The 288,358-nt window shown below is 39.2% G+C and overlaps 6 protein-coding genes across 10 annotated transcripts; 3 read left to right on the top strand and 3 right to left on the bottom strand.

Annotated features, from left to right (window-relative positions):
• Positions 1 to 5,768: 5,768 nt before the first annotated feature.
• LOC309880939 (regulator of G-protein signaling 2-like) lies at positions 5,769 to 8,563 on the top strand. Its single transcript, XM_082766410.1, has 5 exons — positions 5,769 to 5,893; positions 5,993 to 6,094; positions 6,198 to 6,259; positions 7,001 to 7,167; positions 7,595 to 8,563. The coding sequence occupies exons 1-5, from the start codon at positions 5,781 to 5,783 to the stop codon at positions 7,787 to 7,789; spliced, it is 639 nt and encodes a 212-aa protein (XP_082622536.1). The 5' UTR covers positions 5,769 to 5,780; the 3' UTR covers positions 7,790 to 8,563.
• Positions 8,564 to 60,129: 51,566 nt separating this feature from the next.
• On the bottom strand, positions 60,130 to 77,844 carry UCHL5 (ubiquitin C-terminal hydrolase L5). Of its 2 annotated transcripts, none has more exons than XM_082766455.1 (11): positions 77,655 to 77,844; positions 77,174 to 77,237; positions 75,044 to 75,149; positions 67,072 to 67,197; positions 66,926 to 66,987; positions 66,700 to 66,830; positions 64,832 to 64,895; positions 63,624 to 63,726; positions 63,104 to 63,217; positions 62,658 to 62,756; positions 60,130 to 60,255 (listed from the first exon to the last, which is right to left on the bottom strand). In XM_082766455.1, exons 1-11 carry the CDS (start codon positions 77,734 to 77,736, stop codon positions 60,211 to 60,213), a joined length of 996 nt encoding a protein of 331 aa, XP_082622581.1. In that variant the 5' UTR covers positions 77,737 to 77,844; the 3' UTR covers positions 60,130 to 60,210. The 2 variants fall into 2 exon arrangements, with proteins under 2 accessions (XP_082622581.1, XP_082622582.1); XM_082766456.1 differs by having other exon boundaries at positions 63,104 to 63,214.
• A 113-nt stretch (positions 77,845 to 77,957) lies between these two features.
• RO60 (Ro60, Y RNA binding protein) lies at positions 77,958 to 94,151 on the top strand. 3 transcript variants are annotated; one of them, XR_014317989.1, is made up of 9 exons: positions 77,958 to 78,094; positions 82,910 to 83,508; positions 84,026 to 84,246; positions 84,512 to 84,658; positions 85,409 to 85,546; positions 85,887 to 86,003; positions 86,751 to 86,857; positions 87,271 to 87,417; positions 88,743 to 88,877. XR_014317989.1 is itself a non-coding variant. In XM_082765548.1 (9 exons), the coding sequence occupies exons 2-9, from the start codon at positions 82,929 to 82,931 to the stop codon at positions 88,893 to 88,895; spliced, it is 1,617 nt and encodes a 538-aa protein (XP_082621674.1). In that variant the 5' UTR covers positions 77,958 to 78,094; positions 82,910 to 82,928; the 3' UTR covers positions 88,896 to 94,151. The 3 variants fall into 3 exon arrangements, 2 of the variants coding, with proteins under 2 accessions (XP_082621674.1, XP_082621675.1); XM_082765548.1 differs by having other exon boundaries at positions 86,751 to 86,864; positions 88,743 to 94,151; XM_082765549.1 differs by lacking the exon at positions 77,958 to 78,094 and having other exon boundaries at positions 83,151 to 83,279; positions 86,751 to 86,864; positions 88,743 to 94,151.
• Positions 94,152 to 94,344: 193 nt separating this feature from the next.
• GLRX2 (glutaredoxin 2) lies at positions 94,345 to 98,839 on the bottom strand. The gene is made up of 4 exons (XM_082765550.1): positions 98,774 to 98,839; positions 98,414 to 98,483; positions 97,717 to 97,893; positions 94,345 to 97,092 (listed from the first exon to the last, which is right to left on the bottom strand). The coding sequence occupies exons 1-4, from the start codon at positions 98,806 to 98,808 to the stop codon at positions 96,973 to 96,975; spliced, it is 402 nt and encodes a 133-aa protein (XP_082621676.1). The 5' UTR covers positions 98,809 to 98,839; the 3' UTR covers positions 94,345 to 96,972.
• Positions 98,840 to 100,570: 1,731 nt separating this feature from the next.
• CDC73 (cell division cycle 73) lies at positions 100,571 to 204,404 on the top strand. The gene is made up of 17 exons (XM_082766269.1): positions 100,571 to 100,743; positions 104,659 to 104,764; positions 105,186 to 105,255; positions 106,196 to 106,258; positions 106,347 to 106,399; positions 108,097 to 108,185; positions 110,441 to 110,657; positions 120,955 to 121,053; positions 122,320 to 122,398; positions 129,860 to 129,924; positions 179,642 to 179,699; positions 182,571 to 182,606; positions 182,919 to 183,006; positions 190,161 to 190,322; positions 192,209 to 192,309; positions 195,404 to 195,545; positions 196,755 to 204,404. The coding sequence occupies exons 1-17, from the start codon at positions 100,613 to 100,615 to the stop codon at positions 196,789 to 196,791; spliced, it is 1,596 nt and encodes a 531-aa protein (XP_082622395.1). The 5' UTR covers positions 100,571 to 100,612; the 3' UTR covers positions 196,792 to 204,404.
• On the bottom strand, positions 152,772 to 161,049 carry B3GALT2 (beta-1,3-galactosyltransferase 2). Of its 2 annotated transcripts, XM_082765569.1 has the most exons (3): positions 160,499 to 161,049; positions 159,819 to 159,984; positions 152,772 to 155,644 (listed from the first exon to the last, which is right to left on the bottom strand). In XM_082765569.1, exon 3 carries the CDS (start codon positions 155,513 to 155,515, stop codon positions 154,247 to 154,249), a length of 1,269 nt encoding a protein of 422 aa, XP_082621695.1. In that variant the 5' UTR covers positions 155,516 to 155,644; positions 159,819 to 159,984; positions 160,499 to 161,049; the 3' UTR covers positions 152,772 to 154,246. The 2 variants fall into 2 exon arrangements, with proteins under 2 accessions (XP_082621695.1, XP_082621694.1); XM_082765568.1 differs by lacking the exon at positions 159,819 to 159,984.
• Positions 204,405 to 288,358: the final 83,954 nt, after the last annotated feature.

Raw genomic sequence — 288,358 nt, 5'->3', positions numbered from 1 at the left:
TTGCTTCTTTTCACAGAAAAGCCTATACTCTAACACTGAATATTATAAAGAAAATACTATCCTTAAATAAAGAAAATGATATTTCTTTCACTGAAAAAAAAAATATATTTTTTTTTTTCATTAAGAAAAACTAATTAAATCCACTGGTAGTTCCACCCAGCATTGAAATCAAGTCCTTCCAAGAAATGGTTTTGTTTAAACTTTCCCCCACCATGAAATAGGAAAGACTGACTTTTTGTCTCCAGTTCAGCTGAAATGCTTATTTTCAAAAATGCAAACACTTGAGCTGCTACAAATTTTTCTCCTCTCTAACCTTCAGCTTGCCCAGCACTGTGTTGCTGACTGCATTCACCTGTAGGAGTTGTAAAAGGGATTGGTTTTATAAGCCACGGAGACTTTCTAGCTCAGTATCTGACTAATGCCATTTAGGCACTTACAGAGACTTTCATTAACTTGGATTAAATAGTCATCAAAAGGACTGCATGTTGACTGTGTTATACACAAATAATATGATAAAGACAGTGCCCACATCCAGATTTAACAAACATATTTGATTGTTTAATGTCCCTCTGCACACTCAGTTTAACAAATATGGCCTTTGGGGAGGAAACAAAATAGACTGCAGTTTGAACAAAACACAGAGCCGGTGTTTTGCATCACCTCGTTAACCTCAAACAAGATTAATCACATCTCTTCAGCTGAGATGGTGTAACCCAGATAGTGTCTGCAAAGAAAATTTCATTGTTAAAAACACGCTGCTTCTTGCTGAGCTGTTTGTTTTCTGTGTTGACAAAAGATGTAAGGAATATGAGAATGTCCTGTCCTTTACAAGCTAGGCTATTTCAGTGGGCCTCCGTTCAGCTTCTGCTTCCAGCAGGATGAAGCAGGACTCCCACCAGCAGGACAGCACCCCAGCTGCTGTCCTGACCGCCGTTATTGATGGTTTCACCTTCGAAAACCAACGTTTCCCAATGCTGAAAGAAGCAGATTAGAGGTGGAATCAGAATCAACTGTTCAATGCCTAAATTCAGATTCTTTTTACAGTGTCGCTATAAATAAAGATGTATACATCCACATCACAGCAGTGCTGCAAGTAGGCATACGGTCCCAGTTTATCCACTTTTGGATAAATTTCAGCTCTAATTTTGGAAGCTTTGTCAGCTGCCATGGCTGTTTATGTAAAACAAGGTGGCTAACAGCTGGGAATGATGAGCGCTCACAGAGCTCTGTCTAGTTTATACATTGCTCACGGGATTTTGTTGTTAAGTGAAATGAGATCCATGTGTAATAAGATATATTTTATTTTTTATTTAGCAAAGACTGAACATCTAATTGCTCCAGTCTTACTGTTAAGCCACAGTAGTGCTAAATTTAGATCCAGAAATGGCTCCTTATTATTTGCAGGTTTGCAGTTTTACGACTGGAAAATAGTGCTGGGTGAAGAAGAGCTGCCCAGGGAGAGCAGTGCCCGAGTCAGCGAGTGCAACAAGCTGACCTCAACAAGCTTCAAGCAATTTATAGAAAACGGCAACAAAAACAACTAGAGAACCAACACGCCCTCATGCTACATGCCACTGAAGCTGTAAATGGGACTAGAAAGTCAGAACGCAAACAAGGGAATTAGAAGCAGACTAACGCTTTGAGTAAACAACTCCTCTTACACAAAAATATCAAAAGAGCGACAATTGTAATATCCATCTAGAAAATGGTGCCCTACCGTGCCATGCATGATTGATTGCCATTATTGACCAAAGCACAGTGTAGAAGTATGGGCTTCCACCGGTAGCCAGGCTCCTCTGGGGTCTTCACACAGATACACGTGTCCATCCTGGGTGCTTCAGAGAAGGCACAGCCTCGAGGCAAGGTGCGAGCTGAGGCCCAGCCAATGCTGTCCCAAGAGGCGCGGTGGCGTTCCTCGCCCAGCTCCTGTGCTGATGCTTCCATCTCACACACACAGCACCGGGACAGTGAGGACTGTGTAGCTGCAAATTCAGAAAGAACACCGAAAATATGTGAAAATGCACCTGTACCATTTGCAATACATATTGCAGAACAAAAAGACATATCTCAATGGCTTATTCTTTCTTTTGAATAGGATTATTTTGTCAGTCACAGACAATAAGGGTTCAGTAAGCCGTTCCTCAGATTTAACTTTATAGATATAACTTTAACGTATAGTTTGAGCTGTCATGCGACAGCATATTCTCTCCTCCTGGCTTTACAAAACATGGCTATAACGTCTTTGGAGTATTTTTCATATGTTCTTTCCTTTCATCCAAATCTCCACTATAAAAAGAAGAAGCAAGGACTGGCATTTTAGAAAACACAGCCCCAGATTTAAATGTTATGCAGTGAGAACAGCAACTCACTGGGGACTGGGAAGAGATCAGCACAGCTATTGCAACACAGAACGTAACCAAGACGGAAAAAACCTCGTCTTCCATCCTGGATGTTTATTGCATACATTACAGTCCTCTGTACATCTTGCTATCACTGATGCTAGTGGGAAACGCAGAAGCAGAAAAAGAACAGAACATTCTCAAGAAAGCCTCTGCAAAGAGAAGTGTGATCTCCGGGGTGAGAGCTTGTGTCATTAAACGCCTGACATCAGATTTCATTGCTGGCAATAGCTGAATTCTCACCGACTTCAGCTGCAAAGTTTGGGCTATAGGCTCCCCGCCCCCACCACTTTCCAGTGGCCTTGCTGCTTTACAGTGAGATTACGGTTACAGAAATAGATGAAGTCCTCAGAAGAGCGTAAAGGAAAAGATTTGGCACCATGTCTGTATTTGGCCTCCGCAACCCAGAACCTCGCTGTTTTGACAGAGCTGAGGTCAGTGCACACAGAGTCGGAGAAAAAAAACAACACAAGAAAACCAGAAGTTGGTGCAATCAGACAATATTTAGGTTTGGGATGTCCAAAACAGGCTGTTTGATGAGCCCAAGCTCCGGGTAGCAGCACATGTCCAGCAGCCCCCTGGGGCCTGGCTGGGTCACTCAGCAGGGCGCTGGTCACGGTGCTTGATGCCAGGTGCCTCTTCTTTCTTAAAAAAATGCAAATGGAAAAGATCTTCTGTCATGCAAATGTTTAACCTTCTGGCACAGGTTAGCCTTGGAACCACAAAACACGCTGCACAACACAGTGAAGCAAGAAACCATTCTGTGAAGTTTCCCTTTTACTGGAGGAACAGTCATATCCATCCTCCCAGAGCATAATAAAAATGTAAACTAAAAATACATACTAATGCAGCCAATAAAATCAAATTTTAATCTAAATATTTCTTAAACCAAATGTTATAGTGAGTACATTTTATAAGGCCATCTGAACTCACGATTCCATATTCTGCTTTTTTTCTTAATCTGAAACACTTTTTCCACTGTCCAAAGACACCACAGTTGTTATAACTGCCTCCCTTAACAGTCACTTCCATTTTTATGGGCCTCTGAAAGAAGCAATTAAAAAGTTTAGAACAAATGCTATCACACAGCCATGATTCACACTGCTGTTTTCCATGCACTGACTCTGCCAGCTGGGCAGAGGCACGGGAATGCCCCTGCTCTACCTTGCCAGCCTCCCCCAGAGGCATCAAGAAAGCTTTTCCTCAGCTTTCAAACATCAGCAGGTCCTCAGGTGTGCTGTGGGGAAGCCCCCAAAGTATAAATGCTTAACCAAACCCTACTGCAGCTTACTAGACTCTGAAGTTTTCTCATCCTCCTGTTCGGAGCACATCCCTCCTTACATCTCTCCTATAGTCACCAGTGCTGTACCCTTGCAATTAATGCCTAATTTTCCCACTACCCCAGATGTTTTCCTCTAAACAATTTTGCATATCTCACATACCTGTCAACCCTGTAACAATTACCCATTCCCTGCACAGACTGTTCTCTCTCTCCCTTGGAGCTTCCCTGCAGTTTCTCTTCCAGCCCCATTCCCCATCAGCTGTGGATCCTGCTTCCCAGGAGAGCTTGGTGCGTTTCTCCAGCAGACAAGCACAAAACCCCAAAGTTCACCAGGTTACAATCGGTAGCACACCCCTAAATCCAGGGCAGATACTCAAAGAAAAGGAACTCAGGGAGAATCAGGGTAAAAGAAACTTGAAGCCAGCACTGAAAATGGAGAAACCACCTATGAGTCGGGTAGATGAGGATGCACTGAGCACCGTGGCATTGCAGCACTTGGGTGAAGGAAACTCTCCTTGCAGAGCATTTGCTCCTTTACATAGGCTCTGCTATGTCATGGCCCCAGTGATGCCCAGGGCTGAGTTTCGAGCTGTTTCCTTACTCTGAAGCAGCCTAGCAGGGGCTGCATGCTGTGAGTTTCACACATGCAGACAGTTCCCAGTCCTCACACGTTGCGGGCCGCTCGGCAGCCCCTGGCCAGCTCCTGCCCAAACCGTCTGCAGCTGCACAGGCCGAAAATGCCTGGAAGCGAGCCAGCACAGCTCCATCCCTCACACAGGCACAGCCTGCCCTCGGCTCCTCTTGGCAAGTTCCCGTCAGCAAAGGTGCTGGTGCCCTTACGCCAATAACATTTCCGTATCCCCTCCCTCCTGGGGTAACAGCCTTGTAATAAATTCCTGTAATAAGTCGATGTATGAGGTACAAGGCTAATGGGCTGCCTGCTGCAAAAGCCGTTTGGTAACACGCAGAGCACTGAACTTGGTTTTCCTATCAGAGCCCCTACAGGTCTTGCAAAGGACTTACAACTAGTGCCGGAAAGCATCCCTGTGCCGGTGTGTTCACAAAGCAAACAGAATTCACTTGCCCTGGGTATATCTCACCCAAGGCAAAACGCCTTGGCACGGCTTTGTGCACCTTCTGCGAGCAGGGGATGCCAGGCTGGGGGCTGGTTGCCTGGGAGGGGCGGGGGATGCTGCTGTGGCCCCGATGCTGCAGGGCTGTGCTGAAGTCAGGTTTTTGGGAAATGAGGACTCTGTGGCTGCTCTTGTGGGGCTGCAGGATGGGGAGGGGCTGCAGAGAGGGGCTGCAGGACGGGATGGGGATGCTGGACGCTGCACGGGGCGGCAGAGCCGATTTAGGGGCGGCAGGCTGTGGGGAATGGAAAGCGGCACCCCAAACACACGGCCATCCTGCGGTGTGGTGAGGGCGGACCCTTGTCTCTTGCTTTCCCGTTTGCTTGTTTAGCCTGTGGGATATGCACTGCATTTCCTTGAAAAATTCCCTTAAAAAAAACAAAAACAAAAACAAAAAAACCACAAAACTCGTCCCTCCAATAAAAGAGAAAAAAGAAAAAAGAAAAAAGAAAAAAGAAAACAAAGGAAAAATAAGAAAAAAGAAAAAAGAAAAAAGAAAACAAAGGAAAAATAAGAAAAAAGAAAAAAAAGAAAAAAGGAAAAAAAAAAGAAAAAAGAAAAAAAGAAGAAAGAAAACAAAAGAAAAATAAGAAAAAAGAAAAAGAAAAAAGGAAAAAAAGAAAAGAAGAAAAAAGAAAAAAGGAAAAAAAATAAATTAGAAAAAAAAGAAATAATAAAAAAGGGAAAAAGGGAAAAAAAGGAAAAAGGGGAAGAAAAAAGGGAAAAAAGGAAAAAAAGGGAAAGAAAAAAAGGGACCGTCCACATCCAAAGGCCGGGAGGGGCCGCGCCGCGGTGGGCGTGGCCTAGGAGAGGGGGGCGTGCCCACCCCGAGGGGCGTGGCGTGGGCTGGGGGCGTGCTCGTCCCCCGCGAGGGGCGTGGCCCGGGGCGGGGGGCGTGGCCTGAGGGCCTATATGAGGGGCGCGCGTCGGGCGGCAGGGCAGTGGCGGTGCGGGCACAGTCGGGGCATGCAGAGCGCGATGCTGCTGGCGCTGCGGCCCGGCGGGCGGCACTCGGAGCGGGGCGGGCGGCGCCGCGGGGAGCTGGAGGAGGCGGAGAAGGGCCGCATGAAGCGCACCATGTGAGTGTGCCCCCGGCGGGGAGCGGTGGGGTGCGGGGGGAGGCTGGGACCCCTCTGCTGGGTGCCCCCGGTGCTAAAGGCGCTTCTCCCTTCTCCTAGCATTAAGGACTGGAAGAAGAGGCTGAGCTACTTCCTGCAGAACTCTTCTGCTTCCAGCAACGTGAAAGCCAGTAAGGGGGGGAAGCACCATGCCTACTACAGGTAAGTTACAGCGGGTTCTGCTTAAATAACTCCAGTATTGCACAAAATTAAAAAAAAAAAAGCTTGAGGAGCAGATGCTGATGTTCTCTGTGGTTCTCCGCAGGCCTTCCCCTGAAGAAGCTCGGCTGTGGGCAGAAGCCTTTGATGAACTCCTTGCTAACAAATGTAAGTTTGTCTTCAAACTCTAGCATTTAAAAGACTGAAATGATGGGGAACTTCTTGTCTTTAAGAGATTGTACCTTGCTTTGTGAACCAGTATTAAAACACTGGAATTCCCCTGCCATGGAGTATTCTCCTCCCAGAGGGAGCTGCAAGCTCTGTAGTTAAACCGTACCTGTTAGCTTGGCTTTGCCATAGGCTGTTTGCTGTGCTCTCTGCTTATCTAAGACGGACGCATTAAAACTTGGGAAGGGTTCTGCAACAAAGTTCAGTGCTCTCCAGGTTTTGTTGTAGCTCTACAAGGAAGAGCATGCAACAGCAAAGCGAAAGAGACTAAGAAATATTACTGTTTGCTCTTTGAACCTTTGAGTCATCCTTTCCATTGCAAGAAGTATTGCAGGGGGTTGTAGCCCTGTCATAAATACTTACTCCAGTCTGAAGGTTAATATGGGAGAACCTATCTAGAGAAAAATTTTTTATACGTGCAGGCATCACAAAAGGGAGCACAATGACTAGAAATGGCTTTTGTATGTGTGTTTATCTAAAAATGAGTAACTTGAAGCCTGCCAAGCTGTTAGGGCGTTAGTTTGCTTGCGTACATAAAAGCGAACTTTTCATTGCTATCCCAGAAAGAACCAGATAAGAAACAGAGCAAAGTGTTTCGGTAGGAACAGATGTGATAAATGGGTAAATTCAAGATTCCTGAAATACTTAGTTGATGCATTTTTTTTCCCCTCCTTTCCCTAGATGGTCTTGCTGCTTTCCGAGCCTTTCTGAAGTCTGAGTTCTGCGAGGAGAACATCGAGTTCTGGCTGGCCTGTGAGGACTTCAAGAAAACCAAGTCACCCCAGAAGCTCACATCAAAAGCAAAGAAGATCTACAATGACTTCATTGAGAAGGAGGCTCCCAAAGAGGTAAAGAAAACCTATTTGAACATAACTGCCCTGTTCTATGATTTTTTTAGCCCTACTTTATTTTTCTGAACTCCTTTTGAGACACAGCTGTCTGAAATGCATCATATATGTCTCAACAAATACAACTCACCACTAATTGCCTTATCACCAAGTTGGACTATGGCACAAAGAGCATTTCAGGGAGTTCCCATCTAAGCTGGGGAAAACCAACAGTCTCACTGAACACCTGTAATGCTCGAGTTTAGCACTGAAAGATAGTAATCATCTGAATTACTTTGGGTTTTGCATTAAAGAACTTTTAAAGGAAACTAAATTAATATAACCCTGTAGTAACAGGATTTTTTGAAAACTTGTCAAATTCTTTTTGGTGTGTTACACTTGTTTGAATTCAGTTCTCAAAAGTAAATGTTGTTTCTTTGTGTTTCAGATAAACATAGACTTCCAAACCAAGAACACAATCGCGCAGAACATCCAAGAAGCTACGCATACTTGCTTCAGCGCAGCGCAGAAGAGGGTTTACAGCTTAATGGAGAACAACTCGTACCCCCGGTTTTTGGAATCCGAGTTCTACCAGGAACTGTGCAAGAAGACACCTATCACCAGAGCTGCCCAAGGGACATGAGCTGTGGAGCTATGAGCTTGCTCTTTGCAAGGAGAAGCCTTTTAGTCACTGAGGAAGCAAGCCACAGCTGACCTGAAAGACTGAGGTACTGAGTACTCAGTCTCCTTTTCCATGGTGCAAAAGGACAACTACTGACTTCAGTGAAAGCTGATGGTAAAGAATGACATTGTTAGAGGGCACCCGAAGCGTGCCAGGCAGCTGCTGGCTATGCACTTATCTGAGTGCTGCAGTGGAAAGGTGCCTCCATGCCTCAGACTGAGCTGTGCAGTGTAAAGTCCTTGTCACGGCTGTGGTGTTGATAGAGCAGGTCAGAACAGGGCTTCCTTGTAAACAGAAGTGGCTCTGTACAGCTGGGCAGTGCTGGGAACTCGAGTTGGGTATTTATTTTTCCTAAACATCAACCAGTATTGCTGTCATCAGTCACTTGGTATTTTAACACCGGTTGTGTAAACTGACACCAGTTGCAGAGAAATGCGGTGGGTTTGTGTGTGACTTGTAGGCACTGCTACCCCTGTCACTGCGCTGTGAGGAAGGGAGATCCCCCTGCTCCCAGGGGGACAGGCTGTACAGCTGAGCATCCAGGGCTGGGTTGTGCCAGCAGGGCTGCACAAAGCCAGATGGAGGGCAAAACTTGGCCACAGCGAACAGGAGCTATGTAGTGTTATACTTAAAGGTGGATTATGATTGAGTTCTGCAACAATGTCATAATTCTGTCTTGAGGACAGCAAGCTTCAGTGAAGTCTTATTGTTTTTAATAAACTATTTTGATACAAAGCTGCTGTTGTTGTTTGTTTCGCACACACAGATACAAGGTCTGGCACTGGAGGGGGTGTTCTGCAGTAGCTGTTCTCATGGGTGTGATCTCCAGGGTAGTTTTTAAGCTGTTACTTCTTAATCTAGCAGGCACGTTGCTTTTAGCCAAGTAAAAATCCTCAGAGCCTGGAAGTGTAACAGGGAAGATAAACTTCAGCACATCCTGTTTTAGCTACCTCCCCATGGAAATAATCTCTAGGACAGTGCAATTTGCATGCATGGGTAGGGATGACAACAAATCACCCAGAAAACAGCAGCAGCATTGCTGCTGGAGCTGAAAGGATGCTCCCTGGAACACAGCTACCTGTAACTGCTGCAGCAGCACAGCTGCTCAAGACCCCTGCTACAAGCAGGACTTGATTTTCAGGCTGCAAACCTCTGCAGTGTCAGTGGAGGTAAGACTGTAATGAAACCACTTGACTGCTGCTGTGTGAGCACTCCTTAGCAGGGAGCGTTCATGGTCATCCTTCATCCATGGATACTTTTTCTAATTGACAACATCCCAAAGCATTACCTCCAACAGTCCCACAGTTGTAAGCCATAATTTGCAAGCTTTCTGAGCTCAAGGGCTGCTCAACATCCTGGCTCCAGCTGCTTTGACCACACTCCTCAGGTCCCAGATTTACCTGTTTGGTCCATATATACCCACAACAGTCACTTCTACAGGGATCCACTTCATACACCAAGAAAATTTGCTACAGGACTTCCTATTTTAATTGTGCACCCAAAGATTGTGGGAAGGCAACTATTTTATGCATCCATATGCTCTTACATGCCCTGCAATACACATACACAAATACACACATTATACTGCCTCTATACATGGAAAACAGCAAACACAGAGGCAACACAGCCCGATTTCCAGGGCTGAGTTTTACCTGTGGAGAGCTGGCTCCTACAACCAAACTTTCTGATTAGTTATATCTACATCAATTAAGCACACAAAAAAATAAAATCTGAGCGGTATTTTACAGTAACAGAAAGCTTTCCCCCAACACCTAACCAGGAAAAAAGGTTGAGGCTGACAAGTGCTTTTGTAATCCAAAAAAATTTGAAGAGCATAAAAATAGCCAGAATTATACCTACTAATGACTCAGAGCCAGGGCAGGAATAATTCCATGAAATTTCATTGGCTTCAGTAAAGCCTCATCAACCTGTGCCAATCATGGTAATTAACCATTGCTGGTGTCTGGTTTCAGGGAAAGAAACATTTCTAATTTCAGCAGGTGCCAGAACTACTTATAGCACAGCCTGAAGCCCAGAGGGGAAAATTAGGTGGGGCTGCTAGGCAAGGCATCACTGCCTGAGGGCTATTCTTGTATATTCTTAATATCTGAGTTGTTTACGTGGAACTTGAAGTCTGTGCAGGCAGCTCCTTAGCTTGCACTGAGCATGCCATCAGGGTATCAAAAGCCAAGTTGTGCCGTGGCCCCAGGAAGGTTTTCATGCAGTCTGAGAGCCCTGATTTCAAGGGTACGCTTTGCAGCACAACGGTTTGATGCATCAACAACTACAAAAAAATATTAATTTCAGTAAAATGCTCAACACATCTGTGGACACCTCTATTACTGCTTTATCAGTTTGCAGAAAGATCCCTATTTTCCCAGCTCCCAGGGTAAGCTTCATCATAAAGTTTGGTACAGGCATGTCGGGAGCCCTACCACCTCTGGAAGATTGCTATGAACACTTCGTGGAGAAGCACGAACATACCAACTGCTTTAAGAGGTGCTTCTTCCATACTGTGGGCACCCTTGCAGCTATGGTTAAAACTGGTGCCCTGCTATGAGTATCCAACAGCAACAAATGAGCTGCTGATTTCCCCACCGATGCTGGTGTGGAAAGGTGGCTCTGGGAATGGCAGAGGGAGGTTCAGCAGAGCTGGGATCCTGCAAGCAAAGGTAAGGCCAGGGCATGGTTCTATTTTTTTTTTTTTTTTTAATATATATATTTTTAAACAAAACTCTCATCATGTTGTCAAGTTGCTCCAGCCCCTGGCCATGTTGACAGCCTCCCAGGCAGAATAAAATAAAGAGAAGGGATGCCTCTGGGTAACATCATTCCAGGAACCATAGCTGCAAATGAGAACAGGCTGTGAGCACGTCAGTCTGCAAACAAAGCTCGCTTTTTTAGAGAAAGGACTTGCTGCAAAAAGCTGAGGATGCAGAGAACTGGACACCTCCCAGAGGGTGGTGGTAGGGGGGCACCCCAGCTCTGCTGTCACAGCCTCCAGCAGCACCACGAGTCCTGGCTGATCCCAAGAAGTCAGCGCTGGCTCATGCACCACTAACACAGCCAGTGTTGGGATAGGAGATCCTGCCTAACTGAAAAACACCGAACAAAAAGCGACTCAACTATCTATATATCACTTTCTTTTTTTAGCCTCTAGTTTCCCCATATCTTGTGCTTTTCTTACAGCTCTGGTTGCTGGAGGCAAGTGGTTCCCCTGCTTTCAGATCAAAAGATACATTTCTCACCCCTACAATTATACAGAAAAAACTGAAATTGCAATCTGAGCCTGTGCACCCCTTGTAGATTCCCCAAACCAGAACATAAATGCTTCTGCTTAAATTGTATATATATATTTTTGGAAATATTAACTACAGTGTGACAATTTGAGGAAACTAGGTCATGATTTTCAAATGCCTGCATCTGGCAACAGCCTGTTTTAAAGAATTTGCTCTGCACAGGGCTATCTGACTGAGAGCCCTCCATGCTATCAAGAAGGAAACAAGTAAAGTAATCTCTTACAACAAGAAGCCAAGGCAGCTGACCCTTGGCAAGTGCACTCTGGCCCAAAGGCTGGAGAGGACCTCTGAGAACAGGGTGAGCTAAACAGCAAAGCTGACTCACCACTCCAGGCCAATGGGAAAACAATGCCACCCTGTAAACAAATTGAAATGCGCTGCTGTTGCTCCTTATATTTGTTTATTGTGGTCAAAAAATGTACCAAGACTATAAATAAAAATGCATTTCCACTTGAAATTCCAAAATCCTATTTGGAGAACAGGAGGCTGATGACGGCTTTGCAGGGCTTTATAGGCATGCGTGCATGTTCATGGAAGGGTTCCTTGGATGGGACTTCACAACTTGGTGACTTTTATGCAGCACAAAATCATCAGCCTTTAGAAGTCTGGGGATTTTTGTTTGTAAATATATTTCTGCAAATTTGGCTTAATATGATTTAAGCGGGGAAAAACTGTTTGGAGCCTGGGACAACATCCCAAACATCTTCCTTCAGGTGGCAAAGCATTACCTATGGCTTCTCCGCATCCCACCAGTCCAGCAATAGCTGGTGTCCCTCACGCATGCCAGGAACAAACTGCCAGGGAGCAGCAGGAGATGGGGATGACTGCTGGAAAGACTACAACATCAACCCATGGTCCATACCACAGACAGTGCAGAAATAGGGCTGGAGAGAAACGTACCTGCAATATAGATCCAAGATCCATCTAGGAGGGAGGGACAGACACAAGGCTGCACCTACAACACAGGGAGGGGTAGGGAAATCAAGGCTGAGCTTAAATTAAGCCCTCACCCCATGGCAGTAGGTGTGGGGGACCCAGGTGGGCCTGATAAGGACAATTAAGGCCATCAGTGCCCTGACACAACTGTGTAGGAGGTCTTTTCTGAGGGTTACTGTGCTAGCTGTATGGTCCCATCAGCTCACCGTCTTTAAGCACTCTGAATTTTTACAGAGTCTCTGCAGCAGGATTTGTGGTGAACATCCTCAGGAACACCCCACAGAGGTTAGCCTCATACATTTCTGTAGATGCACTAATTGACTTTATCCTCAGTGCTGTAGCTGTGAAATGACAGCTGGCCAGCAAAGAAATGCAGGCAAAATAGTCCCAACAGTTCTCCTACGCAGGAGTTTCAAACGCGAGTCCTTTGTGTCTGTTGGCAACCTTTCATTAGAGTAAGCACTGAGATCAGAATTTCCAACAGCTACAAAGTACCCATGAGCAGCAATTACATGATGTTCCATTAAAATATTAAATATCCCATTCAAGATAATCTAATTGACAGGAATTAGTACTTGTGTTTCCCAGCCAATTTTCCCACTTCAGATCTAATGGAATAAGTTGTGTTTCTGCATTACAGATTTAGACAGAGAGCAGCTCTGTGGCCTCCTGGCTCGGAGCCTGACTTTGGGTTTTCAGAGGACATGGTACTAATCTAAAATTTATAGGGCTTGGAAAGTCGGCTGGCCAATATGGAAAAGGCACTTAGGAGCAGAGCAGACTGTTTACTTAGCTGGTGTGCTCCTTCGCCTTCACAGATGTCAAAGGGAAATTGAAATAACAGCGACGTGAAAGGACACGAGTATTACAGAGGGGCAGTGAGGCACTGGGCTAGCACCTTCCTGGCTCAGCCGTTTTGTAAAGGCTGACAGCATTAACCCTTCTGCCTGGACCTGCCAGAGATGAGGGCTGCTGCTGAGACTGAGCTCGGGAGGTGTCAGAGCAGTCCTGCAGCAGGACAGGGCTGTGGCAACTGCAGACTCATGGAGCTCGGAGGTCCTCCTGCTTCCAGCGGGCTTCGCGTTGCGTCACGGAGATTATCTGTCGTGTGTGGCTGCCCGCCCTGGCGTCCACCCAGGCTTCATGCGTCTGTTTGCAGAGCTGAGCTGTCTCCCGATTTGGCTGCGTCTGATTCCTGCTGTTTACACTGCCTGATACCCACTCCAAGGCTGGGACCAGGAGTCTGAGCAAGGAGAGAAATGACAGCCAGGAAGGCCAGGGCTCCTCCAGCTGCACTCAGTGCCATCAGTGGCCTGAAGGATTGCTTTTGCACCTTGTATTCTCAGCAGGAATACAAGGGGTTGGGAACAGGATCCTTCCATTCCCACAGGGAGAGCACAGCTCATGCTGCAGCAGTGCAGCTTGGCTCTTCCAGGTGGAAGTGCCAAGTAAAATCTGCAGCATAAATGGGTCATGGTTGAGAGCTGAGGAAAAAAACAGTTGTGACCTTAGGATTAGGTGGTAAAAGAGCTGTTTGGTTGGAAGGGTGGAGTTACGTAGTTACACGATCCAACTGGCTGCATCTTCATACTGCTGGAGGGATAACACTTGTTTCAACAGGCTAATGGTGCCTGTATAAGCACATCAGGAGCTATTGAATATGCACAGAATTTTCCCGATAAAGCCTCTTGGCTTAATTTTTATACAGGAAAAAACAAGGCACTCTTCAGAGCCAGCTGTGTGAATAAATCAGTTTATCTTAACACAAAGAGACCAAATTTGTTTTAATTTCAAATTCTCACAGATAGATTCTGTCCCTGGAGAGCCACTTACAGATAAGGGCCAAATCTATCACTCTGGAGAACTCACTGGGCCAGGACCCAGATCTGCATTCATATGGCTCTGTCCATAAGTCAGTGAGGAAGGAATAGAGGACGTGCCTTTTGCTAGCACCGAAGCAGCAATATATACTGTCACCCTTTCAATTTTCCTACAATTAATATTTGCTAACTATTTGTTGGGCCCAGACTCCTGATCCTGGTAGAAGCTACAGCAGCAAGAGGTACTGTAGAAATGCTTCAGTTACCCCCAAGCCCCACAGCAGTGTGTATGCTTTATTAAAGCTGAGAAGCTGGAATCCTTGGCAGCTATTTGTGACAACCATGGAAGTGAAACCTTTCCAATAACTGGAAGAATCCATCTGGCAGAGCTTTTTCAGAGCAATTTCCCAAAGGTTAAGAAGGCCTCTGCAGGTCTTGCTGTGTTAAATGTGCTCTGTGCCTCAGAGCTGCCTGCAGGGTCTGCTGGTGCAGTGAACCAAGATAAGGGATTGTGCTAAGTGAGCTCTGGAGCAGCACGATTGCCAGCAGGCAGGTTTGGAAAGCAGTGAAGAATGATACTTACCCTAGGACAGCTCCCAGCTGAACTGAGTCTCCCTCTGCCCCAGGGATCTTCCTGAAGCTAGCAGGGGTCACCAAGCGTGGGTCTTCACACAGAACCATGGAACAGGGCAGCGGAATTGGGATATTTAACACCTAGAAGACAAATAGATCATCTTTCCAGAGATCAGCACTTAAGCTACGTGTGTAGAGAGTCTGAAATGGCTTGAAGAGCACCAGCCCTCCTTTCTAGCCAACCTCTTTTCTCTTTTTAGCACCCCTCTCCCTGCATCCAAGTATTTATTCTCTGAAAAAGTATCCCTGTCTAAAATGTCACATTTGCTTAATAATGTCTTGAAGCTGTTTGGCTCTGAGGAGATGAGAGTGCACAGTTTTTATGAAGTGTGGTGTTCTGGAGCACAGACACTTGTAAACTATTTCTCTTCTTGTATGTTTCCTTACAAAACCAACAAACTACACTGACATAATAATAATAAATAATAATAAAAATACTGTACTCTGGAATAAGCAGCCTGCATGCTGAAAGGTCATTTGTCTCTTGCCACGCAGATGTGCTTCAGCTCCCAGAAAAGGCACCTATACCACACACAGGAGCTTTAGCAAATCTCCCCGTATGTTTTTCCCAAGGCTGCTAGATACAGGGGAACCTACTGAAAGTGACTCTTAACTGCCTTGCCTCTTCACAGCTGAAATGCAAGGAAACTCATTTCTCAACCAGCTCCACTGGGCACCGTAGCACATGCAGTGGTTCTCTGTCAGCAGTTTCTGTCAGCCCCTGTGGCCTCACATCGGCCTGGCCCTGCTTCGCATTCAGTCATGGGTGCCTCCACGACAGGGCCCTTCTTCCCACAAGGGAGATAAGGACTTGGTTAAGAGACAGAATGATATTTTAGGAAATATCAGAGATCTGCAGCTTTGGGCAGAGCAATTAGACCACCCCAGAGCACCCAGCAGACCTCAGGTAGTGCTGCATGGCTGGCGCAGCAAAGCAGGGAGTGTGCCTGTGACTGGACTGTAACAACAGGCTCCCAAAAGTAGCACCTAGACACCTCAGAGAGGGGTGACTCCCTGAAACACCATTTCAGCAGTCCCTGGGGGCTTTCTGGACCAAAACATGATTCCAGCCCCATGACAGGAGCATGGGGATTGGCGAGATGAGAGAGGAGAGCCCCTGGCATGGGCTGTGGCTTGCCCACACCAGCAGGGCCTTTGTGTCAGGGTGGACGCAAGGCAGGTGAAGCCAGGAAGGACATTGTGGGGCTGGCTGGGCACCAGTGAGGGGAACAAACCCTACAAACATTGCTTCAGCCCTGTGAACCACTGCTACACTGGGGTTTCATCCCCGGGTGGGGGGGCTCATTCCTGTCAGTATGTGAATGAGTAGGATCAATGCAGACTTGAAGGGGAAGGGTTACAATATACAGACCAGCATATTTTCCACTAGGAAATAGTAAGTGACTAACGACGTTGGCAGTCATTAACAAGAAGGCGAGTCAGGAAATAACGTCCAAAGACAGCAGCAGCTCCTCTGAGTAAGCGCAGGTTGGCGGAGCATCGCCCTGCTGCTGCCCTGCAGGGCGGGCTGGGCGCAGGCAGGTGCTCGTCCTGGTAGCGGGAGGACGATGGTGTCGATGCTACCAGAACAAAACATAAAACTACAAACACCACCACTAAGAAATACAAGGGGAGCAAAGTTCTTTTTACAGGCAAAGAACAATGCCAGCTGCAGGGTTTGCACGAGGCTTTAGCACCACAAAGAACAGAGGAGCACGGATGAATTGGCACTCAGGAAGCATGGGGGCAGCTGACAGCAGATCACCAGCAGATAGGAATCCCCCTTCAGATCAAGGGTGCTGGCAGAGCATCAACATTTGCACGCCACAAGGAAAGAAACAATGAAGCTGTTTTGCTGCCTTACTGGCAACAAAATGTAGTTTGCACTTGTGGGAGCTAATGTGGCCAATTGCTTATTCCTGGAATAAGCCACTTGCATATAACCACAAAAGGATACACAGAATTATTTTAGTAGCAGTTTACCAAAACCAGCCACATTTAAGTTTTTTCTTCTTTTTTTTTTTTTTTTAGAATCTCAGCATGATGTCAACATGTGTATCAAAGGACCTTGAGCAACATCCCCAGCTGGATGACAGCTGTTTTGTCACATCCTTCCCAATTCCCCCGCCACATTCAGTGAGTGACACTGCACAGGATATGCTTTGGGACAGCATCAGCATTCCCACGTGAGCTTTCCAATGGTTGAACTTGCGTATTGCTACCAGCACAGATTCAGGGAATTTTGCTCAGAAGGACTAAGGATATGGTTCGCACGTTACGCTGCAGCATGACGTACCAGCAGCAGCTGCCTTATTGGGAAGAGCTCCCTCCCCATCCCTGCTCCCTGCACGTCCCTCACTGTCCTTGCATCTGATTTAGCAACTGTGCAGCTGCTGCGCAGCTGAATGAGCAAGCAGATCTGGCAGGAAGTTTTTCTTCTTTCCATGGGATCAGCTGGCTGGTCCACCTGACTGTCCAGACACCCAGCCTCTGGAAGGTTATGGGAAGAGAGGAACCTTCTGGTGGGAGGACACTGCCCAGACCATTGCAGCCTCCAGCCACATCAACCTCCCAGCCTTTACCCAGCACCTTGGGTGCACTTTGCAGGCTGTGCTGAGCAGTCTGTCCATCTGCTGGTACTGCCAGAGAACCCTAGCAGGTCATTAAAATGCAGTTTGAATCAGTCTGCAGCATCTGTGGCCCCAATGCTGACAAATCCTTTGCAGTATCATGAGCTGTGCTGTCCATACAGCTGAAATTTCCTTCCTCCTGCCAACAACAAAACTTGTGAAAAGACAGGCTTCTTTGATCTGCTCTCCCTTTGAAAAACAGAACTTCGGGGTCACCTGGTGTGACACTAAGATTTGTGAAAAGACAGAGCTGGAACGGCAGCACATCTGGGTACGGAAACACATCCTTTCCCTCTCTGTCCCAGGTCACTGCTTAAAAACCAAGCACATTCTGCCCTGCTTCTTGAAAACAAAACAAAACAAAACAGAAAAAACAAACCCTCTGCTGAGTAAAATATATTGGCTTTCAGTGGGCTGCACCAGCTATGGCTGCAGGACCATGGCAGGGTGCAGGCAACCTTGCTGCACCAGGTTGCCTCAAGAAACAGCTATTTTGGGAAACTATTCAGATTGCTCAAAGAGGGGTCCTGCCTGAATCAGCTGGGAACAGCGTTAACATACTGACCATGGGTGAGGGGCAGGGTCCTTGTCCCTTCCCCTCAGCCAAAGGAGCCTTCAGGGGAAGGCTGTTTGAAGCCTGGGCTGTGTTTTGAAGCAGAGAGCCTTTGCTCTCCCTCTGGTGAGTACACAGCCAGACAGGCAGGAAGGTGGGGTGACCGACCTTCAGGTTCACACCCCTCATCACCGCTCTGTCATACTCTTCCCTTTGCGCTCCTCCTTGGGCACATCACCAGCCTTCTGTAAGGAATGCAATTAATCTGGAAACGGCACTGCTGATTTTCTGCCCCTCCTTCCTCGAAAACCTGACCAGACCGGTCATGTAACAGCACATGGAGATGTTCAAAGACTGCGGGAGCAACGTCCCCGTGGTGGATATCAGCAGCAAAGCTGGGAGTGCGGTGATGCCTTAATAGGGAGGGGACACCTTGGGTTGGTTCTCAGAAAAAGCTTGTTGGCTGGTTTAAGACCCAATGAATGAATTCATGTTACAGATCACCTGAACACCTACTGACGCTGCTCAGCCTTGTTGGGAGGTTCAAGGTTCAAATACAGCCTAAAAATAATTTTAGCACATTGGCTATGTGTCCTGCTATGAGTCACTGGCTTAATGCAAGTGGGTAAAAGTGTAAATGGACAAAGCGGCACAGCATCATCATTTTCCCAAAGCAGCTCAGTTGATTTCCAAATACAGCCAGGAAAGCACCAATGCAAATTCATACCTTCCAGCAGTACATTTTCATGTATTCAGTGGCTTTCTGGTGATGAGTGCAGTTTCCAGTATAAGCAAAACCCATGCTGTTATGGAACAAGGAAATACACTTTAAAACTCCTGTAGAGATTTTTACAAGGCAAATATCAGATTGAATAACACCTTGCTACAGATCCATTGCCAGAAATCAGTTTTACTGGTGATTAAGGTAACCACCTGAATTTGCCATTTTCAACAACATTTTGATACCACCAAGCAGTGATATTTGCCTAAACTAGATAAAATCGGACTGACATCATCAATAATTCAGTATATTTGAGATGAATGTTACTTCTAATTTTGCTTGTTGATGCTTATTTCTTACTGTGTAGTTTATAAATATTCTGTCCCTGCCATGCACTACCTGTAATGGAGAGAATGATTTACTGGAAACAGGCACAACTCAGCCACAGCAGCTGAAGCTATTGTTATTACTGACTGCAAGGTATCTTCTGCAGTATCCAGAATCACAGTTTGACTAAGGCCAAACAAATTCTGATTAAAGCAAGAATTTTAACAGTTCTTGCTTGAACATTCACCTAAAACTTGCTAAAGCTTCATAGAAAATGTATTTAGAGTATATATATGCTTCCAAATAACCCACACCTCCTAAATTGCTCTCTCCCAAACAGGCAGAGGGTACATAACTCACTGTTCTGCTAGGCTGCAGCAAGGAAGCCCCGTGATTGAGCCCTGCTGCAGTTTTAGGAACACCAGGGGATGGGGGTAAGTTGAAGCAGGAGGTCTTTCCCCTTTCCCAAGCCCTGATGCACGCAGATAATTATTTCTATTCTTGCAGTCTTCTCTGATTCCACAACTACTGTTTCTATTTACTGCCCTAGCTTGCGAAGATATTCCCTGAATTTGCCTTGCAAAACCCAGGGAATCCTTTTCACCCATATTTTCTCCTTGGCAAGAGAAAATGAAGTCAGCTGTATCAAATGTCTTTTTTTCTCCATGTCATATTTTTGCAAATACAGAGAAACAGATATGTCCTTGGTCAATACAAGATGATCAGAGGGATAGAAAGCAACTGTGAGATGATCTTGGAGCTCCATTTCTGGTTGGAAACAGCTCTGAAATGCAGCTTTTCTGTGCCACCAAACATTTGCCAGTTACTGATGGGCACGTCTCATCTCGCACTGCCAGCACAACTTTATTTTCATTGACCTTCTTGAGAGCAGCCACTCTCCTCCCTGGGGATCATCCAGCGCATGTTTTCCAAAAAAAACTCCTTGTGCAGCCAGCACTGACGTTTCCGATTAACCTTTACAGGCTGGGTTTTTCTGAAATCCAGCAGACGCTGGACACTCGGCCAGCACCAGCCCTGGCAGGTGACACTGCAGTGGCACCGCCCAGCTCCTTTTCAGGGCTGGGACTAAGCCCTCCAAACACCTGCAACTCTGTCTTAAGTCTTAGCTTCAAAAATGGCCCTCATTACTGCTGATACAGAAAGTTAAGTGGTACAGCTCTGGGTTTAGACCCAAAATACACCACAGTGAGGTACAAGATTCCTGTGCACTCTGTAAGTGGCTACAGTGAATTTTCTTTCTGACTATATATCCGATGTGATGATACTTATATAATAGATCCAAATTATTGATCCAGATCCAGTGCAAAGGGAGCTAGTGCTTAGAAGTTAAATGACTATTTAAAATACAGATACCTGCTAATGTTAGCATAAGATATATATGAAACACGCGTTTGGAATAGACAGACATTCCTCTCAAGTTCAGCCTTTAAGATAAGGCTGAAATTGAAACCAAACAATCGGCCACAGAAGCATCAACCTCGTCCTTGCTCAGTTCTCGGGCTGAGGCCTGGTCTGGATTTGGTGCATCAAAAGGCAACGAGGAGGACTGTTTTCCTGAACTGAAATTGGTATGACATGGAAATCAAAGAAATTCAATACCAGGTGGCAGGAAAGCCACAAGAACAGGCAAAAGTAATAAGCATCAGCTTTCCAGCTGTGCAGTTTTCTGTCCTTGCCTCATGAAAACAGTGTTTGCTGAGAAGGGCTGCCTGAAAAATTGGGACTGCATCCAGCACTAGCGGTTCGGTGAGCAGTTGAACTGAGGTCTTCCAGCCACCAGGATACTGCTTGGGTGCATGGGGACGCAAGATGAGACACCTCATTGTGTGAAGAAGCCTAGATTTAGGGGATACAAATGAGGAAATACACCCTGGCTTGAACTTGACTCTCATACAATAAATTTGGCATATTTTTGTTATAAAAAGGGAAGTTATTGATAAATCTTTCTTGCTTCTCAAACCAAAACCAGGCCTGACACTCTGAAGACAATTCTGATTGAAATAGAGCATAAGGTTTTGCAAAAAGCGGGATGGTTGGTACAAAGACTGGCATCTGCAAATGTCAGTCTAACAAATTTTGACTTTTCTGTTCAAAAATATCCCTCCTGATTCTTATGTCTGGGAAAATATTAAGTGATTCAATGAGGTTACAGTGATGCTTCAGTTTACTGGAAAATAAAAGGTTTTAATTCTTTCCGCAGCTCCATTAAGCATTTTCCTCGCAGGAGAATTTGCTGGAATAGTTAATGTGGAATAAAATATTCCACAGTACCCGGTCCAGGATAGAAATGTTCCAGCTTGGGTACACAGCTTTTTCCTAGTTTAGGCCATTTGGGGAATTACATTAAGCTAAAATGGATTCTCATTTGAAACAAGTTTCCAGTAACGGAGATGTTCATGAATCTCTTTAAATTTTAAACAGAGTTAACTCCAGAGCAATTTCCTAACACTAGGCCTTATTTTATTGCCGTACATTCCTGGGAGGAAATGGAAAATGAAGAAACGTACAAAGTCCCCAGATATCCCCTTCAATATGGCTTTCAAAGGGATGTGGCTTCACCGGGATCCTGCTGAGCACAGTAGCAAGCCCTTTAAGGAAAATCCCATTACTGCACTGTGTCTTACAACTTTCCCTTTCAAAGAACTTCCCACAGCAAAGCCCATGGGAATGGGAACACAGGCAGAAAGACCCAGATTGCGAAACCCAAGTCACACTCATTTCCCTCAGATCGGTCCTTGGAACAACTTTGCCGTCAGCTTGGAGTAGGGTTAATGCTTCAAGCTGAGAAAAAAAGAAAAAAAAAAAAAGGTGGCCGAGGGTTCTGCTCATGGCTTGACAAATAGTGCAGAGAAGGAAAGAAATAGCAAATAAATTTACAAAAGCCCTCCCTGCTTCTTGCGCTCCGGGAAGCGCCTGGCACCCAGCTACTCTTGCCAGGCGGCAGATGAAAGCAAACAAGCAGGAGCACGTCCTCGCACATTCTGCTGTGCCTCTGCGGATCGTACAGGGGCCGAAAGTATCAGCAGCTTTAACGTCTGACTCACTAGAGCAAAAGCAATGTTGGTCTGCGTGGTTATCTGAGCTGATAGCTCACTTGTGAGAAATCTCCAAGCAGCGGTTTGCAGCTGGGCATGCAAGGAGAGGGATCACGTTGTGTTTGCCCCCTTTGGCCCCACAATAATGCCCTGCTCCCAGCCACTGGCATGAGGAGGCTCCTCAATACTGGAGCTCTGGGCTTTGGGTACCCTGATGCTACCCAGAGAGGGGTGTGAAAGGCAACAGGCAGACATTTGTGCCCTTCTCTCACCCCCTCTGACTGGCAGTGGGCAAAACCACAGGGACTTGGTGTGTTGGGGGCATCCCAAAAGCCTGCAGAGGCTGTTGCTGCTCCCAGCTCAAAGGCTGGAGCAGAGCACCCTTAGGTGCTGAGACCAGGGGTTCGGCTGACTGAGCAGATCTGGAAACCAAGAAGGGCTGAAGCAGAGCTTAAAAGCTTCGTAAGGCTTTTGCTGAGGTTGTAATTAGGGCTCAAGAGCAGCGTGTTTTATCTGTCTTTCACACTCCTGTAAACACACAGAGATAGTGCTGACAGCTGGTGCTGAATTGAGCAGCTAAGGAAGGGCAAAACGCAGCTCCTCACAAATGGTAAAAAATCTAAGGTATTAGAAGTTCTCTGTCTGCACTCATACTGGAAGACCTTAGGATGAGCTTGTTTAACAGCACAGACAGCCATGCACACATCCCCATGAAAGCTTTCCTAGCTTTTATTTTAGGGTTGTGTTACCTGAGAAAGAGGTAAAAGCAGCACTGTGCTGCCAAAGCGAGGTCTGAGAATTGTGCCTTGCTGTCAGGGGCTGGAATGCGGTCCCACAGAGACTTGGGCTGGGCACTTCCCATCTATATTTAGGGTGTTGCAATCCTACCCTCTCACCCACACATTCTCACCCTCAGCGGGATGCTGGCTCTGGCATCTCTGCAGCCGAGAGTGAGCTGGCTCCCTAAATCCCAAAGTCACAAGCGGTGGCTTTTGTGCATGTGCTGTGGTGAGAGCGCACGGTGAGGCAGGACGTGGTGGCAAAACTGCTCCTCACTTTCAGCCACTTAATTGATTGAGAAAATGCTAAGAAGTGACTCAAAGCTCTCAAATACTCGATAGCACACGGTGATAAACCTGCACGTGCGGTTCTCACAGGAGCTGTCTGCAACACACCCAGAGTCTGACCCGCAGAGTTGTCTTGGATGACCTCTCATGCTGTGAGCCACGACAACATTATTAACAACCACCCGGCAGCTAATTACGCCTCACACACATCCCAGTGCACCAGCCTGTGCTGGGACAGTGTTTATGTGCCGAGTCTGTGCACGTTCCCACGCTCATAGTCAGCAGGAGCAAAGACTCACATCCATTCCCCATCCTCCCGTCTCTACCACAAAGAGGTGCACCCTTTGCTGCTCACACATTGCACTGAACAAAACCAAAAAAAATGTACCGAGTTTAAGAAAAGAAACCTGATGTTCTCTGCTTGTTTGATTTTTCTTTTCATATCAGTCAGCCCAGGAAGGTGCAGCCCTCGCTCTGTAGATTTAAGATTTATTCAAACAACTGTCAGACAGCATGAAGCTTTTTTTTTTTTTTTTTTTTAGTCCCACGTACACACAGCACTCCCACTTACACCACTCATTATGCCGCTTCTTAATATTTTCCATATCAGTCACTGCTGCACACCAGGATATACATATTGAAATTTGCCCTTCCCTTTTGATTCATTCAGAAATGTCATCATGCACTGCCACAGATGTCAGCGCGGTGTCACTTACACTGCCTCGTGACACAGCTTCCTAAGCAGAGCAGTAAAAGTCGGGTGGTTAGGAAACAACTCTTAGCTGCTGCCATAGCAGTGGCAGCAATCAATCGTGGCACATTAATTAAGCGGGTATTTAGTAATACGCTGTAGTGAGATTATTTGACAAGGTTTCAGCAAGGAAAAATGAAAAGTGAAAGTTTAAGACTTGAGATTTTGCTTTAAGCAGGGCTAGGTCTTTCTGATTTAGAGCTGCACACAGATTAAAACTACGTTGTCCTCAGGCAGCACTTCTAGCTCCTGAAATCTCCTTTCCTTGTCCAAGAGCTCACAGCTGTTGGAGCTGTGGCTTAACATGACAAATTCAATTTTCTTCTTACAACACCTGTGGTTGCAAAACAAATACTGAAATAAAACTTCCAAATGTCCGGGAGACTGCAAAACTAGCAACCCCTCTCCATCCTCCTCCAATGTAAATCCTCTTTCTCTTAAAATGTAAAAGTTTTTTAGTTTTTGAATTATGATTACATTTAACATTTAGGACTGACATAAAGTGGTGCAATGTCATTGTCTCTGCTTGCAGCCTCTGCTGCTGTAGATGGCAGAACCCTAACACTGTGGAACTTCAAAAAATTATTATTTAGACCTCACTGTGGAGGGTCAGAGCCAGACTTCCAGCAGCAGCTGCTTAAAATAGCAACCATTTTTCTCAGTTTATAAATTTAAATACCATTTATGGACACAGCACTACAGAGGCGGGGGGGGGGGGTGCTCCCCTTCTTATATACAAACATAGAGTTTCAGACCAGTAAGGTTAAACAAAACTGCCAAAACGACGACACACCACAGAAAACCTGTGGGCAGGCTGGAGAGGCGACACAGGAGCCAGAAACAGGAGCCGCATCCTCAGTTTGATGCCGTGAGGTGTGTGAGCACAGCACAGCAATGTGGGCCCCGCTCAGCACAGCACAGCCTGCACCGCAGACACTGCCCCCTGTCATCTCACCAGCCACACGGGTGGGCAAGGGCAGGCAAAACTCACCTCACTGAAGACAAAAGGATGGTTTCACAACTATGACAGAGACGAAACAGGCTGCTGAATTCATCACAGCTCCCCGAGAGTGTTGCAACCTCCGTACTTTCTTCCCCTGCATGGGAGTCTCTCACTTTTCAGTGAAACACTTTGTGCTTAAATGGGTGCAGCTATTGTACATCAGGGCCTTTTCCATGAAATCCTAAACGTGGCGTGAAAGGGCCTGAACAGTTTCAGGGTGCTTTTTCTTGATTCCTGCTAGTTGGGCACCCACAGTTTCGATCCCGTTTAGTAGCACATTATCTTGTGACAGGCGTCATTGGCTTCCAGGGACAAGCCGTGGAGTCGGGCAGCGAGCATTTACGGACACTGAGCCAGTCCCTGGGGAAAGGCCTTGTCTTAAATGTGCAGGCCACACCTTGCACCTCCATCTACTTGGCTGTAGGATCCGATCAGATGAGTGTAACTGCCCTAGATACGTTGGGTTTACCTCACTTTTTATCACACAAAAGCTCTCCTCAATGTGGATGACCTTCAGGAAGAAAAATTTACAGAAAGAAAGAAAGAATAAAATACAAGCAAAACCCTAAATTCAGACATTTCATTTGAGTCGCTAACACTGCATATTTTTGTACAAGTGCTGTAGTTTAGCGCTCAGCCTTTTATCTTTGCAAATGCAAGAGACAAAGTAAATAAGCATAACAAAATATATTTATATTTTATATTTAAACATTTCAATAGCCAGAAGGAGAATGGGGTTAAGACCAGGTACACAGAAAGTTAGTGTAAGGCAACATTATTTATAAATAAATTCCCTGGGGAATGACACCAACGATTTTTCTAACAGAAGACTTCACATTCTTGCCATATTTTCCTAAAACACTTAGAGGACTTGATTATTCTTTCTGAGAAGCTGCTAGCGCAATGTGCAGACCTCTCAGATGGCTCAAAGCGCTGTCAAATAGACCCTCAGTGCCAGCTGCTCTCTGATTTTGTACCAGGCTAGAGGCAGAACTGGGCCTTCCCCTTGTACCGAGGCAGGCCATGGGCTGTACGGGGTCTCAGGAGAAATGAGGAACGGGGTCACAGATAAATGTCATGGTGTGACAGCAGGGTGAGGACAGAGCCGTGCTGCAGGTCAGGGTGCAGGCAGGCAGGAGGACGTTTCCATCATCCACCAGCCTTTACTGCAGGGAAACCCAGGCCGGGCTTCAGGTGTTTTGGCTCTGATACCACCCTGCAGGCTCAGCAGGTTTGTGTGTGTGCTGGGAGAGCAGCTGAGCCCCCTTGGTCTGTGCTAAATTCTGCCCTGCTTTCCTTCACAGGCAGGGCCTGGCGCCTCCTATCAACAGGCACAGATCGCTGACAGAGGTTGCGGCTCCTTTCCTGCATCACTGGAGATAGATTGCCTTGTACATCAGAGATTACTGCAAAGTCCAGACTAGACCATTCTTGTTTGGGGAGAAAATGAGAAAGTACAAAAGGTGACTGTGGGTTATGTTTATAGACGTACTGTGCAGTGGCAAAGCAGTACAGAAACCAGAGAACACAGAAGGGCACCAAAAATTACCAGTTCCAGGCGGATTTCGTGTGTCACCTACCTGTGAACGATCTGCAGGGAGGTGGGAGTTCATGTGGGCTGCTGCCATGGCTGGGCTAGGAAAACAGTAAGCATGTCAAGTGTCTTCAGAAATCAAAGCAGCACATGGATTCTAGAATTAAAGACCATGTCTGGATGCATATACTCAGGGAAGGCTAAGCAAAATCTTACAAGCAACAATAATTCAAGCTTTTTTTTTTTTTTTTTTTTTTTTTTGCATGTCCACTTTTGCATCCATAATTATGTTCTTTTGGGACAGATTTACACATATAACACACACCAACACTGCATCTATTTGTGTAACACACAATGCTCTGTGTCATTCACCAGGGTAAAATTTCTGAGGAGGAAATCCTGCCTGCCTGGTGGTGCCTTCGCACAACCTTCCTTCCCCTCAGCACAGTATGAACAGCACTGTGAATGCCCTTGGCTCTCAGATGCACACCTGACTGTGCAGACCTTATTTACTTCCCTGTATGGCTCAGGTACACTTACACTATTCACAATTAGATGCACAATGCTGTCAGCTGCAGCATCACAGCATAAAACAGAAGCTACCTTCGCTCTCCTGTGGCTCTGGTGTGCCATACACCCTTCTTTTTCTCCTTAGTATGCAAACAGCAATGTGTGTGTGTTTGATGTGCTATTTCGTCTCTGTTTTTGAGCCTGCTACTAATAGCTAAGTAGTTCTAAATGTTTATGCTGGGTCTCTTAGAATAGTTCATCTTGTATTAGGGTCAGTAGGTTCTCATTGACTTCAAAATAGATTTTAATCCTAGCCAATAATTTCGAAACAAATAATACTTTTTTTTTTTTTTTTTTTTTTTAGACAAACAGTATCTTGATATTCTTGCTAATGCTTTATCCATCTGTTGTGACTCTTGATAGTGTTCTGCAATTGGGATTACAAAAGCTTGTAAAATGCAAAGGAGAGGATGGGAAAACACTAAAGCTCCCGGTTTGGGCTCTAGCTCAAGCACATTGCTGTATGCTGACAGCGTGTAGGCACTCAGTTACAACACAACACCCACTGCCACCAAGATGTCTATAAATAAAAAAATGTGGAGTTTTGCTCTTCCACATCCAGCTCATTTCAAAAGGGGCAAATTATATCCTCATATTACATTGAGATATCTACACTGGTTATTCTGAAATAGTTTTTAGGATAAAAAAAAAATCTCTAAGTGGAAGTGCTGGTTACTTTCCAGACATGTTTCATTATCTATAATCATTTTTTTTCAAGTATTACACCTTTGTATGGAGAGGTTTACCTTCGCCAACGCAAGCTAGCAGTGAGCTGTTTGCAATCAACAGTGTCTAATTCTGAGCTATAACCCATATGCTGCTGAGCACCTGCTCTCCGCCCACTTGCAAACACTTACTGGCCTCTGCAGCTGTTCTGGGTAGCTGGAAGACAACTTCATCAATACATATTCTGTATGAATTTACACCTTCCCACATCTATCAGTATTTCTACCCTGTGCTGTACTGCCTGGAATTGCTTCTGACCGAATGCAACCGTATCTGACACAGCAGAAAGCCTCTTCCTGGCCAGAGGTCACATTGCTGTGCAGCAAGAGCCTCGCTAGCCCAGGAGTGATTTATGGTTGGCTGGAGATTTTGAACTGATAATGTTATTTGTGGTGGTAGATTGCTCACGCGTCAGGAGTAGTGCAAGACACTGAAAAAGGAACACAGTGTTCTGCTATTTATGTTTTCTGTAATAGTTCCCTCAAATACTAACGTTATTAACTTTCCTGTCAGACAAATGACGCTTAATTTTAGGCCATTAATGCGTGCGCCTCTTACACCTCAGGAGGTCCTGGACAAGCTTAAAATCTGATTGATATCTGAAATATACAAGTAGCAATGTGTAATAGATGGACTTATTTCAAAGCAGCTGTTTCTGGATGGCTCCTATCACAATTTAGGACCTCAAGCCACCAGCAAACTCTAAGAGAAGTTGCATTGACTTAAGCAGCATTACTTGTGCTTTGCTAGACCAAGGTCTCAGTGCTTCTAGCTTGGAGAGTTTGGAGTGGTACCCATGAGAGGGCCAGCAGGGAAGCACTATTTGATTAAAAACATTAAAACGCACCCATAGACTACAGCAGCTGTAACCACCTGCACGCACGACACGGAACACGGAGAGTGCTGAGGCTGGTTAGATGCACAGAAAAAAGACCTGGTTAGAAAGAGGCTGACATTTGCACATAACTGCGTTTCAGCACACAAGTGTGTTCCAAACGAAAACCAGTTTCCACTGTTGCCCTTTTCACACATGCTCAGAAGTTTCCAGCCACTCACCTTTGGCAAAAAGCTTCGTGCCTGGCCCCTGCGAGAAGGTCAGTTTGTTCTGAAACACGAACAAAAATTCTTTCAGCTGTCAAAGCTGCGTGGCAGCAAATGAATTCACTTTTATATCTCTTGTCTGCTTCATCACTGTCACCATATTCACGCATCCCAACCTCTCTTACAACATCCAGATACTTTTTTTTTTTTTTTTTTGAATGTCAGATTTGTTGATTGGTAAACAGAATTTATCCCCAAAGAATTTAAATACATAACAGGGAAATCAGGTCTCTCATTGCCATGTTTTTGATTGTTTTTAGCGAAACCTATTTTGGTCCTGTACCTTTTGTGCCACTGTCACAATCTTTAAGTGCTCATGCTGACGTTTGCATAATTTGCATGAGGGAGACTGAAGTGTTTCATGGAAACACAATGTAAAGTCTAGGAAGAGAATGCTTTTCATAGGGGGCAGGAAGGAAACAACAGAGGCAAGGACAACTGGGGTAATATTTTCCATTATGCCATTCAGGGCTTGCTCTACGAGCTGCATTTATTCTGACAGACATGCTCTAAACCATAATTTTTCACTGGACTGGTATATTTCGGCCAACTATTTCCATATGAACCTACAGTTCCCCTATAGTCTTTCAGCAGAAAAAGTACAGACAGATGCAAATTAGACCATGATGTTACTGGAAGATCTACCTGCACAGACCATTTATCTTCCAGCCAGTGCCCAGCTGAAGAAAGGAGGATCCTGCAAGGAGGATCAGGAGAAAGGAGGGACTGAGAGGATTCCTTCATGTGCTGCAGTATCCTTTCAAAACACCCAAAGCAACCATTATTCCCCCCCACATTTACCTGAAATTCCAGTCCAGGCCCATGGTACCACCAGTCAGGACAACGCCACTGAGCTGGGAACGATAGGTTTTATGTTATTTTTAGAAAGCTAAGTTAGGTTAGTCACAGCTCAGAAGTGGTCCCAGGGAGGGGCAGGACTGCATAGTCCAGAGAGCTGAGGAAGGGAGGGGAGTGATGAGGTAGGGCAGGGAAGGAGGAACAGAAACATGCCGAGCTGCTCCACTGGCTAGACTGCCACTGAAAGCCTTGCTGAATACCTCAAACATTTTATCCTGGCAGTCAAGATATACCTTGGCTGGAACTTAAAGAATAATAAGGGAAGATGAGAAGACGGGAGATTTGGTGGAATAACAACAGGAGTCTTAAAAACCTGCAAAAGCCAAGCGATATAATAGTTATCAGAAATTAGCACACCAACAAACAGAGAAATCCTCAGAGTGATAGAGCCAGTTTAAAACCACAGAGGAGCTATCTTCTACTTGCAACTTCCCTCTATTTCTGTGATTATACGTTTGTTAACCCTGATAATTTATTGCATTGCTTCTATAAATATTACCTATGTTGGATTGCTTTGTCACTCAGCTTACATTTCCCGCATAGATCCCACGTGATGTTTCTCACCCCATCTTTTCTAGAAGATCTAAAAGACTAACGACTGTCAAGATAACAATGTTTCACCGAGAGGCACCTTCACACTCTTACGGCACTTCCAGCTTTGCTGGGTGCAAGTGAGTGCGTAGGAGAGATGACAAATGTAATGACAGGAGAGATGGAAATAAGAAGGCTGGACTTTTAAAATACAGTATCTTCATACATGCAACCTGCACCTCAGATAACCTCCACTTTGTCCAAAGACAAACCTTCTTTACTCACATCATCCAGTTACCTGCAGTATCCAATAGCCGAGAAAATTAGAGCTGGAAAAAATCACAAGTGATGAGGCTGCCAGGAAAGAGGAGGTTTAGGAAGATGCTTCCTCTTGTATTACCAGCACAGCTGATGAAATGCAGTTTGTTTTACAGTCATCTAACAGTTAAAAATAGCATGAAAATGTAGTACAGAACAGAAAACTTTTAGGATTGAAAAAACATTTGTGGAAATTACTATAATAACTGGCAATATGTAGAAGAGAAAGAACTATATTCATTACACACCAGGGAAAAAAAAAAAAAAAAAAAGAGATGATGACAAGAAGACAGGTCAGAGTTCAGAGCTGAATCCTTAACCCCTTGCACATTTAGTGCCTGCTGTCCTTTCACCTCACTCCTGGTGCAGAACACTCCAGTCTTCACCATTACTTTTTTTTTTTAACCAGTTTTTCCTTACCACAGATGAGAAACGTAACCAAGGACTCAAGCAGTCCAGCTTCTGTTGCATAAGAACCTTCAGGATTTGGGGAATCTCAGTGTTAATTTTTTATTTTTATTTTTATTTTTATTTTTAAATGCAAAAAAGCATTCACAATGTCACGGAGTTACAGTGGAGCCCTTATGACCTTCACAGGGATGGAGTCATTTCACATTTATTACATCACAGAACAGACTTCAGAAACTCATTTATTTTACGCTTTAGAATGGATACTTATGCATTTATTTTTTGTTATCACATTTCAAATTACTTCCTTGCATGTAACTCCATCCCTTCAACTTTCTGTACAGGTCAAAGACCTTTTTAATCTTCTCAGGAATCTGGAGTTATTAGAAATAAGAACAAAAGTGAGAAAAGAGGAACAGAACAAAGAAACTACACAAAACCATAGCTGTTCTAAAAGCCTGAACACTCAGAGAGCTGCATTTGCACCACTGACTAAAATTAATGGGTATCACACCTTTCAGCTACCCAGCTCAGGGAGAAGGCAAGTCCTTAGGAGAGCAGAGATTTTATTTCTCCACAGACAAAAATAAAAATATAACCCTAAGCAAAAAGCTGAAATGTTTTTCTTTTTGCTTATAATAATGTTATTTCTTCTAAAAGAACATCCTTCACTCTGTAATAAGGAACTCAAGCATTTATAGTAATATATTTTAAATAGAACATGAATAGTTTAAAATCAGGTTAAAAACAATCTGGCTTGTAGTGCTTAATGGAAGATGGAAAATGCAGTCAACAGAGAAACATTATACTTCACAAGGGAAATGTTCTAATCTATTCTTAACTCATTTTTATCAATAATTCCCAGAGCTGGCTTCTAGCCATTCCAGATGAATAATCTAAAGCCAGGAAAAAAGCAGTTTGGACAGACATTATCCACATCTGTAATTCATCTGCCTTGCTATATTAAGTCATTCACCTGTTAAAAACTAATTTACTGGTATATAGATTAATATGCTTAAAGGTTACACAGCTAAAAATAACCCTGCCTCCAGGATTTTCTATACTGTGAAATACATAAATTCTCCTTGTCAGGAGGCTGCTATAAAAAGGCTTTTGCTTGTACTTCTAGAAGCAGACATTTTAAAGTTCAGTCAGGGGTTATATTTGGCAAACACAACCTGAATAGCTTCACAACATATATAAAGTTGCGTGGCTTGTTATTGAAGGTACTTTGTTATTGTCATTATTCAGGGGGAAAAAAAAAAGCTATTGGTCTCACCATGCACAGACAGAATAGTAGCATGTGCCTAAACCCAGCAAAATTGTGTATGAACATATATATTTTTTGTCAGTGGTGATTTTTACTTTTTTTTAATAACAGTAAAAAAAATAGTTTAAATCTCTAAATGCTCTATGGCTGAGCCAACTTAAAACCACAAGTTTTCTTTCTGCAAAATGACTGCCCCAGCAGGATGCAGCTGTGGCTCCTTCCCCCCTCCTATCATCCCTGTCCTGCTCGCCCACCCCAGCCACTGCTTTCCCAAGGATCCTGCTCCCGCACACCCCATCACCAGCTGCACCAGGCAGCCCATGCAACAGTCAGCCAGCATCTGTCCCCTGCTGAGTTTAGCAGGAATGAATTAGGGAATGTGGTTTTATTCTACCTTGCGCATCGTGAATAAAACCATTTGCAAGGCTGCACAGACGCACCGTAACCTCTGTGCCGCTGTTACGACAGCCCCAGTAGGGCTTAATAGAATATTTATTGCTTGTCATTAAATACAAAATGGAAAAAATGCTCTTCAACCTCTGGGAGTCTGGGATGACTTTCGCTGACCTGAAAGAAACAAACAAGGTTTCCATCTCTAATTTTAATTTGGAAAACACCGAGAAGTACTTCATGTAGGGTTAACTCTAGAGCTCTCCAGTGGCCAGGACATAACCCTTCAGTGCCACTCAGCAAGGCCTCGTGTCTTCTATGTACAGCCAAAGCCTCACGGCGTGCTAATGAAAACGCAGCAGGAAAGCCAATGTGGCAGAATGCCAGTTTCGTTAAATAGAAAATGTGCAGCTAGTAAGCTCTTGTCCATAAAAGAAGTTATCCGAGGGCCAAAACAACAATGGAAAATTGCAGTTCTAGTGTCAACGCTATGCCAAGGATTGTCAGAAACAAAGGGATTCTGCTCCAACCAAGCAGATGGAAATTCTTCTATCGCGTCGAGATAAAGCAGGCCTCCCTCCCGGGACCCAACCGCACGGTTACACCGCTGCCCGAGCAAAACCTTTCAACCACTCCCATGCAGAGCAGCATCCAGGAAGGCAGCTTGATACTGCAGCTATTTTTATGATTGATCTCCATTTCTCTTGTGCAGAGAGATACAAGCACAAGGACACCAATGTTCCATGAAAAAACTTCCTTTGATAAACAGGATGTTGGATTTCGTTTGGGGTCCCCCTCACACCTGTTCTCTTTATGGCTGCGTAAACATATCCTCGCCTCCCCGCAGATCCTTTTGCATACTGTACACATAACACATCTTCCTCCTGCTATATTCATCGCTTCAGTGGGAGCAGTTGGCGCGTCACTCAGTGCTCATGTTGTTAACAGGGCGCATGAATCACTCCTTATCTCATTTATGGCACCGTGGCAGAAAAACGCAAAGACAAATACATGAACCCATTCACAAACATTGCAAAGAAATGCACAAGTTTTCCTTTTAGCAGAACAAATAATGAGAAGTGACCTATCAGATCACAAGATCAGCTGGCATCCTGCTCTATAGAATTACTTATATTTACCTTCTCTTGCCTTATCTAACTCAATTAACTTGCGTTCAGGATATGAGTATACATTCATGTTTGTCTTTCCAAAGAGAGTACCATGACTGGAGCAAAGCTCTGTTGGAGCAAAATTCCACTGAAGTCAACATTATCCAGCCATGTAACACTAACATGGACACATGGGCTGAGTTATCGTTTGTTTTGACTGGTTAGATCACGTCCTGAAGCCGTGCCATGGCCCTCCTGAAGTCCATCACTGACCACACGAGGGGCTCCAGGCCCTGCCTCCAGCAGGATGCTCTGGGGGACACCCTGGGGTGTTCCTGAACAAACAAGGAGGGAGCAATGTCAACTTAAGGATGCTCCAGTCAACATTCCTCTCCATTTGCACCTTTCCCCACTCTTCTGGGTCCCTATCTCCTTTCCTCCCTATCTCCTCTGACTCATCTGGGCTTTCACTGGTGTGTGCACTGCCTTCCCCTGCCTTAAAGCCAAGGACCATTCAATTCTGCAGGACAAGCATTGGCTGCCTTTGTCCAGAGAAGTCCAACTGCAGCACGGAGGAAAAAAAAACACGAGATACCAAATTCTGATTTAAAAATGAGGTTTATACATAGCAGCGAGAGCATTAAGTCTTGAGGTAGGAGCGGGTACGTGAGCTTACAATTAAGATGTGGCTCTTCTAGAGTTACTCTGTTTGTGATTCAGCTCTTAAATTTGGGATGGCAATTTTCTTGTAAGATCAAACACAGATCCAATATGTGTAACAAAATATAGGCTTTATCTTGAGACATATATCATCTTAATAAACAAAAGACAGGGACAGAGACAGGAAATCAATAAACTCGGTCTAGGAACAATATCAGGAACAATGAACTGGGGAAGAATAATAAGAGGAAATAGGGAAGATCAAGCACACTGAAGTAATTTTAGAAAGAAAGAAGACAATGACGTTCCTCTCAGCTAGCAGGGGAACTACAGTGAGGGTCACCTGGGTAGCTAGAAGTTATAAATAGCATGGAACAATAGCAAGTAAGAAACACCAGAACTTTTCAAGCTGAGAGGAAAGAAGTTTGACTTTAGAGTTCCATTTTTTTTTTTTTTTTTTTTTTTTGTGTGTAGTAACTAATGATCATGTGAGAAGGACTCTACTTTTTTCCTAATTAGAGGTTGTTTATGAGTGCCCCTCTCATGGTGTGTCAGTTAGGAAGTCCAGGGCTGAGGAAAAACTGCCAAATCAGAGCTCCTGGCACATGGCCACAGGGCAAGATCAGAGAAACTAACTGAGTATTTCCAGCGAGACTGAGTGAAGAGGTAAAAATGCTGAAGAGCTTAGTTAAGACAGCTTTCTAAATGACTGCGGAATAAAGGGAGATCTGAAATAAAACATTTGAGCCAAGGAAAAAAAAAAGTTAACTTGATTTTGAGTTGTCTCAGGCAAAAGGAAGACAATATACCTGTAAGTATATCCCATACCTCTGATTGCCTTGATGTTGTTAGAAATGACTGACAATGAGCTGATCTTTAAGAAGCACTGGTCCAGTGTCGAATGAGCTGCTGACCATTTAGGAACAGGGTTTATCTCATAGGATTTTTTTTCCCACTCCTCCACTACCCTCATTTACTTTAATCAAGCAGCAAGGTACAATACTTGTGGGCATTTACCAGCCTGCAATGCACAAGGAAAAGTTAAAAGCAAGACAATATGAAAAGGAAGAGAGACGCAGGGGGATAACGGTAACCACAGCGAGGACTGCACTGTCACAGTTCTTTTTATTAGAAAATTCCTAATTATTCCACTAAATCAAGCTCAAGCAACCCCATCTCCCAAGATAACTAGTGGCTTGCCCTATTCAGAACCTGGGTGTTTCACTGAAACCCCCTATTAAGCTTATAGAAATCTATTTATAGTTGTCATTGTAACCATCCAGTTTTCTGACTTTTCATGGGTATTTCATTACATCCTTTGTTTTCCAAAATGAGTCATTCTTGCTTTAGAGACATTTCTGAAGACAATACAATATGTGGAGATAATGTAATATTTTCCTGCCTCCAGGAGTTTTCTCAATAATTTTATTTCATTTTAGAGGACATTGTAAACATGTCTAATCACATTTCTATTCCTCTTGGGCTATACCATCAGCTGCTTTTAAACAGCATAGCTCCAATTTGGGTACCAATTCTAATGAGTCTTTCTCACTGAAATTAGCAGCATGATACAGATTGACGTTCAAACAAGATTTGGCCCAATTACATAATGTCTAACTACAGGCATTAGTTTATTTATTAAACAGTTGGAGAAACAACAATTCAATTATTTTTTAAAGCTCTTAATGACTATATAAATGGGAAAAGCACTAAAAAAAAATCATATATGTGAATACAGTAATGAAAAAGAATAAACAATATTCTTTTGGACCAACTTTGAGCTTTGTCACTACCATGACTGCCACTCATTTATATGCCAAGAAGACCTGTGGCATCCCAACTGTCCAAAAGGCATTTGGGAAAATTCATACATTTGTCCCACTGTGACCACCAGGACGACACAGACCTGCAGCAGGATACTTAACAAAGGTCACTGCTGGATTGTATTTTGCAAGTTTTGATTAAAGAGAGCTTGCAGCTATTTTTAAATTCTAGAAAACAGGCCTAACAAGGACAGACAATTAAACGAGTCTATATTTGGAGACATACTTGCTGACAATGGATTTGGCTTGAGTTGCCTTTGCTCTTTTCTGACCCCAATGAGTCAATATTTTATCCTGATTTTCAAGCTAAAAGACCACGACCAGATGTGTTTGATACACATGTGATTTTTATGACTGATTTATATATACTGACAAATTCTTGTCTTGGTTCTCCTTTGCTTCTCTTCCTCCCTCACCTCTACTCTAGACAAGAAATAAAAATACCTTGGCCAACACAAGGGTTTATTTGACCTCATTATACGAAGTCTAGTCGCAAACAACATTTTGACTGAGCAAAGACTTTCAAAATGATATTCCTGCTGTGCTCCAGGATTATCTTTCATTCTGATTACATGCAAATAATATGAGATCTGAAAACTATAGGGTTGTTTTTTTTTCCAACTTTCGTCATCAACAGCTGGCATGCTATGTGATGAAGAAGAAGAAAAAAATGCGTTTTTGTACTTTCAGAACTCATAACATTTATGCTGGTTTCAATGAAAAACACCAAACAGTCCCTGTTTTGTTCCCCCAAAACATATGTGTTTTAGTTACTGATTCTTAAAAGAATCCAGAGCTTCCACTTCCCTTCATGATCCCTTCAGGCTTATTTAGGACACAACAATGAGAAATTGTGCGTCACTTAGTATCTGGTAGTTTTAATCTTGATAATTTAAGATATTAGTATGTCCCACCACTTTATTTATTTTGTACTTTAATAACATTCACATGAATTTAAACAGGTAAATAAAAAAAATCCCAAATTTCCCATTATGGGTGACAGTAGACTCTGTTCTGCGCAGCTACCTGTTAGATGTGAATAAAGCAGCCAAAATCAGCCCTTTAAGAAAAAACCTTGCTAGTTTATATCAATAAAAGGCAAACAAGAAAGAAACGTTACATACATGTATATTAGAAATGGGATGCATGTTTTCAATAATGAATGCTAACATCCATTGGAAAAAATACTGAGAAGAAACAGTGAGAACTTCCTGCAGACTTCTTCAAATGTGCCCCACCACAGAAGCAATGTGAGCCGTGATAACTATTACAGTTATTAGAAGTATTTTGCTCTTCATCTGGAAGTTTAACAAAGTATTAGCCCAAACTGATGAAAATTCAGCTGAGGAAATTATACCTAAATATTCATTATTAGAATGAACTGGAAAAAATATATCCCTGTCCAATTACGTCCCAGCCCACTATTCAGCAAGGTCCACATACCCTGTTCTACACCATAAACACCTCCTGTGAGCTCAATGCACCTCGAAGGAAAATGCTAGTGCAGCAGCTTTTGCCATAGGCTCCTGCTAAGAGTGGGATAAATAAAATAAAGGTAACGGTACAGTAAGATCATCCTGTTCCAGGTACAGCAGGGCATGGACAAACCTGTTCCGCTTTCCCTTTGTATTGCTAATGCTCTAATTTTAAATCTTTAAATATTGCTTCTTTGTTGAAAGGGATTTATGGGCAGGCACAAGTTGTCTCGTGTGCCAATAAATACCCTGGTGGTGGAATAGATACCTGAAGAGCTGTGAGGTGAGTTTGTCTAGTTTAGACTACTGCAAAGAATTTTAGTAGCAAGCTGGAAGATGCAGGAGTAGTCTGCAAAGCCGTGGTGATACATGCTCCTAACAAGCCTAACTCAGAAAACTAATAAAAGTCAGTAGTGATGGATAGACTTCAAATTTGGGATGTACAAATCAAAAGATGGTGCCACTTGGAGTACATTTCCTGGCCTGATGATAACATTAGGCAGGAACATTAGTTTACATACAGCTCAGAGCATTGGGCTGTAGAAGCTTAAAGAAGCTTGCAGGTTTCTCAGGACGAGGCAAGCAGTAGCAATTTTTGATTTTTTTTTTTTTAATTATTTTTTTCAACATTTATAACTTCACATATCCAAAGAAGAACAGGTAAAAACAACAAAAAAAGTATAACAAACCACGTGGACAAACTAAGGTTGAGAAAGAGACAGTTATCAATGGATACTAAAATACATATATATTATATAGTATTGTGTATATATATTATATATGTAAGATCATATATATAGAGATAATGTATTTTTAAATGGTCATGCCCACAGCTGAAGCGAAGAAACAAGGCAGGGGCTGGCCACAGCATGTTAAATTAATCAAAGGCTTAAGGTGCGAAATTACTGAAACAAAGTTATAGCCCTAGACACGAGTTTCAAGTTACCCTCTCAACAAAACGAGCTTCCACTTGGGAAGATTCCCAAAACCACGCAGACGGGCTCAGCAGCACCTCAGGGCTACACACGATGCTGGGTGGCTGCGGAGCACCAACCCCAGCCCCAGGTGCTGCCCCAAACCAGAGAGGAACCCAGGGACAGCAGGAAATAAAAGAGAAGTTGGAATTTTCACATAGATAACGATCAGCGAGAAAACTATTGACAAAAGTTACAGTAAAGATGAAAAGTGATTTGTATAAAGGGTAGGGTAGTTTGGCACTGAGCTCCATGCCCCAAACCAGCAGCGCGGTTGCAGCGTTTTTCATTCAGACTTGAAAACATTTGCCTGATGCAAGATGCTCCTCACCCTCTAGCTGCAACCTCTCTGGTCTTACGGTGCCCTTACGCTGCCTACGAAGGACAGCCCCAGGGAACTGGGGGATCACAAATAAGATTTTATGACCTACTGGCTCGTGCCATCGTACCTTGTCCACTTACTCACACACAGGTATGGTCGTGGGCACACTCCACTGGTTAGGAAAATTCTCTACCGCATCCAAACACTGTAGTACTGCAAATGCTTCCAAAGATTTTGAGTATATTCATTATTGGGATAACTGCTCCTGAGAGCTTTCCTTTTATTTATCATTTACTCAGTCGGCAGAGAGCACAGATGCAGGGGATACAGTGGCTTCTTCATTTTACACCAGTGAAGCGGAGCACAGAAGCTGAAATAACTTGTCCTGCAGAAAATCAGTTATGGGATTGAGAAGAGAATAAAGCCCTAGGCTTATAGACCAGTGACATAATCACAAGACCCAGCTTTCCCTATGTAATTATTCTTACTGAAACCAAGTTAGCATTGGACACTGGGATGCTAGCCAGGGAATACATGGCAAGAACTGACCCAAAGGGAATTAGAAGTTTGCTTCGTGTTATTCCAGGCATGTTAATATTTAATAACCCCTACTGAAGCTGATCTGAATTTTTGCAGTGGTTCCCAAAGAGCTGAGAAGGTCTCTGAGGGAAGGACAGATGCAGAGAACTGACTGAGCGTGCTCCTTACCTCATCTTGTCCTCAAGTAGCATCTCTGTGCCTGCTTTCAACTATCCCAACCTGTTTTTTCACGCTGAACTTGAAACGGTTTGGCTTGGATGAATGCCTGTAAACGATACACAAACTTTACCTTTGTTTACTTGTTCTAGCATTGTTTTTAGTGCCGCTCGTATCTGCTACTCCACAAAAACAACAAAAAAAGCTTTTGATTTCTTGATGGTAGAGAAGCACGATCCCTTGCATGGAAATGCTCTTTGTACCCCATGACATACTGAAAGCCGCCCATAAATATTGACATTTTTGCGTTAGGTGACATTCCAAAGAAGCCATCGCTGACTTCTTATAAGCGACCTAAATATCAGAAAGGCCCAGGCTCAAACATCTTGCTGCTTGGTGCAACTGACAGAACAGTTAAACAGAGAAGCAGCAACCCTAAAAACAAATTGCCCATGCAGGGAAATATTTTCCTACAGATTATATGGCATATATTTGACATTTACTTGACCTCATTATACAGTCAAATAAGATATGTGCAGCAAAAAAGGTAGGTGCAGCAAAATTATACTTAAAGAAAGAAAAAAAAAAATCATGGCAGGAAGGTACTTTCGAAAGTTGTACTAAAATCACTGCAAATTCTGTGCTCAGAGGGGCAGGGACCAGGTGCAAGGGTCATTGCTCTGCAGGGTGGGCAACAGCAGAAAACGCAGGGCTGACTACTGCTCGCTCACCTCCGAATCCTGAGCTGGCCCTAGCACCTCACCCACACAACCCCATGTGCCATGATAACCTCGTAGGAAAATGCTACTGTGTTTGAATCAATGCAAATGTTTCTTATGTAAACCGAAGCACCTTTGCAGTAATATAATTTGCAACCTGAAAACCTGCAGAATTACTGCCATTTACAGTAATCTACTCTCGCTGTGTTCACCTTGTTTTGGTAATTACTGGAAGATCGATAACACCATCCCCTACTTCAGTACTCTCATCTCAAAATCTTAAATCTTACTTTTCCTCACTGAATCACAGAATCACAGAATTTCTAGGTTGGAAGAGACCTCAAGGTCATCGAGTCCAACCTCCAACCTAACGCTAACAGCCCTCCACTAAACCATATCCCTAAGCTCTACATCTAAACGTCTTTTGAAGACTTCCAAGGATGGTGACTCCACCACTTCCCTGGGCAGCCTGTTCCAATGCCTCACAACCCTTTCAGTGAAGAAGTTCTTCCTAACATCTAGCCTAAAACTCCCCTGGCTCAACTTAAACCCATTCCCCCTCGTCCTGTCACCAGGCACGTGGGAGAACAGGCCAACCCCCACCTCGCTACAGCCTCCCTTGAGGTACCTAAAAAGAGCGATAAGGTCGCCCCTGAGCCTCCTCTTCTCCAGGCTGAACAAGCCCAGCTCCCTCAGCCGCTCCTCGTAGGACTTGTTCTCCAGGCCCCTCACCAGCTTCGTCGCCCTTCTCTGCACCCGCTCAAGCACCTCGATGTCCTTCTTGTAGCGAGGGGCCCAAAACTGAACACAGTACTCGAGGTGCGGCCTCACCAGAGCTGAGTACAGGGGGACGATCACCTCCCTAGCCCTGCTGGTCACGCTGTTCCTAATACAAGCCAGGATGCCGTTGGCCTTCTTGGCCACCTGAGCACACTGCTGGCTCATATTCAGCCGACTGTCCACCATCACTCCCAGGTCCTTCTCTGCCTGGCAGCTTTCCAACCATTCCTCTCCCAGCCTGTAGCTCTGCTTGGGGTTATTGCGCCCCAGGTGCAGGACCCGGCACTTGGCCTTGTTAAACTTCATGCAGTTGACCTCAGCCCATCGGTCCAGCCTATCCAGATCCTCCTGCAGAGCTTTCCTACCCTCAAGCAGATCGACACACGCACCTAACTTGGTGTCATCTGCGAACTTACTGAGGGTGCACTCGATGCCCTCGTCCAGATCATCGATGAAGATATTAAAGAGGACCGGCCCCAGCACCGAGCCCTGGGGGACGCCACTAGTGACTGGCCTCCAACTGGACTTGGCTCCATTCACCACGACTCTTTGGGCCCGGCTATCCAGCCAGTTTCTAACCCAACGAAGCGTGCGCCAGTCCAAGCCAAGAGCAGCCAGTTTCTTGAGGAGAATGCTGTGGGAGACGGTGTCAAAAGCCTTGCTGAAGTCAAGGTAGACCACATCCACAGCCTTTCCCTCATCCACCCAGCGCGTCACTCTGTCATAGAAGGAGATCAGGTTCGTCAGGCATGACCTGCCTTTCATAAAGCCATGCTGACTGGGCCTGATCGCCTGCTTCCCCTTCAAGTGCTGCATGATGACTCTCAGGAGGATCTGCTCCATGAGCTTTCCTGGCACTGAGGTCAAACTGACAGGCCTGTAGTTTCCTGGGTCAGCCCTCCGGCCCTTCTTGTAGATGGGCGTCACGTTTGCTAGCCGCCAGTCGATTGGGACCTCCCCCGATAGCCAGGACTGTTGATAAATGATGGACAGCGGCTTGGCCAGCTCCTCTGCCAGTTCCCTCAGTACCCTTGGGTGGATCCCATCTGGCCCCATCGACTTGTGCACATCTAAGTGCCGTAGTAGGTCACCAACCAGTTCTTCATGGATAATGAGGGCCACATCCTGCTCCCCATCCCCTTCCACCAGCTCAGGGTACTGAGTATCCAGAGAACAACCGGTATTGCCGCTAAAGACTGAGGCAAAGAAGGCATTGAGCACCTCCGCCTTTTCCTCATCTCTTGTAACTAAGTTTCCCCCCGCATCCAGTAAAGGATGGAGATTCTCCTTAGTCCTCCTTTTTGTGTTGATGTATTTATAGAAACGTTTTTTGTTATCTTTAACGGCAGTAGCCAGATTGAGCTCCAGATGAGCTTTGGCCTTCCTAATTTTGTCCCTGCATGACTGAATCACATTTAAATATTAAGATCTTTGAAGTGAGGTTTCCCACCTCTTTTCCTCCACCTGCACCTCACAGTGTTTTATTTTCTTCTGCAGCTGTCACCCATTGATACTTATTTGGCCATTTGGAGAACTGATTATTTCAATAAATATGGAGCAGTACAAAAAAACAAACCATGCCAAACACAACTGGGAAAAATCCAGTGGTTATCAGTGCAAAGATAAATTTGTTCCATTCTGTGTTACTTAGTGGCAACTGAATTCTGTGTTGAAGGAGAAGTCTTTATTTCCTGTATGTAGGGTTTTTGGTGAGATGTGTATTTACAGGAGTTGTGAAGAGCTTCCCAGGAGCTGATACTGGTGTTGCACTAGCGCTGTTAGTGCCTGGAGCACAGCTTTGCTTTTGAACCAAGTAGGAGCGTGCTAACCACCCTATCAAGGGCTGTTAAACATGAGCAATAAACTTAGCATCCTTCATCTGTCCTAGGTAAGTTACACATCTGAGAGTACTGAGTATTGTGGGAGGGCAGTGTGCTGCTAGTGGTGAAGCTGAGTTAATGACCCCAAGTTACATAGTATTGATGGTTAAATGACTTTTTATGGCTTTGTGCTATCCACCTGTTGATCTCCTCCTTTATAGCTGAGCTGTAGACGATGAGGAGCATTCTTTGCCCACAAATTTTTACAAGCTACAGGTTTGTTTTTTAATAAAATTGGGCAAGTGATCTTTCTAATCTGACTAGGCCCAAGATGAGAAAAGATGGGCTTCAGCAACTGTCTGCTGCTTCCTACAGCAAAACACTTGTTCAGATTACAAACATCAGAAAAAGCAAAATTTCAGCTCAGGTAGATGTAGGCAGATATCCAGAAGCTTTTGGAAACTTCTTTGAATACAGACATACACAACACTGTATCTACTCTTGTTTGTTTTTTTTTTTTTTTCTTGTGTACCCACATAATAAAGAAGAGCCTGGCTCTGAGACCCACTTCGCATTTTGCAAAGTAAAAGCATTTCTAGAGATGTGGACTGAGCCTGTGAATCTGTTAATCTTAAACTCATATAGATGGGTTTATTAAATTAATCTCAGCATGGCTTTGTTGTTACCCTTTGTAGCAGCTGTGTGCTTTATTTTATGATAGTTTGTTTTTATATAGCTATCAGTTTAACAGAAAAGTTATTTTTTTCCTATGCAAGTAGAGTATTTGAGCTAAATTCGTTAAATTAACTAAGACATGGGTCATATGTCCAATAACTGTGATTGAACTGGTGGAGAGAAAGATCTAGAAAATGATTGTTGCTGGAGTAATGTGTGCAATTGTAGTTGTGTCTAGGCTATGCAGGGTGTCTGCTGCTGGAGGACCAGTGCTTCTTGTTACAGAGATGAAGGAAGAGCTCACTATTGTGTGTGTGTTTATAGAACACTTTTCAGGGAGGGGAGTTTCAGAGCAATTTAGTAGTAAGAAGGAGACTAAAATCAGTCTAAAATGCTTTTGCTTCCTAGCATGTGCTGGTTGCCTACAATTCCCTGTCTGTGAAAGTGTCATTCCAGGTTCTTGGGGATACTGATAATGCATCACACTTTCTTCACCATGCCTTTGAGGAAGTCATTTCATTTTGTGTACCAGAAAACAACTAATTTTTGCCTACCTCACAGGGATGCTGAGCCGACATCACTGTCATAGCTTTGAAAGCAAAAAGTGCTTTATCTCTGCTTTCACTGAATGTATCACATAAGATCAACTATTTGTTTTACAGCACTTTTCCCCAATACTGCAAAAACCTGATGCAAAACCAAGAGAGGACTCCATGAGAATACAGCATTTCTCTTTCTAGTCTCCATATTGAAAGGAATGAGAAATCATTACATGTTAGGTGAACAGATAATGGAAGCCGTGTGGAGAAGAGACTTCTGCTCCCAAGTAGGAGACAAATTGGCAAACCCAGGTTTTTCACAAGAACCTCATTCTCAAAAGAGAGAAGAAAAGTTAAACCCAGAGTTTGATTTTAGCCTTTTGTGCTCAGGAAAAACATTTGAGACAGTCCCAGTGCAACCTCTGCAGATATAAAATTCATAGATGTGGCTTTGCAGAAGTCTATCACAAGGTCCCTTACATTTGCTTATGCACCCAGATGTAAATGATTCCCATACGTATTTGCAGTGCTATTTGGAAAATGTTATGAATTAGAATTGCTCAGTCAGATCATTCAATGTGATTCACTGTCTTGTTCATCACCCTTAGATCCACTGCATAGCAGACAGATATTTCCAGATGAAGCATTTGAAGAGGCAGTGAATTTCTGCAAAGAACCTTACTCAGTCACTTCCAGCAGCCCTCAGCAATCCCATCCTCAGAGCAGCTCCCATCACTTCTCTTCTCTGTCAGATGAAGATAAAGCTGTGGTTTCAGCTGTTGTTGAAGACAAAATGCACACTACTGCCATCATCCTTCAATCTAAGCAAGTCTTGATTAAACAACTAGATGCATCCACTGAACTGCTCATCTTTTGACGCTTACACAGGACAGCAAAATGCCTGTGACAGTGGAAGGATCAAGTCCTGTTTTGTGCTACTCACTCAGAAAGGTGCTTATTTGAAGAAGGTATTTGTGTCGGCAAGGAACTGCACACCTGGAAAAGTGCTGTCTTCAGGCTGTGGGGTCGTGGTTTTTTTTTTTTTTTTTTTTTTTTTTTTTTTTTTTTGTTCATTTTACAGGAAAAAACACTTTAAACAGAGATAGAGGCTAAGTGGAGTCTCTGCACTGAGTAATCCTCATACATGAGAAACATTATTATTATCTGTGACAGTATAGACAAAATGATGGCACATACCAAAATGGTATAGACACAGCTGCTTTCCCCCCGCCCCCCAAAGTTTTATATTATAATAATGAGGGACAAATTCTACTTTCTGCCAGGGACTTCAAAAGAATTTGTAGAGATGTGGAACAGAACAGGATTTGTGCGCTTGCAACAAATCATGGCAAAGTGTCATGTTTCTAGCAGACTTGATTTTTGAAAAAAAAGCTGGGAGTCACGCACTAAAGCATTCAGTAAACACATGACCTCCAACACACAACTGACAACATCAGGAAACTCCAAGACATTTCTGGACAAGGATTTTTCTTCATCTTACCCTGAATGAGGCTTTGCATATAGCCCCACTCGGTCTGACAGCAACTTAGTTATCAAGGTTCTTCATTAGGCAGGCTCAGCTATTCATGTCAAGGTATTTTAAGAATGTCTCTGATTTATTGTTGGAAGAAGCAGAACTGCTGAGCCTTAAGGCTTTTGCACATTGTGGGAACACATCAGGCCTTGAAAGCATTGCCCACAGACCCCACAATACGTGTGACTCATGAGATGCTATTCTTTTTTCAGCATGCAATTAAAAAAAATATTATTTATAGGATCACACATGCTACTAAGAAACTGTTTTTCTCTGAAGTTTAGGCATAGCAAGGGAATACTAATTTGGGTAAAATGTAGTATGCACAACTTCTTTGAACTAGGGCCACATAACATATCTTGGCAAAATATGTGGTTATAAAGAAGGACTTCAATTTCCCAAAATAATTCTGACATTAACAAGTTTGCTGAGGTTAACATCTGCCTGTTTTTGTCTCGGAAGTGACTTGAGCACCAAAGGAGTTTAAAGAACATGAATAGTGCATTTCCTTGTCTTAGGGTGCTCCTGTGCCTCATGATGGGTCTTTACACATATCCTCGTACAGGTCTTTCAGTTCTGGAAAAATGCTCTGGATAGGACTTGTCAAAAGCATTCAACACAGCCCCATCTGTTCCCACCACAGTTTGGGGCAAGAGGTCGGTAAAACCCAGTAGGGCAGAGAGGCATAAGATGTATATTACATGACTGTTCTTGCCATTGTCACTTGTGCTCTGAGGACTTCAGTGACGCAGGAGATGGCTCATCAGTGCTCATCTTGGCCCAGGCTATAAAGACAAAGTCCTAACAAAGATGACATTTACAAGAAAATTTAAGTCACAATCAGCCGTAACAAAGCATTACAGAATGGCACTAGGTTTATGATAGTACCTTTTCTTTGTACAAAATACCCCTTTTCTGAAGCTGATTACACCGTAGAGCATGAAGCATCATCTTACTGAAAATGAGCAGGAATTGGTTGTTTCGCATGCAGCAATCAGAAGAGAGGTAGGTACAGTTCCAAATAAAGTGGCACCTTGTAACGTGGGCTAGAACATGAAGCTAGAAATTCATGAGTGTTTAAAGCCATGCTCACAACTTGTAGTTTCAAACCTACTCGGGTTAGTCTGCTTTTCTTGCCTGAAGCCTAGGAACAGTTTTAAACCTAGTAATAGTTTTCTATGATTCGAGTAAAACAGAATTTTTAGTATCTGCAAAAAAAAAAAAAAAAAAAAAAGCAAAAAAAAAGCAAAAAAAAAGCAGGTGGATGAATTGGAACATGGTAAAGATCTGTTCAAGAGCAAACACCAGAAAACAGACGAGAGAGAGATCAGAACACAAATGAATAGGCTTGCACACTCTTTGCAGCACCGTCCTCATCTCTTAAGCTATTGATGGCAGCCTAAGAGAGGAGCCCCAGGCAGCAGCCCTGCTGCAAAAGGACCACTGCCAGTTCCACTCATGGTGCAGAAAGCAGGAGGGCAGTTCATCTGCCGGTGTCTGTTCATTCTGCAACAGTTTATAAAGCAGTGAAAGATTTTAAGTGGAAAACCCTTAAGCAGAAGACTCTTTTTGGTTTTCCCTTAAGCAGAAGACTCTTTTTGGTTTTGGCTTCCCTGCCTCTCAGCACAGAGTAAATTCATACAAGGATAGATCCTGAGAACAAATTACCTTTCCCCTCATAAACTGAACGCTGCTGTAAGTTTTTGCATTTCCCTTGTTCTCATTCAGAGCAATGGCACAGGAATCAAATGCAATAAAAATCTGTTGCTAAAACATACCCTGAAACACGACCCAGGCTGAAGGAACAACTGTCGCACTTTGCACACAATTCAGAAGGGCATTTGAGTTCCTGCTGTCACCAGAAGTTGTATTTTAATCGTTAGAGAACATGATATGCCTGGGACTGCGTGCAAGAGCTGCACAACACTGCAACATGAGCAACAGCCAGTATTTTTCCTTGGTTCATGCTAGGCAAACTGTCATAGTTTCTTTTCTCTCTATCTGATTTTATGCCAACATGTACCCAGAAAGCTGTCGTCTAGTCTTTCTGTCCCCGTGATGTATTGCACCAATCTCTTATTTCCCACAAGCTCATTTCTAAAAGAGCTTCTGTTCATTTATGTCTGCCTCATAAAAGATCTGCATTGTTTTTCTCCCCACCCCTGCCAAGACTAATAAAGAAACATTTTGCTAAGAAAAAACTCGAGCATCAATCAGATTTCATAACTGATTAGCTGGGAGATACTCTGGCTGCATTCGCAATTGGCCTCTTTCAACTGTTTTTGCTTCTAAAATTAGCTTAGCTATTTCCTGCGAGAAGTTTCAGGATAGAAGCAGAGACGCCCACAAGGCAGCACATTCGGGCTGTGAAAAGCTGATCGGGCTACCCAAGAAACCAGAGGAACTGCTCATCTCCCTGCCGCCAGCGTGGCCATGGGAGCCCCACGCTGCAAGGTGCAGCCGGGAGTCCTGCATCTGTAAGCCTGATGTGGCAAGGGAAAGTCAGGAATGGGTGTGTAAGACAAAGCACTGCTCATTAACTTCATCCCCTACATAACCAGGGTTCCCGTTATTATTTATGCCCGGGCTTGTTCCCACTTGGCTTGCTGCTGAGCAGCCAACACCTCACCTCTGCCAACAGCAGGATTCACGTGTCCTGGAGATGCCCTGGGTGCAACACCTCAGCCACCAGATGGTAGAAGTAGTCATTTATAAAAATGGTTCATACCCTCATGCATAAACAGATGCTCTACCCCAATTTTCAGAAGTTGTTTTCTCCAGCCAATTTACTCGCTCCTGTGAGATTCCACAGGGTAAATTCTGGGAAGTCCGAACAACCCCTGTGTGAGCAACATGTTTACACCGCACTCCGTGCAGGCCCTATTTACTCTGCTTTACACACTTCTGACTGCAGAAAAAGATTGTAACTTATTTTTATCAAGGTCCAATTACTTCTCGGAGACGTGTACGTTTTCTCCCTTTGCTCAGGTTTACTTTCTGCCACCGGGCAGGCAGCATTATGAAACACAAGCAGAGTGGCTGCTTCTGGTCACGGTGCAGTCAGTCTCATGCAAGATATTTACCAGGAGACATTTCCTTTTCAAACGAGGAGCTGACAAAACCATGTCTTGCTATGGACTGCTCTAAAGCACAGGCTGGGAACATGTATTTCTGAGCGAGATGCAGTTTCTGAAAATAACTTGGTAGAAGAACACGATAAGACACCGTGACTGCTTCTGAAGCTCTGCTCAAGGAGTGCTCTTAAAGAAAAAAAGTAATCAAGTTGTAACAGAAAGGTCTAATAAAGGTGCCATCCCCCTGAAGTCTGTGATGACATTTTATCATAGTAATGCCAGAGGAGCAGTTAGGCACATTTGGACTAAGGTACACCTAGAGAAGATAGGCATAGAGTTTCTTTATCTAACATGTACTGTATAAAGAGAATAGATCCTTGGTAACTGAATGAAGCCAGCTTCATGAGACACATGAGACACAGCCCAAGTTTCTGTGACATTGCATATCTCACCCGGCTAGGAGAGCCAGGTAACAATTCTTTTACTTTGTCTTTTTTTTTTTTTTTTTTTTTTTTTTTTTTTTTTAGAGGAAGAGGTGGAAAGAAACCTTTTATAATTGACAACAGATCAAAATAACAGCATTATCCATGTAGCATTTTTGAACTCAAAAGGTTGTTGAGAAAAAAAAAAGATTTCATCAAAACAATCACTGAGATACTGATACTGGCAACGTTACGCCAACTTCCTCCTGTGTATGCACAGACAGTAACATGGCTTCTTACAAACATACAACGCAACATGGCTGCTCACGAAGGTGACACATAATACTCCAAATAAAAAACAGAGAAAATTGTACTAAAAAAACAACAAGCAAAATAACAAGAACAGAAAGCCATTAGCTGCAAGTCTGGAGGCAAAACCGGATGCTGTTACAGTTCTTTTCAGTCCTGTTAACAATTTAGGCAGTGTTTAAACTGTGGGCATGACTGCTCTCTTCACAAGTCACTGCCAAGGTCTCAAGGAAGAAGATATAAAATGGATCATATGAGAATTGATGCACTGAATGTGAGCACCAGCCTCCTCGTTTAAGGAATTCCCCCCCAAACAACATAAAGGTAATTTATTCTATTGAATTAGTATCAACTTTTAAGAGGTTGTAATTAAATTAATGTACACCCCTACTCTGCTAACATAAGATTACACCAGGCTGACTATTCCCAGGGACTCTGTCTTGCATGAATTGTATTAAAAAGTTAATTTTTCTTTGCATACTTAAAACCAAATCACGTTAGAGCCTGTAAATTATAATCCAATTACACTGTTCAGCCTCATTTAGACCTCCTGCTAAAGGAGATCAGCACAAACAGGCAAATCCAAGAAGCTACAGCAGTGCTTTACTACAGCTGGGCATGGAAATCCCAGAGCCAAGGAGCCAGCAGAGCCCAAGCAGGAGCTGAGCACAGTGTGTGCATTACACACAGCCACTCATTTGGGGATGTGCTGCGCAGTTTCTCCTTATCATCATCAACACCAAGATACACTTTCAAAAGCAGCACATCACCTTAAATATATGTTGCCAGAAAAGAAGACATCCTAAGTAGCAGGAGGCAATGATTTTCACAGAAATATTGTGGATACAGCCACAGTAAAGAATTCTGTAGGCTATGTAGACACAGCTAAAAACATGAAGAGCACATAGCTAGAGAGGATCCCATGCTATTTGCTCTTTCCTTACAGCTCAGGACAAGATACTCCTTGATGGGATATTCTGAAGGCACGGGGAGCCAGAAGGGGTTCTCCTGCAGGAAGACATCCAGACTTGGTACTGCCTGGCTCAGAGAGTCAGCTCTGCAGCAAGCTCATCCTCCCCAGCTCCTGACAGAAGATACCTTTGGAAAAATGAAATATCATCCCCCAGACCATCCCCCATCTGTATCAGAAGCCTTCCTGGACATGTCAGGCATCATGAAGCCTGCAATGTGGTCCAACACTTAAAAATTCCCTTGTAGCCGTGAGGCACAAGAAGAATTGGATGCTTTGATAAACCCTAAGGTAGTTTTTACTGCAAAGCAAGTGCAAGTACAAACTAGTTAGTGTGTTTGCTTTATTAATTCTGCATGTGCTAACCATGTATGTGGCAAATCACAAACTTAAAAGTAAAGAATATGCTGTAAGTACAAATGCTTCCAATGTTTCCAAAGTCCATTGAGGAAACTGGAAAAAAGAGATCAAAGTATCAATGAGGAAGTGACCTTTGTCTGTCCCTTCTATAGAGTAGTCAAAGGAATGGGACTCTATGCTTTATTCTCAAAGATAAAAAGTAGAAGTGTACTACAGGACAAGATTAAATAATCAGTACTTCATGCAAAACAGACTATTTTAATAGCTTGTAATTTTAAAGTAGCATTTACATCTCCAAATATCAATCCACTTTCTTGTGCTTCAAGTGCTTTAACATGAACTCATGACATTGTGAAATTTCACTTGACCGTGTTGCAAAAGAAAAATATCAGGAGAAGAAATAAAATAATATTAAATAAATATAGGATTACGTTTAAAAAAAAAAAAAAAAAAAAAAGGGTGGGGGGAGAAGAAGGGTAGGAACAGTACATAGAAGCTTTCCAACTTTACTAGTTTGTTACATGGTTTATCAGAATGAAATAGTGACCTTAAACACTGAGCTTTTACCAAGTTTGTAAATAAGCAAGAGAACAGTAAAGCATAAAACCTCTTATAAATAATGAACTAAGAACAATATGGACTGAAGCCCAGTCTAAATTAAACATCTCATGTTTAACTCATTGCTGTCTCAAAGACGTTCTGAACTTAGTTTTATTTACGGCGTGACAGGACATGCTACAGGTATTTCTTATCTGCAACAGCTGCACACTAGCACTTGAGACGAAAACTGTTTGGAACTACAGCAAGTAGCTACTCAAAGGCAGTGAGCTGATGGCCTGTGTAAGTTACATATGCAGGCATGAGCCCTACTGTGTCTGCACAAATTATTTATGCAAGAAACCTGACTTGAGCAGACTCTTCATATGTGCATAAATATTTGCAGAACTGGGAATCAGTCAAATGCTGAGAAAAAACCCTCTTACACTAAATAAATAAATAAATATTCAAATACCTTGTGACAACATCTGAAAAAGTTGTGAAGCTCTCAACTTAAGTCCCAATGCTAATCACATCTTCACAAGAAAAGGGTAACAAACAACTTCTTTGCCTGTGTGTTTGAGACATAAGACCAAATGTAATTGAAACAAACAATTAACATCACTCATCATTAAAAACCATCGGGCCATGGCATTTTTTTCTCCAGTGGAACAGCTGATGCATCTGACGTAGTGTCTGATTTTTCAGTCAAATATTTTTATTTTCTTTGGGGAAGCAGTATTTGAATGTACCATTTCAAAATGAAGGATCTTGTACAGACAAACACAGCCTTTATACCAGAACAAGGATCTGGACTTCGGCTTCACTGCAGCAAAGATTGCTATCTTTAGAGCTTGGCGTTTGCCATATAGCAAGTAATTATATTTACCAAGATACGAGGACTGTAAATTCAGAGTGTATGTCTAAAATAGAACCTGAAGCATACAATGTACCCGCTGTCTGCTACGAGCACAGTCATTAACATTTTACAGCAGTTGTGACCTATAAACTCCGTGTGCTGTGTACTGCGTTTGTGTACGCAACAAACCATGTGGTAGGCAGAAGTCACCGAATGCAGCTCTGCAGAGCAAGAACGGCTATTGTCAAAAGAAAGGCTCCGTGCAAGTCTTTGCACATCTATGTATATCTCCAGGTGCCACCTACAGGAATGCATGGACACAGAAGAGAAAATTTAATAATTTTGTACTGCACAGCAGAAAAGTCATCCAGATGTGCTCAGTGGAAAATAATTTCCTGTGACATTAATATTAATGAAAACCAGCATGTACATTATAAGAATAAAGAACAAAGCTTGTTTCCTTTCTACATAAACCACGTTCTTCTCTTCTGTTGCTCTCCCATCACACAACCAAAACTTATTTTCAAGTGCTTCTTCCATGCACTTTACAAACTTTCTCCCCACTGTCACCTCCAGCTTGCTGATAAGAAAAGTCTCGAGATGTGTTCTTTGTCAGTGCTATCCAACTCGCCTACTTCTTGCGTATTGTGTATATCTGGCTGTACTCAGCTGTTTTGGAACAAACTATGGCAAACCCATGATGCAATGATCCTGCTGCAAACACTGCATGCAATCCAACTGCTCCATCTAACATGAAAAACAAGCAGTCCTAGTATTACATAAATTTCTGCCCTTCTCATCGTCTCTTTTTTCTTCCACTTCAGCAGAAGCTTCCAAACACTTGTCTGTGTGATAGAGAAGGCCACTTCTCTCGTTTCCCCAATTTGGGTACTCTGTTGGTATTGAACTCCATTTTTCAGCTTGGATTTCAGAGTTTTCCATAAACTCTTTGGGTAATTTCAATTCCAGCATCATCTTCTGTACAAATATTGCTTAGCTTCTCGAGACAGAAGAGCATTCAGCCTCTGCAGCTCGCTAAGCCCTATCATTTACACCTGGCTTCCTTTCAGCTAGTCACAGCTTTTACCATTTTTGGTTCCCTGAGTCCACATCACGCTCTAGGCACACTTAGTCAGATTTCTGTTAAGTGTCACAGACAATACTGTTAATGTGAGTTTGGTGGCTTCAAACTGGTAGCAGATGGCACAGCATGCAGCTTGAAGTGATTCACGAAACATAAAAAGGATAACAATCTACTGGAAGTGTCTCATCCCACTTCAAAGCACTGAAGCAAAATTCCAGCTACACAGAATTCTGATTCCCTTGCATCATTTCCAGGGAAAACAACTAAAAATTTTTTTCCGCTCCCCTTTCCATCACATAAACAATATTAGGGGCCAGGCCTCCAAAGCCAACCAGAGATTACAGCGTCTGATATTGAATAAATGAAAAAATATTTCTGAGACAGCCAAATATTCTCTTCTGGCTTTGACGTCTCTATTTCTGGTTTGTGGTGAAGTTACAGTTAAAATATTTCATGCATATAATACAAAGGGGCAGTTCATACCCCGTTTGGGAACTGACAATGCAAGAATGTGAAGTTCCCTAATATCACAGGGCTCTATCACAGGTAACATCCCACTCTCATGGTACTGCCAGCAATTGACTTGAATGCTTTTCGCAAAGAAGCAGTCTGATGATAAGTTATTGAGGATTGTTTTCACATTTAGGGTAAATTGCTACATCTTGGGATGGTGGAAGCATAAGCCAGGGAGAGCAGCATGTGCAGCAGAGTACACACTGAACAGTCTCTGGAGTCACTGCATTTGATTAAATTGACGAGTTGCTGAAGCATGAGTACAACACCAAGTGAAGGAAGAAGAGATGATCGATACCTAGAGGCATATTAAGCTCCAGAGAGCCAGTATGACCTCGTGATTGCTAGGAAAAATAGCTAACACAGAAACAGGAATCAAAACATTAAGCTAAGAAACCGAGAACATAGCAGTCAGAAAGCAATCCTAATACAGTTATGCATACAAACCTCCCAAACAACCGAGGATTCTTTGAGACCTGATTTGATAAGCACGGATATAGATAGTTTTTTATTTGATTTAAATAAAGCACCAAGTCCCAGGCACAACTATGATTTTGATGGCACACCATATGCTTCAGTTTGACCCAGGTCAATGCAGCAGGCTGCAGAAGCACGGTGAGCACTGGGTACAGAGGGGTGCAGTCGGGAAGCAGCAGGGACACGGTGCTGTCCCAGGAAAGGACCTACAGGTCCAAGGTCAAGCCACAAAGTGACCCAGCAGATATGGATCAGGATAAGGTCTGTGGAGAGTAACCAGGGCCAGGCACCAGCAGTCATCACCAGGCAAGGTGTTTTTTCAGACCAAAGGTGTCAGTGGCTTTATTCTGGATCATGCATTAAGTGCAAGAAGTTCAGGAATGTTCAAAAACCTCAAGCCTACCATTAAAACAGAAATACCTGGGGGTGGGGTGGTCCTTTAGGCAACATAGACATTTTCTCTATTCATCATGTCATTTTGCATGTTTGTTGTGCAATATCGAAGGCAAGCCAAATTCATTAATTTAAATATATGTAATAATACAGTCTCAAAGTGGAAATAAATAATATCCTGCTGAAGCATAAAGCAAAGGCTAAAGTTCTACATCTAAACTTTGTTCCTTTGACTTTTTTCCTCAGTGGTAAGATTCAATTTTCAAGTAACTTTAGTTGTGAAGTTTGCATGTGCAGAAAACGTTTCTTACCCAAAATGCTTCCTACAATCACAGAAATCTTGAGAAAAAGAAAGAATTAATCACACTGCAAATAAAGAGAAATCCACTGCATTCATTATATCCTTCTTTTAAATTGGCACCATTTATTTGGCTCCAGTACATCTCTTTGCTTTAATTGACCAAACCTGTGGATGACATTTCTGGTATCTTAAGTATTTACCATTCATTCGGCGAGGAATTTACGATAAAATGCTTATGGGAACTTTCATGAATGACGGAAATACCTTCAGTTAAGCAACAACTAAACAGATTCCCCAAGCAGAACCAAATCTCCTCGTTGTTTTTATTGGACATCTCTCTTTTTTTGCAGTGGGAGGAAGATCATTTTTATGTCTAATCAGTGATTTATTGTGAGTCACAAGAAGTGAATCAAATTTAATGGAAAATGAATCACATACCACAGCATCATCCATTATTGCTACTTCCTCAGGGTAAATTTCTTGCTGCTTATGGAATTCACTGATGTTTTTGTAGTCCTTGTCTGATACTCGCATGTTTCAAACACACTAAGAGGTTTAGATCCTTCATTACCTAACCTCATAAACTTAATGAAAACAATTGCAGGAAATGCTAACTGAATTAGCTTCTGTAGAAACAAACTGCAGAACATTCATGTAACAGCATACTTCAGACAGGGAATTGTTTGACGTAAAAATAAAGAGTGGATTTTTAAGAGTCAAAGCGAAAGGTCATGCTAAACGTTTGCTAGACTAAAACCTATGCTATAAGATGCTCAATACAGCAGAAAAATGCAAAATAAAGTGGTAAGAGGAGGTGGTATTATGTTGAAAAGCTACTCAAAGAAACAGCATAGCAAGTATACAGATCTATTTGTATCATAACAAGCGGATAGGTCTAACTATATCTGAAAGGCATACTCAGGGTTATTAGGCTCTTATTTTTCTCTATTTTTGTAAATCTTATAGCCTCACTGTTCAAAGGCGAGACCTTTGGAATATTGCAACTAAGAAATTAAACAAAGCATTACTTTATCTGCTGTTCATTCACACTTAAGAGCATGCCAACAATGTAGATCCAACTAATTACCAAAAGTCACAAGTCTTGCAAATCTAAGGCTTTAGCACCTGGAAGTGAAAAATAAATCTATTGTACACTGAAAGAAGAGTGAACTTCAATATTACTCCTCAAGGTATCACACATCTGCAGCACAAGCTGTGGGAGGGAAAGAAGGATAGTTTCCTACAGGAATAGTTTGGAAGAATAAGCAAATACAATATTAAACACTTTTACTTGTGTGTGGGGAGGAAATCAATCTCCACTGTGGCTTTCCAGGAATAAAGAAAAATTTCTCTACCACTACAGCGGACTTAAATCATACTTAGTCCTTCTCAGACATTAAAATCATTAAACATTTATTTCTCAAAGAGGCTCTGTTTTCGATTATGTTCGGATAACTGTACCCATGGACTCCACATCTACAGTATCTACCTCCATCGCATCACGAGAATAAATACATCTACTATTTGATCTGACATTTAAGAAGCTGATATAGCAATGTGTATGTACAGATAGCATGATCATCTTCTCTGCAATACCCTTTTATTTAAAAGGATATTGTGAACTTTAAAGAAAAGCCAGATAAGCTCATTTGCATTACTTAATGAGAGAGACAGCTAAAAATAATTTTATTTTTTAACTTTAGGTATTGCAATCTAAGTGGAAGAACTACTAGTAGTAACAGGTCATTTTCATGAACAGATGTAGAAATGCATAAACATCTATCCTTAACATATAAAAAGGCTGGCTTTATGTGTGTGTATATATAGTGTACACACACACACACACACACACACACATCTTTATATTTATATAAATATGTCTTCCTAAATCTCCCTGTGGCCTTAAACAGAACAGGAGACTGTGTCACCAATACAACCATCTGTATCTAATCTTTCCTCTAATAACTTTCTTCTGCTCAGGGGTAACTTAACTTAAACTGTTCTGGTGCAGGTCCATTCTATTTTATTCTTCTGTGACCAAAATAAAATTTATTTGAAGTAATACAATAGGAAAGATAATATTTTCCCCTGAAGCAAACACTTAAGGAGTGCAGTGGTATGTCTGACTTCATCTCTCCCTCCTAGCCAAAACCCGTGCTACTGTATTTTCACATGACTTTAACTGGGCAGCTACTCGCTCAAATCAAAACACTGTTGAACATGCAAATGTTTACCATTTATGTTTTAGAACTCACGTACAAAAAAAATAAAAATATTACCCTGTGAAGGACAAAATCAGGTTATGGCAGAATTATTAAACTTGTCTATCAAAGCACTTAAAATATGAACTGCACTTGCTGTGAATATAACATGATTTTTAAAGAATCATTCAAGTCTGGTTGGTTGGTCAGCTCATTACAGTTATATCAAAAATAAATAAGTAATTGAATATCTTAGGTAATAAGGAGCAGAAGGCAATATCCCATGCATCTCAGGACAATGCCAAGTCCTTTACTATTCAGTGAATCACTATAGTGCTGATATCACATGGGTGTTCAGAGTGTTAAGTTGCTGGATCATAGTTTTCAGTGTTTCCTGTTTTAGCATTAATATATTTTTAAACTATAGCTTCAGTTATTTTTACAATTTTCATTAACTGGCTTCAAAAGCAATCAGCTAACAAACATGATCTCATGCTGCAGTTGTATCATTACACATCATTTGGCCTCACTCACCAAAATTCAAGTGGGGGTAAACAGGATTAAAGCATGTCTAAACCCTGACTATTAATAAAGACAAACACGCTGCATTATTATTAAATCTAGCACCGACAGCCAAAGCCGAGCAGTGAGACCACACTGAAATTTTACAGTGCGATTTTATGCTAACAGACTCTTAGTAAGTGGGAGACACGCTGACCTCTTTTGGGGGACAGGAAACAGCAATGGTAAAGCACATTTCTTCACAGAAACTGAACTTACTGTTTGCTACCAGTATGGCCAAATTTCTGTTTTGACAGCTACTCCACAACATATGTTTTTTTTCCAGCAAAATGCACAGCCCTTGAAATAAATCAAAGCACAAGCCTTTCACCATACTATAAAGAACAAAATACATCTTAATACTGTGAAAGAGAATAATACCCAAACCTCTATCTTGATTCTCCCCCACCCCAACACCTTTAATCTGGTAATTTTTCAAATTCACTTACAGCTTTACATTGATGTGATACCATCCTAAATGTAAGTCACACATAAATCATTACCTATAAAACCAAGACCCATTTTATGACAAGTGGTTTTACAAACTTGGTGAAAATGGTCTAAAATCATTAAGGTTTTGATCAAGAAAACCAGAAAGGCTGTGATATACAGTACGCTAGCTTTAAGTTGCTCTAGTTCTACACTAAATGCCTTTTTGGCTGATTTAAAAAACAAAACAAAACAAAACAAAAAAACACACCACATTTTTCACTCACACTGAACTATCAAGTTTTGTTCAAATTTGATCTCAACATTCACCATTCTCCCTGCCTACTCAATATCCACCTTTTTTTTTTTCGTTCCACTAATTCACATTTCAGTTGCAATAGAAATTAAACAAAAAACAAAAACCAACAAAACAACCAACAATACAAACCTATTGTTTTTTTCTTCTTTAGCAAAATTCCTTTTCCTCTTATACCCACCCAAGCATGCACAGAGGAGAATGGAATAACTTCAAATTGACATTATTATGGAACAGGAAAATTGTGTTGTGGAAAGCTATTAAAAGTGAGAATGTCATGGTACAGCAGGAATCATCAGGCTATCACTTAAACTATAAACACTTTAAACAGATGAAGTTTAGAGTACATTAGAGTACAATTTTGAGCTCAGAAATGCCTCTTGAAAAAGAAAACCTTTCCCTTTTCCTAAGCAATGCTGCCTCAATGAAATACTAATGCAGAGAACTCTTGTACAGAGCTATCTCCTCATCCATGGCTTACCTGATCAATTTTGTAGACAGATTTCATGTCCTTTTTTTTTTTTTGAAACAAATCTTATCCTTCCAGCCACTGCAATGACTCAAGTGTATCCTTTCAGCAGGAGAGTGCAGTTTATTTCTTTAGTCAAAATTTTATCCTGTCAATATATGCAATATATATAAAGCACCAACAAATAAAATAATTTGTTTCATATCTGGCTTTTCAGATGTGTTCTGGATACAGTACATTCTCATCATACAGGCCTGCAAGATCAAATGACCTCACAGTTCAATGCAGTCTAACTACAGGCAAAGTGAAACCTTTTACCAGTTTTAAATGTCTTCCAAACAATTTGAGTCCTTTTACTTCTTTTTCTTTATTTCTTGTCCAAGTCTTCCAGGAGAAAACTGGAAGGAAGTTTTCTAAATTAATTTACATATGCTATACACTAATAATGGTTGTATAATTGAAGTACTACATATTGTTGCAATGGCCTGTTACTGTCCTTATACGAATGGTTTGCCTTTTCACAGTTCACACTGAGTAGCACTAAGAGGGTAGGAGGCTATGCAAGCTCTGCTCCCTTTGGTTCAGAGGACAGGTCAAGCCTCTTCCAGGACAATGTTATGAACAAGAATCTTCCCACATGCTTTTTCTTATACAATTACATTTTCTTATGTGAATAAATTTTCTCTTACCTCCCAAGGTGAATTAAAAAGCATTGCTTTAAAGGCAACTTCAGCATACCATATAACAGCACTAAATTATATCCAAGAACACTAACTCCCTGAGACAATGCTGTACTCTCTTTCTAAGACAAAATGACAATGCATATACTCAGAGTCATAAGACTGATGACCTTCAATACATATCTTAGTTACCTTATCCGATAATAAAAATACCACAGGAAGAAAGTTTGCCAAAATAAAAATGGGAATATTTATTATCTTTTCTACTAAAGCAATGCAGATCTTTTGAGATTATACATCGGTCTTTGCAAATGTTTCTACAGCTGAATTCATAATTTTCAACTTTGTAAAAAAATTAGACATGGACTTCTCAGAAACAAAGACACAGGGCATGTCGCTGAACATCTGGATAGTTGGGATGAGCTCAGAACAACTGTTAGTAGGGATGAGCAAAGGAAGCTCATGCTTATGCTTAAATTCTGGCATTTGCATCATCATAAACTTACGTGGGACAAAATGGGTACATTTTCCTTATGCGTTTTAGGCTCACTTCTCAAGCTTTTAGAAATCAGACTTTTAAATACTGAGTTTGATGAAGAGAACCTAAACATTACTTAGTAGCCCTACATGCACATGATGCAAGGGGAGGAAAAAAAATTGACCCGTGCATACAGTACAAGACAAACTGTAACAATTGTCAAACGTGCGCTGGACAAAATTTAGAGTTTATGAAAAGTTTTATTTGTTGTCATGAAAATAGTTTCAGAAGCACATAATTATATGTATTTTGCAGTCATCTTCACTTGGCCTCCTGAACTTTCTTGGCATTCTGTTTTTCTTTCGCCTAGAAAGCAAAGGGAGATACCGTTAAACTCTGATATGACAGATCTACCTTCTATAGCTTTGACTGACTAGTCATTCTATTACTGAACCTTCAGCACGGAATGTTGTAGAAAGAGACATTCAAAATGTGCATTCAGATGCTTCAGAGGTATCCTACTGCTGGTTTACTACTAATAATATTTTATGTATAACAGCATGTAAGGATACATATAGGCATAAGTTTATATAATACAAAAGAAATTTTAAAGTTACATAATTCCTGGGGGTGTGGAAGCACTTCTTTTTAAAACAGAAATTTTAACTTAGAATTTTCCTACCTCCACTCATTTCTTTTAGCTTACCAATAACTCTTACTAGTGAAAATATTTTACTTCTCAGACAAAAATTATATTCAGATACAGATTATCTGGAAAATATTAACAGGTGAATTCAAGATTAAAGGAAGATTTGTTCCAAGAAATGTAATCTAAGTAAATATAATTCCTCTAGATGTCTGCAATTCAGCATCAGGTTGGGTGGGACTGTTTGTCTGGCCTGAGGGCAGGAAGGCTCTAACAGGGATCAGGACAGGTTAGATCAATGGGCCACATCAAGCTGTGTGATGCTGCATCAGAAAGGCTAAATGCTGGGGGCTGTACTTGGGGCATAACAACCTCATGCAGTGGTACAGGCTTGGGGAAGTGGCTCAAAAGTTGCCTGGCAAAAAAAAGAGGTGGTGGTGCTGAATGTGATTCAACAGTGTGCCCAGGTGGCCAAGAAGGCCAATGGCATCCTGGCTTGTATCAGAAATAGCGTGGCCAGCAAGATTATGGAAATGATTGTCCCACTACACCTTGAGTACTGTGTTGAGTTTTGGGCCCCTCACTTCAAGAGGGGTACTGAGCTGCTCCAGTGTGTGCACAGAAGAGCAACAAAGCTGGTGAAGGGCCTAGACAACAAGATGTATGAGGAGTGGCTGAGGGAACTGCGGCTGTTTAGTCTGGAGGAAAGAAAGCTGAAGCTTTTTTTGCTCATTGCTCTTTGTAACTACCTGAAGGGAGGCTGCAGAGCAAGGAGGGTGTCAATCTCTTTTCTCAGGTGAAAAGTGATAGGATGTGAGGCAACTGCATCAAGTTACATGAGGGGAGATTTAGACTGAATATCAGGAAGACTTTCTTCATGGAAAGGTTGGTTAGACTTTAGAACAAGCTGCCCAGGGAGGTGTTACAGTTGCTGTTCCTAGAGGTATTTAAGAGACCTGTGGATATGGTGCTTACGGACATGGCTTAACGGTGGACTTGATGATCTCAAAGGTCTCTTCCAACCTAAATGATTCTGATTCTATTCTATGGGCATCAAGAAAACACAGATAGTTCCTAAGAGTGTTCATTGTCTCTCCCCCCCTCCTCAACTGGAACATCATAAAACCAGACTAAAGTTACTATTATAAACTACTACTCTACAAACGTACTCTAAGTATATTTAGCTAAATGAATATACTCATTAAATAATATTTAATTCTTTTTTCAAATTAATAATATACAGATCTTTTCTGACGTGAGTTGAAAATGAGGGATACTGGCTACTGCACATCGATAGATATACAAGCTAGTACAATCATCTAATTACAATTTAAATACTTAAATAGCCATATTGCTATAAATATACTTTAACAACCTTGTCAAGGTGACAGACACTTTAAAAAACATGCTTTAACATTGATTTGCTATTAGGGTTTATAATAATGGCTAGATACTATACAAAGGGCAAAGCAATGAGCCAGTGAATTGGTACCGGGACGAAGACAATGAGGACAATTTTCAAGTCTTCTGAATTACCAGAGTTCTGTGCTAAGGTTGCCATCTAGCGTTGACAGCTAAATAAATCACCAGAACAGCTTTAAAGACTCCTGCTTGGCAAAAGGGATCAGCCTTGTACCTAGGTATCTGTACACGTATACTCTTATTTTCAGTTCAGAAAGGGATGTTAAGGTAGCATGGCAGAACTTCTACTACATAACTGAGGTTCCACACCACAGCCTTAATAGGAATTTTAATTTTCAGCATAGAAAAATCCAAAATCATGCTTGTACCGTAGATTTTATGTGCTGTAACATGACCTTTACCTGATACTGGATTGCCTCTTCCTTTATCACCATCAGAAAACTTCATTTATGTTATAAAAGAAGAGATTGAACACTTTTATGCAAAAGCATGCTCTATCTCAAATCTCTGTTAGAATTCTACCTCCAGAATCACAAGGGACTATCAGATAAACCAGCAATATATTTCAACGTAGCAGTTTCAATAAATGAACCCATGCCATTTATACTGTCCTAAACAATTGACTGCATTTTAAAGAAGGTATAAAAAATTACAGCAATACATTGGCTTGTTTCTTATAAATCAACTGAAAAATACTCACTTTTTCTACTAATGGTATTAACTGTTGGTGTTCTGCTAAAGTCTTCAATAATTCCATGATGAAAGGTAAGTAGTTATGTTTTCTTCTAATATTTTCAATCTAAAAATGAATTTAAAACATTAAAAGATTATTTTAAGCATAGTGAATTTGCTTATATAATAATCATATAATAATTCTGTTAAAGTGAGAAATACACAAAGAATTGACAAAACAAAACTACAGAGAATGCAAACTGACTTGTAAGCCTTATGCTAAAAGGAAGCAAGCTAGTAAGTAACATGTAAATTCAGGATTGGCAGGTGAATTTATGTAAAATATTTAGCACATTGTTTTTCTAACACCCATTCAATTCCCTCAAATTAATTGCAACAGACTCCCATAGACATAACAGTTAGCTCTCTCTTGCATTTTTCCTATACTTTAATCAAAAAGCAAAAGCTACATACCTTATATCTTTTTAATTTTTGGTTTTCTTCTTCAATTAACATCTGGTATTTTGCAACCTCTGACTGTATAGAACTTAACATGTTACTGCTTTGATCTGTATCCATAGGCTCCTCCTTCCACAAAACAGAAAGTGTTAAACAAAGTTAGTGCAAAAAAGTCTTGCCTTTTGAGTATTTCTATTACAGAAAGATTCAGTTTTGCTTACAGTTACAGTAATATTCAAGGAATTTCTGCAGTTAATTTTAAGTGTATTATTGTTTTTTAATTAGGAAAATAATGGTTCAGTTACCACAGTTACCAGATTAGCCAGGACAGAGAGCCATATTCTGTAGCCATCCTGTACGGAGTGCTCAAATTAGCTCACTCAGGTGATCCCTGGGTATTACCAAGGTATCTCCAGCACAGCATTGGACAGGTATAGTAATCCATCCCTGCTCATATTACTTGAAAAGGAGGTGAATAATAAAGACAGAACTGTCACCAAAGAACTACTCCACTACCTTAAATACCATGACTTACCTCTGCAAGTTGCCGCTGTAATTCTGCAATTCTCTGTTCATATATCATCTTTCTGTCAGACACAATAGCCATCAAATTAAACCTTATCTCGCCTTCACTGTATCTAAATAAAAAACAAACAAACAAATCAAAATTAGTCTCAAATCAAAAAGCCTCCTCCAGGATTTCCTTCCATTATAAGGGAATACATTTTTGGAGGGCTGGGGAAGGAACATAAAGAGTTCTATTAATTTAAGTTGTGCTATGGATCCAATCCTGCCATGAAATAAAATCAGACCTCAGATCAGCACTACCCAAACTGTAACTCCTAATAACCTGTTCTTCCAAGATACTACTGTTCCTGCCTGTGGTCCAAAAAAAAAAATAAATTATTTGAAACTGTATTCAGAAAAGAAAGGCACCAGGAAAAAAAAAAAAAAAAAGATATGTCTGACAACGAAATTTGTACAAGACTGCTGCATGCAATAGTTTTTATTTCCTTCTTACTGTTATATTTTAGGCAGTAACATCCCCATACGATGTGAAAAGTACATTCAACAGTTAGATTAACAGTCCTTCCGGAGTTTAAATTCTCCAAATGGGGTGTGGCAGTCATATTTTGCTTACCAAATAAAAGTCTCCAAGTAAAAGATATTCAAAATTATTTTCTAAAACCAACATAAAATCAATTTTAACATGTTTACGGCTGTAACTTGGGCTCACAGCTAGGAAGCTGTGAAACTTCTGTAGTGCCTTTTTCTAGCTGAAATTTCCAAAATAACCAACATACGTAAGGAAAGTTTGTCTTCTATAAATACCAGATGTATGAATATATTTATTATCTGGTATTTTGAATTAAAAGTGCATGCCCAAACTTTATCCATGGTAATGGCACTGAGTTTTTCACTTGTGAAAACCCATAGGTGTCTAACAGTTAAACTTGCTCGCACTTTTTCAGAGTACTAGCAGCATCTCTCTTCACTACAGATACCTACTTTGATTAATCATACGGGAACACAGCGTATTTGAGACTTAATCTATTCATCACATTTGGCTCATGTTGGGCAATAGGTTCTGAAGTCACGCTGTGATATGCGCATAAAATGATGCACAAGCTTCATTCCTTAGAAATTCAGTTGAAAGCCTTTAATTGAAGGAAATCAAGAATAAGGATATATTTTTAAAATATGTATAAGGAGCCGTATTTTAAAAGCATCATGATCATTTACTTTTGTATACGTTTCTCTATGACAGGCCGTACAGCACTTATCCAGTCATCTTGATTGCACGCACCTAGAAAAAAAAATTAAAAAAATGACTTATTCAAAGCTTATTGAAGATTCAGAACTTGTATAATTCTGGATTATGCACCAGTTTCTGATAGAATATGTACTAAGTTCTTCCTAGGCAAGAATCTTCCTAGGCAACTGCAGTCTCAAATTGATCACATGATCTTTTGGGGAAGTGGATTTACACTTTTTTGAATAGCTGTATTTAGATAACTTCCCAAAACTCAGTTTTGGGAACAAAACTCAGTTTTAATAGCAAAAGCATCTAACATTTACCATGGTGATAAAGAACAGAAGAAAATTCTAATTTCAATGAGAAATTGGAAAATGGTTGGAAATCTGTAAAAAAAAAAGGATGGACTCTTCAGAGAAAGAGCACAGCATATCATACCTTTACATCTTCATATTGTATGAGAGTGTAAGAGATAAGGAAGTAAAGGAGACTACTGATTTTCTTATTCCCTGTCTTAAATAATTATTTTCCAATAGAAGTTCTTCTTTTTCATTAGGCCTACAAATGTGACCAATTGTTCCAAAGAATGTGAAAGAGCGCAGAAAAAGGAAAAAAGTAATGGTAATCACAGCCATTCTATTTAGGTGAAATAAAGAGTTAACACTGCTTATGGAATACTATGTTAAAAAGCCAACCAGAAAAAAATAAAAGGATATATGATTGATAACTTAGTCTCCTGTTTCTCTTGCAACCAACTAAAGATTCTCAAGATTCTGTTTAGACTAACTAAAGGTTAATTTCATAAATTGATAATGTCTTTCTAGCAATTTCAGGACCGTACAATAAATGAAAAAGCTTGTATGATCTTGTGACCATAATAGTTATGCTATTGATAGATGTGCTGGTTGTAGTCAGCAGCCAGACTGAAGGTGATACTTAGCAGAAAGCCATTACTCAGCCTAAAAATAAATAAAATCGTCAAGCACATTGACAAAAGATGTTGGAAACAGAGTTTGGAACACTCTGGCTTATACCAGAGTCAAAAGAAAGTGCAGAAACATGGTAGGACTGTAACTTTTCAAGATACAAGATGTTATGCGTACCACAAGTTAAGGAAGACTACAAGACATGAAACAGGAACTCTAACAGAGAATAAAAATAAGCTATGAGCAGCTATTCTCTCTGATATATTTTGGAAAATATTTGCTACCTATGGAGAAAGTGGGCACGGTATAAGTGTCAGCTGCATAATGTACAACTACATGGGGTCAGCTGTACTTCCCCAGAAACAAAACAATAAAATAAAGGGATACATTACAATTAACCTGTAGAAAAACAGCTTTCAAAACATGACATGGGAACTGTCTTGGGTAACAATACCACAAACAAAAGATAACATTGAGAATAAGGGGAACCATGCATTAATTGTAATGAAAGCAAAAAGCATTACATGGTTTTAATTTTTTTTTTTTTTTTGAGACAAAGCTGAAAACAACTTATTTCCTCACATAAGAAGAGCAAATAACCATCAGTATATTATCAGTGCTTCTCAATTTGCAACAAAACTATTAAGGTATTAGAAACCCACAGGATTACATAGGCTTTTCATTTGATTACTGGATGAAAGGAGAGAGAATCAGAAACCTAGTGGAAGCAGAAAGAAAAATGGATTTTCAGATTAACAAAAATAAAACAACATGAATTTCTGCAAAGTATGCGACTGAGTTGTACATTAAGAAAATCTATATATTTTTTAAATAAAAAACTTCATTTGGTCCTAGAACATATATACAACCAAATTGTTCCACCCAGTTATTGTTAAACGGAAGGATGTTCAGAAAAGATGAAATATTACCTAAATCAATTGGTCCTTCCCTTAATCCATCTAGTTCATATAGCCGTCCATTAACAGGAACATAGCTTACAAAGTGAAACGCATCTTCTTCTTTTGCTGAAGACTTTGCATCAAATTCAAACATCTGTTGTCTGCAAAGAAAATGTAAGAGAAAAAAAGAGATCTGAGATTAAAAAGAACTTGCCTGAATTCTGCCTAGCTGGAAAACATGTAAAAGACTTGCTACCTGGCAAAACTGTTGTGCACTTGCCGAATCACTTCTGAGTTGCTTAGTGCCAAACCTTTCATCTGAAATTAAATAAAAAAGTTAAATTGTAACTCATCGTATATACAACACCGATACTTAAAATATAGAAAATAGTAAGCACTTACCGCAGCATCAAAACTTTGTGAAAATTCTTTAAATTCTGACAAAGTCTCTCCTAGATGGATGTCTTGATGAGCGCAATTTAATAGCACACTCACTATGGCTTGAGTAGCACAAGCATTATTTATTACCTACAAGAAAGTGCAAGCGTTGAGAATTTGCTCAGTACTGGTGACAAAAATATAGTTTAAATTTGGTAACATGTTTGGTTACACACACTGTCCTCGCTGATTCATGTTACTGCTTGCCTCTCAAGACAGCAAATCTAGCTGAGTAGCCACAGGAACAACTTTGCTGTAGAAGACCAATGAAACGAACACTGAATGTTGTATACTAGTCACTGATTAAACTAGTGTTTCACACCTCTGTTAGAAACTGTCATTCTACTGACTACCTCCCATTTTGTCCATTCATAAAGGACAAAACAACAAACAAATAAGGAAACAACACAAACCAGGAACCCTCTGATTTTAGTGGAATGACCAGTAAAACACTACTCATGGCAAGCTGCCCAAACTATATTAAACCTAGTGTTAAAAAACAAAAGAGTCATCCTCCCAAAGAGGATGTCATTCAAATAGTTCAAATAATCAGTATTCCTAACAGGATAAGAAGCACTCTAAGAATATTCATTTGGGCAATAAAGCACATAACCAGACCTGGAATGTTTTTCTTAAAAGGTTATGCTGGACAAAACGTATCAAATTTTGCTGAATGCCATATGAAATATAGATACCACACACACACAAAAAAAAAATTCACTTGTTTCTTACTTTCCAGTGTACCTATCCTTTTCAACAGAACATTTAAGTTACTATTGTGTGACTGTTCCTTAGACTTGAGCTAAATATTCTATTTTTAGAAATATAAACAAACTCCTTCACATTACAGTTGTGCCTTTAATAGTTTTAAAATCATATCCACACTAATATATATATAGCATTTAAAAAACATAAACGAGACCATAATACCAGAAGGACTTCAAATCAGCAGTTTTTTCCTCAGTGAGCTGAGAAAAATAATGTATTTTCAACCTGTGAGACTACTTTTCAGTGGAAAATGCTACTTAACCTTCGGACTGGGAGAAAGAATGTTGCTTTTGTTTAAAAAAAAAAATAAAAAATAATTTCAGGACTGAATATGAAACCACTTCCAACAAAAAATAAGGGGTGCAGGGGGGAAGAATGAACAACTTTTTTTCATTATCAAAACCATCAAATTCTCCTCACTGAGTGCAAAGAGTTGTCAAAAGTGGGCAGAAATATCTGGCCATGTTTGCTTTTCTTTAATTCTCTTTATTTAAATTCTGTCGATCAGCATTGTCCTCTGCATTGCCATTCCTGCTCCAGAAACTGCCTCAGAGACATCACTTGTTTCTCTTGATCTTTTATGAAATCCTACTGTGTTAACACTATACGCCGTATTACACAGTTATTTTTTATAGTTCATGACATTCTTCGTTCATACTATGTCTTTCTAGTGCAGATCATAAAGTAATAATAAAACACTTCTTAGTTTAAGAAAAATACAATCTGGTTGTCTTAAATTTCAACCAAGAGAGTCAGCTGCACATGCAGCACCTGAAACAACTTAAATGGATTGCAGGTAGGCAAGCTAAAGGCTGCATTGCAGTTAGGAAAGAAAGAGCATGGAAGAAAATCAGTTGAGGGTAGTGAAATAACAAACAGCAGCAGAAAAAATGAATAACACAGACCAATAGAATGAAATAATTTGAAATCAAACTGTAACATAAAGGGAACCAAAACCAAAAGATTCTCTGCTGTGTGACTACGGAGTGGAATCAGACACTGTTGTAAGAGTACTAGGTTGAAAACAGGAGGATCTGAAATGGATTAGAGCAGGCCGGCCTGAAGCAGTGGTACAAACATTGAGGGAACTCAGCTGACACAGGAAGAAGGCAGGGAGGACAGCAGAGACCCCATGCAGTGAAGCACGTGCTATTAAAATGAAGGTACACTCGAGCAAACTTCAGCTGCAGAATAACTCACACAGGATATTAACAGCAGAGAGCACACCATGTGATGATAATTCTCACTGAAAAATCAAGATAGAATGATGAGTTGCTCTGGCAGACTGCTAACCCAACAGTGAATTCAGAAAGGGAAGGGAAAGTAAAAGAGACATTTTGAGTCTAGAGGCAGATCCTCACAGAAGCTGGACCAGCTGGATACAGGAGCTTGAACTAACAGCAAAAACACAAGGAAAAAAAAATAAACTCAGCATGGATTTGTGGTCTTACACTGAAAGGCAAATATTGGGACATTTTTGAATTCCAAGTGCAGTATGGAAGTAGTCTGCTTAAGTGTACAAGAACCATCTTAAACTATCTTGTCTTACTGCTAGAAAACAATACAGAACAAATGCAGATCTTAGACCAGTGCTAATGAAATGGAAACAAGTTACAGAACTAGAAATACTCCCAAAAATGTGAGGCAATAGGGAAGGAAAAAGCAGTAAGAAGAGAGTGCTCCAGCAGAGCAACAGGGGGAAGGGCAGGTGATTGATCTAAAAGGACAGCGTGGTGCTGGAGCCAGACGAGGGAGAAGGACCTGGTGGAAGGAGGAGGTGCCCAGCTAGCAGCAGCCCACACGCAGGGCCAAGTACACTGACCAAGGAGGCGACTGCGGTACCAGAAGTAGATGAGTGCAAGGCTTACTTGGTACACAGCTCAGCATCCTGTCACTGCAAGCAGCCAGTCCAACACTGCTGTACACGCAAGCTATTAAGTCCTTTTGGAGAGAAATGGTCAGGATGCCCATCTACCCCAACTTCCAACATATCTCCGTTACTTAAGGGTGTCTTAGTGTTGACTGCAAACATTTTCTACATTCAGACAGCATGACAGTACACACAGGTTGTCCTAGAAAAAAAATCTTTTCAGCATAATAGTTTGAATTGAAGAAATTATGGAGGATTTTCTGCATTTGTCCAGAAATCTCCAAACTTACTGTATATTTCTGTCCAGTAAGTCCTGGAGCATTTGAACATTGATTTGATCAATATTCAAGGATTCTGACTTAAAGCAGACATCCATATTTGAAAGATTTTGCTGTTGGAAGCTACAAGCTCCATTTAATAATATTTGAAAAGAAAATGAAAAGCTAACAAACACAAACCTACCACCAACACATATGCACTAGCAAGATGCAGAAGCCAGACTCAACACCCTGGGAATACTGCTGCATTGCCAAGTGAGACTTAGCTAAAAAGAAACCATAGCAAGGAGCTACTTGACAAGGCTATTTTGCCACGCTCTCCCATTAAGGTTCACAACTCCATAAGCAGACACCTTTCCCTAGCAATTCAGCTCAAGTTTCTGGGTCATCTTAAGGTTGTAGTACTTTGAGTCCTCAAATTACGTCCTCCATCCGATGGATCACCTAGTTTGTTTTTCAAACAAAACTTCTAAACAGCTCTGTGCTGTAACTACTAATACAAATAGCAAACCTCAAGGGTCTACATGCTAAGCATCAAAGCATTATAAAACAGTTGGCTTTACAAAGCCCAATGGCACAAAATTAGCATTGAAACTTATTAATGTTTAAAACTCCTATCTAACTTAATTAAGCCATCATTTGGTAAAAAAAAAAAAAATACAATCTTCCTGTCATTATGTTCCATTACTAAAAATCTTTCTGATTTTCATCAGGTGTGTATCCAAGTTCATTTAACTTCTTATGACGTTATCTGTTATCTCCCGTTTTGCTTTAGCATGGGTGTCTGGTCAATTTTAATGTTACCTAACCTGAAAATGTCAAAAAAAAGAGTTTGAAATCAACTGAAGTATTTGAAAAAAAAAAAAAAACAAACAATATTTAATGTGCTCTAATTAGTGGCACAAAGATAACTACAAACCCAAGTTTTTTTATTACAGTATCATTAGCAAGATTTTGCTTCTGAAGATACAGACTTTTTTCTTGATTAATGATGTTATTGTTTTATTATCACAATTGTAATGTTCTATCATCACAATGCAACACAATAAATACATGACACAAAATAAATGCATTATATCAATACTTCAGTAATAAAAACTGAAAGGGTTATTAAAATAATAATAAAAAAAGTAGGCAAGTTTACAGCTACAGCTTTCTTTTCTGTCAAAAGATGCTTCCACTTCCACAGCGGTCAGCACAGAGTACAGCTATTCAAAACGGTGCTAAAGACAGCTGAATGCATGGAGTGGTACAACCACATAACTGCTGCATGTAAAAATAATGGCAAGGGCCTACTGAAACAACACAAAAATCAGGAAATTCAGAGTTAAGGCTGGAATTGTATCCTTAACTCACCTCATTGTGCCTAGGTATCCTAGCTCAAAGGGCAATTCATCCAGAGTTCTGTGACCCCAAAAAGAGGGCCAAATCATACCTAGGCATAACAGGGAGGCCAAATTTAAGATGAGTGCACGTAAAACTGACCAATAAAAAAAAAAAAGCCTTTAATATGTATGCAGATTTGACAGACTTTAAAATTCAACTCCTCCCCCCTCCCCAGCATATTCATGATTTAACCTTGTTCAGGATGGAATCGCCATTTAAAATTCAGCTACAACATCATCATGAAAGTGGGTAGGAGCAAAATATGAGCATGCAAAAGCTTATAAAAATCAGGTTTCCTAACACAATTTGAAAGTTGTTTTGCTGGACGGGGTATAGGACTTGTAGCCTTTTATATCTAAAGTTTCTTGCCAAATTAAATAATTTTCAACATATAATATCCAATTAATATTGAACAGAAATGGAGCTACACTATTAATATCATTTCTTTCCAATACTGAATTGTTGTTGCATATCAACTAGTTAGTCTTGTTCATAGAGGATTCAGAATTTCATTTTAGAACTTCTCTGCAGTAAGACGTATTATACCCAATCTCTTTAGATGATAACATTTAAAAGAAGAAAATGTATCGGAATGGGAAAAAAAGCAATCAACGAACTTAATGAGATTTTTATTGCCCCAGTGTCACGTCAGTTTTGAAGAAACGAATAGGCTGGTAATCTTAAAAGCCATGCAAATCTTGCTAACCCAAACAAGAAATCTATTTGTCCTGGGCTTGCATCCTGTAAATGAACATATAGTTATCTTATTGATCACATTTTTTTTGAGATGCTAAAAATAATAATAATAAAAAGATTCTTTAAAGATAACGCCCGTAGCCTCCTCAAAGCCACTATAAGATTGGCCTTAAATATGTAAGGGGAAACTAAATAAAGAAGGGACGTGAACCCTGCAGCACGATAGCTGGGAGAAGTTGCTATTTTACAATAGAAATCTTTAATAGCAATGTTTGTCTTCCCTTCTGCTCCCGGGTGACTCAGCAAGATTCACAGACTGTGGTTTCAAGAAATACAGTAACATCACCTCTACCGTCAGAGAAGCTCTTGTTCCCACTCACCTTTTACCAGCTTTGGCCTATACATTGTGAGACTAAATAAATACATCTGACAATGTGGCAGCAGACTAACCCAGAAAAATAAGCACAGGAAACCTACAGAAAACTGCTTGCTAATGATCTGCACCGGCTCATGGAAATTCAGTGAGCATCTGAGCCATTGGAAGAGAAGAGAACCATGCAGCCAAAAGAAGGCACACTGGGAGGACCAAGACTTCCACATTCTAATCAGCAGCAAATATTCACATCAGCCACTTGCTTGAGAAAACACTTATTAATCCTCAAATCACAGCTCATTGAGTTAAAACTCGCACCTTGGAGAAGTCAGCCTTAGTTAAAGCCACCGGAACTAAACAGGTGCTACACATTGCTGCCAAAACACTGAAACCAACTTGTTTCATTGATCTCTTGACTTGTAATTTTCATTTCTTTGCAGCTACTTCACTAGACATTCAGTCACAATTCCTCAAACCCTGCAAAACTGAACTGACGCGAAACATAAACTACATCTGTAAGGAACGTTTTGATTTTGCCAAGCCAGTGTACTCAACAAACAGATCAAACTAAAACATTACAAACAGATCATAATTTTAAACTCTTTTAAAGTTACTTTTGAACTACACATTCAGTGTCATCCAGTGAAATAACTAGGAACTATTATTTTAAAATAGGGAACACTTCTGGAAACTGCTTTTCACACTTAATGATTTAGACCAGCACACCCACCCTGAAGAAGTGCAGGTGAAGGCGGAAGGAAGATTAGAAAGGTCCTTCACCTCCACAAAGAGAACTTCAACATGTTGGGATTTAATTTTAAAAAGCAAAATATGAATGCTTCAATTAATGCTACAAAACAAATAAAGCTTTTTTGTTGTTAGCCGTGATTTTTTTCATATTTTTGTTAGCAAATCTAACATTATCTAAGTTTTCTGATGTACATTTTGCAAAGCCAAGTTAAAGCTCAAAGCTCCTCTTAGCCACTTGCTCTTACACAGTGTCACATTCCAAAAAGGAAAATACTGGGGGGAAAAGCAGATACAGTTGAGCAAATAAATGCTGTGAAACTTTTGAGCTGCTACCTACTCATAGGAAATGAGAGACGAAATCTCTTGCATGAGGATAAATTTGTGTTCATCTAAGAAAAAAAAAAAAACAAATAGAAAACAAAAAACTTTCTACATTTATATCTGAGTTACTTCCTCCTGCCAAGTAGCTACCCTTTGACAGTTGTATCAAGGATTTTCTCTGAGGTTCTTTGCAACAAGGCTACTCCGTAGCCACAGCCTATCGATCACTAACAGTAGGTTTGATTATGTAGAAAGAATAACCTAAAGTGGTGCCTATCATGCCAATCAAGCTGTAAAGACAAAGGTAAGCTACTGCTGATCACTGTATCCAAGAACGATGGACACTGCTTGGTAGGACTCAAGAGCTGCAGCAGGGGAAGAATCAAGAAATAGTATTAAAACAGCCCAAGGAATAAAGTCAGCCACAACAGCATGAAACAGTAAGGTAAAAGGATTATAAGAGAAACTAATTAAAGACTATTATCTGCATAACAGAAGCACATATAGTCAGGTGAGCTATAAATATACCTTCTGATTCCATTGCTTTCCACATTTCTGTTTCTAGCTAGGAGTGCACGGACAATTCTTTATATCCTGAAATTTACATACGAAGCACTTCTGCATTTGTGGAAAAAGACGTGAGTGTGTGAGGCTTCTCAGAAAGCCTAATGGTTTGCCCTTTGATAAAACATATAGGGGTATCATTCTTGTTTGAACAGTTTCAATTATATCTTGAAAAAAGTTTCAAAAAAATATTACACACTTCTGCTTTCATTCTGGTTATTTTCTCTCGAGTTTTTTGCTTGTAAACAGTACAACAATATGCAGAGCAGCCTGTCAAAGGTAACACAGAATTTCAGCACTATGCTGTATTTAATGAAATGCAATGGATTACATTGGCAAAAATAATCATCCCAATTTCAACTTTCTGATTTAAATACTTCAAACTTAAAATTTACAGACCAAACTAGTCTGTAAAGTCTTAAAGAAAAGCATTATCCCTGGAAACATATTGACCTGACTGCAGAGTATTTGATAAACTCAAGAGACAAGAACTGGAGTGAAAAACATTTTTTCCTATGATTTGTTGAAAGTGGTTTCAAAAAAAGAACAACAAAGACAAACAAGCCAAAAAGAACCAACACATCAATAAAAAAGCTAACTACAAAACAAGCCTTGCTCCTTCTGTCAAAAACTAAATAATTCTTTATGGTACAGAAGAGTTGCTTGCTCTTATCTATTTGTCAGCCCTCTCCTATACAAATTTTACTTTTTCTATACCTGATAATATTTTTGTTTGACTTGATTAGCAAAGCAAATCTGATTGATCTGTCATCTTACACACTGTTTCTTGTCCCACAGGACTCATTGCAAGTTATTCCACCTTGCAAAATGTTAATTTCTGCTTTCATTTTAACAAAATGCTAGTTTACCTTTCAGCATTAAAAGCTCTGTTTCATGACACATCTAACAAAAATACTGAACTTGCCGTACCTGTTTAGCAAAAAATATTGTATCCAGTCTGGAATCCTGAACAACAGAACCTGCTGGTTCCTCTCCAGGCTGCCACTTGAATAGGAAAATGAGCCCGTGTACTGGCCTAAAAAATAAAATTGATAGGAATAAAAACAACTGTATGGAGGAAAAGCATCAAAGCCAGAAACACATACTATAATTGAACCATATGCTGCTACAGTAATTGTTAATCATTTCTTTCTAAACACTAGGAGCTGACACTGGAAATTTTGGACCTGTTCTTTTAATTAGGCAGAACGTACTTCAGACTTCTTTCCACGTATGCTAAACAATTGCAGTCTGAATTGGCATTTAGTAGTTTTCATAAGTCAGGACCAGTTTTTCTGGTCACTATAATAATTGCACAACGTCCTTTTGAATTTATTAGTGATTGGGAAATATTTTGATAGCTTTTTACCAATCGCATATATGAGCTGGAACTAAATTTTTGATACTCATTTTAGGCTTACATAAAATATTCAAAGAACAGAGCAGCTCTTGTGAAACTTCACACTTTGACATATCACTCCAAGAAGACACTTTTCTCTTCTTCTAAAACCATGTCTTGCTATTCAGACTACTTGTCTTGCACTGAAAATAGCTTTTACCGCATGTGGCACCGCATTCAGTACCCACAGCTACATTAAAGCAAAAACTTATTCATCGTATCAGTTCAAAATTGAGGTTATCTCCACAAAGGCGCCACAAAAGGTTTGTTTGCAAGAAGTGAACATGGTACTGTGCTACATAAGAAACTCTTCTGAACCTCTGACAGCATTAGCAGTAGGTCTGTTGCGGGAATTTGAAAAATGCTACATGTTAATGTATTATTAAACATCTTCAAGTTACAATGTTGTATCTGTAGATGGGAAGGAAGGAAGCTGGTGAAGACTCAAGATACACAACTGACAGTAAAAACAAGCAATGCTATAACTTTATGGGCAAACCAGGGAAGATTCCAATGGAGCACCAGATGAAGTGTATGGCTCAGGCAGCAAATAATCCACTACTGAAGTAACATTTCTGCCATTCAGGTGCCACTTGCAAAATACCTTTTTATATTCTTTATATATATATATATATATATATATATATATATATATATAAAAATATATACACATAATTATTTTTTTTGTGAGACAAAAAGAATCTAAAATCATACCTTCCATATTGATTGCTACCTCTCTGGAAAAATTAAATATATAAACGTAGCTTAACTGCACAGCAGTAGAATGTGGCCTAGGCTGGATGATTTTTTCTCTTAAAATATTGCTTGCAAACACAGATTAACACTTAATGCATAATGGAGAGAAGGGCAAGTGAATTACTGCTGCCGAATGAAGACAGCCCTGTTACAAATGATATCAGTCATCGTCAGTTATGACACGACTATTTGCCTTCACACACAGTTCTGTAGGAAAGATGGATAACACAAGTGCCTAGCTCCAGTAAATTAATTTAAGACAGCAGATAAAATGCCATGTTATGCAGGGAAGAAGGGAGGTAAGTTTTAAAAAAGCAACGACCAAAAGTTAAGCAACTTGTGAAAGGATGTAATTCAAGCCAATGACAAAGTCATCAGCAGATTTTCACGTTCTAGTTGCTATTATCATCTCTTCCCATAAACAGAAAAGCCATCTTACATACCAATGCATTAATAAAAGGTCATTTAATTACCAAGTACTTGATTAAATTAGGACTAGAGGGAATGGCCTCAAGTTGCACCAGGGGAGGTTCAGGCTGGGAATGAGGAGACATTTCTCCTCAGGAAGAGCAGTCAGGCGTTGGGATGGGGTGCCCAGGGAGGTGGCGGAGTCACTGTCCCTGAGGGGGGTTTAAGGAAAGGTTGGACCTGGTGCTTAGGGACGTGGTTTAGTGGGAATACTGGTGGTAGAGGGACTGTAGGACCAGATGATCTTGGAGGTCTTTTCCAACCTTAATGATTCCATAAATCAAGATCCTAATTAACTTCTGGGGAAATTAGAAGGAAAAAAAAAAAAAAAAAAAAAAAAAGAAAAGCCACCTTCCTGAGTTCAGTACATTTCTTTTGGAGAGTTCACACGAGCGTAAACTTAGAAAATATGCATGTCAGAAAAGAAAGCTCCTTACTTCAGTTTTTCAAAATTTTCTGGCTCCAAGCTCCAAATTTCTTCAACTTGTGCTCCTCTACAACCTGAATGAGAAAAGAGAGGTTTTCTCAGGTGCTGCACTTAAAAGGCGCATAATGAATAAAAAAAGGGAAGATTGATCTATTAGTTAAACAGAAACACAAGCAAAGTGGACTAGACTTTGTGAGGAAAAAAAAAAAGAAATGAGATGCGACAGGAATTATAAATTAACAGGCAAAATCATTTTGCTTCTATCACCAAACGCCCCGCCGATACCACCACGCACCCCCTGTGCTGCCAGAGCTATAAAACGCGCGTCTATTAAAATTTCACCTCTGAGGAGCGGAGGCAGCCCCAAAAGGCTGCCCACCCCCCCCTCCACCTCCACCTCCACCTCCCCCCTGCCCTCTGCTCCTTCACCGGGAGGCTCCGAGCCCCCTCAGAGGCCGTCCCGCTGCCCCTTCCCGCCCTCCTTCCCTCACCGAAGCCCTTGATGAGCTCGGTGAAGACGCCGGGGTCGCTCTCCATCAGGCACCACTCCCCGGCGCTGCTGCCTCCCGACATGGCGGCGGCGGCGGCTCGGAGCCCTGAGGGGACGGAGCGAGCGCGCGAGGGCCGCCAGCAGCGGCACCGGCTCCGCGGCAAGGCCGAGGCGCGGCGCTCCCTTCCCGGCAGCCCCCGCAGCCCAGCTCCGGGGCGGGGACGGGGACGGGGCCGGGGATGGGACGGGGCCGGGGCCGCTCCCGCCTCCATCCGGGCACTGGGGGCGGCCCCATCCGGGGCCCGGGGATGCTGTCAGGGCGCCGCCGGGCGGAGCTGCTGGAGGCGGCCGTGGGGAGCCGGGGAGCGGCCGCGGGAGCTGCTGCCCCGCCTGGCCCAGCCGCCAGCCGGGCGGGCCCTGCCCTGCCCTGAGGTCTCGGAGGCAAGTGAGGGGCTGAGGGGCCGGGGTGAGGATGGGGGGGGTGAGGGAGAGGATGGGGGGCGCTGAGGGGGTCGGAGGGGGAATAAGGGGGACTAAGGGGGCCTGCGGGAGGGCTGAGGGGGTTATTGGGGGGATCAGGGGGTTATTGAGAGGATCAGGAGGTTATTGAGAGGATCAGGGGTTTTTGGGGGGAATCAGGGGGTTATTAAGGGGATCAGGGGGTTTTGGGGGGAATCAGGGTTTTTTGGGGGGAATCAGGGGGTTACTGGGGGGCTGGGGGCCGTTCAGGTGCCTGCTCGGGGCTGGTGGTTTCCAGAGGCACGGGGCTGGCCTCCCAGGCGCAGCCCTCAGCTCCTTCTCCATCCTCGGTTTCGGGCTGGTTTCAGCCTCGCCAGAGCGGAGTGGGCGAGCGCGGTTTCTCCCAGGACAAAGCCTATATGGTTTTGAAGAATTTGAGGGCGATTTGAAGTATTGTCTTTAAACTTTCAGCGCGATTTTTTTTTTTTTTTGCCCCCACAAACATCCAGCTTAGCCCAAGTCTAACCCTGTGTGCTTTCACTGCAAAGCTTATATCATCGCTGCTAACCTAGCCGTTTAAGAACTTAAAGACCGTGGTTCTGTTAAAGCTTTCTGCTTAAAGTATATATTTTTTTGTATGTACCTGGAGCTTGTGCTGTAAGGCATCCCTTAAGAAAACCAGGAGTGATTTGGAGTAGTCGCAGAAAACGTGACTGAGGCTAACTCGGCCGTGTTATGGTACAGTGACACATGGGTATCGACTGTCAGTCAAGGCTTAACCATCGGATAGGCTGTTTAGTGCCAGGCAAACCCATATTTTACTTACAGATTTATTTATGTTATGTTTAGAATATATAAAAACTCCTTCCCTGTGGAAAACAGTCTGGTGGATTATGGTTTACGTTTGATAAAATTCATTTGCATGGAGAATCTATGCTTACAAATGTCTAAAAGATACATATAAAATTGATTAATTAATGCTTTACCAAAACAAAACCACAATAATTTAACTTCAACATTTTAGTTTGAATCGTTGATATGCATGTTCTCCCATTGGTGGGAACTGGGCATTGTCAAGCTGGGCAGGTTCATATCATTATTCTTCCATTAATAATTTAATTTGTTATAAAGTGTCTACTCTGCAACTTTTAAGGCTTTTCACACTGCTGTCTGCATTCAAACAGCTCAGAAGTTGGACATGGTTATGGAAGCAGAATATTCCTGCTGAATCCTCCATGAGTACTCAAAATTCAAGTTCACTGTTGCAGCTCAGTAGATGAGGAGTAGGGTTTTGGTAGGGCAGACACTCGCTGTGTACTTGCATTTATCCAGCTGTGGGAGTGAAAGCTGTGTGCATTTACAGGTGTTAAAGGAGGAAAATAACCTTGAAGACTGGGCAGAGGATAGAGACTAGTTAGCAAGATGGAACACCTTTGGGAACTTGTAAGGTTGAAATATAAAACAGAATCTAGAAGTGGCCAACATGATTTAATTAGTTCAACACTGAATAAGGGTGTTAAGGAATTTATACTTTGTATTAGGACCCAGAACATGGTGTTGATTTGAACCTCTCTCGGTCCGTGAGGCAGCAATGAACCATTTGAGAGATGTCTGTTTTGTATCCTAGATACAGGTAATTGGAAGCATGCTAATTGGAAAGCATTAATAATTTTATTATTTGGCTGTTATTCATCTAGAAAATTAGAAAACGTTTCAGAAGACTTGTAAGCGTTATTATTGGGAGAAACACTGCAGTTAATTCATTCCATTGTGAAATACTATGTGCCATCCAACAAGAAGACTTAGAAGGCTGAATGAAAATGAAGGTGGAAATCATAAGAGTGTAAAACAGTATCTGTTTTTATAGCTCTATGAATATTCCTAAGAAAGCCAATTAAAGAGCTAAGTGTCAGAAAAACTAGAAGTGTGTATTGGTAACTGGCTTTTTAAAATACGGATGTTTGTGTCAGAAGGCAATAGGTGCTGCGGTTCACCTGTCACTTTTCAGCACTATGAGTCCATACAAAAGCCTAGCTATTTGAGTGAACATAAAAATCGTCCATTAGTAACATAAATGAATGGTATTTGTTATGTAATGTAACACAGAAGTGTACCAGGAGAATTTTCTTACCTGGTGGTTTGCTCTAAATTTCTTTAGTGCAATAAAATTTTAACGTGACAGCATGTTCCCACTTAAAGGAATTTTGCTTTTCAGGAGGATGGAAATACTGATCTTGCATTATAATACTTCATAAACAGCAACAACAACAAAATTTCAAATCAGATAACTATTAACTGTAATTTTAGAAATGTTAAAATTCTTTCATTTAGGTTTTGTTCCCGTTCTCAGGGTGGTGGTGATAATGATAGCTAATGTGTGATGATGACCAGAAGACAAAGCATGTGAGGACATCATAATTGGGTGTAGTCCAAGTGAGACAGCGAGTGGACGTATCGGATGGAACCCATGCAAATGGAAAAATATAGGGAAAAATACAAAAATATTAAAAGAAATGCTCATATTTCTTAATATAATCCTCAGGGACATACATAACAATCAGTGAGATCATAAATGTTTTGATTCATCGAAGGCATGGCTCTTCCAGTTCAGTTTAAGTCTTGGTAGCCCATAGGTGGGTGAAAATAGTTTTCCCATTAGCTTTGTTACAGTGCAGTAATATTTGTTATGGTACAGACGAGAAAGACACAACAAGCAATTATTCTGTACGTTTCATATATATGGAGATCTACCTGCTCAGGCATGATCCTTTATGCATTACATTCTTACTTATACTTCAAGATAATGGTGTTTTTCAGTATCTTCTCACACACTCAGGTGTTTTGTTTTTTTTTTTGGTTGGTTGGCTTTTTTCCCTGAAAAATACACTAATGCGTTTCTGATTTCTGGATTTTTGTTTGGATTTTCTATGTTTATTATGGAACATTACCTACTGCGTAATGAAACCAACTAATTGAAATGTACTGAAAAAAGACATTTGTTTAAGTGTTTAAGTGTTTATTTGTTTAATGTGTTTAAGACATTTAAAACAAACTGATATGGTACTCATGCATTGCAAATACCACTCTTGTTATTTTCAGTGTATTTGCATCCTTCAGATGTCAGTGAAAAAGTTGGATGAACTATGATGTATTTAAATGGCTTCGGCAGGAAACCTGGTTAGAATATTTAAGTAATATTAAGTAATGAGAAAAACAGCTGAGCTCCAATGCTCTGAATAATATAGTTAAAGATGTTTTTTAGTTAATTTTTAATTGAAACTTGCTTTTTAAAATCTGGTACGAGCATTTGGCTTCTATTTATTTTTTATTATTTTAGCAGCATGTAGAACATAATGGGACCACTGGTGATTGTTCATTTTGTTTGTTTTTATTGTTATTATTATTATTTTTTTAAATTCTGGATGCAGACAGCACGTCATTGCACGTGGGCAAGAATGGAGGAAGGCAGTCTGTAGTCTCGTGCAAAGAAAGGAAAATTCGGTGTCAAAGAGGAAGTACAGAAGTTGTTTGTAAATAAGTATGTTACTCCCCTACACTGGGGAAGAAGTCTTTGTCTGCATTAGTGATATTTATTTGCGCTAACTTATCGTGGTCAATGGTGTTTATCTTCGGTATCCAAAAAAGCACGTCAGAGGAAGGTATCTGCAATAATTAAAAATTGCCAAATGGATTTCTTTGAAATGTCATTTGTGTGTGCATATTTTAAGATCTACATAGAGTCTGATGGATTGCAATATTGGTACTGTGTGTTTGTGTGTGTGTGTAAGTTGGTACCTCTTTAAGCTATTTAGAGTCTCTTTACTGAGGAAATTGTATTTGTTGTTGTCATGTTGATGTTTTGGGGCTAGTGATGATAGTGGGGGTTGGAATTAGATGGCCTTTAAGGTCCCTCCCCCCAAAAAACATTCTGTGATGATGGATTTTCTTCCTGTAACCCTGCTGATTTCGATTCACCTGCATTTATTTCAGTTTGTGTATTACAGGTTAAATAGTATCATGCTAAATGTTGTTTGAGCAAGAAGAGTGTTGTTGCCTACAATTACTGCTGCAGAACTCTTTTGCAGCTCAAGAGTTCATAAATACAAAGACCTGAAAGGCTCAGACTCTGGATTTTCATGGTGTTCCCTTGCTTTTTAGCTGAAAATGTAAAACAGTACAAGATTTGCTAACATGTCCGTGTCTTGGATCTCGCTTGAAACAGCAGACTGAGCCTGTAATAAAGAGGCTTTTTTCATGAGCTACTGCCAGTTGCTAAAAAGCAGTTGTAAAAGCCTCACTGAAGCCCACCATATTTAAACTCTCACAAAGTCTTCTGACTACCTAATTTTGCAGTATTTTACTCAATTATTTTAGCATCACCTTTCTTCAGTTGGTCAGTATGACCAGCGCTTCTGCAAAATAGAGTGGGACAAGATCTGAGTTCTGACCAAATTCCAGTATACAATCCAAAAACCTACTAAGGAAACTAGTGGCAAAGGGGAATGGTGCCAGCAATATTTTCTGTACGCCACTGATTGTGGTAAAGTAGCTTCTAGCTTGGTTTTAGGGAAACAAATTTATCACCATTATAACAGAGATTCTTTTTTTTTCCTTCTTCTTTTTCCTGTAACTGGTATTTGTTATTGCACACTGAGAGCGGACTCTTAATAGGTTTACGAAGGAAAAATTATAAATCTATGAATATGATCCATACATTCAGATAAGAAGCAATAAAAGGATATAGTCATCAAGTTCTCACAGTACTTTTAAATAAGCTTTTTATTAATCTTTCAACAGACGTTTGGAAGTGTAAACAATGGAGGACGAGGCAAACCAAGTGCAATCCCTGAATGAAAAGCAGGTGCCGAACTCCGAGAGTGGTTATGTGTGGCACGTCACCGATATGAATCGACTGCATCGTTTCTTGTGTTTTGGTTCAGAAGGTGGTACTTACTGCACCAAGGAGCAGAAGCTGTGCTTTGAAAATGCAGAAGCTTTAACAAGGCTAATTGAAGAGGGTAGAGGTTGTGAAGTTGTTCAAGAAATAAAGACATTCAGTCAAGAAGGCAGAACAGCAAAACAGGAGCCCCTGCTTTTTGCTCTTGCAATCTGTTCGCAGTGTTCTGATGCAAAAACAAAACAAGCCGCGTTTAAAGCTGTTCCTGAGGTGTGTTGTATACCAACTCATCTCTTTACTTTCATCCAATTTAAAAAAGATCTGAAGGAGGGCATGAAATGTGGCATGTGGGGCCGTGCACTGAGGAAAGCTGTTGCAGATTGGTACAATGGAAAGAATGGCATGGCTGTTGCTTTAGCAGTTACAAAATATAAACAAAGAAGTGGTTGGTCTCATAAAGATCTCCTGAGATTGTCCCACCTAAAACCTGCCAGTGAAGGTAATATGCTTTTAATTTCCCTAGAAATACTATGTTTTAAGCCTCTTATATTTATTGTGGAACTATTTTGGAAACACTGGTACCAGTGTAGAATGATGACATATTGGTGATCATATCCTGGAACTGAGTGATCACATCAGAAATATAACTGTTTATCTTCAGAGGTAAACAGGGTTTATTTCTTGTTTTGCTCTGCGCATGTCAAGAAAAGGTAAAATAATACAATTCCCTCACTTTGTTGCTATCTAGCTTACAAATGATGAAATAAACTTTTTTCATCATTTGGGAAGATCTGTTGGTTTAGAACGAATTAGGCTCCTGGCTTATGAAGAGAATAAAACAGCTGTTCTAACTTGTATGGGGATGACCTCTTTTAGCTGGTCAGCAGGTCTGGGAAATTCCATTTATGGTGGTGGTGGATGTTTTTAACAAAAAAATGCTCTAACTTGTTTGCTTGCCAGAAAGATAAATGCCAATATGAAGAAGGTAATCCTGACTGGAAAATATTTTTCTATAGGAATTGCTATAGTCACTAAATACATTACCAAAGGGTGGAAAGACGTCCAAGAAGCTTATAAAGACAAAGCAGTTTCTGCTGAGACTGAAAAACTTCTAAAGTATCTGGAGGCTGTGGACAGGGTGAAACACACAAAAGATGAATTGGAAGTTACTCATTTAATAGAGGAATATGGTCTGGTTAGAGAACATCTACTGACAAACCATCTGAAATCTAAAGAGGTAGGTAAACTTCAGGAGCTTTGTATTCTCTTTAGAGTTAACACTTCTTAGAGTATTACGTCTTGATTTCCATTAAAAAAGCCCTTATGGTTTATTTTTTCCAAGTTTATTTACACAAGTGGCTAATTTAAAAATAATAAATATCTCTTTCATTTATTTTATAACTTGAACGTTTATTTTAAAATACAGTTATTTAATGTGCAGATGTCAGTTTTTGTACTTGGGAATCTCATCTTTTTTTTTTTTTCTCCTTCTTTGATCATAGGTTTGGAAGGCATTGCTGAAGGACATGCCCATTTCTGTATTATTGAGAAATTTAGGAAAGATGACAGCAAATTCAGTGCTTGAACCAAGAAGCTCAGAAGTGGCAATAATATGTGAAAGACTAAGAAATGAGAAATTATTAAAAAAGGTAAGAAATTTTTCATGATTTTTACTTTTAACCCCTTCTAACTTGCATTTCTTCAGGCAACCTCTTTACAGAATAAAAGAGAGATTATTTTTAAGAAATGTGTAGCTTATTCTTAAAAAACACCCAAACAACAACAGAAAACCCACGCAACAGTAGTGGAATTACTGCCCCTTGATAATAAAACTTTAATTTCTCATTTGATTTTTTTTGCCCCTATTTCCAAAACTTTACAAATGAAGTGTATTGACGGCTAGGTTCTTTTCTTAATTTAAGTTTGAGGCAAGCTTTGCTTGTTGGGTTCATCCATTGCTCCTGAGTGTTGTAATTTAGAATGAACAAACACAAAAAGTGAGTGGAAGCCACTCTTCTAGGATCCTAGGAAATGAATGAAGAAACTAGCACAGCAGCTGAGAGAAAAAGTGACAAGGAGACTGGCTCCTTTCAGAGTGCTTTATTTTTTTCAGAGGTAATGCAATAAGAGGGAAAAGAGCGTTCCAATAGAATTCATTGCAAGATTCTGGAACGGGAATGAGGTTCATCATTGGATGATGATAAAGAAGCTACTTTACCTGTAACTGACAGCTATCAGTTCATGCTACAGCTTTAAAAAAGACTGCACAAACCTTTTGAACAAATTGAAGTAAACAGATCTTGCAGTAGGATCTTTTTAGTTTGTGTTGCCTTTTTTGTTTGTTTGTTTGTTTGAGTTCATACTACGTAAAACTTACTGTTGATTTATTTTGTCTGTAGGGTAGAATACATCCATTCCATATATTGGTTGCATTAGAAACCTATAAAGCTGGACATGGAAACAGAGGGAAGCTTTGGTGGCGTCCTGATGAAGACATTTTAGAAGCTTTAGATGCTTCGTTCTACAAAACTTTCAAGGTAATAAATAAAGTTCTTGAATTCACTAAGCTCTTTGAGAAGTCTCTTTTTTTTTCTGAAAGCTTATAAAATAATATAGAAAAATTTGTTGGGTGGATAATATTTTGAGAACCTCGTAATAAAAATCTTAGTAATGGGGATTTTATTAAACAGAGGACAAAAACAAAAATAAAAACAAAAACTGTCATATATTCAACTTTTGGCAATGTTATGGTCCTAATGTTGCCCCAAAAACAACTAAAAAAAAAAAAACACACCACACTTCTATGATTGAAAGTAGAAAAAGAAAGAAATTAATATATTATGTAGATATTTTCTTATTTTTTTCTTTTTCTTTTAGACAATTGAACCGACAGGGAAACGTTTCTTACTTGCAGTTGATGTCAGTGCATCAATGACCCAAAAAGTGTTGGGCAGTGTGCTGAATGCTAGCACGGTTGCAGCGGTGATGTGCATGGTGAGGCGTTAAACTTCTTTTATTTGTAGCTGTTTGCAGCTTGAGCTTCACTTTTGATACAAAGGTACTCTAAAACTGGTTAGAAACCAGAAGGAAGTTGATATATATAATTTTTTGTTATTATTTTTGCTACCGAAGGTGTGGCTTTATGGTAGACCAGATGCTTAAAGCAGCCAGATTCAGAAAGGTCACTTTAAAAAAGCTGGTTTCCAGTTTTAATCAAAGTGGTTGAGGCTGCTTTTTTACCTATTGAAACTGAAAATACATTGGGGAGAAAAAAAGAAACAAACAAACAAACAAAAAACCAAAAAAAAAAACAGAAGCATTGATAATTTAATACAGATTGGATTGAGGAATTTTGGGATAATTTGAGCTATCAACACTGACTTTGTATCACAATTGCTTTTACCTCAGTTTGATATTCTAAAGCTTCTTGTGCATTTATATTAGAGTGGAACTTGTTTGCATTGAAAAATGTTCAGTGTTTTATGTCAAAGAGGGGAGAGAAGAAATAGGAAAGGATTTTTAGTTACAGTAATGAGAACATTTCTGCAGCTCTGATTTTGCACTGTCTATTCACAGTAGTATTACGAAGTATTTAAAGTATAGAGTGAAGCTTTAGCGTATATAATGAGCCATGCTGACTTACATACAAAAGGGTATGATGCCTCTTCAGCAGGGAATGCCTTGATTCAGTCAGGAAAAGTTCTAAATAACATTTTTATTTTTCGTCTTCCTCTTTCTCAGGTTGTAGCACGTACTGAGAAGGATTCCCATATCGTTGCCTTTTCACATGAAATTGTCCCTTGCCCTGTGACAGCTGATATGACGTTACCTCAAGTTTTAGTGAAAATGTATGAAGTATGTAAAAATAATTGAAAAAAATGCATTGCTTTTTTTTTTTTTTCTTCTAGTACTGTGATTAGTCTGTATCTGTATAGTAGAATGCTGTGTATTTTTTTTTCTCCCTTTTATTTATGGGAAGTCCAGCAAATGTCATTATTTCAACTGCCTGAATATTAAATAAAGTAATTTAGAATGGCATTGCTAGATCACAATGGCTTAATTTGAAAACAATAACTTCAGTTATGTCATTATTTTATTTATTTAAGTGAAATGAATGAGTGAACTGTTGTTTTGTTGTTTAACAAAGACAATTCTGTATGTGTTATACTACGAGGCTCACATAAAAAGTAATTTTCCATGAGTTACTAACTTCTGTAGTAATGTGTTCCATGTATACATATATATTTTTTTTCCTTTTAAGATTCCAATGGGTACGACTGATTGTTCCCTTCCAATGATATGGGCTCAGAAAACACAGACAGCTGCTGATGTCTTCATTGTATTTACTGATAATGAGACATTTGCTGGAAATACTCATCCTGCAACAGCTCTTAGAGAGTACAGGGAGGTAAATATGCTTCTGAGTGCTTGCAATTGATGAATGCAGTATAGAATAAACACTAGTTCTCTACATGTTTTACAGATTAAACAAGTTGTTGCAATCTGCCGTAAATAATAATCTCGATATTGTTAAAAACATAAATTCTATGCTTAGGCTGAATTAGTGGAAGTAATTGCTCACATTCAAAGCCATTGAATTGAAAAAAGGATTTGTAATTAACCTACTTTGCTAGCTGTACTTGCAATATCAGTGAAAATTTGTTTGGTATTGAGACAGTGCATGAATTTCTACATTCTATAATTCTGTAATTGATTCTGAATTTTATAATTGATGAAATAATTTTTTTACAGGAAGCTCTTAAATAATGGTACTGTGCTCCCAGAATTAAATTCAACTTCGATCTCTGTATTAGATCTCACAAACATTAAACAAAGTAATGAAGACAAGTCTGTAGGGAAACACTCAAGAGGATAAGATGATAGGTACCATGTGAACAAAGCCCTATATGTTTTAAAGTGGCTATGTATGCTGTGGAGCTTTGCAATTTTGAAACAGAACTAAGAAAAACACTTCCTACCAGCACACTGCTATTAAAAATTATTTGAACAGCAAACAATCTTTTAGGCTTAAAGGGAACTATTTCTAAATTAATATATTTTAAACTGCAAAGACAAGTATGTATGGACACTGATCTTCATACCATGTCCACCCATTTGAAATTAATACCATAATCTTTAACTTGCCCAGTGAAACCTTACCACAGAGTTATTTAGTTGAGATTAGCTCCCTCCCACTCCTAAATTTTTGCTTTTAACAAAGAATTCCTGTACTCTGGCCTTAATATCACTTGCTTTGTTTTAACTTACACATGACTGACATGTAAATCAGCTCATTTAGCTGAGTTGTCCAGGTCACAGCTGCTTTATTTGTTCAACCAACACTTGGACTCTTTGCCTGAGACAAAAACATGCTCCTTGATTCGTGTTAGATGATTTGATTATTATTATTGAAAGTTTTCTCTCAGAATGATCTTCAGAATAGCAAATGCAGTGTTTACATTTGAAATCTATAAATCTTAATATTGCAGGGAAGTTTTGCCAGTAGCATTCATTGAAGTTTATTTGTATTTGCTTAAATATAACTGTTTTACTGCAACTTAAGTACGGTGTTAACAGGCAGCCTGCAATTCTTGTTACGGCATACCTAGGTTCTATCAGTATGCCTCTTCAGACAGTGGTTTATGTATGCCAGATAGCAAGATTTGGCCTCTGTCATGTTTCATTTACTGTATATGTGTGTATTTCTGAAAATATTTTCTGTTCTTCCTCTAGAAAATGGGTATTCCTGCTAAATTGATCGTATGTGGGATGACATCAAACAGCTTTACGATTGCCGATCCAGATGACAGAGGCATGTTGGATATATGTGGCTTTGATACAGGAGCTTTGGATGTTATTCAGAACTTCATTTTGGATTTGATTTAGCATTCTAGGTATCTGCTCTTCCCAATGGGTCCACTGCTGGCAACAGACTTTTCACCTTGGGAACTCCCAGCCAAATATACTTTATTAGAAAATGGCACATCATATACATATCAGAGCGTATCCGTTTTGCGAAGGGAAAACAAGAAAAGCAGATGAGACACCGCTTTTCTCTTTTCTCCTATTGCACACAATTTGAAATAACAATGGGAAGTTTGTTAAACGTAGCTACAGGGTTACACAACATGTAATTTAATTTCATTTATAATAGATTATAAATACTGAGATTTCTTTTTCCCCTGTTGCTGTGGAATGCTTGTTTGCAAGAGTGAATTGATGAATTATTCCTAGGATGGGCAGGACAGAAAAGTGGTTTTAGCTTTTGAATAATGTTAGTTTAACAACTAACATTAGTTTAGAGGGATCTTTCTTTAGACTTTTTTTTTTTTTTTTTTTAAACAAATAACTAAGGTTCAACAGTTTCCATAATTATACTTCAGATCTACAAAAGAAGTATTTTCTGGCACATGTGAGACCATGTAACTGTGATGCAGTATAAAAGTTACCCAGTGAGATTTTATACTGACAAAACTGAAAGTGGAAGAGCTCATGCTCATCTTTTATTTAGATTATTTGGATTTTCGAGGATAAAGTAACTCTTTCTAGAGAGAGGGGTAGTTTCTGTACAATGCAGTTTCAAAAGCACTATTTTAGATTTCATGTGCTTTGGTGAATATTCAACAAACCTTTTAGTAGCGAAAGGTTTTGGAAATGGCTAGGAAGCCACATTCAGTACATGTTGTAACTTCAGTTAGCATCAGCTCACTTTCAGTGAGGAAGATCAGCAAGTGCATGTGTCTTAGCCTACTCTTGAAAGCTGAGTAGCAACAACCAGAAACAAATGGCTACGTTTTCTTCAAAGGAATGTATTGGATGATACAAAAATCTTCCTAATGAGAATACTTCGTTTAAAAAAAATCTTTTTGTAGATTAACATTATTTCTGATTTCTTAAATTAATTCAATCTAACATTTTTCCAAACTACCTCCAGTTTATAGTGACCAATTCTTAAAAACTTTTATGAAGTGTACAGTTGCCTCGTTCTCAAAATCTTGTTTAGGAAGTGATTGAAACTGGATTTTTTTTTTTTTTTTTTAGTCTGATAGTAAGAGTGTGAGTAAATATGGAGAAAGCTAGTGAATATCTTACCACTTTGGAACAGGAACCAATAGCAATTCATGTGTATATGTATTTAAATCTGTGTGTGTGTGTATTTAGGTATGTGTGTTCAGGGGGGAAGTTAAAAGATCTCTTTCACAGATCAGTCTTAAAAGCTGAGAGCTTTTTTTCAGAGATGCTTTTACAACTTCCCCAAGATGTGTATGTCAGCCTCTTTTATGCTAATTCTGGCTGTTTTAAACAGTGAATTTGGTGTTAATTTGAAAATAATTATGGTTTATAAAGATTACCCGATTGTGGTAAATGACATGTAAGACCATATTTTTCTGCCTAAAAGACAAGCTTTTAAATGTAAAATTCAAGTTCATATTATACTTTTGATACTTGTAACACTTTTCATTATGCCTCCTACATATTGACTCGAAGTTCAAAGCTTGCATTCTGTAGGATGGTTATCTATTTTGGTGCTATCTAAAATGTGAGATTACATGTTACTGAAGGTATTCTGCTACACACTTACACACTACCTTAATGAATAAATCAGAACGGTGAAGGAAGCCTTTTCTGACACTGATGTATAGGAACAACTCGAGAGTTGTTTTAAATCTGTGGCTTAAAGAGCTGATGGTAAGAATGTTAGTTTTCAGTGGACATGAATGTAGTTACTTCTGAATTATCCCTGCTATTATAATACAGCTCTGATAGAATGCTTGAACACAGGACTACCACCAGCTTGTCAGGTGACATCCAGAAAAAAACAAGCGTTCCTGCAGAAACTGATAAAATAGCACTTTGAGTTTGAAAATTAGCCATTTCCTTTGAAAAACTTCTTACCAAGTGTAGTCTTCTTGCAAAATGAACACAAGGAATTTGGGGCGTAAATGCACTTGCTCACTACATGTAAATTATTTAAAGTAAATGCACTGATGTTTTGGAGTTGTTTTTGGTAGTAATGTGTTTTAAATGAGGCAATAGTCAAACACCTGAATAGATGTTTCCTATTAAGCTAGCGATGTTGAAAATAACTGACAGATAAGTATCTTTTGCAGGTACTTTTTCTTTTTTGAAGTAGTTTTTGTGAAGTAATAGGAAATATTTTGGACTAAATATGAAATGAGAAACCTAAACTGGTATTTCAAGTAACTTTTTTGCAGTCAATTGCATAAATTTACTGCAAATAAATATTAGACTAGTTATTAACAGATTGATTGAACAGTTATTGTAGCGATGCATCTTTGAAAGCAGTCTGGTTTAAAATAAAATCCCTTGAACTACAGTAAAAGTGAAGGTGAATTTTCAGTAGAACTTAGAGAAAATGTTGACACTAGATAGCTATGTGCTATGTTAAAGATAGTCACCCATGCTGGAGTACATAATTTGCCCCTAAATATTTACCATACCTCTGTACCAAAAAATCTTGTTAGATTATTGTAGATGCTGGTTTTCCAGTGTAAAGCTAGCACTGTTGAGATCATGTTGTCATCTGCTCCTCCTTTAAAGTTTCCAGAGAGAGGGGAAACTGAAGTAAATGCTGACAGATGAAATTTGGCAGTATGTTGGCCCTTGTTCCTCCTATTTTCTGTCTGGAGTTGGTTATTATCATACAGCAAGGGGCAAAGAAGACTGATCCTGCGTTTTCTTTTTCCATAGACTGATCTTTTTTTTTCTGTCTGTATGCTGAATTTTAGGGGAACTGTCTGACTCATTTGCTGTAACAAATTTCTCTTGATTTTAGTCTTTAGTTACTAAACAAATAATTTCTAGAACGATACCTGGACATGTGAAGAGGCAACAATTACTGTAATTTTTTTTAAAGGAAAAAAAAAACAGCTAAGACAGTTTCTCAGCTTTAGTTCAGTATACAATAAATAAAACCTTTCACTAGAGAGTGGACATGACTTTTTCAAGTTAGTGTTGTTTGCATTGGAGGAACACTGACTAACGAAAATGGGGCTATAATTGTGCACTACAGTTTAGTAGTGAAAATAGGACAGGAAAGATTTTAAAGATAGTGAAGTTTATTCAAAACATTAAAAAAAAAAAAGAAAAAAAAAACACAATAAAAATCTAAATGCAGAGTGCAGGTGTAGACTAGGTGAATGCAGGTTTCTTGTTATTTGTCAGAATTAACAGGCTTTCAGTTTGACTGTCATTTCACTGTGAGCCCCTGATAATTCTTAAGTGTTAGATTATTGTCTAAGACTGTAATGTTCAGGCACTTTAGCATAAAGAAAGAAGAAAAGGATGTAATGGTTGGAAGCACAGCAGAGGTAAAATGTTCTTCTATAATGGAGGGCTGTAACCAGTGGACATCAGAGGTCATGTTTCCGCGTAGCAGTGATACAGACAAGAATGTGGGCACGTGCTGCTCAAGATTTCTTTAAAATTATGCATCGGTATTGTGTGTTGAATAAAGACAGTAATAATTTTGCCAAGAATTAGACTTTTGTGCCAGGATTTTTAGACCTACAGCAAGGAAAGGGAGAGTTTGGGATGCTTGTAGAACTTCCTTACAGGTAGAACTTGGGGCTTAATCCACAGTTGTGTGTTTAATAAAGAGAGGCCTCAAAGTAGGTCTAGGTCCGAAGTTAGCAGTGCCAGTCTAACTGCCCAGTACACAGCAGCCTCTAATAACTGGCCATAAAGTACCTTGCTGCTTTAAATCGCTGTTAAACCTGTTTGTGAAACATAAATCATTGTGGGGACAGGACATTTGTTCTTTTTTGTTGTTGTTGCTTTTAAATTGGGGCCCACTAATACCCATTTATGGGTATGGCTTTCAAAGGCTATTCAATGAAGCGTATGTTCTTGGCTTAAAAAGTACACCAGCAGTTTTGGAAATGTATTTTACTAATGACTCTGTAAAAACACTAGGAAAATATTTTTCTCCATTGCAAAATGCTGTGCTGCTTAATCATGTAGCCACCATACCAAAAGCATTAGTATTGGTTCCGTTTATGTTGATTCTTCTATTACCCATTTTTTTCTGTGCTCTTCCTTTTCTCTGTTAATGTTGGCTTTTTTCTCCTTTTCCATCACCTCGTGAACCCAGACCTATACTTGAACCTCTTCTCACAAGCTCTTGTCCTTTCCTTTTTTGCCACTGTTCTAAATCTGCCATTTTGCTGTCATCAAGCACGTTAGCTTAGCTAAACAACTTACGCCAGCACTGATGTCACAGTATTTATCTTAACTTAAAAAGGGACAACTTTTTCACCTTCTTTGATCATATGAATCTCTAATAAGATATTTAATTTGCTGTATCTATCAGCTTTTGGTTAAAAAAGAAAGTTGCATAATTACAAAAGTGCATCTTTGTTTCTTTAAAAAATCCAACATCTGCCTGTGAAACTAAATGGCTTACTTCTATAAAACAACCATTTAAAATTGGCTTTTCAAATGTAAAGCTTCTTTCTCGAGTTTGTTGAGTGGGTCAGAGCTTTTCATTCTGTCGTATGTTATCTAGTTGTTACAAGCAGAATTAAGGAAACATTTAAATGAATCTTCTGGATGAGTGGGCAGCTTTTTAGCAATATTGAAAATATTGGAAGACTAGAATGTAGAAGCAAACCTCAGCAAAAATCACTTGTCTTGCTTGTGCTTTTAATCTTCCTTGTTTTTTTTTTAAGCATTTCATCACTTTATAGGGTTTATTTAGCTATTTGCAGTGGCTCACAGTGGACAAATACGCTGTAAGTAAATTGTTCTACTGGCTTTATTGCTGAAATGGTAGAGATTTCATCATACCCTGACAGAGTACAGTGTACAACGTTGCTGAGTAAGACTTAGGGGGAAAAGATAAAACAGTAGGACTATATTTTGTATGTGCTGCTCTGAGAGCTAGGACTTAAAATTAGCTAATTGCAGCATAAGGTATGGTGTCTTTAAGTATGTGTGCTTACATTTGGATTTATGATTTTGATACTGTAACATGTGGTTTCTTTAGGTATTTCTGCATTCTGAATTTAAGTTTAAATAAATATATTTGCATATATATGTGTGGTACAGTCAGAACTTTTACAAATACTTCATTAACAAATAACGAATGGAAATAGCTGTTTTCCTAATGTTACCAGCTTTTTAGTTAAGCACAACTATTTACAATAAAACATCTATTCTGTTACATTCTCATATAAAAGCGCAGTTCTACTCTCAAACTAATTCCGTATAAGGAATGAAGAGATGAATGCATTCACAGCTCTGTCTGCTTAGTTAAATAACTTAACGTTTGTTTTTAACTACTCATGCTTCTTAGGAGCACGTTATTTGAGCTGGATGAGTGCTTAAGTATAATTCCTATTACAGAATATTTTAACGGACAATTTTTAACATTCACATCCCAAGACAACCATTACTTTAAAACAAACAGCTTTTCTTCTGGAGACACTACTAAGCAAAAAATATGGAACTTTTTATTTTGAATGCCTCTCCCTGCCCTTTTTTGTTCCTGGAGTAGAACCACACTTGAACTGCCATATAATGTTTAAATAACTTAAACATAACATGGCTTTGTGCCATCCAATAATGAAGGCACTGTCTTGCTGCTACTTTCTATGAAACGATACAAAATGAATGAGAAAACATTTGGATGGGGAGCCTTAATATAGCTGAAAAGAAATAACAAACTGGCACTCATGAGGCTCTGCAGGCGTATAGTAGGCTTTCTCAGCTATTGGAATGGAATATTGCCTTAAGTGACATTGCCCTAGGATTTCTGAAACGTAGAACTCAAAGGGGTATTTTAAACTACTGTTTTGGGACTTTTTCTATCAGGGAACAAAATGAAAAGTAAGGTCTTTGAAAAATTCCTTTGCGTACTGTTATTTTTACATGATGGATTTACAAGCTTTCAGGTGCAAAATTGTTAATCTAAGAAAACAAAACTGGCCTAAGAATTATACACAGGGAAAAAGAACACTTGGATACCAGCACATGTGCAAACTAAATTGCTTTATTAAGTATAAATTTAGGGAGAGATACACATTTGATGGTGTTTTAACTTAATGAGTGTGTCCTTGTAAAAAAAGACTTAAGGCAACGATGAAACTAGCAAAAGGTAGTGAACTGCAATAATAATATAACAAGGTCAGTGTGTTTAGTTAGCTAATTACACGTTAAAGATGCACAGTGCAGAGGACTCTATACTGAACTTTTACAAATTGTTACTTAAATTTATTTCAAAGCTGCAATGCAACAAGAAAGTCGTCAAATTCACTAAGGACAGCCTTACAGTCACAATTATCCAAGCTGAAGGTGGATGTGGCACTTCGTTTCCTTGTGGAAAGTTGTTTATGTGCACGCAGTGCCTGCAGCAATGGAAATAACAGACATCTTATTCACAAGGAGCGAATAAAAATGGACTTACTGTTTTTATTCTAAACTGTGCATCTTTAGTAGTGTAATAGTCCCTTTTATTGAGGAAAGGGATATAATTTTCTACTCGCGTATGATGAACTTTCCTGAAATAACCAAGTCTTGGCAGTGGCTGCTCTGGCTTTGGATGTACATTGTACTGAAACTATTGAATTTGGGTTTTTTAGACATTTAACTGCAAGTTAATATTGCTAGTAAACTGCATTCTGACTGTAGAACTTAAGTACTAAATAAACTCTATGCATATTAGACCCATTTTACTTGGTCTTGAGTTTCATAACAGCACTGGATTGATGATGATGTAGAGTTTAGTGTCACTGAGCTGCCTGGCTACACCAGGACATTCCAGAATGACAGCGTCCAGACTGATATAGTGGAGAGTAAAGATGAAAGTGCTTACCTACCACTCTACAACTGCAAGGATCTCTCTTCCCTTTTTCCATAGCACCTGAACTTATAATTAAGTACTTACAAGATCAGATGATGAAATACATGTATGAGGGAGGTAAACAAAGGTGGATATCCCCTCCCATTGGTGACTGTCAAGGGAGAACCTCCTACTACCCTAATCTTCCACAGACATATATGACCAAAGAATTTAACCAAAGAACAGGGGCTAGGGCTGGGAGACCCTAGAGTTCAAGCCTCTTCAGAAGATCCTAAGATACTCTCATACAATGAAAGCCTAGTCAGTTTTAAAACAGTGACTGACCCTTTGCAAGACCCCAAAGTTGCAGGTTACCTGCAATCCTCTGCTCCAACTGAGAGCAACTGTAGGAGAGAACAGTGAAGCTGACCTACTTCCTCTACTGCCAGCCTCCTTTATTTAAAAGAACAACTGATATCACAAAGCATACTCACTGATGCCATCCTTGCATAACACATTCCCCTAATTTACATTTAAGTTCTCTTGGAAATAAAATTACAATTAAAGTTGCACAAAAAAGAAGTGGTTTCAGCACTATTTAGGAATACACAGAAGCAGAGCCAGTAGGTACTGCTTTTAATAACAGCCGAAAAAAAATCAAACCACTACAAGTAGTGTAGAAGTAACAGATGAACAACAGTAAGAAACATGACACGCAGCAACATCACTACAAATGTGATGCTTTGTACTTTCTCTGATTGCAATTTGACATTTAAAATTTAACAAAGCCATTACATTGACCGTGTATTGTAACTGTGGTAGAATGAGACTAGAAAGACACCTTACTTTCAGGAAAACAAAATAAAACCCAGGATACTTCAAAAACCTTAACTCTACCACCAATGCAACACCAATAAAATGACATCATTTGAATACACTTGGAGTTCCAAGAGGTTCTTAACGATTGTGGTAAAGCTGAGGCAAGGAAACCGAGTAATTTGTCAGTTCCATAGAGTCTGTGTCAGAGAATGATCTGAGATTCAGAAATTCTTGGCTTGAAGCTGTTACCCCCCAGCTGATGCAGTGTGTCTTTGCAATCTTTTTAACTTGTGTGAATTTGTACCTATATCAAGGCAGAACTAAGCTAGGCTAGATGGTGGTTCAGGATTTTCCTTTCAGCTGACATTGATGAATCAATGGCAGTAGCTTGCCTTCCTCATGAAGTCTTTGAGTATCTGTAGCACCTCCAACAAAAGTCCCATTAACAAACACTCTTGGGACCTATCGAGAACAAGAAAATTGCATCAGTCACTTCAAAAAAAGACAAAAACCTAGAGCAAAGCCCTGTGGACTCAAGTATTGTTATGTAAGCTTACACACCCACACCTACACTAAGTGGAATGTGTATGTATATGTACACACACACACACGCACCATTTACTCTCTTAATATGCATATTAATGTTTCAGTATTACAGTACAACTCCTGCTTCTGTAATATTTACGGAAATTGAAAACTTTGTTCACTTGCTACTCAGAAGTGGATTTGAATTCACTATAGGGAAGATTCGTACAATTGAGTCAAGTGAGGCTATATAAAATTAAGGAATGGCAAACATGCTAAGTGTTAAACACAATGCAATAAATACAGCCGTACAAATGAAAACTGACTTTGATACTTCAGTCATCTTAGTGGCAGTACGGAAAAGAGATCACCTCTGAGGGACAGCCAGAAGGTCTCAAGAAAAAGCACAGAACCCTTCTGCAGTGCCTTGTTTTTCATTTAGGAGCTTGCATCCCAAGTTTACCCATCTCAGAAGACTGCAGACCTTGATATGTCCATAACCCATGGAAAACATAATTTAAATTCTTACTTTTCTTACTACATGCAAGAAAGTATACTCACTGTTCTGCCACCAGTCATCTGTTCAAGAACATCTTGTATCTGGCTTCCGTTTTCATTCAAGTCCAGTTCTACAGCTGTGTAATTTACATTCATGTGCTCAAAAAGCTTTTTTGCCTTTTCGCAGTAGAAGCACGTTGTTTTAGAGAAAATCACCACGCAGTTCTCTGAAATAATATCCTGTATATTTACAAGAACACTCAAGTAAGCGAGCCTTGTTTTTAAGTCAGTGTATTTTAACAGTATCCAACAGCCATGAAATCAAACAGGGAAATTATAAATCTGCTATTACTGTAACAAATGTTTAGTAGCAGTAATTTGACTAACTTTAATCCCCAATACTGATGATAGTACTGAATTAGACTAGAAGGCTGAAGAAAGACATACAAAGGATACAGCCTAGAAAGACCAGGTGGCAGCACTAAGGATGAACAATGCTGCCCATATTACTTGGTATTAATTACAACTAATTGTTAAAAAGTGGGTTGGACAGGCAGAACTTCTGACATAATTTTTTTGTGTAATTCAGACAAGCTTTGAAGCAGCCACAATTTAAAAAAAAAAAAAGAAGACACAAGCAGTTGAAGACACAAATGATATAATATTATAAAATAAATATAACATTATATTAATAATTATAATATAATTACGTTATTGTAATATTATATTATAATAATTAAAGACACAAGCAATTTGTTACCTGTATTTGGTTCGCAGCGTCATTGCTGGACAGCCCAACAGAGACGGGCTGGCTGTTCCCCATCCTAAAACTAAACAGAAACACGAGTCAGATAGGCATGCTTACAAAGAAAAGGCACCTTTTACAGCTCACAAATTATTATTTGTAAAGCATCGCAGCGCTGTCAATATCTCTCATAATTCCCCGTCACACTCAGGTTCACATCAGCTGCAACGCCGGGGGCTGTACGAGCTCGCACAGCGCGCAAGACGATCAAAATAAACCCTAGTTTTACAGACAAACACTTTTTATTTCCCTTTCCCCGTCCCTTTCCCTCCCTCCCTCCCGTCCCCGTCCCCGTCCCGTCCCGTCCCCACCCACCCCCGCCGCAGCCCGGCCGCCCCCCGCTGCAACATGGCGGCCGGCCGGAAGGGGCGTGGCCCCGCAGTCCTCGCGGCGGTCCGGCACGGCTCGAGGCCCCCCCCCCCCTCCACCCCCTTCCCGCCTCCCGGCCGAGCGCGGGGCTGCCCGCGGCGCTGCCTGCTTCGGGGGTGGCGCCCCGGGGGCCGCCTCTGAGCCCCTGGGGAGGTGCCGGGTGGGGCTGGGGTTGCCGCGGGTGCCCCCTGCCCGCCTGCTGGGGTGGGACAGTGTAAAAGTGCAGCGGTCAGTCCTGTGACAAACAGCACAAGGAAATCAGTTCATGTGTAAAAGCGACCCGTGTGGGCTGCCTGTGCTCCCTTATGGGTAGCAGGTTGACCCTGTTCAGACCCGGTGTGTTTGTCTTGCTCCTGTGCTACAAGGCTCAAACAATCCTTCTTGGTGTGTGTAATCTTGGTGAATTTACCTGTGGCTGCAAGTTGTCAAACCTTTTGATGAAAAAAAAAGCGTGGGTGTAGCCTGCTAAACCACGGCTGCATTAAAGTGGTCAACAAGCGCAGTTGGAAGCTGTGCCCTGGCAGTGTGCTGTCGCTGTACCAAGCTCTAACAGGTTTTCCCCTTTCAGATAAAGGTTTTCTAGATTCATCGCCTGGGCTAAATCTGATAAGCACTCAGGTATCTAATACCATGTGGTAAAAATACCGATTGGTAGTCTTACTATGTTCTCCAAAGTGAAGTGTGAGAACAGTTCTGCATACTTCCATCTAAAACTTTCAACAAAGGCACGCTGAAGTAAAAAGGCAAAACAATCACAACTTCATGAAACATAATGACTTTGTATGCTGCTAAAGAAAGTATTTGTAGTCTAGTTAAAAGCTGCTTAGGTGATGCCAAGTAGTTTCTGGATGAGAAACAGAAACAGGACTGGAACCACTGGAAGAATTTCAATTTCCATTTCAATTTTTCATGGGTTGCAGCTGCAGTAAATCTAATCTGAGAAGTTACGTTCTGTTTATTCAGAATGCAATTCTGTTTATTCATGGTGGTTTTGCTTCCTTGGTACATGAATGCTATATCCCAGTGTTGGTGTTGCCCGGCGGGGAGCAGTGCGGTGGGTTCTGCTGTGCTGCTCATTTCCAGTGCTGTGGCTGAGCAGAAGATATTAAATTGGACAGAGGAGAAAGCGAAGGTGTGCTTGTAGGGAAAAACATGGATTTGGACTGACAAAAAGCCTGATGAGGCGTGCTCACAGGGGAGGCTTCGTGCCACAGAGCCCCACGAAGCCCTCCCCTCTGCGCTGCACGGACCCGGCCATGCAGATGATGAGGAGCTGGTGCGTGAGGAAAGTTTTTTGCAGAGACACCAAATATTTTCGGGATCACTTTATTCCCCTGGGGTGCCAACCGCCTGCTCGCGTCAGAACCGAGTGCTGGTTCAGAACCCAACGCCAGAACTAAATCCTGACGGGAATTCAACGCCAGAACTGAATCCTGACAGGAATTAAAGTCTGACGAGTGATTTTAGCGCCTGATAACACCGGGGTCACACCACGGCGACTCCCTTTCCCCTCCCACCCCGCTCTGACGGGCGGGCGGCAGACCCCAGGCGGGGCCCCCTCAGCCCGCTGCGGCCGCCCAGGGGCGGGGCGGGGCGAGGCGAGGCGAGGCGGGGCGAGGCGGGGCGGGGCGGGGCGGCGGCGCTGCTCAGGCGTTCTCCGCGGGCAGCCCGGGGCCTGGCGGCTGGCGGCGGGGTCCTCTCGCGGCTGGCGGCGGCGACGACGAGGACGGCGGCGGCGGGGCCGGCAGCGGCAGTGGCGGCGGTGGTGGCGGCGGCGGGCAGAAGATGGCGGACGTGCTGAGCGTGCTGCGGCAGTACAACACGCAGAAGAAGGAGATCGTGGTGAAGGGCGACGAGGTGATCTTCGGCGAGTTCTCCTGGCCCAAGAATGTCAAGACCAACTATGTCATCTGGGGGTGAGCCGCCGGCGACGCGGGGTTTCAGGGGGTGGCGGCCGGGCTGAGCCCCGCCGGGCCTCGTTTGCCTCTTAGGGGGGGTTCCCGGGGCCGCCGGGCTCGCCTCGGGTCGCCCCCGGGGGCTGTGGGTGGGCAGGGGGGTGAGGCAGCCTCGCGGAGCCTGTCCTGGGTTTTGGGGAGAAATCCTCCAAAATCGGTGCGTGCCGGGGCTCCGGGCGGCTCGGCACCCCCCGCAGCTCGGGCTCCGGGTGGGGAGTGGGCGGTGAGCCCCGGGGAACGGGGGCTTGCTCGGCCCTGCCCTAACAGGCAGCTGGAAATCGCCTTTCTCTTCCTGGAGCGGCTACAGTCGGTTAAGTGCTACTTTGTATTTTTTTTAGAAAAGTTGTAGAACGGCAGTTTCTGTACCTGTTGGACTCGGTGGCTTTGCCGTGCGAGGGGCTGCTCTGCTCACCTTTCTCCGGAAAGTGGCAGCTGCAGGCTTGGGATGTCCTTTGGTGAATCCTTTCAACCCAAGGGAAACTAACGCTGGTTGTTAAATGCCAGGTAGCGAGCGCTGCAGGTAGTGATCAAAGGGAGTGCCCCGTGCTCGGAAGTTTGCACGACCAGGAAAGCCACAGATTTCTCAAACAAAACCCTTGTAGTTCACGCTACCCAGGGACTGATTTTTGATTTTTCATAATTACGATAAGGACGTTAACAGTGCTGTAGTGTCCTCTAGTTTGAGGAAGAAAGGAAAGAAATCTGTCTGCTTATGTTAATTTGTAGGCAGATTTTTTTAAAACTGCTGTAACTTCACGTTCAGTTTAAAGCTAGAAATGTGGTATTTCGTTGTCTATTTAAAGCTTTCAGAAACTTGCTTGGGATTTAGTTGCACTTCCTGGCTGAGAAGGGATACTGGTAGGTAGACCGGAGAGGAAGAAAATATTTGCATAAAGAGATAAGTTTTAAAGCTTTTGATAAGTCTTGATTTTGTTTTGCTGAGTAGCTACATAGAGGCTTAAGGTGTTTCCCTTGCTCCAAGTCGCTTTTCCCAGGCCGTAATAAGTAATGGTTAACTGGACAGACACGTTTCACCCCCATTCTGTAGGGAGCAGAGAAACCGATATGCTAGCCTGACTCTTCTACTGCTTAGGAAAACTTGATTTAGGTGTGGAAATTATTAACAAAAGGCAAGAAGGTGGCAGCTGGAGAGAAAAACTTTATTGGGTACATTAACACAGCTTTATCTTTATGGCCAAAGGGGGATCGTGGGGGAGCAGAGGATGTGCTGAGCAGTAGCAGTAACCACATCATAGCTGTGCAGTTCCTCATCTCTCGAGATAATGTTACAGACTTGTTATTTTTCAGTAAACTAGTAAATCCTGATTCAGACCCAAAAAGGTGGCTCCTGAACTTCTGGTAGAATGAGGCCGCTGTTGATTCACAGCATCTCTTGTGAGCCACGGTGGCATATTCTGTCTGAAATCCATAAACTGAAAAACCAGTTCCACGAGCTGGTTCTTCCTTTGAGATCACAGTTTGGGAGCTGTTAATTCTTGTAATTGCCGGGACGTACAAGGAACATCTTCAACAACTTCTAAGGTTCAAAATCTCTTACTAGGGTCACTCGAAGGGGTCCAAACTATGTGTGCAGTGAGCGGTTGTTAAGAGCTTAATCTTTCACAAAGCCAATATGATTTCTGTCTTAGGTGTCCACAGCCTGGTTGCTGTAATTGCATCTCTGTCTGCTATCGGTCTGGGGAGAGTAACCCAAGTCGGAATAGCAGCGGTGGCATTCGGTCCCTTCTAGAATTAGTCCCAGCAGACATTTAACACTGTGGCTCCTTGAGCAGCAAAGCTGGCAGAAGTCAGCAGCGCTGCCTTCTCTCCGTGCTGGCGTGAGTGGCTGCCAAACAGTGAATTGGTCTGAGGAAAGGAGCCAGGGTAAGGGTAACCTGGAAACAAAACCCAGAAGGTCGTTCTGATGCAGGTTTGTTCCCAGATACAGTCCACAGAGCACAACTCGGAGTACTTCTGAAGGCAGGATGGACTAAGATGAGGTGTTTTGTTTGTTTTGACGTAAGGGTTGGTCCGCGGCCCCAGAAGAGTGATTATAGAATCGGTTTCAAAACCCAAGGAAGAAATCAATCTACCAGCACCTCATTTGCCTTGTTTACCCATCAGAGGACTTGTTTGGACAGTTGAGAAGTTTTTAAACAGAGAGCAGCTGGTCGTGGGTATTGTGCTTTGTGTGAGACTCCGCGTGTCCAGTCTTGTATTTTTAAGGATTAGTGCTTGCTTTTGTGAATGAGACCCAGGCACTTAGAACCTCTATAAAAATCCATGCTTCAAACACAAAAAAGGAAGTAGAGCAGTTAAAAAATGAATAAACTCGTGTTGCCCTTGGAGTGTGAATGGATGAACTGGAAATAAATTTCCAGTGCTAAAACCAAGCAGGTGAGGCTTTCTCTTTTGCATTATGTGAACATTTTCTTCAGTTTCTAAGCTGGAGTTTAACAAGAATTAAAAGTTGCATCACTTTAAGTGCTGGACTTTTCAGACTTTTCAAGGCCTGGATCGTAAGATTGTTTTTCTGAAATAACTGACGTAATTAGTAATATGGGAAAAGAAGATTAATTTCTTTTTGCTGCTTCACACAATTAACAAACGTTGGAAGTAAGCTGCATTCAGCTTAGCTTGCTTTTACCTCTTTATTTTGAGCAGGTCCTCTGGCAAGCCTGAAAGGATCACGAACTGCTGTTGAAATGCCAGTTTAGGCTTAGGTTTTCTCCTTGCTGTACAATTGCTCTCCCATCTGACCCTCTCCCGTTAACATGCAGTATCTTGCATTGTCCTTGTGATAAAGCATCCTCTTGCAATGATAATGAGCATGGGGATTTCTTGCGTGTGTGGCTTAGGTGAAGTACCAGCTGTGCTCTGCTGAGCTTTGTCCATGCCTGGGGCTTTGTAATACTGTATTTCCAAATTAATAGATAACCCTTCAGTGTTTGTTTTCTAAATTACAGCATTCATTGCTAAATAGTGTAAAGAAACTTGAGTAGATGAGCAGCTGGACTTTCTAATATAATCATTGGATGTGACGCACTTCAAAGAAATAATGACTTACCCTGAGAAGAGAGAATCTACAGTGTTGATTGTAAAATGAAGTGACAACTGCAGCACGTGACACAGGCTTCACTTCAGAGCCAAGTCTATGTGGAGGAAGCTTTTGTTTCTACCAGTACTCTGAACAAGTTCAGATGCTACCTGATCAAAGATAGCAGGGAAGCAATAAAATAGCCAAATAATTCCTTGCAGCGGAGTCCAGTTTTGTTACAGTTGTTCAGCCAACTTTGTTTCCCAGCGGTTGAAAGATACAAAGTCTCTTTCCTTCCCTCCTCCTTGCAACAAAACATAACCCTTCCTTCCCCCATGTAAATACGCAGACTGAGTTCTTGGAAGGAAGGAAGAGTGATAGAAAAATCCTTTATTTTACCAATTCCTGAAGTATTTTGAATCATTTTTCTCTCTGTGAGATAAGGTGTGCTTGTTTTTCTCAGACATCACTATGAAGGTAATGTTTTAAGCCTTCCTGTTAGTGATGAGTTCGGAAGGGGTTATTGGGTGCTTTTGATCAACATAATTTTTGTTTTGTGTAGAAAAGAAATTCCAAGAAAGCAGCAGTGGCACTATATCCACACTACAGAGACAACAGACTTTCACTTCTGGTACATTTAATAGGTGATTGTGTAGCTCTGCCAGGTTAAAGAAAGTTATGCTTGAGGAGTGGTTTTTATTTCTTCTGCCTTACCCCAGAGAGGTTGGCACTTCTGTGGTGAGTGTTTTGATGCTGGTGGTGAGCCGTGAGTAAAACCACTGTGCTTGGAGGGAAAACTCTTTGTTAAACATTAAAAACTGTGTTTCATGATTTTACAGGACCGGGAAGGAGGGTCAGCCCAGGGAATACTACACTTTGGATTCTATCTTGTTCCTGCTCAATAATGTGCACCTTTCGCATCCTGTTTATGTCCGTCGTGCTGCAGTAAGTAGACCATACAGAACTTCATTTTGTCTGGTTTGAGCTGAGTAATGTTTGCACAGTTATTGCCAGAGAATGATGGTAGCATTCTAGTGTCTGAATTTGTCTGGGGAAAGGGAAAAAGGTATGCAATGAAGTGTGTGTGTTTAAAAAATACTCTACTACTTATTTGCAAGCCTGAAGTGAAGGAGGAAAAAAGTCTGTCCTCCCTTTGTTTTATAGCAGATGACGTGTTTCATTTTGTGCAGTTAAACATCCTCCAGAAAGTAGTTGCATTTTTAAGCTTGATAGTTGTGCTTGCTTGTGACGCGGGACGTGTTTTCTGTTCTTTGTGCGGATGAGTGGTCAATGAAAGTGGAAAAATCTTAATCAAGAGTCTTTCTGAGGGAATAACAGTTTAATGTCAAGTCTGCTGTCTTTTCAGACTGAAAACATTCCTGTGGTAAGAAGACCTGATAGGAAAGACTTACTTGCATACCTAAATGGGGAGACATGTGAGTGATGTTTTCTGTTAAAGACACAGTACTCTCTTGCTTTGCATTTATGGGATAAATGAGGGGGCAACACATAAGGGTCAATCTGTAGCTTAACTGACTACGTTCAGACCTCTCAAACTAATTCTTCTTTCAATTATTTTATTCTGAACTTAACTATTTTTAAGACGCTTAGGAGCTGCATTCCTACGCATGTTTAGAAGTGAGCTACTTGATGATTAACATCCTTGGTTAATGGTTATCTGTTAGAATGCTCCGTGTTTGTTTCTTCCTTCTCTCTAGATTGTGGGAAACTTTGATTTTGATGCAATGAGTGTGTGGGATAAAGTCTGCAGTATACTAAAATGTATCAAATCACTGCTTTTTCAGTCTGGCAGATTTTCCTGGTATTCTACTGTGCTAAAATTTCTGTTACCAACAGTCAGAGAAAAGAGGTTTCTCTGTGACCAGAGAAAGATAAATATGGCCTACTTTATCTTGCTCTGTCTTGCATGTGGTCTCTCTACGTTGGAATATGAGATGATTTCTGTAATATGAGCAGTAAGCCTTTTTTAGAGGGACCCTCAGGTTGTCTTTCTTCCAAAAAGCAGATGAACAAGTAGATCTTGATTCCAGGTTATAAAGTAATTTTTGTGACTGGTTTCTCCTGTGTAGTATATACAGATCATAGAATTGCTGACTAATGTAGGAAGGGACCACAGAGTCATCTGGTTCAGTCCCCATTTTGAAGAGTCAAATGGCCCCAGGCAATCTGATTTAACTTGGTATCAAGTTCTGAATATCTCTGCTGCCAGTGTATGACAACCTTTGATAAAGACATTATTTTCTTAATATCTAATTAGAATTTACACTGTTGCATTTTAGCTGTTGTTCTTCATCCTTTTATACTGAAATACTTATCAAACCTTTTGTAATTACATGAAATATTGTTTGATTACAGCAACCTCGTCAAGTATAGACAGAAGTGCTCCACTTGAAATTGGCCTTCAACGATCCACTCAAGGTATAGTTCAACTAAAAAGTAGCCTCAAAGTTTGTTTTATGAAAGTATTCTGCAATGCTCCATTTTTAATGTCCTCTTTTTCTTGTAGTTAAAAGAGCAGCAGATGAAATACTAGCAGAAGCAAAGAAACCAAGAATAGAGGTAATGACAGTAACTGTCATTGATATAAATTTGGTGTGTGTGTGTGTAAATTATAGTTTTTATCTTGTTTTATATCAGTTCAGTCGCCCTCTGGGTGCACACGCTACTTCTGTTAGTGTGTACATGAACCAGGAGGAGATAGAACTAAGGAATTCTAGCCTCTGGTTTAAACTTGGAATTTGAGTTGCTGGCTGTACATTGGAGTGTGAAAGGGTAAAGCTTGACCACGGATCTATAAATATCTGTTGCATTATGATCTGTCTGCTGGGAGCTATGTGATTAGAATCAAAGTGCTATGTAACGAATAATTACCGTGATGTGCCATTTGTGAGCTGACATAACTTAAAACAAATGAGTACATATCAATAAGATGGGCATTTATCTGCTATTTTAGTCTCTTTATAGCAGTATACAAAACTGTTGTCCCTGTGATTTAGTATTTTCTGAGGCTATGTGTTGGATAATTAAACAGTGTATTTTCAGAATTATCTCTCGCATAAAATTGACATGTCTAGTTCTAACACATATTGTATTATGTAATTCTGCCTGGTTTTAAAAAGGAGTTGTGTTTTTTTTTTTTTTTTTTTTTCCTCAATTACTTTTTAACTGTGTTCATCCATTTTTTTTTTCTTCTGAGTTGTTAAAAATCTGTCTGTACATATTTTCGGAGCTCTGAGGCTCTTGATTTCTTCTTAGAAGAAGATTATTGTAAATACATACATTCCATTATTCCAGAATTGCATTTTAACAGTGCTTGTGCTTATCTTTATCAGCATGAGATTAGTGAGAACTTTGGGCATTCTTAATGGCTCACAAGCACGATTGCTCTGACATGACGTATCGGTGATCTGTAGAGTTACATTCTACATTTCCCTATGTGGTTGTGATGCTATTATGTTGAAGATGTACAGTTGGAAAACATCATGATTTGGAGATTCAAGAATTCTGCATATGAACCTGATCAGTTTATGGCCATCTTTTTGTTTGTTTCTTTGCTGCTCAGTCTGTGAAGTCTGTTTTAAGCTATTCAGAAACTGTTTCAGTGTAGAGATTCCAGGTCTCTCCTGATACACGGGCATGACTGTTTTTGCCATGCTTCAGCCTTTTAGCAGTAGGACAGGCTTGACGATGATTTAGATTTTGTGGGGAAATAAGACTGATAAGACATAAGTGGTATCAGCTTTAAGAAGCTGAAAAAATGGCATAAAGTTGCTTTCTCACCTTACATGTCTGTCTCCATCCTCGCTTGAGTAACTGGAAGTTACTTTACTGGTCTTTACTCTTGACTTCTCTATATATTAAGAATGCCATTTTTGAAAGTTCTACATTAAAATGTCACGGTTCTGGGCAGTTTTCCGTAAAAACATCATTGAGCTTGTCAAAAATGTATGTATACATATTGTCCTACTTATTGTTTGTCACCTTCAAATTCTCTTACTGCTTTTCTATTATTTTGCATTCTTGTCTCAGCAAGGCACTTTATAAGGGAATGGTAGTCTCCTTTTCATTTTTCTAATTGTGATTCTTAAAAAAATTCCAGTAGGTGTACAATTAATACTAGTGCACAGTTCAAAAATGCTTGGAAATAAAGATAGTCCTTGCTAATCTTAAAGTGAATTCTATATAGCTTTAATTCTAGCTGTATTTCTTTCATTAAAGAGAATACACAAAAATTTAAGCACTGCTGTTACTCCTAGGATGAAGAGTGTGTGCGCCTTGACAAGGAGCGGTTGGCGGCTCGGTTGGAAGGACATAAAGAAGGTATCGTGCAAACAGAGCAGATCAGGTAGGAATACTTCAATTTCATATGGATAATGCTTAATTAAAAGACTAATAACAATTAGGCATGTGGTCTTACTTCTGTCCACTAGCTCTCATTGGAAGTACTTTGCCTCACCTCTATCCCCCCTTCCCTTAGGTGCTATCATCAATTATACTTGAGGGGATAGAACCTCATGCCTGGTCAGAATCCTGTTCTTGAGTGGAAGTTCAGATGGTGTGGCATGAGATATCTTGATTTTTTTTTTTTTTTTTTTTTAATTCACAAGTGTAAGAACAGTTGCCTCACGTTGCCCTCCAACCCCCACCACTTACGCTTTCTTCTGCCATGGTGTTTATCTAAGCAGTCAAAGACAATGAGCAGAATTGCAAAGGAAAGCTGATGATCTCTATTTCAAAGAAAGAAAATCTTGTACTGAGGAGTGTCTTGTGCACAAAAGGAGGAGAATAATGTAAGAATACATTTAAGGTTAGCAGGACCTCAGTTTGACTCCCTGCAGAGGTGAGCTTGTTTCCGCCAAGGAGGCAGTAGACTACCAGAGGATAATGTCCTGTCATTGCCATAAGTAGTAATCAGTATTCAAGTGTTCGAAAACTTGACCGTCCCCTTTCTTTTTCTGTTGTATCTATCCAGAATTTTGCAGAGAATGACACCTGTTTTTGTGTCTTACACCATATCTTCCCTAAGCCAGGTAGAGAGGAAATGAAATTATTGCAAGACCTTGTTGATGCTAAGGATCTTGTGCTTAGTAGGTACTTAAGAGTATACCAAACTCTAGTAACTCATTTTAAAATACCTGAGTTCTGAAACCATAATGTAAAGGTAGTTGCTTTATTTCTTGTGTGTGTCAGCTCTCAGAATGCAAAATGGGAATCATGCTTCGTGCTAGGAAGGTGTATGAGTATGCAGTAACACTTTCATCTACATTGGATTTTGCAAATAAATAGTTTCACTTGATAGAGCAACTGCGTTCTTGAGAAATTTATTTCCTGAGCATAAGCAATGTTGTGAAAGCTTGCTTGTTCTTTACCAGGATTAAATTTATCAGTTAGCCTTTCAACAATTAATATAGCCAAGTAAGGTATAATTGCACCTAAGCACATAAAAATATCTTCTTTCCATGTGTCTTGTTTAGGTGTACATAAAAGGAAACTGTTTAAAAAAAAAAAAACAACAACAACAAAAAAAAAAACACACCATTTGATTGTCATACCTGACTAAAAGTCAGGAAGTTTAAGAAACAAAGTGTAACTGTGCACATTGTTTTGTGTAAACTGATGATTTGGATGTTAGTTGCAGTGTGTTACAAGCAAAGGTTTTGGAGTATGAGACAGTATTATAGTGAAGATGACCAAATGTTATTTGTAATTACCTAGTAAAAATCTGTAAATACAGAATACAATTGAATGCAAAAGATTGTCCCTTTAAAAGTGCAAGTAATGTTCACAACCGGTGAATTTTGTCACTCTTGTTGCTCATTTAAGAGCAACAAATAAGTTCCTTTTTCAGTAGCTTAGGTATAAAAGGAGATTGCTTCACAGTGTAATTTTTCAATGTGTTCTCAAAAAAAACATGTAAAATAGAATTGGTTACGTGCAGTTGGGATTGTGCAATTCAGTCCTTTTTATTCTTCAGTTAACCTGGAAAACAATAGTGCTCAGTGTTTGGCAACTAAATCCTGCTGTGTTTACAATTAAAAGCAAACAGATAAAAATGTTGCACTTTTGGACTGAGCTGAGCTACTTCAAATACAGTTTAACGTGGACAAAGTTATTACCATCTGTTGTTTGTTTGGCCTACATGCTATGAAAAGGTAACACTGATCTTCCAAGTTCCCAAGTCCGCCTAACAGAGCCTCAACCAGAATTTAGTTTAATGCTTTGGAAGCCTGAGATTGGCTGACTAGACACAAAATTGTAATTCACTATAAATTACTAGGAGGTGAAAGTCAGATGATACTGTGAATGGAAGTGTTAGTCCTGATGCTTTACATGTGCAGTCTTTATTTCTGCTTGTTGTAGTTGGGATTTTTTTTTTTTTTGACTTTTTTTGTGCTAATACTTGTATGGAGTCTTTTGTCAGAAAAATGCTGTTTTGGGTATTAGAATCAATGCTAAGCTCATATAATCATGTATATATAAGGTGACTTTTTAATAGCATAGATGTATATTTAAGCAGGAGGAAACTACTCATTCAGAAATCCTCTCAGAAGAATTGTTTGTGCTGTTACTCAGTCTCTTCTGCTATTTTTGCTCATTTAGGTCCTTGTCTGAAGCCATGTCAGTGGAAAAAATTGCTGCTATCAAAGCAAAAATCATGGCAAAGAAAAGATCCACTATCAAAACTGATCTGGATGATGACATAACTGCTCTTAAACAGAGAAGTTTTGTTGATGCTGAAGTGGATGTAACCAGAGATATTGTCAGCAGGGAGAGAGTATGGAGGACAAGAACTACAATCTTACAAAGCACAGGCAAGGTAATGCTGCAGATACCAAGCTATTTCTATGATCCAAATGGCAAACTGCATTTTTTCTTTATTGTATCTCTAGCTTGTTCACTGTAGACTTCAGATGACCAAGAGAGGATTATGCTTAGTGTTCTAGGTAAAGGTATGCTGGAGAGCTCCTGGCACAGTGACAGAGTTCATTCTTTCCTCATTACCGAAAGCTTAACATAGATCTCAAAATACTTCCTTCAGCCGTTTAAAAGATACCAAGTAGTCACTTAATTCCTCTTAAACAAAGCTGGTTTGAGCCTTACAATTGGGAAGGCTGTAGGAAGTACCTGTAGGTGTAAAACAGACAAAAGCGGGGTGTAACTGATACAAGTAGCAACATACCTACATGGAAAGAAAGTCCAAAGGCTGCTAAGCTGTGGAAAACAGTGGAAAAGTAATGAGAGAAAATAATAAAATGAACAAAACCAGAAAGAGTTGACGTGACGAGGCTTTTCTGTGTCTTTTTGTTCCTTCATGCTCCTTTAATTGATGTCTTTATCTGTACTTGGTTACGTGCCATCCAGAGCATGGTTGCAAGCACAGCTGATAGCCTGATTGTCCAAAGAGAGCAAGCTTTCTTTATAGCAGACAATTGAGGCTAAATTTCTCAAGGAAGCAGTAAGTCAGTTCCTAACAGATTGCGGAGGTCTGTTTTCCTGAGGTGGTTGTCAGATTGTATCCCTTGCCTTCTCTACTTCTCTAAGTACTGTCACAGGAAAACAATGTCTCGACATTAAGCAAAGGAGTTCCCAGTTTTAGCTTGTCTTATTTTTAACAGTATTTTACATGATAGTCATTTTTGCAACATAGTCTCATGACCTCAGTGGAATAAACACTTTGGAATTATGGGGTAATTAATAGGAATATGGCACATACCTGTGCATTATGCGCAGAGTCAATATTGCTGCTTTAAGTCTGAGATTTTTAGCAATCTCACCACTGAACAGTTATAAATAAATGTTAGAGATAAATTAAAAAACAACAACAACAAAGCAAACAAAAACAATCCAAAACAAACAGAAAAACACTTCAATCATCCAAAATGTATGTATTGAAGGAATCTGGGTAACTTTTCCTCCTGTAGTGAATCAGTCATGGCATTCATATCTTTACATGCCTTGCAGGGGAGTCTTGCAAAGATGACGAGTAAAGAGGTTTTTTTTTTTTTTTTTTTTAATCCTAGTATCCCTGTAATAACAGTAAGACGAGGTAGCAATCTTAGGCAAAACCTAGCACAGGAAGAAGGACAAAAAGAGATTAAGTTTGGTCAGGGACTCTGGAAAGTAGTTCCTTTGACTAGTCTGAGGAATAATTAGCGAGTCCTTTTTTCTGTTTGCACAGAACTTTGGGAGTGTTCTCCCAATACATACAGAACAGAATACAAACAGAAATCATCAGAGGTTTATATTTTTGAGCAAGAAACTGAGAGTAAATGGGTGGGGAAACATCACTCTGTTACACAGGGCTAAGGTTATATCCCAGAACCTCACAAAGCATTTTGATTTCTGAAAGAGCCTTTGCAAAGATAGTCTCAAGTTGTTAGGAAACTCAGGTATGTTCTTTCCAGCAAATCATTCCTTATCTACTTTCCAGTTCATACAAAGAATTTTGATCCAGGTAGCACAGTACCCCCTGCAACTGCTCTTTTGGCTTTTCTGTATGATACTTGGCTTGCTAATGTGCCTATTAATTCTTTTTATTGTAATTTTTCAATATCTGCTTGATACAGATTTATCTAGAGTCTCTTGAATCCTCTTAAATGTATTTTAAAAATGAAGCTGCCTTCAACAGTAGTTTACCATGTAGAATCTTTTTCATATTTGAATTTATTTAGAACTCCAGGGGTAATGGTACCAAATTATGAGCAGCCTAAAATGTCAATTTTCTTGTTTCTTTATAAAAATTGATTCAGTCTGAGACAGATCCTCAAGCTGTCTCCATCACAGAGGAAAAGCTCCTGCATGTAAACTTTCCCAGTGTTCTCTGTAGTAAACATTGATGTAGAGAAGGCTTAAGATCTAAAAGGAAAACACTAGGAATATCAGGCTACAAAACAAAATATATCATCTTTAACATGTTTTGGGCATTTTTATCTGTTTTTTATGTGTCTGGAAAAGTACAGATTCCTTCAGCAAGATGCTCCTCAATGTTCTACGTACAGCTCTAAAGGTTTTCATGATGCTTGTGTTCTGCCCTTTTAGATGTTATCTTTTACTTTAACTATCTTTTAATAGTGACTTCATAGTTACGTCACTCCCTTAGCTGAAATTAGCAGTGAATTTTTTATGGCAAAAGGTGTAAGGTTTTCTTTTGCTTCACAAGAATGTTGGATTTGAGTACATTGATACCCCTGTTACAGTGTTCTTCAGAAGCTACATTTTGAAGTAGGTGTTCTGCGGTCTAAATAAAGAGCTGTTTTTCCTTTTGTGACTTCTTTGGCCAGATGCTCCAAGAAATAATTGCTTATGATAGCTAAAGAATTAATCTTAGCATGGCTTCCCTTCTTGACCCTCATCCTACCTACAAAATAACTGTTATCTCATAATTGCTTTCTTTGGGATTATTGGAGTTCTGTTACTGTCCAGTGTATATTGGCAGGAGAGCCCTAGTGCTTTTGTACAAGTTGCCATTCATTAACTGTCATTCAGTGGTTGTCATTCGTGCTTTGGCTCCAAGCTTGCTATAATGCACAGCCCGTATCTGTATGATCCCTTCCATTACCCCTATGTTGTACTCGGCTATTGCATTGATCCTTGGCTGTCTTTATACTGAATTTGTGAGGTTGCTGTTGATTTTTAAAAGCAGACACTTCACTTATCTTTTTTGTTTTTAAGACTTCCAGAATTTGCAGTTGTCTGCTTGCGTTATCTTTAAATTTTGCTTAGAACTTCTTGTTGAAGTATTATTTTTACTTAGTTTTCTATCTGATTATTATGCACTCCTACCCTTTTTGGGAAATCTAGTGTTTGATTTAATCCCAGGTGGATGAGTCATCCTGTGCTGTCTCTTGCACATCTGTTGGCCTTCCCAGTCTGCGCTGTAGTCTCTTAGAGTTCATGCATAATGTGACATTTTCATGTAATTGCTTTTCAGAGCCAAAGTGCATTTGTTTAGTGTGGGGTTTTTCTTGCCATTATAGTAGTTTAATTTTAGAACTATTTGGGTGGCTATATAGTTCAGAGGCAATTTAATTTCAGGTTTGAATAAACGTATGCAACGTTGCTGTCTTGGTGAGCTGACAACTCAACCAACTGAAAACTCAACTTCTGAGTTCCCTTACCATTTCTTTAACAGCCACAATTGTTGGGGGCTTTGAGAATCCTTTGAGAATCTCATCTCTTTGGTCTGTCTTCACTCCTCACGCAGTCCAGTTCTAATTGCTGACCTTCACAAACAAGCACAAAAATCAGGGTAAAGGAATTGCTGCCTTAACACCAGAGATGTGCTGGGGGAAAGAAGCAGTACAGGCAAAGGGAGAGGAGTTATAGAAATGAAGTCAAAATTACTTCATCTGTGGATTGATGTTTGGACCAGGTGTCAGTGCTGTAAGTGTCTTGCAGTTTCTTTCGCTGGCCTTTTTTGTATAAAGCATATATAATAATTTAGGATGTTTACTTACACCATGTTAGAGGGGTATGAATTGAGTTTTTGATAACATAGTCATACTATTGACTATGAAACCTGTTTCTGGAGGGCAGGTTGAGCTTGTCAGATTTTATCTACATTAAATCAGTTTGAGCTGAAACTGTAAATCTTAAGGGAAAATACTAGCAAAATACTGCTTTTGTAACTTATTTATTGAGAGACCCTTTGTTTATTGAACTGGACATCTTTTCTGGCAGCTAGGATTTGAACCCATACATAGAATATTTAAGACCATAAGTATTTGGAGTTACAAGTTTTGAATTACTGCTTTATATCTATTTCATAAAATAAACCATTGAACATCTAGAAAAATCTTCGTGTTTAAACAGAAATTGATTCCTTCCTTTCATGTTCTTCCTTTGTCTTTCCTTCCTGAATAATTCTTTGATTTCTGTAATCTCTAGTAGCAGGCTTCAGCAATCTTTTTTTTTTTTTTTTTTTTTTTTTTTTTTTTGAAGCAAAAAACACCTCATTTCATTTCTACTGTAAATGGAAATGTGTTCATAGCACTTGAATTCTTCCTGTAGGAATGCGAAAGTAGTCTAAGCAGGATTTTCAGCAATCACAAATATATTGGAAAGGAGTAATTATCTTAGTGATTGATGTACTTGAGTTTTTTTAGGCTCCCAGTATGTTCAGAAATATTCTATAAATAACCAGCATAGTAATGGAGCAGGCTGGTTTGAACCTGTGCTCCTTGTGTGTAGAGAAATCTTAAAACTGGAATCTTGACAATACACTAGCAGTGGCCTTGTGAATTTATAATTCTCTGAAGTGAATGGCTGTTCTTACGGGAATAATGTGCTCTGAGCATTTGTTTTTTTTCTTCCTTCCCAAATCTTTGATCCATTTCTTTTTATGGATGTTACAGATTACTGCTAAAACTTTAAATTTGGGGTAGCAGTCTTGAGTTGTATTTTCTTGAAAGTATAAACATATCAGAACTACCTTTCCTTGAGCAAACTAACCCTATGCACAGAAGGAACAATATAATCAGTCCAATTGAACATACGGAAGGCAACTTGGTATAGGATCTGGATTATTTGAAACTGTCCCTCTAGTTTAGTTTCATAATCCTTGGTTCATAAAACTGTGGGGTTTGTTAATATAAGATTTTCTTTACATGCATGTTAATTACTACGTCCGGGTTGCAACGCTGAAGCGAAAGCCTCACTTTTTACTTCCTGTTACTTCCCTTATGTAGACTGGCCAATTTGATCTTCTTACAGTCTGGGTAGATAGTCCTCTCCTTGATTAATATTTACTGTATGAGAAAGATAAAAGTAAATGTTCTGAATTTTGACTTTTTAAACATATTAAAAATATTTTTTTCCTAATGAAGTAGGAAGTAAGACCAAATAAAACACTTGTATTCTGTCTTAATCCTAGCATTTTTATATACCTCCTCGTTTTTAAATTAAAGATTTTCAATAATAGGGTTGACCACTTTGACAGTAAGTGCATATTTGAAGTAAATGCTGTTGAGATTATTTTTTTAGTTACTGTTTTCGTAATTTTTTTGTACTTTTTGAGCATTTATAGCAATGAAGTTCCCTGCCAAGGGGATTACAAATTACACTTACTGCAATTTCAGTAAAGTTTTTACTGCACCTTCTTTTAATTGACAACGCTTAAATTAAAGTAACTTTTTAGCAAGACTAATATGGTATTTTAAGTTATTTTTGACAGCTAAAAGGTCTGAGTAAAATTTTGGAAATTGTAATTCTTTGTAAAAGCAATTTTGTTTTTGAGCTCTAGGTGGCAGAATTGTTCTGTGTTCCTGAAATTCACAATAGTGGTGAATTTAATTGTGAAGTTGAAAAGATGAAGGTGTCCCAGGTTAATAGCAATTAGTGCTTTCAAATGGAACGAGTGTATGGTTTTAGAAGGCCTGTGCACAAGTGACACGGTATAGATTTCAAATCCCAAACTCTACTTCAATGTATATTAGCTTACTCAGTAAAACTGGGAAGACAGTTGTATTGCTGCTAGACACTCGATGTGGTTTGAGTACAGCTCTTGAAGGAAGAATGGACCAGACCGTGAAAGTTGTTTTCATAGTGAGCAATATTGAATCTCTCTTTGGGACTAGGTACCTCAAATTTGTCAGAAAACCGCTGGGGTAACAGAGCTGTGTTACCTGAAGGAAATTTAGGTTAGCTGTAAAGTAACATCACACTTGTGCGCTTCTTCAATGACTTAAAAATAAAATAATAAACAAAAAATACCCACCTGCATTTCTATATGGTGCATATATATATAAGAAGAAGTAACTTCAGGTTACGTACAAAGTATTTTTTTTTTTTTTTTTTTAAAGCAGATTTTATGCTGTGTTCTATTTTCAGGACGTTAGTGTTGCTCTTTCATACTTCTGAGTTAGTGTTTATTCTATTTTAAATTAGATGCTTTATATGTCTTTCACATAAAATACTCTTACTATAAAAATCTAGTGGGGGGAAAAAATAGAACAAGTGAGGAATGAAACTTGTCACTGGAAACAGTCCACAAATAGGGCTAATAACTATGTTTTATTTCAGTGCAGTAGACTGTAGTAGTACTTAAACTTTTTGACTGGTGGAATATTATTTGTTTCCCAGAGCAGATTTTGTGATAAGGGGTGTCTGACTTTAATTTTAATTTTCCATGTCAGTTAGTGACAAATCAAGTTTTAATAATGCTTTTTTATATATGCCCTCGTTGGACAGTGTAAAGAAATTTGTCATATACTCTGCTCCAGTTTGTTAGCTATATCAACTGTGATAATTTCTTACATTGGTACTGTCCTGAAAGCATAACGAAAATGATCTATTTATACTTAGGTGGTTCTTTTACAACTTGTTTGTTCTGTTTATACCTTCTGTATGAAACATACTGTTGTATGGGTTACTGCATTATGGTCATTGCAGGACAAAAGTGTATGGAAAATAGTTTGAGAAGTACCATAAGCCCTCTGCAAGCACGCCTGTCAGTGCAGTTGAGCATCTTGTCCTTTTTAGTCAATGGAAACAAAGGAATGAAAATAGGAGAGGGACATGTACACCTGGTTCAGAAAGGAGGCATTATTTCATGACAATTCCATCATCTGTGGTCGTATTTCCATCTGTGGTCTTTATGAAGAGTTCCTGCATTAGGAGAATAAAGGTGTTGGGTCAGAAACAATGGGAACTTTTTATGGTCTGAATAAGCACAGTGCAGAAAATACCAGTACTTCGTGTAGCTGTTCTACCTGTGTTTGCATGCATGCAGCTGTCTCTGAATATCAATCTTGTATGTATTCAACCTTTGATTCTGAGGGCAGTGTAGCATACAACACACAATACAATGCTCTAAGACTATCTTCAATTCAGAATAACAAGGAGGAGAGAATCAGCTTCAGTGGTTGTGAACAGTTTCTGTGAAAGATGCTTAGAGTTTAAGACATAGGAGTGTGCCTTAAATGACACTGGATTTAGGTGTGTGATTTAAATTTACATGTGTAAAACTTTCTTTTAATTTTACAGTTAATCGGTTTATGTGCCACACAAACTGTTTAAATTCTCCTGTACTTTTTAAGAACACCTGAATACAGTTGGCACATTCATGCCATGCAGCACATAAGAATTACTAAAAATCTGTGGTGAGAATATGCATCGTGCCTTGGTTTGTCATTGTCTGCAAAGGACTTAGCAGCATGTCTGAGCGTATCAAGCAAACGTGTAAAGAAGCGTGGAAGGGGCTTCCTGATTCTTCCTTCTCTGTCTGCTGTAAATCTGGATGATATTTATAGTATTCTACAGCTCTTGATCATCCTGGGATTCAGGTCCAACAGGAAATCCTTATCTCAAATAAGAATTTGAGTTTATAGGGTTGTTTCTAGGATCTTCTTTCTTTGCTTTGAAATGCCAGTATGTAAAATCTGATACAAACCGATTACAGCTGATTTATGGGGATGTTTTGAAGCCATGTTCTCTAAGTGTTTCTAGTTCTGTATGTCAGATTTCTGTAAGAGATATTTTTTTATGAGATGAAATCTGTTCTTTCTTGATGATTGGTATTAGAAACTGTTATTTTTAAAATACTTTCTAAAAATCATTAGTATTATTTTTTTAAAAAGTATTATTTTTTTAAAGTATTATTTTTTGCTAATCTGATAAATAGCAGTTAAAGCTGTTCTTGTGACTAGAGTTCTTTGTCAATGAGCTTTAGGGTGAAGGATAGTTACAGAAATTAAATACAGGTTACAGGATAAATGTTGCAGGCTTTTATTTTTTTAAAGAACAAACTGTATTATATTTATATGAAAGCAGTTTTATTACAGGAGGAGTTCTGCTAGTGATGTAACTTGGTGCTCTTCCCCACCAGAGTAGGCTGATCGTATTTGTTCTGGTATTTCTCCTAAAACAGCCTGGTGTTAAATTAACACCAGTGATAGTAACTTGACTTGCTGTGTGTTAGTCACTGTGTTGGCAGGGGATCGAGCATCTGCTGCTGTAAATCTTGAGAATTTATATACGACTGAAGGTTTTCCTGAAGAACATGTGTGACTCTTGCTGTGAGATGATGATCACCAGTGTTTATCTGCCCATAGCTGCTGTTCTTGATTGTCTGTTGGTTCCCATTGCCTTCTCTTCCAATCTACATCTAGTGCGTGCATGAGTCCTCTTTGTAGAGGCATGAAGGAGGATGGGAGGAGAAATCTATTACTATAGAGAATTATTTAAGAAAATATCAGAAACCAGGTTTGATAGCTGCTGAAACATTCTTCCTCTCTTTTTCTTCCTAAGTGTGGTAGAATACTATTAGGTGTAGACATGGCTGGAGTTAATAAAGAGCTTTCATGGGAGTAGCAGCACTCTAGGCAGATAAAAACAAAAATGAATGAACTTGTCCTTTTATACTGAAGACTTCCTCAAGCATTGTTTTAAAAGAATGTTCAAATTTCTTTAAGAGCTAGTACAGAGAGAGACAGATTTTTTTTTTGTTTTGTTTTTGTTTCCTGGTCTGTCCCCCAGATTGGAAGTTTTTGGTAATAAAACTGTTGCATTTGGTATTAAGTTTAACTAAATCTAGGGTAGAAGCTAAGGGCTGTTTATTTTCTGGATCTCTAAAGGGATAAACAATGAAAACTTAGTGGTCTTTCCTCTCTGCAGGGCTTTGCAAATCAGTTGGAACCTGCAATGGACTTTGTGCTCGATCATTTTCTGTCACAACAATGTAATCCCACATCCCCAAACAAGCCAATAAACAGCAAGATGATGATTGTAGTTTGAGCATTTGTTAAAGCACTGCTGTTTTTTTCCCCTTTCGAACTGATATTACTTGTGTCCATGGGGGACCTGCATTTTCATGGTTTCAGAGAAAACATCAGCAAGAACGCTTTGTAATTCTATGCTTATTAACGAGTTCTTTTCAGCAGACTGGAGAATATCTTTTTTTTTTTTTTTAACCTAAAATTCCTTGTCCTGGACCAAATTTTAATTTCCTTCAGTTTATTAAAAACTGAGATACTAAAATGCCTTTGGAAAAAAAAAAAAACATAATTTGAAATTTAATTCCACTTTTACAAGTACGGTAACTGTAGGTTTTGTGAATGAGATAGGATTGTGAAAGTTGGCTGTAGCTTCCCTATGACTGCAAGACTTGGCTTCTACATGGACAATCACTCTAAGTTCCTTCTCTTGTTATTTAATTAGTTCATCCTTCTGAGTTTCAGAAGACTCAGGAGCTTGTTTTTCCAAGAGGCAATATGTGATGAAACGCAGCAAGGACAAGAATTGTGATTATTATGCTGCCCAGTCCAGAGTCTGGAGGAAGTCTCTGAATTTCAAGTTAAAAAATATAGTTGCACTTTCTTTCCAAAGAACAGAGCTGATTTTGAGTATCCACATATAATTGATATGCACATGGCTCGCGGCTCTTTGAAATGTTTTTCCATTTTTTGACAGAAAGAGTGTTGCATGAGTTCTTTCAGTCTTTGTGAAAAGAACTTCTTTGTGTGTGCAAGGAATGGCTTTGCCTTCATAAGTGGTTGCTGGGGGTATTCCAGTTCCAGCCCTTCTGGCTTGGAGCAAGTTGACAACGTGCTGACTGGCTGAGGTCAAGTGAGTGAGCCTAGAGAAGCTTTGAATTAGAGCTCTCCCTATAAATTATTTCTACAAAATTCACCCCAGACATGATTGCTTTATAATTTTTGCATTTGGTTCGTAATGCCAGTGGTCTTCATTAACAACATTTCAGTGTTAGCTTACAATGCTGTGGAAGACTCTAAGCATATGAATTCTTAATACTATTCCAAGCTATTAACAAGTTGCTTTCATTAATTGATAAAAGGTTTCTTTTACTGATGATCCATTACTAAAATAGCCAGTAATGAAAGACGTGTCCATATCTCTAACTTAAAATGCGTATTAACTGGTCATGTAATAAGTGTCTGCCTTTCAAAAGGTTAATTAGCACTTTTTGTTTGGAGTAAAACAATCCTATTAATACTAGCTGGAGGAATGTGCTTAAAAACATTAATTGATATAACTCATGCCCCAATGACTTGTTTTTCTGTAAAGCACAGGTTAATGGAATGGTTTCTTCCATGTGTATTAGTATCACTTGAAACAGATTGTCATCGAGGTTCACAGGTATTCAATATGTTTTTCAGAACTTTGCCAAAAATATTTTTGCAATTCTTCAATCAGTAAAAGCCAGAGAAGAAGGCCGAGCACCTGAGCAAAGACCTGCACCGAACACAGCACCAACGGTAAGAGCAGCACCTTGAGCATGAAGGTTTTCACTCTGAAAGTGCGAGTACACTGTCTTGTCGTTATTAAACATAAAGTTTGTATTAGTTTAGTTTCAGTGAATGAGTAACTTTCAAGCATAACTTCACAGATATTCTTTGCCTTAAATTACATTTACTGGTATTTAAAGAGTTGAATATTTTAGTTTAATTTGTTCAATATGTTCTTGTTACTTACCGATGAAAGTGTTAGTGCCAGCTTCGGTATGTATCAAACACCAGAGACATTCTGCATCTATTTGGAAGAAATGCATTACTTGAGACTGCTGCCATTTCAAACAATTTTTTTTGCTGGTGGGTTTTTTGACAGATAGGGTAGCAAATGTTTAAGAATCTGGAACATGACTCACTGGCGGGAACAGCTTGAACCAGCTTTCTTTTGCCTGTAATAAATCAGGAAGACAGACTTATAGCTTTATTGTTTAAGCTGTCTGGGTATTAGACTGGATTTGTTCTGTGTGTTTACTATTGGTCTCTATTAAACATAATGTATTCTTGAACTCGGTGACAGTCTACTATAAAAACTGTTTAATTTTACTTGGGTTTATTCTTGCTACCACTGCATTTAACAAAGAACTAAATTTAAGTAGCAAGGTGAGTTTCAACTTTCAAATATTTGCTTTGTTGAATTTTATAAATTGTCCATAGGACTCTTCAAACGTACCATGCAGAATGGTATCAGACACAGAAAAAATGAATTGGTGTATAGTGGTGTGTTACAGGTGCTTTTAAAAAAACACACAAATAACATGAAACCAAACCTCTCCTTCCCCTTTTATTTACAGAATACTTTTTTCACCAAATCTGGTTTTATTTTGGCAGACTAACAGATTTCTAGCTTAATCAAGCTGGCAAGAAACATTGTGTGTGTCTGGTGGAAGCCTTAACCATGAGTTGTCAGTTGACAATTTTTTTTCTGAATCTTGAGGATATTACAGGAACTCAGTGATTTTTAGAAAACTTGAAGATTTTACCTAATGCAGTTTGCTATTACTATTTAAGTTTTGCCTCTGGTTGTTGTTGTTTCTTTCAGTATGCACTTCCAAATTTTCTGTTAGGCTGTAAGTGGATGTTGAAACTAGACACAGCAGTATTCAAATACATTGAAAATCCTACAAAGTGAACTAATTTTATTGTCTTAAGCAGTTCCGTATAATGCTTTGTGAACTTCACAAATCAGCAGATATTTTCAGGACGTCTAAAAAAAACTTATTTAACCTGTTTTAGGATCCCACTTTGCGAAATAAGCAACCTATTCCAGCTGCCTACAACAGATACGATCAGGAAAGATTCAAAGGCAAAGAGGGTAAGTTGATTGTAATCCTTCTTAAAAATAATAATTAAAATATATAAAAGGGAAATGAAATCAATGAATTGTAAAGTCAGGGTTGTAGGCTTTTCTGTGCTGTTGCTTGCAAACCTAAGCAAAGACCAAAAAAGTTATTGCTGTGCCTAAAGATAGCTTTTGTCCAGTGGTAATACTGGGTAACCAAGTCTAAAAATATTATCTCTTAGCAATGCTTTCTACCATTTAGGAAGCAAACCGAAAGCTTAGAGCCAGAACTTGCTGAAAAAAATTGTCTGGGGAAGCATGTGCATTAATAAATATATTTGCAGATCTACTGTTTTGTTTTATGAATGTTAGAGGAATCAAATGAAATAAGTTACCCCTCCTCATACAAACACAATTACTTCAGAAGTTGCTTTCAGTAATTGTGTTACTACCTTGTGTCTCTAACGAAAAAAATGACAGCAGCGCAAAATATTAGCTTCTTTCTAGAGAGAAGATGGAAATAATCTACAATATTTAAGAATTTTCATTCATTTTAAGCCAGGGTGGAAGCTTGAACTTGAGTAATGATTAGTCTTTCTAAATCAGAATTTGTTTTGTCCCCCTTGCTTTTTTTCATCTTAAGTTCTGGTTCTAGTATTGTTGTCTTGCTCTGTTTCGGTTTTGCAAATAGTGTTTGTTGTGGTCGGATGTTTTCTTGTTTCTTGTAGATTGGCAAGGCAAATTCTTCTACACTTTTGTATTGTCTCTTCATTCTTGTTATCAAACAAAATCATTCTGTTCCTTAATGAAGCTTCATATGCATGATGTTCAGGGCGCTCTTTTCCGGCTGCAATAGCTTACGTGCTGTTAAATGCTACTGTAAATTACAGATGAGCAGTTCAGCTTGCATCTTGCAGAGTGTTTTGCTTTGTCAAAGTTAATACCATTTTTTCTGTTTGGGGAAAGTGAATAACAAACATCAGAGAACTTGCATGGTATTCCATGTACGTGCTGTACTGTAGCTGATTGTGTTCAGTTCTGTGTTGAAATGGGAAAGAATGAAAAAACCCTCCCCTAAATACATCTACTGGTACTTGTTCGGTTTTGTTTCTCATAATTTGTAGTCTTCAGTACTTGAGCATTTGCCAACTAGTTTTTCTTACCCTTCATTGGAAATTGTAGTGATTTTCTTAAAGTAAATAGCTATACTGGACAGTGTGAAATTAGAGGTGGAGAAATCAATTAATGCCCAGGTATAACAGTTCAAATGTACCGATTGTACCAATTCTTGCCCCACTGAGTGCATCTAACAGTATAGGCAGCAAAGTAAAGTTTCTCTGTGCTGCTCTAAGTCTTGTCCCTTTAGTAATGTTCCACATTGTTGTTTTTTCTTAAGGTTTCAACATAGAAGTCAGTCATGGTGAAAATACCACTATTTTTAGTCTTATTTGGTGTAAATTGGAGAGGGGCTTGCTGTACAGCCACGTGATTTCATTCCATAATTGTGAAAAGAATAATTAACCAAATTGTACAGGAAAGCTTTGCTGTTGACTTCCTGCTATTGTCATTTTATGTTGAAATTATTCTTGTAATTGTTGGATTTTCAAACATAGGTACAGTTTTTCAGAAGTACGTCAATTTCAAACAAGTGTGAAGTGTTAGGTCTAGGCAATAGATAACTAAGAAATGTTTAAAACTGAGGAGACTCTGGACCACAGTAAATATTTTTTCTTGTCTCATTTTAAGTATATCTTTTAAATTGTGATTTCTGTCCTGTAGGAGAATGGGTAGTAAGAGTTCCAGAGTTCTGAAACTTGACTAACTTGTTAAACGTACTTACTGCATTCATTTCTGAGGTTGTAGGGTTCTGTTTCTTTTTGGCAGGAAATGTGTAAGAGCTTCACGTTTGGAAAAAGTAGATTGTGCTTGTGATAGATCACTTCTGTGCTCTCTCTCTTTCCTGGCTTTATGTGACCAGGTGCTTTGATAATGTGTCTATTCGGTAGTGGAAAATATACGCATATTTGTGTTGTGGCTTTCTTAATACTGTGACACTTTAAGAACTTGAATTTAATTACCTGTAAGATTGTTATTAAACTGTTTTAGATGAACTTCACCGAGAAGTTTGTAAGCTCTAGCTAATGAAACTTGGAAATTTAGGCTCGAAACTTCAGTTTTACTTGTTAGGGAGTAGTACTGAAAAGGAGTGTTCAGTAAACTATTTTGTAGAATGAAATTTGGTGTCAGTGACTTAATTGCCATGGGTGTGAAGTGGGGTAGTGAATCATTTCCAGGCAGTCTGCAGAGCTATTATCTGTTTTGAAAAGTATACAGATAAAAAAAAAAAAAAGTGATTATTCAATCTTATTCATCGGCAATTCAAGTAAAGTCTTTTATTTGAGTTTTCCAGCTTTGGAGAGGCGTATTCCTTCAAACTGTTTGCCTAGACTTCCTTCAAGAAGCAAGCCTTTTTAAAACTGTTATTCTTAGGCAACGTGTTGGTGCTCAAGTTTACACCTGGATGGGATGGCTAGAGCTGCAGCAGGTGCAGAAGCAAAATGTCTGGTGACCTAGATTGACAGAGAGCAGTGGGCTCTGAGCAAATGGAAGGCACTTTGAGCATTAATACTCATATGTGAGGAAATGGAACATCTGACTGCATCATGATGGAGAATATAATCAGTCCAATAAGCTGATGCATTAGTGTGCATATTTTCATTACTAGGTCTAATTCTTCTAAATGAGAGAAGGCACTCAGTTTGATGCACGGTGATGCTAGAAAGGTAACTAGTGATGAACCACGCTAGGAAAGTATATGATTCTTTAGAGAATTTTTGGGTCATTGAACTGTGAAATTGTGATCATAATACATGCAGTGACTGGAGAAGGAAAGCTAGTCTTAATGTTAGCTGGTGACAGTTTGTTTTGAAGCAATAGAACTGATTATGCAGTAGTTATTGTGTTTAGTCTCTAGAGATGCAGGTTTTAGACATATCTTGATCAAGATGTTTTTAACAATGCTTATGTTTATTAAACTGATTATATTTGGCAAACAGAAAAAGCTGTAATACATTTACCACTATAAGTTAACGCTGGATTTTGCTTGCATTCTTTATTTTGTATTTGAAGTATTAAATCTGGACTGCTTTTTGCCTAAATGAAGTTTGTATGATTGCCTAGCTATTTCATAATTTATAGAAAAAATCCAAGTTATTGAAGACTCTTACATAGCTTTTTTTAGCGGTTGTTCTGCCTCCAATTCAAAGTTGAAAAACAAAGACCTGCAGTTTCACCATCATGATGCTTTTCTTTTTAAAGGGTCTCTTTTCTTCCCAAACACTTACCCTTTTCTTAGTGGACTTACAATTTTAACTGTGGTTTTCTTTATCACCACTGGTGAAAGTACGATTTTGAAACTGGAGTTGCAAACTAATTCTTGGCCAGGCATCTATATTTCATGCCTGTGCTGCTGCATGACTCAGCAGCGCAGGTTTGAGCTGCTGAAGAAGGGATAGAAGAAGAAACACGTAGCACTGGTGGTGTTAGAGTACGTATGGTACAGCTTTTATGCTGATGTATGCTGGGGTCACGTCCCCTGGTGCTCCAGGTTGCTCTGTGTTCTGCTCTTCTTTACTGTGACCTGTTGGTCCTCTTGTGTCCTAGGGCTGCTATTGAGCAGCTGTGTCGGGGTCAGGCGCTGCCCTCGGAGAATGCTCGGGAAGAAATGCCGCTCCTCTTTCTGTGTTGGCCCTTGAATGTCTTTTACAAGCAGCTGCAGCAACCTGGCTAACAGCCTCAGTAATTTTTGAAGTGGGAATGCAGCCATAGCTGTGGAGTTCCTGACTTGGAAACGTTTGTTCCCTGCTTTGCGCAGGCTGTGTACAGGGAGTGGAGCTGAAGGTACTGTATGTAGCTCTGTGCAGAGATGAAGACCTTCAAAAAAGGCATGAATGTACAGTACGGTGACAGGGCTCTTGCAGTTCCCGGTGTTTATTTCTGCAATTGAGTGCAGTGAGTGGCTGACTGTTAGAATATCACAAGGTAAATAGCCTGAGCAAAGAATGTCTGTGCTGCTGTCAGTTTAAAGAGGGTTGCTGTGGCTATCTGGAAGCTGGCAATGCTGAACTCATTCATCAGCTGCTTAAGAGTTTAAGGCAGGAAAGTTGAGAGCTGGTGGGCTGTTGGGGAGATGGTTTCTTCTGCTCATCCCACCCTACCTGCAGGTAGCAGGCCCTGGAGTCCCCAGAAGATCTCATAGTGGCTGTGGCGACTGTTTGCAGGAATCAAAGTGGGCACCTGCATTCTACTTGGCCCATTCAGCTTCTCTCAGACTTAAATCAATAAGAAAAGGCACTATGCCATTGTTTACCGATGATCAGAAATGTTTTATTTAGCACCTAAGTAGCTGTTAAATAGCATTGGAAGGCCTGTATACCTGCTGGAAATACACAGCAGGCTAAGAGCCCACTCTCTAATGCCTGAGGCAAGAGCTGGCTCTTCAGATCCTAGTTGTTTACTCCTCCTGCTAGGAGGAGGGAGAAGCACAAGGCTGGGAGAAGGGAACCAGAGAGATCCAAGGCCTCATTCAGTGGCTCTTGTGGCTCGTTGAACCAGGACACATTTTTGAGAGACTTAAGATTTTTGCAGAAGATGAAACCATTTGTGGTTGAACAGGGGCTTGTTCCCTGCAAGGTGCTTCTTTCCCCTTTGATATTAGATTTCATTTTCTAACTGTGCTGCTGGCTCTGTGGGCTTTTATTCCCTTTGCGTGGCTGATGGAGACTTGAGTTACAGTTCTTGTTGTGTGTGTGTGTGTGTATATATATTTAGTTCAGGAGGTTTGAAAGGTTTTACAGGGACAAAGAAACAGGTTGTTGGAAAGATCTCTGAAATGGAGAACAAATGTGAAGTACTAATTAACTGTAGAAGCAAGGTTTGTGCTGAGAAGAGAGGAGCGGGCAGGCCAGGCATGGCGGGGGGGTGCTGCTTGCTGGTCTTGTTAAGGGGTGTCTGTATCCTGGAGTTTGGGAAAGATGTCTGGTTGAAATAGTTGAGAACCTCTTATGTCACAGGTAAGAAGAACCTGTAATATGCCAATTTGGAGAGGGCAAAGTTTCCTCAGTTGGTAATCATCTGTAATCCCCAAACAGCTGTCATTCTAGGTTATGCATCTCTGATTGGCGTCACTCCAGGTCAGCAAAAGCATCCCTTCAACTGAAGGGAGCTCTACCGTGTATTCTGTAAGGCCTCAGGCACCTCCTGAAACATTAATATGTTCCTTGCCTAGAAGCAGTGACCTATATAGTCAGTGAGAAAACTGTTGTTTGTAGAAAGGCTGGGCAGAAGAAACTTCATTATCTTTAGCTCGAGTCCAGCTGTATTAGCCCTGTGCTGAGGCTCAATGTGTAAAGAAACTCATGACTGTACCTACCTGCATTTTGCTTCCTCAAAATCAATGTTGCATAGTTCAGGAATGTCAAGTCCGGCAGAAGGGAGGGCTTTGGGAAGCTGAGACAAAGAAGGGCTGGGGCAAAGGTGAATTTGTACTGTGGGATGGAGAAACAGCCTGTGACATGGTGGGCAGTGCAAGTAAAACATGATCCAGTCAGTAAGACTAGGCCTCTCTGCTGGGTGGTAGGTTTGATAATATAATTGAGGAGGAAGGGAAAAAAAAAAGAGGCAAAACTAAAAAAAAAAAAAAAAAAAAAAAAGTGTTCAGAAAGCAGATAACTGTCATTGTGGTGAGACAAGTATGATCAGTTTGGAACTCTTTGGTATCTTCTGGAAGGCACTGGAGAGTAATAAAATCTGGAGAACTTTTCTGCCTCATTTCCTACAACTCTATGATAATCTTCCTCATCTAAAGGAAGAAAGGATGATCAATGATGGATGCTTCCCAGGGCCATCTGTATTGTTGTCAGGGTTGTCTAGGTTTCAGTTTAACTTACTCATGGTAAGCACAAGAAGCTCTAACAGTACTGAAAAACTGATATTTTTCTTGGAAGTCTGTAGGCTCAAGTATGAGAATTAACCTTGGTTATGCATTATTTTTGGTTTGTAAGTTTTTTATGCTGCTGCATAGTGTGAAGATGATGTAACAAAAGGCAATGATCCTCCAGTTCTCAGTAAGGGTTTCTGCAAGCATCAAGTACCTTTACTCAAGTCTAGTTGAAGTAGCACAGAAGTTGCTTAGCATAGACAAATGCTTGCAGTCACCATTGTCCTCCTTATCAGAGAGGCTTGAACTGCTTGGCTTGATTGCAGCACGTGTTTCACAATCATGGCCAACCTGTGCAGTCAGGTTCATGATTGAGGAATCATGAGCCCACCTAATATGTTGCATCTCTGCCTTGCTGGGCCCACTGAGCTATAAATAATTCACCCTTATGTTGCCAGTGTAGATCCACGCAACCAATTCAGTCTCAGCAGCCTGATCCACCTGCTGGTTGACTCTTGAATACCTGAGCATCTATGTGGCATGCTTTAGCGACCAGGTTCTCTGCTTGGGTAGCAATACCTTGCCACAGTGTGGCAGCCCAGATGTGTTTGCCTCTGCGCTGCCAGTTGCTTTGCTTGCATTGCTGTAACCACCACAAACCATGCTGATGACTTCTCATGGCCATTCCTGGTGATTAGTAGTAGTCCTGTCATTTTAAGCATGAACTACTGGAGCTGTTGGTTGGTAGGGCCAACCAGCTGACAACAGATGCATGAGATTATGGAATGTACAAATGGAAAAAGGTTTCGTTGTAAATTCCAGTGGCAGTAGTCATGAGCTGACTTAGTACTGAAAATAGGAAGAGAGAAGGACTTCTCAAATCCCAGAAGGCTAGCAGCAGAAAGCTTAGTCACTGAGCACTTGTAGACTTCTGTCACTTAGCATATATTCAGCCTGATTAAAAGTGCTCCATGAAAAGGAAAGAAAAAACACAGCTTTTCATCACTTTTAGTCTGGTAGTGTGAATTTATGTGGTTTCTGTTTTATGTATCGTGATAATGACATTATTGCTTTTCTGCACTGCAGAAGTGGGTTTATCATATTAAGTGTCCGTGGTTTTATAGTCAGTTGGTATACCAGTTTCTGATTAAGTACATTTCTGTATTCATACAGCTGTGAATATGTTGCATCATAATGTATTCTGGGAACTAGCTGCTTCTACATCTTTTAGCAAAGAGAATTTCTGAGACTGCATGCATGTTGTTTCACATTCTTGCAAATATTTAAATATACATCCTTCCTCTGAATGATTCCATGCAGCAGAAAAAGCTTACTCTGGTTACTGAAAGCAGAAATACCAAATGGAGCGCTGCCTGAAGACAACACTGCTCTCTTAAATGCTAACCAAGTTTTGTAGTATGAACAGAACCTAAACTGAACCACCACCAAGACACGTTCCTTGCAAAAATAACTTCAACGATACTTCTTATGTTGTCTGTTTAGTCATGATGTCTCTATGCTCAGAACAATTTACAAGAGACTCTTCTGTTTTGCAGAAACGGAAGGCTTTAAAATCGATACCATGGGTACCTATCACGGAATGACTCTGAAGTCTGTAACGGTAAGCTAAAGGTCTTGCCTTAAATATGTTTTATGGAAACAATGCATGTCTTGTCAGCCTTGCCTAGGCCCTGGAAGGTCACGTCAGTTGACTAATAGAATTAATGAATGTTTTTCTCTGTGACAAGGTAAAAATGTTTTGATTAGGTCATTGCATTTTAGAGAATTTTGTTCAAGGGGTTTGTCTGCAGTCAAAAGGTAATGGGAACACTTTGCTGGCAGGTTTGTCTTGTTGAGGTGCAGCTTCTCTATGATTATGTTAAGACTATATGACTATATTTTTGCTAGCCTTCTGTGTGCCTGTTAAGGACATCTTTTATACTCAGAAGTGATAAAACTATACTTGTGAAATCTTAGTCATAAAACTAGATCTTGGAATATTGACGCGTTTCTTACTCTGTGCTTAAAAACAATAAATTTATTTAGTGGTAGAGGAATTTAACCTGCATTACTGCTTTGAAACTTTCTGGCTTAGTGAGATGGACTTCTTTCGTATGAGTTTGCAATGCTGTCAGTGGGAATTGTTACATGTACAGATGAGAGAGACCCTCGAACAGATTTCTTTTCTTGCCAATATTTCTCTGCTTTTATGGAAATGGGTTGAATGCTCTCAAGCTAATGCTGTTTTGATCTGCTGGTAAGTAGGACAAATGCTACAAAACTAATGTAGAGCCCTCATTAAAGTTTTTGCCATCTGTGTACCTATATAAATCTGATGAATTGGCAGCACTAAACACTCTCCTAAATCCATGCACTACTTCTAGTTTGCACTCCTAATTCTAATATAAAATAGTATCTTGAATGTAAATTTATTAAAACCATTTAGAACTTTTTCTTCTTGATAAAAGCTTTTGCTTAAGTCTTTCATTTCCCAACCTCATCCAGACTTCAAATATTTAAAATAATTGTATGGTAACATTTTAAGGAGGGAATCCATTTACTTCTAAAACAGAACGTGGATGAATTCAGAAATTGATTGAGAGAGAGGGAAAAACCTATGATGTCTTCCAAAGATTTGTTCTTGTCCCTTGCGTGATTTAAGGCTGCTTTATGAGGGATTACGCTGTGTTGTTACACTAGATGCAGATTTCTATGGTATGATGTTTGTTTCTATTCATATTGTTGTAAATTAGTAAATAGGCTGTGTTTAAATCCTCCCATGGAAGCAGGAAAAAAGCAAGATTATAGTAAAGTAGAAAAGCTGAGATGTAACATGTTTTGTGCTAACACTGAGATGTTAGTATAAAAAATTTTAAAAGTGAAGAAATGGCATAGTAACTCTAAAAATGTTTGTTGGAGTTCGTAAAAATAATTAGCTTTTTGTTTTAGGAAACCTAGCTGGTATATTCAGTATAGCACCTAAAGTTTTGAGGTAGAATTAAGCTGTCCTTGCTGGTGCCAGCCATTAAGGAGGCAGATATAACTCATAGAAAAAATTACTAATAAACCTTTTTGCAACATAAACTCGAATTTTTTGGAATAACTGTTTAAGAGGTATTGCGTGACTGCACATAGAATATCATCTGGTGTCATGAGAAATATTAAAACTCCATCTGTCATTTAGCATTTTTCCAAGAAAAGTTATAAGGGCTTTTTGAAGCCTTATTTTACAGACTATTAAAAAATTGCCCTAGATGTTTACCTCATTCATAAATTGCGGTGACACACTGACTTTGTTTTTCAAAGGGGGGTAAAATAAATCTGTTCATTACGTGGCACAGAAGTATTCATCTGTTTTTGTCTAAACTTTGTCACAGTGATGGATCTACATAGGCCTAACCCATAATCCTCAGACAGTTGTTTTGTGCAGAATGCTTAATTTACTAGTTAGCAAATTTTGCATTAAGCTTTTACTCTTTCTGGGGTGGAGGGGTTGTTCCTGTTTTTAATGCTAGAAAATATAGGAGGAAATCGAAAATTTCTCCCCAAAAGTGAAACGGAAAAAGGCTGAATGCTCATTACTAAATCATAGGAATATGGAGAATAAGATTGGAATGGCATCCTATGTGTGCTATGTCTTGTGTGCTATCCCCATGCTAAAGGGTATTTGTAATACGCCTTTTGAGTATTCATCAAACATCTCGATGGACTTGAAGTGCTAGGTGTAGCTCTTTATTAGAGGCTGTTTTCCAAGTCTGGACCTCTCATTTCCAGATGAATGGTGAGTGAACTTTGAAGTGCTAATTTCTATGCTATTGTTTTCCTTTTAAGTTAAGTAGCTTTTCTGTTTGTTGGGGAGTGTTTGTTTCCATTGTACTGTGGACACCAGTCATGCTTTTAAAACTTTTTATTTTGCTTGGCTAAACAAGTCTACTTGGGAAATGAGCTTGCAATTCCCATCTGAGCATTCTTTAGCTAATCCAGTTAACTTCTTTTTTTCCTTTCTTTTTGAACACAGAGATGTAAAACTTCACGTAGTCTTCCAAGTGAGAACCAGCAGCTTGTAGAAAGTCATTAAAAACTTCTTACTGGTTCTGAAAGTATAGATATCACTTGGAGGTAGATGAATTAGCTATTTCACTTCATCTTCATTCTTTCTCACCTTTTCTTATTGTATTGTCGTCTAGTTTCCCATTTGGTTATGAATAGAGTTTTGGAAGAGATTATTTAACCTAGCATGGTGGTTAATCTGAGTGTTAATGTTATTTGTAATACCATTTGTCCATGCTGTTGTTTTCTCTTTGTTACATTGATTCTCTTGGCTTCCTTATTACTCATTGTCCTTTTTAAATTTTTTTTTTTGGTTGGAACAGAACAGTTTGTTCAGGCTAGTCTTCCTTTTAAAAGGCTGATGGAGCCATTAGCTTGCAAAAGTGTTGATTTTGTTAGCAACTGGAAAAACTTTGTAGGTATATGATTGCTACCTGGAGTGCAAATTGTTGACCCATTGTCTGGAGTTGCCCATCTACCTCTCTCCTAAAATTTCGAAGATATCTTTTATTTGTTTCCTGTTATCTTCCCTACGTGTCTTCTACTTGGCATTGCATGTCATATTTTAATTCTTTAGTTCATTTTATGAAATGTGCAGAGCTTCAGCTTTTTGTTTGTTCTTGCTGAAATGTGAGTTGTCCTAGATGCTTGTTCTTTTTAACAGCAAAACAAACTTCTGCATTTGACTGCTTTCTTTTCATCAGTGATGTTGAAAACTTTCTTAGCATTCAAAATTTGTGCCAGAACAGATGGTGAATGGTGGGCTTTTTTTGAAGTAATGTCAGCTAAAATAACTTGTGCTGCTGGCAGTTCTTCCCTGTAACAGGGTTTTTGCTTAATTGGCGCACTTACTTTCTCTTAGGAAGAACTGACTTATTTAATGAATTTTTATTGTGAAGCCATGATTTCATTATTCTGGACCTGGAATTGTTTATAACAAGGCATCTTTCTCGGAGAGCCATTTTTTAATACCCGTGGCACTTCCCATTTGCCTGGGCTGGTGGTGTTTCAGAAGCCTCTATTCTAGTGACAGTAGCTCTTGCTCTCCAGGTACCCAGCAGTTCATGTTGCAAACTCTGCTGGGAGACTTGTAGGGACCTACAGGTCTACCTGCAGGCCTCACTTCAAAAGCATAATCCCCTGTAGAGCAGAACAGCTTCTGTGGGTTTTTTATTTTAAAGTAGGAAAGTTTACTGTTTGAAATGGATCAAATAAGAGGTAGAGAAATATGCTAATATTTTGTACCATGTAGGATGTGAAGGAATGGTGAGTGAGAATTTGGAACTGATATTCTCAATATGTTCTTTCTCGTGTACATTTGACTTGTTCAGGGCATTATCTGTCTGCTTTTCACTGACTAAAGAGAAATGCCACCTTTGAGACTAAGCCAGTGTCATCTAGTGGAAGCCTAGAAAGTGACCTTTCTTTTATATATAACAAAATTCCATTTTGGGCTAATGGTCGCTGTCACTGAGATGTGTGAAGTATTTAGCTGTTCGTATGGGTTGAGAAATAAACATCAGACCAAACTAGCTGTCTGCACCTGTTTTAGGATACTGGAGAAAATGCTGGTTCCATATGTGCCTGATAAAGCTGGATTTGATAGATTGGCGCTGAAGTGTATCCTCTTGCAAGCTGAGTGCGTGCTTTGTATTGACTCTGTGTGTATACAAGTAATATTTCTCTCCGTGACAGTAACTTGGGGTTTAGACACTGGTTGCTTTACCCGTCTTTCAGTTTTTTCTTTAAGTTTTCATACTTATAACTAATATGAAAGAAAGCAATGGACTGATACCCTGCGGAATCATTTCCACTGCTTTCAGCTCTGAGAATCCTGACTAATGATCAGCTGTGATTCAGAGCTGCTATACACTTGGATGCAAGCAAATCAGATCTGCATATTACTGCAGTAGGGCCTTACAGAAATTACTTTGCCTTTCCTAATTGCTGGAAAGCTCCCCCTTATTTAACTTGTGCTTCCTTCTGGTAATCATAGCTGCTGAAGCTCAGAAGCTCCCTGTCAGTCTTTTGTTTGCTGCAACTAATGAAATCTGTCATTGATCATCTGCACTTGTATGCAACCAGATATACTGTTGGCATTTCATTTTCTTAGTGTTCTAGTGTGCTGTAAACAGGTGGATGCAACAGCTCTCTTAGGTATTGAGGCGATGTACTTTGGGCTACGCTTGAAGAATCAGCACAGTTAGTGAGTTAGGGTGTCAGTGGAGGCACCAGGCTTGTAGCGAACTCCAGTGCGAATTTCTGCAGCATGCAAGCATGTAAGTTTTGTCTCTGTTAGGAAGTTCCCTGCAAGCTTTTAGTGCTTCTGAGTTTTGTGTTAATGTTTTAGCTACAAATTCAAAACCCACTTATTTGGCTTTCCAGTGTAAATTGCCAGGCTTTACAGTAATCTTTTAGTTGTAAAATGATCCTGAGTAAACATGTGGGGGTATTGATGATTCAAAATCAAGCAAAATCAACACTGTAACAAACACATTACAACTGAATCAAATGCATTACATGGTCCTGACAGAAAACTACTAACTGCTGAGTGTTCCTACATAAGCCACACTACGTGCAGGCTTAATTTGAGAACTGGAGGGCTGTTCCAGCACCTTTAAGGTCAGGAGCATTTTTTTCCACCAGTCTCAGATGTCGGTCTCAGATTTTGAGCATTAACTTGAGAAAGTATGTTACTGCTCCCAGAATCTTCTGTGTATATTACAGTATCAGGGATTTTAATAATTTATCTGAAAGTTTTTTAACCTCTGGTATAATTTGGTGTGATTTTTGTATGTTAGAATGAAGGGAAAGGCTAAATTTCTGTCACTTTAAATACTGGGCCAGTGGAGAGAAAATGTGCAGGGGCAGAAGCAGTCAATATAGTGTATACACGTGTTCTATATAAAAGGCTATGACTCTGTAAGGTGGAAAATCCATGAGACTTTTTCAAGTCAATTGAGTGTGATTCGGTATCAAAACCTGATATGACTTTTCAAAAGCATATGATGGAATTGAACATTGTCTTTCAACATGCAGATGAAAAGCACTTCCAAAAATAAATAAAATCTGCAAACAAATATTAGATGGGAGAGAGATAACTACTTACATCACCAGTTTTATATGCCATATCTTTATCTCATTAAAATATTTGAAAGGAGTGCTGTCGAAGGAGGAGTCAGCAAAACAAGAGACTCTTTGAAAGTGTTCAAAACCCCATCTGAAGCGGAGTGAGTTCTCATTTAGACTGTGCATAAGCCAGTCATTATTCTGCATGCCAGTGTAAGGTCAGCCTGCCCACACCCTTGGCTCTGGGGGCGAACAGCACCCTGCGTGCTCTGTGCACAAAGTGAAGCGGCTGTGATACTGTTCAGCTTTTAACCAGCAAAAGAGGGTGAGGAGAACGTGGTAATACCTGCCTATTGTTCTGCAAATGATGCTTGAGGTTGAGATTTTTTTTTTCTTTCATTGAAGTTGTCATTTTTTTCATGTCATGTATTTTGCTGTAACTAATCGGACATAACCACCTGTTCTTGGTCCACCAGGGTTAAGAGTTAGAACATAACCAGTAACTTAGAAAATCCTTGAGCTAGAAATTGCAGGAGACTGATGTTTCACCAGAGTAGGCTCCCAGCAACCTCATACTTTTCCTACCCTCGCAAATTGCTCTGGGACAGCAGACTGGAAGGCCCTTTCCTTGATCTTGTATCTCTGTACTCTAGTACGAGTGGATGCAGCAGTTTCCTAAGGACTATCACTGTATTTTATAGGCAAAGGTCCATATGGCAATTTTAGTGGTCGGCATTTCATTGCCCCAGTCATGTTTCAAACATTAAATTACTTTCCCCTAAAAAGTTTTAATGTAAATAGCCAAGTTGTTAAAGACCAAAGAAAATTATGCACAATTGCTGCTTTCAAGAAAATGTGTTAGGTTGAACAATGCCGCACTCATTTTCTCAGTGATTGTAAATCATGTATATCTGTGCCAAGATATCTTGCCATTGTACTGCGTCATACAATAGAACTGCCTGTTTTGTTCCTCAGAATAGGTTTTTTATTTTGAGACCGAGAACTGCAGTTCAAGAAAAAACGTGGATGTTGTATAACAAGTGACACATCTGGAAGTTAAGCATTTCAGTGTTGGCCAGTGTGCTGCTGAATAGAAGAGGGAGCAAGGCCTTGAGCCATCGAGCTTTGTTATTGAATGAATGTGTCCGAAGTCGCTGTGCAGTGTAAAAACTTGATTGTGTCAGCGTGCTAAGTGTGCTTGTGGTATGCCTGTCAGGTCCTTGAGGGATTTAAATGGAGGAGTGCAAAGTATGAGAATTCCGAGGATTTCTGAGTATACATTGAAGTGGAACTTCAGACATCCAGAGAGCCTTACGTACAAAAGCTTGAGAGTCTTAAAAACTCTTGGTATGAATTTTAAGATGACTTGCTAGACCTGACCTGACCTGAGGCTGAATGCTACTGGCTTATTTTCTAGCATGATGGGTGTCCCTTCACGAAACCCTTCTGTCCTGTACACTTTGAGTTAGGGCACAGATCTTCTCCAAAAGCTCCAGGACACATCTTTATTTGGAAATGTGGCCCCAGATAAAAATTTCTAGCGAATTTACTTCTGTATTCTTTGATGTGGTCTAATTTCTGCTTGAATCCTGCACAGGTGCTTAATTTAATGTCTTTCTCAGGTATTAAGATTTGACTGAAATACCTGTTAATGAAAGTTTTATAGAGCACTGCTGAGTGATACTAGCTGAATTCGAGCTACAGACATTTATACTTTGTCCTATTTGTTCTGACCAATCAAACATTATAGGCTTCACACAGCTTATACATTAAACAGTATTGTCAACGTATTTCCTTCCACAGATTATCTCCAAACATCTACTGAATACGTAATAGCTGTGTGGTCAATTGACAGTTTGTCATCAAATTTCTTCTAATGGAGGTAGAACAATTTAGCTGTTGGGTAGCATTCAAATTTATTCACGACATTTGAATATGGTATATAGATCTTCTGCACCTTTCCTAAGGAATTTCAAGATTAAAAAAAATGTTTTAACCTACAGTCCTTAACAATGGAGATGACTGTGAAGGTTTTAACGTTTTACTGAGGCATCTTTGCAATAAGTAACTATTTAAGAGATTGGGGTCAGAGCCTTTTCCAGCACAGTTTGTTGTTCTGGTGGAAATTCTTAAATGCTTTAACAAATTTGGATTGTAATGATTCTTGTCACTGTTCCTTCTTAAATAGTTCCTGGTAATAGCTAAGAACCCAGCAAGGCAAAATAGCAGTGAGCTGAGTGTTCAGACAGCATGTCAGAAGGCATTGGTCCTGCTATGAGGAGCTCGGACTTGAATTTAGCATAGTCTTAGTGATGTTTTCATTTCGTTTTCATGGAAATTGAAGGGTAGTGGCAGAGAACCTGTTGGGTCCCTGGAGACAGGGTCTAGGGGCATTTGGGGGATGGGAAGAATAAAGAAGTGGAAGTGAGCATGTGACAGATGGAGGACCAGAAGGCAGAAGTTCATTTTATCATCCCCTTTTCTCCCTCCCAGTCTATGGGTTGCTATCCCATTGTCTTTGAATAGGAGCTGTAACGCAGTTTTGAAGTTCAACATGCTTCTCAATTTATGATACAGTAACTAAATCAAAGTTGCAGCTCAAATATTTAATGATCAGTTGAGTAGTTGATGTAACTCATCTGAGGTAACTGCAAATATTTAATGATCAGCTGAGTGGCTGATGTAACTAATCTGAGATGACTGAAGGAAGATATCCTCTGTTTGTTTATTGAGATTATACTGTTGTCATTAGGCCAATATGACATGTTTCTGCTAGGTTATTTGCTTTTATTGGAGTAAGATATGATTCATTTTATTTTTGTGGAAATGAGTTTTCTGCTTGGAGTACTTGTGTATCATAGTATTCTTGTCAAACCTTCTTCTGAGCATGGAAGGTAGGAGAGTTTACTGTTATCCTAGCTATAGCAACATGCCTCAAAGTCCAGTCTTGTGTACATCTGACTCGATGTCCTTACTACAAGTTGTTAGTGAAGCCAGAGCAAATTTTCCTTTTGAGCTTTTTATTTTCATCAATTCTGTATTTTTCCATGTTGTCAAGGCCCTTCCTGAATGTCTTTTAAGGGCTATTGTTCTAACTTGTAGATTTTGTTTTGGAGTTAATATTTTAAAGATTTACCTTCTTTCCTTCTTCTTGCAGCTGTGTTTTTTTCTCCCTATGTAGACCTCTCCTCAATAGGTGGTTGGTGGTGGTTGAATCTATCCAGAGGGTATCTTAGTATGGGAGGCTTTCTTCACAGGTGTAAGTTACCGTGCTATTACAAGAGCATGTTACAAGGAATATGTCATAAGAAGGTCTTTTGTGGTTTTCTTATGTATTCAGATGCCAGAACTATAATACTTTCTCAGCACTGAGCACATACAGTTTGCAGAGCTCAAAACAGACGGGTCTTTGGAGGCAAGTGTTAATGAAATGCTAATGTAAGAACCCTGGATTGCAGTCTTTTGAGGGATAGATTATGTCATTCAGCACTATTTCACCACAGTGCAACACCACTAATGAAAAAATCCAATCAGAATAGCAAAATAGGTGATATTTTGAAGCCTTTAAGACAGTTTCTTCTTGCATGATTTGAGAACATATTCAGTTAAGGCAGACCACGTTTTGGTTTCTACTTGTTTGCATTTGTACTGTTCTGTCGAAGTCAAGGTGTTAACATGCCTGTGCCTTTTACGTAGCCACACGGTGTTGCAATTGGATCTGCTTGTCACTTTTGAGATGCTTAGATGTGTTCTGTTTACTTTTGATAAGAGGAACCTATACCTAAAACCCTGATATACTCAGAGTTGCTACTGTTGGTCTTGGGCACAGCCTCTCAGCATAGGCTTTCTCATTAGGTAAATGACTGTAAAGACTATGTAAATGAACTCTGCATTAGTTATGGCTCACTCAACTAGCATTTAGGCAATACTGATCATACCTTCTGGCACATACCTATGATTGCAATCTGCAGAGCTGCCATCTGGAGCTACATTTGTTTTTACTGAGTAATATGCTACTGCAGAAAATACTTGTGGCTGCTGTTGGAAGGGTGGTTCTTTGGTCTTTATTCTGCTGAAATCCTCATGAAGACATGGAGTGTAAAGGAGACCTGTGTGTGTGAATGTACATGTACATGCCCTTACTTTTTATTCGTCACTTCATTTTTTGCCCTAATTTTATTTCCTAAGGGATTATGTTTTCTTGGGGGGGAATCTGGTTTGGGGATCTTCTAAGTCAAACGAACCCCATGAGTGTACAACTTGAGACAAAACACTGGAGATACCAGGCAAAAAAAAACAAACAACCAAACAAAAAAAAACAAAACAAAACAAAACAACAACAACAACAAAAAACCCTACAAAACAATCTGGTTTCTAATGATTGTGCACAGATACATACATAGTATGAATAGTATAGTATTTCTTAAGGGTGTTGATTACACATTAAGACATTGATTTTCTTCTAAAGTGTAAAAGGAATTTTCAAAGATTCTTTTTCTCCTAAATGAACACGCTAATATTCAGTATTTAATATTTCAGGTAATGTTTGTCCAAAACATAAAATTTATATAAAGTAGTTGGTATCTTGATAGAAATTGATAAATAACTGAGAACTGTTTTTTTTTTTTTCTCCACAAATACCCATTTTGTTTAGCTAGTATATAAAGCTTTTGGTTAGACTTGATATAGAATGAGTATTAACTAAGTATGGTTTTATTTCATGTTCTGTTATCATTTCATTTGGCAGACTGCTTTAGGAACTGTTCAGTTGGCTTGCTGCTTTAGAAGACTTAAGATGTGCTATTGGAACTAGAATATCTTGCTCCTCCTTTCTCTTTAAGGTTAAAAGCAGATACTTTCCCTACATAAAGGTGTATGAGTGGGTTTTGTGCATAAGCAACAGACATACTTTTACACATCGGTTTAAAAAGGAAGTGTGAAGCAAAATTGCATGAGTAAGCAAAGTGGTAGTGATGTGATTTGCTTCTTGTTAAATGTAGTTGCTGTAAATTCATTGTACTTGTAATTTCACATAATTCTTGTTTTGGAATCCTAGATTTCTTCTTAGGCAATAAAAGTAATGTATTTTTTCTCTATAATCATCCAAGTCTCTCTTTGACCCAAATAAAGTGTTACCTCCTTGTGCTCTGCTGTAACTCGGAGGGATGTGCAGTTGATCATCAGTTCAGGTGTGTGCTTTCTGGTGGCTTGGTGCTGGCATTTTGAAAAGGTACAGAAAAAGTGCTGCCTGCCTTTCCTTCCTTAGGTGCACTAGTCTGAGGGTCTGATTTCTCGGGCCAGCAATTCTCACAAAATTTGACAAAGAAGAAAATATTCTTCCAGGTTTGATAGAAACTGGCAAATAGGTTCAGAGAGTACTGTGGAAGGAGGGAAGGAGCGGTACTAAAGTAGGCTGCTAACAAATCTGTTTCCTGCTGGGAGAAAGAACCTCCTGTTTTGCTTTGGAACAAGGGAACTTGAAGATGCATCATGTAGCAGTATTAATCAGTCCTACTTCCTAGTTATCTTGGGAACAGTTGATGTAAATGAGGCAAACAGACTGTGATATTTCTGAAATCTAAATGGAATACAGTTGTCATAAGAAAAAACAACCTGCCCAGTGCATTTTATTTTATTTCCCCACTGTGGTTCCTAAGTAAAACAAAATAATTCTGGATGGAGAAGGCTTCATGAGGCCTTAAGACAAATATTTTGTAGCTAATAATTTAGTTGCCTACATTATATGCAGATGCCTCATACTAGTCTATAAATTCCATTCTGTTTTAGTGTGATATCTTATGCTGTAACAAAGCAGCACTGTTATAGTAGGTTTCTAATTAAGTCTTGAAAAATGAAAACAGTTCCAGAAATATCTGGACATGAACAGAAGGTGAAATTCAGATTGAAATAGTAAAATACATATTAGCATTATGGTCTGCTTGTTATTCTGTCCTAAAAAGTAAAATCTAAAAGATGCTGGATTGCCTGGAATAACATTGTATTTGTTTTTAAAGGATAATCTTACATGTGTTGCAAATTTCACAAGTTTGCTAAAATTTGAATGTATAAATCAGCTTCCTTGTTCATACCTGGAATCCTTTGAAGTGTATTTGTTTTGACACCTGTCCTCTGCACTAATGAAAGCATAGCCTGATCAGGCAGCTTGCTCGCCTTTATTTGGATACAGCAACACGTATATGAAAGCTGTCATCATTAAACGTGTACTGTACAGCACAAACAATATATTCAATACATTTACAGTATTCACTCCTCAGGCAGTTCTCAGCAAAATTCTTAATGTCCTTTTATTTTGTTCTCTGGGAGGCTGCCAATAGTTGTTACATGATCAAATAGTGTGCGATCTAATATGAATATGCCACTAGATCTTTCTAAACAATGAATACAGTAACAATAATCCATATGCAGGGAATGTGTGTTTTAGGTGAAATTTTACGGTATATAGAAAATATTTTCAAATATTAAAACTGCTTTATATGGAGTTGAGGTGAAGATAAAAGTAATAAACAGCTCAAATCCTCCAGGTTAAGATCAAGAATGTATTGCACATAAACAGTAGTTACTAATGTACTAGTAATTGTGGAAGTTCTCAGTTACAAATAAAAAACTTACCTTTAAGGAAAATCATCTAAGTACCTGATGCCTCTCATAAGTGGAACAAAAATGATTGATACACCTGACATTTAATATTTGGCAGACTTAAAGGAGTTTGCCTCATGTTCAGTGAAGCGATGTTGCTTTAGTGAAACCATATTTAAACTAGATTAAAATGCATAGGGATATATTGATACTGCATACAGGTGGCGTAATATAAGAACGTACACAGCTTTGAGAAATATGTTCTGATTTCTTTTTTATTTAAAACAAAAGACTCATTTTGGCTCAACTAGGCTTCACCATTTTCTTCTTCTACTATATTCCCCAGAAGGAAGCTAAATGAATTCTGTCCGTAAGAAGATTGAAAGCTGATGGGTGTGGGCAGATGTTCTTTTCTCAAGGGTGAATGAGGTGGAATAAGGTTCTGTGGAAAGTCTGAAGGTGATGGGAGAAATGTTTTTCTTCCAGTTAAATTGCCATTACGGAAAGGTTTATTGGCAGGGAGGGAGCCCTCTCAGTCATTTTTAAAGTACTTGTGCTTTGTGACATTATCTTGGGTGGAAAAGATGTATTCTGTTTTTATTTGTTAACAGCCCATTCACTCCAACAGCGATCTATTACTGTTATACATTGATGTAACTTGAAATATTACTCTGACTTGTATTTTGCTTCTTAATTCTTCAGTGTTTCACTCTAGGGTACTAAAAATTTAGAACTTCTCTACTCAGAAAGGTGTATGCATATGTAAATCTGGCTTCAGTTGGTTTCAGTTCCTTTGATTAATACCTTAATATTTTTCTGTTGATAAAACCCTGGCTGAAATCCTGCTTATTTGTTACTGCTGAGCTGCTCTAGGAGAGGCTCCCAGTGCATCCTGTGTGCTTTCCAGCAGTATTCACAGTGCTCTGTCATTTACACGACCTGATGCTAACCACTGCAGCAGCCTGTGGTCCAGCTGGTGTAGCCTTCAACCTGCTGCTGAACTCTGGGTGGTACTTAGCAGTTTGTTCTTGAGCTCGCTGCCCTGTTCAGCACTGGATATTCATGGATTCTCATCTTGTTTAGGGATTTTATGACAAGCATAATGAATTTCTGGAAGTGCCTTTGCATTCATCTAAATGCTAATTGAAGAATGGTAGCTGTAGGTTTGGAGGGGGGGGGGAGTTACACCCCTCCCCTCCTCTCCGCATCTGAAACTCAATCTTTTTTTTCTTCCCGGTAGCCCTGGAGTTCCCATCCCTTTTGAAGTTCTTTCTAACCTTCTGTTGTAGCTGCTGATCTCCCCAGTATAGGATTTGTTTTGAAGGGTTAAAGTTTTTTTTTATGTTTCTAGTTAAACACCCTAAGTTTTTCCATGATGAAGCTGTTACCACCTGAGTGTCTGTAGTGGCTAGGAATCATTAAGAAGTGAAGTCTTGGAAATAATTTCCTTTTTCATATTAGTGCAAGTGCTTCGTAGTTCTGCCATTCAGAAATAACCTTTTCCCTTTAATACAATGGATGATGCAATCTAATATGGCAATATACGAGCGTTCCTTAAGGCTGTATCTAGATCAAGGCACTCAAGCGAATTAAAGCAAATTACCAAAGTGTATAACATCAACATTCATAAGTTATAATGCATAAAATTGCCATTGGCTGGTGATGTCTTTAGGAATAAAATTACTTTAGCTGTAGTTTAATTTCCTTGGTTTACAGTGAGTGAAGGCCAATTTACTCCTGCGTTAGAAAAATCATGTGGGAATTGAAAGCATTTAACTTGATATGCTTTGACTTCTCACCTTTACTTCTATAAACATCTAGAAAGTGGGTTAGCCTGCTGTGTTTTGGAGACGTTTCCCAGGACTGTCGTATGCAGTTTCTGCTTCTTACGTTCCTGGGGTCCTATTTCTTTAGTGCCATGTGTGTTTGCTACTGGATTGCATAGGATTACAGATTCAATCTGAATCAGATCAACAATTAAAACTCAACTGCCAGTCCTCTTCAGTCCAGCTAGTAATGCCCTTATATAAAGAACTCCAATGGTATTTATTAACTAGCTTATACTTAGCTAGTTTATTAACTAGTATGTGTTTTGCAGCATGCACAACTGAAGATCTTCTGGATTTCATGTAAATTCAGAAAACTTTGAAGCTTTCATAATGCAAATATTGCTCTATAATTGTTTTTCCAAAGTACATAAGTTCCAGAGATCTTTCACATTACACGGTGAAACACCTATTCCCAGTACTTAAATTGAAGCCTACCACTTAAAATTTGTCTTCTCATTTGGTTACATAAACAGTATAGGGCAGATTTTTTTTCTTTTAGTTCTTTGGTGCTTGGTCCTGTCTAGGTATTTCACCAGAAGTGTGGCTTTCCTGAGTTTTGCCTCTTTTATCTGTTTAATAGGAAGAGATCTACTATGCAACACAGAAATGTCCCAGTTTCCAGAAGTTTATAATGAGAGAATAATTACAAAGTATTTCTACTGGTTTTTGATAGTTTCTCTTTAATGTAGCTAAGCAGCAGCACAGCAAGTTACTGTTAATTTCTGCTAACAACTTCTATAGGATCAGTTAAAAGCCCTCCAGGTAGTTGAATCTCTGTAGGTGAATATATCTGTTCATCCTCTTATTTTGCAGTTAATGGGGAAATTTGGGCAATATTTCTGCAAATTGCTGGATAAATTTATCAGCTGTTTAGGAAGGAAGTGTTGTTAATAACAGGTCCTAGTCAACATTTATTATGTATTTACTAGGCTTGTTAAAGTCTACGTGGCTACATTGGCAAACCATTGAAACCAGTCAATTTGTCTGAGTCTAATTTCATCTGATGCCAGTGTTAAGCAATAAGAGTTGGTCTACAGTACAGAACCAATTCTCTGAGATCTAAAAGACTGATGCTTATTAGAAGCTTTGAAAATGTTGTACAGAAAAGTCAGAAAATGTAGTTTGGTATTTATCACGACCACACAGATTTGTTATCTTCCGAATGCAGTCTCTAAAAAGCTACATTTAGGGAATTCATGTCCATATGTTTAAGATGAGACCAGTTAGGTTTTTGTATCTCAGAGAAATCACTGGTGTGTTCTTGTTGTGTTTAGATGGGCAGATTGTTGGAGGATTTGTTTGGAGAATGGCTCAGTTCTTCATACAGCATTTTACAGAAATTGCCTCCATGTAGCATGTTACCACGTATCTTTTTGATATATTGGGAAAATGCTGAGTTGTGAAGAGGCAGTTGGCAAAGGAAGAAAGTAGGACAGCAAGAAAAGAAAGCTTTATTGACCACTACAAGAACAATTCTGGTTTTGTTGACTTCCCAAAAGCTGGGACAAGCTAAGGCCATGGATTGCTGTGTCTGTCTCCATTGGCCACTGCCACAAACCAAGTGCCAAGTTACTTGGTTGGCTATGCAGGGAGCCAGATCTTTTTTTTTGTGGAGACTCCTCTCGTGATAATTTCCTATTTCAAGTAACTGACAAAGCTGGTGTAAAATGCGTTCAGCAAACACTGAAAGCTATTTTTGCTCAAATGTCTTCAAGTGTCATAGGAAAAAAAAAAAAAAAGGAACCATCTACCACTTGGCATTCTGTGTCTGGACGTGCTGAGGAAGGCATGGCTGGATCAGTCCATCCTTTCAGCACATGAACGCCGTCCAACTCTGCAATTTGTCTTAATTATTTTCATCATTATCTTAATGCTGAAATGACTGTATCAGTGAATGTGGTTTTGTTCCCAGCACTGCAATCTGACGGAAAAGTACTTTGCCATCTTCTAGCTAGTGTACAACTCCGTGTGCTGCTTTCTGAAATGCTGTTGCACACAGGTGGTGAGGTTTGGGAGAACCAGCATGTTGAATAGCTTTCATGCTGAAAAATTAGAGCTTATACTGACAAAATGGGAAAAAAATCTGGATCTTCAGAATATGAAAAAAAATATATTAAAAAAGGCTTACTCATTTGTTTTGAGTGAATCATATATTAGTACTTTAGCCACAAATCTCTCACAGTTCCTCATGAATAAGGAATTTCTAAGCTGCTGTAATTCCTTTCAGTATAGCTTTGTGTAAATAACAGCTTCCTGGTGGTGTAAATACTCACAAGTCTAAGAGACTGCTGTGATAAGGAACGGGGGAAAAATTGCTTTATTCCAAGTAAAGTATTTTTTTACAGTGGAGAAAACTGTAAATACAGGACTTGTAGATATTTTTCTTACAGAAGTAGAAGAGGTAAAGTATTAATATTAGTCTGGTTGTCATAAGCAGTCTAATGCACAACAGAAGTCATGTTTGTCAGGTGTGATTTACAGAATGCGTGCAGAAGATGGCAGTTACAGAAAGTGTGTGTTCAGACGTGTGAAGCTTTCTGCTGAAAAGGAGGAGGGGTAGAAAAGAAATGTGATTGTGTTCTTCATTCCAGTTTCTCCATTCTGCTCTGCTAGTGTGAAAGTTGGACAATAAATTATTTGAGGAGTTTACCTTTTCCTAATGTTCTAACAGTAGAAGTTATAACGGGGGAAAAAAGTAAACAACAACAAAAAAAAAGCTTTAGGGACCCAGAGAATGCTGTGCTGTTTTCTTTGTTTATTTTACTGAATATGGCAGCATTAGATTATTTTTTTTCAGGATTAGAGCCTCCAGATTACTGGGAGGAGGCTGATAGTCCTTTTTTGAAATCAGTGGAAGTGGGTATCTTAAGTTGTTTTAAGTATCCATTTCTCAACCAAATTTCTAGTAGGAAGAAAGTTGTACTTTTGCCAGATGTAGCAAGCAGACTCGCCTGCTATTATGAAGGACGTAATTCACAACTGGATAATGTGCAGCAGTAACTATGGCTTTTGAGCTTGAATAAATTACACTTTTTACAAAATAAAAGAATAGAGATAATAAAATAAAAGCATGTTCTGTCATTCTTTCAATTTATGTATCTATTTTTACCATGTTGAGAATTCAGGAAATAGTTAAACTTTAAGTAATGTGGTTAACTTCCAAAACAGATAAAGCAATATTGATTTTTGGTGAAATGATAGGAGTAGTCTGCTGCATCTGCTTTTAAAAATTGCTTCCAACTTGAAAGACAGAATTTTCTCATGACATCAGTAGGGGCGTTATTGAAAATACATTTCAGTTGAAGTTGCATTTTATTTAGGATCAATGAGATCCACCCCCCCCCTTTTTTTAGTGCCTCATTGTGCTTACAGCATAAGCTTTGCAATTTGCTTTTTGAGGAACAGATGTGTTGTCCGTTCAGGTGTATGATATTTACTCTTTTTAGAGTCTGAAGTAATGTTAAGAGCATACCTGAATTAAAATCTTGTTTCTTTAAATTATTTGGACATAAAAAGTATCTTCTTCCATGCTAAAAAAGAATCAATAAAATACAAGGCCTTAAATTATTCAAAGATGATACAATGGGAAATTGGTTATTCTCTTGATTCGCAAGGCTGGATAATTGAGTTAAATTTTTATGTCTACGAAAATCAATGCCTAGGTGGACTTTGGAGAAATGCCTATAAAAAGACTGGTATTTGCATTAACTGGCAGTACTGAATTTTTACATAAAATTTTAGACTGAGTCACAGATGGCGTTTTCCAGTGATTCATTTTTGTTTTATCGTGCATCAACCTATATGTTATGGCACAACAGGCTTTAATTATGACGTAGATTTTTTTTAAATATGCCAGATGCATACTTCTTTTGGAAGTGATGAGAGCAGCAGTGAAATCCTGAAAAGAAACCTAGAATCTCTTTTATTCTTCAAATATTCCTTAGACCTCCTCTTGTTTAAATGCAGGATATGTTAAATATTTAATAAAGGCAGTGAGCTAGGGTTTTGTTTTCCTTGGTGACTTGTTTGGTATTTTATTAACAAAGGATTTCTTGTGGCAGACAGTTTTTCGTGTTTTAAACCTTGAGCTTGCTGAGACATGGGAACACTTGGCCTTTCCACAACAAAAGACGTTGTTGTTTTTTTTTAAGAGTGGAGGGATTTAGTGTTTTTATGATGGTATGGAAGATTTTAATTTTTAACATTATAAACACTTGTGTTAAGAGGGGAAGAACGGGGTATGTGTAACTTCTTGAGGACTTTGTGCTATCTCTTACATCCTTGCAGACATGGCTATTTCCTCTAGGCTGTTGTTTGTCGTCTTGGGAAATTTTAATCCTTTGATTTCACACTGTTCTCAGTCTCTTGATCTTTATGTTGAATTAATTGCTAGACAATATCAAATCTGGTGTCCTTAAAGTATTAGAGTAAGAAATGTTTTTGCACACATCTTTCTAATGAGGGAAATAAAAAGCCTTTTCCATCATGCCCAAACGAGGTGTCTGGAAGGTCACTGTGAGTGGTTCACTGAGTATTGATACCCAAATGTCAATTAATGTTAGATCAAGCTAAATGGGCTAAAAGGAGATGGATGCACTTGTTCTGATGCACTTGTCTTCAGTGATGTATGTTCTTCAAAATGTGTGTATATATAATATATATACATACACACACACACATTGTATGTATGGCTTGCAGTGTCTTCATATTTGAAAAAATTTATATTGATTACATGGTGATAAAAATTATAGAAATACATCAACTTCTTCCTCCTTGCTCAGGCAAATTATACCTAGAAGACAGCAGGAGCAGCTCTGCTCACTCTTTAGAAAGTGTTTTGCAAAATGTTTCTTTCTCAGGCATTCCCAGGTGAATGAAAGCCCTTTCAGAAAATTCCCATCAAACATTTTAGCAGTCCTGACTTTGCCACCTGGTACAGCAAGTAGGCACAAGCTAAGCATTTAAATGGAAACCTTTGAGACTACGTGAAGCTTTAAGCTATAAGCATTCCCTGAGCTAGAGGGATGTTATTTTATTTTTTTAAGAGAGTGAGAAGTGACTTGAGGTTACTGTCTCAGTCAGAACATTTTGACCGCCAGCACAGCCCTGAGATCAGTGAAGGGAATGGTTCGTACCCGGTGGTTGGAGATGCACAGTAGTTAGCTCATGAAGCAAAATGCATCATTACCATCATCCAGTTAGGGTTATCATGAAAACTGTCAGATCTAAATGCTGAAGAGTTCTTTTAACTGTTTCCATGGTGATACGAGGAGAGCAACATGGTGGTTTTCATCTCCATCCCATGTTCAGCTCAATTCTTCCGCAGTTGTTTAACTGTGAATCGAAGGTACCGGCTTGTGCCAGGCTGGCTTTCCTTTGAGTTAGCCAGGGACAAATGAAGAATATAGTGAACGCTTCCTTTCAAAATGAAATGTAAGCCCTAGATAAAACTAATCTGGCTTTCTGTGCTGTTTTGACTGGGTTGGTGCTCCTATATGTAAAATTATATGTAAAATAGCTGTTCTGGAGTTACTGACCTGCTGCTATTCATGCCGTTGTGCCACTGCTTGTAATTACTTCGGTGCAGGCTTTAATAAAGGGCATTCACTGCAATCACAAACCAGAAATCTGGTTACAGGAACAGGTTCACCTTAAAGTTTTATTTCCTCTATAAGGGGGAAAGTACAAACACTTCTCACTAGAAATTCAGATGCTGCTTTCTAATTTGGCCTCACTTTTAGTGCTTTCCCTTCATCATTGAGCCTGCCCTTGAGGTGTGTGTGTGTGTATGTATTTTTTTAATCTGTGTGGTGTTGATCAGGTGCTGTGTTTTTAGTCTCACTCCTCTGTTTTCTGATATTCAAGAGCTTTAACTGACCTGCTGCAAGTTTGTTCTCTACGGCTGTCCCCCAGCCTCCTGCCCCAGAAAGCCTTTGAATTAATTCTTGCCTTGGGTACAAAGCAAAGGCACTGTTCTCTCCTTTCTGACCTACATTTGCACGGTGCAGCATTGCATAGCTCGCAGTGCAGCTTCCCTGCTTCCCTCCTCTCCCTGGGCTCCCCTTGAGTAGTGGCTAAGTCTTGCAGAGCAGAGCTGGACGTGGGAGGCTGGGTGGACAGGCTGGAGATGGAAGCTGTAGGGATACAGCAAATGCTGTATGTGATGGGTATGATCCCCAGCCTGGAATTAGTGGGGTCAGGAATGGTGAGACTGTACCACCCGAATCACACGCTGCTTTGAAAGAGCAAACTATGAAATGAAAAGGGGAGATGCGTTTAAAATTTTATAGGTGCAGCTGTTGTAATGTAAAGAAATTGTTCAATAGTTCCTTGTATTCTTTGACAGCATAAAGTAAGGATTGAGAAATGAGCTGTAAAAATGGAAAAACAAAACAAAAAAAACACCATGGAAATTGTTTTTAGCAAAATAGTTACAAGCCTGTTCTTGTAACTGAACAGAAGTAGTAGTAATTTCTGTGTTCTTCTCTCTCTTCCATCTCTTCCTGGGAAGTTGTCAAAAATTGCAATGAGCATTCATTCAAGAGATAAGATGTTCTTGCAATGTGGGATGATGTAGATATGTTAGATTGAAGTATGACTGCGGATTGTGTTAATGTATTGGGAAATCAGGAGGGATGGGGGGCTGTCTAGAGGAATGGTGTCTAGGTTCTATGCTCGTGCTCATGCCATGCCTGATCTGGCATTGATTTTGAGACTTTTTTAACCTGAAACCTAGTCAGCCTTATTTCTTTGAGATCACTGCAATTGTATAATTTTTAATTTGTAGGACAGAAATAACTTACAACCTTTAGATAAAGATCTTATCAGACACTTTTCCCCCCTCAAAGCAACCACTGAGGCTTGTAAGTACCTTTTACTAGTATTTCTTTCAGACTATAACAGAACATGAACTTCATCTATGAAAAAAATCTGTCAATGGCTGGGGATAGGAGCAGCCTTCGTACTCCAACAGCTGTAGTTGTTCACTTCACATGATCAAACCTATTGATACAGGATCCCCAAATAACTGGGATCACCGGAGAACTGGAGATGTGAGAGGAGCAGTTCTGTTGGTAAATAATAGTGTGAGGCTTTATTTTGGTTGTCTAGTATAAATGCGTAAATCTTCACTCAGTTTGAAGTTAAATGAGGAAAAATTACTGAATTTCAATTTTCATTCCCCTGCTTACTTTGTCTAATATGTTTTTTTGCCACAATGATGGTGCTGATGACAAGACATGTTTTCCTGTAATAAGTCATGTTTTTGCATTTGATCTGAAGCAGACATACAAACGGGGGGAGAGGGGGACGACCACAAAACACATTTAAAGAGAAGATTGCACAAACTTCTATTATTCTAAACTTCCTTTTTGAGTAAACTAGTGTTACTGATTTTTTTTTTACTTCATTGCAGAAATATTAGACCTAAACACAAACTTTTATCCTGTTGCAACTGACAATGCATTTCTTGTCTTGCTTTCTGTTGGGTAGGAAGTGCCAGAACTTGCCAGAGGTTTTAATGATGGAAATGATTGTACTGTTTTGACATGAACTGTTGTTATGCTCTTCCAGAGTAAGCAAATAGCTTCAACACAAACTAAAAAGTGGCAACAGCATTTGGAGAACGGAAGGTAGATCTTTAATTCTGTAGTTTCATGTTTCACCATACAACCTCTCACTCCTGCTTCTGCAAGCTTCATAACAAACTGAAAGAAAACACTTGGATAAAAAAGGTTTAAGTAGCCTTTGGCTGTCTTGATAGTGATTCAAATGTGTTGATAGAGTAGTTTCAAATCATACCCAAATATTAATACAATTTTTAAAAAGTAGGCTGAGCTCTTAAAAGGGCCTTATGTATGGGTTTTTATTTAACATCTTGTACTCCTCACGACTATTTTAACTAGGAAGAAGTTCAATGTGCTGAACTCATTGGTATTATAACTAATTCTGCCAAACTCAGGCAGATTGGCATCTTGCATGAACTCTGAAGTGAAGTACCCAAGAGGTTGTTTGGCTGCCAAACTTTATAATGAAAGTGCCAAACTATTTAATGTTCAGTTATTAACCTCTTGGATTAGACCCAGAAGCTAGTAACAACATTTCGAACTAGCCAAAGTTGGGAAGATCCAAGTAGAGTAAATTATGGTCTAGCTTGAAAGTACTGAAGGCAGGGACTGGTGCTCAAGTACTCACCAGGAAGGAAGGAGTCAGAAGAGAACTACAAATAGGTGGTAATGTTAAAGAGTGTTCCCAAACACTTCGAATGCAGCTTGTGCTACTGTGTTACATGAATGCCAGTAATCATCACCACAACTAAGTCAATCCAATTTCAATCAAGTTGGAGAACGTTAGAATCATAGAATCATAGAATATCCTGAGTTGGAAGGGACCCTTAAGGATCATCAAGTCCAACTCTTGACACCGCACAGGTCTACCCAAAAGTTCAGACCATGTGACTAAGTGCACAGTCCAATCTCTTCTTAAATTCAGACAGGCTCGGTGCAGTGACCACTTCCCTTTTGCATAAATTTTACTATTTTCACACACTTGCTTTCCTCAGAAATGTCCATTTCTATGGTTAAAGGTATGATAGTTTATTGGAGGACCACCCAAAAAATAGTGAAGAGCAAATTCCCTTACCCATCTTTAATAAGACCTCCTTTGAATTCCTTAGAGGACTAGACCAGTGCGATACAGTCTGCTTATGTGCCTAAATTCCTGGATATAGACAGCCTTAGGGCTTCGTAAGATGATTCATCTTTTCATTACAAAGAAAAAAAAACCTGCTGTGTTCTCTGTATTGTGCATGCTATGAAAACTACACTTTAAGAATTAGGGAAAACTAGAAACGTCAGTTAATGCTGAAGCTAGCAATTTATTTCTTCCTGAGCAGCTTTACCATAAAAAGTGAAGGCTGAAGGACCATAAATATAATCACTTTTATTAAATAATAAAAGTACATCAAATATTTGTATTTTACCCAATTAAAAAGTACTGGTCAAACAGAAAACTAATCACAGTTCCATCATTTACTGCTTAATCAAATGCAGGTATTGCTTACCCTGGCACTGTGATAAATAGTAATAACCTGATTCTGATGCAATGCTTCTGTAACTCTGTTGGAAAATGAACTTTAAAAGTTCTGTTTGTTAGAAAACTTGGAAACCTGTAAATAGATTTAAGCTACTTCTTCAATCTTGTTTTCAGTGGCAGATGTAGCTTTAATTTTTAAAATTGCTTCCATTTTGTTCTCTCCTGTATTGCTATCTGGACATGTCAATCTTATGACTTAGTCCTCCCCATCTATAAAGTGAAGTGTTTGGCTTAATTTCCTCTAGCAAACCGATTTTCACTTGACTGGTCTTTTTTTTTTTTTTTTGTGTCTAAAAGGCAGTAAAGAGGAAAATCAAAAAAAAAATTTTGTAGGTTTTCTTCCTCTTTTACAAAATAGAACGTCTTTGAGACTGTAGTGAGACTTGAAGTTCCATTTTGCATATCTGATCAGCCTTTGAGCTATCTTGAAGTTCTGTAAAGAAACTAATAGCAGATTGAGTGAATTTGCACAAAGATGCCAAAATGAATGTTACTTGGCACCAGAATCTAGGAGCTTGCCCTATGACTTCTACAGAATTAAGCAACTTTGTCACCTCTTTCAGGGGGATGTAGTTGAAACTGGAGTTGAATCAAGAACACCAGTAACATTTCAGAAGGCGATGTACAAAGTGGTAGTCTGAACTTTGTTTTCATTTATCCTTTTTCCTAATCCCTCCCAAAAAGCAACCATGCCAGAACTGGATGTACTTTTACAGAGTCCTTTTGCATTGTTTTAGCGTTCTTTTGGTAGTGTCTTAATTGTAAATGCGACACTGCTAAATATGTTGTACGTTAAAGAAGTGTATAATAATTTTCATGTGGTATTTGAAAGTAAAACTGATCTGCCCTTTGTGCATTTCCTTTGTTTCTCATTCTTCATTTTACTTATACCAATTTGAGATAACAACAAATCATTACACTGTAAAGAACTAGAGGTATGAATGCATTTTTAAATAAAATTTGTGTGGAAAATATGCTCAATTACATTTTATTGGCACAGAAGTCAGCAATTGGACCACCAAAGTGTGCATGCTTATTATTGCACATTAACACAAAAATCCTTATCTCATCTTTTTTCTTCAAATTTGCTGGGAAAACCTTTTGGTTATGGTTTCATAATATCAGTGTTATCAAGAACTATACTTTTTATTTTAAATTAAAAAAATAATTTTCAGACTCCACTATGTGAGATGGGGATCAACTAAAGGCTGTCCCGTGAAGCTCATCCATTTTTCACTGTACATGCGTTCAGCGGTATTTACAAATTGCACGGGGGATACATTTGCTAGAGGGAGTGCTGTCCTTCTAGTGCAGTTTACGGTGGCGATACCTGCCTGCTTTTTCTTTCGCTGCATTGGCACAGGCATTGTGCTTATTCTGTTGTAAGTGGTTCCAGTATTTGATCAGTTCACTAGGTTGGAACTGATGGGAGGTAATTAGGTGGCTATATTTACAGCTGGAGTAAGAAACTCGCCAGTGATTGAAGACAAACTCGTTGGGTGGAGGCACAGGGTCAATTCGCAGCTTGGCAAGGCAGATCCCCACGTATACATCCTCTAAATGTAAGCGTCTGATGCCTAGGGAGACTTTGAAGATTTTTTCTGCTAAATCTCCAGAAAAAACATAACCAGTTCCAGAGCAGAATACAGGATAACGTTCGCTTGGATACAAATCAGGTGGCATGTACCACTTGCTGTCCTTGTTCCTGTTAGGTGCGTAACCTCTCATTAAATAACCTGTAAAATATTTGTGCCTTGGAGGAAGTTCTGGTTTCAGAAGCTTGTGTATTAAATACTCAGTATTGACAAACATATCACTGTCAGTTTTCATAACATACGGAACACTTGGACAATAAGATGCAACCCAGTTCATTCCCATCAGAGTTTTAATGGTTAAATTATAATAGGTGTCTAAATATTCTTGTTGAATGATGTCATGGTATTGTTTACTTTCCTCTAGTATGGTGCGCTGGAGGTATCCGTTTATCTTGGTGCTTAGCCCCAGCAAAAAGATGCGAACAATTTGGATGCCAGGCGTCAGGCTTTCGTTACCCCAGGTTTGTCGAATCGCCTGTCTGGCTTCCACTTGGCCTGGCTCTGCAGCAATGAGCAAAATGAGAAAAGGGGTCTTCTCCTGGCATTTGTCAGGCTCATTGATGACGTATTTGAAATGATACGAAGCTGGATGCCCAGCGCCTTTCTCGTTGTAAATACTTCCATTGGCACTGAGCGTGTTTTCCAAACCGGTGACTCCTTGGGGTGACAGCTCGGTGTTGTTGGAGTTGGTGACTGTTTGAGGCCTGAGAGTCTGAGGTACGGCGTCCTTCCACACGTTCCTTAGAGAGCTGTGGTTCATCTCGCTCTTAGTAGACCTAAATCCTCGTATAGTGTAAGCCATGGGATTTTCTCTGAAAGCAGCCCTGCCCGGCAGCCAGTCGTGATGATTAAAAAACAGAAACACAGCAAAAAGAAATACAAGAGAGACCAGGCCAATGAGATGGGTGCGAAATAGAGACCTTTTGGTATTCCAGGTCATCTTTGCAAAGCAGCAGTGTCGTCTTCTCCACTGAAGCATGTTGTAAGAATCCAATGATGAGACAATGGCCAAGCAAAATGCTTTTCCCTTCTTTTCTGGATCCACTGCTATTCTTTGGTATTCATTTTCTTTTGCTTATGTTGAGTGATTCTCTGCAAATGGCTCACTCTGCAAAGGTTTAAACAAACAGAACATAAATTACTAATTTTACCTGCTCATAATATAAAAAGCTACAATGAGAAACTAGACATGAACCTATAATTTAGTCTTTTTTTTTTTTTTTTTTTTTTTTTTTTAAACAGCCCATGTTAGTATGAACAAGGTCAGATTTGTGATAAAAGACAACTTTTATCAAAAAACAAAGTTATTTGATTTGCTTGCTTATAATTCTTTTATGGTAAGAGTTGAGAATACCCCAAAGCAAACAAACAAAAACTAGAAGAAGTGGATCATGCTAGCTGAAGAAGTGTGAAGTAGACCTAAATAGCATCATGTATACTGACTGAAATCCTTGTATGGTGCTTGAGGAGGACTGAATGAGAAGGGCTTGATACCAGATGGAAGGTTTATTGGCATTAATTAAAATTGATTTGACATGCAGAGGCTCGTACAGTTCAGTTTAAAAACCCTTTTTGTAAAATGGTCATGTAGTGGTGGTGGGACAGACGGTGCAGGGCTGATTATGGCAGAGCTGTGTTAGTCACAGTACACTGCTTGGCGTGTTTCCACCGGCCCCGACTGTGCTCAGAAAGTCAATGAGAAGGTGCACCTGTCAAAATTAATTTTCAGGGTCCAGTAACCTCACTGCACAGCCCTTAGATGGTAACACGTGATAACGTTTTTGGTCACCTTTCAAGCACCTTTAACCTTCTGCTCCACAAGGAAGGAAAAGCTTCAACTCCTGGCTGGTGTGCCAGGCTTGTGTGCAGCTGATTTACAGTCAAGCTGTTGATTTTTAGTGGGCAGAGATCTTAAGTAAATGCTCATATTAACAAGAAGTAAAACTGCACAGCTCTAAGTTACTTTCTGGCAAACTATCTGATGAACGTGACTCTTTTTTCCCCTCAGTGGATTTAAATGTAACTGCTGTACTTCAGTTATCATGCAGAAATGTGAAGTATTGCTAATAGCAGCTGTAACTGTAGGAAAAAGTGCCAAAGTAGTCTGTGCTTCATTTTCTCCTAAATTTTTTTCATATTCAAGAGCAGAGTCAATATGGCAGCTTCATGATGCTGCATATTAAAAGCTGATCACATCATCTTGTAAATGAACCTTTCGCTGCACAGTAGCAATTCGTTTGCGATTTTCAATTTGCTCTAATTTATTTCTGGGCCCTAGGGTTTTGTATAGGAAAAAGGATGACAGTTGAATAAGGGTCCCACAGAAAATGCTATTTTTAATATAAATGTGTAATTTATTAATTACTTTGCTATCTTCTAAAACCAATATTTGGATTAATTTTTGCATTTAAAAGCTAAGTGACATGTTATATGGGGAAATTACAGGATTTTACACTGTAAGGAAGTAATTTAAGAAGAGATGGCAGTTGAATAATATATTATTATGTGTGACTGCAACGTTCAGCCTGCCTAGTTAATGTAAGGGGAAAAGATGAGATTTCAAAAAGGATAAGGAGAGACATATAACTAAGCTTTATTTTAATTACTGTGTCAGTTGATATATAAACAGAGTAATGTATATGCAGAAGACATCACTCACAATATTTGGAAGCAAGGGGAAGTATTGCACTGAGTTGAAACTGTAGTTTGTCTGTCTTATTAACCTCCACCAGGAGGAGCAAGTAAGCGGGGATTTTAACTGTGGTTTGTAATGATAAATGTATCTAAAAAGACAAAACTGCCCCTTACTTCTTTCTGAAATGGCAAAATATTTGCCTGGTGATATGCTAAGCTCTTCCCTGTTGTTGTTGCATCATGTTCATGAATTTTGTTTTCAAGCTCACTGAAAGCATTTCTCTTTTATTATTATTTTTTAACTGCTTGGGACTGATGCTATGTAGCAGAAACTGAGCTATCTAAAAATTATTCTCCACTCCACAGATGTTAAACCTGTCTCAAAAATATGCTGCTTGAGAATCAGCCTGAAATTTCATGCTGTTCTTCTTAATGCTTCTTAGCTCAGAAATTATACCTTAGGGTAAAAAGGAACTAAGCCCCTGACGTGGAAGATACATGCTTACCTCTGCACTTACACCTTCTTTTGCATGCTTAGAGAATGAAAGCCTGCTCTCCAAACATAATTTTAAAAAACATGGTTTTAAGTTTCACTGTGGTGTGCAGTGAGTTTTAAATGAAAACGCAGCCTTTTGGGATGGATATCTCTGTATGAGCAAACACAAATGTCACTTCAAAGGGTATCCTAGAGCTCAGGGAAAATAATTGTTTGATACCAGCTTGGAGGGCAACTGTGGGAATACTTGATGAATTATCATTCCATTTCATGTGCATGCTGTTTAGGAAGAAGTCAAAACAAGAACTGCATGAAGAGCTGAATGCAGAGTAGCAGCTGTAATTTGGATTAACTTTGCCACACTGAATTATTCCACTTCTAAAACTTCAGTCGTTAGATGCAAATACTTTGGCAAATCTGTATCACATTACTAATCTGTATTTAATTTTTAGTTGAGGTGGTAGGCTTTTCGTGTGCTCCTACTTTCACATGAGAATAAGTAAAAGGGAGAATGTGGTTATATGTTACTTGTGTGAACTTAAAATTGCTGCCTTTCTATGATGCACAGAGAAATGGGGTTAGAATGGGTGAACACCCCCCTCCTATTTTTGACTGCATCTTCACATTGTGCATATTAGATTTCTTATGATTTTCATCTCATCTACCATTACAAAGCTTATTTTCAGAGAGGTTCTTTCTCCCTTAACATGTTTCCTTGATTTTTTTTTCAAGGTGGGAATTTCCTAGAAAACCTTCAGTCCCTGTTCGCCCTTTAAAAAGGCCTTGTATGGATGAAGGAAGGACCCACACCTGTTTCTTAGCATCATAAAACTATTGACTGAAGGGAAACAAAAAATACACAAACCACCACAAACAACAACTTTGCTTTGGTTTTGTTGTAATCCAGGTGTGAAACATTACAGTGGGCATTTGAAATCCAGCAATAGCTCCATTGAAAAAATACGTGCTGGGATGTGTTTAATAAAAGTAGAGAGCTGTCAGTATGTATTAAAAACAGCATCAAACAGTGTCACGAGAAAAACCATTATTTTCTCTCAGTTTAATTAGGGTTAAAGCACTACTGCATCTGCCTGATTAAAATTTCATTTCACAGAAAGCTTAAGGACAGGCACCGACCATGGGCAGTAGGTAAAAACAAAAAGCAAATAACCAGCTATAACCTAAGGTCTCTATACAGGCACCTGGTCTTCTGAAAGTATCTTGCTGCACGTAACTGCATTTTGAAACTCTGACTTAGAGGAGTTCTTCCTTTTGGGCACTTGGTTGTGCGGTCCCTGCTCTGTTGTCAGATGCCCGGCGTGTGCACTGTGAATGCCTCCCCGATTCTGGTTTGTGGGCTGTGCTCTGACAGTGTTTCAGCTCCTTGTACTTTCAGCCCTGCTCTATAATTGCAGCTTTGCAGACTGAAGGATTCATCTCCCTGTTTACACGCCCTGGATTTTCGTATTTTGATTAGCTGTGGGCAGATTGTTTAATTAGGAGAGTTCAGAAGGCAGCCCGAGCCGCTCTTCTGACAAACAGCAGCAGTTGCATATTAGGCCTCACGTACCGTGCCTGAGTTCACTTACAAACTGCATTAATGTTTTGCACAGAACAGGCAGTGCTCAAGGTGAGGTCTGATGCTCAGGCTTTAAAATGTCAGATAGGAGAGGGGCACCGCCAGCTAGGCGTGCTTCTCCAGAAGTACTGCCTGAGGGCAGAATTTGGGGTTTGTTTTAAAAGTCCTGGGAAGTGGCTTTAAAAGTGATCTGAAATGGGTGACTGTGAGATGCATCCCTAGGTATGGGAGCTCTTTCCAGTCACGGTTGCTTCTCTGCATGTTAGCATTGCCTTGGATAAAGAAAGCACATTTATGTTGCCGATGTGGGGATTTATGGCAGTTCACTGGCAGATCCTGCAGATAAGCACTTTCATTTTGTGGTGCCTAAATCACTATAGATTTGGGTGTTAAATTTCTATTGTAAATAGTAACCTGTCTTCTTGCTTGCTTGCCACATTTGATGAAGTATTTAAATTTAAACAAGAAGCAGAAACGAATGACAATTAGTTTGAGTGCCATTTTACAACCCAAGTTAAACAGGCAGTGTTTTCCTATTAAGCAACGATGGCATGAGGTAATTTACGTGCTCACCATTTTGAATGTGTAGTGTTTGAAGGTTTCCTTTTGGGATCTCAGTGGAGCCTGATGTTACTTGTAAAATGTGGTGCCTGATCGTGCTGCTGATGGTTTAAATCATGTCCGGTCTTTTGCACGCTCCCAATTTATGCTTGGCCGATATTAGTCTGATGACATTTTGCTGTGTTTCAGGGACAAAAAAAAGGAAAGCAAGTGTGAAAAAGGTCTGAAGGCACTTTTTAGATAATGTAATTTGACTGCACGGTCTGTTTTGATGGTTCAGTGCTCTCAGTGTGTGTCACATCATGGCCATTTTACCAGTGCTTTAAGATTACTTCAGATAAGGATTAATTCTGACCTAGTTTCCGAGGATTTCTAACTGTTTTTTCTAGATTGGAGGCTTTTGAGTTTTTAATTTCTCAGTTAAATGCAATCATTACAGTAGCTACATTATCCCTTTAATCCCTCCTGTGCCCACACCAACCTTGTGCAGGCTGTAAGCAGTGTATTAAACAAGTCTGAGATAGTGACATTGTTCGGGGTGGTGAAAGGAAAACCTGCTGGAATTTTTCCCCTGTTTAGAGACACGGTTCATTATCTTTCCGGGCTCTGCAAATTAGGAACGATCATTATCTGCAATGGCTGAAAAGGTAACAGACAATTGAATGAATATCACACACAAGGATTTGACATACCTTCCTTGGTCAGGCCATTTATGGTGCGAGGATTATACCCCCAGAAAATAGTTTTGGCACGCCATCACTTCAGCAAAAAAGATGCTATCGAACATGCGCACATCCCCCAGCAGTCTGCTTCCTGCGATCGCTTTTCACGGTATCCAATCTGTCCATCTGTCTGCCCGTTGCCGCGTTACCTTCCCTGCTCATAAGTGTTGTCCTTGTCTTGGGGCTTTTTGTTCATTGTTCGAACAAAAGGACAGTAGTTCCCGTTCGTGTTCCGATCGGGCTTGTCTGGCGTTCGCAGCCGATGTCTTGGAGCTTTTACATCTGGTGTTTCCCTTGCCGGACAATGCAGTGCTGTGTTCCCTTCTCCTCAGTATCCATATTTCTAATGGTAACGTTAGCTGTGAGTGCTAGCACGTAGTGGCTCACTTGCCTTCAGTAATAGGATTTGCCTCCCTTCCCTCCTTCATTGTTGCTAGGCAGTAGTAGAAATGGGTTCGAGCTGTTTTAGGCGAGGATTGTGGTCTCTGAAATCCATTCCGTAGTTCTTCAGCTGCTGCACAGGCAGGCAGCAGTTTAAATGTGGGCTTTGACAGATGCTGTCTTCTGACAGAGCAGAATTTAACGTCATTGCTTGGCTGAATCCCACGTGATTGTTTGCATTCATTTTGACTGAATCCAAAGGCAGCCAGAAACCTTTACAGGCTCTTGCTCCTGTGTGATAAATGATACATATTCAGTACGAGCACAATGATAGGTGAAGAGTATAAAAATTGTATGATTATTAAATGGATGATTGAAGGTTTTTTCAAATTGTTTTCACTTTTCCTTGACACTGTAACTTATGATTCTCTGGGGGATTTTTAATGCGAGACATTCTATTTCCGTTTTCCAAAAGCTGTTCTGCACTGCAAAGGAATTATAAGTACTTAAACACAAAGCTTCATTTAACCCATTTGGTGCTCTTAGCACAAATTTTTTGTGCCTACGTGATGACAAGAGGAGGTGTTTCTTTGCTCATGCTTCCTTTACACATGCTTCACATGCTTCCCCTTTGAAAGCTTTTTGTAATCTTAGGTTAGTCAATTAAGCTGGATGGCACTAATGTATAAACACGTGCTGTTAAGCTGCCTTTTTGCTGTTAATGGCTTTCTTCCTTGGTAAAGGTCGAAGTCTGCTATTGCAGGACTGGGGGCACTAGATTTCAATTATTGATGGATGTAAAATGACTTGGTTACAGACATACCTATATTACAGAATTTGTCTTTCTGGTCCCAGTGAAACTTGTGTGCCTTTCATTTCTCTTCTTTCAGTGCCTGGCCATGCTATGTTGAAGCACCTTATTATATTTACTATAAGCTACAAATAAAATTGCTCAGTAGGGAATTCTGAAAATAGAATACTAGCAGCATACTTACCAAAATGTTCACTGGTCAGTGCATTTGTCCATTCTTTTTTAAGCTGAAGATTTCAGTGACTTGGACTTTTTTTTTTTTTTTTTTTCTTTTAGCTAAAGGATAAAGCAAGCAGAATTGGTCTGTCATATGGATTGGGGAGGTGCTGCCTTCACTGGCAAATAAGGCTTCCCCAGGCAGTCACTGTGTTTTACTACCCTAGATGCATATTCTGCTAACTTACTAGAAACATGATCAGATTGATAAATCATCTATGCATACGAAATTTCTCTAACTTTGCCTTTAGCAGATCTTCGCTCATCTTGTGGAAAACTAAGGAAAAGCCCCCACCCTCCCCTGCTACTTTGTATTTGTGCATGTGACTGTAGCTTTAGGAAGTCAAAGTTTCAGGAAAAAAAAAGTTATTTTTATCTAACTGCCTTCTTTAGCACTTTTGTATGATACTGGAGGTTCCTGGATATTTCAGGAGGGTGGAGCTCTCTTCGCTCTGGAAGTATGACCTGAAGATTTAAGTAACCTTGTTGTGGTTGTAGGTTGGAATAAGCTTTATTTTGGCTAAATCTCACCATGAAGGGTCAGTGGACTGCTTGTTCTTGATCCAAGGAGTAGTATGTTCCGTAATGTTACTATGGTTACATCTTAAATTAGAAGCTGCAGTCTTAGCCTTTGAGATGCTTCCATCTCTGAAAGCTGGGAAGGAGTTGTACCAATGTGAGGATGTGCCGTGTGTACGCAAGGAACGCTAGAGAGATACCGTGGCCAGTGCAAGGGTGACTGTGCAGCGAGTTCTGCAAAATTAGAAACAGATGCAAGGGGTCAGATAACATGCTTAGAATAACTTAGGCACAAGACAACTGTGAACCAGGCAGCATGTATCTGTGCAAAACAAAGGTGTGTAGCTTTGGAATATTTTCTTCCAAAAACTTTAAAAATTTCCTTTGTGTAATTTTTTTGTAGGGTATCAGTCAAACCTTGTCAAAGTACTTCGAAGATAAATTAGACCCTAAGGGTGAGCTGTTTAAATCAAGTTCTCTCTTGACAACAGTAACAGAAGTTTCTCAAATGGATGTACAGTGGTTGCAATAGTCAGGTGTACTGCTTAGGAAGAAAGATAATTTTCTGCCTGGTGGCCACGAGTCCCCTGGAAGCTAAACTAAATACATACATCACAGCTGACATGTAAATCCAATGTTCCCATATGGGCCATGCTTTTTGAGTACTCCATGAATACTCTGCAAAGATTATTCCATTTTATCAGAGTGAATTGCAGTATTATTTCAGTTGTAATGTATTTAAAGCCTTTCAAGTGACAATTCAAAATGATTAATGGCAAGACTTCCAGAGGTAGTTATCTTCACTTGAAAACTTCTATTTTTCTTCTCAAAATGTGTTCATACATGATATTAGAATGCTTAGTTCAAACTTTGTTAAGGATTGTTATGTGTATGGCCAGTGCCTGTTTGTCTCTGCTTCAAAAAGAATACGTTTCCAGTATGGCATTTAGATTAGAGAGGACAGGGTTATAGAATATTTGTAATGCGAGTGGCTATTTTGTGATCCCAGTGTGTTACTGAACTATCACGAGGATATTTGGAACTGAATGAAAAACAGCAATCTAGAAATGACCACAAGTGTCAGTATCGCCTGCCTTATTTTCCTTAGCAAAATTTCAGTATTTCTTAGTTAATTGTGAAACCCGTCTTACACTTGCTGCGTTTTTATAAATGGTTGAGATTTTGCACTCGGTTGAAATGATAGCTAAGCCATAAATTTAGCGATTCCACTAATCTTTGAATGTTTTGCATTTCGCACACAAATACAGCAATAGAGATCAATCTGAGATGACAGAACACGAGAAAAGGTTTCCAGTAACTGTGAAATGTGTGTATTTTTATGTTCCCTAATGAGCAGTTTATAATTGTTCTATCACTCAATAAAGGATTTAAGCACATCCCTGAATTTAGCAAAGTTGTTAGAGAGAGAAAAGACCAGATGATCTCTAAAGTCTGGAGGGCTTATTCCATTGGCCCAATGAAAAATTTCAAGGGGATTTTTCATAATTCTGAAGCTCTTAATGTTTTTTTATTAAGTGAATAGATATTCTAGCTCTCCAAGAAGAATTCAGTCCTGAGAGTTCATACAGTTCCTTGTGAAGAGCACAGGTCAGGAATGCTTCTAAAATGCAACTGATCAGCCAAAATGCAGCTGCTTTCAGTCCACTTTCCTGTTCTGTTTTTTCATTATATGCAAATTTTATGTATTGGACAACCGTCCAGAAACATTTCTTTCCTCAATAATGTGTTGTTTTGTCTCTATCACATTTTCTCTCCTTCCAGTGTTCTGATTTTTCTTGTCTTTCCCCCAGGCTTTGCATCCAATTATTGCTGATCTTAAGTGCTAAATGAGGATTTTCTTTCCAGGGGATGGACAACATAATTTCATTTATATTGTGCAGCATTTTTGGATGTGCAGCTCTCCCCTGATGAAGTGACATGCCAGTGCCAGTGGTAGTGTTTTCTGCCTGTCACAAGTGTTCCTTTTGCATTCTGAAAAGAGCGTGGACTTTATGAAGCTTTGATTCAGCACAGCAGGAGAGAAGGCCAATGAGCAGAAGTACCAAACGTTCAGAGGCAGTTTAAAGAACTGTGGAAAATAAACTTACGTTTTCCCCTTACCTTATGACCTTTTTCATTCCAGCTGCCTGCACTATAAGATCAACTTGCCCCTAGCATCCCCCCACACTTTCCCAGCATGAGAATTTGAAATGAAAAGTGAAAATGTTGTAGGAACTGAAACTTTGGTGAAGACCTGGTACTTTATATCAAACTTCTTTCAAGACAGGAACGTGGCATCCTGGTGAAGTTAACAGGTCACCACCTCTTAGGCCTAAGGAGAAAAATGCATTGTTCTAGCTTTGACAGCCTGCCTCTTACCACCTGCCCTACCCCTTCTTTCTGCCCAATCTGTTCCCAAAAAAGGTGCAGAAAACCCTTTTCTCCTTTAGGCTGTCTTCTGGCCTTTGAAGCGTCCCAGGGATTTGAAGAGTCCTGGCCCCTCAGGTTCACTGCCCGGACACAGAGCTCCTGCTGGAGCTGCTGGACGAGCTGTGTCCATTCTCTGAGACTGAGAGAACTGCAGCTCTGATGTTATCTCCTTGCTTATTTGTTTGGCCATCTATATGGTTGGAAGATACATACTCAATGTACTTACTGAATATGGGGGCATTTCATCAGCCTCAAAAACTGTTCTGTGTGTTAAGTTGACATTGGTGATGCAGCTCTTCACTTCATGTTAAATAACGTGGAATCGAGCAGCTGGACTTTCAGACCTGTCAGAATTTCACCGATATTGTGACAGAGTATTGACTCTTTCAACGTGTTACATTTCCTCAGTAGCTTGAGTACATTAATTCCTACAGCTCCATTCTGTAGGTACCCACATTTACAACTGATTTTGTGGGATATACAGGGTTTACAGTAAAAACCACAAAGGTTTAGTAAGTGTCTTAAATGCCTGAAGCCTTTTCTTCTAGCACAGATGCTTAGACTGGGAAAAGCAACAAAATCTGTGGGAGAAATCCGTTCTCCAGTGATCTGAATGGTGTTATCCCAGTAATAAATTTAAATAGTATTAAATAGTTCATATTCAACGTAAAACTTGAATCTTAACTTGGAAAATAAGTCCCTTTTTAAGAGCAGTTACTTACTATGCTCTTGGACATGTTGGGGAAACTAGAATTACTTCCAGTATCCTGCATACCAACTGCTTTGATAGGTTTACTTTGGCTTGGCCAGGCAGAGTAGTGTCTGTTTTTTCCCCAAAGTTGTTCCTTGTTAATGATACCCTCAACTTAGTGGTTTCCAGTCAGTGTATATTAATGAATAAATCACCTTAATACGTTTAATGTGTTTTATCATGTATTGTACTTAAATTCATTGAAGCGATTGATTGTTAATTCAAAGTATTGTGTTCTTGGGGGGAAATTTATTTGGAAGTATTCATTTTTATATGTTTCTAGTGAGCAAAGAAATCAAGCTACTGTACGAAATGACTTCCAATGTCCGTAGTTGCTGATCTGTCCTACAGACTTCGTCTTTCTGCTTCTGAAATTCACTTTACATTTCAATGACAGCATTCCTTTAGTTACTTCTGAGGAAATGGAGACTATACCGTGGAAAACATTCTTTTTGTCTGGTAACTATGTTCGTAATTCCTTCTGTAATTTGTGTAAGAGTCTAGTTTAATTTTGTGAGCCTGAAGGTTTTTTCATGTAAAATACTGATGTATAATCAGAATTACTGGGATTTGGCTAATACTTTAATACATGACCAAGAGGAAGTCATTAGAGCTTGGCTTGTGTTCTGTTAATTGTCAGAGAATAGTGGTTCAGAACTAGAGAATTTTTATTTTGCTGCTATCCTCAACTATATTTCAGTCATATTTCATGTAATTTGGGGTTATCTAATGGAATAAGAAAGTAGAGGCAGCTTTCTTGCATCTTGTCCGTCTCAAGGCATAGTATTGAAAATCATTAATGCATACTGTACGCAGGTTTGTATTGAACAGGAAGAAAAATATATTTAATGCTGTAGTCCTGAGTACAAAAAATGTGGCCTAAAATTAAAGATTTTCTATTTCTATGATAGAGATATATTCTAGTAACTCTTAATCACCATCTGTGAAGCTTTCTATCGCTGATCCGTATTACTAGAGTGAATTTATAGGGAGCATCTGTCATCCTTTTAAAATAAATAAATTTATCTGTCATATTCATAAATCCCACAAATCTCATGACCTTGGACGATGGGTTGCATGTTGCAGATTCTTTTTAAGTCTTCTCTCAAGGATTTGTGTAACGAAGCATTTTTCAGAAATCTGAATGCTTTTTTTTTTTTTTTCCTCCCAGTTAATGCATGTTTGAGCTTTACTCGCATGCAAGGGTTACGGTTTACAGTTCCGAAAGAAGGCAGCTAGCTTTAGGGAGTCCAAAATTTTTTTTTTCCCTCCAATCTTTGGGTCTCTGTCTTTACAGTTTTGCTTAGAGTTTCTTATTTTGCCAAGTATAAAAACCTCAGTGATTCTATTAATATCAGTAAGAAGCATAGTAATGCAAAAAAAAAAAAAAAAAAAAAACAAAAACCCAATGGATTTCTAGTTCTGTCACATTTGTAAGCAAGGAAAGGAATCAAAATGCCTCCTTAACCAATCTTGCGTGGAAAAAGGCCTGGATGAAATAAATAGAATAAAGGGAATCCCTGTTGCTGAGAATTTAGGTCACCTTGTATTGAAAAGATAGCTTTTGCCATTTTATTTTTTTTCCTTTTGACCCTATGTCGCATTGTGTGGAAGCATGCACCAGTATCATCTGTACTTTAATGCTGGCTTTGCCTAATGACAAGAAGGCTTGTTTTGTTCTGTGTAATTAACTTCGTTATCCGAGGTGAGCTGGGGAATGGCGTGGGGAAGGAGATAGCCCCGTAACGCGGGAACTGCTGGACGTGGCACGAAAAGAGCAGCTTCCTTGAGTCTCTGCTCTTCCCACAGTGGCAGGTTGGTTGGGACCATTGCCAGGTTAAAATTGGATCTATGTATTCACATGATAATGCCCACAATCTAATAAGGCTGGTGGAATGTCAACCATTAGGGAACAGATGCATCAGCCTACTCGGAATGGTCTGGTGGAGTCGGTTCGGTCCCGGGTGGCCAGAGCTAATAAGCTGTGATGGCTCTGTGTCGGGTTGCTCGCTTGTTCTTGAAACAATGCTGCCGCATACATGAGATGCTTGCAAGATTTATAAATAGTAGCTCCATGCTGTGTGGCAGTGCTGTTTCAGAAGCCCTGCTAGCCTGGGAAAGAAGCTAGCAATGTTTCTGCGGAGCTACCCTGAGCTAATGAAATCAGTAAATCTAAGGCACCTCTCATCTAGGATGGAAAATCTGCTGCTTGGATTATCTCATTGATTGAGATCTGATGGCAGTGATAGGCTGGTCTTATATAGAATGGCTGTCATTGTGGCTTGTCATTATTTTTACCTAATTTCCAAATGTTTCTCTTCAAAATAGACACTAGTCAATGACACAAATGTCTGAGAAGAAAAAGGTTTTTGCTGTTCCTTCAAAATAGGCACCTATTCAACTACACAAGAATATGGCAACATAGAAGCGAAGAAATAGCTCTCGAATAGTTTTTCCTTGCATTTTCAAAATGTCCTTTTAGAAGAGCAAAGGAACAAATACGAAGGTGTGAAGTTTCTGTGCTTATTACTAGCCCTTTTGAGCTACGTGTAAGCTACTATGTGCTGTCTGTTCTCAAAAGGTGATACTGCTATTTTGATTTTGTGTTCTTTCTCATAAAAGTAGAGCAGCACCAGCATAAGACAAAGAAATTATTGGATGAGTCCCTGTGAAATTAAATCTGTTTCTGACTGGTAAAGCTCTCCAGAGCACGTACAAAAAGTTCCAGGGTGTCATAACAGAGGAATCTTGTTGCTCTATTTTTTTTTTCCTCCTCAGAGAGATCATTCTTGGCATTGAGAGCCTTACCATCTTCCAAAACATTGTCTGCTCTCTGTGGCTTACTCATTTTTATTTCCTGCCACCTAAGTGCTCAAGAGTTTTCCAGTGAGGGGATCTTTCTTTGCAACAGATTGCTGTAAGAAAAAAAATATATCTTGTTTACTTTTTGTCACTGACAGTAGGTTTTTTCAAAGGCAAAACAACTGTTTGAAGTACCAGGACAGCTGTGAGGGCTGAAGGAGAGCTGAGCAGGTCTTACTGCTTAAGGCAGATTTCCTTCAGGTACACTGTGAAATCCATGGGATCATTAAGGACAACTGATACTTGCTAAAAAGTGGGTAGCAGAAATAATAGTTGCTCTAAACCTTACGTGTGCCTGTGCTGCCTAGTGTAGTTTGTCATCCTAACTTTATTCACAGTAGGAAGCTACTACTTAGATCAATTTTTGTGTGGATGTATGTATATACAGACAGAAGAGGGCATTTGAGAACTTTTAAAAACCTGTTTTAAAATATGCTTTTGAGCCTGTCCGTTTAGTGGGAGGGTATTTTTTTCTGCAGTGATGGATGAAGACAGTATAGAAGTCATAGCATAATAGGAAGATCCGAAAGTTTGTGAACTTCATGTATGGCTCTTATCCTGTCATGATCTTTGAATAGGATGCCCCCAGACTGTATGAGTGAGACCTTGCCAGCTGACCTTCATTTAAGAGGATTGCGTTTCTGCTCTACCGAAAATGCAGCTATGCCCTAGCTTTTTCAAAGAGCATTCGTATTATAAAGCAGATCTCATAATGCAAAAGCCAGAAGCTTGCAGATGGACTATCTAGCATACGGATTGTGTATAAAATGAAAAAATAAAAGTTGAATGCTGTCATCTTTGTGCTTTGAGAACGACTTAATTTAATCTTCACTACGAAAGGGAGAATAATGGGCAGTTTAGATATAATGCCAAAGGAAGCTGGAAGTAGAGGCAGACTTTTCGAAATGGAAGAAATTGTTTTGCGTGATACGGCCAAAATCCTTCCTGTATTTTAACATAATACATGGCTTATCACAATTAATTTTTTACATAGGCATATATCATTGACTTTGGTATTCTGCAATAGGGCGATAGGAACGATGCATTCATTCAGAATACAAATGCGTTAGTGGCTTTTGTTATCTATTTGCCATATAATAATAGCAATAAGAAGTTCAGTTGCATGCATGCTAGTGCAAAAAAAATTGAGGTCGATTCTTTCAACCTTGATATTAGTTGAGAAGTACAAGTAACAAGCATTGGTGCTATCATGAAAATGTGGTGTACGTTCTCCTACTGTTCATCTTAAACACGAATCTGTGGTGCATGAGACTAAGGTACTTGTGTCTCACCCAGGTGACTGTTATATCATGATGAAAACTGATTCTGTTGCTTGATTCACATATGTGATTTCTTTTGGTTGGAGGAAAACAACCCTGTCAAAAGGTTGTATAAATTTTAAGTGCTGGGCTTTCAGAGCTCATTTAAATGAAGGAAACAAAATCAAACCAGTACCTTGTCTGTTTGTTCTTTGGGTACAAAATAGAAAGCTTGAGTTTGTTATAATGTTTGGAGAACCTATTTCATCGAGGAATCTGTTAGGGAAGTGTAAAAGCTTAGCCTAGGAAATTTGGGGTTTGAGGTTCAGGTGGTTTCATAGCTGTTTTGGCTGCCAGTAAAGTGATTTAGTGCTATGGATTAACGATCCCTGCAAAATACATTAAGTTTTTAATGTCAACATCTTTACCTAGGAAGGAAAGCCTCAGGCCTTTTGGAGTTATCCAGTTGTACTACGTAGAAGACTTGGGGGTGGGGTGTTGATTTGATCTATTTTGAGTGCCCTTTCATAATTTTAAACAAAACAATATTTTAATGAAAATTCTGGAATGAGAGTTCTCCAAGGAACGGCCTGTAGCAGAATAGATGTCACTGGCAAAGCTGGGAAGTGAGAGGATGGATGAACAGGACCATCACAGGCGTGTAACAGGACCAAAACCTTTACGTTTTTGTTCTGTGCATTTAACGGTGTGTGCAAAACTTCTTTTTAATACAATCCACAGCAAAGATATAGGTGATCTAGAACACAGTACATCAAAACTCCTGTGACTGGTAGGAGTGAGGTACTAATACTGTAAATTTTAGAAATGCTGGGACAGCAGAATATCATACCGAGAAAGAAGAGTTCATGGTTCTTACTGGTGGTGGGAGCAGCCACTTGAGAATCCTGAGGAGCACAAGGTTTTTCTGTGACATTTTCCTGTATTAAATATGGAAAGCATAGGAAACTGGAGGCCCTGAAACTCCTGAACTTCAGCATTTCAAATGAGATGGTATTAATATGCTGCTTATGAAGTTCATAGGTTTGGTTCTTGAAATATATATATCTGTTCATGAAAAAAAAATACACGTACATATGTGTTTGTGTGCACATACATTCTTATGAACCCCAAAAGTACCTTCATGCTCTGATTTAAAATGCAGGAACATGTCTTCAGGTATTTATTTTGTTAAAATCTGTATGTAAACATTTTGATCCTGCAATGGATACAGTGTCTTCAAAGAGAAACCTCCTGAAATATTTTGTTTTACTTGATACAAATGTATGAAATCACCAGGCAGAAAGAAAACAGCATTGCATTTGAGTATCAGCTCTGGTCATGGCAGTTCTCCAAATAGTGCTTTTTCCTATGGCAACTATAGCAAGCCTGTACATAGAAAATGCAAGGTACTTTGCATCTGTTGACTCAGAGTATTTTTAGTGAAATTGAAGTTTAGTCAGAAGGTGACCAGCACCTTAGTGCCTGGGGGCAGATGGCCACATGCTGGATGTCCCAGCTTCTCTCTGGTGAGAACTGGGAACGGGTTGGTTCCTCTGATCAGATCATCACCTCGCTGACGTGTGTGATGATGTTGCAGGTGAGCGAAGGAGATGAGGAACAGAATCTGCCCTGAAAGTAAGGGGTGTGTTCCCCCACCCCGACCAAAAGTGCTTTTCTTGCAGAAGCCTTTGTCTCAAGGTTTTGGTGCGGTTCCCATATGTTTTGACCTTGAATAATGCTGCGTTTGTGTACAGCGCTTGGCAAACAGATTTCACAGGGGCTTTTCTCATAGTACAAACTGTAAACATAAGGCTTAAATGAGGCATTTGACAAAGGGAAAATGATTGAATTTGTGTTCTGGCTGTGGGGAAGTGATACCTTTTGCTGCTATTAGGATGGAGGCTGCTTATCCCTCTTGTTAAGAAGCAAAGTCCATCCGTTGCACCTCCCCGCACACCAAAAATGTATCTTGTTTTGATTCACTTACCATCTTTGTGGTATATATTTTTCTGTTCAGTCTGTTTTATAAATTGCTTGAATTAAAACAAGAAGGATCTGTAGAGTAAGAGCAGGATAGAACCTGTTTTTTGTTTGTTGGGTTTTTCTTTGTGTGTGAATATGATGTTAGTTTGGTTAACTTTAGTTCTTTGATACAATTTTTTTCATACAATTGAAAATAGTCATGTGAAGTTATGGGACAGGACAAATATAAACAATATACTGTGCTTTTTGTAAGCATGCTAAGGTGCCTGCCCCTTCCCAGTTTGGGGGAATTACAGCGTGTGGATAACTACAGCCTATGCGACTGCAGAAGTCATCATTTGTTCTTCCTGGACCAAACTCAGAAATTTTCGCAGTAAATTACTGCTTTAACTTGCTTCTACAGGTGTCACTTCTCTTTTAGTACTTGGTCAACGTTTTTATTGCCAATACCCAAGCTAGTGTCTCAACGCACCGTCTGTTAATATGTGGGCTTTGATAGATGGTATAGGTAAGAAAATTAGTATTGTGTTTGCATATGGCACAGAGCACATATGGATGCATTTTTTTCCTTTTTATATTATTTCTTATTTCCCATATGTACAATTGCTATCTCTTAGCCTGTCTTGCAAGTGGGTGACCAAGACTCTGGTGAAGTGTATTAGTGTACAACTCACACAGTAAAGAAATACAGAAAGAGTTGAGAAAATTAGAGATGGCCTAAATTTCAGTGCCAGCATTACTCAACTGATTGCATGCATTTCTACCTGAACGTTACTAGCAGCCTGTTGCAGGTCTCAAGTTCACTGCTTTTTCTGGACTCTTCCCTGGCCTGTGACTGCTCAAAACAGCCCTTTCCATGTTCATCGAGGAACACGGTTTCAGGATTTCGTCCTGATAATTTAAATCTTCCATGGTGATCATGTGGGAATTTGTCTTCATCTCTCAGGCCACAGCCACCCAAGACAATTATGCTTCCTTGCAACGTAATGCAATATGTAACTGTGGTGTGTGTGAAAGTCACTGCGAGCTGGGATTGCTAAAGTTGGTAAGGTATGGAAGAGTAATATTAAAACTTCGTTTTTTTTCAGTGAATACAAATAGAAAGAAGATAGTATCAGGACGAAACGTAGCTCAGAAAAGGTGGTGCTGTCTAATTTGTTTATCAAATAGTCATGGGGGAAAAAAAGAGGAAAATAGGTTTTTAATAGCTTCCTACATCTTAAGTCTTAAAATCTCAATATGGTAGCATCCCTTGGTCTAGGAACAGAATTAACTGAGGGGAGGCTGGAAAGAAGAGCTTCATCAGTTTCTGTTGCACTGAGGCTTTGAGTAGCATCACATACAGTTGCTTGGATTTTCGTTCAGTTTGGCTGTTTTGGAAAAATTTTCACACACGCGTGAAGGATCTGTCTGTATTCATTTAGGCACCTGCAGAGCTTTTAAAAATATTATTCTCACACAAAGCATTTCATGAGTCTTTCCAGAAGCTACAAAGGAACCTTTTTGAAGTCTTTTAAGCCTTTTCCTCTGCTGAGTTATCTCTCACCAAACGCAGGTGTAAGTGGGATCTTCCCGTTGCTCCATACTGAGCAACGTTTTCTTTGATGTGCATATGACAGTTCCCTTTAATACCATTTCCAAGCATGATGTGAATAGAGAAACGATGGTACGTTTCTGTGTGTTTAGTGTTTGACTGTCAGCAGTGCTTTTATGCAAATAGTCGTTTCAGCCCCATATTCTATGATGTTTTTGGTGAAGAAACACTTCATGTAAGTGTCTGGCTGATACCTGCAGTTTCAGGTGGTATAGGAACTAGAGATTGATGGATGTGTGAGGTTGAAAGTTGGAGACAAAAACGTTAGGAAATTTTAGGAAGTTCTCATTTCTGCATTTTTCAGCCCTATTGAGTTGATGTGACATGCGTTCTGATCTTAATATAAAGAAAACTACTAGAGTCTGTACGTTTGTACCTGACTTCTGATAAAGATGAAACAATCCTTTTGTTCTCAAACTGTATTTGTCAAAAAACGTACAGATTGCCACGTAATATGCATGAGTCCAGCTCAAATAATTAACTCCCCCCCAAAAAAAAAGTTCTAAGCAAAAATAAGGTTTCAGTGATAATCTACTTGTCACATGCTTCAAGGGAATGAGTCATTTAAACATACGTAGATATATGATAGGTAGGTCTTTGATTCAAAAGAAATAACCCACCAAAAAGTTCTCTTTGCAGGTTCTCTCTAAATCTCTCTCCATTATGAGTTGTTCTTGTTTGATGGAAACAGTTTGTCCCCCAGGAAAATGGAAGTGCATGCATGGCTGGCTTCTCTCCTGCTCCAGATTCGTAATCCAACAGCGATAGTTGGTTCTTGGTGATACTGCCATAGTTTTCTGCCATCCTCACTTGCCTCTCCTTTCTCCTTCTCCCCTGTAATTATAGCGTTGCACTCTTTGAGAAGAGACTGATTTTCTTGGAGTTGTACAACGTATGTACTAACTTCAACAGTATTTCCAAAACATGGCCCCACCTATAATGAAATTTGCCATGTCTTTGTAAGAAGATGAGCATTAAGTTTTCTTTCATGCAACTGCTTTTGGGGATTAGCAATCTCCCATCAGCATTTTTCCTCAAACTGTGCTTGAAAAGACATGATGTTCAGTGCAAGTAGTTTTTGCATTTTGAATAAATGATTAATTTACTAATTTTTACTAATCCCTTTTGTCTTATGTCACATGAGTTTTTTAGTTGTCCAAGTGGTGAGGCAGTGGTGCTGCTTTCCTTATGTAATGAGTATTGAAGTGCTTTGATAACAGTAAATATTTCCCTTTTAAATTCATTCTATAAAAATAGCTTTACTTCTGCTTCAATTCCCCTTGTATTTTTTTTTGATTATAAGGAAGTTGAAACAATGTAAATAGTAGAAATGACCTTTTTATTATTACTGCGATCAACACAGGATAACATGACTAATATTAGCAGTATTTGTACAACAGTTAAGGTTCTGTTATCAAATTCTATTTTATTTTACAGTGTAATTTAAATTTAGAAAGGCAGCAAAAAGCTTGCAATTTATTATTTAAATATCTGTCTTGGGGGACTGCGTATGCATATTTGTGTGCATAGAAGGATGCAAATGAGCTATACCAGCTTCATGTGTAAATAAAACGATTATGTGAAATGCTCTTTAAATTTCACTGAGATTTTCTTGATACCAATAGAAGCCTGAAAATTCTTATGAAGATTGCAGAGGCAGAGCAACTCAGTTGGATTGTTTTGCTTGGTCCTTTGGAAGATTTCATTTTGGAGGCTTTTAAGGGCTTAACATTTTTAGAACAAAGCCCTACGTTTTCGGAATCTAAGCTATGTATAGGAAATAGATAAATGTTTGTATCAAGCTTAAAGTAGGGCATCCAGAGCAGATGTTCTTGAAGTCATCTGATTGTTTTGACTTTGTCGTACATTAATGATGTGTTCAAGAATTAATTTCTAGAACAGCAATATTCTTTTCAACCTCTGCAGTTGGTTTAGACTGTCTTGGTTCTTTAGCCTGTCTTTAGTACAGCTTTCGAAGGCTTAATACTTTAAATCACTCACACAATGATATTAGAGTTGCTGGTAATTAAAATGTTTTTGTACTGTCTTCTCTAAATCAAGTAGGTAAATTTGAAGTCTGTTCTTTAATTTTTTTTTTTTTTTTGAGTGTACTATCCAAATGTATTTTTTTTTCTTTCTCATTTGAGATCTGAGTGTTGCAGCTTTACTATGTTCACTTTTTTTTTTTTACTAGAAGTGAGCTTGGATGAATTGTCTCCCTTCATGGATGCTGAAGCTGAAAGCCACTTAATGTTCTAAGTACAAGTAGTTGCTAATACTTTGGCAGAATCAACTGTTACGTCTCTTCCTATTTCTGTGTAGGAGCATGCAAGTTACTAGGTAACTTCTAGATTTTGGTGCGAAGGTCTTGTACTACTAGAAATTGTAAACAAGAATGAAATACAAATTAAATTTGCTAAATTAAAAAAGCCACAAGATGGCATCAAATTGTCGATTCTATCCTTTACTCCTAACCTTTTTTTAAAGGTCAAAATATTAGATTGTATAGATCTCTATGTAGGATCAGTTGAAATAGTGAATGCGCAGTGAAATAGTTGCAGTTCTTGAGTTATTCCCTTCCAGCATTTGTAGCATGCGAAGCAACAGTTTTATAAACTTTTAAGAGCTTTTTGTGCCTCAAGAGAATAAAGTACGGCTTTTAGGGGTCTAACATGGTAGGAACTATTAATATGGAAGCAGAACGAATTCTACTGGAAAGTGCATGCAGCGTTGTATCTGTAGCTGATGTGATGAAATCCAAGATGATAAGGTTTCAGGATGTTTTCCTGATTTCTTTCTATGTCATGTTGTTGCTCCTGAATGCCTAAATACTCATCTTTAATATAAATCACAAGTAAGTATATGTAACCTTCTATTGTAAGGTAGCAAAACTAAACCAAGTAACGTGTTTATGATTAAAATACCATGTAGTGTAGTTGTCTTAAAGAAGATTTGTATTTTTCAAGTTACATGGGTTTGTTACTAAATTGGTTTCAACTTATGAATATTCACAGTATACTCCTTAACAGTCTAGAGTGGCTTATGCATAAGAATTAGGTATGTCGTCTTTGAGCAAAACTGTTAAGTGCTCAGAAACTTTGAGGAAATGAATGTTCTTTAAATAGCTAAACAGTGATTTCTGCTGCTACTGATGCTCAGGGTACAGCTGCACAAACAAAAGCCCCCCTAATTGGAGTTGGAATTGGCAGTGTGTCTAGTTACTTAAGGGTAACTTTCAAATTTCTAATGTGAAGTTTTTAATGTAAGATATCTTACTGTGCACTCGCTGAGAAATAAGCTACTGTATTTACAAGGACTTAGCTTTTCTGAGGCAACTTCTCATTTGCCTACTCTAACGGCATAAATTAACAGCCACGCTTGCTGTGTGTGGTTAAAGGAACCCACTATAATATTTACTCTGTCAGCTTGATCTTTTTTTCTCTCTGAGAGAAGCCATCATATATAATTCTGTGGTTATACGTGCTTTGTAAACAGAACTCATGCCGTAAATTAGTGCTTTGTCATAGGAAAAACCTACACCTCTATGGGGATGCTCTTGAAAAGCATTCAGTTTGTATCTAAGCTTGGTACCTTTTGTTTTCAGGACGGTGTGAAATGTTGCTGAAATTATCTTTCTGACGATTTTCTTCTAGAAAGCATCTTTTTTCCCGTCACATATCTTGTCAACCGTAACTGCTTTGTACTTTCATTTTTTCTCCATCTTAATAGCATGCTTTTCTTAATAAATAAGTAAATAAATAAAATTAATAAAAATCTGTGGTTAAATCTGTGGCCACTGCAACTACATTTTCTTTAAATGATAGAGGGTGGTAATTTTAATTAATAGAAGGTGGTGATTAGATCACTCATGATCTTAAGGTGACGAGAGGTGATGAATCAGTGGCAGAGGAAGGGTGTGTACCTTCAGTGGGTGACAACTGATCAGTGTCTGGTGAGAAGCCAGCATATCTGGGGCTGTGAGCTGAGATTCATCCGTGAAATTATCACAGTCTAAGGCGGTGATTTACAAAACTAAAAGTCATGACCTCCATCATTTTATTGATTTTGCAGAAATTGTTCTTACAAATGGAAAGGTCATGGATGTAGAATTGGTAGCTGTGTTTTTGTGTCTACTCATCTAAATGAATTTATTTCCTACCATTAATCACATACTTTGATGTTATGCTTGCAATATTATTTATTTATTTTGCAGCTGAAATGTTCTTAAAGCCTTGCCTTTTCCTTTCAGGCCTCTGCACAGGGTTTCCCATTCATCACTTCAGAGAGTTCAGACAAAAGTATGGGGAAAAAAGTCATTTGCAGGCTATGTATGTCACTTGTGACTGTATATTCTGGTGTTTTATGGAGATTTTGGTGAAGAGAAAAATCACAAGCAGAAGTCCTGTGGAAACCAGAGCAAGGCTTTGTGACTGCAATTTTTTCCAAGGCTGCAGAAAACCTCCAGCATATTTGAAGCAGCTCCTTTGTCGTGCTCCCATGGCAGCTGCCAAAGGACCTGCAGGTCTGTTCGAGGTAGTGGAAGCACTCAGTAAGTGGAAGGGAAGGCAGAAAGGCTGCAGTATTGATTCAGCAGGGGAGGAAAGGTGAATGGATGCATGGGATTGCAGATAATAGTAGTTAAGCATCCAAAGAAACTAAATTGAGTTTGAAATCTGCAACTTAGCATTGCTAAGTGATGCTGGAAGTGATGTTTCTGTAGCTTGTGGGCTTGCTTTCTGTTTCATTAAGGTTCTGGGACTTCAAAGACATGCCATGGGAGAGTTCTTGGTATTTCTTCAAAATGTACCATTAGGGCACCACAGGAGCAGCCTTTTCACACAGAAAATTTTAGTTTTCTATGGAAACAGATGCAAAGTTTTATTTCTACTTTCTTGGCTAAAAGAAAGGCGATGCAGTTTTAAATAGTGCTGGTTTCTCAGTTGCAAGGCTTCTCTCAAAGATAGGCAGCCTTTACTGCTGCTCTTCCTTCAGTGTGCGCTATTCGGATTTTCATCATTTTCTCAGGAATTGCAGTGAAAGGACAGAGGCAAAAGTACCTTTTCTTAGATATTAAAACAAGTCTTAAAATAACAGTTACTGACTCAAATGCCCTACATAGATGTTGCTATTTTAACAATCAGAAAAGAGTACAGAAAAATTCAGGATTAATCCATTTCTTTCAATCAAAGGTTAAATCCTAATGCTAAAGATTAATGGGAGCTTGCAGGATGTAAAAAACTGTGTTCTCACTTTCATGGTGGAAACTTGAAAGCAGGTTCTTTGTGTTAATTAAATCATGGAACTTGAGGCTCCTTGCATGCGGTCTCTTGCTTTTTAGTTTTTTTAATTTTGAATTCCAGAACATACTGTTATTTATGCGTGGACATAAAGATGTGATAGCACCTTACCGGAGTCTTTCGAAAAAGTTTTTCCTAGGCTAAGATCTCCGACCTTACCAAGTGTGTCTCAGATGGAGGATACACTCACATAGTGCTTAATGTTCAGATAAAATGCATGCTTGGTTTTGTGTTAAAGGTTTTCTGTTAGCCTTGCAAATTGAAGTGGCTGGGTTTTGGTTATTTTCTTTTTCTTTTGTTTGGTGGTTTTTTTTTTTTTTATGCCGTTGGTAATACATGTATTGTTCAGTGGGGCTTCACAGAAATCATGAAGAGCAGAATTTGTTCTTGCAGAAATTTTATGTTGCTTTAAAGCAGACGTGTGACCTCACTTTTCTCTTACATGGTGTGTTGACTCTGCAGAGTTAACAAGAATAAATAGTAGTACAGGTCTTTTGTTTGTTACATTAAGGTAATTGGATAAGGCATGAGCAGAACTAATTATCATGAGAGTGCTATTTCTGGTCACTAAAACTCTTCAAGGCAGGAATACATTGCAATTCCTTGGTCCTGGCTTTCCATCCTAGAGCATAAGCAGATCATGTTTTGAAATTTCTGTAGCCAATTTCCATATTAACTCTTAGTTACAAGTGATCGGGTTTAAAATGAAGCAATCCTATAAGTAAGAAAACTTTATTTGAATATAGAAGATTGTTTCTGATGGGCATCTGATGGTTAAAAGGTAAACAACAAAAAAAAAAAAGTAAAAGCTTATCAGGTTCTCTGCTCCCCCGCATCTAAAACAGGATCTGTAAAGAGTTTTGAGTATGTTCAATATATTTTTCTCCTTTTTAATAGAAACACGCTGCCCTCATTTTCAGTAGATCCTCTGTAGCTCTGTGTTCGTTTAAAAATATATGTACCTGACAAGAAGGCCAGCTATTAATGTTACCTTTTCTGTCTTTTCAAAGGAAGGTGCTTCTGCTCGAAAAACACAAACGCCAGCAGCACAGCCGGTACCACGACCAGGTAGGGTGACATCTTTTCATGCTTCTGCTCCAAGCAAGTATAAGCTCTGGAGAAGTTGTACTTAAAATTTTGGTTACTGAAGAATGAAGTGGGGATCCATTTTGTGGCTTTTAATGGCATATGTGTTGGAAATGACACGTGACTTTGTAGTTACTTACACCACACGTAGCTTAAGAATTGAAATGTTCTGGTGCTTGGGTTCATTCTGTTCAGAGTGTTTGCTCAGTCATCCTGTCAAAAGGACATGACAGTGAAATTGAAATGTGTCAAGTGAAAAACTTGGCTATAAGGTTAGTAGTTCAGAAAGCCTTTTCAAATATGTAGTGAGAGTTGGTTAATATATTAAGGGGAAACAACCTAAATACAAAAGCCAGTCTCAGAAAGATCTGTTATACTTCTTCAATATATCAGAAAGACAAGTATTTCTCTGTGTGTTATCATTATTTCTCACACTTCTTAGCACGTTAGATATGTGTAATGAAGTCAGAATCTTCAGCTGGATTTTTAAATTCCCAATCTAATAGACTTCAGCTACCAAGTCAGTTCTGTACATCAGACTGAATTTCTAATTGAAGTTCAAAGTTAGAAAGATGTAGGTATTTTGTTTTGTTTTAATGAGAAACCCATCAAAAAAGATAGAGGAATAGTGTAAAAATGCAAACAAAATTGGTGCTTCCAAACAGCAATGTGCATGGCTGTACTTCATTTACACGTTATGAGAATTTTTGGTTTGTTGGAAGAAAGTTTCAGGTGAAAGCTATGATTTAAGAATGAGAAAATAGTTATTGTTATGAAGTGTTAAGGAGGGATCACTTTGTTTTTTGTCAATAGTGGTTTTTTTTTTTTTTTTTTTGTTTTTTTTTTAAATCAAAGCTGCCTTTTTAAATGAGTGTGCTTTTTTCTAGAAGTTCTGCTGGAGTATACAGTGTTCTTGTTTAGATTACTAAGACCTTTGAATACGTGCCTTGCTAATTCCTTGAGCTTTATTTGTAGGATTTAATGCTTTAATGTTGTAAAAGGATTCATCCCCAAAATCTATTCTAATATTGAATATTCTCACAGCATACCTAAATGCTGTTGTGCACAGGTTCTTCTGTTTGGTTATTTAGGTACCAGAAAGGTCATGCTGCCTGTCATACTTATCTCACTGGCCCTGTTGAGCATAACAATGCAAATGAAGCTGACAGACAGCAGTATGAAAAGGGTAGAGGTAGCAAGAGCAGAAATCTGACTGAATTGTCACAGGTCCCTACTTGCTACTCATAGTTTCATGTGCAATAACTGACAGAAGTGTATTTTTTATACTGATGTTGCCCTTCTCTATTCCACTAGCTCGCCTCCATACTGTTGAAAGGAGAAAAAACAGTCTGAAGAAATATATAATACTACATTCCAAAAAAGGATTTCTTATTCTGCATGTTCTAGGACATTTGGGGGTTTGAACCTCAGGAGGGAGGGAGTGTCTGTTCATAGTGGTGACAGTATTTAAATGTGCAATGTGCAGGAGGTTGCATCATTGCACATAGAAGGATTAGCTGAATTGATGGAAACAATTGTATAATGCTGATTTGAACAAATATTTTTTTTTTTATTTTTTTTTGGGGGGGGATACATATTTAGATTATCTAGTTTTCTGCTAACCTGTCTCAGTACAGCTATCACATTTCTTACAGATGCTTTTTTTCTTGGCAGCTGATGCTGCCCATATGTTTCAGGAACTTTTTTTTACAGTAAGGAGATACTTAAATTAAAAAATAAAGTAAAAACATTGGGTAGGTAAAATTCAAGTAGTTCACTGTAGTATTGCCAGTTATATCTGTGCATTTGACAGTGTTAGGAAAAGATAATTAAGGATATAGTCTCAATATTTCAACAATGGCAACTGTGTGGTGTGAATATTTATAATGTTCTAGCCAGTTTCTGAAACAGTTGGTCATAAATAAACATGAGCAAGTTGGTGCTATGAAATTGGAAGTCAATTAATCAAATTTGTCATGCATAGTAGCAGTTGAGACTTAAGGTACAGTCTGCATCAATCTTTTTACTACTGACTTTTCTAATTTTGTGAATTAGGAAAATGGTAATTATTAAGCACAATAGTCTTTTCTTTAAGTTAGGATTATTAAAAACTGAACTATAAAATATGTATTTGGAGAAAGCCAGGTTATTCGGTAATAGCACCAAAGCGAAGAAACGTGCGCTTTTCCAATGTTCCAACTTTGGACTGAAATACCTCCCAAAACTAGGAGGTCATGAAACATGGAAGACTAAAAAGGAAACACTTTACTGTGGGGAAAAATCCAACTAGGGGGATAATTGCAATCAGAAACTAACCCGAGTAAGTCTGAAGCTGTCAAAACTTAGCTTGTAGAAAGTTCTGTATGTCTGAAGGACAGCTAATCCCATGGATTTCATTTACTGTAACACCTACTTGTGAAAAGGTGAGGATCTGTAAAGATTGTCTTGTTGTGAAACAGTCTTCCTGTTGGTTCAGCACAGTTGAGCTTGGGATCCACAAGCAGCTTGCTTGAAGGTTGCTGGCAGTGTTTTCAGTGCTGTATTGTCCTTTCCCTTTGGGGAGGATAGAGAAAGATGACTACGTTCAGAAAAAGTAGAGGAGATTGACTCAACTGCACTTGCATCTGTTTTCAGACAGTCAAAAGCTGTTTGTCTGCTGAATACTGAGACCCAAATTATAAATCCCCTTTTCAACTTTGTGTATTGCTTCTCTGAAAATGATCTAACGACTATAGTGTGACTCCTGCGTCTCAAAACATTGAAAAGTGAGATAAACATTGAAATGTTTTGAGTCTTAGCATTTGTATTATGTATTACTCATTCTGTTGTATATTCTGGTTTTTTTCTTCTCAGTTTCTCAAGCAAGACCACCTCCAAACCAGAAAAAAGGTTAGTCATTTTTAGTTACTGTCCTTTTCATTTTTGTGTGAATTATGCCTACACTTTCTTTTGCTGGAACCACAAGCAAATATAATTGTATTCTGCTAAATATGTGATTACCAATATTTAGAGACTCCTGATATAGGGATACGCTTTCTGTGGTGAATGAAGACCTTCAATTTGGGTATTTACTACAGTTTCCCTCGAATGTTTACCATAATTGAGGTCTGTTAAGCAAAATTTTGTTTTCTGTACAGCTCCTTTAATTAAAAAGAAAAAGGAAAAAAGAAGGCGAGAAATATAACTTCATTTTCTCTACAGGATCTCGAACTCCCATAATCATCATTCCGGCAGCCACAACTTCTTTAATAACAATGCTTAATGCAAAGGACCTTCTGCAAGATCTGAAGTAAGTAGCTGATTAGAACATACTGTAACATTCTGTAATACTGTATAAAAAATTGTTGTCAGATATAGAGCTTTATTAGTACAAAATTAATAAACAATCAGGAGGGAGTTTCTTTTGTCTCACGACAAACTAGTTTTACAGATGAGATTACAAAAGAATTGTATGCCTCATGAATAGTGGTTAAAAAAAAAAAAGGCAAAAAAAAAAAAAAATCAGTGTTTGCACAATTGAGCCAAATGGGCAGGTTAGAAATGGTACTGTAAGACCTTCTCAATGACTGGAGTGGCTTTCTTCTTATGTAATGCATATGCATGCATGTGCAAGTGATAACAAACGCTTACCATGGAAAAAGGCTCAGAGGAGTTGAGCAAGGATGATGACTAATCAAGCACACAACTGCTTGGCTCAGGAGGGACCTTAAAGACCATCCAGTTCCAACCCCCGTGCCATGGGCAGGGATGCCACCCAGTAGACCACATTGCCCAGGGCGCCATCCAGTCTGGCCTTGAACAACTCCAGCAAGGGGCATCCACAGCTTCTCTGGGCAATCTGGTCCAGTGCTTTACCACTCTGAGTAAAGAATTTCTGCATAACATCTAATCTAAATCTCCCCTATTGGAGTTGAAAACCTCCTCATCGTCCTATCACGATCTGCCTGTGTAAAAAGCCACTTGCCTTCTTTTTCATAAGCCCCTTTAAGTACAGAAAGGGATCGTGCAGCTCAGAGGAGAATGCAGGAGATGACCACAGCTATGGTAAGGGAAAAGAGATGCAGAGGTTGGCCTTTTAGATAAATGGCTATAGTAGCTGAGCAGATCAACTGTTTGTCTAAATGGTCTTCCTTGAGGCAATCAATAGAAGATGTTTACTTGTGGAGCCAGCCATAGCACCAGGAGGGAGGTTTATATGTTGCCTAGCCCAACACAGAGTATAAAAACTGAACAACCAAAAAATGAGCTTTGAAGAGAACAGGCTTGAGCTTTCTTCAACGCATATTTCTTCCTGGTGGCTGGGGACACACAGAATGGTGGTGATGAATATACAGTGACTGGTAATGTGAATCTGTATTGCAATCTAACTCTGTATTATATTTGTATATTATATTTGTGTGTCGATTTCAGTTCATTGCTATATTACCCTACTCACTCAAAATCCGATGTAGTGTCAAAACTATACCCAAATAAGTACATTCAATGTTAACATTAAATTCTTTTCTTTTGGAACATCTAAAAGACCCTGGTCAGAAAGTATTGGACTCTCACACTAATTGGCACTTCAGACAAGATATACTTGAGAGTAAATGTTACTCGGTAAAAATTCAGTAATAATAGGGCTTTTGATTTAGCAGTATGCTTGTGAATAAGAGCCTGTAGAGTAAGTTGTGCTTTGAGTAAGGTAGGGTAGCGTTAAGACCATCTGCAAAAGGGACTGCTACCCTTTATTAGGGTATAAATAAATAAAGTACCAAGAAAGATTGGAAAAAAGGTAGTCAAGTTTAAAAAAAAAAAAAAAAAAAAAAAAAAAGTGGAAAAGTGGGACTTCTTATGGGTAGAATAACATTGCACTGATTTCAGTGATATTTAAGATTAATTTGAAAAATTGAAAGATTCTGGTAAGTTGAAAAAAGGAAACGGAGAAGCAAAGTTGTGTTGTTTGTTAGGAAGTTGCTTGACAGCAGTAGTAAGTTAGAAGGCGATATATAAGAATTGATATGCTCTAGAAACAGTTACAAAAGACGACATGATACATGTACATAAAACAGTGTATGCAGAGGATGAAATCAGAATACATTCTTAAAAGCAAAATCACAACCTCATATCACAGCCAACCTCTGCATGCAGAGGGATCACTTGCTCTCGAGGACAAGGAGTGGTCAGACAGTGGTCAGACTCTGACAGCGTGTTCAGTCTTTCTTTGCCAACATGGCTGTAACGTTGTAGAAGCTACATACGCATTAATACCAGAAAGATGGGAGATGTTATTTTGTTTAGCAATCATTATTAAATGTCTCTGTGCAGAAGTAGTGGGTATTCTTTTTTAAAGTTCGTATACAGCAAAAATGATAATGAAACATTATCGGTAAGAATTGATGAAAATTCTTTTAGGGAAATAATTCTGAGTTGCTAAAATTGATTTATTACATTGCAGTGCGCTAGAATATGGCAGTTTACAAATGCTCTTGCTTAAATAAATGAACCTTTCAGATTCTAAAATTTAATTTGTTATGGCTAAATGCAATCAACATTATACTTTGCTTCCATCATGGCAAGGTAGAAATCAGTATTGTGTTTTTAATAAACAAAAACTTGTCTGACAGACCACGGTGCTTAAAGTTGCCTGTCTGTTAATATCAGTCCATTTTTCTGAAACAGTCATTTTCACAGAAAAATATACTGTTATAGATAGTCTGCACCAGTAGTCCGTTCAAAAAGTGGATAGTTATTCTTTCTTCCACCTTCAGCGCTTCCCCTATCCTTTATAAGGCTTTATACAGTTGTTTTTGAAAAATAGTGTGTCCATATTGTGGTGCTAAATTTTTAGTGGAATTGCCCTAGAATTTTTTCAAACAGCACTGTGAGATACGAGGTGCCTTCAGATCTCTAGCTATTCCTGGCTTCTAGATTACTGCCACATGCCACCAAAGATCTGGTAGGCATGCTGGACTCTTAAGGCCTCTTATGAAATATTTAATTGGTGAGAAGTCTGGCTTTTAACATTATGGTTTAATGTGCGAGCAGTTACTAGATTGATCTAATTGTGTTGACAGAGGAAGTTGCTTGTTTATGTGGGTTTTTATGCTTAAGAAACAATTACATAAGCACAAGCCCTGGATTTTACATCTGTGCAGTTTATGACTGTGGTGCAGGAATAGATATAATGGAATAAAGCACCTGTATGTTATCTCCAAGTATGTCCGTGCTAGGAAGGCTGAACTGTTCCCAGCTCCATGGGGGCACAATTACAGGTAGCTTCTCTAGACTTGCTCCTAAAGAAGGCTGTGCTTGAGTGCAAAGAACTTGATCCTGGGAAGGGAAAAAAGAATAAGGGAACAAAGGAAGACACCGACATAGTTAACAGGTATCGAAGACAAAGTGAAGAAGCAAGGGATGTTGATGAATCCGAAATGCAATATCAAAACTCAGAAGAGCAAAATATTAATTCAGCTGTGACAGCTCTAGCACTTTTCTAGAAGATATGCCACCTGGCCTGTAATTTTTGCATTTCAAATTTAGCGAAGTATTTTGTTTAGGAATGGCTGCGGGGTTTGTTCTTAATGTTCAGGTATGCAGAGTGTGGAACTGGCCTTGATGTAGAATGATAGATATGGGATGATTTTGCAGGGAAAAAGAGTTGTGTAGTTTCTGCCTTGAGTCACCACCTTCTGTAATTCATTCCCTACTTTCAGCTAAATTTGACAGAACAGCGATTCAGAAGCTGCATTTCATTTGCCACAAGCTTTGGAATAAAAAAAAAAAAAAAAGATGCTGTCCACGTGAAGAAACACCAAAATTAATGAGGAAGATGCAGATAGATTTGAATTTCTTGTATTTTTAGAGGTAATCAGCCTGCTTGTTAGCTGTATCAGAGACCAATGGTACAGCAGAAGGAGGAGGGAATTTTTGGAGCAGGAGGAGTGTTTGAAGGGCATTGCAGAGGAGTTTGCTAGGAAACGTAAGAGAATCCCCAGAATTCAGGTGAGGCATCTTTGGGAGGATGAGGCATGCAGGGCTGTTTGGGTAGGAAGGCTTTGGCATGCATGTGAGCACACTGCTCACAGGCTGCAGTGCTGGCTCCCCTACTGTTCTGTGAGGTGTGCCGTAATAAAGAGGAGAGTTTGGGTTATGTGGGACAAGAGTGGAACGGAAATTTGTATCAGGAAGATGTAAACATTTAGGTGATGAGTATGTACTTTTATCGTGATGATGTTTTACTTAAGATATGTTTAACCATAGTTGCACCCTGCTTTCTTACCAGATAAATAAAAGCACAGTTAAACTGAATGGGTTGGAAATTTATAATTGGCCCTCAGTTAAAAACAAACAAAAAAAAAGCCTTGATAGTTAGTATCAGCAGTTTTGTGCAGCTAAAAATGATGTAGCAAACAAACCCTTTTTGAAACTTCTGTTAAAGTACAGTTTCTCTAACTGCTATATGTGCCCAGGCAACTCACTGAGATTTATTTAACTTTGATATGGAGCAAACAGTCTGAAAGATGATGGGTTGATGGGTTACAGAAGTGCATTGTTCTCTTGTGGAGGTAGGTATATGAGGCTTTTGACACTGTAATCAAATAAGAAATAGTGAGAGGGTTGTAAAAGAAGTCTCAAATTCTAAACGTAATCAGATCTGCGTTGTGATGAGCTCAGTTACTGTCCAGCACTGGAGTTGCCTTATCCTCTGTTCATGCATTTTTCAGAGGGCCCAAATTGGGAGGCGGAAAGCATTGACCTGACCTGAGTGAAAGCATTTTAAAGTTAACGCGAGCAATTCCTATGAGTTTAGAGCTTAGACACAAGCAGTTCTGGCAGTTCAGTGGATGGTGTTTTACCAGTTACCTCCCATAATCTGATCTTGCTCAATCACTTGCCTGTTTCCCTTAAGGAAAGGGACCTGCTGCCTTTAATTGCGGAAGCGCACCAATTTTTATGCAAATACTGATTTTGGCAACTAACAACAACAGGATTGAGCACTATTAATTTCCTAGTAAGAGTATAAATATAAAGATGGTTTCTAAATAGGTGTGGGATCACTTTTTTTGACGAGGGAATAGTAATCTGGAGAAGCAACAAAAATGTAAGCTACTGCACAGTCAGGCTTCAGAACACATTTCTCGTGTATTGCATGATTAAAAAGGGGTCAAGTACAAAAGTGTAGTTAAGCTACCAGGCAGAGTATTGTGGTAAATTACTCCCAAGAGAAGGTGGTATTTTTGCTGTTTTCTTTAATAGTCAGATTTCTTGAGCTTGACTTGTATGTCTAGTGATGAAGTAAGCCTCTCATAATAGAAATTGCTGTATGATTATAAATGGTTCTCAGTTTGGGAGCACATGGCTTTTATTATGCATACTTGCATTTCAAGGATTTTGGAGCAAAGTAGCCATGGATTCAGCATGTACTTCATAAACGTTCTGTAAGCTGTCATTTATTCCTCTACTCCATGTATGTACATGTGTAAGCATCTCCTTCAACGCTTTCTTTGATAGGCAGCTTTTTTACTCTTCCATTTTGAATCTTCTCATTGTATTGTTTTTTTTCTTCAGAACATTCAGATAACAAGGTATTTGCTCTGTCCTGTTCTGTCCTCTTCAGACTTCTATATCAAGTAAAATGGGAGTGTACTGTAGTCCAGAAGATACAGGCATTATGGCAACTTTTGGTTTGCCTCATTTAGGTAACAGTTTTTAGCTGACCATGAACTGGAGAGAAACTTATCAATAAACTAGCATTGAAATGAATTCTTAGACACAAACATACATGTATGAAGCTAAAAGTAACGCTGAGAATGCCTGCGTCAGCCAATATTGGGGTGTTTCAGGTATAATTTATAGTGGTGAAATTGCCAGCCTCTTTGCAGAATCAATATTGTTCGTTAATATCCTTGTTCCTCTAACTTGGTAGAGCTGGTTGGTTTTCCGTTTAAAATGTGTTTTTAAAAGTCTAAAACACGATACTCAATCTGTAATGTTTCTCCCCAAGCCCTGATACCACTTTCTCATTGAGTATGAAATGTTAGCAAAAGCCAGTATTTTCAAGAGGGGTGAATAACAAACTTACTTCATTTTTCTTTCCTTTTTACTGTTTCCACAGTAATTTAAAGTTCAGTCCACCTGTTTAAGCATAGTCAATTGTTTTTTAGTACTGAACTAAAAATGGGTTGAAGAGAATACCTTTAGAAATGGTTCCAGCAGCATATCCATAGATGCAGTAAACGTTCAGAATGCGCCATCTGCTCTATAATGAAGAGAAATCTTCCCTGTTGTGTGGAGTACTGTGTTTTTAAAATATAGCACCAATACTCCTGATACCTCGTGCAGATAAGTGAAATACACTGTTTCTTCTTGTCAGAACTTTGGAAATGAAATGTCAGAGGCAAACAATATTAGTAGTGCGACTGGGTGGTTCTCAATAGGCTGTTAGGAGAAGATGGCTCTGAGCTCTTGCTCTCTCCTTATTTTTTTTTCTGGCCTTGTAGGTGATACTGGTCACATCAGCATACCTTTCTGTGATGTGGTTTCACATCTGTAAAAAAGCATGATTTTATCTTTCCTCTTTCATTAGTAACAAACCCTACGCTACTCTCACATTTATGATGCTAATTTGAAGAATTGTCTGTATTTTATTTTATTTTATTAATGCCATATAGAAGAGGCTCTTGAAATGGAATTGCTTTTTTTTTTTTTCTCTTCAATAAAGATGGGGCTGAAAAATAAAAATTCTGAAATTGATTTGGCGGGTCATTTCTTAACCATTTCTTTTTGTCTTACTGAGATTGTGAGACATAAGGATCATGCCATCCTTATTTTGTAAGCATAATTTATCTATCAGAGAAGCTTTTTAAAAAAATTCATAATTGTAGTACATACGTTGTAGTAACCAGATGAATCATCTGATCTTGTAAAATCACTCATTAAAAAAATAGAATAAAATCTGATCCATTTGACCAAAAATCCCAGCTTTCACAAGGAAAAAATAATTTTGATGAGTAGGTTTAATTTCCCCAAGGACAAAAGCTATAAAATTTACTCTAGGAAGCAATGATTTCTTAATGCCTAAGCTTCCCCATGTCTTCACGTGTTATTTATTCTTGATCATTAAAAATAATTCGTTTATTGCTGTTCAGCAGGTTATGATCTGGCTTCTCATCTGCAAATATGTTAGGTAAGGTAGGCAAGACATGCCACAAACATGTAAGAACAGCTCTGGCTGTGGATTTGAGGGGCAGAGGGCCTTTTTAGTACAACTGGTTTTATCACAAAGACTTATGAAACTTCGTCTTCTTGCTATACTGAATGAGTAGTCAGGGAGGCTTGGCATAGTAAGAATGAGGTGGCTTCAGCGACTGCCAATAATGCAACGTTCTGATAAAGTTGGTATTTTTCCTGTTGATTTGATCAAATTACTTTTGCCTACTGAATGTTTCTTTATTCTCCAAGGTTTGTACCATCAGATGAAAAGAAGAAGCAAGGCTGTCAGCGAGAAAATGAAACTCTAATACAGAGAAGGAAGGACCAGATGCAGCCTGGGGGAACTACAGTCAGCGTTACTGTACCTTACCGAGTAGTAGACCAACCTCTAAAGCTTATGCCACAAGACTGGTAAAATAGATTCCCTCATTACAAAAGTTCTTTATCAGGAGAATGCAGAATATGGAGGGGACTACTAAAATAATATTAAACTGCATAAGAAGTGAAGACAAGGCTATAAGAATGGGTTTGATTGACTCTATAGGAGTGTTGTTTCCAGGTTAAAATGATGTAAAGCTAAACTTCTTGATAGATCTTTCTTAAAAATAACATTTTGTTTTAACAATATGAGCAGCACAGCTATTTTTAGTTGGTCTGAAATGCTCCAGGAGTTCGAGTAAGAATATTCATGAGTTTTCCAGTTTGTGGTACTGTAGCATGCAAGTTGCTGAAGCATGGTCCAAGAGAAGAATCCTCCTTTATTATCTTCTTTCTGAATTAGAGTCTACTGGGAAGATGCATTTGCCAACCTCTTCAACATCTGCTATTCTAACTTTGTTATAATAGTTTAAAGAGGAAAAAAAAAAAAAAAAGCCAACAGTAAAAACAGAACTGTGGTTTCAGTAGTGAATCAGATTCAATGAACTGGATTTAATGATAGAAGCTCTCTTCTGAAGGGAGAGCCCCAGTTGGGGGAAGGGAATGAGAGAGAGCTTTTTGCAGCTTTTCCATAAAAGATTTTGTCTCTAAGCCCGTTCTTTGATACTATGAAAGTATATTTCTCTTTGAATAGGAAAATTCTGGAGAAATACGTTTATTATTTGTGAGGTAATGAATTAGGCAACATTTTTAGTTCTTCGTCAGAGGTGTGAGGATTTTAAATGCATGACATTTTTGATGGTTTTGTAGCTTCCAAAGTAGATTTTAGTGGAGAGGAGTATTTTTGGAAAGGTCCTATTCCTAAATTAAGTGTTCTATATTTAAATCTTGAATAAATCACAAATCAGTGGTTTTGAAATTCTAATACCAAATAGCACTTAAGATGATCAAACCTTAATATCCAAATTGGTAGTTAAAGTGCTTCTGACCAAAGAGATAAAATGATGTGTTTTTATTTAGCTCATTTTTAATCCAACAGAGCATCAGATATTAGCATCTGGAAATTAAAACGTGGAAATTCTTGAAGTTGTTGCTTTTAAAGTTTTGTTGTTGCTGTTTTTTCTGTTACCCATTACAAACCTTGCAACACAATTTTAAATGGTAAACCTTAAAGTTTCTGTTTCTCTCTTAAAAAAGATCACAAAAATATCCCTTGATCATTCTTTTTCATTGTGGGTTTGGTAGACTAGAATTAAATTTGGGTGTTAGGTTAGGGATGCAATTATTTGTTCTAGTAGGTAGGAACCATGCTCGGATGATGTAAACGTTCAAGAAGAAGGCAGACTGTGTGTGGGAGGACATGTATTCTCAAAGGTTTTTCTGAAAATTTTATTAATATAAAAGCTTCATCATCTTAATCACAAATGTATTGTCTTAAACCACAGGTAATAGTTACATGCCCTCACAATAAATGACGCACTTTGCAACTGGAGGCAGAAATTTAGCAGCTGTCTCTTGCTATAAATTTTTAGAATAAAAGCTAACAGTGTGCACAATAAAGGCTTTTAAATTGCTGCATCTCAAGTTACAGTCTAATTTGTAGGGGATTATGTTTAAACTGTTTGAACACTTATAAAAAGCAAAACAATGTCCAGAAATAAACACTATTTCGCTATTTCCAATAAATAAGTCTGCAAAGGGCAGAATTAAGAGTCTAGGTAATTCACATAACGTTTTATTCCTTGCTTTGTAATGGAGAAAAAGTAGTTGTACTGAAGGTGTGGTTGTTAAATGTGATATATTACTGTTACAAAAAACAACAACAAAAAACACACTGTTAAGATGCATGTTTTCTTGAACAGGCAATGTATTCTAGATGTTCAAGGCCATCAGCATGTCCATCCTTTTTATGTTCACAGGGATCGTGTGGTGGCAGTATTCGTACAGGGTCCAGCTTGGCAGTTCAAAGGCTGGCCTTGGCTCTTGCCTGATGGATCGCCTGTTGATATCTTTGCAAAAAGTAAGGTTTTTGTTCTTGTTTAAGCATTTTGGGGTTTGTTATTCTGCTTTTAATTTTGTGGTGTTTATGCTCACGGTCAAGTGCTGTTGGACTAGGTTGGTTGAAAGAACAGGGTCTTGGGTATTCACACAGATGGCAAAGATTAATGTGTCCTCTGCAACTCTTCTGTTCTGTCCTGTGGAAGCTTGTGGAAATCTTCTCAGAGCTGTTGTCTTTACCAGAGGTTCAGAAATAGCCGCTGTACCAGAAAGGAAATTTACTTTCCAAGCCTGTAAAACAGGCAAAAAGGCTATTTATATAACACTTTATAAACAACAGGTTTACAGGCTGTCTTCAGATTTCATGACTTGTTTGAAGAGAGGTTTAATCACCCAGTATTTCGCCAAGAGTTTTGCAAGTGTGGTCTGGTGTTTGACAAAAACTTGATGGTAATAATGATGGTAATAAGATACAAATACTTCTAATGTGCACGTTAGATGTTTCCACTGTGTAGATTGGAACATTTTTTTCTGTTAGCACAGTTGTGCCAGCGTGTTTTGGTGTACACAGAGCACTTCTCTTGCACTGTTCACTATTCTAAATGCAAAGTATGCAATGATATCTAAAGAAACTGCAAGCTTCTGTCCACTGTTGCTATTGCTTCATTGTGAAGCTGCCTTAGAAGATAGGCCTTTTTATAGCATCCAGTGTTTTCTGAGCTACAGATTTAAAAAAAATAATAATAAAATAAAAAATAAAAAATTCAGTCTGTCATCTTCCGTTTAGTATACTGAGGAGACCGGTCTGATCAGGTTTTGCATTGTGTGCATGTTTGGTATAGAAGTAGGACCCCAAAAGAATGCTAGTTTGGGATGCAGAGCGAGGAACAGTCAAAAGGCTAAGGATGCATCTGTGAACCGGAAAACAGAAGGAGTTGAATGAAGGATTGAGCAGGTAGTAAGTGAAAGAGCCTTAAATTCGAAATAAAAAGAAACACAGGAGGGTTTAACAGAAGAGACTAATGAAAGAAGAAATAAAGAAAATGTGTAGGGGGAAATAGGATAGGAATTGTAATGATATATCTTGCTACGCCAAAAAAATAAATCAAAAACCTAGCCTTAGGAGTTCAGACTGGAGATGTACAAATCCTTAGATTTTTGAAGTGAAAGAAAGGTACCTTTTCTTAATTGATTCATAAAGATACGTTGAAATGCACCCTTTATGTTTTAGAAAGGCATTCAATTGTTTTAAAGCTAGCTACTTGGAAAATGCTTTCCCGATAGGAGTATCTCTAGTGCTTTTCCTAATGGCTTTATTCACTCCTCAAAATAAAAGCCATGTAAATTGGGAGTGCATGGGCAATGCCAGTCTAGCTATCACTGTGCCTATATTTATTGTCTTCGATAGCCTTTGTAAAGGCACTTTCTGGGATCTGCAACAATCCATTGTTTCATCTACAGCTTGCAGTTCGTTGTGTAAGTCACAGGGTCCATGGTGATTAACAAAGATTTAAAGCATATTACTGTCATTTTGGAAAACAGGAAGGTAGCTTACCGTAAAGAATTGGAGCTGAGTCTGTCAAACTGGTTTTATTTGTTCAATTGCTATGTCACACAGCATTTTGTTAGGTGAGTCTTTAGAATTGTTCTTGGTTTTCTTTCTGCCTGTTCTGTGTCTTTAATGTTCATGTAGCAAGCAAGCTTCTTATCTTTGTGTCTGCAAGTGAGCGCATTCCAGATGAAATTTTTGAACGATGTCAAGTTAATGAGCAAATATTTAATTTGGAATATCATTTAAAAAGTCCTTAAAATGCTAGAGTGTATCATTGTGCTTTAATTCTGATTTTTTTCAGGTTCAGAAATGGGTTGTTCTCAGCTTAATATCATTTAACCTTAACACAAAGGTTGTGTCAGTTGTTTTTTTGTAAATGCAAAGCCCTGGTATGTCTCTCTTTGCTTTCCCTAGGCTTATTTTAAAATAGGCAATGTTATCTGGCAGATAATATATATGTATTCATGGTTTTGTTTCACACTGCTTGTCCAGTAGTATTATAGGGAAACAGTAAAACTGCAGACTTCATGCACACTGAACAAAAGGTTTTTTGTTTTGCTTTTGCATTTTTTTATTTCATTTTTTTATTCTGCTTTATTCCTTACTGGGAGATACTAAGGTAGACATCTTTTGGAGCACTTTTTGCTGAACCTTGGGATTCTGTTCTAATTCTAATGTGTTCCTACTAACTTTAGCATACTGTGTTCACTAGCAGGGGTCAGGGAGTCTGTTCCCCAGTATTTTATAGATTACAATTCCTGATTATAGTACCAAATATTGTTTTAGCAGCTAACATACAAGAGTTAGTTCCCCCAAATGTACTTTGTTTCAGTGTTACGTTTTGCTCCAGTTCATCTTGACTTATCCAAGAATATATAATGCATCAAATTGATTACCAGATAGGAATTGTACAAGAGTTAAGTACTTTACACTAGATCGTGTCAAAATTATGATCTGGCCAAGAAAGCAAGAAGAATCACAAGAAAGATTTAATAGTCATTTTGCTAATGCTTGGGGTTTGCATAATTCACATGAGGCAATGCTTCCCAAAAGGAAAGTAATAGCCAATAATTTACCATTATTAGCTGAGTACTAGATCAGAAGAAATTGGCAGTACTATTTTTCAGAATATTTCGTGTAGCATTTGGGGTTTATCTGCTATCTAGGCTTCCTTCTCAGTCTCAGTAAAATGAATTGTTTTCTTTTTTTAGTGTTTTGTTTTTGTTTTCAGGTTTTGGACAACTCAAAAATCTTCAGAAAGAATATCTTTGTTTTCCAAAGAAAACTCTCATGAGTTTGCAATGAGTTTCTGCAGTTCCCTTGGAATGTCTGCAATAGGGGCCAACCTTTCACTTAGAGCTATAGTAGTATGAGCACTGGGAAGTGGTCACCAGCCACTGTATTGTGTTCAGTGCCCTTTATTGACTGGTTGACTTTCTTGAGAGACGGGCTTAATTTTATTCTCAGGCTTTATTCTGAAAAAAGGGGAGATTCTCTTTGGCTAATAATTAAATACTGTGAAGTCATCTTGTTTGTGCACTAAACATTTTTCTGTTTCCTGTAGTTAAAGCTTTTCATCTCAAATATGATGAAGTACGCCTGGATCCAAATGTACAGAAATGGGATGTAACAGTGTTAGAACTAAGCTACCATAAAAGACACTTGGACAGGCCAGTATTTCTACGCTTCTGGGAAACTTTGGACAGGTACATTTCCTGTTAAAAATCCTTTCTGCTCATGCTTTTATGATCTTCAGTGGGAATGTAAAGTTATGGAAACAGGGCAATTGTATACAACTTAGACAGCTGAACAATGTTTTATATAGAAAATATTTGTTTAGACTTTCCCTGACCATGCAGTTAAACATATACAGGTATATTTTCAGTATAAACAAAATAATAGCCATCTCCAAACTGTAATGTGAGTGGGTGTAAAGGAAGGGCAGTTACTGATGACTGAGTAGTACAGCGATTCCCCCACCTCTCTTTAGGCAGAAGGAAAAGAGTGAAGAACAACTTACATGGTGCATTCTTCCGCTGTTCCCCTAGCCCTTCTCTTGGACTACAGTTCTGAGCTTTAAGAGCTCTACTCTTTTTTCTATCTGCCTCACTAGATGACAGTCTAGCAAAGGTGAGAAACTACTTTAGGATAAAAGAGCTATAAAGTATAATCTTACTCTGATGCTTCTGAGTCCACAGCACCAGATAGAAGAGGAAGGTCAGAGAAGATGTGGCATATAATGAGTTTTGGTGTAGTCTTTCTTTCCTCTGAATCTTTGGAGCCTTCCAAGTACTTAGTGCTTCCTTTCATGAGAAGCGAGGGATGGAGGAGCACCAGCAGAGCTCTGTGAAGAGCAGTGCTTCTTCTGACTTTGCTTTGCCATGGCTCATAACCCTCTCTGAAAGAAAAGTTAATTGTAGTATCTTTTTCATGATTTAGAGGAGAAACTTGGTCATGAAGCAGCTGAAATACTGAGGGAAGAGAGAAGTCCATGCATTTAATGAATGTTTAATCTTTTCATGTTGATTGCACAGCAAACTGCTCGAATGATTGAGTGGACTTCAAAAAGAAAAGTCCAGTGGGAATTGTCTAAATGATTCTGAACATCAAACTTTCTATGCTTTTTTATTTAAGTCTCAGCTAAACTATATATCTGAATTCCCTGAATGAGCTGGAGTTATTTTTAGCAACAGTTTTCAAATGCTAGAATCCTTTTGATGCCCCGGATGATGTGAATTTTCTTCAAAGCAAACATTTTAGCTGACTGTCTTGCAGTGGGACAAATACTGTGCATAATAAAGCTTTATGGCTTATAAGACATCAGTTTTAACAAAGTCTGTGTTATTCCTGAGAGAAAAATTTCTATAAATATCAAAAATAGTAATTTTTGTTTTCTGTTCTTTTTTATTTTTAAGGTATATGGTAAAGCATAAATCTCACTTGAGGTTCTGAATCCTTCAGCTGCCATTTATTTCATGGAGTATGGATTAAGAACAATGAAAGAGGCTCCAGTTCGGAGACCAGAGCTCGCACTATGTAATATGTCAAGAACTTTACGAATGAAGAAGGGTCACAGTTTAAACTTTTTATAAAATCTGGTTTGGATGCTTCATGCTATGGCAGGTTGATACCTGTTGTTATTCAGAAGCAAAGGGGTTTTGCTTAAAACTATTTTTTTAATGTTGTTAGCCTTCTAGTCTGCAATCCAAATTGTATATTTTGATAGCAGCAGTTTCTTCTCTGTTTTGTTAAATTAGGCACATTTTTAAATAATGTGTTTTGTTCCTTATTAGAAAATAGATTGATCTCCACTGCAGGTTACAAATGTGTGTGTGCCTGTGCGCATGTGCGCACGTGTGTGTATATATATGTGTGTGTGTGTCTATATATATATATGTATAAAAAAATTATAGACACACTAACGCACACATAGATGTTACCAAGGCTTTCTAAACCACTTAGCTTCTGAGCTTAGTTTTGGTTTTCTTTGCTTATTGTTTCACTTATTGAAAATATTTTGTTGTGAATGATACTACATTTTAGTCGATAGGACTTGCAAACTGAGCAAAATGAAGATTGTTTTGGATAAATCAAAATGTCAACCTGTATATGTATATTCTGTCGGTCTTTGAAAAAGGGAAGATGAAAAATCTAGAATTTTTTTTTGGATTTGTAATGTCCCAGTTTACTAAATCTTTAAACTTTATTACAAATACCTTCAGGTCATGGTAATTTTAAATCTCCATTCTCCAGAGTTCTCTTTATTTAAACTGAAAGCGTTCCTATGTACATTCCCATCTATCAAAACACCTTCATATGAGTTTAAATGTTACCAGGATTAAACAATGAATAGAAAGGAAGAGAGTTTGGATTTTTATTTTTTTTCCCTGAAACAGCCACCACAAGGATGGAATCATTTTAACTTCATTGCATTTGCACCTCTAATATCACCACTAATATTATTTTCTTGTGATGAAAGTAGCCCCGATTATGTTTACAGAAGTTGTCGTTTTCTGATATGAGTGACTAATATGGTCTCCTAACAGTCCTGCATCAGAGTGGAAAATGAACTTACTTCAGTTACCAAAGAACAGATTTGCTTGAGCTACAGTATAACTGAGGCCAGAAGACCATGGTATTTGTATGGATTTATGGTATCTGTGTATCTATTTAATAACATTAAGTTGATGTTGCATACCAGTGGATGTAGAGAATGATTAAGTATTGTAACACCTGCATGGTTTTTTTTCTGGGATAGAAAATACATGTTTATATTCCTGTTCTTGAAATCCAAAACCATGTTTTTTAATATACTTTACATTTAAGGTTTGACAAAAGTAAAATGTTCTACCTATTCTACTTTAGTTTTGCTTTTTATTTGATGTTACCTTCATTTTTAATAAAACCAGAAGGCACATCTCCTTCAGAGGTTTTTAAGATTTGTCTTAAATTTATATGAGGACTGTGAGGTCTGAAAGGGTTTTAATAATATCTTTCTATCCCTGCTGTATCAGGATTACTATCTTTAAATTTAGCCAATTATCTCAATGGAAATAAAAACAAACAAACAACGACACCAAGATTAGAAGTTGTCACTGGATTTTTGAACAGATTCTGCAAAGTGGCTGAGAAGAGCAAGCAAAACAGCTTGTTTAAAATATGTTCGAAAGTTCTCCTATTTGCATGGGCACTTCGGTCAGTACCAAGTGACTCTATCTTAACACCTAAGCTTTATTAAAAGAGTATCTCTGTCATATGAGTGAGCTAAGAACATTCTACATTTTGGTTTAACCTGTGCTATAGTTAGAAAAACTGGCTATCAACACCACAGAAAGTACCATAAGGAAGTTGCCAACTTAGGGTTTGTTACTGTTTAAATAGAGGGATATAACGTATGGCTTTTTTGACTCTGAAATGTTCCAATTAGAAATGCATTTTTTTTTCAGACTTTGTACTTTACAGTACTAAGGAAAAAAACTACAGTTTTAAAGAAACTTCTACAGTGGGCAGCAAATTTACAAACCGAACTTCGAAGAGAAGCATACTTCATGTGTACTTGTGGTATAGAGTATTGGTCTTGAAACATGCAAGCTCCAGTTATATTTTCTCTGCCCTATATTTCACTTGCATTTTAAAAGCTTGTTTGTAATCCTGGGTCCAACAGAGAAGATGGCCTGATTTAAATGTAAATTTTTGTATATATTGGGAGTAAATCCTCAGAAACCAGTGAAGTTATAATGTGAAACTGGCAGAGGAGCAAAATCCATGGAATCTTTGTATCAACTGTGCCACTTTCTATGGATTGAGCACACACTTAACATCTTCATTTTTTTGTACTTGCAGGCGATTTACAACACAAGTTGTAAAGTGTATATTGTGAAGGAGATGGCACCTGATCATCTCTGATCATGTATCTCTTTGTCAGTCATAAATGTAGTGATGTTTATAAAATGAGCCATTCTGCAATCAGATTCCTGCTGACATTATTGGAAGTTTAATTAGGTTGTCAAAGAATAGCATTCCTGCTGCCTTCAGAAATATCTGCACATAGATTATGAAACTACTTGGACTTGAAAATTTAGCCTTACAGCAGCGTTTTGCAACACAGCTGGATTTTTAGACACATGTTATGCTTAATTTATCTACAAGTTAATGTAGAGTAATAAAGAAAACTGATACTAAGAACTGGAGAAGCTGCAGGATCAGACATCTGTTTTAGTGAGCTGTATTCTTATTGTTGAGCAAATTTGACACTGCTTAGAAGTGTATAAAGTGTGTAAATTGTACTCAATTAAAATGTATAACTAAAACTGAGCTACTTTACTGACTGTAGTTTATTGAATGGTAGAATGATACTAGCATGCGAATCAAATTGGCTGTTTCTATTAAATATCCTAAGTGTCATAACTCCACACTGTTTCATAAGTACAAGATAAATGAGATGAAACACGATAAAACAAGATGAAAACTGTTTTGAAGTCTGTTCTTGGGCTCCTGTACTGTCAGCAGGTGATTATTTCTTTTGGTGGCAAGGTTATAGGGGCCAGTAGAGGTATCTGAAGTAATGATTTTATATTAGGAGCTAAAATACCTGTGATTTATGCTCTTTGAACTTTCTGAATGTTACCCTAAACAAAAACAACAAAGCAGGAATTTGTCCTACTTTACCTTATGACAACTGCTTTTTGAAATGGACTTGCATACCTGAATAAATTGCAGATCAGCATCCTCCGTTGAATAGGCTCAGCTATTTAGTTGTTACCTGGGAACTTCTGTAGCAAGATAGTTTCACAAATAGGCACTAAAGTCATTGCTAGAAATAGACAACTTAGAGAACTGTGCTGCAATGCTGTAAACCTTTTTATTTTTGAATGTAGAAGAAAATGTAGATAGCAGATTGTGTTAAGTTGCCCTTGATTGTAAGTTCAACTATGTGGTATTTGTCAGATAAGCCTTGTTCAGAACAGAAAATTTGTTTTTGGCTCTTGTTTGATATACAGGGTATAAAATATTACCATTCTCCATAGGGACCTACAAAAATAAGTTTTATTAGTACAGCTTTCATTCTTTTGCTGGTGAAATACGCATTTAGTTGCTAATTCTTGAAAACACTATACAGGAAAAAAAAAAAAAAAAAGCTGGTCAAAATTAATGGCTTAGTGATTTTAAAATTTAATGTCAGGAATGCATTTTAATTCAAAAGCCATAACTAATGCCAAGTACTTTATTAGAGCAATGAGTTCATGAAAAATTAAAATCCCTGCCTGAAGAAACTGTTGGCCAAGTAGGTTACAGTTCAGCTAATCTATGGAAAAATGTGTCACAAACTGGAATCTCTGAATGTCATATTCTGAGTTGTTCATTTGTTACTTAATTGTCTTGAAGAACTGTGGCAGCTTTGCTTTTATTTCTTGAACAGATATGTACTTCAATAGTGATTGTACAGTTTACCTTCTTTGGTTATTTATGTATTCTTTTCACCTTAAGACTGTTAACATGATATGATAACTCTGAAGCAGATATTGAAAATGTATCGCTTCAAATATGAAAATGCTTAAATGGAGCTCACGTACTTGACAACCATGAAGTGAAGATGGTTTCCTGCTGGAACTATGATCCAGTGAGTGACATGGAGTCAGTTGTTCAGCTGTCATTGATGTCTGTAGATCATTCTTCTCCTGGTGTTGATGCTATCATAGAGTCAATTTGAGACTAATGATATTTAATCAAGCAAAATGCATTGGTAGGGTAGCACACAGCAATAGGCTGTGCTTTTGCACAGACTGATTTACTGCATTCATTTGTCTTTCGAGATTTTTTTCTATATTTCTTTTATAAGAATGCTAATGCAAAGAACAATCTCAGATGTTTGAAATTTCAATGCAGAGACTAGTTCACATGTAAAACTGAAAAATATGAGGCGGTACATAAAATCTATAAGAAAAGTAGCATGGTTCTTGGTTTTTATTTGCATCTTTAAATTCTTTTGCTGTAGTTTGTTTTCATTTAAATTAAGAAAAACTCATTACGTGCTTCACAAGGTTTCTGCACGTGTCACTGAAATCAGAGGTAAGTCTTGGAGTTGCTTTAAGGTTTGGTTAAAGAGTTGGTAAATTATAAACTCTGGCCTTTGTTAATGGGACCAGAATTTACCAGTGGTTTTGAAGGTTCAAGCTGAAATAAAATATTTTCAGAAACTGGGACAGCCACCACTCGATGAAAGGAGAAGACAAACTTCTTATAAGGTTAAACCAAACCTTTAAACTAACAAAACTGTCATAAACTTGTGCTTAGTGACTCTTTTTGATAAAATCTTAAGTTGTTGAGATGTCTTTCCACTTGACCTAATATTTAAGATCTGCACTGTATTGGTGACATTTTTAGACTTAATAGCTTGGTATCAGCTGAAGTCCAGCTTTTGAAAATTGTTAGCAAAAATGTCCTGCGGAGTTTCAAAGATGGGATGCTTTCTAAATGTAGGAGTCAAATTCTTCATGAAATAAGAAGCAAAGGAAAGCGTGTTTCTTTCAGCAATGCTCCACTGGTTTAAATGATAAATAACACTGCTGAAGATCCTGTGAATAACAGTGAGGCATTAGAGTGGAAGAACAGTTACTCCAGAACGTCATGTATAGCCGCTTTGACTCGGAGGTACTTTCAGCCATGAATACCTGACTTTGTTTAAATTCACTTGTTGCATCTTGTGTCAAACTTAGATTGCAGATTGCACTGCAGAGTGGAGGTCTTTTTGTTCTGTAATAAAACCTTTATGAAAGAGCCACAATGTTTTATGCATGTTGGAAGTAATTAGTCTGGTTGTGGAGAAGTTGCTAAAAAGGGAATAATGAGATTAAAGATGCAAGAAAATACGTAGACAGAAAAGATTCCTAAAGAAAGATTACTAAACTGAAAGATTACCACAACTGATTGTGCAGGCAGCATAATTCTGTGTGCAGTGGATTAACACCCTAAATTGCCTTCCCAGTAGTCTAATTTAACTTCATCTAACGGAGTGGTTCTGTAGATTCACTCCATCATATGAAAAATCTATCTTGAATTTGATTAATTTTAATTGTTGATCTCTTTGATTTCTTTGGCTTTGGTCAGTACCTGGTCTGTTCATTTAGCTTCCCATTCCCCCAGGTATCAAAGGAGTTGGGTGATCTTCGAAATACAAAACTTAAACGCACTTATTGTCTTTATTTGCATATATTTACATTCATGTTATTATTCTGCTGAGGAGAAATGTGCATCCCTCATGATGCATGCTGTAATTTTTACATGCTAGTTTTGTATTGCATCACAACTGAAGTACAGTGGTCTTTATATGTTGTTTTTTTTTCTGGAACAAGTTTGACATTTGGGCGTACAACATGAGACAATCGATGTAGTAACAAAGCTACATAAGAAATTATGGCTAAGGAGAACTCGGTATGTAATATTGTAGCTCTCACGAGTCTTATTTATACAATTTGATTCAGACTAGAGGAAGCTGTGCTCTCTTGCCATTCCCAAAAGTAAGAAATAGCCTTTGAGAATTTCAGCACAGCAAAATCTGTGGGGGGAAAAAAAAAAAGCTAAATGCATTGAATGTGTCAGGGACTTATTCTTTTCATAAATGTCACAGAGGTACCTTCAAACACAATCTCGCCTTCTCCAGAGTCTGCAAGTCAAAATGGTGCTAAATTTGCCATCACTAGACCGGTCATTCTTTGTGCATCATGTCGTGCAACATATTTTTAAACGTTTCTTCTTTTATATTCTGGAATCATGGTTTATACTATTAGTTCTGGGATGAATGCCTTCAGATACAATGTTATCAGTCACAGTAGGAAGGACCCTGGGGCAAATATCTTGTAATTTTTAGCTCCTTAAGTGTACACTGTCTCTTGCAACGGGATATAATGACCATTGCAGGTGGTAGTGCATCTGGGAAGAGATATGTTACAGAAAAATGGAAAAACGGGAAATTATGGTCAGTGCTTAACTGGAGGTAGGGGGCAGAATAATTCAAAAGCATACTAAGTAATATGTTGCTAACCCTGTAAACTATCATTGACCTTATTCTATCCATGTCGAGCACTTTTTTATGATTATAAAACATTAGACAAAGTTTATATTTGGAATACAGAGATGTCTGGCTTTCTTTAATGCAGCTCTTAATGTTCCATACCACACTTAGCAATGCAGCATATGGCATTGTCTGCAGACTGAAAGACTCCTTAAAAACCAGCAATAACCTTGAAGCTTTTAGCAACAAGACAGAGAAATGGAGGTTCTGCTGTGTTGTAAAATGATGATAAGGTGAGGAGGTTCAGGAACATCAAAAGAGCCATATTTCTACAGTTGCTCCAGGCAACTATGATTTAGCTGAGCTTAACTTTTTGTTTATTTTGCTGAATTTTAAGGCTCTGGAGGCTACAGAAAGTGATAGGTGCTTTCTCTATTAACTGAAATGTCATAAGTCTATATGGGAAATTTCAGGTTGAAATTTCCATGCTGAAAAATGGTAAAAATTTCTTCTTCATGTCATTTCCTTTATTAGAATGTGCAACTGAAACAATTTTGATGAAAGAGTTGTCTGATTCAGCTAACTACTGCATGTTTCTCCTTGGGTAAGCTAGCCAACAATGCAACACCCTAATTTAGGTCATGGGGTAAATGTAAACTGACATCGTTTGTTACTGGAGTATGTAGCTAATGAAAGCCGTTTGTCTGCTATTGGAAATTGATCACTGTGTAAGGAAAAAAAAGGTATCTAAGTTTAATAAATAAATAAATAAATCTGAAAGTTAACACCTGTGTGGGAAAAACAGCTGCTTGCACACATTCATTTTGCAATTATTTTGTAAAGTATTGATTTTGAGTTGGATTATTTTGTATCTTTAACGTTTCTAGGAATTCATTGCTTCTTCCCAATGACACTAGTGCTTGATAACCTCTGTCTTCCTGTGAAGGTAGCAAGTCCAAACATCATGTCATATATATATGCCTAGAAGGCAAAAATTGAGTCTGCCTGCTGGAGAGTGTGAAAAATTGCTATTGACTTACGCTTCTAAATGGATGCCTGGTACGCTGTAGGAGAAATGCTGTGCTATTAACTTTTACCTTCCTGTTAAACCTCTTAACTTCAATTATATGAAATAGTGTGTTTGTCTTTCAACAGAATAATAAATCTGATTTAGTGAAGTTGTGGGATAAAAAGCAAACCCTAATGTCATTGTGTCATGGAGAGTTAATAAGATTTATCTATAATTTTCCATAGATGCCTTTTTAACTGTTATGCTCACAAAATAGTGTGAAAAAAAATAAAATTATTTACTCCAGGTAAAGTATTTGAAGTGTTAAATTTCCATAACTAAAATAGGTATGGAAATTCTAAACAGTATGCGATGATAGGAAAAGATCAGTAGACACTCATATCACTATGAGTATAAATATGCTCATTAAAACTGCCACGCCTTGGCACTTTTAATTTGGACTACCTCTAGTCTGAGAACAGTCTGGTGAGCTCATGGAGTTCCTGTCAATGTTCAGTTTCATTCAAGAGGAATGTGGATCATGCTCTCCAAGCCTGGTCTGTGACGAGAAAGTGCAAGCAAACTAAGCGGGTAATGGCCGGATTTTCTGTCAGAATATGTTCCTCTTTGAAACTGCAGCATGGATGTAGAAGCTTGTTCTAGATTCTGCATAAAATGGCTGACAGGGAGCAACGTTCTTGTTTTGTTGCTGTTTGTGTGTGTGTGTGTGTGTGTGTGTTGGTTTTCTATTAAACATAAATTAGGTTCTAACTACAGGTCTTTGTAATCATTCCGGATAAGTGAGAGGCTTGGTAGTCTTAGCCTAAAACTTGCGTACATCTGTAGCCTTCATCTTGACTCTGATCGTGCTGTGGTGGTGGCAGCGCTTTGTGGGTAATGTAAGCACTGTTAATTGGCCATTTGGGGAGCTTCTCTGTTATGTAAAACATTTTTTAAAATGGACGTTGTATTTATACAGATTGCAAACATTGCATTCTGTTTTCAGGGGTACACATGTATTCTATTCATGATGTTTTTTCTAAAAAGGATGCTGTTTATTACATTTTTTTCCTTTTATATTGTTGGTTTCTCCTCTTTTGCCTCAACTCTCCATTTGACTTCAACGTTACTTATTTCATCACTGGAAGAGAAATTAATGTTTTCTTTGAAGGCTCAGGAATGATCTGCTATGCCTTCTGGCATATAGAAAGTATGTGTCTTCTCTACAGACACCACGTTCATAAGGACAGGACAAGAGGCAAGGGATGGGTTGCTTCAGGAGAAATTAGGCAAAACCAAACTTGCTAGAGCGATTCAATGTAAGACTGGGTTGCCCACAGAAGTGGTAGAAACATTTCATGACTAGAAGTGCCCAGTATTTGGTTTAACTGGGCCCTGGGTAACCTCATTATGGATAAGGCTCTGCTGGTGTTTAACAGGAGGTTGGACCAGGGGATCTCTGAGGAGCTGGAACTTTCCATGGGGCCTGCTGGGGGAAGCGGTGCCTCATGCCTGGCCTGGGCCTGACCCTCAGGGCTCCGCTCCCCTCAGAGCAGGACGCTGCTGGCCTCACCCCCCTGCTCTCCCCCATCACAGACCATCAGCTCCACTGCCCTGCAGCAATTTTAACAAAACTGAAGTTTTCCCATCTCCCCTGACTGCTGTGACGGTGGGGTACCTGGCCAGGGGAGCAGGAGGCACCTGGGCAAAGAGGACAGTGGTAAGTTCTGGCTGGGTTTTGTCTCCTCAGGTTAATCAGTCAGTTTCTGCTTACTGGAAGATGGTGGTATTTAAATGTTGTTCTGATTAATCTTCTTCTAACAGCCAGGAAGATTTTCCTACGTAAATATTAACAATCGGGTTTATTTGCTGGTAGTTTTCCTTGCCAATTACTAGCTTCAGTTAATTCACGTCTTGATGTGTGAAGCACTTGTATGAGTCCAAATTTTCAGATGCGAATTGAGTAAATTACTTTCTGTGTTACAAAATATGATGTCTTCAAATATTAACTATGATTTTTTTCCTTCCATTATCAAGAGAATCACAGTGTATTTAATGGATTTAACGTAAATATAAATATTTTGAGAAGAATCAGTGTTTCTAGTCCTGTCTAAATGAATGTTTCTGTAAACATTCCTTCAAATCACTGTGGAATATTTTTATATGTGGAAATGAAAACCATACCTAAAAATAAAAATTAAAAAACAGCTATTTATAGAATTTTTATGCATTATTTGCAGAGTTACCAGGATGATTTAGAAAGATAACTTCCAATGTAATTAGCCCTCATTTATTTTCATGATCCTTACATCTGAAACATATCAAAAGCAACTTGCTAATGGACTAAAATCATGATTTGTTATAGAAATGGTGGAGTTGAACCAAGCATTACTGCAAATTGTTGTGCTCCTTGACATAGTTGTGGAGATAGAAGTGACCTTCCCCAAGCAATTTATTTATATTCACAGGAAAAATAATTCTTGCCACATGACTAGCAGGCTGTTGGGGCACAGAACTGAAGGAAATTTAAGTTTTTAACTTGGTGTAGATTCATGCTGAATACATGAATGTGCAACACTTTCACATGTATTTTGTTATATACCATATCTATATTTTACTATATTATATTGAATAATATACTTTGGAAAAAAAAAAAGGCATGTGGTGGGAGAATAAAGTTAGTCATTGGTTAGTTTTGAATCCAGAGAACTGAGGTGAAAATAGAGATTGGAGGAGAAAACATGATAATCTTCTAGCTCTTTTTCTTCCAGTCACCCCTATACAACCAATGTATATCAACTCAATCTGAAATAGCATTGTTTTTAAAATAGACCTACAAACTGCAGAGATCTGTTGATGTGGAAACCTGCATACACATGTGTTGTGGACATGTGGACCTCAGCATAGCATTGGTCGTGCTGGTGGGGTGGCATAGACCACACTGTTACGATCTGTGGCTCTTTCACCAAGCTCCTGGCTTTTCTGGCAACTCAGTGTAGTGGAAATGGGGTGGCCCTGTTTCCATAGCTGCCTGGACAATTCAGCTTGCATAGGGGGTAGTGTAGAAGGAGCATGTCTTCTGAAATCCTTGGCTATGACCCTTTGCTCAATTTCATAGCTTTTCTTTTTGGTGTCATACTGCTCCCCATGTTGGTGAAGTTCTTTTGTTTACCTCCCAACCAGTTTTAAGACCTGACATGTTTCTGTACAGTTCAGGTATTCATTGAGATGGCGAGCTGCCTGCAGTGTTCCTTCCTAGCTTCTGTTCAGAGCACGAGATGTTTCTTTTCATGGTAGTGGGACTTGTCCAGAGACGAAGGTCCAAATCTCTTTCTGTGGGTGCATCTGTCCTGGTATGGGAAGCTTATTCACAGAAAGCTTGTGGCAGCAATCAACAGAGTGCAGGGCATTTCAGACTCTGACTTTCAGGTGAAATCCAAACAAATTGGCCTGAAATCTTCTCCTCTATCAGAAAGCTGAGTTCTGAGATGTGCACAGTCAGGCCCATCTGCCAACCGTTCATCTTCTTGATCTCCTAACCTCCTAGCCACTGGTGAATGAGTTGGTCTACGCTTTTGCTTTATAAGTGGGAGATTCTGGTATCCTGAGGAAACTGGTTTATTGTTGGATTTTTTTTCCAGGTTATTCTGAGAGAGTTCTGTTTTTCTGGTAGCAACAAGGTAATATATTTTTTGTAATCCCAAACCTGATGGTCAGTAGTCTGCTTGTTATCTTCCTAGATTAATGTAGGGTAAGTGCCTTCTTCCTCTCTAGCTGAAGCAAGACAGGAAGGTGTTTTTGAGGGTGACAGATGATTAGTTCTGGACTAATTAGATTTAGAGATCTCAAATTTCTCCCTCGTATGCTGAGTGAAATGTAACAGATCTTTTTTGCCTATCATCCTATCAATTTCAGGAGGCAGCTGTTTTTCTTACCCTGTTTTTTTTTTTTTTTTTTTTTTTTTTTTTTTTTTTTTTTTTTAACAGTTTCCCAAAAGGTTAGCAGTAAACATATGTCTACATACGTTGTCTTGTGCGGGAACTCAGTGTGAGTGTACTTGTTGGGCCTTAAGAACTGGTAACTTTCTTACCTTGCCGTTGCACACTTCGTTTATATAGTATCTTTCCCCATATCCATCACCTCTAAGAGGGTGTTAGAGGAGATCTAAGTGCTTCTGGTGAAATGTTTTCATACAGATTTTTTTTTCTAAATGCTTTGGTGCTGCTCTGCTTTTCTTGATTCTTCTGGAATTTAGTTTGCCTTCTTTCCCACGCAGTACGGCTTAGATACTCCCTACTTCATGCAGGGGAGGTCATGAAGGCTTTCTCTTACAGACAGTTGTCTGAAAGAATTATTTCTGTGTTGCTAGCTGAGAAATCCAAAACTATGGGCAAGTCACAAGCCTGTTCTAGATGCCCAGCAGATTTTGCTGACCTGCAATAAGCTTGCCAAATGCAATCTTTTCTTGTCTTTGTGGCGCATTCCCTCTGAACTCAGACAAGGTCAGGAACCTCCCATTCCTAACATTCCTAAAAGGACAAAGCTAAGGTTTTTATGAGGCTTTCTGTTACAGTTGAGCCACCAAGAACTGATTCAGTGCTTGGCAGAGCAGCCTTTCAACTGTTGCTTGTATGACGGACAGTAAGATGCCTTGTCCGATATATCTGAGGGTGCAGGATGCTTGCTTGCAATGATCCATAGCATAACTGGATATGGGAACTAGTGCTTAGTCAATAGAAAAATTCCAAGCAGCTGCTTATTAGAATCTGAAGCTCTTCTTGAGATGGAATAATGAGTTTTAGAGATGAGTTAGATGTAGGAATTACGCTGTGAAATTCTCTGATATGTTCTGTGGGAAGCTGAGCAATCATCAGTCTCTTGTAGCCTTAAAATGGAGGGAGTTTTGGAGTGGTTTGCTTTACTGTACAGGGAAAAAAAGATTTGCTTTACTGTACAGGAAAATACAATCTGTTCTGTCACAAGAACGTCATTTGCTATCAAAGTAGTCTGAAAAAAGCAAAAGCAGAGCATATGAAACATTTACATAATCAGGTTTATTTGGACAATGTTAGAAGGAAATTTAATAGAACAAACTCATACATGTTAAAAATAACAATTACTGAAAATGTCATGCCCCTGAAAGATGTTGAACCGGTTCCAGAGTTCGCTCATTTGATTAAGACAATCTGTTCTCTTTACAGGGAAATGCAATGGATCAAAATGAAGATAGGAATTCCTCTGTGGGAAGGTGGCATACGGTATGTACTCACTGTGAATAAAAGGGCCATTATCCGGCCTTCCAGAACACATTACCTGCTCAAAAGCAGTTTATCTTGGGAGGCTGGTTTGGATTCTGGACATCAGCTCTTGGGTTTGAGCTGCTATCTTAATTTGAACTGATCACTTCTTGAAATAGAAGTGTTAGAGGTGAGAAGCAGGTGTGCTGTTTTTCCAAGCGTGAAGCAGATGTAATCAATAACTTTGCATTCATTAGCAGTTCAGTGTCTTTGTATATACTATTTAAAAATTTCCTCATTGAGCTTTTCTAAGTATTTTGTTACATATTTCTAATTGTTCAAAAGCAGCAATAAAAGATTTAATGCTCTGGAATTCTGGGGCTGTCACAATGCAGATAAATAGCCAAGCCTGTCACCTTGCTGTCATTATCATGATGTAGCACAAACTAGGACACAATCATGCTTAGAAAACTGCCATTTATCTCCGACCAGAACGAAGACTTTGTAAAGCGATAGGGCCCTGATGTGTGCTGTACTTCAGAGGCAACCAGAAATTACGAGTAACATTTAACCTCTTACCGATGGTGAATGTTATTAGCCATTAATTTTGAGAATAGAGGTTCTTTACAGGTGTATATGTTACCTTGTAATTGCTCCATTATTTTTACATCCAAATTATGAAAGGGCATGCCCACATAATCTGCTGTATTTTATTGAAGCAGCAGTGTTGTATGTGAAAGAAGATTTCTATAATAAGAACAGGTTAGAAAAGTGCAGTGTTTTTTTTTTTTTTTTTTTTTTTTTTCCCTCTATAAAAATCCCTTCCTTCCTAAATACTCTGTTTGTAGTAGAGACTTAGAAAAGGCTGCAAGTCAAATTCTTCAAAACGCTTGGTAAGTGCAGCTGCTAAAAGCTCTCAGCTCCAACAGTTCTTCTTTTGTTAGGCCCTGGTTATTCAGTACATCTGTGTTATACATGATCACAGCGCGAGTCAAAGGAGGCAGGACAGGCAGAGATGTGTGACAGATATATAACATCTGGAAGGTGTATGTCAAGGTGGAGGAATGACACGGGAGTTTTTCAGTAATAGCTAATTGCAAGAATAAAATACTTTTGCACTGACTTTTCTGGGGGAGATGTTTTTGTTGTCATTCTGTAACCAGGAAGCTGTTTTCTAGCTGGGTCTCCCGCTCCCGCTTCCCCCGGACGGCGTCTATCTTATTGCTCAGACCAGGAGAGGTTTGCATTTAAATGGAGATGAGAGCTTCCCTGTCAGCTAAAGCCAAAGATGGGTTGCAGCTGATTCATGAGGTAAATGAGCCTTTGTGCTGGAAAGTAGTTCATGCTTTTAGAGTAATAGGATCTAGCAGTCATCGGTTGAGATAGCAGCAGTTGGTGCTATTGTACTTCATTCAGGAGATTGAAAGCAGTTTTTCCATCAGAAGTAAAAAGCAGCTTTCAGAACCAAATCTTTAACATATGCATATGGCAATATTGGTAGTACTTTGTGCAGCGCAGACAGCTTCAGATTCACCTCTTCCTCAAATAGAACCAGCCCTTCATGGTAGCAACATATGTTTTAAAATATCATTTTTGCCAGAGACTAGCGATTTGATGTGACTCAGTTTTCTGAAAAAGTGTAAGACTGTATCATGTGTTAATGCTAGCATGCAAAATCAACTTTCTAAATATTTTGCTATCCTGACAGTTGGAAACAGCTCAAATGAAATCTCAGGTTAATTTCGTGATGAAGAAAGGGAGTGGAGAGGGGGCTGTGCCCTGCTGTAGCTGCACAGGTTTATCCTTGTTTGGGATAACTTCAGTTTCCCGATCCCTGTGGCCGTCAATCCAGGACTGCAGTGCTCTCTCTCCCTCTGGCATTGCTTTCTCAGGGGAAGGCTAAAGGAAGGGGCATGCAGGCAGCAGATAACACCTTTTGAAATGACAGCTGGGTATCTCGTGTACTTTCTTCTGCAGAGCATTGTGGAACTAGAAGCTGACACATATTTGCTGTTCTTTCAGGCCGAGCATATTTAAAAAGCAAAACAAAACCAAGAAATGCTGAGGTTCGATCTGTCCCAGTTATGGTTCAGCTTCAGAAGCCTTTGCGGAACTTGCAAATACCAATTTTTCTACCTTGACTTGTGAGCTATAAGGATAGTTTCCCTCATTCCTAGCCTCATCAGTCTTTAAACATTGAGTCTTGACCTTCATCTGACCACTGTCTTTTCTTGGTGTATACATGGATTGCTTTGCATTCATACGTGGTCTTTCTGATGAAAGAATTTGTGTTGAGATGCTGGTTGGGCTTCTGAAAGATTCAGCTCACAGGCAGGATGATACAAGAATTCTGTTCAGCAGAAGGAGTGGTTGTATTGGGCGTTTTTAAATTGGTTATTTCTCCCTGCACCCCCAAAAGGATTAGAGCAAATGATCTTCAAATTAATTAGCTTCTGTTTCACATAGGTATCATAGCAAATAAAAATCGCTCTTTGAGCAGTTCTTGTATCTGTGTTTTTCAATGCCTGGAAAAAATAGGTGGGCATTAATTTTTGGTGTAAATGGTAGAACACATGAAAAACATTTTGTATTAAGGAAAGCGGACAGAGGAGAAATTTGGAGGAATAAAAGGGGAAGCAGGGAAAAACACAGAAATAATTTCACAGATGCCTTGAAACTTAGTCACATTTTAATGTAAGGATGCTTCATTTCATATTGCTTATTAGATTGGTCAACAAATAATTCCTAAGAATATTAATTGCAAGATGAGCTGGTTAGCTTCACATTTAAGACTAAATGGATCATAACTAGGTGTTTACAGAAAAGGACAGGAAATACTCTAAGGACTATAATACTAAACTGTAAGGCTTGCAGATGCAGGGATTCTGGAAATAGCATCGTGTCAGAAAAAACAATAGTAATTACAGACCAGGATTACAGACCAGTTTTGTAGCCCAACAAGAAGATACGGTTGTGTTCTGCCTACCTCAAAGGGGCAGTTTGATGCAGCGCAAAGATGAGATGAAGCCAGCTCAACAAACTCTGCTGATCCAAATATAAATTGAAGTTAGGATGCGGTGGAATTTTTAAATCTTTAAAATGAAGTGAATACGCTTTTCAGCTTGTTGCAATGACAGGCACATGGGAGCAGAGGGTCTAGCATTATCAGTCTCAACTTGTCTCTCTCCTCAGCCTTGCCTGCCGTACTTTGTGCTGGGACACGTTTAGCCAGCAGCCATTGAGCACCAAGGCATGGCAGCATTAAGGACAGCTGGGCCAGGTGATAGTTGGGTTTATGTTGCTTTATCGCAAACTGAGGTCAGTTTATATTCTGTATAATGTGGTGCTCTTCAGTACGCCTCTGTTAGCTACGCTTGTATTTAACTTATTTCTGTGGAAGTCAGTTCTTTTTTGCTTGTCAAAGAAGTACGACTATCTGAACACTGGAAAATGTGAACACTTGATTTTTCATGAGCTGAAGTTCATAGGTGGTCTCTGGAGAGAGAGTTAAAAAAAAAAAAAAAAAAAAAGGCTCTTTTCTCACCCAGCTTTTATTTAGCGGTCAGAAAACAAAGTCTTTGCTTCAGTTGCAGCTGTGGCTTTTTCCACACCCTTTTCATATTGAGCACACACTTACATGTTTTGTCCTGCGATCATAAAATTGAACTACTAGAATATGTCAAACTTTTGATCTGCATAGGAATTAACATATACAAACAACAGGAGAAATAAAGGGCATAACTAGCTTGAAAATAAATTTCACCTTGAGATTTAGGAAGAGAAAATGCATGTTTTTAATAGCTTTATACCCCTTCAAGGCATAATAAAAGTTGACAATATTCAGACAAGAGTGAACAGACAAATATTCTCTAAAACCAAAGGATGAAGAAAGAAGTGGTACATAAAAAGTGCTGAGAGGAAAAGACAAAACTTATCTTAATAAAATGAGGCACAGGGACTAAGCTCACTGGAGTTGGAGAGATTTGTCTATTCATTTGTAGGGGCTGTGTATAGAACCTTTACAGTGTATGTGCGAGGTGCTGCTCTGCTGTTTCTTTGGGTGAGTTGCAATTTCCGTGTTCTAGCACCAAAGGGCCAAAAACTCCAATGCACGGGATTTGATATATGCAGTAAGCTTAGTGGGGAAGTGTCTTTATTTGCCTTCTCCTTCAATGTTTTTAAATGGAATATTTTTCAGCATAAGCAGAAACGCGCTTTGAAGCTTGAATCCTCAAAGCAGAAAACAGCAATTTTATAATAAATAGCAATAGTAGCAGAAAAACAATATAACAAAATTCATAGGTTTTGACTTAAATATTAGTCTAAAATTGCATCTTAAGCCAAAGCTGGTAGTAAGTGTTCATAATTCTTGGCAAGAATGCCTTTCTGCTGGAAAAACTGCACACTTGGAGTTGTGACATTCTGAAGGAATGCTTTGGTTTTCTTTGAGTTTCCAGCAGAAGTCAGGGAATTTTGGTGACTTTGAGAAATCAGCTCCTTGGAGGCTTCAATAGAAAGCCTTTGATTTGGAAGAAATATGGTGTAGGGAAAGTAGAAAGTGACTAAAAAGTCACTAAAGAAAATTTCCTACAAGTCACTTTTTTTAGGGGGGTAGTGGTGGGGAGTGTGGGGCAGGGGAACTGTGATGCTTTTACTGTTCTGCTAAAAAATTGCAGAGAAATCTCTGGGTTAAAATGTTAAACAAGATTACAAACAGCACTGGGAGGGGCTGGGGTGCACTGGAAGGAGCATGAGAAACTGAAGCTCTTCAAAGGGATTTCAGCAGGAAATGCAGCAGCAGGACACAAGCTTCTCAGTGGTCGAGGGCACAGCCAGAGTCCCAGAGAAAAACAAATTCATGGGATCTCTGCCTGTTTTTTCCCCATGCCTGTTCATTATGCTGCAGCCTTGTGGTTCCTAGGCAGTCAGTTCTAATGATTTTGAAGTGGGTTTCCGTATTTCAAAAAATTTCCAGTTCCAAGAGCGTATTCATGAGTGTTTTAAACTGTTTTAACTGTGAAGATAGTCTTGCAGATATGACCCATGCATAATGTACAGGCTGACAAACTACAGAGGTAGTAGAAAAAGTAAAACAAGCTTCCTCAGTTCCAGTCTTCAGATGATCTTTGTTATTCTCACTCCTATTTGGACGTGGCAAATACTTTCTTATTGCTTCAAGTTATAAATATATGCTAGAATACCAGCACATTTATGTATGATTTCTTTAAACTCCAAATCTACATTTGATAGTCTTCTGTTTGTGAAAGCATAAAGAATTGGTGTTCTTGAATGATGAGAGATTGCATCAAATAGTATTTAGCTGGTTTCTGGAAATGTAATTTTGTCCTAAAGGATTTATAAGGTGAAAGGAAAGGTGGATATTAATGAAGGGGGAGAAAAAGGCAACCAAACCAGATATACAGATGCTCTTTAGAGTGAGCCTGGTATACAGATCAGAAATAACAGCCTATAAGTAACTGAAATCTTACCGAACTTCCTAACATTACACTGTGAAGAAATAGGAAATTGAAGATAGCAAATTTACTAAATAAAGGTTCTGTTGCCATTGAATGAACCAGGAGCTCATAACAAAGGCTGTTTAAGACCGCTTTGGAAAAGTAAGCATAACACTAGAGAACTGAGCAGGTACTAGAAAGCATGACAATGTGTGCATCAAATTAGCTGTGTGTAATTTGAACGGCGTATACTCAATTACTAGTAATAATTATTTGATTGTGTTGAATTAGGTTATCAATAAGATTCTGGCTTTGTTTTATGGTGTATTTGTTTTGTCCATAATGAGACTCTGAGTGCAGCAAACTCATGGGAATTCAAGTAACCTACTTTTTAACTTGCTTGTGACAAAGGGGTAAAAAGTGAGGAAAACAGAAAAGAAACATAAGAGCTAATCTTGAGGTGACTTTCAAAATAAATAGTGACCACCGTGTACTTTACACTGTATTATTTTTTTAGTCATATATTTTTTCCTTATTAAAGAAACATAATATTGCTAAGTAAGTAACTAGTAAGTAACTGCAAGAACCTGCTACTTCTTAATAATACTGAAATTACGCATGCTATAAAACTAATGCTTGAATGGGGCACTGTGGAGTAGCTAAGCTGAGATAAGTAGAGCTTTGGAGTGGACAGTGTTAAATATTGTCTTGAAAACTTGAACACCTCTGGGCTCAGGCAAAGGTTTTCCCTGTTGGGTTAGATAATTGCCCATTTCAATATATTCCTGCATCACACAAGTGGATTGGATTATATGAAAGCTGCCCATAAAGGAGCCTGTAGCCTTTCAGGATCTTTCTAGGGCTCTGTCTAGACATCCTCTGTTCTGTGACAGTGGATCGTGTTATCCGACCCTTTCTTTCTCTCCCACTTTCCCAGTCTATTACTACTTTTCATATCAGTTTTGCTCCCCATTTGCCCTTCTTACTTTCTTTCTTACTGCCTTTAGTATCAATGTCCTCTTTTTCTTCAGTTCTCTTTGTTTAGCTTATCCCTAGCTTACCAACCCATTCTTCCTTCCAAAGAAATAATGATAAATCCTTGATCGCTCTGCTTTGTGTTTATATCCCGTTCTCCACATCCTATCTGTTCTGTCTGTTCAGGCTGCGTACTCTTTGCAATAATGTACTCATCTTTTACAGTGTTTACAATAACAAGTCTTCACTCTTGGCTGTCCCTTAAATGTGAATTTTATGATTACACATAAAATAATCAGAGACAATTGCTTAGGCATATATGTAAATGCTACGTGCTCAGTGGTTACTTTTGCCTGTAAAGAATTCCTTTGAGTAAATGAATATCCTTTAGTATTTGAATGGGCATAGAGAATTGGCTGCTAATATTCTGTGCCTTAATGAATGCTGTGATTTTTGGAGAAGTGATTTTAGATGTCTAAGTTGGAATGGGAGCAATGATTATTTTCCAGAGGGCACTGAACATCTCACCTCTGGCACTTTTGGGAGGTCTTATGTGCCCAAACCCAAATGCTTTCAAATTATATCTCTCTATATCTCTGTAATTACATCTCTTTACGAAGTACTGGCTTACAAATTTTGAGTCCCATTTGTTCCCTGTTAACTTAAATACAAACTGTGACAACAGGGCATGATTTATTTGCCCATTTTTCCCAATTCCTTCTTTAGGAGATCAAATTTGCTTCTTTGCTCCTTTGATTTAACCACTACCATTTTTTTTTCTGTTGCTGTTGAGTTGTTTCTCTAATTACAGAGATATATCTACTTAAAAATAGCTGAAAGAATTGGCATTGCGCCCTGTTCATTTAGAAAACTTGTGGCTGCCAGGAGTTATTGGTGACCAGGGCGGTCCCTTCTGGTTCTAGGTTGCATTTGACCTCAAGATACAATTTCAAAGAAAGGACCCAGTGATGCTATCTGCTCAGAACAGTAGTGCTGAAAGGCTCTTCCAAAACCGTTCATTTTCTGGCAAAACTCTGGTGCTGTTGCTAGAGCTCCATTGCAAATCTTTGCTTGCTCTTAGAGCAATTCCTAATGAATCGTTTCTCTGGCAGGTGTTTCTGCAGTGTAAATGGATCACAATTGTGTTCTAGTGTTGCAGGAAATTGGAAAGCTGAGAAACAGAACTGACTGAAGTGATGTGTGATCTGAGGAGATTAGAGCAGTAGGTGATATAGGCAACAGGGTTTTGATTTGACAACTCCCTCTGGAATTGGTTCAGCCCTGTACAAGTGCATTAGCCATGTGCAAATATCACAAAACAATCAAAGCATGGTTATTTTTATCAACATTAAGGAGTCTTTGACAATTTTGATTAAAAATGTTCTTTATTTACTCTTTTCTGTGTAATTTATTTCATTGGGGAAATCTTGTCGTGATCCTGAAAAGCGGAATCCTGTGTGCCTTTCTGTTGTCTCAGGGAAAGATAAAGTGATTAATGGTAACAACGAAATGAATCCCAAGTGCATGAGTTAAACTAATGGGAGCTCAGCTGTTACACCACTAGTAAATGGAAAGGGAAACTTTTCATCTTCCTGCTGCTGAAGAGCCCAGCTTCATCATCCCCTTTTCTCGGCTTGTTTTCTTTGCTAAATTCTCATTACAACAAGTAGGGGCTGACATCTGCCAGAGAGAGTTCTTATGGATGACTGTTTTCCTGTTAACAGAGGCAAAAACCTGATGGAGGAAAAAGGGAGACTATATAAAGACGCTGTTTTTCTTTGGCTTGAAAGAAAAAAAACACACACAAATGAAAAGGCTTCTGTATCCTTTGGAGGAAAAATATGTGTACAAGTTCTTTTCCAAGGGGAAGTTGGATCTTCTTAGATCTCATGAATCTTTATGGATGAAGAGAGAATGGAAGGATAGTGGTGGGGATAAACGACTGGAGGGACAGGTGGGCTTAGAAGAAAGGAAAACTAAAGGCACAGAGAGGTGTGAGAAGGGGTCACAGCAGAAACAAGTGGAGGGGGAGTGGGTGCTAAGGTGGGGAATGGTCAGACCTCACAGCTGGCTAAGGGAGAACAGGAGAAGCATCCAAAATTCACAGGTAATTGCAAGGGAAGTGGAATCTTGGAAGGGCACAGAAGCCATGCCAGTAATACCATATAAGATGAAGATGGCTGCAGTAATGGGATCAGAAATAACAGATTTGTGTGTTTGGAGTGAGTGCAGCAGAATTAACAAGTGATTCATGGGGAGCGGGGTGAGAGGCAGAAAACTTTGCAGATAATTGGAGGGCACTAGGAGGAACCTTTTGGGGGGTGTAGTTTGGCAATACCAATAAAATTGAGGTAACCCCATCAGAAAGTATAGATGACTTATGTAATAGGATCAGAAATACCAAATGTGGGTATGGATGTGGCAAAACTAGGACCAAAAGGAAGAAGCATGCAGGAGTGGGCAGTTCCCCTAGGAGGAGGTAAGGGGATCAAGGGGGGAAGAACAAGCCTGGAAAAGACCAGGCTGCTGGTCAGTCCTCGTGCCTAGCTGGGCACTGCACCGTCTCCACAGCTCATCCCCTCTTGGTGAGCTCTGCGTGTACTCACAGGCATGCTGCTGAGATTCAAGCTTGACCAGTGGGCCAGAAGGATGAGAGGTCCAGGCGGCAGCAATGAAAGGGTTAGGAGTTGTGGGGCCAACAGGTCTGGGTGCCTGCAACCAGCGGGTTGGAGCTCTGCAAAAGTTCAAAAGCAAAACTTTTGGGTGCCTGACTGGCTAAAGCCTTCCCTCTGTGAACTGGGTGATGTTGGGAAAGAAGACTAATGCTTTCTAATGGTGTTTGGGGTATTGGGTGAATATGAACCATAAACACGTTGGTACTTTAATGAGGTGTGTGTTTATAGTTTTGCAGCTGTTTGTTACAAAAGTAATGTGTGTTGTGACCAGAAACATGGATAATATAATCTCTTTACATTAATTTCTATGTCACTATTATGTCTGACGAAGGCATGGATAACTCCACCCATCCTAAAAGGCATGGTACAATAATTTTAGCTCATTCAGTGATACAGCGCAACTTGTTCAATACAAAAAGATGTGGTGATAAGCAGGCTCCCTAATTGTGATGTCAGTAAGATAAGAAGAGGTCCTTTTTGACACAATAAATAAAAATGACAGTCCACTTAGATTCTTTGCATGCTTTGTCAGTTCCAATTCTCATCCATGTTCCTAAGTGTCTCAAACATGTCGAGATCAGAACACGCTTTGAATACCTTACAAAGTGTGATTTTAGATCTAGCAAAATCTAATGGAGATCTGCACTCTGGTCTTACTGCATCTTGCGCTCTGTACAGCAGCTCTGCAGAAAAAAACTCCCGACTGTCCATGGACCTTTATTTTTTCCCTCATTGCTTTGTGCGTGTACAAAACAGATACAAAATATCAGCAGAGTGTTTCCACCCACATGCTAACTTCATAAATATGAATATAGCTGCAAAATAGTTGAGAATTAAGGGGTTTCACTCCATGTCCTTGGGTTTTGAACAAGCTAATACCATAACAAGATGTTTTCTTTCTAATGTTTAAGACATATAAAGTATGTCTTAGCTGTTATTATCTAAGAAAATCCAGAAGGCAACATTAACCTTAGACTGTCCCTTCAACTGGATTGAGGGAGAAAAACTGGAATGCATTTTGCAGAAAGAAAAACAAGTCTTGATTTATAAACTTTGTATAACGGAGAAACCAGCACATGCTTGGTAAGGTGTTTCAGCAGCTGTTTTACTCTCATGGGTAAAGGATGTGTGAGTTCCTCGTCCTGAATTTTGCTGATGCTAGATACTGTGATAGCTGAACATGCTGATCATGGCAATGATGATGAATATTACCTACTAGATTAGAGAAGCCTTTTCATTAGGAAAAAATAAAACAACATCAGTGTTTTTTTAATGTGTAAATATTAACTGGCTTTTACAAAGCTTTCCTATTATTTATTCACTATTAATAAGTTAAAAATCAGAATAATATGTGGTGTATTTCAATTGAGTTAGTGTTTTCACTTGATTTTGCAAAACTATACAATAGTTGTCTTGGGACTGTCAGAGTTATGCTTTGAGCAAAGAATGTCCTTATACTGAAAAGGTGCTGTGTTTGCTTATTCTTTATTTTTATAAAATCTTTTTTTTTTTTTTTTTTTTTTTTTTTTTTTTTTTTTAAGGAAAGTTAAAAGAAGAGATTTTTTTACGTCTGTAATTAATTACCTAATTTCTGTTTAAACATAGTTTTAGCTGCACTTAATAGCCAGGTAATTCATTTTCTTATTTTTTCTAAGCTGGCTTGAGTGACGTGACCTTGAGGTACAGAGTGGCTTTCCACTCCCCACCCCAAGAGGAGTGAGGCTAAGCTATCTTTGGGGAAGGCAAAGGTTGGGTTAGAAAGGGGAGAGGCAAAGCAGCAGGTAAAAAGGGGATTAAAACCAGCAAGTATTTATGTTCCTTTTAGTAGAAAACAGAAAAGCATTTTCTTAGCAGGTTTTCTTCAATTTTGCTGATGATACTTCTCTTGTAGCAAGTAGGTGGTCATGAGAAAATGTCAGCTGATCCAGACAGATCCTATGCAAGAGTTAGCAAGTTCTAATTATACAGACCCCTGAAAAATGCGTTATTCTAATATTAAGATTTGGAAAAGGTAGTGAATTTGAGTGGCCTACTTTTATAACTTCAAAATAGTTTTGTTACGGGTTAATTTTTCACTTCAGCTTGAGAATGGGAGAGTAGTGCATTTATGTTTGTTTGTTTGTTTGTTTGTTTGTTTTTAAATAAAGGCTGAAGCATTGCCCTTAGTGCAAAACTCAGCCCAGTCTCAGTTGTAAACCTCCAGACATCAGTTTGCTCCTTCTGCAGCTGTTCCAGCTCTGCTCATCCACCTGGAAAGGTTACCAGATGACCCTTGTCTCCATCAAAATTTCCTTTGAACATTCATCTTCCCTCAGTCGTGGTTTGGCTTTTGAAAACTTCAAGCCATGCAACAGAAGGAAACGGGGATAAAACCAGTGTCAAGGCAAAGGCGGATTCTGTAAAACCAGACGGCAGATAGGGTTGAAGAAGCGAGGCAGCGGAGTTAATGAGGCCCACATGCCAAACTGGCACCTCTGTGCATGCTGGTGTCATAGAAATTAACTGCCTGGATAGGACAAAATGATGGTATCCAAGCAATAACGTTTTAGCCACTAGCTATTTTGGCAAAAGCTTAATTAGATCAGCTATTAATTTATTAGGCTCTCAACAAATGGACTAGTTCTGCTTGTGCTTGGTCATTTTTGTGTATCTAAAGTTCTTCAGATGACTGAATGGGGAAGAAAAACAGGAGGGAAATCAGATGGGGGGCAGAATCTCCTAGGTGATGGGTGGGGTTTATTTTTAGTCAGTGAGGTATTTGTAATTAACTTTTGCACAGCTCTTTCTCCTTCTCAATAAGTACTATTTTAACTTCTGAAGACACAGCATGCTGAGGTTTACTGTAATTAATACTGAAATGTGAAGCTAGAAAGCTAATTTCAGTTAAATATGACATAAATGAAGCATTCATAATGGCAAAAAATGGCGTCTCTGCGGTGTCTAATGGTAGTTTGTTGGTATTTCATCACGTGGTAGGAAAAGCTTTAAAAACTGCCTTCCCTTTATCAGAACTCTGCTGACACTGATCATGGGAGTTTGTCTCCATCTTTCTAGAATAATCACTGGCCGCTTCATCTTTAGCTGTTCACTGGCATGCTAAGTATCCTGTAAAGAATAAAAGCCATTTTTGTTCCTCCTGTATGTTTTAACTTTTGTCAAATTGTGCACGGAATCCATAAATGCACAAAGGACTCAAGACCAAGGGTTCTGTTAGTTTATATTGCTTTATATAACTCACATGGTTGGACACCAGTGATACCAATTCCTTTTTGACAAGTCAGCCTGCTGTTTGCTGACCAGCTCACTGACTGACAATGCAGTGTCAGACTCCTGTGCTGTTCCTTTATGCTGGAAAAGGAGCAGAAGTCAACAAAATATCCACCATCTGGATGCTGATTCTCCAGAGATTTGGTAAGGTAGGCTTGGCGAGCCCATTGGTGAAGCCGAGTGTTGGTTGCTGTAACTGGGAGGAGGGAACGTTCTTCTGGAGGCTCTGGGAATCGAAGCAGGAGGATGAAAACTTCATGCCATAATACAGCGAGGTGAATGTCTCGGGTTTTTAATTTGCCTTTTTTATGCTAAGGAAAAGAAAATGTATCCTGAAAAGAAGTCTTGCGGAAAACATTTTCCTTTTCTAAATAAATAATGTAAGCACATGGAACACAGTTGTTACCTGAGCTATTTTGCTCATGTCCTCAGCTACTGCCAGCACTTCTTATGGAGAATGTTAGGATGGTTTATTTAAGTGGAAGAAATCCAGGTGGACAACAGAGACATTCCATTGTGTGTTTTGTTTTGCTAGAAGAGTTTTTAAGTTTGGATGGGTGAAATTTGTACCTGAAATTATAAATAGCTGATAGGATTTTTGAAAGTACCATGTACAATAATACCAGGTAATTTCAGGGGGAACCTGTCAGCCAGTTTGTGCCCTAAGATTTAATTATTAACATCTGGAAAATGTTGCTTTCAATCCTAAATGTAAAAAAAAAAAAAAAGAAAATAATAATATTATTTCCAGTAGGAAACATTTGCATTTTTTCTTTATTTAGATGCAAAGCTGCAACCATCTCACTTTGTAACCCCAGCTGTGAGCTTGCCATCAACCCCTGCTGGGATTTGCTGCCTGTGCACCTGGACATAGGCACTCACATTTATTGCTATGTATTTTTTTATTGCCAAAGTAGTGGGACTGTAGGGAAGTAAGCAGCACAACAGTGATATCTTGGGAAGGAAATCGATCTCTCATATTATTCTGTCTCAATTTGATTCAAAGAAAGTAATAATCAGTCTTTTAAATATGCTAGAACATCACTGGACAACTGAGGAGTATCCTCCAGCTAAAAAGAAAATCGATACCCTATGATTAATAATTCCAGAGAAATATGGCTTTTTTAGAAACTCAACATTAAAGAGATGATCATAGCTTTTAAATGCGAACTGCATTCTTGTGATTTACAAATAAGATCTCATACATGTCCTAAATTAAGTTTTAAAACTGATATTTGATATTGGAGATTACAGTTCAAAAGCATAGCTTGGTGAGCATAGTGAATTTTCTTGTTCAAGAATATCCTATGGCAGGACGATGCTCAAACATTGCATTCAGTTACATATTTAAAAAAAAAAAAAAAAAAAAAAAAAAAAAGGTTCTAAGCCCACTCAGTTTAGAATATTTGTCTCTTCTATGTCTTACCCCAGGTTTACCAAACCTCTGCTGAGATGACCTGCACTCTTAGATTTAGGCAGCTGCTTAGATGCATTTATACCACTATTCATTTTTTCTGTTATGATGGTGTTTGCAGTCAGAACAGCGGTGTGCACTTCTGTCAGAACAGTGTTAATTTTCTTCCCAACCTGCTGTGGAAGCCTGCCTGTCCTCTTGTCTCTGTCTCCATGGGACTGGGAGAAGGTCCCTGTGAAGAGCATCACTGCCCCAGTGTCAGGCCAGCCAGGCTCCAGGGCACAAAGACAGCAAAAGAGGAAAGTCTCTTGTGGAAATTTGGGTTCTTGGGATCTATTGATTAGTGCATTGCTGTGGCAAAGAATTAGATCTTTTCTTGAAAAAGGAGACTATTTCAAGGGCTGCTGTAATGATTTTTTTTTTTTCCAGAATTCATTTAAACATGAACATAAATTTACTTGCATGTGGATGTACACTCCCTCATTTTCAGTATTTCTGTCCTGTAAGCGCTAGACATCTGCAGTCACTTAGCAGAAGGTTAATGCTGGTGTTACAGGCAAAGTATAACACCTGCTCTATGGGAGTCACTTCATCGCTCTACTGTTCATCTCAGCAACATGTTTCTTCACTAATGCAGGAAGACAGTATTCCAAAATGTCTATATATAACTTGTTTAATTAGCTGAATTCAATAACTTTTTCAAGTAAAGTATGTTTTCTGCTGTTATCTCAGTAAAAGAGCTCTGGATGGAATGGCTGATGGGTATCTAACTTTCAAGAGAGAGCTCATTCTGAGCTATCTGGTCTTTTAATAGTATTTTAATAGATACTTCTCTGAGCATAAAAAGGGTAAAGTTCATGTCCATATCATTTTAGTTCTCATTCTCGTCTCAAAAGTAACCTTTTTTTTTTTTTTTTTTTTTTTTTTTTTAATCTGACTAAACTGAAGAACAAAAAAACACTAGCAGAAAAGAAGTGGTGTATATGTTGTGTGCATATTCACATACAGACACTCAAAGTGCTGCAGAAGGTTCTATGAAATATTCACTACCAGCCATATTCACAAGTTTTACAAAGAGGGATTTCTCTGGTACTCGTGTCCCCAGAAGTAAAATTGGACTGCTGGGTTGTATGCTTCTACTGTTGAGGTCTTCTCTTGCTGCGAAGGGAGTTATTTAGTGGACACTTTTGACCAAGCCTCCCACTGGTCATAGTCCCTTCTGATTGTAGTCAATGCAATTCTAATATAGGTGAGCGACTCCTGCGTGTTCGTGAGCTTCTCTTTTAGTTCAGACAGACGTTAATAAGCGGAGACTAGAGCTGTGTTTTTCAAGCTGCCTTTCAAACAGCTAATGTTAAGGCACACAGATAAATAAAGAAATTCTTGCAGAAAGATGTGGAAATACTTTTCATCCTGTAGGTTTTTACAAAAATGGTTTTCAGCTATTGATATTTTCTCCCACAAGCTTATATGATAGAGCATCATACCTCTAAAATAAATATCCATTCTGTGCATGTGTTCATTTGTAACTTCTAGTGTTTTTCCTCCTACATTCTTCCACAAGAAGATGGAGAATGATACAGGAAAGAAAAGGTAGAAGATCACTTGGGGGAGCTACAGGAGGGAAAAAACAAATTACATTTCTGCTTTCAAAGATCACCTTCTAACAGAGCTCACTTGTCACTGATATTAATTCGGTGTGCTTTCTTAAAAGCAAAGGGAAGATTTTAATCCATTTTAAAACTAGAAGCTTTTTGATCCATTTAGAGAGTGGAATTTCTTCCATTCAGGTAGGGTTTGAGGCTGATGCTGCTAAACTCTTTAGAGGACTTGAGCTTGGCATCCATTTGGAACATTATTCAGGCTATGTTGTCATGTAGACTTAAGACTAATTGATTATGACTTGTGTCCGCTTCCAGAAGCATTTTATAGACAAAACCAGTACAAACTGGAGTTCCTGATACATATATAAAAGTTGGCAACTAGTGTTTGCTGGTCATGCTTGGATATCTGATCCTAAATTCTAGCTGCTACCTCATCAGAGATGTCATTGCTGCAATTTTACAGATGGAGTTTTACAGGTAAAGTCATTGGAGAGAAGGATGGAGTGTTTTAGGAAAAGTAATCCTTCAAATGAGGCCAAAGAAATAATCTATGTAGTAACCATGCAGCAACTACATGTTCTCCTGCATGCTTTCTTGCTTTGTTATCTTTGTCTAGCAGCTGCCATTTGACTTCTCATCTAAGGACTTCTCATCTTTTTCATCTTCACTGTAATGATCAGTAATTTTCTGGCCTAAAATAGCCTGATTATTGCCTTCTTACTAGAAATTGACTGTTTATCTGAGAGAATTAATTTATCATCTTCCAGCCTTTTAAGAAAGCAATTATCACATAGCCCCACACATAAGAGAAAATTTTATGCAACATAAAGCATTAAAGATTTCCCCCCCCCCCCCCCTCAAAGATAGAAGGTAATGCTGCACCTAGGTAGACGTACTAGCCATTAGGTTTTTTTCTTACATAATCCCTAGGGAAACCCTTGCAAGTAAAAATAGAAATAAGAGGTTTTGATTTGCTCTCTGCGAGGTTCCTCCCCCTTTGTCTCCCACTGAGTGAATTAGTGCTAGCTCTGTCAGGGGGCCATAGCAGAGAGCCATTTACAAATAGCAGTGGCTGCAGGGTGAAGCAGCTGTCTTAGGGTGTTCTCTCCAGAAAATACCACTTAGGCCTGCATTTCCAGGAATCACGGCACTTTCTTATTGATTTGTAGGTGAAGTTCATGGCATTAGCTGGCTCTTGTTCGTTATGACAGTTGTGAGCACATGGTGCTAGAAGGAAGGGTGGGTTGACAAGTGGTTCTTTGCTCTGGGGTATGCTGTCTGCCTTCTGGGGAATGCTCTCTGAACCAGCGAAGAGGTGGTTTGGTTATTAATTTGTTTGTAATTTGTGATACGGTGAGGAGTGTAAGAATTCTTGAGTATTTGTTGTAAATTGTATGTACTTTTAGTAATACTTTCTCTAATATCAACGCTTTCTCCAGCACATGTAGAATGACTGTGAACATCTGTGATCCAGACCTATTTGGAAAGCTTTGGTGATAACACCCAAGTTACTCGTTGTTACCTCAGGCTGTGACGTCTTCAGATCTCCGAGTGGCAGGGGTATCAAGCAGGAGAAGTATGCAAACAGGAAAGTCTGGAGTGGGATAGAACAGAATAGAATAGTTCAGCTGGAAGGGGCTGACCTAAGAGACCATCCAGACTATCTTCAAATAGTGTGGGCTGTCCAACAGGCAATGTTTTTCCAGTTCAGGCCATCAAAACAAAGCAGCAGCCAAGCAGCTCTGACGTCAGAAGTGGCTGTGCTCTCACAGGTACAGCTTTTGTGTATCTCTGAGATGATGAGGCTTTGACTAGATGAAATCAGTCAATGTCTAGTTGCGCCTTAGAGGAGTCAGCTGTGAGCCAATTTTATTTATCTATGTCGCTCTTCTGTTTCAGTTGACTATAGTATTTTTAATTTCCTGACCTGATCTGGTATTTGGCATTGCTGAGTGCTGCTGACTCCCAAACCACTCCTTCATTTTTCTAATTGAATTTCTGGCTTTTAATACCATAATTATCCTGAGGATATCTAGCTAATTTACCAAGACGAATGCATTTCGTTTTTGAATGAAATCATTTAGGTCTTTCAGGATATTGGGATCTTCTTCAGCATGCAACAGAAGGACGGAAGAGCATTCTGCCAGCAGTAGCTATTGATAGAAAGTTTAAGAAATTATTTAATAAAAATTCATTTTTTCTGATGTTACCTGTGTGTATTTTATTTTATTTTATTTTACTAATGCTGTTGAGGATAATACAAAGTTAGAAATTATTTCAAAGATTTCAAAGTAATGGAGAAGAAAACAGAAAATAAACTCATGCTATTGTATAAATCTGAGTGTCTGCTTCATTGACCAGCTCAAAATACAGACAGTTCATAGCAGAGAACCATATAATGTATAGAGAAGTGGTGAAAGGTGTGGTGTAGCTTCTCTGCTAGGGGAGCTTAAACATTTTCTGAATTTCCAGCCTGGGGGGCAGGGACACCTGCAGATAAATAATATTGTTATGAGTAGCTTGCAGAGAGAATAGAGAGTGATCCCTTACTGTTTCTCACCATGCAAGATCTAAGGGAGATGAAATAAATTGCTGTAACAGACCAGTGAAAACTGGTAAAATGTGTTGACGCATTCTCTAAACATCTGCTTCTGCTGTGGTCACAGTCAAGATCCAGAGCTTTGTATGGCTGCTTTAACATTATGCTCCCACTGTGAGGCAGAGAAGTGATATAATACCAAATTTGCACAGGCCCTTAGGAACTGAACACCTATGATTGTGATGGGAATTTAAGACAGTGAAGTACCTCTAATCCAGGTGTTTATAGGGCTCCTAAATTAGAGCCTCACTGAGTGTATTTTTCTTTGTATTTTGAAAAAGCAAAACTGTCTCAAAAAAATAAATTCGGAAGAAAAAAACTGAGTGGATCTGAGTGGAACTGAGCCTTTCAGCCATGTGGTTTTAAATCCTCATTTTAAGGGTGTTCAAACACTGCTGTAGAGTTTCTGCAGGAGGCAGAAGCTAACTCCTCTCCATACTGTTCATGGGTTGGCAGACACACCTGTGACATGTTTCTGTACTTCTCCGGTTTTATCTCTGCTAGAAACTTGTTTACACAGGCTGTTGGGCTGCTCTGGCTCTGTCTGGTCTGAGTAGTATGAAAAAAAAATAAGGGCTTAATTCTTCACTGACTTTAATTACAGAAGTATGTGAGTGATATACAATCTACTGCTGAACTCCATCATAGTTCAATTTACCGGTGGTACGATGATATGTGTGGCTGAATATCTAGCTGAAATCAGGCTAGAATTCTAAAAGTGCATTTTAAATATATGATGGGTTAATGAAATGTTAGAATAGGAGAAAATTGTGCTTCTCTTCAGGTACTTAAACCAAGTAAACCAAGAAGCGGTCGCTTGTACTGCATGTCCTACTGGTGTTGTACTGGGAAGGAATTCCATTTGCAGTCTCATTTGTTTTTGTCTCAGGATTCCTGGGTAGCTTTGCTAGGAGCACGTTGTTGTGGGTATGGCTGCTCATAGCATTGAAAATTTGTACATTTTAAAGTAACCAAATTTGTTTTATTTCCATATTACAATGTCTATTATCTTAATATCTGAGGAAAAACTACAGATCGCTGTTTGCTGGTATAAACTCAGTCTCAGCTGAATTCTTGAGAGACCTTTGTTTATGCAGAATCTAGTTGATGTAGAAGTCTAGTGATTATAGAGCAAGCCTCTCTTAGGAAGAGTCTAGCTTCCCCTAGTGAAAATGAGCACAAGTCCTTAGGGATTCAAAAATCAGAAAATCATCAAGAAAGGATAATTTCGCTGTCAGAGCAAGTAATATTTTGAGCATTGTCAACATAATGCATTACCATCTAATATTTGACTGTCCATAGGGATTTCACTTCTTTGTACAAGCGAGAATGATTATACAAGGTCACTACAAAATTCAGGAAGTCTCGAAAGATCTTTTTTTTCTAAGCTCTTTTTCCTTTTTTTCCTTTTTTGTTTAGTAGAAATATGGAAAGGACAACAATCTTCAGGATGTTTAAGAAGAAATCAATTTTGATTCTAGTATAAATATACGGTGCCAATAATAAATCAAAAATCTGAATTAGGAAACAGCAACAGCTATTGCTGCATGAAAATAGAGTGCAGTAAAAGTATGAAAAAGAACATGGAAAAGAGAATACATGTATGTATTTGTGATAATATTGTGTATTATACTTGGCATTATTCTGATAATGCTGATACTTGATATGCTGGTACATACAGATAGATGTACAGAATTTATATGCTCATATATATACATATGCTGATAATTACTGATACATGCCGCTAGTTGCTATCAAAGTGGTTAAATGCATTTCAACTTAGTGCTTGACTGGATCGACAGCTTGAATTACAAGACTGATTCATACCAGAAGTATGAGCCTTTATTTTTTGAGCTAGGAAACGTAGTTCTGTTGAATAAGAAAAAACATGAAAAACTGTCAGGTGTTCTATGCAATTTTTAAATACAGAAGGAGATAGTAGGCTAGAAATGGATGTGGATCTAGCAATAGTGGTTCCCAAGTCATGAGAAACATCTTGCTTTTAAGATATGATGTTATTTGCATACAAACAAATCACAGTTTAAAACAGCACTCTATCCACTTGTCCAGAAAATCTTAGCATGATGTCACCATTCAAACACATTGTTCTGTCTGTGGACCAAGACAGGTGAGAAACTATTGTAGATAATTACAAAGTCTATTTCACAAATAAATTGCCTGACCAAAAAAGCACTGAATTGTATACTTGAAGCATGCGAGTAGTTTCATCTTGATATTCAAATTTAACAAAGACTTTAGACACATTATTTAGTTATAATCATGGAGATGTTATCCCTTGCTCTAGTTCTTAAAACCGTATTGTTACTTCATTTGTACTGTAAGTTCCCAGCACTTTATTTGCTGAGGTAGTATCTTGATCTACATTTGCTATTAAATCTTCCTCTGTCCCCTTTTCTAGATTTTTTTTTTCTTGCTTCAGCTTAGTGTTTTCAAATAAAATGCAGGTAAGTTAGATTAGAAACAAAGTAATATCAAATATCTCAAGGTTATTTTTGCATTCTAAAAACTTCCAAGGTGTTTGGTATGTTGAAATCTGTACTAGAATTTCATTTAAACAACTGTGACAGCTTTATTCAAGAGATTTTAAGGGGAATGGAGGGAACGGAGAAAAAGAAAAGCTCTGGTCTATAACACATTTTACATAAATCCTGCATCTCATATATTTGACCCTAGTAGAAAAAACTTTATCTCAAGTTTTGAGTCACACTACCTTTATTTTTATATTTGAGCAATCCTGTAAGAGTCACCATAACAATCACAGCATCCATGAAAAATATTACTGTACTGAGAGAAATTAACTGCTACATCCTTTGAGATAGGCAATAAAAGTGTTGATTTTTTTTTCCTTGAACAGCATATTGCTGAAAATGTTGCCTCTGGAAACTCATTTTTTGACTAAAAATTGGCCTGAAGTCCATACGATATTTGAAAACACAAAGTTATTGTTCTACAACCCACGTAAATGACTTACATCAAGCTTTTGTATTGATACAAAATGGGGAATTCCAAATTATATGGAATTTGCTAGGATAACCTTTTCATAACTATAATTGTGCATGGATACAGGAATGAATCTCAGTTGCATAATGATAATAAATGATAGGAGTCTGTACTTTCAGAAGAAAGTCTGAAATATCTGATGTAGCACAACTAATCTGAGAGAGTTGGAGAGTAGAGAAAATTGTGTTTCAGAATTAGTTTGCTACAAATAACTGACTCTCAAAGCATAAGATCTAGTTTACACAACATACACCAAAAAGAGACACTGATTTCCCCTCATCCTACTGTAGAAACTAGCCCAGAACCCATTACTGCATAAGTAAATTCAGTGACAGGTGTATCATATAGGCTTTTTATTCAAGCCAAGTTTTAACATAGTTTGTATCACTGCTGTGTAAACAGATAGATGCTGAAAAGCAACATGCGGTGGTGCATAGGGTTCAGATTTGTGTAAGAAGTGTGATCTACTTTATGCTGAACAGGTAATTTAACCCAGGTCTTTACCACCATGCCCCTCTTTGACCTTTAAGCTTCTGAATAGCGTTATTAATATTTTCACATAAAAAAAAAAAAAAAAGAAACAATCAGCAAAACAAACTTTCGTTCATGCAAGACCACCACAAGTTTGGGCAAAGTTATCTCGGCAGATTAATTTTTGCCCATCTGTGTTTGTGTGTGGGCTGTAAGTATAGTCACGAGGCTTTGCAGAAAAAAAGGTCTTAAACTGCTCTTTCATTTAGTTTTGCTTTATGGTCAGTTAAAACAGATTGATGCTTACTACTGAAGGCAGCTACCGCAGTCTTCATTCACTGGGCTGAACTCTAACCTGTTTATAGACGCTATATTACATGAGACAGTCATGTTATATTTATTCATCCAGGCTGGGATTTTTAAAGGACATGGAGGTAGCTACTTCCAATTAGTATTATCTTTATAATCAATTATCTGAGGGTCCCAGTGTTTACAAATCTGCACAGCGAGATTTCAGGATTATCCTACAAGAATTGCCACTCTGGTGTCATGCATGTTATTTTTTTTTTCCTTTTTTTTTTTTTTTTTTTTTTTTTCAAGCTAAAAGGGTGAGACTTTCCTGAAAAAGTAGCAAACTAAAGGAAAAATGGGAATATGATCATGGTCAAAACTTGTATGATAATACCATTTCAGATGGTCTCCACTCCATAACGTGCCATTTTTCTCTTACTGTAATTCCATTCCAGTCTTAGTTGAACTAATATGATTTGGGTTATTACAGACATTGCAATCAGGTCTTGAAAATGTCTCAGATAATGATGCTGTCTTTTGCACAAATGACTCAAATTCAAGACTTTCCAGCAGTCTGTTTATAGTAATGTCATCTTCCTGGAGTGTAAATCAGCCTGAGATTAGCGAAGGCAAGTTCGTTTTAGCAAGAAATTGCTGCATGTCGGAGTTCTTGTAAAACAGACACGCACACGATCCTTTTAAAGTGGATGTATGCTTAATGCTACAGTTGGACAAGACAATTTATTTTTACCATGCCTTAGATATAAGAATGCTGCTGATGTTGAGAGAGGGAAAATACTGTATAGGTTTAAATTCATCAGAAGTTAGTAGATGTTGGAGTAAAATTACTTCCATTATAAAATGATTGGTGGAACTTGTCAGGAAGGAAATGATGAAGAAGGTGCTTTGCTGAAATGCTGTGTGTCATCTCGCTGCTGGCTGCGTTATTGCAAGTACCATAACATGGTACATTTTTATATGGTTATTACCCATGACAGTAACTGTTTCTTGCATGACTTTCTAACTGGTATGTTTTGTGATGATTCATGCTGGGTTACATCGGTTTTACTGTGTTACCTCATTCAATGAGATGTGAACTGACACAACGCGTTGTACGAGAAGCTGGAAAATTAAGGATAAAACATTTTTGTGTAAACCTAGTGATTTGAAAAAAACAGATTTTTTTTTTTCCTCTGGAAACTGAACTTTGTGTCTGAAAGATAAATTTGGAGATGACTTTATTGTTCAAGCGTGTCTAAAGTATAGGATGGGAAAAACGGGTTTGATATCTGCTCATATAATTAAATGTATTCCTAAATGACAGGGTCTAAACGTAAATGAAACAAACATGCGTCGGGAAGTAGAGAAGTGCAACAAATGCTATGCAGAAATGTTAGAGGTGAAGTTGAACTTTTTCTTTGCTCATTGCTTTCATTCACTACTCACATTAGCAGCTTGCCTCCTGCTAAGTTTTGCTCTTTGTGGCTACGTTTGATGGCTACATTTGCAAAGTTTACTCTGCGACTTGCAAAGCAACCTTTGCAAGTTCAATTTGATTTGCAACTGTGGAGGAGTTAAGGATGTAAAAACTTCCTGAACATGTGAGGTGGAAGTGATGTGGAAGAAGTCATACAGTGGTATCCATAATTAATCTTACCTTTCTGTCAGCTGTTAATTCTGCTGTTAAATGTTACTGATTCTAGACTGCCTGTTTCTTGGAGTTAAGACTCTTTCTTACCCAAGAATGAATGCAGGAAAATCTGTATGCCACTAATAGTGATGCCAACATAGAACAAGCTTCCATCACCAGCTCCGTTAGCTATTGCTCTTTGCAGGTGTTGTTGCAGAGATAAAAGCTGCAGGTGAATGAAAACTAATCTTAGGCTTTAGTGATAGGAAAAAGATGATGGTTGCTACCAAAAATATTCTGAACTATGCATCCTGTTCTGCTAGAAAACATCAGACTATCCCCTGTAAGGAAATGTGGGCCATGAAATAAATTTAGTTTGTATGACCATATCAGATTTTTTTTTTTCTTCAGAAACTAGGTGCAGCTACATTTTGAAAATATCAATGTACTTGAAGTAAATCCAAAAATTCTGTTGAAACTCTCTCTGCACTCTCCTGAGTCTATGTAATTCTATGCCTTTATTCCTTCTAGGTATTTATAATGTGGATCAAAATATTTTGTTCTTTGCTAAAGTCATACTTAGACAAATACGTTAAAAGCATGTTTAGAGAAGGGAAGGAAGAAGTTTCTCTTTCTTTATTGACAGACAAACAGAAAGTGGGTTACTGCTGCTTTAGAAATACAAAGAGTTATGAAAAGCTCTTATGAATATTCTCTTGTCTCGGAGAGATAGTAAGCCTCTATCTGTCTCTCTTCCCCTCCCATCTCATATTCAGGATGACAGCCTCATCATAATGTGGATGGGAAATTTGTCATAATCAGAGAAACTCATCTCATGGCTCAATCCATTTCATGAATATTTATTTACTTTCCAGTGGAAATTTCTGTTTCTCATCAAAAAGAGAATTAACAATCTTAAACATCCTTTTCTGACATCTTGATATCTTTGTTTCCTTCTTAGGGTAAATGATATTTTGTTAGCATACTGATGTTATCCTTAGTTAACCTCTGAAAACCAGTATATTGAAATTTTATTATGCCACCTGGGGTTTAATTTTTTCAGTCTGAGGTTGACCTTCATGCAAAGCTGAGAAAAAAAAAATAGCCTCTAGCCAATGGTAGCTTATTTTAGTAAAATTAATTTCTAAGGTCAGTCTTTTTCTAGAGCTGGCTTAGTTCCTGTAGAAGATTCCATTATAAACAGCTTTCTGAGTTGGTTGTGCTCATTTAGTGTTTCACTTCAGTTTTACATTTACTCTGGGGGTTTGTGCTTGAGCAGGGGTTGGACCAGGTGGTCCCTTCCAGCCTCAACCATTCTGTGATTCTATAATAGTTTCTGGGGGCTGGAGGGGGTTGAAGAAAGGAATATACTTTTAATAGGACATTGCAACATTCTGAATATAATTCTTTTTTTCTAATTCAGAACAAAACCTGAAATTCTGTAATTTGTTTAGGAACACAAATACAAAAGGAAAGAAGCTTACAAATGTGAAAATGCAGTTTTGATAGTGTCAAATGGTACAATAAAACATGTCTGAAAGGAATATTTTTCTTAAAAACTGCTTTTATGGAAAAGATAAAAGAAAATGATTTCCTTTAACCTGGTTGTATTTTAAAATGTTAGCAGATTTTGAATGTTTTCATGAGGTTACATTTCTGTAACCTTAGCCATTCCTTTCCAAAATGCTGTCTGGTTATTGCCTAGGAACAGTAATGTTGACAGAAATGTGTGTAGATTTATGATGGAAATTACTAGATATAACAAAGTGATAGCTGTTTTCTGGTATTTTCTTCATATTTTTGCACTCTGTCAACACTCAAGTCTGTTTCATACATAACTTTTTGTCCATCCTCTTTTTATTCTCACTGTTCATATAGCACCTTCACTTCTATTGCAATACATAATTTTCAACCTATTAGTTTTCAGAGTACAATTACAATTTGAAATAGAAAGGAGTAATTGTCATTATCATGTTTTGGTCACACTCAGTTTTAATAACAATATAGTGAAGTTGTATTGAAATAATGTAATTATCACCAATTGAATTTTCAGTTGTCTTTTTAAAGCTGTATTGATAAGCTCCACTTGTATCTTTTACGCCTTTTTTTTTTTTTGTTACCAAGTTAATTTATATAAAATTTATATGTAGCTATCCTAGAGGTGATTCACAGGCTGAATGTAACCTTCTTCAACACAAAAGAATTATGGACTGCCCATGAAAGTACACTATGAAAAGCAAATTTCTTCGCGATCATGAGAGGTCGGTGTAGCTTTGTGAAGGGAGCCTGCTAACATTTTACTTGAAACTTGCCAAAGATAGAATAGAGCTCAAGAAAGATGTGTAAATTAATATTTATTAATGTCAAACTTTCATATTTTATTCATGTTTTATTCTACAAATGTAGGAATATGATTGGTATTCTGCAAGGACATTTGAATCAGCCAACAACACAGCAAAAGCTGTCATAAAGTTCACCAAATATGACTCTTGATGTTAGTACAATTTCCATATAACCTTTTCAAAATTATCAGTACTGTTATGTTAGTAATTTATATAAAATCTATTTCTGTGACAGATCAAAGGAAGGAGGAAAAAACAGCCAAGCTTAGAAATTGAGAAAAAAAAATTGTCAGGTATTTTATTTCCTCAAAATATCAGGAAAGAAGCAAAGCTGGTATTGTTCCCTCTATAGTTGGTTCTGTTCCCTCCCAGATTTTCTGTTCACTTAGAGAAGGATCCAAATGAGCTTACTTTGGGGAGAAACATTCTTCTTAATGTGAATTACTGTATAAATGGCTTCTTTTTCAGAAAAAAAACCCACATGTATTTAGAAAGATAAGTAAATTTGCCCAATACCAAGTTAAAAAAAAAATAAAATAAATCATTTCATAAGAATTAAGTATTCTGATACACATTCACAATGTATCATTACAATTTTTTTTAGAGTTTTATTAAAATGAATGAGTAATACTATTGAATTATTATTACAGGTCTTTCAGCTGAAACAAACAGGATAAAAAAGATGAAAAATAAAAATCCTAATAAGTTTTTTTAAATTGATTTTCCCCTATGATACTAATTAGAGTTTATAAAGAATCTCCGTAATGGAAAAATGGAGGTTATTTGTTGTTCAGTGCATAAACCTATCTGCTCCTGCCTTTTATAATAATTAACATGGATCTGATCAGTCTAAGCTTTGTATAGCTTTTTAGATTAGGTATCTCAAAGTCCCAAGGAGTCTTAATTTTACTGAGCTGTAAAAATAATTATATTTTAAAGTGCTTACAGTCAAATGAGGCAAGTGATGTAATGAGTAATGTCTCTCTCTTGACTGCCTTTTATGTAAGGAAGCTGAAGTTTTGGCACCTGACTAAACACTGGTCTTACATGCAGGCTGCTGATGCCCAACCTGAAATGCAGCACTTTGCTCAGAGGAAAATGAAAATATGGTGAGGTTTTATCAACAAATTCTGAAGGCAAGATTCTCTTTAAACCATGAAGAATTTCTCATAAACTGGGAATTTGTGCTGTGCTTCTCAGGAGTTAGTATAGCTGGTTTTTGTAATGTCTACAGATTTATATCAGGATGTTTGATGTCCGCATGATGCAAGTTCAAACTAACAAGCATTCTGAAGGAAAAAGGGCTGCTGCCTTTTTTTTTTTTTTTTAATATGATTTTTGCTAAGATTTTGGTAGAACCATTTTTTTTTTCTTTGTAAATGATTTCTAGGTTTCTGAAAAAGGGAGGAGGAAGAAAAATGCCCCAAATTTAATGTTTTAGGAATTTGATGGATCTGTAGGGAAACTTTTGAAAAGACATAGGGCTACCTGTATCAAATATAACAAATACATATAATATAGCAAATATAACTTTTCCATGGTATGTGGTTTCTTAACCAGTCATTTGCCTATGGAAAGACCATCTCTGATAGTTTCTTTTAGAGTCTTTTCAGAAACCCAGGCTGACTTAATCATCTGTATCTGCCTTTTATACCTATATTCAAAGAACAGCAATGTGTTTATCAGACAAGATTTTTTTGCATATTCCTAGCAAATATAATATTTTGCCTATGGATATACAGGCTTTCTACCACTTTTCCCAGTAAATCTGCCAGTCTTTCCGGCTGATCTGAGAGCCTTCTCAAAATTTGGCATTACATCTGCTGTGACTTAGAGGTGGTTTTAATCAGAAGGTTGTTGTCAGTTGTTCAAACACTTCATCTTTGAGTTCCTTTAGATGTCTTGGTTGAATATGATATGGTTCAGGCAATTTACTAAACCTGTTTTCTCTTGGAAAGCTTATTATAGAGGGAAAGAAATGTTGGATTCAAGTGTGTTTTTATTGTCATGGATCCAGATACTGCATTACTGAAGATAATGGGAATTTTGCCTGTTCATCTGGGAGGACAATCTAGGAGTTGGTAAAGAGGAAAGAAATTTGCAGTGAAATAGCCGTGTCCAGGTCTGTGACAAGAAGGAGTGGACTCAAATAGCATAAAGGAAAATGTAGTACAAAAGGAAACATTTAAGGTTTCTGAGGGATAGATTGTTCCACCCTTGAAGGTTCTTAAGAACAGAGCAGCCATATGTCTGCTGGAGATATTGCACGTAAATCAGATCTTTCTTGAGGCAGCAGGGGGCAGAGAGTCACCTGGCAGCTGATTGCATCGTTGTTACTCAAAGTGCTGTGAAGAGATGAAAAGGTGATCTGTGGAACTGAGTCGTGCAATACATGTGCAAGGGAGCGCAAATACATGCGCAAGGGAGCGCAGTGGATAGATGGCTAATGGCACCAGACACAGCGGATCGAACTCTTGACTCTTGTCCATGCCTGCCTGGCGTGTCATGACAATAATAATAAAAAGTGTGATTTGCTAGAAGTCTGAATTTACTAATACACAAAGTACCAGTTTCTCTTCATCTCGCTTTCTCAGCCTCCCGACAACATGAGGTACAATATGGATGCAGGTCCTGCCCCACTCCCTCCTCTCTCTCTCCTCTCCCCCCCCCCCCCAAAAAAAAAAAAAAAAAAAGCTTGTGTAATACATCAACTGGAAGTTTAATACCTGCAATGTAGGTAATTTGTTGAGGTGATTGCTTTTTTCTATGATTCTGTCACAGAGCTTCATAGAACTAGGCAATACAGCTGATTGCTTGCTTTTAATTATAAAATTTCATATATTTCTGATAACAGAAGACAATTTCTGCAAGGATTATTTCCCACCGCTAAGAACCAGATTGCTTTATTTATTTTTTAACGTTTCCCCTTTTTCTTATTAACAGTCTTTGAACAATCTTTGGATTTTGACTTGAGTTGCACTCATGTTTTTTTTTTTTTTTTGATTTAAGGTCTAATTTGAAGGTGGTTAGACTTGCCTGGGAGAGAATCAGTCTGTCTTCATAGTATCATTCCTTCCTGGTGGATTCGTGCTTGGGTCACCCATGCAAACTAGCAAACCTAAATGCATAATTTCATGTTTTTTGTTCAAAACCAGTAGCAGTCAGATCCTAGCAGCAGTGTTTGGACACATTACTGGGTAACTAATGCTTTCACTATATCCATGAAGTAAAGTATGCATTTATGATATATTTGTTAGTGCCAATAATTGTCTCAGGGCTAGAATGGGGTAGTTGTTTGTGGAAATCTTCTTAGAGGAAGCTTATAATCAAATCTTTTTAAACAGTAAGAAGAAAATCTTCCTTTCTTCTTTTTAAAACCAGAGACAATAACAGCAACAAAATTCAGCTTGCTTAAACCCTAATTCCCTTTTTAGCATGTTGAACATTGCCACAAGGTTTAGAAGGAGATGTATTTTTAATGCCTAGACGAGATGGTCAGTCACTCTCTAAGAACCTTCAGTAAAATGTTGGCTGGTTTTCTGGCTTCATTAAAATCCTCCTGCTCTTCTTGTGCAAGTAGATCAGCCCAGACAATTACACAGACCTGAATTTAGGCTGCCTCCCAACATATAAGAACATCTTCCTGTGGCTGCTATAATAAGGATAATTGGAGCCTCTTTGCTTATCTCTCATTACAAGAGAGAATTTGCTTAGAGGAGTACTGAATTAGAGGAATGTATGGTACAATTATTTCTTTTAGAGACGGCTTAATAAGAAGCATTGACAGACAAACAGGAAAAGGCTGATGTACTAAAACAACATTCTTAGGTGCCATAATTATTTCAAAGTGAGCAAAGGAGTGTAATGATGACAGGACATTTATGTCTAGAAGATGGTGAAATTCTACCCTGGGTAATCAGCCATTCACCCTCCCTGTCAAGAGCAATTGCCAGGTACAAGTAAGGCTTCAGAGTTTAACTATAATGTCAAGTTTACTGTCTTACTATAGAGATCCTATTTCAGTTGTACTGCATGACATTCTCCAGCTAATTGCTGCCACGTGATCCCCATGTATTACTGCTCAGAATGAAACAAGAATCCCATAGACAACTGGCCATGACTACTTGAATGTGTAGTATTTCTGAGAGGTGAAAATTGTTGATATGGGAAGATCTTAGCAATGCACTATTTTGAGATTCATTTTGGTAATATCTAAAATAGCACTTGTTTAAGCAAGGCTCTGTTGAATAAATGAAAGTTGCCTGGCTGCCATTGTTTTCTTCTGATTCTTCTTAAATGTAATGTAAGAGATGGGATTTTCCTTTCATTTATACCATCCTTTTCAGCATTGTCACAGGGGAATTTTGGTGGAGCAGCCACAAGAACTGAACCACACCACTGAAGGACCAAAACAACAGAAGGCTTTAAATGAGTTAGTTAAATAAATAGGACTGAGCTGTTCAAATAAAATGGCTCTCCTGTTAGTCTAGCTGCATCTGCTGTAGACTTTTGCCAGCCTTCCTGTTCAGAAGGTGATGGTGTGAGTATGAATGAACAATACCCCCAGACCATATCTGTAGGTAATGTGCCCAAAACATTTAACCTAAATACAATGCTGAGCCTAGCTGAAGTGAGATTAAGTCTAACTCTTCATCATGGAGGAGCAGGCTTCTTCACTTGTTGCCCCCCTGTAGGGATTTGTACTGATTCTGCTGCTCTGATATCTGAGATGAATTAGATCCTGCAAAGATTGTATTTTATTAATTTGTTTTAGTTTTAATATTATGAGTGATGTTTTGTACTGTAAATGCAATACCATTCTTTCACTGAAATAAATACAGATGTAGAAAATATTTTGAGACAAGTGTGATCTAAAATGTTTCAGCTCAGAACTTGCAATCTCAGACAAGGTTCTTTTACTCTATACCGTTTCATTTTTTATTTTGGCAATCTTTTTCTGTGCAAGTCACAGAGGTATGACCGACCTAAGAAACAGAAGGTAGTGGAGGCTTGGCTCCAGGCATTTCTTTGGAAGAAGGACTGAATGACTTGGGCTACTTCCTTTTTGCATAGTAACTGCTACGTTTGAAAAATCATATAAAAATTAATGCTATTTACGGCATACTAAGTGTGTGAGATTATCTTAAGACATAAAGGGGAAACATGTTAGAGAAATAGTGAAACACCGTAGTGTTTGGATTGTCAGGAAATCAATAACCAGCTGATGAAGGAGAGACCAATTTCTTAGCAGCCACAGAACCAGCATTCCTAAAAGCACATTATGGCTTTTGTAAACCAGTTAACACAGGTTATAAAAGAGCTAATCCCCCTGAAACCTAGTATTACTACCTATAATGATTTTTTCATGTGGATGCCTTCTGGTCAGGTAATTAAAATAAATAATAAACCAGTATTTAATTGTCAATAACATCCACTAATGCAGGGGCTTCCACTTAATTATTAATAAATAACACGCTCTTTGCTCTTCATTTTGATTATTTTTTTCCTGCCTTTCCTTCGTCACAATTGTTGACTTCACTGCATTTTGAAAGAGCACAATTTTTCACTGTGCACTTATTTTATTTGACACAGTATTGCTATCGCTTGTCCACCTCTTCTGGAGAAACAATTGCTACTGCTACCTTTTCTTTACATTCGCTGAGAGTTGTCACAGCTTCTTCTGGGATGTAATTACTACAGATATGTCACTGTATAACTCTTCTCCTTTTCCAGCTTTTTTTTTTTTTTTTTTTTTTTTTTAAGGGTTCTGTATAATAAAATCTTTATTTGTTGACTACATTGAGTCCTATACTAGACCTCTAGGACTGTGATTCACAGCCTACATACTAGAACTTCACACTGGGCTGTTCTTAATCTTCTCTGCAAAGCCAGAGGGCTGAAACAAGGGAATACAAATTATAACAAAATGAAAAGGTTCTTTTTATTAATTTAATCCAGAAGTACGAAGTGCTGTGTTTAGTAGTGCAGACCACTGCACATTTCTGTGGAAGTGATTGCACTTGACAGGGTGGAGGAAGATGGAAACCTTCCCCCACACACACACTCGTCATGTTTGTCACAAATAGCAAGGAATATAATTGTACTGTATTTTCTATTTCTGACTTTTCCCTACTTTTCTATGCCATTGTAGTAAGCCATGTGTATACTTGATTGTGGAAGAGAAATCTTGTATAACCTTTGTGGTGGCAGCAAGTAGCTGTTGGAAAGTTTGTATTTCTTGATTTATGTATGTATTTATTTGTGATAGGTTGCCGTTAGTTCACATCCTGGGAAGTTATTAGCAATTGGAGGAGTAGGGACTACACTTCTTATGCTTTCTTGATGCCCAGGTGTGAAGAAAGTGAAGCCTCATAGCTTCCCCGACGCAAGTACCTGGTGACCTTTTTAGTGTCCTGGAATATCGAGACTGTGAAGGGGCTCTTAATGTGCACCATTTCTCATGGTGGTGGCAGTTAATGAGCATGCATCCTATAGGGGTGTCAGCTCACGCAGAATTTATATCTGCATGTATGTTTTGACCTTCTGAGCTGCACTAGCACAAGTGTTTGTGTGCAGCTGTATTTGAAAACAAATACAGAAAAGATCTGCGGTTAATAAAAAAAAAAAAAAAAAAAAAGGAAAAGGTTATCCCACATCTATTACATATCTATTTCATTGCACAACCTCAGAAACCATTGTTTGAGCAAAACTGAGGGAGACAAAAGTAAGCATATACTTTGCGCAATGAGGATCGAAGGTGTTTTCACAGGGACTGCACCTAAAACAGCTGCTGCACTTTCAAGCATTAAGAAAGTGCAATACCGTATGCGCCAGTGGTTGTCCGTGCCCTTTGGAGTACCTTTTGCAGAGTGGTTTCCCACTGTCCACAACCACTACGTGTAAGTAGCTTTGAATATCATCCTGAAAAATGTGAAAGTTAATTTATTTCTTTTACACATTCCATGATTTCCACAAGTATTCTTGATGCTACAGATTGTTCATCCGACAGCACTTGGTGCCAGCACCCTTCTGTTACGCTACAGTAAAAAACCCAAACATTTATTACCTACTTGTGTTACCAGTTAGACTGCAAAAACGAAAAGAGAAAGAAAGCTCTTACCTACAAGATTTTGGAATATTAAACACAAGGGCTTGTATCATCCTTTTATTTAATGAAAACCTCAATTTTTCACAAATGACTATTGTAATTAGACTTTGCTTCTCTGATCTGAAACCTGATCTTCTGAAAGGAGAAGTGGTTGTGTTATCAATTGACAGGTTCAAACATGAAAAATAAGATAATGAACGCTGCGAAAAGTAAATGAAGCATACATAATACACCTGAGATTATATGTAATTTTGTTAAATTAATACACCATGTCTTAAAGGTAGCAGAAATACTGTAAAATGTCGTGATGAAATGGAAAAAGAAAATGTTTCATATTAATGCCATTCTAATGGAAAACCACTTAGAGCAAATAACTGTAATTTGCATTCTGATCCCTGTTCTGTGAAGTGGCTTATCAAAAAGAAATACTCCATTACTTCTCTATAAAAGTTCTAATTTTGAATTAAAAAATACTTTTCAGGTGGATCATTAGAACAAATTCTGTCCTTTAAAAGCCTGTCTCCCTTATCACAGTGCAACTTGCAAAAATGCATTTTAAACAACTTCATTCTGTACATGACAGGCTAATTTTCCTGTTCAAGGGTAATTATTGAAACTTATAAGATTCCTGTCCATTTTTTTTTCTTTTTGGAAAAGCAGACTCTAAATTACTTTAGGGACAACCTTGTTCTGTTCAAAGAAGATTTCAGTTAGAGAGATTGTTTTAAAAATCTGGCCATAAGTGTATGTTAAAAAAAAAAAAAAAAAAGCACCCAGAAACATATTAGTGGAGATAAGAATACAGCTGATAAGAATTTGATAATCACTTGTTCTTCTTTTAAGAGCACATTTGCAATCTATGCAGCTTAGTTCCTATATAGGTTTTAAGTCATGGATTTCCCACTCATTCACTCATTTTGCTCCTTCAAAATGACTCAGTGCTGATTGTGTCTCTCCTTCCCATTTTTTTTTTTAACGTTATTGTCATCATAGAGTCATCAAAGTGTCTAGTGATTTTGGGTGAGAGACTCAATTTCTGAATGCTGAAAGAAGTGGAAACCTGCATGGCCTTGATTTTGAGAAGACAGATGCTTAGCAAATGTTGTGGTCCTTAGGAAAACTGCAGAGGAATACCCACAAAATGAACAGAGTAAGAGTGTAGCTACAGCTTAATGAAGCAAGCATAATTCTTTATGTACCACTTATGGCATGGAACATTTTAAGATTTATGTACCATACAGCACGAACAACCAGAAGTAGACTTTAGTGCAGCTGCCTTTGTTTTTGTGGAGCTGAAAACCTGCTGTGCTCATCTAAGGGCAAGTGATTACTGTTACCATCTCTTGTTTTGACAGGTATCATGGCTTAAACTAGCTTTTATATTTGAAACTAATGAAATGGTGGATAATCACTAAAAATGAAAGTAAGAAAATCAACTGTTTTAAATTAATTTCAGTAATTATTGGTAGGCAGCTCTGGAATGTAGCAATCGATATCTGCTTTGATTTTACAGCCTAGAATAATGTTGTTGATTTGTTTTCTTTAATGCCTAGACTATTTGTGATGAAGCAAATTTTACCTGCTCTTCCCAAACGAAAATATGGTTCAGCCAATGCATAAAACATCTTAAATGCTTGGCTCCTGTTGATAGCACTGTAATGAGGTTGGAAATGTACTTATCTGTAGGCATTGTATGAAGCCTAAGTATAGTTGTCAGGGTACCTGCAATTGCTTTGGAAAACAGATTTCTGAAACACTTAGGGCTCTCTGCCTGCTGAATCATTTCTACTTTCTCTGTGGACGATTGTTGAGAGACTTCGCTATGGCAGCCAAGTGGCCACTGTTGGAATAGGAGGGACCTGTTGCTCAGCATGGCACAAACTCTTCTGGGCCAAATGAATGAATGGCAAGCTCCTCTGGGAGAAGCAGCATAACATGGAGTAAGCAAAAGCAGGGAATCAAAATACGTTCTACGTTAATGACTATGTCCTTAGAAACCACAGATCAGTTTCCTGGTTTGAATACAGGGAGGAGAAGCAATGGAGATGGACCAGTGTTTTCTCCCAAGAACAGGCATAGGGTTTTTCAAAGAAGCCATATAACACCTGTGCAACTGGTTCTTGCTCATAACATCAATACTGTGAAGTCTCTTTCCATTTTTTGCTCTAATTTATTATGGAGTTAGACATATAGTGAGTGAAATGAAAAACATGATTTAAGTTTTAACTTTGTCTTCTAGTTTGTAAATGCTTCAAAATCTTTCTGAGCTTGGGTCCTGTTGTGTGGTTCTGACAGTTTTGCTTCTGACTTGCTGCACGAGTCTGCTAGCCCCTCCCATCCAGTTTTCATCAATTTTGGTTAGTTTCCTGTAGATTTCAGGTAAATTTGTCCCTTTCATTTATAAAGCTCTGCTGTCAGCTGAGTCAAACCCCAGGTTTGTTGCAGAAGACAGGAAATACAGGTATAGATCAGGCTGAGCCCTCTTTGTTTCCACGTAGCAGCCCACTGGTCATATTTCAGTAAAACGGGATGTTTCTTTTAGCTGCTTTGTACAGTTCAGCTGGTCAGTAGTATCCTTCTTTGCCCTTGGCTTTGGAAGCATCCCACAGTTGCAGCCTCTGCTTTTGGATGTTTTAGATCATTCTTCCCACTCAGATCTGAGGCCTTTATAACCTCCTGCATTCATTGTTATTTTGCGCCAGGCATGCTGGCCAAATATGAGGTTAGCCTTTTAAAAAATGCAGAGCTGGACTGAATGATCCATTTAAAGGAGCACGATTGCTTTTGATTTCCTGTTTCTGTCTTGTTTTGAAAGTGCTTCTCTATTATTTCTTCTGTCAAAACCAGGATTTCAAATGCCTTTTTAGTTTGGCCTAAAACTCATCCTGCAGAAAGGACTGAGGTGACCGGATCCTGAGCAGTACACTTTGAATTGCTTTTGACTGGAGATGCCAGGCTTCAGGAAAACTCTACCATACAAAACATGTCAATACTGCTGCTTTCAAGACACTCTTACTAAAAGTTATGCGGTGAAGCAGTATGAATTATTGACAGGCTAAACCCTTGCCTGTCACATGCTACCTGCTGCAGGTGCCTGTATCTGCAGTAGTAGTAGACGGGATCGATTCCTCTTTTTGCTCCCTCTGTCTGTCTTTATTTCCAAATGCAATTGATCACTGCCCGGTCACTGTCTTCGTAGCGTGTCTCTCCAGTAGCCACCTCATGCTCTGTTTGTCACCTTTCGCTGACACTATCGATTGCTATTTTTCTCAATCTCTCTTTTAAAAGCCTGAACAGTATACAGACCCACAGAGAGCTTAAATAAGTCAAAAGGAAAGAACCCCTTTCTTTCTTTCATTCTCCTCCCTCAAAAAGCACTTAAATGTGTGTGTTCTTGCCTCCGACAGATGTTATTTCTCCTTGACTTACCTCATTTCCTGTGGAAAAAAAAAAAAAAAAAAAGGGGCAGCAGAATCTCAAATATTAACACTGGCAGCTTGCAGTCTTGTGTTTCTTCCATGAGCCTACAGGGCATACCGTAGGGAGTTTGTGTTCCCTTCCATGTGCGGCTTACTGTGGCGCTTATTCCCCAGAGCCTGAATCACTATTTAGTGAACAACCTCACTGCAGCTGTAAGGAAGGAAAAAAAAAAAAGCCTTGTACTGAAGGAGGCTGGGGATTTTTTGAGCTTGTAGCTTTCTTGAATCTCACCCACTGTTCTGAAAGTAACAATGGTGATTAGGAAGTCTGTCGGGAAAGGTGATGCCTTGGATTTGTCACATCCACCCATCAATGCTTTAATTTCTTTCATGCTATCTGGAGGTTGACATGGAAATGGCAACTAATTAAAAGCAAATTGTTAGCGTCTTTTGAACTTGAGTGCTTCTTCAGAGATGGGAGAGGTAACCAGGCTCAGTATTTTCATAGCTGCTTACTTTTAACTCTTAAGCCTGCTTGAAGGATGTTGGTGTTGTAAATTAATATTGTTGGCAGATTTTTCAGAAGTAAAATATGTCCACTAATTAGCTCACTTGTTATTAGCTAAGGGGCCTTTAATTTTATTTTTATTTTTCATTTTCCCTACAAATTATGGCAGAATTCACCTCACAGTAAGAATAAGAAAAAAAAAAAAACCCTGGAGTCTGAATGTTGGAGTGGGTTCTGGTCACTTCACTGAGTTCAACAGAGGTTTGGTTTGGGGATTTCCTTCATGAGTTGATCATTTATATTCTTGTAGTGTTTTGATATAAGATCCCGAATTGCTGCAATTGCTTGTAAGAGGAAAAAAGTGTCAAATGTGCAGTTAAGATAAAAAGTCCTCCTTACTATAGGTTGATGCAGAGGTTGGGATACGGCTCTTTGCTTCTTTAGGACCATTTTCCATTTACTGGAAACGATTTGTTTGAATACAGCGGAATTTTTTGGAATAGACCATCTGTTTACCATAATATACATTCCAGTGTTAGGATGAGTGATGACTTTTTTTTTTTTTTTTCCTCTCCTGTGTGTCTATGGCTCTATTGCTACTGGCCTGGTCATCCACATTGGCTTATTCACTACTTTTCTGTTCAGATGACTTATACCTAACGGCAGTTCCAGATGAAGCACTCCCACACCATCGCTCTTGCTTGCACAGATTGGTTATCAGTACACATTTTCAACTACAAATGCCCTAGATAAATAGCAGGAAAGGTCTACTTGGGAAGTATTCAAAAGCTGGAAAGAATTCCTGTTCAAATGCATTTCATGATATTTATTACAACTTACAATTTACAATTACAATTTATTACAGTAAATAAATCCTTTATTCCTTAGACCACCTAATTACTCTTCTTTCCTGGTGCTTTAAAGTATTTGTAAACAAGCTTTTTCCTCTCTCTTTTCCTTGGTCTCCTCATAAGTACATTGCCATGCTGTGTGTTGTGCACTGCTGTTTTTAATTTCCCTTTGTGATTAAGTCTAACTTGTGTACGTATAAATTTTGCTGTTCTGCTCTGGTTTCTCAGATTTGCCTGAGTTTTTGCAATAAAGAGGTACACACTGTAATGAAGTCCAGGGTGCATTCAAACTAGAAGAATGGAGAGAAAAACATTTTGATATTTCTTGTACTGTGCTCTACCTTTACAGTGTTAAATTGCGTCTCAGGTTTTCGGAGCTTTATTTTTTTTCGATTTTTTTTTTTTTTTCACTTAAGTCCTTAGCAATGAATCTCATCTTGTTCATCTAGACCTATTTTGATTCTAGCTTCTGTTATTTTAGCATTGATCTTTCATTTTTCTTGAACCTTAAGCCTCCTGTATCCGAGCACTGAAGCATCATGAAATAAAAGGAACCCAAACTCTCATCCTTTAATCTGCTCTTATATTGTGTTGCCATCTGAGCTACATATCCAGGTTTTCCTCCCACAGCCATGACTGTAAGAAACTTTGCATTACTTCAGATAAAAGCTGGCTTGGCCTAGAGTCAAATTCCACAGCTAGTGGCTTAGTTATTGAACCTCTATGATGGACACACCAATGGATTTAATCTAACAGTGATACGTTTCTAGGCTAGTCAAAAGTCTTTAGAGTATATTCTTGTTTTAGTGGTTAACTGTAAATGGATTGAAATCCTAGCATTGGGAAGTACAGCACTATCTACCCTCCGTACGGTACCAATAAAGACAAGAATGCTGTGTGTAATCTCTAGCAATTATCCTGTATAGATTATTGAAAAAGTGTATCCTATTTAGTATATGTTGATTCTAGTCAAGCCTGGAGAGTTAAAATTATAGAAAGAAATGTGTAAAAAATCTGTTGCTATGGCTTAGAAGCTGCTTATCTGTACTGAAAAGAAAGGAGGAACACATGAAAATGCTTTTATGAGGAAAACATTCATGTTTAAGAAATACATTGATACTAGTGCTCTGCTAGGCATCCTTTGTTTTAAGATTTCTAGCAAATGCAACTACTTTTTAATGAGAAGAAGTTGTTCTGTGGGAGTGTGGTAGCTGTTTACCATTCGAAGTGGGGGGAGAAAAATAATCTATCTTCTATATGGCAAGCAGTTGGCTTTTAAATTCAGGCCCAGAATTACTGTAAATTAGAAATGGGAAGAAAGGGGAGAAATCCTTCATAAAGGAGAAAATAAATTGTTTAATTCCTTCCTATAATTTGGAATTATTCTGGTATTGAGGGTTCTTACCTCCTACACCCTCACTTATTTGTATTTCTTCCTCAGCTCCTTAATGCTTTGTCCTCACATGTGCTTTGCTTTGCTCTTTTTCTTCTATGTTGCACCTCTGTAGTCATGATGAGGGCACTCCACATCAATGCTGACAGGCAGTAGAGGGCTGGAAGAGAATTTAGACATTTTCTCTGTTGGAGGGGTTACAGTGTGATAGCTAAAGGAAAATGGTTTTGCTCTGTTTTCGGCATCTGGGAAATTTCCTTCAGTGCAAGATCCAAGGAAAGAAGAAGGCTTCCTTGTTTGCCTGAGGGATGTGTACAGGGGCAGCCATAGATGTCCTTCTTGATGATCTCAAGGTCCTGTGCAAGGACCTGTCTTCACCGAGCTTGAGTTTTTACCCTGACCCTTCTAAGGAAGGAAGAGTTCAACCAGAGCTTGATTAGGTTGTGGAGAATATGGAAAGAAGGAAACAATGGGAAATCAGAATTTAGAAGTTCTGCTGCTGAAGAAACTTTGATTCTTTCTGGTGTTTGATCCTTAACTTCAGTCAGTTGACTGGAACGTAGTGAAATGACAGCTCAATTTTCAGCACTTACCTAGATGCGCTGAGCACTTTGATAGGAAATTAATGGACATGAAAATATGGGGATGTGGGGATGCATGCTTTATGTGCAAAGAGCAGAATGGCAAGACCAGAGGAACACAGAATTTTCAGCAACAGGATGGAATGTAACCATGTTTTTGTGCAGAAGTGCAAGTCATTTTCCTCTGCACTCTACCATAATTTAACTAATGAAGTGCAGGAGGAATATTTATGTTAGAACTTGTTTCTAATCTCAGTTCATCGGTCACTAGAAAATCTCATTTTGAAACAGACAGTGGTTTTTATAAAGTAACTCTTCTTGTTCTTGGATTTTTTTTTAGCTCTTATAAGAATGCACAGGCCAAAAGGCTCAGTAGTGATGGGATGAAATGTTGAATGAAAGAGCATTTCCATGTCTTCAGTAGAGCAATGAGTCATTGCAAACTTGTCTATTCTTTATGTTGAATTGTGCAATAATTCAGTACCTGTGGATTTGATTAAACATGTAAGGTGTTATAGACAAGTATAAATATTAAGCTGTGGTATCCACCTGTTATTTCTTCTCAATTATCTGGTATGAAACAGAAGCTTGCACCCACTCCATGCCAACTAGCATTGTGTCTTCTGTTTGTGCTTTATTGGGTTGTTTTCCTGTTGATGTTTAATGTATTAAGGCTCAGATAATTAAGCAACTTGAACAAAATATCCAGAGATGGCTGTAACAGTGCTACTAAAATACCTCTGTCTTCTGTTTAGTGCTGTTACCCGATGAATATATGGATGTTTTCAAAGCAGTGTCTTGAGTGTCATTGTTCTTTTATTTTCAAATTGCTGTGGTTTGATTGTTCTACCACCTCACTGAAGTGCTGATCATCTCGCTCTATGGCAATCTGCCTGCTGAGGAGGTGTGACATGCAGGTAGTTGCAGTTACTCAGGTGCAAACCACAGAACAAGTTAGGGCTCAGTCATGACTATTCTCCTGATGCCTTTCTATTATTTTATTTTAGTATGGAAACTGAAAAAAGGAACTAAGTTAATTCACCTCAGTTGGCTTGTCTCCAATAGTCTCCTGGCTGTCTATACCAGAGATTCTCTGTCTTTTTCCTTCAATTCCATCTTTTATCTCATGCTTGTTAGCTCTGGGTGATGAATATTCCTTCTCCTTCCTCCAAAGGCAAAACACAAAGTGTAGAGCTCAGCTACTCCTCTTCCCTGGTACATGACCCATGGCAGTCCACTTTGTGTTAAGAACTGCTTAGAGGAAAAGGAAAAAAAAAAATAAAGCCCCCAAAAAAAAAAAAAAAAAAAAACACCCACAAAAAAAAAAACAACAACAACCAGACAAACCATCCCAGCCTTTCTCCATTAGCAGGAATAATCACTGGGATGAAGTAGTCTATGAACAAAGTTACTAAAGACCCTGCAGTTGTATGACAGTGAGAAATGTAGCTGAACTGCACACTGAGGAAGTTTAGACTGAACTTGGTGCAATGCAAAAGCTTAATAAGGTACAGAAGTGTAGTGAATATGCACACAGAGTGCAAGTATTGAAAACTCAGATGCTTCTAAGTTTTTTAAAATGAGTAGCAGCCTTATAATAATCACCTTGGCTGTCAGCTAGGGTATGTTTCTATTTTTGTTTTCCCTAGAAACAGCACAAACCTGCAGTTTAAAAAGCATCCCTTGATTAAACACTCACCGAATGCCTGTCTAGTGTAACGTGAGGCTAGACTGAGCAGAACACAGACATACATACTCCTGATAATGGCTTCTTATGTTTGAAATGATTTAATTTGGTTCAAGCATGGGATTCAGTGAGGCTGAACCTGCCAGTGTAAATGCATTTGTAAGGACATGTTTTAGAACAGTAAGCGGGCTTGGTTGACATCCTTGTCAGTCTCAAAGAAGCAATGCACTCAAGAATATGCTGTCCCAGTGCAAGCACAGTCCCAGGGATGTCCTGCAGTATGCTGGTATGTTATGGTACCCTTGCACGTCTTGTAACCACTTACATACTCGTTCAGCTCATTGTTGCCAACCCCTCTCTGTAAGCAAGCTAGTTTGAATATTCTAAATAAAAATCTCTTTTGTGCAGGAAGATTTAAACTCTTCCTCCTGCAATAGAGACACAGCCATTGTCAGTGAAGCTAAAATTAACATAATTCTTGGTACTAGGGGGGCTCAAAAAGGAGCTATGCTACTGTTTTAGAATAGTACAAGAGCTTAATGCATTCTCACATTGCTGTTCTATACCCCTGGCAAATTCATGCCTTAGAGGCATAGAGGAGAATCTGGAATTTTTGCTGGCAAAAAAAAATAAACAGTCACAGAAGCACATTTGATAATGGGTTAGAAAACTGTTTAAGCAGAAGCAAAAATAAACATCACAAAGATAGATTTTGAAGGTACCCTTGGTTAAGTGAGTCTGTTAAAAATATATTTATATATATATAAATATATATCCAGTTTCTGAATATCTTACTCAGACTGCTGAGCATTTATTCGTTGTGGTAATCTTATTGTATTAAGTAAGTATTCCAATCTTATTGTCTTAAGTATGTATTCCATCTTGAAATGAGATTGTTGATGTTGAGTTTATCTAAATGGTTGATACAAAATATTCACCTTCCCAGATGCTTGGAAGTCCAGTCCCTTGAGTATCTAGGGGCAGAGGGGAAGGAAGCCTGCACTGCCTGCATGTGGAATAAAATGTTCTGCTAGGTCTGAGCTCTGGAAGACAACAAAAATGATAACCTAAATCAGTTGGGCTAAGGTAGTATCTTGATAGCTTTTCACATAAATTAGCCATCTGACACTTCACTACAGCTGAATTTGTGCTGAAACAACTATGTGTCTGCCCTCATGTTTTACCACCGGCAAACCAACCTCAGTTAAATTTACACAGCCTTTTTCCTTGTTTAGACAATTCTGGTATTTACAAGCTATACATGTGGCCAGAAGTTGGGCTGAATATATTACTCAGTTGCTTTAGTAACTGCAGAATTACAAAGGGAGGCAAAATCCTTGCTGATGATGCTGACTTTTCGTGATATATTTGTGTGTTGTGTCCAACTAGATAAAGTTTTGCGGGATTTTTTTTCACTGTTTAATTTTGGCTAGTCTTGCAACTGGGTTGACTGTAGTGGGTAAAACCTCTGTTTCATGGGAATGGGCATGGGAACTCTGTCCTTTCTCAACCCTTCTTGGGCCCAGCCAGAGTAATGCTGCCTTTTTCTTTTCCATTCTGACAAGCTGAGTGAGGTTCTGCTCCTGCCAGGCAGAAAGGGAACATTTTGTCCTCTAGTGTCCTCTCAGAAAGTAAGGGGTTGAAATGAAGCAGTGGCCAAGGCATCAGGAGACTGATGGTAAAATGGAGCTTTATTACTTTAAAATGTTTTTGTGTTTCTATGGAGCATTTTCAGAATACTTCTCCTCAAGATGAAGACGTACTGTACAGCTCTTGATTTTACCTTACCTACAAGTTACCTATGAGAAAAATCTGTCCTCTGTCTTACTGCATATAAATAATTTTGCTCCCAGATATATCCCATTACTTAATTCTTTGCTTCCAAGTCCAGTGTGTTGACAAACATGCACATAATCCTGCAGCTCTAGGAATTCTCTTGGGCTTCTTTGAATTGCACACAGTTAATTACAGCATTGGCCTATATTAGCTTTAAAAAAAGCAATCGCCCAAGAGTAATTACAACATTAACTTTTAACAGGATAATAAACTTGCAATGGCACAGTCGATAACTTAGTACGTAATGTATTATGTGAATTAAGAGTGTTTTTTAGTTAATAAAAGTTGTGTAAAGCAAGCTTTTATCCATTTGTCTTAAATGACAAACTAAACCTCAGAGTAAAACCTGCACACCTACCAGATGCAATGAAAGGAGTATTAAACAAAAAGGTTGTTTTTAGCTTTAATTTGGTTAAATCTTTACTTAAAGGAATACTTTCATGCTCTGTGGATAATGCTTTTCTAAAAGGATAATAAACTCCTTTCATCCTGCCACAATAGAAATATTTAAGACTCGCTTTATATTTGTGTCTAGATAAGGCAAATTCGTTAAACCATTAAGTTGGAAATATTTCATCTGATGATATTATAATCCTTTTTGAATTTTCATGAAGTCACCATGTACAAGAACAAAAGAACTATTTTTAGACAAAAAAAAAAATTGGAACCCTATGTTTTGAGACAAAAAAATATATGCTTTTTGAACCCTATGTTTAAAATGGTTAAAACCAGATGTCTTAAATGGAGCTGAAGTCTCCTGCTTCTGATCCTGAGGGTATGCTAGTGGAGAATAAAGACCTAATGCCCGTGTTATGCTAATTTTAACCTTAACATGCTAACACGCTGTATTAACATGCTGTAACATGCTAATGTTAATGATTCGCATGGATATGGGGATCAGATATAGTGTTCCCAGTAACGCAATCAGGTGAATTTAGTCAATTTCTCCACAGGTTCCTGAGCTGGCCTTTGGCTCTATTCAAGGATCTGGCTTTATTTTTTTGAATTTAATGTAGGTTGTGTAACAAGAACTAGGATGATGTTTTGTAAGACTGAAATGTTTCACCACAGAATCAGACCAGAAAGGTCAGTTGCAAAGCTACTGGTAGTTGTCTGTTGTCTGCGAAGCCAGACACTGCCATCCACCGTATGCATCCTGCAGGCACTGCGAGGAGAGAGCTCTCTGCTTCTGCTACAATATTCTTTGCAGGTGGCAAATGGAACTTGCTAACTTCCTGGGATTTCTTTCTCCCCTGTACTGAGGCCAAGGAAATGAGAAGTGATTATTTCATAGTCCTTCAGAGAATGCAGAATGATCAAATTTATGTGCAATTAAGCATGAATATTCTATTTAATTCCGTAATAGCAAACTAGTTTTGGAGATTGGATGGTTTAGACTCCTCTTAGTCCAGAGACTGTCAGATGGGAAGGAAGCATGACAATGGAGGCAATCACTGTAAGTGTGCTGATTGATCAAAGTCAGGTATAAGTCAAATTGAATTCCATAAAGCCTCACTTGGTAAAATGTTTTGAGGCTTCATGAAATTACATTTTAAAAAATCAGGCTTACAAGTAGGGTAACTGGTATTCAATTCCTCTTTGAATATAGTATTTTTCCAATAACAATTTATGTGACAGAGGTATTTATAGCAGGCTTGACTTTTCAACTGTACTAAAACACCAACATTCTTGTTTCCTCTTTTTAAAGAATTTTATGCTGGGTGCACACTGCATGATTGGTTTTTTAATTGGTAATGCACCTTAGGGCCTGACTGGTTGCGGTTGCATTAAACTAAATCCATACTCACCTTATTGAAGGCAGAAGGGCAGACCGGCTTGTTGCTGGACAGCACTTCCCTGTGTCTCAGGACAAACCCACATCTAGATTGTTCTGAAGCACCTCTAATCCCCAGGGAGATTAATTGGTGGGTGGCCCTGGGTGAAGATGTGGCTTTCCCCAATATCCTACAATTCAGCCTCAAGTTAATCAATACTTCGTATGATTTGTTCATTTGTTTTTGTAAGTTGAAGAATATCTTTTGTTATACAAGCATTCTGAACAACTTGGTGTGTTTTTGTTTCTGATTTTGCACTTCTTAACCTAGCAGAAAAAATGATGTTAAGTCACGAGCGCCTGAGTTATCTTTACAGTGCGCATGAATATGCACATATTTTGTTTAGTGTGGAGACACACAGAAGATAGTGACAAGGCCCAGGATTCACAGGGTCCTGGTGTATTTAAATATATTTACTGGTTATAAATTGTACTGGCAGTAAATGTATTCTTCATAAAAACCTTTAATGCAAGTTCCTTTTGGCTAAACTTCTACTACAGGATTTTCTTAGGAGGAGTTAGCTACGTTAGCAGCACCATTAGAAAACAGTGATATAGTGTATATTAGCAAACAATGAAAGAAACATGAAGAATTTTTTATGAGATTAACCATGCTTTCCATTTATTTAGGAGGTGGAAGCTAATTCTCTACTGCATATCAGCAAAATTTGCCAGTATTCTAGCACAGTTATTTTTATTTAGTTTGTAAGACTAGACACATTACCTTGCTCTCATCCTGGCTCAGATCACTGTGCTATTTTTCTTTAGAAAGCAGGTCATTATTTACTTATATCTTGGTAATTATAGTTTTCAACAGCAAAAATATTTGCTAACATAATTAACGCAAATCTGTTACAGCAGTAGTGAAACTCATTGGCCTTTTCCTCTTGACATTTAACCATCAAGCAAGTCATTAACTATTATTGATTATTTAGCAATGACTTAGAAACTGTAACTCAATTTACAATGTGTGAACAGCTTCCCACTTGCTTTTCCCTAAGTAAACAACACAACAAACAAATCACCAGTTTCAAAAATTTCACTTATTAAATTTGTACATACAGTGGTTTTGGTGAAACTGTTTTGTCAGGGAATCAAGCTAAACAAATCAAATTTGCTGGAGGGTCAACAGAAGATGCGACTCAACCACTCCAGACAGCCAAGTCCAGTTTATTATTTACAGAGCAGAACACCATGGGAGTTAATTTAGAGGGTGATGCATGTTAGCCTTCAGTCGTGTCTGAAATGGCTTGTAATTACAGTGCAGAGAGAATCCCACTTAGGGAAGGACTGCCAGGAACTTCTTGGTTGATTATGTATGAATCAATCTATTTTCTGGTTCCATGTTCAGATGTAAAAATGAAGGCAATAGTATGCTGCATTTCTGTCATTTCTGTGCTGCTTTGTCCTGCTATGCATCAGAGGCTGCATCCTAGTGTGTGTTTACATGTGGATTTAGCACAAAACGGTTCTATTTTATGTGGGCAGCTTTTTGGTGAGAAAAAAAAAAGGAAAATATTACCCTTACATCTAATTACCTTTTAGCTATAGTGAGGGTGACTGATAAAGAAAAATAATTGACAATATTTGTCTGATATAACTTTGCCAATCTAATATCAAGTAGGCAATCCTCAATGTTTTTTTTTTTTTGGCTAGTGATAATCAACCTCCTGATTAAAGTCACATGATGGATAAATGTATTTATTGGTCATGGGAAAATGTGCTTTGATTGTCATTAACCCACTGCAGCAGGGTGATTGTATTTGTGTAGTAGGGAATGTGACCTGCTGGCTCCTTCTAGCATGGTGAAAAGAGAAAATGGCAGAAAATAGCAGGTTCAAGGGGATGGACAGAATCACAGAATTTCTAAGTTGGAAGAGACCTCAAGATCATTGAGTCCAACCTCTGACCTAACAAGTCCTCCACTAAACCATATCACTAAGCTCTACATCTAAACGTCTTTTAAAGACCTCCAGGGATGGTGACTCCACCACTTCCCTGGGCTGCCCGTTCCGATGCCTAACAACCCTTTCGGTAAAGAAGTTCGGGCATGGTTTAGCAGTGGACTTGGTAGTGCTAGGCAGATGGTTGGCCTTGATGATCTTAAGGGTCTTCTCCAACCTAAACGATTCAGATTCTAAGAGTAGAAGTGCCCTATCCTTAGGGAGATTCTCCAGGAGACTAGAGGTGGTTGCTTCTGTTCTGTCACGCTTTAGGCATCCAAGATGTCCAAGTTGTGCCCTGTAAAGCTTTCAGATGTAAACAGTTCATGTAGAAGACCAGGTTACTTTCTACTGAGAAGTACTAATTTGCTCTTGAAATTAGGCAAAGAAACAACTAAAAGAACTCAATTAAGCAGTCACATATTGTAAGCTCCACAGTAGAAATCCAGGCTCAGGTCATCTTACCTACCTATCAACTTGTAGTGACATCATGATCCAACAATAGCATGGGGAAAACGCTTTACTATGCATACAGCTAAAGGCTTCTCCTAAGCAAATATAAAAATTTAAAGGGTAAATTATGCCCTCCAATTTCACGGGGCTAGGGAAAAGCTGTTTACACTGCTCTTAACACTTCTTTCCATGCCTCCATTTAAGACTCAAACATCAAGACTCAAATTTAAGACTCAAATTACAATTACACTTCACCGGGTAATGCAGGAAACGCTACGTGAAGTAAAAGGTAAACCAGAATAAGGGAGGAAAGTTGGCTCCCCTGCAACATGGAAAACAGACTAGAGGCAAGTTGGGCCAGATCTTCAGTGGGTACGAACTGGCAGGCAGCCAACGAGAAGGATGCTACTTTATACTTGCTTAACCTCTGCCCTTCATGTTCCCCCTCACCCCCCTTATTCTTGCAAATTTTATTTGTGCTAAGATAGAGCATCAGTTAAGATAAATCCTTACATTCTGTAGCAACCCTAGTTTATTTCCTGGTATATGTTAATATTACAAGCTTCTTTGAAAATAAGACAGCCACAGTAGCAGTCAAAGCCTTCTGTTTTTGGGGGGTAAGACACTACGCACTCTTCTTTCTTTCCTGTTTTTTCAAAGGTCCAGCATGTTGCAGTATCATTTCCGATGCCCAAAGAATACCATGGCTATCAGTGGCAGCAATGCTTCTGTTTCTAGATTGCCCAAAATAATCAAAAAGACCTGGGCACTCAACCTGAAGTGTGAAAAACACCTAAAACTCCATTGAATTTATCTGAACCAAGTCACTCACCAACACTTAAAGCAGTCTCCCAAAGCATGTTCCATATGGCACATTTCATGACACACAGAAGGAAAAGACAGCTATAGTTTCAAAAAGAAGAGCCAAATTTCAATTTTCTTGCTCCGCAGATAACTGCGACACCATCCCGTAAATCCCTTGCCCTGCTGGCAACTCCAGGAACAGAGAGGGGTTTTAGGATGCTCACAGTCAGAGCAAGAAAGTCCTTTCCAATCGGAATAAACAGGGAAAAAAAATAATTATAATTCCACTAACTTGGAAATGAAACTATAGAAACATTGAACAAATAAGGTTGGAAAAGACCTTCAAGATCATCTGGTCCAACCATCACCCTACCACCAATGTCACCCAATACACCATGTCCCCAAGCACCACGTCCAACCTTTCCTTGAACACCCCCAGGGCGGTGACGCCACCTCCTCCCTGGGCAACCTGTCCCAGTGCCTGACTGCTCTTCTGAGAAGTAATGGCTCCTAATTGCTTTACTTGTTGAAGAGCAGTGCTCTTTGTTCAATTCTTTAATTCTTGAGGAGCAGGGGCATGACGTTTCCATTTTTCCACTCCCCAGTGACATCACCCCACTACCAGGACTTTTCTGCTGTGACGGAGGGAGGCTTGGCAACTCCATCAGCCAGTTCCCTCAGGACCCTGGGATTCTGCTCATCAGGTCCCGTAGACCTGTACCTCTTTGGATTCATCAGCTGGTCTCGAACCTGCTCTTCGCTTACAGTGGGTGAGACTCTGCTCCCCCAGCCTCCATCTATGGGTTCAGGGAAATGAAGGATGTGGGAAGCCCATCTACCAGTGCACACAGAGGCAAAGAAGTTGCTGAGTACCTCAGCCTTCTCCACGTCTGTCATTACCAATTACTCAGATATAGAAACTCACTCCTAATAAAAGAAATTAGCCAGCTATAATCTCTCACACACTATTGTTTTCACCCCTCGGTTTATTTTCACAAAAGTTAAAGGCGCATGGTGGTTCTTGGGGACTCCTCCTGTCACCCCAGCGCAGCAGCCCCAAGGGAGCTGGGGCCTCTCTTGCGTTCTTCCTCGAGGCTCTGCGCAGAAGGGCTGCCACCTCTCGCACAAGGCCTGGCGGATGGGAAAGAAGCACTCACACAACCCCTGACAATTGGCAAAGGTCTTTATTGCCAACATGGCTCCAGGCTAATGCCTGGAGTGGAGCCTGGGTGATGTGGAATAGGGAGCTTGCCGAGCCCTTCTGCACAGCTGCCGGTGTTCCTTCAGGACACTTTTCAGAGAGCTGCCGGCGGAGTCCCATCTTTGTTGTGGCTGAGGCGGGTCCACTTCCATGGGTTCCTCTTCATCTTCTGCACCCACCTCCATGGGCTCCGCGGGCTGGAGGACGAGCCAGTCCCTGGCAGGGACTGCCCACACAGGCTGCCTTCCACTGGGCATATTTTCTGGCCACGGTGCCGCACCAGGACGCCTCCCAGTTCCGGGCCTTGGGTCCTTTCTGTTCTCTGCTTGATTGTCACTCACGGAGTTCCTGCTGTCATCTCTCCCTCGGCCACGGCTGGGTCCCGCATCATATTCTGACCGCTGGGCACGGCTCCGCTTCCCGTGGCCCTCCAACCCACGCTCTCCGTCATCACTGGACCTCCGGCTAGGCCCAGGCCTGCTGCTGCTGTCCGTCCGAGGGGCCGGCCTGCTCCCCGCATCACTTCGGCTCCAATGATATTTATCAGAGTAGCCTCTGGGCCGGGCACCAGACACCTCCTGGGCACTGCTGGTTCTTGTGCTTGAGGTGCTGGCCCTCGACCCATGGCGCTTTCTCTCAGAGGCAGACATCCTTCTCAGTGGTCCCAGGAACAATTTCTTGTCCTCGCACTGAGAAGGGCTGCTGCTCGCCTCTCTCTCTCTTTGCTCTTAACTCTGGCCTTCCTTCAGCCAATGGCTTTCAGAAGACCAAATCGCTGAGCAAGTGGCGGGCCAGGGCCAGGGGGGCCCCTTTTATAGGGCCCGGGGCAAGGGTGGGACCGCTGATGGCCACTGTGACCTCGGCAAAGCTCTGTGATGGAGTGGCCCGTGCGAGGCCGAAGGTGGCTGCCTTGGGAGAGGCCTGGAAGATGCCCTCGTGTGGAGGAAGTAGAAGCGCTGGGGGGGCTGAGGTCCCCCTTTTCTGGGGATGGCTCCCCCCCAGGCCATTTGGCTTGCCAGAGAGAAAGGCTGCCCCATGCAACCCTGCCTCGACCCATTTTTTCCCCAGATCTCCAAGGGTCAGAGTCTCTTGTTAACAAAAAGAAAACCCCACCAACGAACCCAAACCAGACCATTTCAGGAGGCTAAAGCAGTCAAAACTGAAGTACCAATCACAGAATCACAGAATTTCTAGGTTGGAAGAGACCTCAAGATCATCGAGTCCAACCTCTGACCTAATACTAAGAGTCCCCACTAAACTATATCCCTAAGCTCTACATCTAAACATCTTTTAAAGGGTTCCTTGGGCAGCCTGTTCCAATGTCTAACAACCCATTTGGTAAAGAAGTTCTTCCTAACATCCAACCTAAAACTCCCCTGGCGCAACTTAAGCCCATTCCCCCTCGTCCTGTCACCAGGCACTTGGGAGAACAGACCAACCCCCACCTCGCTACAGCCTCCCTTGAGGTACGTGTAGAGAGCAATAAGGTCGCCCCTGAGCCTCCTTTTCTCCTGGCTGAACAAGCCCAGCTCCCTCAGCCGCTCCTTGTAGGACTTGTTCTCCAGGCCCCTCACCAGCTTCGTCGCCCTTCTCTGGACCTGCTCAAGCACCTCGATGTCCTTCTTGTAGCGAGGGGCCCAAAGCTGAACACAGTACTCGAGGTGCGGCCTCACCAGAGCCGAGTACAGGGGGATGATCACTTCCTTAGCCCTGCTGGTCACACTGTTTCTTATGCAAGCCAGGATGCTGTTGGCCTTCTTGGCCACCTGAGCACACTGCTGGCTCATATTCAGCCAACTATCAACCATCACTGCCAGGTCCTTCTCTGCCTGGCAGCTCTCCAACCACTCATCTCCCAGCCTGTAGCTCTGCTTGGGGTTATTGCACCCCAGGTGCAGGACCCAGCACTTGGCCTTGTTGAACTTCATGGAGTTGACCTCAGCCCATCGGTGCAGCCTATCCAGATCCTCCTGCAGAGCTTTCCTACCCTCAAGCAGATCGACACACGCACCTAACTTGGTGTCATCTGCGAACTTACTGAGGGTGCACTCGATGCCCTCGTCCAGATCATCGATGAAGATATTAAAGAGGACCGGCCCCAGCACCGAGCCCTGGGGGACGCCACTAGTGACTGGCCTCCAACTGGACTTGGCTCCATTCACCACGACTCTTTGGGCCCGGCTATCCAGCCAGTTTCTAACCCAATGAAGCGTGCACCAGTCCAAGCCAAGAGCAGCCAGTTTCTTGAGGAGAATGCTGTGGGAGACGGTGTCAAAAGCCTTGCTGAAGTCAAGGTAGACCACATCCACAGCCTTTCCCTCGTCCACCCAGCGCGTCACTTTGTCATAGAAGGAGATCAGGTTCGTCAAGCAGGACCTGCCTTTCATAAACCTATGCTGACTGGGCCTGATCGCCTGCTTGCCCTGCAAGTGCTGTGTGATGACTCTCAAGAGAATCTGCTCCATGAGCTTCCCTGGCACTGAGGTCAAACTGACAGGCCTGTAGTTTCCCAGGTCTGCCCTCCAGCCCTTCTTGTAGATGGGCGTCACGTTTGCTAGCCGCCAGTCAACTGGCACCTCCCCCGATAGCCAGGACTGTTGATAAATGATGGTAAGCGGCTTGGCCAGCTCCTCTGCCAGTTCTCTCAGTACCCTTGGGTGGATCCCATCCGGCCCCATCGACTTGTGCACATCCAAGTGCTGTACCAGGTCACCAACCATTTCTTCATGGATAATGAGGGCCGCATCCTGCTCCCCATCCCCTTCCACCAGCTCAGGGTACTGGGTATCCAGAGAACAACCGGTGTTGCCGCTAAAGAGTGAGGCGAAGAAGGCATTGAGCACCTCCACCTTTTCCTCATCTCCTGTAACTAAGTTTCCCCCCGCATCCAGTAAAGGATGGAGATTCTCCTTAGTCCTCCTTTTTGTATTGATGTATTTATAAAAACATTTTTTGTTATCTTTAATGGCAGTAGCCAGATTGAGCTCCAGATGAGCTTTGGCCTTTCTAATTTTGTCCCTGCACAGCCTCGCAACATCCTTATAGTCCTCCCTAGTGGCCTGTCCACTTTTCCAAAGATTATAAACTCTCTTTTTTCCTAAGCTCAAGCCACAATTCTCTGTTCAGCCAGGCTGGTCTTCCCCACCAGCTCGTCTTTGGGCAGAGAAAACTCTGAAGAAGTTGCAAAATCCTTTTATCAGACATTTCACTGAGTTTTCTTGCACAAGTAGACATTATGAAGGAGTATTACACTGGATATCTAGTCTGGCTACAAAACTAAATTATCTGCAAATATACGTGTTGTCTTTCTCTTGTTATGATGGGGTAAAGCAAATTTTTTGCTTTGGATACAAAAATAAATAAGGAGAAAATCTACTCTGTTATCTAAACATTGTCCTGCACATGAAGATGAAGACTGCACCAAATCCTGTTTGGGTGATAAGCCAACTACTGGCTTTGATACTAGTGAACTCCTGAAGCACCCTGTGTAAAAGGCATGTGATGCTTCCTGGGATCAGTATGCTGTTTACCTGGGAAATTTGTGGAGGACAGCTTCTTTGTCTGTTTGAGGAGGCTCAGGGGCGACCTTATCGCTCTCTACAGGTACCTTAAAGGAGGCTGTAGCGAGGCGGGGGTTGGTCTGTTCTCCCACGTGCCTGGTGACAGGACGAGGGGGAATGGGCTTAAGTTGCGCCAGGGGAGTTTTAGGTTGGATGTTAGGAAGAACTTCTTTACCGAAAGGGTTGTTAGGCATTAGAATGGACTGCCCAGGGAAGTGGTGGAGTCACCATCCCTGGAAGTCTTTAAAAGACGTTTAGATGTAGAGCTTAGGGGTATGGTTTAGTGGGGACTGTTAGTGTTAGGTCAGAGGTTGGACTCAATGATCTTGAGGTCTCTTCCAACCTAGAAATTCTGTGATTCTGTGATTCTGTTTCTCAAGCAGTGATCAGCGTCCTGATGCCTAGATATAAAACCAGAATGGCAGCAGGGTTGCAGGAGGAGGCATTAGGGGGGAACTGAAAGCAGGAATAAGGTTTGCAGGGTGATAATCAGGGAAAGAGAAGAGGGAGCTGCCTGGGGAGGCTGAGGGAGCAGTGGAACATGACCAGGTGTCAGGTATTAGGTGAAGCTCTCTGTCATGGGGTAGTTTGATAGGCAGAAAGATGGCAGAAAGGGAGTTGAATGCACGTATGAGATGTCCAGCATCATTCACAACTCGAGGGCTGGAACAAATGTTTAGGGCACATCTTGTTTTAACCAAGCAATCTATTCATCACTGCCTTGTTTATGTAGGCTTAAAAAAATACTAGTACATCACCAGCCACAATAAATGAGGCACCTTAAGCACACCTTAACATATCTTAAATACAAACTTAATGAACCAAACACTCAGGCTTAAAACCACGTTTGGAACATGCTTAAATTGGATGAAGTTGCCAAAAGAATGAATTAAAAAAAAGTGCAAATTGTGATGTGTATTACTCTGTGGCCATATCAATTGTTTTAATATTTATTCAGTATCATTTTGCTATATGATTTCCTTTTCTCTGAGTCTTATCTTCAAAATTGCATTTATTCAAGGATTCTTTTTGTAGTTAATAGGCTGTTCTGTGAGAATTTATCCTGTTGCTCCCTAAAGATCAAATTTAAGCATGAAAAGAATTGCTTTCTTTTTCCAGACTGTTAAGGTAATATAAAAAATAATTTCTGTTTACCTTCCTATGCTTAATACCTCAGTCTGCGTTACATATGTGCCGAGAAGAGCGTTGATATAAAAGTAAAAAATATTTGCTAGGGCTGTTTGTGTTTGCTGCAGTGCAACTTGTTTGTGCGCTTTTTTCTTGCCACTGCAAGCCTTGAACAATGACCCAGGAACCACCAGCCTGTGGTCTGGAATTGCCTTTCCCTCATTTGAGAACATTAGGGTCTTCTGCTTCAATATGCAACTCTGTCATTGTACGATATGTACAGTGTTACTGTAGTCTCCCAAAAGGCATTTAAGTCCTCAGGAAAATATACAGAGGGTGTATTTGATGGCAAAATAAAACCATCAGCCAGTACCATAAATGTAATGTACAGGAACCGCACTGTATACTGTTACACCATCTTTCACACTTCAAAAATAATCTGAATTTTTCCAGAGAAGCAATATGTAGACTATGCATGGTGCATGTAATTAATAGCCACAACATGTGGCTCTGCCAGCTCTGTCTCCACTGGCATCATGTGCTGGGGCTCTGGGTTGCACCCTGCGTGCTCTTTGTTGGCTGATGCTGCTCCCAGCAGGACACTTAGCTTATAAAGTTTCAGGTCATTGCCTCCCCTTGGCCTGTCTTCACCGTGCACAGCTCACCAGGGAGGGCACTTTCAGCTGTGCCTCCTAAGAATTGGGCGTCTGATCCTCTGGAAGAGCCTGCTGGTAGGCACTTCCCCAGGAACTTATTTGTCAGGCCAGACGGGCTGAATGCCAAAAATTTGCCCTAATCTTGTCTTCCTACACGAGCAATTTAGAAAAAAAGAATTTCAGCCTTCTAGTTTTCTTTCAGAGTAAAGTTGCTGCTGCTAATTACTTGGAGGCATCCCTTTGGAAGACACAGACTAGTGCACCACTGAGAAGTTTCCCTCATGTCCGTAGGATGGGTGTTAGTGTGCAGCTGGGGGCACCTGAGCAGGGCAACGTAGCCCAGCCACCCTGCATGTGGCTTTCCATCATATTGTATATGTATTCACAGAAGAAAAGCTCAAGAGAAATAATATTTATTTATTTATTTTTTTAATCGCTGCCTTATTCATGTGTAGTCACAAGGTGGTACAATGCAGTGTTGTGTATCTTCAGCCTAGCTGTAGGCCGGTTTGTACAGCTACACGGTATAGAGCAATGCCATTTCATTACAAGCAAACAATTTTGCAAACAGAACGACGTTACTATGATGCTATTTCGTGTATAATGTCTTTTGATAGAGCTAAGTAGCAATGCCATGCTGAGCTGTGTCTGCTTCTCTAGTGCCTGGCTCTGGCTCTAGCTCAGGGCTGTGTGCACCACGCAGTGCTGCACAGTGGTTTTATGCCAGTGCTGCCCAGGAATTGTGTTACTGGCTGATGAAGCCATCCATCAGGAAAAATGCAAGCTTTATGATTTCTATTTAGGGAACAAACTTATTTTCAGTTCCCAAAACAATATACAGCTGCATTTTGAACAGTTTTCAATACTTGTTGTGTGAGACAGGTATATAAGAACTTCTGCTCCCAAACCCAGCAAATCTTATGCACAATTTCTGAAATGTATTCCAAAGGATCAATGTTTTCTAGGGCCTTCACAAAGCAATCCAACATTAACACTGAATGATAGGTCAATCATATAAGCGTATTTTCTGAATTTCACTTTAGCATGCTTTAGACAGCAATTTTCTAGTTAATTCCAAGAAAATTTTAGCTCAAAAATCATTTGCCTCTCTTTGTTTATAAAAATAAAACAGCGAAGAGCATCATTGTAGTATTATATTGCAAATAATGCTATTGCTTCGCAGGGCCTCCTATTCTTCTCAGTGCCCTTTCTGCTGTTTTATGCTAGTTACCTTTCAGCTCCAGTAATAAGAGGTGATAAATTAATTAGTGCAAATGTATGATAATTATTGTCAGATGAAACAAACATAAAACACAAATGGTTTATAACTAATCAATAATTATGTACTATGCTCAATCTCCAATATTCAGGGCATGTCTAAATGGTGTCATTATAACGAAAATCAAATTATTGCACAGCTGTGTTGATTACGGAGCACCATTGTAACTTTCATCTTCTTCATTTGGTTCCTGCTTAAGTCATGCTTTTGCGCCCACTTCTTAAAAATGGAAAATGTCTCCCTCTCTTTTCTGCCTGTTGATTTATAGTTAATATTGATGCATAAAATTTCCTATTATTGCAGCTTTCTCAAGGTCTTTCATGGGTATTATATAGATAGACTCCAAATTCTTTCATTGCAATAATATAGAAGCATGGAAGCAATATGGAAGATTAAAGACAAACTTAAATGATATATGTCCCTGTGTTTGGATTTAATCTGTGCCTGAAGATATTTTGACCTAAATTACCAAATATATTGCATTTTCCTAAGAGGTAGCTGCAGCCAACTTATTCTGAGCTACTCAGATTTACCTTCATGGAATATGGAACAGGTAAAATTATTTATGACCCATTCAGTCACTAGTTCTCGCTGTGGATTGAAAAAAAGGTCTATACATTTGTATTCATGTGCCATTTGATTATTCTCTTGCTTTGCCTAAAGGATGAGAGAGAAGGAAAAAAAAGTGGTGATTAATATTTGACAAATCTCCAAAACTAAAATACTGTAGGAGTGAAATAGCTGTGGTATGTTCTTTTTGGCATATGTTTATTATATAAAGTTTGTATTTTGCATAATTTTTAAGTCTTTCTCTGATGAAAACACTATCCAAATATCATCTCCAATCCAAGCCTCATTCTGGACCTGAAGTTTGCTTGCAGGTGGTCTCTTACTTCTTAGTGAGGATGCCACACCATAAAAATACAATAAAGTGCTCATAAGAACAGGATGCATTTCAGTGTTCATATGTTGTTTGACATACAGGCACAAGAAACAACTTTTTTTTTTTTTTTATTATTACCATGAAAGAGAATACCTGACTTGTAATTTCTAAGGTGTACAGGATAATTATAATATAGATTGCCAAAAGATTTTGTGTTCTCAACAGAGCTGAGAGTTGACCATTGAAAATGGCATTTAAGACTTTCTATGAGAATAAACAGGTGACATTAGCCAAAGGGATCAGTGAAATCAACAGTCTGCCTCCCAGTCTGCTAAGCACATTTACTTTGGACATGGTAATTCTAACCTCCCTTAAAAATTCTGGCTAAGGTCCTTGTTTAAACAGTTGCTACTAATATAATTTATATTTTCTTCTGTTTTTCAAGGTAAGTTCAGGGCCCTGTGTATAGGAACATCGGGAACTTTTCTGTGCTTGGTGGCTTTTCATTTGTTCTTTGCACTGCATTACAACACCTCACTGAAATGGGGTAAAATTTTCTGCGTTTAGAACACATTTTAAATGACAGAACTAAGGCACAGATGAGGCGGTGTGTGGTTGAGCTGTAGAAAGTAGTAAGAATTTTGACCTATAGGTAAGAGGCTGCATTGCTATCTTGTCTTCTCTTCAGCATTCCTACAGGGAAGAAGCAGCATTCAAAACTGAAGTGTGTGTTCTTAATGAGATATGCCGGCATTTCAGCATACCCTGACTAGAAAATAATTCAAATGGAATTTGCATTGTGACTTGATTTTAGACCTCAGTTATATTTTTTGAGAGCAGAGGGTCCTCTGAAGTGCTTCAAATATGGAAAGCAGGGCTGACTGGAAAACATTCTCCTGTATGCATGAATTTGTTTTAATTTTGACTTGGAACAACACTTGGAGATGTTGGAGTTTTCATCCCATTAGAAGGAAGAAAAAGTTTCCGTTTGGGTCCATAATTTTAAATCAAAAAGGCAAAACATTTATTTCTGTATTTCCTTTTAAATTCATGTTATTAAGCACTATCACTATAAGAACTAAATTTTCCTCTTGAAAATTGTTTTATTTTGACAACTCAATTGTGAAAAAGCTTGCTTGCACTTCTGAAAACTTGAAAAAATATTCATGTTTTGGGGAGTTGGTTTTGAAATAACTTTCCTATAAAGACATGCTATAATAGGGCAGAGATATAATAGGGCTTGTTTTTTTTTAATGATAATTAGGTGATAGAGTGTTGGGACCTTGCTACCCTAAATGCCAAACCAGTTTTGAGGTTGTTTGCATTTATTTTTTACTCAGCTGTTTTTTCTTTAATGTAGTTTTTCTCAGTTTCATGGAATAATCACACACCACAAAATCAGAGCTCCGTGTATGAATATCATAGACCATGAGCTGAAGAGACATGAGCTTTGGCAGGAAGAACTTGCTAAAAAGAAGAAAGCGGATATCCTTTTGGTATGCTGGGGCAGCTTGAGGGCTTTTGACTTCTTTTGGTAGCTGTTGTCGAGTTATACAAGATCAGCATAGAGCAACTTAAGGAAGCAGTGGAAATATAATTGCTGAAGTTCCTCTGATATTTTTCTGTTCTTGGCAAGTTAAGTTTAATGAGCAATCAAAGAGTTGCCAAACGGTTGTATGTTGGGTTTCTTAACAATCAGGTCTCGATAATGGTATGCAGTCAAGGTGTGTTGTATGTTGAGTGCAGTTTAAAAACCCAAGAAGTACTTTGCTCTCTAATTAACAATTAGTTTTTAGTTAGTTAGTTAACAAAAAGTTTTTTTTTTTTTTTTTTTTTTTTTAATGTTTGATTCCTTTTATGAAAGTTTCTTTTAAGAAGGTTTAAAGTAGATGTGTTCTCTTTATGAACTCACTTGGCCTTTTTGTAATGAACTTATTATGGAGCTTCACGCATCTGTTGGAAAATGGAGCTTCTTATAGGCTACTGCAGTGTTTTTGCTGTTTTTAATAGGCCTCATTTATCCTATAAAGGAACATACATTTTCTTACCTGATCAAGTGAGCAAACAATAGGGGTCAGATGTGGCAAAGATCCTAACAAAAAGCACATGTCCAGACATCAGGGTGAGGTAAAGTCATATCGGGATTGCTTGAAGTTATTAATGGCAGTAAAATTTATGATTCCTCCTGTTTTCTCAATTAAATTGAGAAACATTTTTTTTTTTTTTTTCCTAAGGTGGCTCTGTAGCAGCTGGTTCCAATCCTTGTTGTGTGAATATTGCCTGGGGTGTCTGCATTCCTTTATAGTGGAGGCAGATTGTAGCACATTAAGTAACAGTTCAGCTACAGGGACCAGTCTGTTGGAAAGCAGTAATTATTTAGGGATTTATTTTAATGGTAGCTTTTTTTTTTTTTTTTTTTTTAATATCATTTCTGCTAAGTATGGCCATTGTTTTTAAAACAAACAAGCTAACAAAACAAAAACAACAGAAAAATCCTCTTTAGCATTCAACTTCTAATTTCCTATCAGATGTCCAAATAAAAGTAGCGTGTCTAACTGACTTAAGGAGAGTAGGTGATTTAGAGAGGCAACTTTAGTATTACTAAAGAACTAGCCTCAGACATGGAGGAATATAAAACAAAGTAGAGATTCTTCAGTATCAATACTGTGTTTGAAACAGAAATAGAATCCCAACTAACTCTATCTTTATGTTAAAAGCCTTCCCTATATCCCTACTTCATGCTACTGGCAACTTGTGGTGATTTATCAGGAAGGAATAACTGAAATTCATGCCATTTCTGTGTTTGCTTGCAAGTTTTTAAGGACTATTGTCTAAGACTTTTGACTCTATTTTAGTACCATTGAGTTAGAAACAAAGTGTATTGCCATTTTACAGATATTACAGGTGGAACGTTGGTGATCTTAATACTAAGCCTATGACTTCAGGTGAGTGGAAGAAAAAACAAACAAATCGGAGGTGACTGAAAAATAGAAAAGCTTATGGCAGGAACAAGGGCAGGAGTGGAGAGATGGCAGTAGTCTAAAGATGAGGAGGCTGAGTTCTTGCAAATTTGAAAATTTAATGAATGCAAAGGATGCCCTGAGCATGTATTTCTACTGTGGAGCTTACAATATTTGACTGCTTAATTAAGTGAGATTTTTTTTTTCCTAATTTCAAGACAAAATTAATATTTCTCAGTAGAAAGTTACCTAGTCTTCTACATGAACTGTTTACATCTGAAAGCTTTACAGGGCACAACTTGGATGCCTAAAGCGTGACAGAACAGAAGCAACCACCTCTAGTCTCCTGGAGAATCTGCCTAAGGATAGGGCACTTCTACTCTTAGAATCTGAATCGTTTAGGTTGGAGAAGACCCTTAAGATCATCAAGGCCAACCATCTGCCTAGCACTACAAAGTCCACTGCTAAACCATGCCCGAACTTCTTTACCGAAAGGGTTGTTAGGCATCGGAACGGGCAGCCCAGGGAAGTGGTGGAGTCACCATCCCTGGAGGTCTTTAAAAGACGTTTAGATGTAGAGCTTAGTGATATGGTTTAGTGGAGGACTTGTTAGTGTTAGGTCAGAGGTTGGACTCAATGATCTTGAGGTCTCTTCCAACTTAGAAATTCTGTGATTCTGTGATTCTGTCCATCCCCTTGAACCTGCTATTTTCTGCCATTTTCTCTTTTCACCATGCTAGAAGGAGCCAGAAAGGAGCAAGAAGGATTCTGTGATTGGTACTTCAGTTTTGACTGCTTTAGCCTTGTGAATTGGTCTGGTTTGGGTTCGTTGGTGGGGTTTTCTTTTTGTTAACAAGAGACTCTGACCCTTGGAAATCTGGAGAAAAAACGGGTCGAGGCAGGGTTGCATGGGGCAGCCTTTCTCTCTGGCAAGCCAAACGGCCTGGGGGGGAGCCAGCCCCAGAAAAGGGGGCCCTCAGCCCCCCCAACCCTCGTCCTTGCTCCACATGAGGGCATCTTCTGGGCCTCTCCCAAGGCAGGCGCCTTCGGCCTCGCACGGGCCACTCCATCACAGAGCTTTGCTGAGGTCACAGTGGCCACCAGCGGTCCCACCCTTACCCCAGGCCCTATAAAAGGGGCCCCCCTGGCCCTGGCCCGCCACTTGCTCAGCGATTTGGTCTTCTGAAAGCCAGCGGCTGAAGGAAGGCCAGAGTTAGGAGCAAAACAAGAGAGAGGCGAGCAGCAGCCCTTCTCAGTGCGAGGACAAGAAATTGTTCCTAGGACCACTGAGAAGGATGTCTGCCTCTGAGAGAAAGCGCCATGGGTCGAGGGCCAGCACCTCAAGCACAAGAAACAGCAGTGCCCAGGAGGTGTCTGGTGCCCGGCCCAGAGGCTATTATGATAAATATCATTGGAGCCGAAGAGATGTGGGGAGCAGACCGGCCCCTCGGATGGACAGCAGCAGCAGGCCTGGGCCTAGCCGGAGGTCTAGTGATGACGGAGAGCGTGGGTTGGAGGGCCACGGGAAGCGGAGCCGTGCCCAGCAGACGGAATATGATGCGGGACCCAGCCGTGGCCGAGGGAGAGATGACAGCAGGAACTCCGTGAATGAAAATCAAGCGGAGAACGGAAAGGACCTGAGGCCCGGAACTGGCAGGCGTCCTGGTGCGGCACCGTGGCCAGAAAATATGCCCAATGGAAGGCAGCCTGTGTGGGCAGTCCCTGCCAGGGACTGGCTCGTCCTCCAACCTGCGGAGCCCATGGAGGTGGGTGCACAAGATGAAGAAGAACCGATGGAAGTGGACCCACCTCGGCCTCAACAAACATGGGACTCCGCCGGCAGCTCTCTGAAAAGTGTCCTGAAGGAACACCGGCAGCTGTGCAGAAGGGCTCGGCAAGCTCCCTATTCCACATCGCCCAGGCTCCACTCCAGGCATTGGCCTGGAGCCACGTGGCAATAAAGACCTTTGCCAATTCTCAGGGGTTGTGTGAGTGCTTCTTTCCCATCTGCCAGGCCTTGTGCGAGATGTAGCAGCCCTTCTGCGCAGAGCCTCGAGGAAGAGCACAAGAGAGGCCCCAGCTCCCTTGGGGCTGCTGTGCTGGGGTGACAAGAGGAGGCCCCAGAAACCACCATGCGCCTTTAAAAGTTGTAAAAATAAACCGAGGGGTGAAAACAATAGTGTGTGAGAGATTATAGCTGGCTAATTTCTTATATTAGGAGGGAGTTTCTATATTTGAGTAATTGGTAATGACAGACATGGAGAAGGCTGAGGTACTCAGCAACTTCTTTGCCTCTGTGTGCACTGGTAGATGGGCTTCCCACATCCTTCATTTCCCTGAACCCATAGATGGAGGCTGGGGGAGCAGAGTCCCACCCACTGTAAGCGAAGAGCAGGTTCGAGACCAGCTGATGAATCCAAAGAGGTACAGGTCTACGGGACCTGATGAGCAGAATCCCAGGGTCCTGAGGGAACTGGCTGATGGAGTTGCCAAGCCTCCCTCCGTCACAGCAGAAAAGTCCTGGTAGTGGGGTGATGTCACTGGGGAGTGGAAAAATGGAAACGTCATGCCCCTGCTCCTCAAGAATTAAAGAATTGAACAAAGAGCACTGCTCTTCAACAAGTAAAGCAATTAGGAGCCATTACTTCTCAGAAGAGCAGTCAGGCACTGGGACAGGTTGCCCAGGGAGGAGGTGGCGTCACCGCCCTGGGGGTGTTCAAGGAAAGGTTGGACGTGGTGCTTAGGGACATGGTTTAGTGGGTGACATTGGTGGTAGGGTGATGGTTGGACCAGATGATCTTGAAGGTCTTTTCCAACCTTATTTGTTCAATGTTTCTATAGTTTCATTTCCAAGTTAGTGGAATTATAATTATTTTTTTTCCCTGTTTATTCCGATTGGAAAGGACTTTCTTGCTCTGACTGTGAGCATCCTAAAACCCCTCTCTGTTCCTGGAGTTGCCAGCAGGGCAAGGGATTTACGGGATGGTGTCGCAGTTATCTGCGGAGCAAGAAAGTTGAAATTTGGCTCTTCTTTTTGAAACTATAGCTGTCTTTTCCTTCTGTGTGTCATGAAATGTGCCATATGGAACATGCTTTGGGAGACTGCTTTAAGTGTTGGTGAGTGACTTGGTTCAGATAAATTCAATGGAGTTTTAGGTGTTTTTCACACTTCAGGTTGAGTGCCCAGGTCTTTTTGATTATTTTGGGCAATCTAGAAACAGAAGCATTGCTGCCACTGATAGCCATGGTATTCTTTGGGCATCGGAAATGATACTGCAACATGCTGGACCTTTGAAAAAACAGGAAAGAAAGAAGAGTGCGTAGTGTCTTACCCCCCAAAAACAGAAGGCTTTGACTGCTACTGTGGCTGTCTTATTTTCAAAGAAGCTTGTAATATTAACATATACCAGGAAATAAACTAGGGTTGCTACAGAATGTAAGGATTTATCTTAAGAATTATCTTAACTGATGTTCTATCTTAGCACAAATAAAATTTGCAAGAATTAGGGGGGTGAGGGGGAACATGAAGGGTAGAGGTTAAGCAAGTATAAAGTAGCATCCTTCTCGTTGGCTGCCTGCCAGTTCGTACCCACTGAAGATCTGGCCCAACTTGCCTCTAGTCTGTTTTCCATGTTGCAGGGGAGCCAACTTTCCTCCCTTATTCTGGTTTACCTTTTACTTCACGTAGCGTTTCCTGCATTAACCAGGTGAAGTGTAATTGTAATTTGAGTCTTAAATTTGAGTCTTGATGTTTGAGTCTTAAATGGAGGCATGGAAAGAAGTGTTAAGAGCAGTGTAAACAGCTTTTCCCTAGCCCCGTGAAATTGGAGGGCATAATTTACCCTTTAAATTTTTATATTTGCTTAGGAGAAGCCTTTAGCTGTATGCATAGTAAAGCGTTTTCCCCATGCTATTGTTGGATCACAATGTCACTACAAGTTGATAGGTAGGTAAGATGACCAGAGAAGCACGAACTACAGTAAACACTTCATTTTTTTTTTGTTTAAAATAGAATTTGTATGCTTTAGCATATACTGTAGCATAGTCTTTGCTTTTATTTTAATGATAGACTGATCAGCTTTCAAAATCAGTCATTATCCTTTCCCTAGCTGATCAATTTGTGGAAAGTTGAAACAAAAGATGTGATTTTTTTTTTTTTTTTTTTATTTAACCTCTTCCTCTCCCTTCGGTAGGTGTTATGCCAGAAAGATCCCAACAGTCAGCTATGTTTTTAGGAAAGGAATACTTCAGGAAAAAGTACTGTTGTATAGCAACTGCCAGAAGGGTTTCATGGATTTTTCTGGTAATTCAGTTTTGTAAAAAGACACAAAATGTGCATTCTCAGGATAAAGACAACCTATCCTTGCTGCTTAAAGGAAATTCCAGTTCCCAGTGATGTACGCAGGTGAAAAATTTAACTGGGTTGTTTGCTCTTTGATATCTTGATGCTTTGCCAAAGCATGAGAGAGATTGTCCAACTGAATTATAAGTGGGATGTAAGATATTTCTGAGCTGTATGAGACCTGTGAATTAATTCTGAGTTGGTGATCTTATATACTGGCCTAACTAATATAAACATACAGTTGTATGTGTTATCCCATATATAGCCAGTATCCTGCTAATGCGGGGCTAGAGGAGAGCTCAAGACGGTGCTCAGTCCAAATTTCAGCAGAGAGCCAGGACCAGGCATATCTATGTTTTTCTTAGCAAGCATTTATGCATTTGTCTAAGCTGTTTTTCATAGCCTGCTCATGTTAGTTGCTTCAATTTTTTTTTTTTTCCTTTAGAATCTTTGGTAAGCATTAATGTGCAAATAAAATATACTATTTTCTTTAAAATGTATGAAACACAAGGCACCCACACTTTAGGATAATAAAAAAATCAGCGTGTGATTTACGTGAAAGGCACTGGTTTCCTTCTATGACACTTTTTAGAGCAGTAGTTCTTATTTATCTCTGTGACATTGATGCGTTCTTTGGTATTTCACTTTGAGACAAGCTTATCGTTTCAACAGGAATATCTGCAGCTAAACCAGCATTACATTAGGTATTTAATTTCCTAGCTGGGATGTGATGAAGGCTTTCTCTGGATGGTCCATCATTAATAAGTGTTCCTTTCAGAAAATAGATTCCTTGCAAAGTGGTACTAAGGAAATGTTCTGAGGTGCTGGGAAGAGAGGGAGTAGTTGGCATTGCCTTTGTTCCTTCTTTGCACAAAGACATTGTTCGCTTGGATATGCCAGACAAAACCCTTTCATAAATGTTGCATTTCTGTTTTAAATTTTCCCTTCCTTCTTTAGGATTTTTGTGCTTTTCATTTCTCCCCTTAAATGTTTATAGTACTTAACATGCAAGTCTTGTTAATATATATATATATTTTTTTTCCATCTAGCAAATGAAAACTACAAACAAGTAGCCATGTGCATTCTGTATCACATAAGCATAGACTATCGCTTCAAATCGATGTTTGCCTACACAGACTGTATCCCACAGGTATGTGCTTTATGTCTGATGAGGTCACAATCACAGAATCACAGAATTGTCTAGGTTGGAAGAGACCTCAAGATCATTGAGTCCAACCTCTGACCTAACACTAACAAGTCCTCCACTAAACCATATCACTAAGCTCTACATCTGAATGTCTTTTAAAGACCTCCAGGGATGGTGACTCCACCACTTCCCTGGGCAGCCTGTTCCAATGCCTCACAACCCTCTCAGTAAAGAAATTCTTCCTAATATCCAACCTAAAACACCTCTGGCGCAACTTCAGCCCGTTCCCCCTCGTCCTGTCACCAGGCGCATGGGAGAATAGACCAACCCCCTCCTTCCTACAGCCTCCTTTAATGTACTTATAAAGAGCAATAAGGTCACCCCTGAGCCTCCTTTTCTCCAGGCTGAACAATCCCAGCTCCCTCAGCCGCTCCTCGTAGGACTTGGAGGTGTCAAGATGCATCTTGCTGTGTGCACATCTTTTCCGCACTTACAGCAGAGCTCGCACTGACACCCACAGGTGAGAATGGGAACAGGCATGGTGCTGCTGAGTCAGTAGTGAGCCACCTACCCTTCAGGCAGTCTGACCTTGCTGTGTTTTGATGGTCCCCAGAAAAAGGTCGGGTGACAGATATTTTTTGTCAGTACTGCTGAGCCTTGAGCTACATTGAATTGGTGAAAAATACAGGGGACACTGTGGAAGATTGGGAATACTTGAAAGAGATGAAAACTTGTGTGTAGTAGATCCTTAGGAAACCTCATGGAAAGTATTTCCTTTACTGTTTTAGAAGATATTCTTTTCTGATCGCATTGGGTATCAAAATTTCAGTGTCTCCTGTGTTACAGGATATGAACTGGAAACCAGCCAAGCAGTGTTGCATTGCTGCATGACAATTCCTTTTCCAACTGCAGGCGTGTACAACAGTTGGAGACATGAGGGCTATAGAGGGCTCTTCACTGATCTTTCAGATTACACTTTTTCATAACTTTGTCTCCAGCCATGTTCTGTGACCCATGCACAGATGCTGTTTCATGTTTTCAGGGAGATATTCTGTGTGTACTTTCTTGATTTGGGGCTGTAGCATGTTTTTTAACAAACATTGGACACTCTCTAACCAATTGCTCTCAGTCCTGATGAGGCTTGGAGTTGAGAAAGCCTGCGTTGCATAAATGTAGAAAGCTCTCTGGTAGCTCTTTCAGAATTGCACCATTTTATTTTCTTTCCTGCCAAACATGTTTTTAACATCAAATACATCTAGAATGGGAAGTTGCCATGGAAAAATTTCAGAATGTTTCTGGTCATTATTTCATGACAAAAATTGTGATGTTTTTCCAAATACAGGAGGGTTTTGGAGAAAAGAGAGGGGAGAACTGGTGGGAATAATTAGTGTATGTTACCAAATGCTCTTGCAAACATCCTACTGGCTACTTTTTCTGTCACAGAAGTAACTTTGCAAAGACATTTGCATGATACAAAGGACCTGCTATGTTCTCAACAGTCACCTGCCAAACAAATTCACTGTGTTTCAGGGCTCACTTATGATTTGCTTTTAGGGAATCTTGGCTTGCATCTTAGATCCCCAGTGTCAAACATAAGGAGATGTGGATCTTCAGTGAAATCATACACTGAGCTTTAGTAAACATCATTGTTCTGATGGGCAGTGGCTGCTCAAAGTAGTGTTTGTAGGGCTTTATCCAGAGCCTGCTGGAACAGGAAACAATTCCACTGCCTTAACTGGACTTTGGATAAAACTGCAAAATTTGAAAAATACCTATAGCTATTGATTCTTTAGTGGCTGATATAGTATACAGATGATATCTGCAGGCTGTTCAAAAAGGACAAGCCGGACAACTGGAGATTTTATTGATGAATGTTAGCAATTAGGACAATTGTTAAGGAAAACAGAGGCAGCAAAAAATATGAAAATAGATATTGCATCAAGAGAAGAAAATGACCTTTTTAAAGGACTCCCTGCTATCTGATTCTACCCCGGAAAACTAAATTCTCTCCTCAATAACAGTGCGTGCCCTTCAGTGGCTTTGCCTCCTTTTGAGGAAAGGTGTACGTCTAAACTGGCAAATGCTCGATAACGGATTTTTAGCTGTTGTAGAAAATCCATCCCCTGTTGCCATTTTGAACATGTGAGGTGCTTGAGGAGGGCTTTCGCATGCTGTCCCAGGTAAACATCCTTGTAGATCGAAGGAGTTAGTGAGTGCTGGTCTAGTAACAGTTAAAATGAGTATTAACAGTTCATTGTTGTTTAGACCTCAGCAAACAGTTCATTCTTGTTTAGACCTCAGTTTAGACCTGTTTTGTTTAAATAGGTGCAAATGCCCTCCAGATGCTTATAAAAGCATTTATTGGTAATAACCTGGCCAATCAAAGGGCATGGTTAGGCAGTGATGTCATGGTGATATTTAATATTTTACCGCAGAGCAGTGTGCAAGGTTCTCTGCAGCTACTCACATGTTTTCCACCACAGTTGTCCTGTTTGGCCCCTCTTTGATCTATAGGCTTCTTTTCAGCTTAATGCTGGTAAATGTCCTATCTTGACAGCACCCTTTGCTCCTGTCCACCATTATCTGCTGAAGTTCCGAAACCAGAGCATCACTTCAAACAGCAGAGTTAGGGAGTAGCTGGTCAGAAGAGATTCCTTGAGGCAAGCAGTTCTGGCATAATCATTCAAAGATGTTTGAGCTGGGTTCGGGGAGAGGGTTGGACAGAGGTGTATGTGAGCAGAGAGCTGTGGTTGTTGGCCTCTGGTCACTGGTAAATAAGTGAAGGCAGGTGCCAGAGAGTCTAGACACAGTGATTTCAGTCCTGGTCTATAGTATCTGATACTCAATATGGGACTTGTCTGAACAGGATGCATTTCAGTGTTTGTATGCTGTTTGACATACAGTCACAAGAAACAACATTTTTATAGGCTTTTTTTTTTTTTTTTTTTTTTTTTAATTACCATGAAAGAGAATACCTGACTTGTAATTTCTAAGGTGTACAGGATAATTATAATATAGATTGCCAAAAGATTTTGTGTTCTCAACAGAGCTGAGAGTTGACCATTGAAAATGGCATTTAAGACTTTCTATGAGAATAAACAGGTGACATTAGCCAAAGGGATCAGTGAAATCAACAGTCTGCCTCCCAGTCTGCTAAGCACATTTACTTTGGACATGGTAATTCTAACCTCCCTTAAAAATTGTGGCTAAGGTCCTTGTTTCCGTGATGGTTGACTTTTCATAGAGCTTAATAAATGAGGTCCTTTCCCATTCGGTATCTACTTGTAGGCTGTTCTGTCTGTGACTAGAATTGAAACTCATCAGTACTGATCATGGTGGTAAAAAATATTAGAAAACACTTTGTTACTAAAGAGCTTTCCAGGTATAAAAGCTTCAGAATTGCTGTTAAGAAATTATTGCTAACACTTCTGAGGCAGAAAGGTGTTTAAAAAAAAGTTTGAGGCAGAAAAGTGATTTTTCTACTGTTTTCTACTGTTTTCAAGTGTGAGAAAAAGAAAAATGAAAAGTTCAAATGCAGATTTCTGTTCTTCCTTAGGTTAAATATTTGCAGAGACCTTCCCTGCTTCGCTGGTCTTGTAACATAAATTTTCTCTCTTCACCTTGGCCGTATCCTGTTGCTTTCGTAGTGAATAAAACTGTTGAGGCTGATATCATAAATCTAGCGCCTCTGCAATTAAACTAACTCATTAGTGTGATTGTGGAAAGGCTTTTGCTGTAAAAGTTGAAAATTGAATTTTCTTCCAGGGTAAATTGTAGTTCTATTTAATTATGTAAAAGTTATCCAGAGGGCAAATACGGAGACTGGGAACTTAATTTATGGAGGACTCCTACAACCAAGGCTGCCAATTTACTCTTTACTATATCCACTGACTTTCTGGGCCTTACCAGCATCTCCATCTCATTCTGTGTGTCTTGGGATTTCCTTCAGCACTCCTTCCGCCTCCATCCTGTGTCCTTTTTTTCTGTTTTCATTCCCTCTCAGGATTTCAAGAAGGCAGACAGTTTACCCACCAGTTTAAGACTTGGAAAAAATGTGAAAGAGACGTGCCTAGCTTGCTTTAGTTACTCTTCTCTGCTGTTTTGCAGATTGGAAAGTATAAATCAAATATGTGTTATTTCTAACTTGTTCATTTAAGTAAAGTAACTTAATTTAGGAAATAAATTGAATGAAGAAAATGAAGAAATTATGCCACCTGAGTAATTAATTCTGTAAATAATTAAACTAAATTTAGCACAGAATTGCATATATTAATATGTTATCATGTATTCCATTACACACAAGATTGTTGTAAATGATTTAGGAACATCTTGTTGAAAAAAAGTGTCTGTATGGATAGGTAATCTCATGTAAAAATCTGAGATGACTGGAAGGCAAAATCTAGCATGATTAGAACGAACTGTTTGGTCTTAAACAGACCAAATACCAGCCAGATGCCAGGAAGTGCCTCTGTGTGAGTGTAAATGTCTGCTTGAACTAAACCTCAAGATTTTAATCCCAGAAGTGACCTTCTTCTCTGATCTAATGTACAAACTCACCCAGAGAATTTTCTTCAAGCATTCCTGAAGAATTTGGGTTTAAAGTGTAGTAAGGTGCTAGAGATGATGATGCAAGTCCCTGCATTTTACAGAAATGTTGCTTTTTTTTTGCCATATTAAATTAGGGGTATGTTACATTGGTCATTGATTTAAAAAAAGAAAAAAACAAAACAAAACAAAACAAAACCTAAACAAACAATAAGCAAACCTATGGTTCAGCATAAAAGCAAGTTATGATGGTCTTAGACAAAAAGATGAAGAAAGGTTGAAGATCAGCATTCATGGTCAGTATTAAATTCTACATCCTTATGCTTGAAGCAAGAATTTTATTTATAAGCTATTTACTTAAAGTTAAGGATATATACATTATTATGAATGTATTCACTTTAAGTATTAGATTTATTTCCAAGTAAAACCAAATATACTTACAGAGAAGTAGCAAAGTCCCTGTTAAATTCAAATCATTCAGCTGTCTTAATTACTAATAGTAAATACTTCGATGTTCACAGGTTCACAGTACTAAGCAAGCCCATAGAACTTACAAGGCAGACGAATGTGTTATTGGGGATTCTGTGGTTGTGGAAATTGTGTGAAGCATCACTGGTGTTAGAGATGAGCCTATATGAATTATTCTGAATTCTACAGGAATATAGCATAATACAAATAGCATGTATAATGCTATAAACCTGCCACCTGTGTGTAATTTTCTAGTTTTCTTTCTGTGCTTAGTATTTGTTTTGTATTTAAGGTGTGCTTAGAGGGATTTACTGATCAGCTGAAATAAGCTACAGATAGCCAAGAATTCAGGAAAGAGCAGTGTTTCATTAAAAAAAAAAAAAAAAAAAAAAAAAAAGGAAAAAAGAAGAGCTGAAATTGGAACACTATCTGTTTTCTACAGTTCTGACTCAATTTCATTTGCCAGGCAAGCAGCTATTGGAAACCTGTCTGCTTTCCAGCAAGCTCACCTGACAAGCTGCTGGGTTTCCCTGAGCAGAAGCAGCTCTACGACTTGGGTTGCAAGGCCTAGGTTTTGGGCATTTGTGCATTCCTCTTGCAGAAATGCTAGAAGCCTGAAAGGCCTGGCAACTCTGAGTTTATTCCCAGCTCCTCAGTGTGAACCCTGGATGTGATCAGAGGAACCCTGCTGGGAAATGGGACACTGATAGCAACAGCTCTTGAAGCTACTGCAGCAGACTCTGGGCAATCTAATGTCTGCAGGCATTGAGGGCTGCTTTTTTTTTTGTTGTTTTTGTTTTGCTTTGTTTTGTTTTCATTTCATTAGGAAGTAGAGAATGAAAACAATTATGTGTTTTATACGGATGTATATTTGCAAGTCTCCCCCCTTTTATTCCAGGGCACAACAAATCTATCAAAGTTCAGCCACAAAAAGGGAAATCTGAGATTTTGATCGGCTCTAGCTCCCTCAGGGCTGTTCAGAGTCCCTAATCCTAACATTACATTTCTTGTAAAGGCAAAGAACGGACCATGCAAATGCAAGTAATGGAATGAATTAGACTAAGTATCAGCACAGACTTCTTGAAACTATGAAATTAAGTTTGTAGAATTTAATTTATTTGACTTTCACCTCCTATTCCTTCTTCTGACTTATATACAGCAGGAATCAGTTCTGGATCATCAAATTCCTTCACTTGAAACACAGGATTATCAAACTGTATCTTGTTCAACAGAAAATTGAACTACATGGGAGGCAATACCCCAGTGATGAAAGTTTCATGTCCCATCAGCAAAGCTACAAATAGGCTAAATATACCTGTCCTCATATTTTCTGCACAGCAAGAGGAGCCTCTTTACAGATTCCAAGAGCAAAGAGAACTGCTGCATGCAAAGTGATCTCCAGACTAGTCTCTAATAAATCTAGTAGTGCAGGTCCCACATTATTTTTTACTACTGTCCAGAAATTTTGGTAATTCTATCTTTAAAGCAGGCAGGCTTTTCTTGGAATTTTCTATCTGATATTCCAAATGGAAGACAGTTCCAGGATGTTTCTCCCCTCCTGATAAAAACAAACAAACAACACTAATTCCTACTCTAAATGGGTACAGCTCGTGTACAGGCATTTTTTTCATGGCCCACCATTGCCTCTTATCCTATATTTTCTCTAAAGACACCTACTATGTGATGCATTTGCAGACATCATCATATCCTAGACTATTTTAAGCTAAATAACCTAAGTTTTAAGGGACTGGTGCCAAACTGACTGTACATGGAGTAGCATCACAAACTGCATAAAATAAACTGAGAAAATAGTGCTTTATTTTTTTTTTCTTTTTTTTTTTTTTCTTCCATGAATCATTGCCTGAGATTACTCATATATTTTCAGGCCTTATTAATAAAAATATTAAATAGAAAGATTTTATCTTTGAATGTGATTTTTTGGATTGACAGCTATGCTTTGAAAGTGGTGTTTAAGTAGCCCTAGCACATACTTTCCTAATGTCTCCCCTTTCCACAGGGCTGTATCTCTTACCCTTTTATGTTTACAGTGCAGTTTTGACAGTTAATCCATTTTCCTTTTTATGTCTGCTGCTTCTTGGGGAAAAAAGCTCTCTCTGAAAGTGCTCATTTTTTTTGCCCAGTATTTCTCAAACTGCTTCTTAACCTCTTCAGTCTGTCCCTCTTCTGAGAGGAGTCCTGGAGGAGCTGTTTTTGTGGCATGTTCCACGCGGCATCATTTCTGACGGAGGGATCTGTTCTGAACTCTGCGCTTCCTTTCAGCAGTTCTGCTATGAATTCACGCTTGTAAAAATGTGCATTTCCTGCTGGCTCTCAGGCTGAAATTTTCATATACTCTTCAGAGCAAACCAAAGAGATGACATTAGTACTTTGTCTGAATGATGAGTTAGCCTGCTGATCCGCTGAAGGCTCTCGGGCTGCATCCTCAGCGAGGATACAATGGCACAGCTCTATTTGAAGTCAGTGGAGCCGTGACATTTGATACCAGTTGGAAATCTCTCCCGTGAATTTTAGGGGTTTTGTCTGAACCTTCCTGGCTTGTTAGTATGTCTGATGTAGTGTGAAGCAGACCCGTTGGGGATGATAATTTTATGTACAGAATGAGATCTAGTGTGAGTGAGGGTATTTTATTGAAGGAGGGGAAGAAGATACGTGCAACCCAAACTTCTTCTGTTCACCTTGAATTCATCTAGTACACAGATTTGTTCCAAAAAGGCTATGTTGGTTAGGGACATTACTAGTCATGGCTTATAATTAATAATTCTTTTCCTAATCACAGACTGAGATTGCAGTTAAGTTTTTCTCCCTATTACTTTGCTTTTGCACTAGCTGTGCAAATTTGGCTTTTTTTTTTTTTTTTAATTTATTTTTATTCCTTTACATTGTGATTTCAATGTCTGTATTGGTCTGTGTCTAAGAGCAGCAGATATGGAGGTCCTTGAGAAAACTAGAACTTCAGCTCATCAGTTGCCTGTGAAGCCAGAGAGACTCTCTTGTACTCTGTTAAACTCTTCCTTTGTATTACCTTTTGAACAACACCTTTTCATGCCTCTTCACTCTGGCTGTATGGAGGCTGGGGAGATGTAAGAAAGTCCTGCAACTTTCTCCATAATTGTTCTGGTTCAGGAAATGTGAAAGAGGTGTGTAAGCAATCCCTTATCAGAACACCATCAGTTTTGATTTTAAGGTGTGTCTGAAGCCATCCAATCCTGATGGAAGGTTTTAATATTTATTCATTTACATATTTAAAGGCTGCAAGGCCTTGTAGATACAGATAGATTTCCAGTGAGATGGCTCTGATCATCTCAAGACCCTCCACCCATTACAATTGCTTTAGATATCAATGCAAATGGTATTAAAGCCAAAGGGAAATTAAATGAATCTAGTTTTGGAGTAGTAATTGTAATAAGCAACCAAGAACCAAAATTATGTTGTTTTGGCCAGCTCAGTTATTCCTGAAAGTTGTATCTACTCTAGGAGAAGTCTACTAAGTGTAGGTTCAAAGAGGCATCGATTAAAACAGGGTGGAAATGCAAAGGAAATGCATGAATAAAAAATATATCATCAGCACACAGGGGTAATGTGGCTGAAGTTGTTGGTACATAGGCAGATTTAATTAACACAAAAACATATGATGCAAATGTTAGATAAAAATCAAGAAGGATTTCTGAACTGCATGGAAGGAGTTTATTATGAGACAATGAAAACAGAGTAGGTGCTTTAGTCTGCTGTCCGAGCAGATGTTTTTGCCCACAGTATTGGCTGTGCAAAATTAGCTGACAGGTATTCTGGTTTCTGTATTGACCTGATAATGTAAGGTCTAATTTTGAAACAGTATTTCTGATTCTAGAACACAGAAGTTCTGGACTTTGTACACAGATTGAATTGCTCATCAGAAAACATACACATCAGGATTGAAAATAAGAGTATCTACCACCACAGCCTAGTAGAGGTCAATCCTTTTATTTCAGAAAACAATTACTCTGCTCAGAATGAAACATGAATGTAAGACTAGTAGTCTGTTTATAAGCAAGATCATATTAATTATAATAATACAAATAATATTTGGAGAAAAACTCTCCTGTCTGAGTTGTGTTTATATTTCATTTGTGCCTTTCATTATCTTGAATACCTAACCACTATGCTATGTTGCTTTCTCACCTTCAGCTTATGCCAAGCAGTTCCTTCCCATTTACAGCTCCCTTCCTGCACTCCCTCCTTTATTCTCCTATCTTTTCCTAGGGCAGTTGGATGAATTTGTGTCTCTTTTCTCTGCTGCATAAGCTGGCACTATCTCAAATGTTCACAGTTGTTCTCAGCTAGTTTCCTCTCCCTGCAAAATAGCATTTGTGGCTGTGTGTAAGGGCTTTGTTTCCTTGGCTGGAATGATCTGCGTAGATGGCTCAGAGCAATGTTGTAGGCCAGTGCGTTTCTGCAGGAGAGGTTCTGCTTTCTCATGGTGACACAAAGAGAAAGGGAGCTCTGGCTGCTTGAAGCTGCCATCTTGTGCTGTACTGAATGGTTAAGTAAGGTAAGAGTAAATTGGCAGCCACAATGGAGCTTTTCTAGCAGCAATTGCTCATAAATACTATGTATAATAAGGCTTATGTGGAGAGATTAAAAAACCAAACCAAACCAAACAACAGAAGAGATGCTCCTCCCAAGTGACTCTGCCAAAAGCTTCTTATTCAGAAGTACTGAGGATCCTAACCCCAAGAAGTGGTCTGAGATATCAAGTTCCTTTTAGTGCCTATGAAACCAAAGCATTCAGAGTTACTCAGCGGTGTCTGTCCAAATGTGGCCTCTGGGATTTGAGGCTGTGTTCTGTGCCTGCCTTGCTCAGTATGCATCTCCACACTTAAATCTGATCGCGTTAAGTGTGCTTGTGCAGCAGCAGATATTTTCAGTGCTAACAGATATTTTGGATGTAACTGGCACTCGAAGTGACAAAGCTGATTTCTGTCATTGATTAACTGGATGGTTCTTGTTTTAATTGGCACTTATAAATTTGGACCTCTATATTATAGATCTTAATGTTAGTTGTGAAGTGTTGCTTTGACAGTAAACTTTCTACTAGCATCTGTGTTTCCGTCTGTCTGTACACACAGCTCTTCCATGCCGAAACATGCGGGTAGTGTTGCCCGTTTACACACGTGGAAAACAGCTGAACAAAACAGAGAGCTTACAGCACCTGTCTCTTTGTTTCAGTCCTTACTGCTGTTTTCAGCTATTGTGATTCACAAAGTTTTTTCTTTGTTATTTCTTGTAGAAGAATGCAAAAGTTCTCATTGATTCAATGTATTCCTTACAGTGGGTGCAAGTAGATCCTTTCCTGAGATGGAGAGTTCTTTCTGCTTTTACTAGAAAAGGAAGAAGTATCAGCAAATCAGCTTAGAATGGAAAAACAAACAAACAAAAAGCTTATATATTTTCAATAAGACAAATAATTTCAGAACATTAGCTACCTATAGTTTTTGGGTCCTGAACACTTTTGCTCTGCTTACATAGCAAGTTCACACCTAAATCTTTAATTCATTTTCTCAGTGAGCTTAAAATCAGGTGATGGAACACTTGTTAGCAGTGCATTATTGCTGTTCCTGGGAGAGCACACAGGCATATAGGGGAGATCAATCACAGTTTTAAAGTTGTCCATTTGGACATGTCAATGCATCCATTTAAACTTCCACTCTGGTAATTGACTATTTTTTTTTTCCTATGCTTTTTGCAAAGATACAGAGGGAGGCAGCGACAGCAGGAAGCATGAGCTGCTTACACAGTTCCCAGCTGGAGGGGCCAGTGCCCAGTGCTTTTGGAGTTCAGGACTTCTATAGTTCTCCCTAAAGGTGGCTGGTGGAGTTTTTTTTTCTTATGTTGGATATCTGAATAAAATAGCATGTGCACTGAAAACAGTTCACCTTTAGCATGTGGCAGTGAACCACTGTATGGCTGGGGCTGGGTGGGCAGGAAAAGCAGAAGGTAAAAGGGCTGCTGGAGGGCTTGTGCAGAAACTGCTAGAGATGGTTGCCAGCCTTTATGAGATATTTGCAAAAAAGAGCAGGTATTAAATTGGGATTTATCCATGAGTTATTGTGATTGGAGAGGAGGATGAGTGAAATATTTCACATGCTCTGGTGATACACTGAAAGGTTCTTAAATCTAGATATATACGTATATAGAACTGCAATCACCAAAAGCATGATTACAGAATCACAGAATCATCTAGGTTGGAAGAGACCTCCAAGATCACCGAGTCCAACCTCTGACCTAACTCTAACCATTCCTCCACTAAACCATATCCCTAAGCTCTACGTCTACATGTCTTTTAAAGACCTCCAGGGATGGTGACTCCACCACTTCCCTGGGCAGCCCATTCCAATGCCTAACAACCCTTTCAGTAAAGAAGTTCTTCCTAATATCCAACCTAAACCTCCCCTGGCATAACTTAAGCCCATTCCCCCTCATCCTGTCACCAGGGATGTGGGTGAATGGACCAACACCCCACCTTGCTACAGCCTCCTTTAAGGTACCTGTAGAGAGTGATAAGGTCACCCCTGAGCCTCCTTTTCTCCAGGCTGAACAAGCCCAGCTCCCTCAGCCGCTCCTCATAAGACTTGTTCTCCAGGCCCCTCACCAGCTTCATTGCCCTTCTCTGGACTTGCTCGAGCACCTCGATATCCTTCTTGTAGCGAGGGGCCCAAAACTGAACACAGTACTCGAGGTGCGGCCTCACCAGAGCCGAGTACAGGGGGACAATCATTTCCCTAGCCCTGCTGGTCACACTGCTTCTTATGCAAGCCAGGATGCTGTTGGCCTTAATTACCTTGTGTGATTAGCACTTGGTCTCTTTAGTAGGCAGTCTTATTTGGTGTATGGGTTGGGCAAGAAAGAGGGAGACAGTTCTTTAGATATGGTGAATCTAACTAAATTATAATGAATGGTTGAAATTCTGCTCTCTGTTGAACCAATCTAATAGGATTAGACTGGAATAATGGAAAATGTTACGGGAAGCAGAATCTGACTATCTTTGCAAACATTTACCAATGTGTTGCAACTACAAATAGTTGGTGATACTATGGCTCACAATTACTACATTTAGCACAGGATTTGCAGGCAGGATTTAGCACAGGATTTTGCAGGGTGTCTTAAAAACAAAGACTGCCATTCAGCATATGGTTTCCAGATTTAAAATACAATTTCTTGACAGCAGAAAGCCTGCTGGGTATAGTAAAATGTTTCTGAGATTTGCATATATTTTTTCAAATCAGTATTATATGAATGTATTCTTTTTAATCTGTCCCTTTTTCTGTGGTTTCTTTGGAAATAATTTTTAAATTCAAAGATTTCAAAGGCTGTGTTCAAATTGTGTATGGTATCAGGCAATTTGAATAGAAACTAGGAAGTGTCAGCTTTCAGCTTATGTGGAATACACTGAAAGTGATCCAAGTGTCAAGGTTTTGGGGAGCAAAGCAAGAGTCATTTTAACAGAGGAATCTTTTTTCCTCAAGTACTCAAGACCTTAAGAAGCAGGTCAAGAAACTTTCTTTTGCAGTTGGTAAATGTTCAGTCAGTAAACACTAACATCAAAGTTTGTATTTGTTTTTGTCAGGTGTTTGCATTTAATTTTTATGAACTGCAAATACTCGAGGACCATTTTTGCCTAACTAGAAGTGATGTGCAATAAGTGTTTGTACAAATGTCTATCCAGCTTCTGACAGGAATATCTGCATGTTTGGTTTTTGATTGTCCCTCTATTAGAGCTTCCTCACCTAGGATAAATCTAACTATATGCATTAGCAACGCTTGGGTTTTCTTTATAGTATGTATAATCATGGAAATAGGCTTTTCATTGTTGGGCTTTTGTAAGTTTAATAAGAACACTAATGTGAATTTTTAAAATCTTGCTTTGTTATTTGCTCACATTCTCTGTAGCAAGTTGAAAAAGGTTTACATGCATAACGTATATGGCTTCAATAATGGCAGTTTAGTATTGTCGTGAAGAGTCCTGGATCATTAGTTGCATCTTTCCTACTGATTTAGTTATGTACTTTTGCAGTTGCAAAATGCTTAATTAGCAATATTACAAATGGTATGAAGGCCTGATCAGGATATACAGTAGTGTTATCTGCAAACAGCCCAGTTCAAAGGAGACTCATCACACAAGCCCCTACACTTATTTGTGATTTTGTTGTGCCTTACATTGCTCAGTTGCAGAAGTGTATGCTTGCTGAGGAAACTGAAGCGTAACGAGGGTAGGAGCTGCCTTAGGCCATACATCAGAGTTCTGATAAAAGTGGGAATAGTCTCTCTTGTGTTTTTATCCATCATCAAACTTTGCACTGAAAACATAGCCTAAACCAAAGTTCGCTGGTGTCAGAAGAAATAGTCTCATTGACTCTGACAGGTTTTAATTTAG

The sequence above is a fragment of the Aythya marila genome, assembly GCF_965140915.1.
Source record: "Aythya marila genome assembly, chromosome: 8".
Classification (NCBI taxonomy): domain Eukaryota; kingdom Metazoa; phylum Chordata; class Aves; order Anseriformes; family Anatidae; genus Aythya; species Aythya marila.
Note: the sequence above shows the minus strand (reverse complement) of the source record. Positions and strands in the feature narration are given on the sequence as shown.

What these genes read in the sequence shown, in the direction of transcription:
- LOC309880939 (XM_082766410.1), top strand. Translation starts at nt 5,781, where the DNA reads ATGCAGAGCGCGATGCTGCTGGCGCTGCGGCCCGGCGGGCGGCACTCG. An exon ending in AAGCACCATGCCTACTACAG is followed by an intron (nt 6,095 to 6,197) that starts GTAAGTTACAGC and finishes GGTTCTCCGCAG; the next exon opens with GCCTTCCCCTGAAGAAGCTC. An exon ending in AGAAGGAGGCTCCCAAAGAG is followed by an intron (nt 7,168 to 7,594) that starts GTAAAGAAAACC and finishes TTTGTGTTTCAG; the next exon opens with ATAAACATAGACTTCCAAAC.
- UCHL5 (XM_082766455.1), bottom strand. Translation starts at nt 77,736, where the DNA reads ATGTCGGGAGGCAGCAGCGCCGGGGAGTGGTGCCTGATGGAGAGCGAC. An exon ending in GGAAGGACCAATTGATTTAG is followed by an intron (nt 64,896 to 66,699) that starts GTAATATTTCAT and finishes TTTTTTTTCTAG; the next exon opens with GTGCGTGCAATCAAGATGAC. An exon ending in AAAAATTAAAAAGATATAAG is followed by an intron (nt 62,757 to 63,103) that starts GTATGTAGCTTT and finishes ATTCATTTTTAG; the next exon opens with ATTGAAAATATTAGAAGAAA.
- CDC73 (XM_082766269.1), top strand. Translation starts at nt 100,613, where the DNA reads ATGGCGGACGTGCTGAGCGTGCTGCGGCAGTACAACACGCAGAAGAAG. An exon ending in TTTATGTCCGTCGTGCTGCA is followed by an intron (nt 104,765 to 105,185) that starts GTAAGTAGACCA and finishes CTGTCTTTTCAG; the next exon opens with ACTGAAAACATTCCTGTGGT. An exon ending in CACCGAACACAGCACCAACG is followed by an intron (nt 121,054 to 122,319) that starts GTAAGAGCAGCA and finishes AACCTGTTTTAG; the next exon opens with GATCCCACTTTGCGAAATAA.
- GLRX2 (XM_082765550.1), bottom strand. Translation starts at nt 98,808, where the DNA reads ATGTTGCAGCGGGGGGCGGCCGGGCTGCGGCGGGG. An exon ending in GCGGCCGGGCTGCGGCGGGG is followed by an intron (nt 98,484 to 98,773) that starts GTGGGTGGGGAC and finishes GTTTCTGTTTAG; the next exon opens with TTTTAGGATGGGGAACAGCC. An exon ending in AGATGACTGGTGGCAGAACA is followed by an intron (nt 97,093 to 97,716) that starts GTGAGTATACTT and finishes TGTTCTCGATAG; the next exon opens with GTCCCAAGAGTGTTTGTTAA.
- RO60 (XM_082765548.1), top strand. Translation starts at nt 82,929, where the DNA reads ATGGAGGACGAGGCAAACCAAGTGCAATCCCTGAATGAAAAGCAGGTG. An exon ending in CCTAAAACCTGCCAGTGAAG is followed by an intron (nt 83,509 to 84,025) that starts GTAATATGCTTT and finishes ATTTTTCTATAG; the next exon opens with GAATTGCTATAGTCACTAAA. An exon ending in TTGCAGCGGTGATGTGCATG is followed by an intron (nt 86,004 to 86,750) that starts GTGAGGCGTTAA and finishes CCTCTTTCTCAG; the next exon opens with GTTGTAGCACGTACTGAGAA.
- B3GALT2 (XM_082765569.1), bottom strand. Translation starts at nt 155,515, where the DNA reads ATGCTTCAGTGGAGAAGACGACACTGCTGCTTTGCAAAGATGACCTGG.